The sequence below is a fragment of the Notamacropus eugenii genome, chromosome 5 (genome assembly GCF_028372415.1).
Source record: "Notamacropus eugenii isolate mMacEug1 chromosome 5, mMacEug1.pri_v2, whole genome shotgun sequence".
Lineage (NCBI taxonomy): Eukaryota > Metazoa > Chordata > Mammalia > Diprotodontia > Macropodidae > Notamacropus > Notamacropus eugenii.
In genome coordinates, this window is record NC_092876.1 from 88,859,480 (window position 1) to 89,147,837 (window position 288,358).

General features: G+C 40.7%; 5 protein-coding genes across 18 annotated transcripts; 3 read left to right on the forward strand and 2 right to left on the reverse strand.

Moving 5' to 3' along the window:
* Positions 1-278: 278 nt before the first annotated feature.
* DNHD1 (dynein heavy chain domain 1) lies at positions 279-130,645 on the reverse strand. 11 transcript variants are annotated; one of them, XM_072610116.1, is made up of 45 exons: positions 128,000-130,638; positions 110,366-110,408; positions 109,836-109,957; positions 108,640-109,339; positions 99,401-99,583; positions 97,117-97,320; positions 96,783-96,893; positions 94,586-94,742; positions 86,936-87,190; positions 86,706-86,843; positions 86,336-86,387; positions 64,026-64,342; positions 63,401-63,644; positions 58,270-58,427; positions 57,819-57,944; positions 57,334-57,610; positions 57,022-57,149; positions 56,593-56,791; positions 56,166-56,260; positions 54,259-54,475; positions 50,034-50,159; positions 42,664-42,761; positions 39,690-42,522; positions 39,176-39,353; positions 38,730-38,922; positions 38,381-38,618; positions 33,819-35,436; positions 33,376-33,584; positions 32,900-33,104; positions 32,599-32,701; positions 30,512-30,661; positions 28,314-28,496; positions 27,440-27,871; positions 25,774-26,254; positions 18,013-18,303; positions 17,263-17,415; positions 16,638-16,816; positions 15,202-16,173; positions 13,739-13,916; positions 11,914-12,033; positions 11,398-11,623; positions 11,071-11,162; positions 10,593-10,742; positions 786-1,921; positions 279-684 (listed from the first exon to the last, which is right to left on the reverse strand). In XM_072610116.1, exons 3-45 carry the CDS (start codon positions 109,927-109,929, stop codon positions 334-336), a joined length of 14,550 nt encoding a protein of 4,849 aa, XP_072466217.1. In that variant the 5' UTR covers positions 109,930-109,957; positions 110,366-110,408; positions 128,000-130,638; the 3' UTR covers positions 279-333. The 11 variants fall into 11 exon arrangements, 10 of the variants coding, with proteins under 10 accessions (XP_072466217.1, XP_072466215.1, XP_072466216.1 ...); XM_072610114.1 differs by having other exon boundaries at positions 38,336-38,618; XM_072610115.1 differs by lacking the exon at positions 128,000-130,638 and adding an exon at positions 111,945-112,704 and having other exon boundaries at positions 38,336-38,618.
* Positions 130,646-146,164: 15,519 nt separating this feature from the next.
* TIMM10B (translocase of inner mitochondrial membrane 10B) lies at positions 146,165-147,886 on the reverse strand. Its single transcript, XM_072610136.1, has 3 exons — positions 147,728-147,886; positions 146,946-147,041; positions 146,165-146,819 (listed from the first exon to the last, which is right to left on the reverse strand). The coding sequence occupies exons 1-3, from the start codon at positions 147,776-147,778 to the stop codon at positions 146,622-146,624; spliced, it is 345 nt and encodes a 114-aa protein (XP_072466237.1). The 5' UTR covers positions 147,779-147,886; the 3' UTR covers positions 146,165-146,621.
* On the forward strand, positions 147,843-151,620 carry ARFIP2 (ARF interacting protein 2). Its single transcript, XM_072610135.1, has 8 exons — positions 147,843-148,091; positions 148,532-148,632; positions 149,106-149,202; positions 149,328-149,446; positions 149,679-149,900; positions 149,993-150,150; positions 150,268-150,442; positions 150,537-151,620. Exons 2-8 carry the CDS (start codon positions 148,534-148,536, stop codon positions 150,690-150,692), a joined length of 1,026 nt encoding a protein of 341 aa, XP_072466236.1. The 5' UTR covers positions 147,843-148,091; positions 148,532-148,533; the 3' UTR covers positions 150,693-151,620.
* Positions 151,621-161,290: 9,670 nt separating this feature from the next.
* Positions 161,291-199,114, forward strand: TRIM3 (tripartite motif containing 3). 4 transcript variants are annotated; one of them, XM_072610131.1, is made up of 13 exons: positions 161,291-161,367; positions 167,439-167,523; positions 189,559-189,724; positions 189,846-190,077; positions 190,340-190,491; positions 190,796-190,976; positions 191,430-192,162; positions 192,295-192,398; positions 193,044-193,211; positions 193,766-193,934; positions 197,744-197,814; positions 198,033-198,173; positions 198,265-199,114. In XM_072610131.1, the coding sequence occupies exons 2-13, from the start codon at positions 167,469-167,471 to the stop codon at positions 198,415-198,417; spliced, it is 2,325 nt and encodes a 774-aa protein (XP_072466232.1). In that variant the 5' UTR covers positions 161,291-161,367; positions 167,439-167,468; the 3' UTR covers positions 198,418-199,114. The 4 variants fall into 4 exon arrangements, with proteins under 4 accessions (XP_072466232.1, XP_072466233.1, XP_072466234.1 ...); XM_072610132.1 differs by lacking the exons at positions 161,291-161,367; positions 167,439-167,523 and adding an exon at positions 175,905-176,114; XM_072610133.1 differs by lacking the exons at positions 161,291-161,367; positions 167,439-167,523 and adding an exon at positions 183,267-183,376.
* Positions 199,115-244,983: 45,869 nt separating this feature from the next.
* Positions 244,984-252,223, forward strand: HPX (hemopexin). The gene is made up of 10 exons (XM_072610137.1): positions 244,984-245,092; positions 245,260-245,324; positions 245,820-245,891; positions 246,314-246,456; positions 246,755-246,908; positions 247,122-247,331; positions 247,702-247,809; positions 251,103-251,233; positions 251,364-251,526; positions 251,891-252,223. Exons 1-10 carry the CDS (start codon positions 245,025-245,027, stop codon positions 252,115-252,117), a joined length of 1,341 nt encoding a protein of 446 aa, XP_072466238.1. The 5' UTR covers positions 244,984-245,024; the 3' UTR covers positions 252,118-252,223.
* Positions 252,224-288,358: the final 36,135 nt, after the last annotated feature.

The window sequence follows — 288,358 nt, forward strand, 5'->3', positions numbered from 1 at the left end:
TGTAGCTGAGAGTGAAGGACTGAGCAGGATGATCTTTTAGATCCTGCTCCACTATGGTAGGTGTCATTGGCCTGGCATCAATCCCTCAGTCTACACCTCACTACTCTTTTACTCTCTTCCCCAAGCTACCTCTAGACTAAAAGACCAAATAGCTGTTACTAGGCAAGGGAAAGGGGCTGAATTCATTACACCCTTCCTCTTTTCCATCTCCCTCAAGGGCTGCCTGAACATGCATGAGTAGAAATATCCATAGGGGAATGTGTGTGTGGCACACATACACAAATACAAACACATGCACACCTTCAGCCATACTCCTTTATTCTGGATATTAGCTCAAATCAAGGGTGGACTACACACATATACCCTGCGTTGAACACAAATGGCAGGAGACAGTTTGGTAGGCAGTGGCAGATATAACAAGAGGTGGGCATGGTCCAGCCGTGAGGAGCCCAGGACTCCCGCCAGGTAGACAGGACAGAGATAGAAAGGCAGAGGAGAAGAGGGCAATGGTAGATCTTGGTTGATGAAATGGGGACTGACACTGACAGGGGGCAGAGGGCTGGGTTTGCCTGAGTGCCCATCTTGTAGGGCTCTGTCCTCGGGATCCCATTCAGCATGATGGAGAAGCAGTCCTGTTATTAGAAGGCCACCCTCAGGGGCTAAAGGTGTTGGTCCACATTCCACCTGGGGACACAATCATCATGACTAGGACTAAGGCATCAGGGAAGGGCCTGCACATATAGCCAGAAGGAGAAGGGACAGGAATAGAGCACAAGGGTGCCTACCTGAAACTGAAGGCGAATTGCTTCAATCCCTTGTCGAGGTATGCCAGTGTTGAGATTAGGGCCAAAGCTAAAAGTGGAGGTAGGGCTACGGCCCATGTTGAGCCTGGGACTAGTGCCAGTGCTAAAGCCATAACTAAGGCCAAGTCGGGTGGAAAAGCTGTGACCACCAGGACTGGGACCAAGACTGGACTGAGGGTCACCTCGGGAGCTAGGACCCACACTAGGTTGGGGACCACCACTGGGGCTGTGGCGAGCAGGGTCAAGCTTGGGGCTTGGATTACGGGAGGGGGAGATATAATTGGGGCTAAGCTGGAAACGAGGGCGTGCACCAGGGACAGGGGCAGGGCAGGTCGGAGGTGGACGGCCAGTACTAGGGATCACGCTTGAGCTTAAATTTACAGCGTTGTAGGAGTATGCCTTGTTCTGGCTGGCCTCCCAGCGAACAGCCAGCAATAATCCTCTGGGATGACGGAAGGCAGACAGGTGAAATGAGCGATTCTGTTGGTCAAACCCTCCCATACCAAGCTGTCCACATAGACTTAAGTATTTGGTTAGCAGCTGGCCCTGGCACCAAAGCTGGTGCAGCCAGAGCCAGGGAGGCTGGGGCCCAGCAGGCATATGACGCCGCCAAGGTGGAGGGAGACGGCCAGCCCAAAGGGCACTGGCCACTTCTTCACATCGTGGGGAGGGGCAGGGAAGGCCCCCCGCCAGGTGGCTCTCCAGGCAGCACAGGTCACTATGTAGCTCTGGCAGTAGCAAACCTAATGCTGTGCCCTCCTCCTCCAAGAAGCCTTCCAGGGTCTGCACACCTTTAGAGGAGCCCCATCCAAAGGTCTGGCTATGAGAGCTCAAGGCCAGCATGGCCTGCAATGCTTTGAGCCTCCGGATAGCCTGGGACACTCGAGACTTTAGTCGATACTCCACCTGATGAAGGGCCTGGGTTCGGGCACTAGGCAATCCTGAGGGTCCCCAGGGATCTTGGGCCTTGTGTAGAGAAATCAAAAGGGCCCGACTTTTTTTCTTTAATAGCCAAGCCTGGGGCCCTTCAGTGACTCCACAACTGCGAGGCTCAAACAGTGCAGGTATCAGGTGTGTTTGGGCCTCTACCTCTGATGATGCCTCTAACTCCGACATATCTAGGGGGTTGAGAAAGTAAGGATGGAAAGTTAAGAGGAACAAGATACTGCAAGAGAGAGGTAACTCTACACAGATGATACACATAAAAAGGGAGAGCTTTCTCCCACATACCTAGGGTATCACACAAAAGGGAAGGTTCTCCATACACAAAGATGCATGCAGAGGAAAATTGTACACACAGATATCCAAACTCACCGTTTTCTACACTCAGGGAGGTCCCCACATAATTACAGAAAGATACTCTTCCCCCCTACACACACACACACATATACACAGAGGGGCTTGGTCGCTCTCTCCCTCTCTCTCTCTCTCTCTCCCTGCCTCCCACAAAATCTCAAGAGTTGGAAGACAACATAAGAATAACTGCCCCAGGTCAAAGTACTTGGTGAACCTTCATTTAAAATTAAGCTTCACAAGCCTCCACTGATGTATTTTTCTCTAATCAGTAAATGCAACTAGTTCAAAGCAAAGGCATTTAGGCATCTACAAATCTGAAACCCTTACTGTAAATAGGTAGAGTGGCCACAATAAAGATTGTGTATGAGGAACAGACTTGATGGGGAACACATGTGGTGGGGAACATGTGAAGGGGATAATCCATGCCTCTGATACTGCAGGATTCCCCAAATCTTCTGTGATGTCATCAAACTCTCAAGTGGCTTGCTACTTCCGGCGGTGGAATCTTGCTTGGGTGAGTTGTTCCACTGGTCTTATGGTCAATGCTGGGCATGTACACTTTGTTGGGTATTGCTCCCTCTGCCTGCTTTTCAGACCTCATCTTTTCAAGGGTCACCCGCTATCCATCTCAGTCTTACTTGGCTGGGGCATAGTGGCTACAAGTCTCTCTAAGATGCCTGCTCTTAGAATAATAGCTGAGATTTACAGCTCCTTTTGTGGTGTCAAAGAATTGGAAATTGAGGGGATGGCTATCAGGGAATGAATAAGTTGTACTATATGAATGGAATGGAATACTATTGTGCTACAAGAAATGACAGGCAGGCACATTTCAGAAAGACCTGGAAAGACTTAGATGAACTGATGCAAAATGACATGAACAAAATCAGGAGAACATTGTACACAGTAATAGCAACATTATGCACTGATCAATACGAATGACTTAGCTATGCTCAGCAAAACGATTTTAAATCCAGAACGACTCATGATGAAAAATGCTATTCATATCCAGAGGAAAAACATGATAGAACTTGAGTGCAGATCGAAGCATACCATTTTCACTTTATTATTTTTTGTGTAGTTCCTTTTCTTTGACTCTGTTTTCAGCATGATTAATATGGAAATATGTTTTACATGATTGCATGTATATAACCCATATCAAATTGCTTACTGTCTTAGGGAAGGGGGAGGTGAAGGAGAAAAAAATTTGGAACTCAAAATTTTTTTTTTAAATGTTAAAAATTGTCTTTACATGTAATTGGAAAAAATACCATTTTAAAATAATAACTAAGCTTTAGATAGTACTTTAAAGGTTGCAAACACTATATATATTTTTCTAATTTAGCCCTAGCAACCACCTCATAAGGTAGATCTGAAGGTCTCCCCAGTCCTGTCATGGTCCTAGTCCCAATGGTGGCTCCATATAGAGTCACAGCTTCTGTCACTGACTTGGTCTGAGCTTGGGCCTTGGCCTTAGTTATAGCTTTAGCATTGGTACCAGGACTAGGCTCAGCTTGGGCCTTAGCCCTAGCTCCATATTAGCCTTGGCCCTATCTTGATCCTGGGGTAGTGATTCTGTGGGTCCCACATGTGAGCAGGGAACCCCAGGTGCTATGTAGAAATCCTCTCTACATCATTAAGAATCTTCTGCTTTAAGACCTCCAGAGAAGAGGTAGCCCACTGCAATTTGGGACATTGACAATTATTAGGAGGTTTTTCTATACCTCATATTTATATAAGAAACCTCTTCAAAGAGTGACCATATAACCATGTACCTATGATGCTTCAGGGTAAGAGAAATATACTGTTAGGAGACTGAGATTAAGTGTAAGTCACAGGATACTTTGGGACCAGGGAGATTCAGAACTTTGCAGAATCCCAGAAGTTGAAGGAAGCTCAATAGCCATAAAGGAATCACTACTATGATATATCCAGCAAGTAGTCATCAAACCTCTTCTTGAAATTTCCAGTGAAGGGAAACCCCCTCTCTCCATTACACTTTGAAATAGCTCTAATTATAAGGAAGTTTTTCCTGACACAAGCCTAAATTTGGCTCTTTGCAATTTCCAGCCATTGTTCCCAGTTTTTCCTTTTGAGATCAAGGGGCCAATCTAATTTCTTTTCCACATGACAGCCTTTCTCTGTGCTTCTCTAATAACTAAGGATCTTAACTACAACTATCATATCCTCTCCTAACTCTTATCTTCTTCAGGCTATGTATCACCAGTTCCTCCAACTTATCCTCCTATGGTATGGATTCAACCCCATCCTGGTTGCCCTTGCCTGGACATTCTCCAGTTTATCAATATTCTTCACAAACTGGGCAGCCAGTCTGGAACACAGTCTAGAAGTGACCTGACCAGGGCAAAGGACACCAAAGACCGTTACTTCCTTATTACTACTTGAAGCTCAGACTCTCTTAAGGTAGCCTATGATCCCATTCACTCTTTTGGCTCCTGTTTCTTGCTATTGACCCCTATTAAGTTCTCAGCCCACCAAACTCCCTGTATAGTATTTAAACTACTGTCTTCACCATGCTTTCCTTGTATAGCTGAATTTTTTGTTGAGCTAGTCCCCCTTGAGAGTAAAGAAGCACTTATGATGAACATTGGAGAGGGAGAGAAGGGGAGAAAGAGATGCAGAGAGAGTCAGAAACAGAGAGACACAGAGAGAGGAAATTGTAGCCCAAACTGTTTGGGAATCATGCCCATCCAGCTGGCTTTGACATAGACAGTTCTCTTGGGCTTGAAAGGGATAAGGCAGGGAACCTTTTGCAGTTGCCTGAACTTGATGTAGTCTAGGTATTTACTGATCCTGGGTGGGCCACACCTCTTTCATAAAAACAGAGTTCCTATGTAAAATTTCTGAGGTTTCCTGCCCATGAAGGTGCACTGTTCCTGTGGGCCAGGGCCAGGCCACAGGGATGGGAAAGAATGAACTCATAACTTTTCATCCCCAGAGGATTGGGAAGAAAAATAGATGTTCACATGGAGCCACAAATGTTGGTAGAGTTGCTGCTTATGTACTTCCTTGATTTCAAAATGCTATTTTAAGTAAATTGTCTTTATCCCTTATTACTGATATTAAATCTAAGTGATTTGTTATTATGCCTAGATATAAGAGGAAATGAGGAATTTTCAGTGGGATAGATGGAACCAAAGAACATATCTACATCCTAGGACTGAGGAGGGAAGCAGTTCTTCTCACCACCCATCTAAAAACTGCAGACCTCCTTCCACTATTATGCTTGTATGTGCCCCACGAGAATTTTCACCTCACTGTTCTTAGTTCTGGCACCAACAGAACAAATCAAATATGGGAAGATAGCCAACGTTAATTTCCTCTAATTCTCTTTTTCAGGCTAAACATCCCTAGTTCTTCTCTTTGACCACTCCCTTTCAGCAAACAAACAACTGTGATGTGTCAGGCACTGCACCAGGTGCTGGGGATACAAAAGCCAATATAAAACAGTCCCTGCTTTAAGGAGCTTATTTTCTGCTAGGGCAATATGACACAAGTATATGCAAAGCATTGCAGTGGGGTTTCAGGAGGGAGGAGAGCAGAAATCAGGATGATTTCTGCTGATTCACAATGGCTTTGTTTGTGTAGGTAGTGGCACATGATCTGCTCTTTGAAGGAAGGAGCACATGATTCTAATAAAAGCAGAGCATGAATTTCAGACATAGAGGACCACCACTGTGAAGGCATGGAGACAGAAGATGGAATGTTATGAACAGAAAGCCAATTTGATGGGAATAGAGAATGCATGAAGAGGCATAATATGAATATGACAAGAAAAGTCAGTGGGAATCATACTTCAAGAGCTTCAAATGTCAGGGTAAAGAGTTTGTATTTTATCTAAAAGGAAATAGGAAGCCACAGGAGAGTTTTGTAGTAAAGGAGTGAAATGGTCACATTTTTGTTTTAAGAATATCATTGTGGAGAATGAATTAGAGAGGGGAGAGATGGGAAGTAGGGAGACTAATCAGAAGGATATTGCAATAATCCAAGACGAGGACCTAACCTGGGACTGGGTTACAAGCAGAGAGAAAGGGATGGGTGCAAGAGATGTGGAAGCAGAAGTAACAACCTGACAACTGATTGAACGTGAGATATGAAAAAGAGGAAAAGAATCAGGAATAATTCCAACATTTCAAGACTGAGTAACTATAATACTGGTATCTTTGAAGCAGTTTGAAAAGAAGTGGGTTTTAGAGAAAATATTAGCTCCATTTTGCACGTTATGGTGAGTTTGTAATTTCTACAAGACATCTTACTAAACATTGGACTTCTGGAGAGACATTAGGGTTGGGAGATTAGATTTGGTAGTTGTTTGCATGGAGATGTTAATTTAACGCATGAACTGATGCTCACCAAGGGAGAATGTGTAGGAAAAAAAAAAGAGGGCCCATGACAGAGTGTTGGGGAATACCCAGGTAGTAGATGGAATAAGGATTGTAATCTAGATATAGTGCCCCTTAAGAAATTACCAAGGAGTTGGTGTTGATAATGCAATTAGTTGCTTGATGGAAAAAATAAAAATGTGCCTTTACCCAGTAATCAAGGCAGTGTCTTAAACACTAATCTTCTCTCCTAAGGATGGAGGAGAGCTGAGGATTCTAAGAGGCACCTGCTTAGAAAGGATGCACCCAAGCCCCAGGCCAGAGCCCTTTGGCTTCAGCTTCCTTCCAGGTTGCCATCATTTGTTAGTCACAGCTAGCAGGGAGACCTTAGAAGTCATCTAGTCCAACCTCCTGTAACATTAATGGAATATGAAAATCTTCCCCATCCATTACTAGGCCTATGTGACCACATGTGTTCAATCATGGATGTCTTTAAATTTGCTTTAAATTCCTGTCCAACTATGATACATTCTAAGTCACATAGAGCCCACTGAGGGAGAAATTTGCCTAAAGGGAAACTTGCTTGGAGAGGCTTGCTTGTAGGAAGGCTAGGCACTGAGTCACGAGGGCTGTGACGCCTTCAGACTCTGAGTCTATGAGCCAAAACCATATATATATATTCTGAAGTGAGATTTTGATTTGTGGGTTTCACTTATGAGAAGGACTTTTGATTCCCTGGATTGGAATTTGTTAGCCATTTGTTAGAGCCCTCCAACTACTCAGATGTGGTGGTGCTCCCTCATCTGGTGGTATTTGTAGGTGGTTGTATTACTTTGTTCAGACAGTTGGAGCCCTGTCTGTTGATCTTTGTGCTAATTTCTCCGTTTGTATTTTCTCCACATTTCAGGGTTCTGACCTTTTTTCTGAACTAGTAAATGTAATTAAAGTAAGATTGTTGACCCCTTTAAAAGTTATCTTTCCTTTAGCAAATCAGATCAAAGAACCTGTGCTGGAAGACCATCCTGGGTGTGCTAGGGTGCCTGCTACTACACCTCCTCATTATATAAATAAGGAAATATGTCACTCCTTTACTCTGCAATTTCTAGTAGTTCACTATTATGTTTAGGATCAAATATAAACTCCTCTGTTTGGCATTTAAAGCCTTTTACAACCTGGCCCCCAAACTTCCTTTCCAGCCTTATTATATACTATTTCTCTTTACAAATTTTATGATCCAGCCAACTGACCTTTTCATTGTCCTTCAAACAACCATCTCCTGTCTTTGTGCCTTTGTACTAGCTTTCCTCAAGCATCACATACATTCCTTCCTTGTCTTTGTGTTTTAGAATCCCTTCAAAACTAAACTCTATAAGAAGCCTCTTCATATTTTTCCAGTGGCTAGTGCCTTCCCCCTCTAAATTGTCTTATATTTATATATCTACCCATACATATTTCCCATGAGAGAATATAAGCTCCTTGAGGACAGACTGTTTCATTTTTGTCTTTCTCCAGCATATACTAGGTTATAAGGGATGGCTATTGGGGATTAAGTGGGGGAAGGAGATGGCTATATACTGAAGTGAAGGTCATGTAAAAATATATCAGTAACATTTTTAAAGGAGAAATATAGGTTGGAGGATGGGCAAAGTAAGGTTGGTTCAGAGATGAAAGATGAGTAGAGAACTTTGCTGCTCCTTTACACATGATGACAGATAGACTCGTCCATGAGTGGCTCTCATCCTGCATAAAACTCCTGTGATTGGGTGACTAAAGTGGTCTGAGCAACCACTTTCCCCAAAAGTCATCTTGGATTCCTCTTTTTCACATCCTGTACCTGACTGCTGGCATGTACCTGACTACTAGACTGGTCACAAACAGAAGTAGAACATGTTGCCAAAAAGGTATGGTCACCTTGATAGCTAAGTCCATCTGGGCCATCCTTCCAAAGGTAGAGCCAAGCCTTCCAAAAACTGATGTTCTAGAGCAGGAATATTTCATATGAGGTCTAATTTAGGATCCATAGGAAACCAGCATATTCTTTTATCATCTCCTCTTCCTGTTGAAATCAACCAATCTGATTAATCACCTTGACTGTAAAAAAGGCACTTCTTCCTGGAATAAGGGTGGGACTATCCCTGTGGACTCCATGGGAATCAATTCTGGTGGCCACAGTTTAGGAGAAAATCCAGAAGATTCTATCTACTGATTGTCAAAGGCCTATCATGTGAAAAAGATTGCTTTCTTTGGCTACAAAAAGGAGAAATGGAAGCAATGGGGCAGAGGTAAAGAGTTAACATTTTGCAGCATTCAACATCTCAAATGTTCTCTAAAGTGTGACAATTTTTTTAGAAGTCTGAGACAGCAGATGTTACAACATTATGGCCTTTGGAGCCCACCCCACTTCCAAATGGAGGAGTAGCAGTGCTAAAGTCAGCCTCTGTTTTGTAAGTTACTGCAATAGTGTTGAACTTAGCCTATGATAGAATGTTCATAAGCATGTAAAAGTGGAAATTCCTGCATATGAGGAAAGGTAATCTTTCTTGATGGTAAAAGAAGTGAGGCTTCTTCCAGGCAGGCGAAAATCAAAGGGTAGGTTGAATTTCTCATCAGAATCATTATGATGATAATCAAGGGTGAACCAAAACTGATCAGAGATCAAAGCTGAGAGATTCTGATGAAGTTTAGAGAGCTAAAAATTCAGGAAGATAGATGGACTTGATGCTGTCTCTAAATTTCATTGCACTGAGACAATGTCTTTATTCCAAAAGGTTGTGTGGTCTCCTTGGCAATGAGGCTTTGCATAGTTCTGCAAAGGTCCCATTGCCTCCTTCTGCCTCAGCCATCATTGCTGAACTGTGGGCCTGAACAAGCAGGAGTTTAGGTTGATTACTCCTTTATCTAGGGAACACCAATTGTGACTGTGGACATAGTATCACTAGAGAAAGGAGAAACTGGCCCAAAACTACGTGTGAGGCTATTGTTATCTGCATAACTCAACTTAAATGCTTCAAAGCCAAGCAGCTCATAATCAATGTCTGGAAAAATCACTCTTTATAAAGGACTATAGGCCTTTGACAGTTTGAAGATGGAGTTATTACTTCCATACCTCAAAGTCATTTGACTGTTGAGATTTCAAAGGAGTTAATAGGAAGTATCAAGGAAGGAGCTCAGAATAGCTATGACATGTGTTTCCAGTGGACATATTTCCAGAGCTAGATGTAAAACACTTGACCTGGAAGAGCCATCAGAAGTTCTGAACCTCATGATTGGAGGGGGAAGAGAAATCAGTCCGTGATTTTTCCACCAAAATTCCCCAAGATAAGCTGAAAGAAATCCTGGCTGCTAACACGGAGCCAGAGGAAGAGATTTGAGGGGAATGGGGGGTGGGGGGGATACAGAGAATACATGTCAATCACATCTTGATCTGAAGAACCAAGATTTAAAAACAAAAAAACCAACCCTTGCTAAGGATAACCAATGAAGAGAAAGGACAACCTGATGTCCTAAGCTAAGACGGACACAAAATGTGGATCCAAGGAGGCTCCAGAATTATGAGATGAGGCCAGTGATACCCTTCCCACTCTCCATACCTTCTCTCACACAAGTCCACTATCTATCCTAACTTTAACTTCCCATCCTACTGCCTGCACTGACCCCCACTCTGCCAGCCTCACACACATAAGGTCTCATATACATATAGAAAGAGTGGGGGCGAGAGAGAATTCCATCCCCCAGCTCTTGAGCATACATATGGATTTGGCTTTCCGCATAGAAGGAGAGGTAACACTAAGCACATGCACATACAAGGACAGAGCCTTGATCTATACACACACGCACACACACACGAATAGGATATCCTCACACTAAGACATGAATTAGGGATAGGACCTCTTCTCACATACATAGTTTCAGGGTTATATATATGCAAATAGAAATAGGACCTCTCACATACACACACATATACAGAGACACAGAATCACATATATATACCAAGTGTCTCACCTACTTACTTCATCCCCAAACACAGATAACCAATGCCTCTATTCACAGATGGGAGCCCACCCATCATCTATGAGTTTGGATCCTTCACACACATAGCTCCTCAACAGAGTTGGGGATCACACTTGGTCACCTCCCACTCCCCCAGCCCTACCTGGGCATGGCATAAGGGTAGCCAGCAGATTCTGTGGAGTAAAACTGAAGGGTCTCAGTTCATTGTTGGGGTCCAGGCAGACCTGGACAAGACTGAGTATAGCAGCCTGGTCTTCGGGATCAGCCACATGTCCTCCATAAAAAATAGATCCTGAAGGACAGGAACCACAGGCACCTTTCAAAGTCCTGTTCTCCAACCCCATCTACTCCCAGCCTGAACTGTGCACCAGGAAGAAGATACTCAGGTTGCAGGTCCCTTTTCTAAGAATGAATGAGGGAGGCAGAGAAAAGGAATGGGGAAAACAAAGGAAACTAAGAGATGGATGGGAGCCAGAAAAAGGGAAATAGAAACAGAGGAAGTCAGAGATTGGGGACAGACAGAAGAAAGATAGCAGAAAACAAAGCTAACTAAAGGGCAAGGAAGGGAAGACAAATGATTAGTGGAATGATAACAGGAAGGGGCAGGGACAGGGTCTTGCCAGTCAGCTCTTGCAGGGCCACCCAGTGATTGCTGAACTTCTTCCATATCCATTCCTGTGTTTTTAGAGTCTGTTCCAGGATCATCTGATTCCTGTTGGGATGGGGGGGGGGGGGTAGAGGGTCAAGAAGATAGTGTCAGGAGATATGAGATCCAGTGGGAAGGTGGTGGCACTAAGATAAGGCTTAGAAAAAGCAAGGGAAAGCCTTTTCCAGATGGGGTCTCCCCAGTCAGGCACTGGACAGAAGGAAGGCTTGGGGGCATGTCAAACCATCAACTGCCCTAGGCCTGGGGAAAAGGAAGGGGCCTTCCGGTATGAGTGACTTACCATTTGCCACACTTGGCCTGAAGCCAGGACCCATAGAGTTGGCGGTGCAGCAGAAGGCTGTGCAGGAACATCACTGGCACAGACAGGGTTAGGGACACTGAGGGTCTATGCTGTTTCAGGGAATTTTGGATCAATGCTTTTCTTTCATGTAGGCTGCATATCAGAATGTGGCCCAGTTCTAGAGACTGCTCCCAGAATATAGGAACTGAGTGTTGTACCACCACCACTAGTAAGAAAGAAAGGGGAGAGGGCGTGATTCAGAGCATAACTCTAGCCAAGCAATTTTCGATGGTAAGTCTTCATGCTTACTCTGGAAAGAAGCCTGCACAGCTGCCTATGATCCTATACTGCCATCAAATAATATCCCCTAGACTACTGTCTCTTTCTGCTCAGTGAAGTGCCTTAGATATTTCCCACCTCCTAGTCTCCATTGAGGCTAGCACCTGGGCAACAGCCTTCTCTTCTCTTCGTCCCCCAATTCAATTAGGATTCTGATGAAGGAGCTTCCATCCTTACCTGGAAGGGAGCCAATTGCATTAGCTGAGGAAATAAGCCATAGCCGGAACTTCTTATTTATAATTAGATTGTGTCTGGACATGGATTGGTGCAAGGCCTGTGGCAACACTTCTGATGTCACTGTGGAGACATGGGGTACAGGGAGATGGGGAATGGCCAAAGCACAAGGGGGCTATTGAAATGAGGACACAGATAAGAAGGGAGGAAAGACATGGGGAGCAGATTTATATTATAAATAGGACAAAGACATGAAAGAGACTTAGACATGGTTAAGTTAAGACTAAGACATGAGGGAACATACACATAAGTAGGGAACACAGGCATGAGGCTAACATATACCTGAAAGTCATGGACATAGCATAAATATACACAATTCTGTGAACAAACATAAGGACATAGATATGATGGTGGATGAGTACACATAAAGGGGGCCACAGGAATGAGAATGGGGACAGAGACCCAAAGGAGAGAGACAAAGACATGAGGTGGACAGAAGAGTGGGGACACTGATATAAGAAGAAAGCTACACACCTTGATAGTTGAACAAGCATGGCACAAGGGAGGCACAGACAGAAGGGAAGATAAACAGTAAGGACACAGATGGCTCACATATTCACAGGGATGGGCACAACAAGAGGGACAAAAACATGAAGGGAGGTAGACAAACATGAAGAGAAAAAGAAACCAAGGGATCATAACTCTGGAGCCCTGGAATTCAGAAACCACTCCCAGCCTTGTGCTAAGTGACTTGCTCAAGGTCACACAGTTGATAAATGCCCAGAAGAGGATTGTCACTTAGGTCCTCTCACTGGTTTCTGCCCCTTTTCTGTATCTCATTAGCACAGGGCCTGGCACCCAGGGCCACTGCAGATATGGGCTAGCTGCAGCCTCCAAGAGGCAGTGTTCTTTCTTCCTTCTGCTTTTGGCACACTGCCAACACAAAGAAAAGGGCCACAGACATTGAAGGGAGACACAAACCTGGAGGAGGAGGCAAAGGCAGGAGGAGGCTCCCACACGTAAGACAGAAATACAGATATGACAAAACAGAGGGAATAGAAGAGGCAGGAGGGGACACAGAGAAGAGAAAGATAGATGAAGGGAGGTCCTAGATGTGACAGAGAAGAGTATAAGTGAGGACACAGAAACACAGGGAAGGATCTGGACATAAGAAGGGAACAAAGACAGGAGGAAATAGATACAGACTTGTGGGAAGCACAATCATGAGGACTGGCCGGAAATGGAAAACACTACTAGGGGGGAGACACAGAGCCATGGAGAATACAATCAAGAAAGATAATGATATAAAGGGAGGAACCTAGACGTTGTGAGAGAAGGGAAAGATAATGGCATAAAGGAAGACATGAGCATGACATGAGGACTGAGGCATTGGGAAGCAATGAGATAGGGACACAAACGAGAAGGATAACACACACATACAAGGAGCCACGAGGGCATGGACATTAAGGAAGGCCCAAAGGTACAATGAAGGTGGACATAAGTAGAGAAACATATGGGGTGGGTGGCTAACACATGTGAAAGGGTGGTACACAGACATGAAAACGGGAACAAACATAAAAGGAATACAGAACAGGAAGGAGGCACAAACAGAATGAACAGCTAGCAAGGTAACAAGATAAATGAGACACACGTTCCTGGGGGGCAAAGGCACAAGGACTTCTAGGATGCACATGGAGACTATATCCATGAGGTGAGTATAGTCATAAGGAAGGCTCAGCCAAGGACAAAGACATATAGATGAGCAGGGTGTACAGACACAAGAGGAGCACAGACAGAAGTTGGGGTACAGCTATGGGGCATCACCTACCCTGAGCCCCATCTAACATCCCCAACAAGGATTCCAGGAGCTCTGATGGCCAAGAAGACATCAGATGGCAGTTGTCCAACACTATCCAGTGGCCTTTTCGCATGGCTTCATTCAGGGCCATGGTCACAGCCTGAGCAGAGTCCCATAGAGAGGAACCCAGTCCAATGACCTGCACATGCTTTTGCCCCAAGAGAGATAGGCATGCCTTGAGTAGCTTCTAGGGGTCCTGTAACCCCAAGTAACCACAGGGTGTCTCCCAGTACCTTTATTGAGGAAACATATTACAATCCCTTCCTTGCTACTTTGAAGGTTGTGTAAAAGAAACAATTCTCTCCTACCCAGCCTTTGCCCTTCAGAGAGCAATGAGAGAGAGCCAGGGTCTAGTGGGTGATGTCACCTGCTCACCATCTGTCTGCAGAGGCTCAGAGCTGCATATAGTCTTCTTCTCTGGTCTCAACCCTCATGCCCATTTGCTACTGAAAAGGTTCTCTGATGTCTTAGTCCTAGGACTTCACAGGATCATACCACAGTCCTTGGCTCAGCTGCCTCTGAAAGGGCCCTATAGTCACATGGTGGATGCCAACTATGGGAGTGTCAGTGGAGTGAGTGTGCTCTCTGTGAGGGTTGACACCTGAGCTGGTGAGCAGGATGGGTGGGAGGAGCTCTTGAGGTGGGAATACAAGTGTATGGGAGAGGTAGTCAAAAGTCATGCTTAGTAAAGCTGTCTGCTTGGGACTGGGCTTCTCTGGAGCATTGTGTTCACATTCAGAGTGATAAGGAGCCTTCATTTGACTGGCTTCCAGAAATACAGTCAGTGAAGGTGCAATAGGACAGATGGAGAAAAGGCTGCCACAGAAGTGAGTCACCCCAATTTAGGGTGAGATGTGCAGGGGAAATGGGGGGAGTCAGGACCTTACCAGTTGTGAAGGAACTTTTCAAGCTGAAGAGAGTGGGAAGGAAGAAGAGGAGATGACTGAAACCCATGCTGGGACAGAAACAGGGAGGAAGCATTCGTTTTTCACAGATTGAAAAAGGGAAGAATTGTGTATCTCAGTCCCTCATTTACTCCTGAGCATCAGTCAATCCGAGTCTCATGTAGCAGGGCCAATTGATGTTACTAAGGCTCTTAGCTCACACTGTGCCCTGCTTGGGGTCTGGGAAATTGGGGAAACAATCTCCAGCTGGATATTAAGAGATCTGAATTTTACTTCCTGCCTATCTACTTTATCTTGGTCAAGTCACACTTTCTCTGGGCCTCAGGGTCCTACTCTAAAATGTGGGCACTGACTAGGTAAAGTGCTATAGCTCTAGCATAAAACATTCTAACATAATTTGTGGTAGCATTGTCTAGGCATCACCTAAAGATGAAAAGCAGTCAGGAAGTAGGTACACCCTCCCCTAAGTTGTACATCTGGTGCTAAGAGGGTAGTTTCAGGTATCCCTACTCAGACCTCCAGCCTCACCTCCTGCTCCTGTTGGGATGCCAGCTTCCAGATGAAGGGTAAAGGGTATGAGGTGGCAGTAGGATGGCCTGGAGGGGGCAGTAGCACAATCAGGGGTCGGGTGGGGCGGCTCAGCCTGTAGGGGTTAATAGCTGGATCCTTATCCTCAGCCAGGGGCCGTCCCAGGAGGCAGGTGGTAAAGTCAGCAAAGACATCAGCTAGCCGCTCTGGTCGTAGCACCCGCCATAACACCAGTTTCTGAAGTAAGCTCAGGGGTGTGGTGCCAATGCCTGGTGTGAGACCTATCACTGTGGAAGGCAAACTCAGGTACTCCTGCCAGGCACCTGAGTGGGCAGCCAGGGAAGCCCGCAGGCCTACAAAGGGGGGCAGCAGCTCCAGCAGCCCACACTCCTTCCAGGCCTTGGGCTGTAGCCAGGAAGGGCAGGTGATATTCGAGCTCAGCACATTCTTGTCCACCACTGGGGAGGCTGCTAGTCCTGGGCAGAGTGCCAGCCTCTCCAAAACAGGTGCCTGCCCAGCTAGCTGTAGCAGGGCCAAGGCACCAAAGATCCCTACTAGGGGTGCATGGCGGGGCTGCAAGGAGCTCAGGGTATTATTTAGCAGCCGGCGTATTAGCCGGGTTCCTAGCTCCTGAAGGTGGCTGTCCAGGTCTTCACCATGTTGTGGTGGTAGCTGATGGTCAGTGCTGGCCAGAGTACGGCGTGTCACAGTCAGACAGTTGTCTAAGGCCGTGGGATAGATAGGGTGTAAATTCTGCAGAGGGGACATGGCCTGGGATATGGTGGTGCCCAGACGAGCCACACGCCAGTAATGTATACGAAACTCTACCTCTTGGGCCTCCATCTCCTTCAACTCTTCCAGGTGAGCCTTCTGCTGATAGAGCTCTGCCTGGTAGCACAGCATGTCCCGCAGAAAATAGTTTCGGCCTAGTTGGTCTGCTTCCGTATTTAACACGAGCCCCAGGAGCTTTTCCTGTGTAGGGCCCCCCTGCTCAAAGCCTGGTCTGCCATCTTCTTTTACCCACTCATTTCATTCTCCCAAACCTACTTTTTCCCATTCCTATAGATCACAGTTCCCATACTTCCCCTTGTCCTTTCCTGGACCCTTGACCCTGTTTTCCCCTGGACTGCTATCTCTTCTGTCAAATGCAGAGGTTCTTAACCTGGGGTCTGTAGATTTGTTTTTTAAAAAACATTTTGATGATTTTATTTCAATATAATTGGCTGCTTTATGATTCTATGTCTTATTTCTTGAATTTAAAAATTTTATTCTAAGAGGTTCACAGGCTTCACCAGACTGACAAAGAGGACTATAATACAAAAAAAAGGTCCCTATCTCTTCTCTCCTAGTGCCCTTTCCTCACTTCTAATCTTCCTAATCTTCTTCCCCTGACTCCTCCCCTCTATGCTGTCTCCCAGACCCAGGCCCAAACTTACCTCAGTGGCCTCAATCTGATCATAAGCATCCAGTATACTGAGTTCCAGGTTATGCAATCTTGTTTCCAACTCTGGCCTCTCAGCTCTTAAGATCTCTTGTAAAAGCTGCTCCTCTATCACCTCCCGAATCGTATGCATATCTATTATATTCATACCCTTCAGTGTCTCCGAGTTCAGACCTGGAGATAGGCCCCATTCAGCTTTACCCACAAGCATACTCTCCACACCCAATGCACCCAGGCAGCCCCTGCCTCTGCCAAGCCCCCTTCCCAATCCTCCATCTCTGTCAGCCTTTACTTTTCCTCTTCCTCTGCCCTTGGCTTTAGCCCCTGGCTTATACCCATCCATCCTCACAATATACTCCCATTTCTCTGTAGCCCCTGTTCCCAACCCCTAGCTCAGTCACTGGTCCCTAAGTCTCTATTGATCTTCCAACTTCCATCTAGCCTCTGACCCTCACTCTTCACATTGTAACAGTCTAAGGCATACATCCAACCTTGTTGTAGATTAAGTTGGGCCTTGTAGCAAGAGGCTGAGGAAGATGGAGAGGAGTGCCACCTTGACTAGTGGCAGCAAATAATCCTGGAGAAATGGGGTCACACCAGCCTCCAAGTCTAGGCCTCACCTGTTGACAAAGCATCAAGGTGCAGCCTGGTGCTCAGGTACAGGCAGAAGTTGGGGTGCACTGCAGGAAGGCACAGATGCTCCCTCTGAAGGAGCCTCTGCAGCTCAGGACACCACAGACCCAGCTCCACATTGCTCAACAGCACTGATAGCCCTGCCAAGAAATACCCCCAAGACTCAGCTCAGCCTCCCACAAACCTGACACACACCTCCATTCAGTCATGACTTATGAGGCTGCTCCTACCTAGACACTCTCTTGGTCACAGATCATAGGAAGGGACTTCTGAGGTTATCTAGTCCAACCTTTTCATTTTACAGATGAGAATACTGAAGCCAAGAGATTGAAATGGTTTCTTTATGTTAAGTAGTGGAGCCCACGCCTTCATATCACAAATCCTGTGCTCACACCCTTCATGGCCGCAGTTATTCTCATCATACTCCCTCTACAATCCCTTTTCCCAGCTCCATTTCCACCAGCTCTGTCCATCTTAGGGACTAACCATGCTGTAGTTGCCTTCCAGCCCCAGGTCGCCTAGGGAAAACTTTCTTCGACACCCCTACTATGACCTCTCATTCAGTTGACAAAAGGGACTCTGTAGAAGTTAGTCTCTGGAAAGGTGGAAGCATCCTGAGGCTGACATTGGGGTATATGACCAGGGGAAAAAGGTGAGAGAAGGCTGAAGAAATAGTGGACAAGGGGGTCATAGAGACAGCCTCTTAAGGGGACAGTGGTCAAGAGGTCAATTCTCACCACTGGCAGCTGCTTCTAGAAGTTCCTTTCCCAGATTGGGGTCACTGGCTGAAAGTATCTTGAAGACAGTTGCAGAACTAGTCATGCTTGGAGTGGACATGCTTTCATTTTCATCCTCATCGTTGACAACCTCCTCCTCTTCCTCTTCCTCCTTCTCCTCCTCTTCCTCTTCCTCTTCCTCCTTCTCCTCCTCCTCCTCCTCCTCCTCCTCTTCCTCTTCCTCCTCCTCATATACCATATCCTCCTTTATCTCTTTATTCTTATCTTTTCTGTCCTCCTCAGTGGTGTTCCCTAAGAGACAGGGTCAGAGGTTCTACTTTCCCATTAAGAACCTCAACTCAGGCCTTCAGGGCAACTGTCCATCCCTTAAAGTCCAAGAGGTCCAGTCTCATAGGGATGTCTCTGAAAGGGAGACATTTTTGGGAAAGAGGTGACCATGAAGGAAGGGATAGAATGTTTCTGGAAGGGAGACACAGGATCAATGTGAACAACTGTGGAACAAAGTAAACAAATTTGTTTTGGTTTCCTTGTGGACTGAGGTTGCAGAACTTGGAGTAATGATTAGAATCTGCAGGGAAGTAGATATAGGCTTGATCTAAGAAAGCCTTCCCTTACATCAAGTTTGTAGAAGGGTGGAGAGTTGGGAGGAGATGGCCTTCCTGACAAATCCGAAATTCTGATTGTTCTACACACTTTTGAGAAAGGAGATGAGAAGGAAGAAGAGAAGTAAAAGGAGATTACAAAAGAAGAGTAAACAGGAGGAGCAACAGGCACGTTACACTCTAATGTATACTAGAGGAATGATCTGTGAACTAGCACCTGGGGGAAATTCAAATTCGACTTAACAAGTATTTGTTAAAAGTGACTACTTTTTACAAAGCACTGTGCTAGGCTCTAAAAACAGTTCCTGCTCTTAAGAAGCCTGCTATCCTGAAGCCTACCTACTATTCTACAAATATAATATAATTTGAACAGGAAGAGAGCACTGACAACTAAGGGAACGAGGAAAGCTCTTTTCTAGGATGTGGCACCTGAGTTGATCCCTGAAGAAAGCTAAGGATTCTAAGAGGTATAATGAGTTTGAGGTGCCACAAAAACCTCGGCAGTTTGTGACAAGACAGACCAGGGATCAGCCAGCTAGCAAACTAGTGATAACTGCCCGTTGATTGTATGTGACCAGTTTGTTAAGGGCAGAAGGTGAAGTGAATGTATAAACTGATGTATCAGTGACACCCAAGGAACTTCCCCGAGAAAAAGTAGGTAGTGAGTAGGTGCAGCAATGAGAGAATAAGAAATGATGACAGATTTTTGGATATTATGGCTTATGTATCTTGCTGGTTATGTCTAATGATTCTTAAAGGAGACTGCTAAAACACCTGAGTCATCTAGTAAATTGATGCTGATTACCAGTTACTGAGACCTCACTGATTTAGACACAGGATAAGACTAATCGAACACAACATTCCATGAGACATCGTGCAACCTGGAGTACCGATGCAAGGTGAAAACTTCTAAATTTCTTATCAGGAAAACAAAATTAAACACCAGGTTGAATGAAGCCTTTGATACATAATTAAGTTCAAGGAAAAACATCAAGTGGTTCCTGGAGAATTCACTTAAGGAGAATACATTTGATAAGCAAATCATATAATTAAAATATAAGGTCTATGAGAGCAGGGATTATTTTCCTTTATTGCCTTTGTATCCCAACACCTAACAAAGTACCTGGTACATAGAGAGTGCTTAATAAATGTCCATTGCAACTTGAAGTCAGAAGTCATTTAGTGCAATCCACATCTAAATAAGAATCCCCATACAATCTGCCCAACAAGTTACTGCTTGAAGATTTTCAATGACAGGGAAGCCCACTGCTTTCCCCTGCAATCCATTTCATTTTTTGATATCTCTAATTTTTAGGTCTTCTTTCCTGATATCAAATCTAGGATCCTGCCAAGACATACTGGCAGTGTACTCCTAGAAGCTACTTAACCTTTCAGCGGTCCAACTAGTTCTCTGAAACTTATACATTTCAGAAAATGTGCCAGCCTGCATTGGTAGAGGGTGTTTCCTCACCAGGAATTCTTCACATCAGTGAAATCACAGTTCCAGTTACAATCTCTCATTAAATTTCCTCTTCTTTAGAACAAATCACCAGTTACTTCAACTATCATCATATGGCATGTTCTTAAGGCCCTGCATCATCTCTCCTCTGGATACACTCCAACTTACCAGTATCCTTCTCAGAATTTGGTGCAAAAAACTGAAGACAATAGTAAGCACTTAATAATGCTTTATCATTCATTCTCACTAATATGGTTTTATAATGGCAGTATACATTGCCTCATCACTCTCAATCAATCATTTATTAAGCACTTACTATGTTCCAGGAACTATACTAAGCACTGGAAGGACAAAGACAAAAATGAAAGAGTAGCTGCCATCAAGGAGTTTCAAGTCTATCAGGGGGAAACATGTACGCAATTGTAGCGTCAATGGAATATTGACAGCACCTATGGTGGCTATGAATATGCCAGCACAATTGCAAATTGAGAAATACAACAGACTCTCCATATGGAAGACAGAACCAAAACATCTATTCAGACACCAGAGAGCCAAATTCATCACGGCAACAAAAATCTATACACAATAACAATGCAGAGCCCTAAGCCTTCCCCCACTAGGCTTCCCACAAACCAGCTTCCTTAAACAAATCACAAACAGGTTTCTCTTAAACAAAATGCCCTTTCTTCCACTCACAGCCAGGTGCTCACTTGCCTTTGTCCTTCAGTTCTAACCTCACCAATTTTCCTCTCAGGCCTCCTCCAGCTCTGTTTCCCCCTGCTCCACCCATTCAGCAAACTCTGTCCACCACAGGCTCCATCCGACTCAGATTTCATGTGACCCAGGGCAGATCACATGGGCCCATTATTGAATGGGAAAGATCTTCCCCTTTAAATTATCATTACAACAATAAACAAATCCAAACTATAGTATAACAGGGACCTCCCTTCTCTCACAAAAATGAGCACTGATTTTCTCTGTTGGAACTGGAGGGGGTCTTAGAGGTCATGTGTGTGAATAAAGAGGCCAGTTTAACTAGACTGAGAGGGCCAAATGGGGAAAAATCATTGGGGCCAAATTGTGGAGACTTTAAAAGCTAAACAGAGGAATTTCTATTTCATCTCAGGTGCAATAGAGAACTTCTAGAGTATGTTGAGCAGGGGAGTGACATAGATGTTACTTTGGCAGCAGTGTAGTGGATGGGCATGAACTTGAGGCAATTAGATCAATTAGGAGGTTTCTGCAATAACTGGAGAGATGATAAGGGCTTGAACTATGGTAGTAGCTCTGGGAGCAGAAAGAAGGGCCAGGATGTGAAAGAGATAGAAATAGCAATATTTGGCGATTGATGGCTATATGATGTAAAGGAGAGGGAGAAATCAAGTACACTGCTGAAATAAAGAATCTGGAAGACTGAGATAGGCACCTTCTATAGAAATAAAGAAATCTGGAAAATAGATTCGGGAGGGAAAGGCAATTAGTTCTTTGAACATAATGGAAACAGATATATAGATCTGATATTTATCTGCATAGATATGATAATTAAATTAAATAATTAAATCTGTGGTTGTTGATGAGGTCTCCAAGAGAGATTGTAGAGAGAAGAGGGCCTAGAACAGATCCTTGGGATCAGGGTTAGAAGGTGTGATAATGTTGATGAGCCAGCAAAGGAGAGTAAGGAGTGGTCATACAGAGAATAGAACCAGGAAACAGTAGTGCTCTGAAAACCTAGAGAAGAATGAGTATACAAGGTCAGCAGTGTTAAATACAAATATGTGTGTGTATGTATACACACATCTTATATATTGTTACCAATATATTCATATATGTGTGGGTATTTTAAGTCTTATGGATGTTTTGTTTTTCACACGACAAAGATTTATATAATATCTCCTCTCTGTGATAGGTCTCTTGTAAAAATATAAAACAATAAGCAAAATTAACACCACAACCACTTCATCTGAAAGTGCATACAACATTCATATCTACAGCATCCTCAACTCTTTTTAAAAAAAAAACTAAAAAGGGAATATCTAAAAAAAAAGAAGTGGTCACAAAGAGCCAGAATTGCTTTCTTTTAAAAGCACATTAAACTACTGTACTATAAGAAATGACAAACAGGCGACCTTCAGAAAAACCTGGAAAGACTTATATGAACTGATGCTGAGTGAAATGAGCAGAACCAGGAGAACATTATACATAGTAACAGCCACAGGGTGAGAGGACTGTTTCTGATAGACGTAGCCCTTCACACTTCACAGAAATTCAAGGACATTCCCAAAAGACTCTTGATGCAAAATGCCATCCACACCCAGAGAAAGAAATATGGAATTGGAACGCAGAATTAAACAGACTATTTTCTTTTGTGTTATGTTTTGGTTTGGTTTTTCTCATGGTTTCTCTCATTTGTTTTAATTCTTCTATGCAACATAACTAATGTGAAAATGTGTTTAATAAGAATGTATGTGTAGAATCCATATAAGATTGCATGCCGTCCTTGGGGAGGGAGGGTGGAGCGAAGGGAAGAAAATTTAAAACTTATGGAAGTGATTGCTGGAAACTGAAAACAAATTAATTAAATGTTTTTTAAAAAATCACATTAAGACATCAATTTGAATTCTGCAGTCAGTAGCTGGATTGTAAGGGATTGAGAAATGAATGGGAGTAGAGATATTGGAGAAAATGAGTATAGATGGCCTTTTCTAGAGTTTAAATGTGAAAGAGAGAAGAGATATAAGATAACAGCTTGGGTAGACAGGTTCAAGTGATCAAGTGAAAGTTTTTCTCAAGGATAGGAAAATCTAAATCAGTTTGTAGAAAGGAGAAAAAGATAGGGAGAAATTATAGGCTGGAGAAGGAAATGGCAGGAATGGCAGAAGGAGGTAAGCACCAAGAAGAAATGAGAAGCAATGGGGTCAAGTAGAGGGGTTGTCTTTGGTAAGGAGAATGGGTATTTTATTAAGAGCTTAGAACAACAGAGAATAAAATGAGGCACAAACATGTCAAGGGGTTTCGAGATATTGAATAGCCGGAAAGTGAGAGCTCAAGATGAATGAACACAATTTTCTCACTAAAGCTGGAGGCAAAGTTCTCTTCTGAAGAGGGCATAGGGTGATATAAGAGGCTTAAGAGAGAAGGTATAAAACAGCAGGTGCAGTGTGAACGAGAATCGATTAAAGAAGAAAGAGAATGCTCTGCAGCTGTGAGGACCCAGTTGCTTTTAAATAAAATAAATGTGTAGAGGATCCAGTCAACCTTTGGTGTAGGTTTAGCAGCAAAGCAGTTAACATGGTCAGACACGGTCTTTAGAAATATCAACTTGGCAGCTGTGTGGAGAATGGATTGGAAAAGTGAAAGACTGGATACAGAAGTACTAGTGACTGTAGGAGGTCACTGCAACAATCCAAGTGACCAGTGGTGAGGTCCTAAACTGGAGTGGCTGTAGAGAGAAGGTGATGTGAGAAATGTTGAGTTGATGTAATCAGCAAGACTTAGCAACTGATTATAGGGAGTATGCAAAATGATGGAAAGTAAAGAATCAAGAGTAACTCCTCAGCTACAAAGTTGGGGAAGAGGAAAGATGGTGATTTAAACAGAAATAGTTAAGGAGAAGTTGCTAAGGGCAAGATTCTTAACCCGAGGTCCACAAATTCCTAACAGCTTCACGTACAGATTTCAGAGAGTCAGTAAACATCGATGAGAAAAAGAAGTCCTTATTTCTACTAATTTCTAACTTAAACTTAACATTTCCTTCAATTATAAAAAAACCCAACACATTATTCTGAGGTGTCCACAGGCTTCACCAGACTGTCAAAGGGATTGGTGACACACAAAAAAAACTGGGTTTGGCAATAAATAGATGATTGAAAAAGCTGACATTCAAACCCATGTCTTTATATTCCAAGACCAGTCATCTGGTAGACTGCATAAACACATGATTTAACTTGAGAGAAGACTCTCATGCCCTCCTTCTTCATTCCACCTCAGCTACACACAGGGATGGTGTGATTTTGCCTCCCCAACCAATGTTTCACTTTTATGGCAATGGGAGATCAAAAACTATGAAACATATTATTCCTATCATTCCATGACAGGCACAGTGCCTAGAATATAGCAGACTTACTGACTTGACCAATCCTTCTCAGTCTCCTTTGATGGCTCTTCATTCCTATCATCTCTACTAACTGTGGGTGTTTCCCAAGGCTCTGTCCTTGGACTTCCTTCTCTACATTCTCTCTTGGTGACCTCAATCCGGTCCCATGGACAGAATCTCTATGTAGATAACTCTACCCTGTGCTAATCACTCTCCTGAGCTCCAGTCTCACATTACCACCTGCCAAATGATGTCCCAAGCACTCAAATTCAACAATGGCCAAAACAGAATTCATTATCTTTCTTCCCAAACCTTTCCCTCTCTGTTATTGTCAAAGGTACTATTATCCTTTGTCACCCAAGTTTGCAATCTTGGTGCAACCTCGATTCCTCACTCTCCTTCACTCCCCATACCTCAGCACTTGCCAGATCTTGTCATTTCTATCTACACATTATATATACAAAGACACACACACATATACACATTGTATGTTTAGTCGTTTTCAGTTGTGTCCAACTTTTTGTGTCCCCATTTGGGGTTTTCCTGGCAAAGATACTGGAGTGATTTGCAATTTCCTTCTCTGGCTCATTTCACAGATGAAAAAATTGCTGCAAACAGGATTATGTAGACTTGCCCAGAGTCACACATCCAGCAGGCGTCTGAGGTTGAATTTGAACTAACTCCAGACCTTCCTGACTCTATCCACTGTGCCACCTAGTTGCCATGTCTTTCCACTCATCCAAGCTCCTATCTCCTCTTGCCTGAATTTTTGTAATGCCCTTTTAATTGGTCTCTCTGCATTTTAAAGTAGTTTTCTGAAAGTGTAAGTCTGCTCATGTCACCCTCAACCTATTAAATAGAGTCTTAAGTTTCCCTGATGTCTCCTGGATAATCTCTTTTATTTGACATTATAAACTCTTCATGACATGGTCCCATTATACCTTTCTGACCTTTTTACACATCACTCCCTTCCATGTGCTCTGTGGTCCTACGCCTTTGTACTGGCTATATCCATTCCTAGAATGCTCTTCCTTCTTGCCTTCCCTTCTTGGAATCCCTGGTTTCCTGCAAGGGTCAACTCAATTATATCTTTCCACATAATGCCTTTCCTGATCCCTGGCTTCATCTAATGTCTTCCTCCCAATACACTTTGTATCTGCTCTCTGTGTGTTTGTAGCTCCCTATACATGTATTCTACATGTGCCTACATATGCACATATTGTCTCCCCAATTAGAATGTAGATTTCTTGGGGGCAGGGACTGTTTTCCTTTGTCGTTGTATCCTTCTGGACTAGCTCGGTCCTTGACATAACAGTGGTGTGTAATAAATGCTTGCTTGATAAGCAATAACCTCTGTACCTTTCCTGAAAAGAGAGTATCTAGGCTGTAAGTCCTAGGCTGTTGGGACTTCCCTGCTTATTTGCCAAAAGCTAATCCATAATCATGCAAACAGGTACAACCACTGGGCCTAGTTTCAAGGCCCTGCGTCAAGGCAGCTAGTTGTACTGTACCTTTTTCAGCCCCCCACCCATCTCTGCCACCCCAATTCTGATTCTCTGATATCTGGACAAAGCAGCTCTAGAAATCCTCTCTGGAAAACCAGATACCTCTCTCATGTCTGTTGATATACTGTGACATTTCTAGAATATCTTCATTATTCTGCTGGCTCAGAGACAGCAGCCAGACAGAGGCCTGGTCATCAGGGTCAAGGATCAGGGGCCATCGTCGAGTAGACCTGTGAGTAGGGCTGCGAAGGAGGAGGGCAGCCAAGCGTGTAGGCAGTGCGTGGGGCTTCATGTCCCGGTCCCACTGGTGCTGCTCAGTCTCAGAGCTTAGCACCGACAAGAGGCTGAAGGGTGTTAGGGTGGGTATCTGGAAGTCTTCCAAGTCTCTTGGTAGGCCCTGTTCTCGGTCCAGTTCCAAGGCCACATCATCTGGGTCCAGATGATCCTGGCGACCTGAACATAGTGCCAACCATTTGTCAAGGATCTCTTGACGCCTTCCAGCTGGGAAAGGGCCCAGGTAGTTGATGGCAGCTGCAGAAAGCAGGGCATCTCCAGGTATTGTCTGATGGTTCCCTTTCAGTTTCTGAGAGGGAAGAGATGGAAAGAAGGGGAAGTGAGAAAAGCAAACTCATGTGGGGAGAGAGGGAGAAAGGAGAGAAGAACAAGTGGGGACAAAGGGGGAAAGGAAGTGGGGTGAAACAATGAGGGAAGTGATGGGGAAAAGTTTCTTGGGCAGAGAGAGGCAAGAGTGGACAATTCACCTAGACTTTTAGAGCATGTTATTGTTCTTGTTGTTTACTGCTACTACGACCACTACCACTACTGCTACTACTACTACCACTACTGCTACTACCACCACTACCACTACTACTACTACTACTACTACCACTACCACTACCGCTACTACTACTACTAATACTGCTATTACTACCACTACCACTACTGCTATTACTATCACTACCACTACCTCTACCACTACTACTACTACCACTACTGCTATTACTACCTCTGCCACTACTGCTACTACTACGACTATCACTACTGCTATTACTATCATTACCACTACCACTACTACCACTACCGCTACTACTACACCACTACCGCTACTGCTACTACCACTGCTACTACTACCACTACCACTAGCACTACTGCTACTACTGCCACTATCACTACTACTGCCACCACTACAACTGCTACTACTACCACTACCACCACTACTACTACCACTAGCACTACTGCTACTACTACCACTACCACTAGCACTACTACTACCACCATTACTGCTACCACTACTACTACCACTACTGCTACTACTACTACTACCACCAGTATCACTACTGCTACTACCACCACTTCTGCTACTACTGCAACAACTACCAGTCACAGTTGATATTTCTATACCCTGACATCAATCCTATGAGATGGGTATTACAGGTCTCATGATTCTCTTTTGACAGATGGAGAGGCTAAAGTTTGGAGACATTAGGTGGCTGGTTCATGACAGTACATATATGAGCTGACACTTGAATGCAGATGTTCACAACTCTCAGGGTGGGAGTCTCGCTAAGTTCTGAAGCTTAGTGGAGACAAAAGGTAAACAGTTCCCAGGACTGAGGTTGGGACAAGGGGAGGAAATTCCTAGGTCTGAGCAGGGGCAAAAGTAGGAACAACTACTTGGGCTAATCAGAGGGAGGAAAAGGGCAGGTGGTTCCTCTGGGCATACTACAGGTGAGGGTGCATGACTCATCAAATAAAGATGGCGGATCACCTGAAAAAGGGAAGTCCAGACCTTCATGGGGGTGACAAGGGCAGCCTGCACCTGTCCCTTTGATTCCCGGCCCTGTATTGCCCTAGCGAGCCGTTCAGCCAACAGATTGTGGGATTGTCGCGCCTGCTCCACCTGAAGAGCCAGGAGATGGTTTTGCTGCAGCAGTTCCTTTGCCTGCATTTGGCAGCGGCCCATGCGCATCTGTTCATGCAGCAGTGTGTTCTCCACTTGTCTCAGCAGGGTCGATGTGGGGACCCCTTTGCGCTGTGCCAATCCAAAGCACAACACAGCCCGCAGCCACGAAGCTAGCCCTGCTGCAGCCTGGCTCACATGTCGTAGGGCCTTGTCATTCATGCCTGGGTCTTCCAATATCTGACTCAGGTTCAGCAGCTCAGCTTCTCCTACTGTCTCTTTGTCAAAGAATACAAGGTCCTGTCCTCAAGGAAGAAGGGAGTGAAATACTGGTTCAGGGTCAAAATTGTACCCCCTTAGCACCTACCTACCTTTACTTGACCCCTTTCTCCTGTATCTCTCAGACCCAGTCAACTCTTCCTGCCTCAGTCTCTCCACATTACCTCTCCCCTCCTCCTATCTCTGTCAGCCCCTGTTGTCTCTCCTTTTCTTCTCTCTCTCCCTCCTGGCTCTATCAGTGCTCCTTCCTCCAGTATAGCTTCTGCCCCATCATCCTTTTGGATGCTCTTCTATCTTGAATCACCTCCCTATCATCCTGTTCTCCTAATCTTCCCCCTTTACAATTCCCCAGATCTCAATCATAATCCTACCCTGGTTTCCCCAATAGCTACCTCTGTCACTCTCATTTAGCTCTGTCATCTCATCCTGTCCAACCCTTTATCACTTGGGTTCAGCCCCTTACCTCAAAAAAGCCCTCTTTGCCCATCAGTTGCTTGGCACTTTCCCATCCTGGGGGGCGGCGGAATAGGACACACAGTGCATCAGTCACCATCACCACAGAAGTAGGTGGAGCCCGGTAACTGCGCAGTTCTTCCATGTCAGCCACTTTAAGTTGGGTTAGGGGCCCCAGGAAAGCCTGGTCCATCTGAGAGAAGGAACCACAAAGGGATGAGAGTGGAAAAGGCTTCTTGGAGGAATGTTAGTCCCCAGCTATGAATCCTTGATACCCGATATCTGTTATGAGTAATCTTCTTCCCCTTTTCTGGTACTGTGTCACCAGCATCTCTGTGGCCAAGCATTATGGCAAGATGTTCCTTTCTTTGTCATATACTGATGGAACTTGTATGTGGCTATTACCTTACAAGGGGGCATTTATAGTCACATTGTGAGGGCCTTTGGGTGAAATGCTTTCCTACTTGGGTTATGGAAACCAGAATTCATCAAATTAAACCTGAAAGCACAGTCAGAAGTGGAACTGGGATACATGTGACACATTCCACAGAACATTATCAGGGTGAGTCTAACTCAGCTCCACAAATGGGAAGGAATAATGACTTTGGAAAGAGCTGAGCTGGGGAAATGATGGGAAGAGCTAAAAGGATATTGATTTCTATGTGAAAAGGAGACTCAAGTAGGATAGGAAACCTCAGTAAAAGGGCCACAGGCACATCTCCAGAGGCAGCCTGGATACATGGTGGGGCCAGGGTCAGATAGAAGTCAGAAAGCATGGAACTAATGAGCCAGGAAAGCTGGGTTAATCTTCAAGATGTAATCAGGGCCATCCTTGGACAAGAATATTAGTTATTTTTAAGTATTTGGAGGGCTTTCATGTTAAAGAGGGATTAGATGTTCTGCCTGGTCCCACAGGTTAGAACCAAGAGCAATGACAGAAACTGTGAAGAGGCACATATTTGACTTGATGTCAGGGGGAAAAAAAAATTAGAGCTATCCAAAAGTGGAAGGGGGTTGCCCCTGGAGAGAGTGGGCTCCTCACTTGAGGTCCTCCAGACAAGGTTGAAAGACTGCTTATTGGAAATGTGGAGGGAATTCTTGGTCAGATACAGGTTGGTCTAACTGGTTTCAGAAGTCTTTTCTAATGCTAGGATTTTGTGATATTCCTGAACTAATAAGCAACTAAATAATTCTGTATTCTCAGAGTTTGTTCTATTTTATCTTCTGTCTAACAGTCATTAATGTAAGTTCCATTTTGATAGTATATTAAAGGTTACAAAGTGTTTTCCTGATGTAGCACCCCTCCCAAGTTTATTGTACTTTTTGGGATATTCAGTCAGCCAACATATAGCTGACTATACAACATATAGCCCAAGACATCTACAGACAAGTAGTATTTTTTTCTTTTTTTAAACAGCAATCTGAAGTTTAGGGAGGTTATTACTTTCCCAAAGTTTTGTTCAAGGAAATTGCTACTTTCTCCCTTCTCGTGTCAACCTTCTAGCTCCCCTGGCTTCCTTTAAGTCTCAACTAAAGTTCTACTTTCTGCAAGAAACCATTCTCATCCTCTCATCACAGCCTTCTCTTTGATGTTATTTCCAGTTTTTCCTGCACATATCTTGGCTATATATAGTTATCTGCATGTCGTTTACTTCATTAGACTGGAAAGTCCTTAAACTGTTTTTTGCTTTTCTTTGTATCCTCGGTGTTTAGCACAATGCCTGGCACATAGTAAGTGCTTAATAAATGTGTGTTGAAGAATTTTCCGAAAGGTACACAGCTAATAAGTATCAGCCAGAATTAGAACCCAGTCCTTCTGACTGTAAATCCAGGATTCTTTCAATCCCATATACCTACTCACTATTTATATTTTTACCAAAAACCCATCTGTAGCCTTGGCTAAACTGAGAGAAAGGAAAGGGGAAAACATAAGTAAAATCCGGAATCCCTAAAGTTCAAGCAGAGACTGGTAGCAATGGTAGAGAGAAAGCTATCACTAACCCCTAGCAACTCTGGAATGAGTGAGGATAGAGAGAGCAATAGACAGCCCACGACTGGGCTAGGACTTTTTCTTTTTTGAAGGAGGCACCTCCTCCAGGGTTCATTCAGGGGTCCTGTGTCCACCTTGCTATTGCCTTGGTTTGACAGGTGGGAGAAGATGAATGGGGGTGGGGGGGAAGTGGAAAGAGGGAAGGGGCAGGGGATCACCTGTTCAGTCAGTGACTCCTCCTGGATCTGCAGTGTGTCTCTCTGCTTGGTAAGATTGCTGATAAGTATTTCCTGTTGCTGACATTCTGTCAGGTACTGAAGGTACTGGATCCGATCTACCTCCAGCTGCTTCTGACAGGTAACGAGGTCCTGTTGACAGAGAAGCCAGGTCCTCCCCAATTTCACCTCCCAGCAGTCTCTGCCTCATAGGTAGAGGAAGGTCAGAAGGAGAGGGCACAACTTAGCCAATTACTCAGGTGATAGTGTGGGGATAGAATACTATACTCCTAGAATACTAAGATTTAAGTTGTCATGGCCCTTAAAGATCACATTTCCTGAAGCATAAATCTCATGGGCGAGGAGAGTGACAACTACTTCACTGTGACCCTCCTTCCCCTATCACTACCAAACACTGGCTCAGTTTCCTATGCAGCTCTACACCCCACACCTAGGAATACCCCTACTACCATTACTTCTCATGTCTGACACTCCCTACATCCAATACTCTGCTCCACAGACTAATACAGGGGTGGGGAACCTGTCATCTCAAGGTCACATGTGACCCTCTAGGTCCTCAGGCGCAGCCTTTTGACTGAGTCCAAATTTTACAGAACAAATCCTTTTATTAAGGGGATTTGTTCTGTGAAGTTTGAATTCAAAGGGCCACATTTGAGGACCCAGAGGGCTACATGTGGCCTTGAGCGTGCAGATTCCCCACACCTACCCATTAATCCCTGACATGTCCTCATGAAAGCTCCTTGAGAACAGGGACAGTTTTTTGCTTCTCTTTGTATCCTCAGCGTTTAACACAGTGCCTAGCACATAGTAAATGCTCTTACCTGAGAGCCATCCCATCTAACAAGACATTTAATGTTTGTTAATTGAAAATAAAAAATAAAATTAAAGGGTTACCAGTCCTTAAACTCCATCAGGGACCTTCATGGTGATGTGCCATTCTAAGGGATCAAGGTCCAGTGGGAGAAATACATTTGAGCCAAGAAGTTAAGGCTGAAATTGTTCTATATATTAAGGTAAAGTGAAGGGTTATTGTTTTTTAACAAGGAGTTCTTGTAAAGTTAGTATTTTAAAAGTTAAATTTAGTTAATTTTTTTAAAATTAATTTTAGTTAATATCCTCAAAATACTGGTGCTTTTCCTTTTCCTTTTCCTTAGGCAACGTGAACAGAGATAGAAGAGGAGGAGGAAACAGTTTCAGAGGGACTAGAATAGTCAGGGGAATGAAAGTAGATGAAATGGGCCATCACAGTTCTTCTATCTGCTGACCTGGCCCACCTGCAATCTGTGCTAATTGGTCAAAGCCTCAAGGCTGATTAATACACAAGCTATTATCAACTATTCTTCTATCTCCTAACAGTGAAGAAAATGTTTCAGAATAAATTCTCAAGGAAGGCCACCCAGGAAACCTATTCTCCTGGTAGCTTCTCAAAGTGATGCTCCTGGCACAAGATAATTTTCAGTTCTTTCCTGAAATTTACAGACTAAAACACAGAAGTGACTCACTCCTTCACCATGCTCTCTAATGACAGAGACAGGACCAATGCTCTAATACTCTCTAGGATGTAGACAGGACTAATATTTTATGATTGATTCCCGTAGGAGAGAACTACACCAAACTCACCTTTTCTCTATCCCATCTGAATGCCCCAAGTTTGAAGGGAAAGAGGACAATGCTATAGGCATTGTGCATCAGTGCTGCTAAGAGTGGCTCTCCCAACAGGCCTATTGACCAATCTTTCCAATAATCGAAAGCATCAAGGAGCTCTGGACACAGATCTTTCTCCCCACCAGTAATTACCTCAGGAGGTAATTATCAGCAGCGACTGATTTCCTGACATTCATTTCCCCACACCCAATTACTAGCTATTTTGATTGTTAGTTCTCTAGTAAAAATATATCTAACCTGAACCATGCAGTTCTTTTTTCTTATGCCTACCAACACTTCAATAGTTCTCCTATTCCAATCTAGCATCATCCACCGATGCTGCTCACACCCTTGATTACATCAAGGTCTTACATCCTGATTCACCACATTTGATGTGAACTGGATCATCCCCTCACCATTCACACCTCATGGGCATATCGCAGCTCACGCTCCAGGCTGTCCACCAAGCGGCTGTGGGCATTGTTCTGCTCCATCACCATGGTCAGTTTCCCTAGGGCTGTCTGGATCCTAAGAAAAGATGCCAGGGGTTGCAGGAAAGGGTGTTTAGAAAAAGGCCAAGGGCAGGAAGGGGGCTTAGGAACTCCTTCAGTGGAGCAGGGCAAGGTCAGATCAGGGTTTGACCATGTGCTTAGGGATGATGGGAGAGGAGTGGGTGACAGGTTTAGGGAGATCTGGAGAGAGTGTGAAGAGGGTTCAGGATCCCACCGCTGGATCTTGTTCTGGGTACGATTTGATAGGTGGAAGTACAGCATCAAGAAGGTATCCAAGAAGTCCAGGAAAGTCTTTGGAGTGGCTAAGGGCAGCAGTGGGCAGAGGAGCTGGTAGTATTTGGTGGCTGACAGGTGGATCAGAGCCATAACGTTGGCCATATTGGCAACAGAGGCCTGCAGAGCCGGGAGCCTGGGATGGTCTGCAAGAAATCCAACCTTTGAATGTGGGAAAGTGGACAAGAAAAGGGGAACAGGGAAAGGAACTGAGCATCAAAAAGGGGGAATGAAGGAAAGAAACAGAGAGGAAAGGGAGGGAATGCTTCACCAGGACTTGATGAGGAGGGGAAGGGAAGTCTTTTCAGGAAAGGGAAGAAAGGAGGTACTTTATCAAGACTTGGGCAAAGAGGAAAAACTCCACCAAGGTGGAGGTGGGGAGGGAAGATGAGGAGAGGCAAGATGAGGCAGGCTCACCAAGTTCTAGGCTTCTGTTAAAGATACCATCTAGGTAATGCTGGGCCAGGTTGATCAAGGTAGTCTGGTTCCAGGGCTCATAGTAGTCAATGCTGGTGCAAGTAAGATCGAGGAGAGCCAAGAAGGTGGTGGGGCGGATGTGGGGAGGACTGGAACTATCAGACATCAGGATGAATAGGTGGAGGTTTTGGCACACCAGCCGGCGGAACCTATTTATTGATGGGTAGCCACTTAGTCCCCTGAGCAACTCAATCTCAATCATCTGCATCCCCCTACATCCCCCTGTCTCCCCACCCTTCAACAAAAGGAGAGATTTCTGAATTCAGAGAACACACCCTTCTTAAATGGTCAAGCTTCCACTGTGTGTCAATAGAGCTCCCTCCTCCCCTATTCCCAGGGCCAGCCCCACCAGTTCCCCTCTGCGGTAGCCTGCATCAGCCCACCTCTGCAGGATCATATCCTTCTTGGAACCAATCTTGACAGTTGTATTCTCCATGGGCAGCTGCTCAATAATAGTTTTCAGCTCCTCGTCTAAGAACTGGCCAGGGAAGTAGCCTTCTCGTACAAGGCCTAAGAGGAGGTTCAGAATGGAGGAACCTGCACCCTCTGGCACCATCAGGGCTGCTGGCTCTCCGAGGAGTCCTGTATGCCAGCTGACTTTCTTGAGGCACTGCAACACAGCCTCCTGAGGTTCCAGGGGCAGCTCAAAGAGGAGAGCCTGGCTAAGTCGGGCAGCTACGCGTAGGGCAGTTCGTCGCCCTGTCCCCCTGGTATATGATAGCAGAATTCCATGTCGATGTGGGCCAGCCAATACCCGAGCCAAGCGGGCCACATGCTGGGCAAAGGGGTGGCACAAGGAAAGGCGGGGGCCTGGACCCAATTCTGGCAGCACTTCTGCCAGCTGTTTCTCCAGGATCTCCCAGGTTTGCTGCAGGTAGTATCTAGGTTCCTCGACAGTGGGCACCAATGACAGTTCCTGTGTGAAGACCAGTTCAGAGACCTGCTCCTGGGGCAGGAGCAGCAGAGTAGGTAGCAACAGTGGGGTCGACAAGTTCAGGTGAGAAACTTTCTGCCAACGGATCCTACCTTTTACCTCTAGCTTTGAAGAGGAGATATTATCATGGCTCAGATTCACAGAGATGTCTGAGGAAAAGGCCTTGTCACCATGTGGTATTGGATAAGATGTTAAGCTCAAGACTTTGGGTCCAGGGCCCAGAGGAGGCCAAGTGACAGTCAAGGCCAGAAGGTCTCTAGTCCCTGATTCACCCTCATCTTCACTCTCACTGCTGCTGTGCTCTTCCCACTGAGCCAACTCCTCCTCAGATTCTATCTCAGGCACCAGTTCCTTTTCCTCCTCCTTCTCCACCTCCCCAGGTTCCAAAATGCTCTTATAACTGGCACTTGTACTAAAAGCACTGGTCGCCACAGCCAGCAGCATCTGGACACAGCGTTTCTGTTCTGTGACTGTAATAAGACGGTCAGTGAAGATGCGTTGGGCTTCATGCAGCCAGAGGTGGACTATAGTTCTGATGGCCACCAAAGTAGACAAGCGGGCACCCCGGAGGCCTGACATGCGACGCAGCTGCTCTAGTTGACTCTGTGGCTCAGAAAAGCGCACTGGAGGTCGAGGGTGCAGCAGCTGTAGGCTGTTGAGCAGATGTTCTATAGTATGTGGAGAGAAGCGGTAGTGAGGCCGGCAGGGGGATGAGGGAAAGTGTGTCCGCATTTCCTCCCAAGCATCTACCGTTGCAGTGACCAGTGCTCTGGCCATGATTTCTACCTTCTCCAGGGAGGGGAAGCGCTCAAGCCAGGCCTGGACGCCTGCACAATGCCTGGATAAAATGGTCACCCGGCTTACATTGCCTAGCAACAGAACTGTGAAGAGCCGGGTGAAGCGTGGGCACAAAGGCAGCTCAGAACAGCAGGCAGCTGTGGCTGTGGCCAGCCAGTTGAAAGTGGTGGGCACTGCCTGCAGCTCCAGTGGGTTATTGGCATACAGTGTGTTATGACTCAGAACCTGTCTCAGTGTCTCCAGCACAGGTTGACATTTCTTTGTGAGATCTGCAGGTATCAGAGGGAGAAGAGAGATAGTTAGGCCTTTTGTCAACCCCAGGTACCCACAATTCACCAAGGAGAGTGGTAGGAATGGGGTATAAAGGCTGGGAAAGAGGAATCTGAGCAGTGGTATGTGATATGGGGAAGATGAGGGTCCATCAGGTGTATATGTTAAGGATATCTATCTCCATTTTACAAAGTAGAATCTTTCCTTTGCAATCCTCTGGTTCTACCTGGACCTGGTACCCTAGAGGTAATGAGAATCTCATTTATTGTTCTGATGGACTTATAAAAATAGTTGACTGCCCTGGGACACCAAACCATGCAGTATCATATGATAAAATGACCGATGTTGAAACAGTTGGGGGATTGGAGAGAAGAGTCTGCAAGGACAATAGATGTAACCTCTTTCCTTCACTATCCTCTCTCTGACTTCAACATGCTATCACAGACTACAACATGTCAGAGTCCAGGATGGTAGAGATGGTCCAGCAGGGTATTAAGCAGAGATTTGTGAGGGAAAGAATAGCAGTGATCAACTTTGGGAGAAGATCAAGACAGCTTTTGATCCTTAATCCTCTAGTAAACTGCTTCAGGATCCACTCAAAGTTGGGAAGGAATATTCCACTACTCTATGACTATGATGCTGGGGGTAAGGGAAACTGAACAGTAGATCTCCTCTGCTAAAGGCTTTTAGAAACTTTGTTCTCTTGGGAATGATATATGCATCAACTCAGCTATTAATAGTAACAGGGTAGCATTTGATGATGGTCATTGAGACAGCTGACTCTACTTGAATGTTATGGCACCACATGGGGTTTATTACTGTACCCAATTCATTATAATAGTTTCCAGGATGAATGAATGGAAAAGCATTTATGTGTTTACTATGGGCCAAACACTGTGCTAAACGCAGAGGATACAAGTACAAAAGTAAGGAACTCATTTTCTAATATGGGGAGATAATATACATAGAGTCATGGTGGCCAGTGAAAGGCAGAGTGTTTTCAACTAGGAGATCACTGAAATGGTGAGCAGAAAATGGTGAGCAGAGTAGTCAATCATTACTCCCTTTCCAGAGGCAGTATTGATTTAAAGTGAAAAGAATTGTTGGGGGAAGGGGTACTTGCCTGGGAGTAGGGCAGAAAATGGCTGGGGAATGGTCTTACAGAGTTTCAGGCTGGGTGAATATTCTAGTTTAGAATGTGAGCATGTATCCTTTTTGGTCACTTCAAGAGTAGAAAGAGTATTTGGAAATGAAGTTATGAGATGTGTTTTTGGAGATATTCCCAGAGCTCTATCTGGAGATAAAATAATGTATCAAATTTGTGATAGTTTTATGAATATTGTATATGAATTGACTAACAGTTCAAAGCCTAGATTGAGTGGTGAGGAACCTGGGTAGTGGAAGGGGTGGGATGCAGTCAGTCACATGGCAATTCAGGCAATTTCCTAAATTACCTTTGGCAATAACATTAATCCTTTATCCATGGTGAACACTGAAGCAAATCCCTGCAAGCATCCTACTTTCCAGGTAGGGGATAGTCTATCCTATTATCTTTTACTCATGGGGATCTCAATCCCCATTTCAGAAGTATATAGGGAGAAGATGTAGGTTAGGAAAAAGGGAAGTGTGACATGGAATGATGGGTATAGAATGAAATGTGTGGGAGATGTTGACTGTGTGGTATGGAATTTAGGGAGTGTGTTGGAGAAGAGATTTGGTTAAGTATATGGTACCAGCAGGATACACAACAGGGAAACAGGAAATCAGTGTGCCCCTGTGTGCTCCAGAAGCCTGGAAGGTATGTTAGATTAGATATACTCTGATGTTTCTTCCAATTCAGAGAAGGTTCTATAGTTATAAGATCTAGTGGAGCTAGACTGAACGGGAACCTGGGAAGGCTAGACCTGAAGTCAGGAAGATCTGGGTTCAAATCCAGCCTCAGACACTTACTTAGCTGTGTGTTCCTGGGCAAGTCACTTCTGCCTGTCTCAATTTCCTCATCTATAAAGTGGGGAAAATAATAGCACCTTCCTCCTGCTATCATTGTGAATATAAAATGAGATATTTGTAAAGTGCTTCGCAAACCTTAAAGCACTATGTATATTCTAGATTATTACTGCTGGTGTTAGAACCAGCAGGGAACAGTGGTCTCTTCCCATTCAGGCCACTTAGAACAACTCCCTAGTGAACACTCTTCAGAACAGAGAGGAATGGGTCAAGTGTGAAGACAGTATCAGAACCAGAGACAGTGAAACCTCTAGGGAGGATAACGTACTAGACTATAAGGTCAATACCAGATAGCCTAAAATGCAGGTGAAAAGTCTGGCAGCCAGGTAGGAAAATATCTTCCTTATCCAGAGTGCTAGGGATCAGGGAAAATCCATATGGGCTAGGAAGCTGCAAAATAAGAGTGTGAGACTCTGAGAGTCAGGGGAAACTTGAAAATGACCCATAAAATGACTATGAGAAATGCAATCAAAGAGAACTGAGAAACTGAGGGGTAAATGGACAACTAAGTGTGAGGGACTCTAGGAAAAGCAACTGTAAACTGTGGAACATCAAGAGCTTGATTGCCTGGTGATGGATCTAATAGTTGTGTGAGTGTGCATTAGGCTAGTTGGAATTTCAGCTAGTTTAATGGTTATGCAGAAATGGAGGAGGGAAGGGGCAGAATCCACTAACCTCCTAGGAGGGTATGATGTGCTAATAACTCACTGTGGAAGCTACAAAAAGCAAATCAGAGGTGGAGGACAGGTGTGACTCAACAGGTCCCAAGGTATTAGTCACAAAAGGAAAAAGCATGCTACTCCTCTAGGTGGTGGTTCTTATCTCAGGAGACCTTTTTTTGGGGAATCTGTGACATCTGTTCCATCCCATTCCCTAGTTCTGGACCCTCACCAGCTGCTGCCATGTGCAGGTCCTCTAGTAGGAAAAGTGAAGAACCTTTTGAGGTGGAGATTTTCCCTGACCAAGCCTGGCTGTGCTTCTGGATCTCTTGACTCAGAAGGTTTCGTAGATGGGTTGTGGTGAGAGCCAGGTGGATCGGGATGCGTAAGCATGGGTGATTGGGCTCCACTAGGACTTCCACAAAGGTAGACTTTCCAGAGCCAACCTCTCCAGTCAGCAACACAGGATGCCCCGCAGTCAAGAGCAGATCCATCACATACAGTACTCGCTCTGCCTGTGAGCAGGAGGCAGGACATCAACTGTGGCCAATCACATGGCAAGAAAGCCAATTCCAGACCACTGACTTCCCACATCACTTTCTTCCCTTTCCACTTATCAACCATACCTGGGGTGAGAGGATGAAGGTACCCAAAGGTCCCTTGATCCGGCTGCTCAAATAGAGGCCTGTGAAGGGGATCAAGGATCCATCCTCAGGGCAAAGATGTAAGTCAAACACAGAGGCTGAGGTGGGCAGCTCAATGTGTTCAGGGTGGTGCTTCAAAATTCCCCTAACAAAGTTGTCAAAGCTGGACCAAAGTCTGTATAAATAAAAAGAGTGAGATACATTCCAACAGAATTCTCATCCCAGGCTCTGAAGTCCATGTGCTGCATGCACTTAATCACTACTAGTTACATATACACAAAGAAATTGTCTCACACACACACACACACACACACACACTTCCTTTCACACACAGAAATAACTATTTGCTGAATCTGGCATTGCCCTGCTTTTTCAAAAACTGGAAGATGGCCCCCAGGGTACCCACTTGGGAGTTTCCTTGTAGGCACCTGGATGGGAGGTGGGATCCAAAGCCCCAAATAAAGGCCAAGAGGAAGCTACTGATAGCAAGCAAATGGTTTCGACGTTTTCTGTCTCCCTCCACGTCTTGCTGGAGTCCCTCAGCAGAGATGCTGCCCTGAGAACCCTCAGAGTCTTGGACCATTGAGCCTGAGTGGCTTGTTTTCTCTGAAAATGGGGGAGATAGGGAGAGCCATAGGAGGGGAGAAAAGGGAGGAAAAGAGAAGAACAAAGGGAAACCCCTTACCCCAAGAGCTCCCTCTTGTTGGGCCCTGTCATCAACCCCCTCTGTCCTGGGTTCTAGGACCTCTTCTTATCCCTGACGCTATACTATTTACCTCCAATTAGCACACTAACCTTCTCCAGCTGTATTTGCTCCATTTCTCTTCCTCCCTTTATCATACCCTAAGTTCTTTCCTTCCCCCCTTCTACCTCCTCTTCCCTCATCCCAAGTCCATCCTGCTTCCTCCCCTTTCCTTTCTTCTTCTCCCTCCCCCACCTCACCGACGATGTGGTATTGCTCCTCCTCTGTGTAGTGCAGGTACGGGTTAAGCAGCCCTCGAAGAAGGTGATTCATGCTGTTGACCTCTGCCACACCTGGGCTGGATGCTGATTGTCCATGGACATGGAGCACAGAGTTGGCACCCTGGCGGTTTAGGAAGCGAAGCACAGAGGGCACTAGGCTATCTGCTAGATGTTGCAATTCAACCATGGTTTGGGGGAGCAGATAGTACTCTTGGGGCAGTTCTGTCATTACAGTTGCAAGCACAGCCTGCCATGTCTGATGCCCTCCACACCATACCAGGGCACAGCTTCCTACTACAAAAGGAGACATGCCAGCTGTGTTCACCACCTCTAACAAGAAACAGGTGTCGCGTGGCCGAAGTATTTGTTGGCCATTGGGCAGACTAAGCTGAGCATCATCACTCAGCAAAGAGGCAATGGGGTCCAGCCAGGCAGCACTAGGCACTCCATCGAAGACCAGCCAGTGCTGAACTCCCTGTGGGTCTCTTTCACGTTGGTTTATGCCAGCCCACAGCTGCTGGGAAAAGACCCCATGGTTCCAACAATATTCATCAAACCATCCTAGGAACTCCTCTGGGCTGAGGCTGCTGGGGTATAGGGAGGTTATATACACAGGCCTAATATTTCTATAGGCTCTGTTCCTGTTTACCAGCTGGTTGTGGACCTTAGCCAGGCTCTTCCAGCATGTGCTCTTGCCACTGCCAGGTGGACCCATGAGCAGGATTCCAGGCACTTGCCTCAAGGCCTGGTTCAGCTGCTCCAGAGAGGCCAGAAAATCTGGACCAACATACAGGCCCATCTGGCGTAATTCATCTGCCAGTTTTGGTGGAGTCATGGTCCATGGCGTGGCCAGCACATTGCCCGCCCCTAAGAAGATGCCACAGAGCAGCTGGCGCAGCATATGAAGACGGGGCCGCTCAGGACCACTGAATAGTGGTGAGTGGAGTAAGGCATGAAGCAGAGCAGCCTCCTCTGCAGCACCTAGAGTTCGAGGAAGTAGGGGGCCCTGTTGATCCTTGGGAGTTTCCAAGAATTGTAGGGTAGTCTCAAGCACTTGTATAAGTAATGGGAGGCGGCAAGGTTGCAGCCCATATTCTAGATCCTGCTGCAAGGAGAAGAATGTGGCCAGACGAGATGCCAGGCGCACAGAATCCCGGAGGCCAGCACCCACCAGGGTTATTTCAGTCAACTGCTGTAGATCTGGCAGTGCCATGGTCACAGGGCGAAGCAGGAAGCGCAAGTTGGTGGGTAATGTGGAGCTCAGATGGGTGAGTGTTAAGAAGCATCCATAGCCAAGGCGCACATGAACACGATGATTTTCAAAGAAGCTGTTGCCTAAGACCTGAGGCAGCATGGGATCCAGCTCAGGAATGTTTTGAGCTCCGTGTAGCAGAGGCACATAGAGACGGCGCAGATCACCCAAGCGTTGGCCCAGAGCGGAGAGCAGGCCAATTGGCAGAGAGCTTGCAGCTTTTAGCAGGAGCCAGGCACCACTCTGCAGGGCTCCAATCAGGTAGGAACCCAGGCAGCGGGCCTCTATGTGCATTACACAGTGCAGTGTAACCAGCTGGCGGCCTAGGGCAGAGGCCAGCCTGGTCACTAAGGCACTCTTGCCCACGCCAATAGGGCCTAGTAGGGTCCCACAGGCCACCTCCTTCAGAGCCAACAGCAGCCCCAGAGCAGGCCGTTCAAGCAGCAGGTTGGCTACTCGTCTCTGGCCAGGGCCCACATACTCATAATTATATAGGAAGGAGTGACCTAGTACTTCCACCCAACATGTGGGTTTGCTTTTGTGGGATGAGCAAACTTCTGGTGACTTGTTGGAAATATCTGGGCTTTGGCTGTTGTTTCGAGGGCCTAAGTGGTACTTCAACTGGCGGGCCCAGTGGAAGTCTTTAAACTCACTGACCTGTTGCTGCTGTAGAAGTAATGCTGTGTCTCGGTGGGCTACAGCTCCTGTAAGCAACAGGCTCAGCAGGAGGGACAGTCGAGGAGAAGCAGGAGGGTGCCCCATGTGGGTGCTCCGTTGCTCACGGGCAAAGTGGGCCAGAGCCTCCAGCCTGCGGAGCTGCATGAGACCAAGAAGATGAGTTCTTTGATTCAGCAGTATCTCCTCCACCTGACTCCGCCAGGCCACCTCCTCGGCTACTAGCACACATTGGACTGGGAAGGTCTGGGCTAACTCTAGCCATTGATGGCCATGAAGATATAGGGGGGGCTGCCCAGGATCTGGGGGTTGCTCAAAGTCATGGTCCAATGAATGACTCAGGGCCAGACGAGCAGCCACACATTCTGGCAAGCCATGTACCAAGGCTGAACGTATCCATTGTTCAAGACGGGTTAGCCACTTGGGGACATCATGTTGTAGGGGCAGAGGGGAACGCAAGGTCAATACCTCCCTATATGTGCCTAGAATTGATTGTGCCTCTTCTTTGACCTCCAGGGCACTAGACACTGAGGAGATGCGACATGGCCCAAATATCACACCCTGCACATGGGGGAAGCAACGATGTGCCCACAATTGGGCCTCAGCTGCCTCCCGGGGGGCTGACATCAGGGCTACTAGTTCCCTGTCGCTGAGGAAAAAGAGACGAGGGAAGCGAGAGCGGACCCCATACAGCACTGTTTCTAGGGTGGTGATGACATGCTCCAGTTCTATATTGCCTGCCTCTAAAAGTTTCTGCAGCTGTTGGTCTTGGAATCTGGAATTTCGTGAACTGCTAGGCACCATAAGGGATAGCACCAGAGGATCCTCCTTGGAGATCTGCATGAGTTCTCGGTATTGAGAGTCTACAGCTTGGAACCTTTTACTCTATGGAAGGAAGAGGTAAGAAGATTGAAAAAGGTTGTAAGGAAATGAGGCAGAGGAAGCAGAAAAGACACCATTCAAGTAACCCCTGCCCAGTGTTCCTTTCCTCATTTGTTCTACAACAAACCCACCCCTTATCCTCACCAGTTCTGGGCTAGGAAAGCTGATCTTCATCTCATAGATAACTTTATTCAGAAAAATCCACTTCTGTTGGAAAACCACCCAAACCTCCATCAAGGCACCTGAAAGATAAAGGGATCTAGGGTAAGGTTGTTGGGGTACTAAGGGTTAGAGCAGAACCAGGCCCACTGTTCTTATAGAAGAGCAACGAAGGTATAAGGTAACCAAGAATGAAGGTGATGATATGGCCATAAAAACACAATGGACCATTATGGACACAATGGACATAAATGGATCATTAATATGGATACTCCTTCTATTATAGCAAAATTGTAGCACTTCCACACCTTTTCATCCTGTGTTATTTTTATGCATTTCTTTCCATAAATCCTACATAGAGGATCCTTCACTAGTTCAATATCCTTTAACAGCCTTCAATATTTTACAACAGAATGTCAGAATTAAAAGATCCCTCTTGAGTCACATAATTCAACCCCCAACCATAGCCTGAAGCCTAATAAGTAGCCTGTCTCTGGGTAAAGACCTTATAGTGATGAATTCACTACATCTTGATACAAATATGCCTATCTCACTTTCAGATAGTCTTTTAACTGGAATCAGGAAAGGAAGTTTTGCCCATCTTTTTAACCACGTTATAGCGATAATTAAAGTCTTTGTTCTGGTAGGCCTAAATCTGCCTTTCTACAACTTTCCCACATAGCTCCAACTTGTGCCCTCTGGAACCATACAGAAGAAGGCTAATTCTGTTCTCCATATGACAGTATTTCAAGTATTTGAAGGCAACTGTACTCCCCTTCAGTCTTCTCTTCAACATGCTTAACATGTTATGCTTAACAACAAAGTCCCTTCAAATAAATCTCATGTGGCAGGAATGGCCTCCATCAATTAGATGCCTCTTTTAGGTATATAATAATAGCAAGTGTTTATATAGTGTTTTATATATATTAACTTAGTTGAGCCTCACAACAACCCTATGAGATAGGGGCTTTTATTATCTTCATTTTCAAGATGAGAAAACTGAGGTAGAGAGAGATTAAGTGACTTGTGCAGGATCACACAGCTAGTAACGATCTGAGGCAAGATTTCAACTCAACTTAGAGTTGAACCTTTAAAGTTGCTTTAATTTGCATTTCTCTAATTCTTAGTAATTTGGAATATTTTTTCATATGGTTAACAACTTAGATTTCTTCCTTCAAAACCCGCCTATTTTTATGTAGTACCTAGTAATACCACTGCTAGTTTTATACCCCAAAAAGATTAAAGAGGAAAAAGGATTAATATACAAAAATATAGCAGCTTTTTTTGTGGTGGCAAAGAACTGAAAACTGGGTGTTCCATCAATTGGGGAATAGCTGAACAGGTTATAGTATATGAATGTGATGGAACGTTGTTGTGATTTAAGAAATAATGAAAGTGTTGGTTTTAGAGAAACCTGGAAAGACATACATGAACTGATACAAAGTGAAATGAGTAAAACCAGGAGAACAATTTATTCAATAACAAAACTGTAAAGACAAACAACTTAGAAAGACTTAGGAGTTCTGATCAACGCAACGACCAACTACATTTCCTGTAGACTTATGATGAAACATGTTATTCATTTCCAGATGAAGAAGTGGTGAACTCAAAGTTCAGACTGAGATTTTTTTTAATATGGCCACTGAAGGAATTTGTTTTCCTTGTTTGTAAAGGGTTTTGTTTTTCTTGCTTTCTTGGTGGAGAGGAAAACTGCAAGTGGGAGGGAAAGAATGTAGACCTAAAAATAAAACTGAATTTAAAAAGGGGGGAAACCCCACCTGTTTTCTTTTGATCCATTTATTTACTGGGGAATGACATTTGTTCTTATAAATTTGAATTTGTTATTTCTATATCTATATCCAGACATTTATTAAAGAAATTTGCTGCAAAGATTTTTTTAAAAAAATACTTCCTGTTTTCTCATTTTAACTGAATTGGTTTTGTTTGTGCAAAAACTTTTAAGTTATAGGTAATCAAAATTGTTCATTTCATTTTCTAGGATTTTCTCTGTCCCTTGTTTGGTCATGAATTCTTCCCATCCATAGTTGAGAAAGCCATCTTCGTCCTTGCTGCTCTAACTTATTATGTGATCTTTTATATCTACGTCATCTATTCATTTGGAGCTTATTGTGGTAACAGTAATAATGATAATGAAGGTGATGGTGACGATGATAAATTATAATCACAATTAATAATAGTTATAATTTTATATAGCACTTTAAGGTTTTCAAAGTACTTCACAAATATAATCTCATTTTATCCTCATAACACAACCCTAGGAAGCAGGTATAATATTATCCCCATTTTTCATGTGAAGAAACTGAGACAGGCAGAGAGGTTAAGTTACTTGCCTAGGGTCATATAAGTGGTAACTACTGACTGCTTTCCACTTTTCCAGAAGTTTTTGTCAAAAGCAAGTCCTGACCCAGTAGGTAGGGGGTCTATGGGTTTATTAATACTATCATTTGTTTATTTTTATCTTATACTTAAGATAATTATATCTTGTCTTCATCCTTAACCTGTTCCACTGATCAACTTTCTATTTTTTAACCAGCCAAACAATTTGATGATTACTCCTATCATAGTAGTCTGAGTTCTAGTATTGCTAAAATCCCTTTCCTTTCTACCTTTTAAAATGATTTCTCTTGGAATTTTTGACTTTTTTTCCCCTCCAGATGAATTAAAAATTTTTTTCTAACTATTATTAATTTGTAAGTTAATTCTTAGGTAAGGATTTGGTTGGTATGACACCAAATAAGTACATTAATTTAGGGTGCATTATCACTTTTTATTATATTGGTATGATCTAACCATGAAGAATTAATTTCTCACCAATTATGTCTGTAATTCAATAAAGTCTTTTATAGCTAAATTGATGTAGTTCCTGTGTGTGTGTCTTGGTACACAGACTTGCCAATATTTTATATAATCTATAATTATTTTGAATTAAGGATTTTGTTAGTATTTAAAAATTCTAAAGATTTATGTGATTTTTAAATATTCTACAACGTCTAAAAATTGTGTCAATTAATTTTAGTTGAATAAGGTTATTTAAACCATCAGAACATCTTAAAAACGTGATCATTTTGTTTCTCTCTTTGAATATGCTTATTCTCTTGATTGCTTTTCTTAGTTTATTCCTATACATAGCATTTCTAGGATATTATCAAATAATAGTGATGATAATGTTCAATTCTTTACCTTTGATCTTACTTGAAAGGTCTCTAGTGTTTCTTCACTACATATAATGCTGGTTATAGGTTTCAGATATACAATTTACTAAGGAAAGGTCCATTTACTCAACTTGCTTAATTATTATTTATTTCTTTTGTACAATGACCAACAAAATAGCTATTCCCAGCAACACCATGATCCAAGACAGTTCCAAAGGACTCATGAGGAGAATGCTATTCACATACAGAAAAATAACTGACAGAGTCTGAATGAAGATTGCACCATACTATTTTCACTTTCTTAATTTTCTCATTTTTTGGTCTGTTTCTTCTTTCACAACATGACTAATATAGAAATATGTTTTACATGATTTCACATAGTAATCAATAACAAATTGGTAACCATCTTAGGTGAGAAAGGGAGGGAAAAAATTTGGAACTCAAAAATTTTAAATGAATGTTAAAATTTGTCTTTACATACATTGAGAAAAAATACTATTAAAAATGAAGAAAGGGATGGCCTCTGAACAAAGGGAAGATCTGAATAAACTAATGCCAAGTGAAGTAATCAGAACCAGGAGAACAATTTATATAGCACTATTATAAAGACAATAAATTGTGAAAGACTTAGTAACTATGGTCAACACAATGACCAAACACAATTCTAAAGGACTCACCATCAAACATGCTATCCACCTCAAAAAGCAGGCTGAAAGAATAAGCAAACAACAACATTAAAAAAATTATTTAAAAAAATTATATATAATTATATACATATAATTATATATAAATTATATTAAATCATTTTTTTAAAAAAAGATTATGGTGACAAGGATGCTCAAGACACAAATCCAGAAGAGAATGACTCAGAAATATCTACAAGCTAGACCTCAAAGGAAAATTTTTGCTCAACAGCTTGGCCAAAAATTAAAGAAAATTCTGAGTTTAAAATGTTTTTATAAAAATGAAATGAGAATGCTAGAGAAAAATTGCAAAAATATAAGAGTTATGGCAGAAAGAACTTGAAAGAGAATTTATAACTTGGCATAAGAAGAACAAAACCTTTCTCAAACAACAATTTCTTGAAAATTAAAAGAGATCAAATAGAATCTAATGGCTCCATGAGACTAAAAGAAATATAAAAGCAAATTCAAATTAATTGAAAAAGTAGAAGAAAATGTATCTTATAGCAAAAATGAATGACCTGGAAAATAGATTTAGGACAGATAATTTAAGAATCATTTAACTATCTGAAATCTATGACCAAAAAAAGAAACCAGACATCATATTTCAAGGAATCTTAAATGAAAACTGCTCAGATCTCTTAGGAGGCAAAATAGAAATGAAAAAAAAATCTACTGGTCACCTTCTAAAAGAAATCACAAAATGAAAACTTCCAGAAAAATGATAGCCAAAATCATAGCTTCCAAATCGAAGAAAAATCCTACAAGCAATCAAAAAGAAAAATTCAAATACCAAGCAGTCAAAAGGAATGGAGAACTTAGAATTACAATATTCCAGAAGGCAAAGGATATATAGGCTTACAACCAAGAAAGAATAACTTACCCAGAAAAACTAAGTATAAATCCTAGAGGGGAAAAATAGATTTTTAACAAAATAAAGGTCTTCCAAGGATGAAAACACCAGAGTTGCAGAGTAATTCTGAGGATCAAACACAGTAGTTTAGAGAAATATAAAAACATAAATGCAAACAATCAGTCCTAAGGGACTAAACAGGAATAATGTGCCTAAATTCAAATATGAAGAGATGAAACATGTGCTCCACTTTGAACCCTGTCAACATGAGGGGTGATTAGAGAGAGTCCAATTAAACAAGGAGAGGGAGTGGTTCTGTTATATCTTGATGATCTGTTTAAAAATTTTTTTTGAATTTTTAAATTTTATTTTATCTTGATTTTAAAAGAAGAATGGAAAGAGAGGAGAATACAGGAAAAAGTAGGGGAGGGGGAGGGAAAGGGAAAGGAAGGATAGAGAAAACTATCTTATATAACCAGATTGTGCAAGTAGACATCTATATAAATATAAATGAAGGGGTGAGGAGAGCAACTGAAACTTGAACCTTACTCTAATCTGAACTGATAAAATGAGGGAACCACACACACACACACACACTCACATACAGAAATAAATTTCACTGAACAGAGAAAATAGAGGGAAAGAGGAGAAGAGAGCAGGAGGAATTAGGAGAAGAGTAGATTAAAAAAAAGAGGCAACTAGGTGGCTCAGAGGATAAAATGCTGGGCCTGAAGTCAGAAAGACCTGAGTTCAAATCTAGCCTCAGACACTTACTGTGTGATTTTGGGCAAGTCACTTAAACTCTTTTTGTCTTAATACACTGGAAAAGTAAATGGCCAGTATCTTTGCCAAGAAAATTCCAAATGGCGTCACAAAGAGTCAGACATGATGGAAACCACTGAACTACAACAAAATAGGGGCAAAGCATGGGAGTGGTTCTATTATGTCTGATCCTGAGAAAAGAAGAAAATGATGAATGCCCTGGTGGCAAGGATGGACAGAGAGGAAGGAAAGAAAAAATTGTTTCATATAATTGAAGTGTATAAATAGAATTCTATAAAAACATGGAGAAATGGGAGTGAGTAACACTTGAACCTCATTCTCACCTGAACTGGTGAAAGTGGAGAATTGAACACACACACACACACACACACACACACACACACACACACAGATTTGGATACAGAAATAGATTTCATTCAATAGGGAAATAGGAGAGAAAGGGAAGAAGAGAAAAGTGAGAAGAAGATTGAGGGCAAATTAAAGAAGGAATTATTTTAAAGGAAAGAAGAGAAGGAAACAAAGAGAAGGAAAAATATAAGATAATAGGATAGAGGGAGATGACAAAAATAAAAATTAAAAAAGCAGCAATAGTCACCAAAACCATCTAGTATTGGCTACAAAAAAAGAGAGATCCCAATGGAACAGACCAGACAAGGGAGAATTGGAAACAATGCAACTCAATAACTCAGTGTTCAATAAATCAGAAAATATGAATTACTTAGATTACTTAGGAAAGAACTCCCTATTTTATAAAAACTTCCTGAAAAACTGGAAAGCAGTTGGGCAGATATTAGGGCTAGACCTTGTACTATATATCGCAACAGGTGGTAAATGGACAAGTTATTTTAATACTAAAGATCATAGTATTAAAAAAAAATTAGAAGAGAAGCAGATCATAAACTCACAACCATGATTATAGGATGTATTCTTTTGAAATTTTTTATTTTATTTTTAATTTATGAACATGGTAGAGTAAAAAAAGATGATTACAAATGAAAATCTATTATATACAACTTGCTATTCCTTTTATATATATAATAAAGTTACCCTATAAATTTCTCCTTTTTCCTTTATTCTTCTCCCCTCCCCCAAGATAGTTACCATTAGATACAAACATGTGTCTGTAATGTGTGTGTATATATACACACACACACACACACACACACACACAAATTGTATATATATATATATATATATATATATATATATATATATATATATATATATATATATATACATATACACACACAGAGATATACATATATATATATAAAATCATTCTATAAATACTTCTATTTATCAGTTCTTTCTCTGGATGCAGATAGCATCTTCCTTCATAGGTCCTTTATAGTTAATTTGGGCATTTATAATAGTCAAAATGACTTAGTAGCTCAAAGTTGTTCTTAAAATAATACTGCTGTTACTATATACAACATTCTCTTGGTTCTGCTCATTTTGTCCTTCATTATTTCATGTAAGTCTATCCACATTTTTCAAAAATCAATGAGCTCATTATTTCTTACAGCACAATAGTATTCCATCCTCCCATCTCCCTCTCCTTTTTAAAGCTTAAAGCCCTCTTGACTACTCCAATAGTTTCTAGAGAAATACATTCTTTCTGGTCCTCCTCTGATGTATCCTTCTCTACATACAGTATAGCTTCTCTTTAATGGTTGGTGGAGTCAAAAACAGAAGCTGATGGATCAGTCTCTGTGATCTGTAACACAGGAGCTGTGTCCCCAGACCCTCATTTCCTTACATTCTCTTTTTAGGATACACACACACACACACACACACACACACCTTTTTGTTCCTTTAGATCTCTTAATGCCCCTCTCTCCCTGTAGACCCCTCAGCACTCACGTAGGCCTCGAAAGATGGTCACCCATTCCTGGGCTTGATCATGGATATTCCCAACATGATGGGAGCTCAAGATTTTGAGTAATGTCTGCAGGCTTTCTTGAATTCCATCTTGCAGACTACTGATATCTGGAAATAATATAAGGTACAGTGTAGTTTGGGCAAGGGACAGTTTATAAGGTCCCTGTTCTTCCCAGAGCCACCCCTTCCTCTACCTTGTCCCCTTTAGGCCTATAGGAGACACTGGGCTACTGGAAAGTGGGGATGAAAAATGGATTTGGAAAGGAAATCCAGGTCTCAAGTGGAAACAAAATTCACACTCATGCAAGAGTAGTATCAATTTTACCATCTGTGGCTAGGGTTTTGATGAAGCAGATGGAAGGATGAGAGAATTGAGAACCTTTTAGGGCCTTATATTTCACAAAATCTACTCTGTATTACTTTCACAGTTTTCAAAAAAAATTATATTCCTTGAGTTACTTAGTTCTTTTTCAAATTTCAATGATCTGTGTGGCTGAGGCAAAAAAGAGTTTAAAGTGCTGGGATATAATTGAGGGAATTGAGGGGCTTAGGACAGCAAGAGGGTAATTGTGGGAAGTGACTCCATCTTGTGACTCAATTCTGGAACTGGCTTAGTTCCTTTTCTGTTCAATTATGGGTCTAGTCCAATTTATATCTTGTGAGAAAACTATTGAATTGTGGAAATTGGGAGAAAATCGTGTTGCACTGTTTGAACCTGACCATTTGTGGCTGGGAGACTGGATCACCTCTACCTACTGCTTGGAGATTCTTAACTAAGGATTTAGGTCATGCTGACCAGAAATTCTGTCAGAAGTGGTGATCATAAATAAAACACTTGTGAGGAGGAACAGGGTGAAGGTAAGAAAGAGAGAAGGATAAACAAGGGGAAAATAAGATGGAGGGAAATACAGTTAGTTATCACAGTATAAATGTGAATGGGATAAACTCACCCATAAAACAGAAGTGGATAGCAGAATGGATTAAAAATCAGAATCCTACAATATGTTGTTCACAAAAAACATATCTGAAGCACAGAGACACACACAGAGTAAATGTAAGGGGCTATAGCATAATCTATTATGTTTCAGTCGAAGCAAAAAAAAAGCAGAGGTGGCAAGCATGATCTCAGACAAAGCAAAAGCAAAACTAGAACTTATTAAAAGAGATAAGGAAGGAAACTATAACTTGCTGAAAGGTACTGTAGAAAATGACATAATATCAATACTAAATATGTATGCACAAAATGGTATAGTATCTAAATTTTTGAAGAAATTAAATGAATTACAGGAAAAAATAAATAATAAAATTACACTAGTGGGGCAACTCAACTTTTCCTTCTCAGAAATTAGATAAAACTAACCAAAAAATAAACAATAAAGAAATTAAGGAGGTGAACAGAATTCTGGACAAGTTAGATACTATAGATCCATGAAGAAAACTGAATGGGAATAGAAAGGAACATACCTTTCTGTCAGCAGTACATGGCACTTACACAGAAAATGACCATGTGGTCAGGCATAAAAACCTCACAACCAAATTCAGAAAAGTAGAAATAGTAAATACATCTTTTTCAGATTGTAACGCAATAAAATTTATGTTCAATGATGAGCAATAAAAAGACAGATTAAAATTAAGTGAAAAACTAAATAATCTAATTCTAAAAAAATAAGTGGGTCAAAGAACAAATCATAGAAACAATTGATAATTTCATCAAAGAGAATGACAATGAGACAATATACCAAAACTCATGAGATGCAGATAAAGCGGTACTTAGGGGAAAAAGAATATCTCTAATTGCTTACACCAATAAAACAGAGAAAAAGCAGAGGAATGAATTGAACATGCAACTAAAAAACTAGAAGAACAAGTTTAAGATCTTCAGTTAAACAACAAATTGGAAATCCTGAAAAATCAAAGGAGAGATTAATAAAGTTGAAAGAAAATCATTGAACTAATAAATAAAACTAGAAGCTGGTTTTATGAGGAAAAACAATAAAACAGACAAACCATTGGTTAATCTGATTTTTAAAAGGAAGGAAGAAAAACATACATATGTGTGTATATGTGTGTGTGTGTGTGTGTGTGTGTGTGTGTGTGTATGTATAGACAGATCCATATGAGGAAATCCTTAAAAAACCCAAGGGGCAACAAACTGTGGAGAGTATTTAGGTCAATATCGTAAAAAAGAAAAAGGATCATCCAGCATGGTGTGCCCACATCAAAGAAGATATGTGCTCTATGACCAAAGCAGAATTGCAGTAGTTCAAAAGAAACATGAGATATGCAAATTTAGAAACATCTCCTCCCCAAGTGTTCATATGGACTATTTGTGCCCAACCTGTGATAGAGCATTCCAAGCTCATATTGGTCTGATCAGCCACAGTCAGATACGCTGTACCTTACTGTACTTACTGATAGTGATATCATTTTGGTCCTCTTAGAGAGGGAAGGACAACAGCCAACCAATACAGTGACCTTGCACAAAGTAGGCAGTTAATAAATGCTTGTTTGAATCAATGAATGAGGCAAATTTGATATCATCTGGACAACTGAAACTTGGTGTGATGGAGTCTATGATTGGAATATGTTTCTAAATGGGTATGTATTATTCAATAGGAACAGGATAGGAAAAAAAATTGGGACAAGAAAGCATATGTGTATATATATGTATAGACAGGTCCCTATGAGGAAATCCAAAAACCCAAGGGGCAACAAACTGTGGAGAGTATTTAGGTCAATATTGTAAAAAAAAACTGGGAAGCCATTCTGGGCAAATAAACCAACCTTTATTAAGAGAAAGAAAGGTGGGAACTATAGTCTGTCCAGTACAGTCCAAGACCCCAAAATACAAAATTCACAGTTATTTATAGGTCTCTTGATTCATTGATGAAGAAACAAAGTCCTCTAGTCTCTGATTTATTCAAGATTGCATTTTTCAGGTCACTACATCCTAACTTTATGATGTTCTAACTTTGTTTTTTCCACAATGTCTCAATTCGCCCTTTGACAAGGATTTCTTCCCTTATCATTTTAATATAAACATCAATATATAAGTGTGATTATTATGGTCACATGCTTAAGATACATATGTTATAATGATTTAGTTACATTTCTAATTATTATTAACTATCATAGTGATTATAGCTGATAAAACATTAGCAAGGCAACATAGAGCAAAGCACTCAAGGCACTGATTATTAATCTTTTTTCTTTCAATACCAAATGGAAGCAGAAATAGAAGCAATATTTTTATATGGAATATACTAGAGATTACCTAGATAAAAAGAGAAAAGAGGTGAAGAGTCAAAAAGAGAGCTCACAAAGCTGGAACAGAGTTGCCCAGACATCTGCAAGAGATTTTTGTGGCAAAAGCAGAAGTTATTATATAAGCTAATACTTAACAATAATTTTATCCTTCCAGTATTGGGGGAACCAGAAAAGGAATCTCTCATTCTTCACCTGATTCCAACTAAAAAGGAAGAATTTTTTGCTGAAGTAGAAATGAAAGGAGTTGAGAGTGAGAAGTAGATGGAAATTACCATTTCATACTGGAAATTCATGTTCTAGAGGAAGAGGAAAGATGGGTATAGTATGAAAGTTAGGCCAGATTTTGGAGGTAAAAATTTCAAAGAGTTCAGAGAAAGAATAGATAGGATCCCATAATCTAATACTCTACTGGAAAAGTCAGCCCAGAAAGGTATGAAAAGTTCAGAAAAATGAGATTCTGAAGACTCAAAGAAGAATGGCACGGGTAGGGATGGGGGGAAGGCAGGGAGAAGAAAAGGTAGAGTTGTCCAAAAAGACTGATGTTAATGCACAAGGAAATAATTAGCCAACACTTTTTAGAAGACATATCTAGAAGGTGGAAATTAGTGCAGAAAATGGAGAATAAATAAGTGTGGCAAGGTCTTGTAAGAAAACTTCCTAGAATCCTGGAGAAAAGACCCATGAATTATCACAATAGGAATAACAGGGAATGAATGAGCAAGAGTGAAATATGTTCTCCTTTGTTCTGGAGGGAAAAAACTAGAAGCAACAGATAGATACAAGCCTATGTGTTGCGTTTTTCAGTCTTAAGAATCAAAGCTGTCTATCCATGGGATAGACTGCTTTATAAGGTAGTAAGCTCCCTGTTAAAGGATGTGACAAAGTTGAGACTATGTTCCTGGTCAGGACAACTGCAGGGTTAGGAAACGTTAAGCATTACCAGACAAGATATAGGTACCGCTGTCCTTGGCCACCATCTCCAACTGCTGTCCTTGGGCCCGGCTGTGCGAATGTCGCTTGGAGCGCTCTGAGGGAGGGGGCTCATAGGGCACACAAAGAATAAAGTTGAGAAGACGGAGCTGTCGGCCCTCCCACGTCTGTTGCAGCTTCCGTAGACTCTCCTGAGTCTGAAAGTTCTCATTCTCACTCAGCCAGATCTGGAATCATAATAAGATCTCAGAATTGAAAGGGGTCTTATAGCCATCTAGCCCAACCTCATTCCCAATGAAGGTCTCCTCCCTACAATATTGATGGTTGTTATTCAAGGCTTTGCTTAGATACATCCTAACAGGGTACTCATTACTTTATAAAACAACCCATTCTAATGACAGCCTTGACTATCAGGAAAATTCTTCCCAAGGAGGGTGAAATTTGAATCCCTTTATCTACCACCTGTTGCTTTTAGGTCTGTCCTCCTGGACAAACAGAACAAATTTGTCCTGTATTCCCTATTACAGTTTTCAAAAACTTGTAAAGAGCTCATTTGTCATCTTTAAGTATTTTCCTTCTTCAAGCCAAACATCTCTAGTTCTTTCAACAGAACTTTCTATATATTCCTTCACCTTCCTGGTTTCTCTCATCTGGATATGCTTTAATTTGCCAATGTGTCTTCTAAAAGGTGTACCAAAAATGAAAACACTGTTCCAAACGTGTGATTAGGACAAAATTACAAAAGTATTCCCTTAGGACACTATATCTCCATTACCATAGTCTAAGACTGTATTACACTTTTTTGGTAAGCTGTATCTATATACAGATCCATATATGTATATCTATCTCTTGCCCTAGTCTGTTTCTTGAGCTTTTGTCCTGTATAACCTAGTAGATGTCCCATATTCATCTGAAATTCAACATATCCAAAGCAGATATCATTACTTTTCATATAAAAATGACCTCCACTTTTTACTGACATGATTTATTTTTTGAACCTACACACTTAACTTTATGTTTATTTCTGCTAAAATTTGTCTAAATATTTTGAGTCTAGTATTCCAGTAGTAGATAGGATACCAGAAGTCAGAAGACCTTGAGCAAGTCACCTCTTTGTAGATCTGTCTCCTGTTTTATAAAATATAGGTAATAAACCTTGCTCTGACAATATTGCCTATTATGAGGATAAAATAAGATAATGGTGGGAAAGGCTTTTAGAAATATTAAGGTGCAATACAAAGCTAACATTTTGATCACCACTATTATTTTGTCATCCAGATGATGTTCTAGCTATTTCTCTCAGCTTTACGTCATCTGTAAATTTTTTATCAATAAGCCTTCTTTATTGGGATCTAAGTCATGGATAATATGGAACAGAACAGGGCCAAGGACAGATCTTCTGTATACCCCATTGAAGACCTCATTCAACATTAATCAACATTCCTTGAATGCAACTGTTTAACCAGCTTACATCTCACTATCTGACTAAATTGTCTTCAACCTCTTATTCTGCTGTCTTATCCGAGGACAGCCAGAAAGCCTTGTGTCACAATTATTTTTTTCCAGTGAATTAATATCAGTGACAATTTATAAATGCTTTGATGAAATTAAGAAATATTGGGACTATGGCATGCCTCGGATCTACCAAATTAATAACCTGATCAGAAAAGGACATGAGGTTAGTGTAGGATGACATATTCTTAATGAAGCCACCTTGCTTGGCTCCTAATACACTGCTTTCTTTTCTACCCACATTTTCAAAGGGGGCCCCTGACAGCCTACCTCCCACTCATAACTTACAGAGCTTGCGATGGACTTAATTATTTGGACACTTCACAAGCTAGCTTTGACTTTCTCCAACCTAAGCACTGTCCACTTGCACCTTCATCTCTATTCCAAACCTAGCCTCAGTCCTACCTGACAGATTCGGTTTCTGTATTCTAGCAGAGGGTAGGAAAGCAGCTGGCCCAAAGTCAGGAGTTCAATGTTTTCAGGACAGCCTGCCCCCATGGCTATAGAAAGAAAGGAGGAGAGCCAGTCAGAGCTACCACCTAGACTCTAGCCTGCTCAGCTCTCTCCTACAGGGAGGAAATACATGAGGAAGGCACATGATCTTTGAGGGATGCCCTATCTACAAGACAGAAGGGATGTGGATAGAAATATAAACTTGGAGAAGGAGGGGAAATACCTTAGGATATCCTAGGGAAAGAAAGGACACCATATCAAGTGGACAATGAGGGGAAACTAGAGGAGAAGGAAAGGGTTTAAGCCCTAGAATTGAGAGAAAACTGAGCAGGCTGACCAGGACATCTCTGTTCCTCCAGCCCTTAACCCTCTCTCCCACCTCGAAAAATGGCCTGCCAGCCACTGCCTTGCAACTGGGGGTTGTCCAACATAGACAGCACTGGCAAATAGCTCCGAAATTCCTCCAGCAGGCGCATACAGGCTTGTATTATAGGATTAGCCACCGTGAATAACCTGCTTAGCTTGGCTGCCTCTGTCAACCAATGATCTGTCTTCTCCCAGGCGAAAGAGGTGCTAAACTAGGAGAATGATGTGACCTGTCAGCAGGTCCCACCAGATATTAACTACTACTAAATCAATAATTCAACTTTGTCTGGGTTGAAACAGGAGTTGGGTCAGGGCAGGGGCAGGGGTAGGGCAGGGGTAAAAATTGTACTATGAGTGGATGGAATTAGTTGAAGACATGGATGGAGACTGAATCGGGGAGGGGTAGAAGATAGAAGATTTCTAGAATGAAAACCACTCATACCTTACTAAAAGCCAGACATTTCCATTCACCAATCTGCTCACTGATCAAACAAAAGAGACGCCAGACACGTTGTTGAAGTAAAATGGGTTGGAGCCCTCTTTGAGGCACTGGCACCGGCTTCTCATTCCCTGCAGTAGAAGAAAGTACTTCTGACCCTGGACTCTCCCCAGGGATGGTGTGTGTGTGTGTGTGTGTGTGTGTGTGTGTGTGTGTGTGTGTGTGTGTGTGTGTAAATGTGAGAGAGACAGAGAGACAGAGAAAGAGATAGAGACAGAGAGAGAAGGGGAATTACAGTAGAAATGGGCTTTGTACCACTTAGGATGACATAGGCATTGTGCAATTCAGCAAGGCGGGCAGAAATGGAGGCATATGTGCGCTCCATGTTGATAAGCTGGCGTTCAGTACTGCGCTGCTCCTGGGTGGGGTCCATGAAGGGACCTGAGACAGCCTGGATGCTCAAGTCTTCCATCTGTTTCAGGGCAGCCGCTATCATCTCCTGAAGCTGGGGCACCAAGGTGCTCTGCTTGCTGAGTAGGAACTCAGAGGCCTGGAGTCGCTCAAAAAGGAAGGTCTCCCACGTATCTAGCAGCTACAGGCCCAGAACAGGAAGAAGTGAGGTACAGGGACCCCTGAGGGGAAATGGGGGAGGCAAGAGGAAAGGAAAGGCAAAAATGGGGAAGGGGGAGATGGATAAGGGGGAATAGAGGACACTGAGGAACCCATATTCAATCCCATGTTTCTCTAAGGAATGGGGAGGACAAGCTCTGGGAAGAGTCCCTGCCCAGTATGTTTCTCACCGCAATCTCCAGTCCCTCATCCTCACTGGTTAATTTGCCAAAGTGGGATCGAACAAGGTTATTGAGAGCACGTACATATTCCACTCGTTCCTCCAGGTCTTCACTTTGTTCATTGGCCTCTGTCAGCTGCAGGCAGCTCAGCATCAGGACCTCTGCCCTCTCCAACTAGCTCCATCACCACACCCTCCCCTCCTCTGTTCTTCTTCAGTAGGAACTCCCTACCTGCTTTCCTAACTGCCACAGAGTAGTACCTTCTTTTTTCTAGACCCTCAACCCACAGAACAGTCTCATAGGAGGGTAAGAAGTGAGATTTACATCTCCACTACCAAATGAGGAGCTTGCCTTGTCCAAGGACACACTATCAGAGCAAGGTTCCATTTAGCCAGGGACAGAGTCTTTCCCACTAGCCTGGAAGGTCCTTCAGTTCTGAATTATATATCCACATGCCCACCTTCTGGGAACACTTGGCAATGGTCTGGATGTCAGCACTCATGTTTTGGAGGACTTGTACAAACTCTGAGAGTTCTTTTATGAGTTCTTGACTTTGATTGTATCTCACACTCTTCAACTGGGCCATGACGTCCTTCTTAACATCAGCCAACTGTGTCACTGGAGAAAAAAGCAGGCTGGAAGAAGGCAGGTCTCAGAGAGATGAATTATTAAGGGAAAGGATGAAGGGAGAAGTAGAGAAGTTGAAGAAAAGTAGAGGAGAGGGAAAGGATGGGAAAAGAAGCAAATAAAAGATTGAGGGGAACAACTCAGTTAGGACTTTGGAGGTGAATCAGCTATGAATAGTCAGGACTTAAGCAGATGAGGAGAGGAATCTAGAACCAAATGATCTCTGAGAAAGCCAGATACAAAGATTTGGATTTTACATGCTGGATCCTCCACTCAGTGCTTGCCACCTTGTTAGTGCCTAAGTACTCCTCACACCAAAAGAGGGCATTTTTTAAGCCTTTGGACCCCTGGCCTATAACTATGTGACTATCAGTACCTTGCTAAAGGAGAAACACTTATATTCCTGAGGCTATAGCCAAGTAAAGGAGACTGAAGCCTCCAGGTCTTAGAGGGACACTGGCACACCTTCCTATGGGGTAGAAGCAGTAGGACCCAGACACTGAGCTGCCAGTTGAGTCCCAGGATCTACAGGAAGTTGCAAAGATAATAAGAATCCAGCTCTGGGTCTCAGGTTTCAATGACTTGTCAGTTTCCTAGGACATAGGTCCTTTTGGTATCAGTTCAGAAGCATTTCACCTTGCCCTCTTTACTAAAACACCCTTAGACCACAAGGTGAAGAATAGACTTTTCTGAGCTCATTACTGTCCCTGGAATTGGCTCGTTGGTTTCAGAGATCATTGCAAATTTAATCCCAGCAAGCAGTCCTTCCTACTGCTGCCATTCCTGTCTCCAAGTTCTTTTTCCTAGAATATTATCTAAAGTTTAGAAGGGCAAGGAGAAAAGAGAAATACAGTCTTAACATACCATGGAAAGGTCATCAGAAGTGCCTATGATCATGTTAACTTATATTTATAGAGCATCATAAGATTTGCAAAGTACTTTCCTCACAACAACCCCAGGAGGCAGGAAGTCTGGAAACCTATGTTGCTATGGTCATGGAGATGAAAGATGCTTCCACAGAATCTATAATGGGATATTTTCTAAAGATCTCTGGGGAAGATAGTGGAAGAGCAGGAAACTAGCTCAAGAGGTAGAGTTAACAATTTTGTCCTTCATCTTGGCACCATGTGGACTTTCCAGAGTTGAACACTCAGCTCGTTTTCTGGATTTATGCTTCTCCACTTTTCACTACACTTTGAAAGGTATTGCTGCTTCTGCTACTGTTTCAGTTAACCATACAGATGACATGCCAAGAGACACTGATCAGTTGATACCATGCTGATCAGACAGAGGGATGAGGGACCTAAACCACAAGGTGGCAGCATGAGTCTGGAAAGGGCTATTTATCACCTTGTGGGAGAGGAATTTCAATACCTGGAATAGAAAGCAGGGTCCTCCTCCACTAGCAACCCTACATTTGGTTCCTATTAGAGATAAAGAAGAGCTGATGGACTACTTGAGTGCTCTACGTAAGTTCTGTATCTGTTCATTGGTCTGGATCCTTTGTGTGTTTAGCATTTTCTACAGGGCAAAATCAAGGCTACCATATACCCAATATCCATATTGTAATTTTAATGCTTTTCCAAAAGCTGGGAGTGCTTTTTTAACCCACATTTGGGAAAACTCTACTCAACGTAAAGGAAGCTGTTAAGAAAGTTTTTCCTGATAAAAACTCTAAATTTGCCTATTTGTAACTTCTGTCCATTGTTCCTGGTTCTACCCACTGTGATAGTACTAACAAATCTGTTTCCTCTTCCACAGGACAGTACTTCAAATATATGAAGATAACTATCATACTTCCCCCAGAAGCTTTGAATCTTTTCTAGACTAAATATCCCCAGTTTCTTCAAATCATCTTCAGATGGCATAATACTTATAAGACTCCTTACCATTCTCATTGCCCTCTTCTGAACATACAACTCTCCTAGATTATCAGCGTTCCTCTTAAACTGTGACACCTAGGACTGAACACAAAACTCCAGATGTGGTGCGACCAAAGAAAATGAGAACCTGAAAAGACCTTAGCCTAAAATGGCCTGGGTCTCCCATTGCATCCTGGGCCATCTCCAGTTGTCCTAATGATTATCTGGCCCAGATGATTACTGGACCCAGATGGCTCTGGAGGAGAAAGTGAGACTGGTCACCTTGCACAGCCCTCCCTCACTCAAATCAAAGTCAAGTGCAAGTCATGTCTTCATCTCCCTGATATCATGGTCCTCTTTGAGGACTCATGTTGGGCTTGTGATTCACAAAAACTTCCAGACCTTTTTCAAACTATTGTCTAGTTATACCTCCTCTAATTTGTATATGTGATGTATATTTTTTAAACCCCTGTGTAAGATTATGCACTTATCCCTATGAAATTTTATCTAATAAAGACTCAGCCCATCACTATAGCCTGTCAAGATCTCTTTTGATGCTGGCTGTGTCATCCAGTGTGCCAGCTATTCCTCTGCAACCTTATGTTACCTGTAATTTGAAAAGCATACCATCTATTGATATTTAGTTATTGATAAAAATGATCTCCAAATCTAGGTAACAGGCCTTTTTTCTTTTGACCTTTGTCTTACATCATTTAGCGCCTATCAGTGAACTCCATCTGAGGTTCTATAGGAATATCAGATTTGACATATCCAAAATTGAAGTCATTATCTTCCCTCTCAAAGTTACTCTTCTTCCTGGCTTCCCTATTTCTGATAAAGATACCACCATCCCACAAGTCAGCTAGGTTCACCTCCTTAGTGCTCTCTCCTGAGTCTTTGCTCTCCTCACCTCCCCTGTCTCATCAGCTGTCAAGTCTTCTTCACTCTACTTACACAATATCTCTTGCATGGCCCTCTTCATTCAGATCCTCCTCACTGGGAATATGGCAATAATCTTTTAACTGGTCTTCTTGAATACAATCTCTCCCCTCTCCAATTTATCCTCCACACAGCTGCCACACAGTCTTTATACCTCATGTAGAAGCCTAGGCTACCCCCCTCATCACAAAACTTTAGTAGGTCTCTGGGGTCTCTACAATAAAATAGAAATTTTTCTGTGACATTTAAAATTTTCACAATCTGATTCCAATCTATGTAAGTAGATTTCACTTTGTTCCTCCCCATATGCTAGACTTTGTAGTCTGAACTGGGCTACTTACTATTCCCCAAGCAGAACCCTCTGCCTCCCTAAGGCAAATACTGAGGGCACAGGCTGTCCCCCACACCTAGAATGCTCTTCCTCCCTAACCATCTCTCTCCTGAAATCCTTACCTCCTTTCAAGTACAACCTCCTACATAGGGCCTTTCCTAATCTTCCTAATTATTAGGACTACTTCCCCTGACCCCTTGCAAAAAAAAAAAATGCTGGGTATTTGTATTTACTTATATAACCCAGTTTTCCTCTGGAGACACTGTAGTAGACATTCCCTCAGAGACCACCAGTTAGTGTGATTTCGGATCTGGAACTTATGGGAAAATCTTTGTGAAGATGCTGCGGAAGGAGCTGACAGTTGATATTCAGGTGTCATCTCCCTTTGGGGAGCCATCTGGACATTCCAAGGTGAAGGACTAAGCTGGATCAGAAGGTTTGAGTTTCTCTGCTCTTCCCTACAAAGATTCTAACAGGTCCCTGCCCCTGCTCCTGCTACTAATTCTGTGACTACTGATGTGTTTGCTCTTGTATGGACACGCTGCCTTACTGAAAATAATGATTGGGAAGACCTCGCCTTTGTCCCCCTACCTCTATGCTCATTGTTCTTTCGTTGCTATTACATATTATCCTTTAGAAAAAGGCAGATAGGTGGGGTAGTAGACAGACTGCTGGGGTTTGGAGTCAGGAAGACCTGAGTTCAAATCCAGACTCAAAAACTTTCTAGCTGGGCAAGTCACTTTACCTCTATCTGCCTCAGTTTCCTCATCTATAAAATAGGGATATTAATACTACCTAACTCCCAGGGTTGTTGTGAGGATCAAATGAGATATCTGCAGTGCTTGGAAAACCTTAAAACTCCATATAATTGGTAGGTATTACTATTAAAGAAAACTGGTAGCCACTTGGTACTATTGTTGGCAATCCTTGTTGTATGCTTAATATTAGCAATGCAGATGGAAGGCAGAAGACCTGGAATAGAAAGTGAGTTTGGGTAGAGAATGACTCGGCTTCAGTCTGAGACAGGAGGTGGTAGAAGTAATGATTTCCCTTGAGAGGATCACAAATGATTTGGAGATATTTTACAATGGTATATCCTCAAGTCACCTCAACTTGGTTTATGGGATTATAAATAGAAAGGGATTAATATTATAAGATGAATCAAAAGCCCCTAGTCATATCAAAGATAAGCCCCTTGAGTCAGGCCAGAGGAAAGCCAGATTAGCTAAGGTGGATGTGCTGCATCACCACTGCAAGTCCTCTTTTTGGATTCTTTGTTCATGCTTACATGAGAGCCTTTCTCCCCACCCTCCACACCAAATACTTTTCAATTTCCCTGTGAGTGACAATTTACAAGAAAGAGACCTACTTCTAATCTACTACCACCATCAATATTTATTACTCTTCTCTATGTACATGATATTTCCCACCAATAAAATATAAGCTTCTTGAGATTACAGGCCTGTTACTCTTCTCTATATTCTTCATATCTAATATGGTACCTCGCCAATAGTGGGAGCTTTTAAAATGGTTATTGAATTGAATTGGTTTTGTGATCTCAGTACGTAGTAGAGACAAAGAAAGGAAAAAGAGACAGAATGCTACTGATAGGCCAAGTAGATTAAGTGGCAATGGAGAGGAGATTGGGGAAAAGGAAAGAGAAAGAGAGGGGTCACTAAGGGAGATCAAAAATGAAAAGGGGAAGGGAATTAGAAGGGAAAAGGAAAGAGAGGAGAAAAATGAGGTAGGGCAAAGATGCCAGAGAAGAGAAAGAAAGACAGAATAGATGAGAGAACAATACAGCACAGAAACAAGGGGAAAAGAAAACTCACCAATGTCTGTCTGAACACAGTTACAGTTGAGATGCAGTAGCAGATTTTCAGTGAGCAACATGGTGGGCACCTCACTCCCTCGGCTCTCCCAGGACTCCAGCTCGGTGATGAGCTTCAGGTATCTCATAGCAGGCCAGCTCTGCATGGACTCCAACTTCTGGGGTCCCCAGTTCTTCAGAAATTGGTGGATGCCTCTGAGCCATTTGTGCTCCTGACAGAACTTGTTCACTTCCAATAACATATCCTGGATGCAATGCAGGCAATGAGAGGCTGTGGGGCACAGTCATTTCTATACCCAATATACTCCCACTACAGAAATGAGAATAGGGAGTAGAGGGGCCACAGAGACAGAAGTCAGGAGGCAGTATGGGTGGGGCCAAGTGGAAATAGTCTAGGACAGGTAAAGGATAGTGTCAGCGAAAAAGGGAAAAAGGTCATTAAGTGTTAAGAAGAAGGCCTGAGCCAGTGGGATTCAAAAGGGAGAAAAGATAGTCAGCCCACAGCTGCGGTACTCAGGAGGACAAGAAAAAGAAGTAAAAGGGAACCAGGTAAATCAGAGTAAGAATGGAGAAGCATAGGTTAGCAAAGGGGCAAGAATGAAGAGGGGAGATCTCTTACCCCCTACCTCTAATAATGCTTGTTGGATAGCCAAAGCCTTTTGGATTCCACTGTTAGTGTCCAAATCATTCTGTAGCTGGATTCGGCTAGGTGGGGCATACTGGGATCTTATTCTGTGCCCAAGCACCTCAAGAGGCCCAGCATTAGGGTCAGCCCGCCTTGAACGCACCATCTCTGTCTCAGGGCCACAAAAGATTCTGACAGCTTCACTGGGTTGGGCCCGGAGTACAAAGGAAATAAAAGCAGGAGCTAATTCTTCTTCATCTTCTTCCTCTATTGGCACAGTGGTACTGTTTGCTGTGCCTCGCTGTACCTGAGGCTCACCTGGTGTACACAAAACATACCCTGCTGTAGACATGAACCTGTTCCATGTATGCCCATTACATATATATATCCAATCAAGTCAGCTCCAGCATACACACGGACATAAATTCACACAAGTCACACAAGGCAACTTTGGGATGCTTCACATCTTGTAAATGAGTGACTCCAGACTGCTAGAAAGAATGCTAAGTGTAATGTGAAAGCTTTGAAGAAGAGATAGTCTTTTTCTTTCTCTGAGAAGATACACTTGATTCCAGACTCTCTTCAGGGAGAGACACATGGAGAGAGAGAAAGACTTTGAAAGAGGCAGCTATCTTCTCAATATTTCCCTGATTACCAACTTCCCTCCTCAGAGACTTCAGGAATTTTCCCTTTGGGTGAGATCAGGACCTCTCTCTTAGTTGAGCTGAGATCTCATCTCTCTCCAAGCTAAAGAGCTCGTTCACTCTACATATTTTCAAGTTTATTCTAATTTGTATAACTTCTCGCTGTTTGCTGTATGTTTCAATAAATAGATTTAGAGACTATTCAGTATTTTTGATGATTTTTATGTAACTGGGATTTGGTAGGCAAGAGTTAAGGAGTTTAAGCCTGTAGGGTAATCCTCTCCACTTAAAAGCTATCAGGAAAAGTAGCTTTTTGTTTTAAACCAAAACCATACCCTTAGACAAGCAATATTCAGGGAGCACAGACAGACATAATTTGAGTCTGGTACCCCTCTCTTAGAGAGTGGAGAACAAAGCAGTCAATCTTAGTCCCTTCTTTTGCTGCCCTCAAGATAGGAATTCCAGTGTGCAGTCTCCTTTAGAGAGAGGTTGGAAAAAATCCAGAGATATCTATATATTCCTAACCACAAACTTCACATAGGCAACCCATGTATATATATATCTTTCATGGGCAGCATGATTACTTTATACATATATGCTTGCACACACCCATAGGAGCCTACTCTGCCATTACTTTCAAACAAATAACTCCACAGACATTTCACTCTGGTTGGCACATACACAGATACACACTCATGGATGTCCACTCAAACCTATTATACATATGTAAGCATTCTCAGGCTCATACAAAAATGTTTACCAGACTCTCCTGGTACACATACAAGTACCATCCTGCCTATCAATGAAATAAGGACCACACTGGCTTCATATTTGACAGGCTGTGTACTGTACTAGGCTACATTACCTCAAGAGAAGTAGTTCCCATAGAATTACCAAATCACTTAGTTTAACCAGTAACTAAACAGGATCCTCTCAACAATAATCCCTTATCTAGACTCTGAAGACCTCCAGGGAAGGGAAACTCACAATCTCCCATTCCTGCCCATTCCACTTTCATACAACTCTTGTCTATTTAAATAGCACTTTCAGGCTCACATACTTTCCTTGCGTGTCTGTGAAGTAGGCAGCGTAAGCATTAGCTCCACTTTACAGATGAAGATACAACCCCCTCTACATCCAGCTTATTATCACAGCTTCAGTGATTACAAACACAAACATCCACTCAAATCAGCTGTCATGTGCATAAAAACAGAGGCATAAACATGCTGCTCTCTCAAAGATTACCAATGATCTTTGCTAAATCTAATTATCTTTTTTCAGCGTTATCTACCTTAATTATCTACCTGAATGGCTCAGTAGCTTTCTGCGAAGTTGACTAACCCCTCCTACTAAATAAGACAATAAATACAAAAAAATTCATCAAATGACCACAGTTTGCAAAACATTCTGCTAAAAGCTGGGGAAAGGTGAGTGAAAGAAGGAATTCATAGTTTAGATAAGATATGGACCTTTATCTCTTGAAGCTCACAGTCCTGGTCTTCTTACTCACTACCATGATCCGGTCCTCATCACCTCTGGGCTGAATTTTTGCTATAACTTTCTAATTGGTTTCCTTATATCCATTGCCTCCCTTTTCCAAATCATCTTCCAACAGCTGCCCAATTAATATTTCTAGAGTACAGATCTGACCATATTACTTTCTTTACTTAAGAAGCTTGAGGGCTCCACCTGCCTTTGGGTTATAATACAAACTCCTATGACATTTCAAACTCTTCACAATCTGGCGCCAGCCTATTTAATGTCCAGGATGATTACATACTACTACTCCCTTTCATGCATGTTCCAACAAAACTAGCTAGCTTGTTTGTCTCAAAACGGTATTCTGTATATTGACTCCTTGCCTTTGAAAGATTATTCTGCCAGCAATAACCAAGATAGATTAGAAGAGAGAAAATAGTTAAGACGATCTATTAGGAAGCTACTTTGATAGTCCAAGTGTTTGGGCTTGTACTAGGATGGTGGCAGTAGGAATTTAATCTGATTCAATGAAAGACAATCTGGTATAGTGAAGAGGTAAACTTGGAGTTAGGACGATCCCGATTCAAGTCCCACCTCTAACAAACATGGCAGGGTGGGTATTTTACTTCTCAGTTCCTCAGGCAACTAAGACTATAAATTGAAGAGATGGTACTATCTGCATTGGCAGGAAAATTTCTTTACTGGGAGCTCCCTATTTAGATGAAATCACAAATTCAGCCCACCAACCCCCAAAATAAATATTAATTTAGCAATTAGTTAAACATAGACTATATTTACACAGTACTGTGCTAGGTGTAAGGTACTTGGAAGCAAAAATATACAATCCCTGTTGTCAATTAATTTACACAAGGAACATACACCATGTACAGGGTTAAGAACAAAATAAGCATAAAGTATTTTACAAAGTAGCACTAACAACTGGAATGATGAGGAAAGGCTTCTAATGGGAGGTGACACATAAGCTAAGCCTTGAAGTGAAGGAGTGATTTTAAGAGGAAACGTACTTCCAGTGTTTGTGAGCGGCCAGGCAAATGCACAGAGATGAGAGATGAAATATTATGTAAAGGGAGCAAAAAATAGGCAAGTTTGATTAGAATGCTGATTGTGTGAGGGGGAGCAATTTAAATGTTTCAAAAGGTGGCCTGGAGCCAGAAGACAAACAGCTTTAAATAGTAAACAGTATTCATATTCTAGATTCACTATGCAGCATCTTCAGCAGAGTAGCAACAGTCAGATGGTTCTCTAAGAAGAGTTTTCTGAAAGTTGGGTCACAGATGGATAGAAGGCAAAAAGGACTGGAAGCAAAGACAACAATTAGAAGAGTTTAATGAAATATTCTAGGTTAGAGTTCCTGAGGACCTGAATTGGGTTGGTGGCCATGTGTGTGAAGAGGAATGGACAAAAATGAGAGATGCCATAGAGGCAGCATTAAGACTTGGCCACTGACTAGATATGGGAGTAAGGGATAAGGAAATACCTAGGACGTCTCAGGTTACAAGTCTGGATGACTAGAATAAAAATTAGGGAATGTGCTTTAGTCTCCTCAACTATGAAATGAGAGTATTGGACTAAATGGCCCCTAAGGTACTTTCTGGGTCTATATCAATGATACTATATTCCTAGGGGGACTGTAGAAAGTCAGGTGCGCAAATACACTATTGATAGAGTATAAATTGGTCTAACCATTCTGGAATTATTTGTAATTTGGAATTATGACAGGAAAGTGACTAAAAAGTCAACCCTACACAGGACCATTCCTGATCCCTCTAACTAGTTGTCCCTTATTTTGTAACTACAATTATTGTAATTATCTTGTATATATTTTGCATTTAGTGATGTATTTAAATGTTACTTTCCTGAATAGAATATAAGCCCTTTGAGAACAGTATTGTTTCATTTTAGTCTTTATAACCCAATTGCCTAGCATGTAATAGGTTCTTAATAACTACTTGATTAAACTGAATTGACAATTCCCCGAATTCCCTGGACCTCTGTCCAAGTTGGCATCAACCCTTTAATGATTATTCTTGGAGTCTATTCATTCAACTAGTGCTAAATGCCCATATATATATATACTATCATCTAGCCCACATCTGTCTTGTAAACAAGAGTCAAAACAGCACAAGGTACTTTCCTTCAGGGCTGTGGGGTTCACTATACAAGAGAAGAAATATAGGTTTCAATCCAGCAGGAAAGGGTTCCTCATAGTGTTCAAGACTAAGATCTTCCTCAAGGGGTATCAAGTGAAATGCAAGAGGAAGAATTAAAAACACAATATTATACATATAAACTCTTGATAGTCTAGAATATAAATAAGAATATATAAAAATCCAGGATGATAGCCTATATCACTAGCATGCTAGAATGCACATTCCTGCACAGAATGGGGTGATTGTTTGCATATGTTGTGCTCATGAATTGCCAAAGTGAAAGATGATCTAGCAAATTATGTTGCAATTTATTGCATGGGCCAATTTAATAAGTTTGATATGGACAAAGATCTAACAGTGTTTGTGACTGGATATAAGTAACAGTGAGGAAAGCATGAACAATTCTTATGCCTGTATGTGCCACCAGAATATAGATATTGCCAGAAAAAAAAGTCTCTGTGGCCCTAAAGGTGGCTATGGACTAATTATCTCCTGGTTGTGACTTAGAAAGCAAGTAATTTAACTCTAAATTAATTACATCATAAACCAGAAGGCTGTGGATTATATTTGTTGTTCAATGGAAAATAAACGTATTCATAAAAGACAATTTGTCATAGTACACAAAGAACAATCTAAATCCTGAAGTGACAGAGACGTACAAGAAAACGTATGCTGCTGTTTACATAGATGAACTCAGTGCATAAAAAGAATTCCAATATTGAACCAGCCCTGCATTCCTGGTATAAATCCTACCTGATCATAATGTATTATTCTCGTGATAAGTTGCTATATTCTTTTTGCTAATATCTTATTTAAAATTTTCATATCTATATTCATCAGAGAAACTGGTCTATAATTTTCTTTCTCTGTTTTGGCTCTTCCTGGTTTAGACATCAGAACCATATTTACATCACAAAAAGAATTTGATAGGACTCCTTCAGCAATTTTACCAAATAATCTATATAGTATTGGAATTAACTGTTTTTTAAATGTTTGATAGAATTCACTTGTAAATCCATCTGGCCCTGGAAATTGCATAAAAATAATTCCAAGAAAGAAATTAAAAAGGTGAAATCATTCCAAAGTCTCCTTTGCCCAGAATGCAGTTTCTTCAGAGCAAAGTTATCAAAATCTTTAACTTTCTATGAAGATTTTCAGACTACAACAATAAAAATATTGGATCAGCCCTCTTCCCTAAAAGGACTACATGGAATTTGTCATTTGACTTTGCTAAAATCTAGATATCCTGGGTCTACAATATTCCCCTAATCTACCAAGTCTAGATGCCCTATCAAAAAAGGAAATGTGGTTAGTCTAAGATTACCTTTTCTTAATTTCATGATGGTTTTTAGTTAATTTAGTTAATTTCTAAACAATGCTTTTAACAGTGAGTTCTGGAAATTTCCAAGAAGTTGAAATCAAATGTATATGGCATATATATAGTCAAGCAATGGCATATATTTTAGTTCATAAACTCCATCCTCTCCCCTTTAAAAAAAGGGGATCCTAACTTTTCTCTAGTCCTGTGTCACCTCTCCCACTCTCCACAATCTTTCCAATCAGGACAACTGGAGATGGCTCCCAAAGGTGGCATAAGGGAGGTGCTAAGTGGGCAAATCAATCAACTCCATCCCATTAAAGCAACCAACAGCTTAACAAGGTGAGAAGTGAATCAAAGTGTGAAAAGGCCTTGATCAATTTAGATGTCTCTGATGGGCTATTGGATGAACCACAATGACACTCTCTAGGAAGAGTGTTTGAAATGGCTGAGGTCATATGCTAGTGGTTGTCTATAAAATTATCAAGCCAGTTTTAGGCCCAGAGGTGTTTGGAATCAAGTGAGCATATAGTAGAGAATTGTCTCTGAGGAGGAATCACTTAGGAGGTAGGGAAAAGATTACCTTGCCTTCCGCCTTAGCCTAGGTCTCCTTCCCCTGCCCAAACTTTAGCCAGAGGGGGACCTTTCAAGCTTTAAAGAGAATTTGGGTAACCCAGCATCATTCCCAGGATAGCAACAGTGTCTGCACTGGGAATAGAGAAGAGCCTTGCAAAGAAGTTACATCATGCCTAAGAGAAAATTACTGAACACTTCATGAAGGGAAGAAAAGGATTTCTAGTAACTAGGAACTGTAAGTTACCACCTTGCCACATGTTCTCTCTAAGCTTGAGCCTACTTCTCCCTGGACTCTGGATATACTTGTGGGGGAGTATGTCATAGACTTTTTTAAAGCATTAAACATCCTTTATTAAGATTAATTAAATTACAAACCAAACATAACTTCCATTAAGTTTTAAATTTTCTCTCCCTCCCTCCCCAACACATTCTTATTAAACACAGTTTTGTCACAGACTTTTGAGGGCATGTTTTGTACCAACTGTTCTTACTATATACCACCATAGTAAAAGCCATTTAGTAAAAGCTAATTAAGTCTGGCTAATTAATAATCAACTGACAATCATGGTGGGAAATATACTGGTGAGGGCTCATGAACAACAGATCATAGACAAATAATCCTCAAACCCTCTGGGCTACTCCTAAATCCCTGAGAGGATATATGGCTAGATGAGTACTGGGGACTCAAACTGACAGTGGAAAGAGGGGTTGGGATAGTCATCCCAGAGCACATGCTACAAAAGTACAAGCTACTTCAGGAAATAATAGCTTCCTCCTTCTTGAACAAAGCCTAGGCTACAAATGATTAGACTATAAAAATTACAGCAATCATGTTGTCATATTCAGTAGTTTCAGTTGAGTCCAACTTTATTCAAAACCCCATTTGAGATATTCTTAGCAAAGACACTGGAGTGGTTTGCCATTTCCTTCTCCACTTCATTTTATAGATGAGGAACTAGAGTTAAAATGATTAAGTAACTTGACAAGGGTCACACAGCTAGTAAGTATCTGAGGTCAAATCTGAACTCCGGAAAATTCCAGGCCTGCCACTACATCCACTGTGCCATCTAGATGCTTTTACAATAGTCACAACTCACATTTATAGAACACTTTACAAATTGTAGTGTTTACAGAGTTTATCTTATTTGAGCTTATCAATAACCTCACAAAGTAAATACTAGAAGTATAATTATCTTAATTTTATAAATAAGACAGTCAAAGCTCAGAGAGGTTATTTTGTCCAAACTGCTAGTATCAAAGAAAAGTGAATTCATTCTCTCCTGATTCCACATTCAGTGCTTTTTCAGCTATACACTGCCTGCGATAAAACAAATTCTTGTTCACTTATTGATTACAATGGCTTTGAAGTCCTTTTCAACTTTTGAAGTTCTTGATTTTGTTAAAAAGTCTTTTTCTTATCCTTAATATTCATTGACAATTTGAGCACATTTTAAGGTTCAGTATTTTTGACACTAATCTTACAGGACTATGCTACTCTTCTACATTCAATTCTGATACCTGCCTTTGTATTTCCATTTTCCAGACACGTCTTTTTAAAATCTGCTTATCAGTATGTTCCCTGCACAGACATAGGTCTCTTTAGACAGTTACCCCTTTTCTTCTCTCTTTGAATTGATTCAGTTTAATTTCATTCTTAAAGAGTTCCCATTCTCTCTTGTTTGAACTTTCCTTGTAAAACATAGCCATGAATTAAAGAATCAGAAAAATGCCCCTCCTAAAATGCAGGGTAAATCAGACAATACCTAGTTTTCTTCTATTCTTCTATCATGAATTCTACTGTGGAGCAGTCACTTGCCTCTAATATTTTCATTAGTTCAATTCCAACAACCAGTTCCTTTTTATTAGTTAGAATAAGGCCTAGCTCAAGTGTTTGCTATTTCCTCCATCTTTCTGAGGATAAACTTACCTCAAATTATTATCAAGACAAATCATAAATTTCTTAGTTGCTCTACTTTTGCTAGAGATCTAGTAAATGTCTGGATGTCTCTAAACTAGGTTTGTGATCTATTTCCCAAATTCTGCATTTAATTCTTTCTTTTCTCCAGGTGGTCTGTGATAGAGAAGTATTATGTGTTTGCCACTCCACTGATGTTCATCTAAATTCACACCATGTCTTTTAAAGCTATTATTTTATTTCTAATTTAACATCAAGTAAGATAGGCATTTCTATATACATTGTAGATAAGGAGAGGATCCAAACATAAAGTTGGGAGTATCTATATTGTAGAGCTTACTTTTTTTTTTTCTGAGTTGCTTTTTTAAAATTTATTTATTTATTTTTAGTTATCAACATTCATTTCCACAAGACTTTGAGTTCCAAATTTTCTCCCCATCTCTCCCCTCCCCCTACTCCAAGATACCATGCATTCTAATTACCCCTTCCCCCTATCTCCCCTACCTTCTATCACACACCCCCCTTCCTTATCCCTATCTCCTCTATTTGCTTGTAGGGCAAGATAGATTTCTATATCCCATTACCTGAATTTCTTTTTTCCCAGTTGCATGTAAAAATAAATTTTTAACATTCGTTTTAAAACTTTGAGTTCCAACTTCTCTCCCTTCCTCCCTCCCCATTCCCACTGAGAAGGCAAGCAATTCAATATAGGTTATACATGTGTAGCTATGCAAAAGACTTCCACAAAAGTCATGTTGTGAAAGACTATATTTCCCTCCATCCTATCCTGCCCCCCATTTATTCTATTCTCTTTTGACCTTATCCTTCCCCAAAAGTGTTTACTTCTAATTACCCTTTCCTCCCATTTACCCTACCTTCTATCATCCCCCCTCACCCCACTTATCCCCTTCTCTCCTACTTTCCTGTAGGATAGATTTTCATACCAAATTGAGTGTGCATGTTATTCCCTCCTTAAGCCAAATGTGATGGAGTAAGCTTCACTTTTTCCCTCTCACCTCCCCGCTTTTCTCCTCCATTGAAAAAAGCTTTTTCTTGTCTCTTTAGTGAGAGACAATTTGCCCCATTCCATTTCTCCCTTTCTCCTCCCAATATATTTCTCTCTCATACCTTAATTTTATTTTTTTGGATATCCTTTCAACTACCCAAATACTGAGAAAAGTCTCAAGAGTTACAAATATTATCTTTCCATGTAGGGATGTAAATAGTTCAACTTTAGAAAGTCCCTTATGATTTCTCTTTCCTGTTTACTTTTTCATGCTTCTCTTGATTCTTGTGTTTGAAAATCAAATTTTCTATTCAGCTCTGACCTTTTCATCAAGAATGCTTGAAAGTCCTCTATTTCATTGAATACCTATTTTTTCCCCTGAAGTATTTATTATACTCAATTGTGCTGAGATTCTTGGTTTTAATCCTAGCTCCTTTGACTTCTGGAATATCATATTCCAAGACTTTTGATTCTTTAATGTAGAAGCTGCTAGATCTTATATTATCCTGATTATATTTCCACAGTACTCAAATTGTTTCTTTCTGGCTGCTTGCAGTATTTTCTCCTTGACCTGGGAACTCTGAAATTTGGCTACAATATTTCTAGGAGTTTTTCTTTTTGGATCTCTTTCAGGAGGGGAATCAGTGGATTATTTAAATATTTATTTTACTCTCTGGTTCTAGAATATCAGGGCAGTTTTCCTTGATAATTTCATGAAAGATGATGTCTAAGCTCTTCTTTTGGTCATGGCTTTCAGGTAGTCCCATAATTTTTAAATTGTCTCTCCTGGATCTATTTTCCAAGTCAGTTGTTTTTCCAATGAGATATTTCACATTGTTTGCTATTTTTTCATTCCTTTGGTTTTGTTTGATAATGTCTTGATTTTTCACAAAGTCATTAGATTCCATATGCTCCATTCTAGTCTTTAAGGAATTGTTTTCTTCAGTGAGCTTTTGGACTTCCTTTTCCATCTGGCCAGTTCTGCTTTTCAGGGCATTCTTCTCCTCATTTGACTTTTTGGTTCTCTTTTGCATTTGGGTTAGTTTATTTTTTAAAGTGTTATTTTCTTCAGCATTTTTTTGGGTCTCCTTTAGCAAGCAGTTGACTCATTTTTCATGATTTTCTTGTATTACTCTCATTTCTCTCCCCAATTTTTCCTCCACCTCTCTTACTTTATTTTCAAAATCCTTTTTGAGATCTTCCATGGCGTGAGACCAATTCATATTTTTCTTGGAGGCTTTGGATGAAAGAGTTTTGACTTTGCTTTCTTCTGTTTGCATGCTTTTGTCTTCCTTGTCACCAAAGCAATATTCTATAGTCTGATTCTTTTTCCAGTTTTTGCTCATTTCCCCAGCCATTTACTTGACTCGAGCTCTTTGTCAAGGTAGGTCTCTGCTTCCAGTGGGTTGGGGGGTGTACTATTAGCCACTCTATCCCCCCACAATCTGTGGGCCTAGAGCTCCAGAAACAGTGGCTGCAGCTGGCCCTAATGCTTCCATGGCTGCCTCAGGCTCCTCCACCCCTCCCCACTCTGCTGCCCTGGGGCTGGATCACTCCACTCTCCTGCACTGGTCCCACAGGCTTTTCTCACTGACCTTCCAATTTATCCTCAGTGTTTTGGGGTCCTGAAGTCTGGAAACCACCACATGTGTGAGAGATTCAGCCTCCCCAAGGCCTACTCAGGTCCTGTCTGTACCAGTGTGGCCCACACTGGACTTTGCTCTGCTCCAAGTGTGGCGTGATAGACACTTCCCAGCAACCTTGCAGGCTGTCTTGGGTTGGAGATTTGCTTCATTCCATCATTCTGTGGGTTCTGCAGCTCCAGAATTTGCTTAGGACCATTTTTTACAGGTATTTGGCTGGGCTTAGGAGCAGCCCAAGCACTCTAGAAAGTGCTTGCTGTTACTCTGCCATCTTGGCTCCACCCCTGTAGTGCTTACTTTTAAGCATTTCATAAATTCAATGTGTAACTTACAAATATGTCCTGCTTGTCTTTCTGTGAATTTTCTGACTTTCTATTCACTTCTCACTGGGGGGTAATGAGAAGAGATGCATAACCCTATCCTTAGCATAACCTTATCCTCTCAACCATTCAGGGGAAAAAAATTCCATGTAGTAAATATAAATAGATAGGCAAAACAAAAGGCTACTTTACGCATATCCAAAAATGTATACCTCATTCTGCATCTTGACTAATCACTTCTCTGTCAGGAGGCAAGTACTAACTTTATCATGGTTTCCTTAAATGATGGTGGGTCATTGCATTAATCAGAGTTCTTAGCTCTTTCAAAGCTGTTTTGTCTTCACCAATGTTGCTACTGTATAAACTGTTCCGCTCACTTCACTCTGCATCAATTCACACATCTTCCCAGGTTTTTCTGAAACCACCCATTTTATTATTTCTCATGGTACAAAATTATTTCATTACATCAGGTACCATAATTTGTTTAGCCATTGTCTAATTAATGGGAAGCCTCGTAGTTTCTAGTTCTTTGCCACTACAAAAAAAGTTGTTGCAAATATGTTTGTACACTTGGGTCTTTTTCCTTTCTCTTTGATCTCTTTAGGGTACGGGCCAAGTAGAGGCATCACTGGGTCAAAAAGTATCACAACTTAGTGACTTCTAGGGCATAATTACAAATTACTTTACAGAATGGTTAGATCAATTCACAGCTCCACCAATAGTTCGTTAATATGCCTATTTCCTGGCAGTCTCCCCAACACGCTATTTTTCTTTTTTTACAATCTTTGACAATTTGATTGGAATGACATAGAAGTTTTAATTTGCATCTCTCTAATTTTTAGTGATTTGGAGTATTTTTTCATATGACTATTGGATTTCTTCCTTTGAAAATGTGTTCATATTTTTTGACCATTTATCTACTGGGAAATTACTTTTCTTATTTATGAATTGCACCCAGTTTCTTATACATCTTGGAAATGATAACATTTTAAGAGACCTGCTACAAAAATTTTTTCTGTAAATTTTCTTTTAAATTTTAGCCACATTAGTTTAATTGTAGCAAAAACATTACATGTTCAGAATTTTCCATTCCATCTTCTGTGATTCTTGTTTGGACTAGAACTTTCCCCCTATTTATAATTAAGCATAATTTCTTCCTCGCTTCTCTGATTTGCTTATGATATAACCTTTTATCACTAAGTCATGTATTCATGCAGAGGTTATTTGGATATACAGTGTGAGAAGTTGGTCTATACTAAATTTCTTTCTGCCAACATTCTTTCTAGATTTCCCACCAATTTTTATTAAATGGGGGTGGAGCCAAGATGATGGAGTAGAAAGATGGACCTACTCTAGCTCTTCCCCCATAGCCCATAAAATGCCTGTAAAAAATGACCCTAAACAAATTCTAGAAGTCACAAAATGACACAGTTAAAAAGATTTCCAGCTCAAGACAGCCTGGAAGGCCAACAGGAAAGGTGTATCGCACTGGGCTCAGAGCACAGCACAACCCAGTCTTGGCTGGGTGGCAGGACTGGAGCAGGCTTCAGGGCGGGAAATCACTGGTAGCAGCTGTGGTTCCCAGATTTCTCAACCCCAAAACACCAAAGACATCTTCAAAAGTATTTTCTAACATCCTTTCAGATGAGGAAGGACAAAGCATATCATCAGAGGAAGACATAAAAGTAAAGGCTTCTACAACCAAAACCTCCAAAAAAAATGCATTGGTCTCAGGCCATGGAAGATCTCAAAAAGCATTTTGAAAATCAAGTAAGAGAGGTGGAGGAAAAATTGGGAAGAGAAATAAGAGTGATGCAAGAAAATATGAATTTTTTTAAAATAGTGAGTCCTTACTCCAGTAGTAGGAGTATATGGGTTTTTCAAACATGCCACTAGATTCATTTGTTTCTATATGTAGCAAATCATTTTTGTGATTCCTGTTGTAGTTTGAGTTCTGGTACTGTTAGATCCTCTTCATACTTTTTTCATTATTTCCCTTGAGATCCTTGATCTTTTGTTTCTCCAGATGAATTTATGATTTTTTTAAACTTTATAAAGTAATTGTATTGGTAGGTTGATTGGTATGGCACTGACCAAGTAATTTAATTTAAGTAGTGGTCATTTTTATTATATTGGTTTGGCCTACCTAAGAAGAATATTTCTTCAATTATTTAAGTTCTCTTTATTTCTGTAAAGAATATTTTGTAGTTGTATTCATATAGATTCTGCACCTTGGAAGGAAAAGAAAGAAAGAAGGGGGAAAGAGAGAGAAAGAGAGACAGATGAGAAGGAAAGAAGGAAGGAAGGAAGGAAGGAAGGAAGGAAGGAAGGAAGGAAGGAAGGAAGGAAGGAAGGAAGGAAGGAAGGAAGGAAGCTGTGTTGCCCAACTGGAAATTTGGTCCCTAGTGGGGAGCTCCTTCTCTACTCACAGGGGTTGTAGTTTGTCTTTCATTCTAAAAGAGGACCAGAGCGTAAGGGAGGTGTTGTGACATGCAAGTGAATTGGTTTTAAGTAAGGGAAGGCTGTGTAGAATCACCAGCCTCACTTTCTCCTCTGGAGCCATGTGGGTTTTTTTTCTTTTTATATGGATCAGCACAACTGGAGATTGACCAGGATGCAGTGGGGGACCTTAGCCTTTTCAAGCGAAGGTCTTTAACATGTCTCAGTCTATCTGAGGCAGCACCTATTCAATAAAAAAAAATGAGGCAAATAATGGCCTCTTTAAAGAAAGAAATAGATCTTGGAGGGGAAGACCCTCAGAGTTTCTGGCCAAAAAAACCAAAAACAATTGTTGTTTACATTCATCCTGAGTCAATCTGGGCCCCTACAGTGACCAAGAAGGACTGGGTCTGGGACCAGAGTGATCTGGGGCTAAGGCTAGTTTTTAAGAGAAAAAACAAAATAGTTTCAGAGATTAAAAATTTATATTCCCTTTGGGCTGGTGGATTTATGTGGATTTATTTTATAACCTATTTTACTTAAATTATTATTTAAATTAATTTTAGTTGCCTCTCTAATGTTCTCTACATCATCACATCATCTGAAAAAAGCTATAATTTTGTTTTCTTTTTGCCTATCTTATTCTAACTTATTTTTGTCTTATTGCTATGGATAATCTTTCTAGTACAATATCAACTATTAATGGTAATAATAAACATTCTTTCTTGGAAAGGCCTCTAATGTAGCCCCTATATACACATACATACATACATACATACATATATATATGTATATAGCTAGCTCTTAGTTTTAGATAAATATAATTTACCACATTAAGGAAATCTCCATTTATACCTATATTTTCTATTTTTTTAAAACAGGAATGATAAAATCTTGTCAAAAGCTTTCTCTGCATTGATTGCTAACATATAATTACTGGCATTATTATTAATAAGGTCAGTCATATTGCTGATTTTCTTAATACTGAACCAAACCTGTAATCCTGATGTAAATCCAATTGGTATCATTTTTGTGATATATTTCTGTAATATCCCTTCTATTTTAAATTTTTTCCATCAATATTCATTAGGGATTTTTGCAGTTTTCCTTTTCTGTTCTGACATTTTCTGTCTTAGTTAACAAAACCATATTTGTATCACAGAAGAAATATAAGACCCATTCTTTTCCTACTTTTTCAAACAGCTAATGCAACATTGGACTTGTTCTTAGACTAATATAATTCATTTTAAAATCCATCTGATCTTGAGGTTTTTTTTCTTTGGGAGTCCATTTATGACTTGTTCAATTTCTTTTTATAAGTTTCATTGGCATATATATGTGTATATATATGTATATACATATAAGCAAAATTATTTCTAATAATTTGCTATATATTTTATTCATTTGTTGTGAATTCTTTTTCATTTTGGGGGACTAGTAGTTTGATTTTTCCCTTAAAAAAACAAATTACCTACTGACATCTTTTTTTTCCTTTTTACAAATTCTTAATTTACTAATTAAATAAGTGCTATTGCCTTCAATTGTTATTCTAATTTTCAAAATTAATATTTTTCTGTTTAATTACCTCTTAAAATGTTTTCTTTTTGTTTTCTAGGCTTTTTAGTCATATGTCAAATTTGTTAACCTGTTCTTTCTTCTGTTGATGAAAATGTTTAAAGACACATTTTCTTTTAAGTACTGCTTTAACTGCATTTCACATTGGTCTAATAATTTTCTTTGATAGAATTATCTATTGTTCCTATGTGTTATTTGACATATAAATTCTTTAGGATTAAATTATTTAGTTTACAATTAACCTTAATCCTTTCTTCAAAGACCCTTTATTGATTATGGTTTTTTGGGGTTGCAGTCAGTAAAGAACGTGTCTAATATTGATGAATTTTTTGTGAGATTTCTATACATTATAGTATTGTAAAAGTGCCATGGCCAGTTAAAAATATATATCATCCTATCTGTTCACATTAAGACATTCATAACTAACTTTTCTAAAATTCTGTTCCAGTTTTTAACTGCTTTACTTTTTTTTAGATTTTTTCTATGTCTGAAAGAGGTACATTGATAACCTCAATTATTATGATTTTATTGTCTATTTCTCCTTGTAATATATTTAATCTACTTTAACTATTTAGAAGCTATGGCAATTTAATATAGATTAGATATATATGTTAAGTGTTGATAATTCATTGTCTATAGTGACTTTCAACATAATATAGTTTTCCTGTTTATCTTTTTAAATTAAGCCTACTCTTCATTTTCTTATCTGAGATCATGATTGCCACCCTCTGCTTTTTTAAGTTCAACTGAAGAATAAGCTGAAGTTGGATTTTGCTCTAGACCCTAATTTTAACTTGGTACATACCAATCTATGATTCTAGTGTGTTTCTCGTAAACAATATATGGTTGGAGTCTGCCATCTAAACCATTCTGTTATCTTCTATTTTATGGGTGAATTAATCCTATTCATATTCTCTGTTGTGATCATTGAGTATTTTCCTTTACCCTTATTCTTTTTCTTTTCTTTCTTCTTTGTTTCCCCCCTTTACCAGGAAGATGAGGGTAGTGAGGTATGTGCTCAGCAAAAGTAATCTTTGCTTGATGAATCTGTTTATACGTCTTTGCTCCTTTTTGTCCCCCCAAAACCACTCCCAGACCCTTTGTGATTTAACTCCCTCTTTAAAATCTTTGGTGACATTAGGGTCTTCAGAGGACACATTTCTTTTTGCCCTATTATAATGTAAACATTTCATCCTTGGGTAGTCCCTTCACATTGTTAGTGTTTTATATTTCTCTTTAATCCTATGCTTACATTTCAAAATTTTTTCTCAGCTCTGGTCTTTTCAAAGTCTTCCATTTTATTAGAGGTTCATTTTCTCCATGTAGGATTATACTCAGTTTTACTGAGTAAATTATTTTTTGTGGTAAGCCTATTTCTCTTGCCTTTTTAATTATCAAATTCCAAGCTTTCTTCTTTTTTTATAGTTTATAGTAGTATCTCTGAATTTTATGTGTCCCTGAATGTGGCTCCTGGTTGCTTGAACTCATTCTCTCTAGCTGCTTGAAATATTTTTTCTTTGACTGGGAAGCTCTGGATTTGTATTATGATGTTTCTGGAAGTTTTCATTTGAGGGTTTCTTTCAGGAGGTAATTGGTAGATTCTTTTTATTTTCCCTTTGTCCTTGGTTTTTAAGACATCTGAGAAATTTCCTGTTATATTCACTTGAAGTTTGATGTCTTGGCTCTGGTTTTTGTATGGCTTTTCATGATACCTTCTAAGTCAGTTGTTTTTTCTGTGAGATACTATACATTTTCTTCTATTTTCTTCTCCGTTTTATGACTTTAATATTTCTTGTTTTCTTATTTAGTCATTGGCTTCTATTTGATCCATTCAATTTTCAGGGAGTCTATTTCTTTTTTTGTACCTCATGTCAAGCTGTTAATTCTTCTTCCTAGTCTTTCCACTAGAGCTTTCCTTTCTTTTCTAATCCTTTCCTCCAGAAAGGAGGAAATTATAAGTAATCATATAATTCATTTATAAAATATAATTTTCCTCCTGAATTTCTAGTTGACCTAGTGACCAACCTATGTTTATCTTTGAGACTTTGTAGAGTTTGAGGAGTTATTTTCTTTTGGGTTTATGTTTTGGGTGTCCCAACCTTCATAAAAATTAACATTTTTTTCATTTTTGTTTACTCATTCTAGCTTACATCCTGAATTGAAACTGTGTTTTGGCCAGAATCTATACAGAGAATTCTGGAATGTTGGGGTCTTATTTGGCATTTATTTCTATTATTTCAGGTTCTGCTGCTACTTTTTCTGCATATTAAGTACTACGTACTTTCTGGATCTTGGGCAACTAGGTGGTGCAGTGTCAGTGTCAGGTCTGGAGTCAAAAAGACCTTAGTTCAAATCCAGCCTCAGACACTTACTGGCTGTGTGACACAGGGCAAGTCACTTAACTCTGTATACAACAGTTTCCTCATCTGTAAAATGAGCTAAAGAAAGAAATGTCAAACTACTCTAGGATCTCTGCAAAAACTACCCAAATAGGGTCATGAAGAGTCAGACATGACATGACTGAAATGACTGAACAATAACAATTTTCTGGATCTTAACAGCGGCTCAGGTCATAGAGTTACAAAATTTTAGTACACTCTAAAATCAAGGAAACTATCTGATTGCTGCTCTCCTGCATTGCACTTTGTGGGCTCCTACTCCAGGTTTGGAGCTAGGCAATGAAACAGTGGACTTGCCCCAGTTGGAGTTCCAGTAGACAGAGGCTAGACCCAATTTATCAGCTAGCTTGAAAAATCTACAGGCTCAGAGCAAAAGAACTGAAGGCTTGACCCTGGTCCACATTGTGGTGCAGTGGATAGAGCACCAGCGCAGGAGTCAGGAGGACCTGAGTTCAAATCTCACCTCAGACACTTGACACTCACTAGCTGTATGACCTTGGACAAGTCATTTAACCCCAACTGCCTCATCCTGGGTCATCTCCAGTCATCCTGATGAATATCTGGTCACTGGATTCAGATGGCTCTGGAGGAGAAGTGAGGCTGGAGACCTGCACAGCTCTCCCTCACTCAAAACAAAATCATGTGCAAGTCATGGCATCATTTCTCTGATGGCATGGTCTTCTTCTGCCCCAAAGGATGAACACACATTACTCAGCTACATGCCCCAGGGCAGCTACAGGTCTCAGACTCCCACTGGTATGAATTAATGAAACTGCTCTGGGTTTCAGAGAGACAAACCTACAGTTTTCAACATTCTGGCACCCAGCTGTTATATCATTCTTAAACCTTACTCATGTATCAAAGCAACACAGCTACAGGCTCACCCCTGATCTGCTCTTCCTGCCCTAATATATAGTTATAGGCCCCCAGACTCAGTCTGAACTGGATCTAAGATAAAGTTAGGTTAACATAACCAATGGCTCACTTCTTTTCCTGATCTCTGCCCTATATACAGGTACAGGTCCCAGCCCAGTCCCCATACTGAAAGGTTTTTCTTGGGTCTCCTTAGCTGTACCCGTTCTCATTGCCTACAAGCCTTCAGGGCTTGAAAAATGGACCACTGTGGGTTTTTCCTTGGATCTTCCTAATCATCATCTTCAATCTTTGCTGGTAGAGAAAGAGCTGGAATATACAGTTTCCTCTTACTCTGCCCTGGGCCTATTTCTCTTCTCCTTCTATGAAGATGACCTTATCAGCTTGCATGGCCTTAACTACCATCTCTGTGCTGATAATTCTAGCCTACCCTAACCTCTCTGCTGACCTCCAGTCTCACATCTCTAACTGCCTATTGGACATCTCAAAGTGGGTATCCTATAGGCATCTTATACTCAATATGTCCAAAACTGAACTTGTTATCTTTCTGCTCAATTTCTCCTTTCTCTTCATTTCCCAGTTACTGTTAAGGGCACCACCATGGTCCCAGTTACCCAGATTCACAGATGTCATCTTCAATTCCTCAGTAACATTCACACCTTATATTTAATCTTTTGTCAAGACCTCTTGATTTTATCTTTGCAACATTTGTCAAATACACCTCGTTCCCTCTTCTGATACTGCTACTACCCTGGTCCTCATCTAACATTACTGCAATAGCCTTCTGGTTGGTCTTCCTGACACAAGTCTCTCCCCACTGCCATCCATCCTAAAGCCCAGGTCTGACCCCATCACCATCCTCGTTAATGAACTCTAGTGTTTTTCTAACACCTACAGAATTCTCTGTTTGAAATCCAAAATCCTTCATAACCTAGCCCTCACCTACCTTTCCAATTTTCTTATCTACTCCAATCTCACCATGTACTCTTCATATCAGTGACATTAGCCTCCTATTCCTTGAACAAGATACTCCATGTCTCACCTCCAAGCATTTTCTCTAACTGTCCCTCCTGCCTAGAAAGCTCTCCCTCCTTGTCTCTACTTGCTGGCTTCCCTAGTTTTCTTTGGGTCCCAGCTAACAATATCATCTTCTAAAGGAAGTTTGTTCTACTTATCCCCTTAAATCTAGTGCCTTCCTTCTGTTGATTAAAATAGCAATTGTTTTTGTTCTGGACAGAAACTCTGAGAGTCTTCCCATCCCAGACTGATTCTTTCATGAAGAATCTAGGCCATTTTTTGCCTCATTTCTTACATAGACTTTAAGTACTGAATGGACACTGCCTCAAACAAACTGAAAACTGAGAAAGACCTTAGCTTAAAAAGGCCAAGGTCTCCCACTACATCACCAGTCATCTTGATCTATGTCTTGCCACTGGACTCTGATGACTGGAGGAAACAGTGAGGCTGATGACTTTATACAGTTCCGCCTCACTTAAATCCAATTCACTGGCAAGTCAAGACAACCCTCCTGATGTCATTGGTCCTCTTCAAGAGCTAAGACCTAACAATCACAATTTCTAACTTATCCTGTATATAGTTTGTCTGTATATAGTGTTTGCATGTTATCTCCTTCATTAAATCATGAGTTCCTTATGGGCAGGGGATGTCTTTTGCCTTTCTTTGTATCTCCAGTGCCTACCACAGATCCTAACACATAAGCACTTAAATAAATGCCTCCTGACAGACCATTTCATGTTACATGCTAAGGGGTTTATACTTATTTTGCTCTTTTTCTCTATAAAAGTTGAATGGAACATATTTGTGGTATGCCTTCAACTTTGGTATGAGAATGCAAGGGATATGTTTGTTGGGTAACACACAGAATATACAAGTTGGAAGTACCAATTTCCAGACTGGGGCTGGGAGAGAACAAACTATATGTTCTTTGGGGGCTTACTAAGTTATTGCTTAGTTTTATGAATAATTCTAAAACCTTCTCAACAAATAGAATTTTAAGCCTCTTCATCATTTTTCCCTAGAAGAATATTTCAGTTTTAATCACCAGTCATGAGAGCAGGTTGGAAAGTAAGAGTGAATAATTTTGGTTTCACTCTCCAGTCTGACTTCCTGACCCTTGTTTATAGAGCTGCACAGTGACATCTAGTGGTTTACACTTACATAGGCTATCAATAATCTCCACCTTCATTGTTGTTGTTTGTCCTTCATTCTGGGAGAGGACCATGACATCAGGCAGGTGATGCCATGACATGCAAGAATAGGATTTAAGTGAGGGAAGGTTGTTCAAGGTCACCAGCCTCACTTTCTCTTCTACAACCATCTGGATCCAGTGGCCAGATATAGATCAGGGCAACTGGAGATGGCCCAGGATGCAATTCTTAGGAGTCTGATTTTAATAATCTAACCTCAAATAGGGCAAAATTCCAGGCCTGGGAATTTGAAATCAAGTGTCCCACTCCTGACTCTACCATGAACACCACCATATGCCTATATTCTTAAAGGGGCATATCATAACTCCATTGGACCAAATTCCTTGAAGGCAGGGACCATGATTCCTTCCTCGAGTTTTTTCCATATTATCTAGACACAGGACTTTGCCTACAGGGAAGAAGTGGTATTGATTGGCTTTAATCACCACCTTCATCAGAGTCAGCAGAGCCATGAATTTACTGACTCTTACTGAAGTGGGTCATAAAAGGAATTTCAGAGTCCAAATATGAACTTGTCTAAGGTGCTAAGCAATGGGTTGTTTCCTGTAAAATAAAATGTGGCCAAGAGAACAGCTGCCAAGTAAGATAGGAAACCTGGAAGGCTAACTTGGGGTAATCAGTGCAGAATTCCCAGTAGTGACTATTCATTAAGAATTTTAGCAGAGCAGTGACTGATGGGAGATCAGGAGCTTAGCTACCAAATTTCTCCAAGACACTTACTGAGCTCTCAGTTTCCCCAATATAGAGAGCCTCTACCTGGCCTTGCAACCAGACATTTTTCTGTACTTCTCTACTAAGATAGCAACCCTAACCTAGAAATAAATTTTTAATCACAATCTGACCCAGTTTATGTTTAGAGTACAGTATTCTGAAAGCTACTGTTAGAGAGTATAGTATAGTGATTGGACTCCAGTAGCTTGGAGTGGGGAATTTTCATGGAGTTTATAAGATTATGCAATACTCTCCCATCTTCCCCTCCCATTCAGGGATGGTACTAACTGTAGGACAGGATTTGGGCCTTAAGAGTCCTTCAGAGGTGGGCTACAGTGCTAGCGAACTAATCTTGTCAGAAAAACTCCTGGTGGTAATTTCTCAGAGTTGAGCAAACTTTAGAAATCATCAAGTTCAACACCATCATGACAGAGTTTTAAAAACTTGATGGCTTTTAGATTTTTAGCTCTGTTCTGATAAAACTCTATCAAATAACAGTGTTGAGCTCGATGATTTCTAAAGTTTGCTCAACTCTGAGAATAAGATATAGTGACCTGGCTTCAGGGCAGGTGATGGGAAACAAAACAAGGTCCACTGGGAAAAAATTGGTAGTGACAAGGAGAAAACAATACCTGAAGTCCAAGAACCAAATTGAGGATGACACTAACTGCCTCCAGATAAGACCAGATTACTAACTTCTACTTTTATGATCTGTTCTCAAAAACATGCCTTCCCCTGCCTCTCTCCCCCACCAATATTTGCTCAGTATTTACTATTAGGGCTTTGGCTCAACTCTATCACACCAAACACAAATTCCACAAAATTCTTCCACAAAAAAACGAAGGAACTAAACCACTGTGGCCCTCCCTGCAGGGGTCCCCTTCCTATTTTAGGTCATGCCACTTTCCCCTTACCCCTCCAATGCTCCGGTCCCCCCTTCCCCTGATCACTATTCCAAGGCTAGACAGGCCTCAGGTCTCAGGCCAAAATGATAGTGTCTGCTTTGCCACATACCTGAGGCTTGGGAAGGGTTTATAGGGGTCTGGAGATCTGTAGACTTCATAACCTTTCACACCAGGATGTTAGAGAAAATGTGGAAAACAAGAGAAGAGGGGAATGAGCATTAGACTGAGGGCAGTGGGCACTTTGAAGGGATGGAGGGGTGGGGGAATAAGGAGGGGACAGGCAGGAGGAAATCAAGGTGGCCCCAAGATTCAGGTAAATAGATGCTAAGGGTGATTACAGGAGCTAGAGCTAGGACCAGAGTTCCTACCACATAGAATTTTGGTACAGAGCCTGGCCACATTGATGCCTACAACTTCAATGAGTTCTATCCCAAATACTGTGTGTCCCAGAAATATATTCCCACCCTTGCTTCAGTTACCGTTAGAGCTGAAGTCACGACAGTATGCAACCACAGAGATATGCTCTGGGCCATCTGCTCCACACTTGGCACCACAAGCAGCTTTCCATCTTCACCAAAGGCCAACTTTCCTGTCAGCAAGGCAACCTTCCTCGGAGCCTGGAGAAGATAGCCAGGAAAAATCACTGGGGGTAGTCTTCTCCATCCTTTCCTGAACTTTACTTACCTCATACCACTCTGCTTGCCCTCACCTGTAGGACACAAGTAACAAATGTGACCAGTTCACTCTCCAAAATGGAGACAAGTTTCTGGCAGATCATATAGTCAACAAGGCGAGCGAGGGGTCCCAAAAGTTGCCACCACAGCTCGGCTCGGTTCAGCTTCTGCATTAGCTGCTGCCGTCGAAACCACTTTCGGTACATGGAGCCCTTTGCTGAACTGTACTCAGAGAAGCTCTCAACTCGCTCCTGCAGGCCCTGCCGCATCCGATATGTGTCTTCATGCACCTGGTACAGAAGATGGCAAGACAGTACAGCACAACCACAGACACAAGGCCAAAGTAACCCAAAGCCCAGACCATTTATACACAAAGCAGCAAGTACATGTGTGGTAGAATGACCCTTTAACAGGAGTAGGAATAAAAGGACTCTGGAGAGATTCCAAATTGTCTACTCCAGAGGGTTCTCTTAGGATTATCAGAACCCATCTTAGAGGTGTCTTGATCTAGCACTTGTACTTCCTCTGCTCCTCCTAATCCTGCAACACCAGATCTTGTGTCTCAGGAAGAACTGATGGTGACCCTAGTAACAGGTTTAGCTTCCTGAACATCAAGGACTTCTATGGGCATCGTTGTTAGAGAAGTGATTTGGAAAACAGTGGGCTGGAAACTTATAACATTTTCCCTAAGTATGTGCAGAACTTTGTATGTTTATGAACAGCTGACTCGATCACTTGAGCAAAGGAGAAAGCTTTCAAGGAGTAGTTTGTAAACTATGCAACTGAAAAACTGCAGATGATTGTTAGTTTCATGAGTGCTAACTGTAGCCATCAACTACAGCTGGAAAAGGCCACAACTTTTGCTCATCTGTGTCAGCAAGTTGATGTTACCCAGAAATAGCTGGACAAAGAAATTTCTAGGCTGTCCAAAGAAATAGACCAGTTGGAGAAGATACAAAACAATTCAAAATTTTTAAGAAATAAGCAATTCGACTTGCAAACAACCTGGAGAATCTTATGAGGCAGTTTCTCCATTCAAGTAAATAGAAGAATCTCAGTAGATGGCTCTGGTGGCACCAGCGGAGAAGCAAGACTGACTCTTGTGTTGATTTACATGAAAAATTACTCTAAATATGAATTATATTTAAAGAAAAAAGAGGGAACTCCCTTGAGAAATCCCCTGGATGACTAGAGACTAACAGAGAGTATCCTGGACACTATGAGGGCATGGCTGTAACCAGTCTTGTGGTGTAGCAGCACTCAGCCAGGAACACTCAGTTCTGAGACCACAGAGGACCCTTACGATCCAATTCTGAACCTCAAAAATCCAAGGGGGCGTAATGTGGGGAGGCAAAAGTTAGAATAGTGAATGCAGATAATCCAGAAGGACAACAAAAAGAGCTGACCAGTCACTCAAAACTACCACAGAAGGCAGAGTCTGGTCCTGGCAGAGGAACTAAAGGAGATAAGTGGAAGATACAGGCTGCTGTAAAGAATGATAATATATCCAAAGGTACATAAAAATGCAATCTAGAAGGAAAAAAATAACTCCATAACAAACTGCAAGCAGAGACTCAAAGAAAAAAGTAGATTTTCCACAAGCACTACACAAATACCTGGAAGAAATTAAGCAAGAGATAAAAAATTAAATAAAATCTCTGAAGCGGCAAAAAAGTGAATAGAGAATAAATTGCTTAGAAGAGAAATTGCCATAATCAGGCTTCCAAACATGCTGTATTTTCATGCTGCTGCATAGGTAAAGCTCTAGACTGAGAGAAAACTAACAGCAGAGCATATGTCTGTGTAAGGAAGCACCAGGTGCTAGAACTTTGGAAAGAAGAGACATTTATCAAAAGGACATGGTAGGCTCCAAAAACTAATCTCTTGGGGACCAATTCTGGATATGTGGAGGGAATATGGCAGACAAATAGGGAAGAAGGCTCCTCAATATGTCCCTGATTTCTAGTTTGCCTATCTAGAGACTTCAGATCATTTTCCCTCAGATGAGATAAAGGCCTTTCTCTTGGTTGAGTTGAAATTTCCTCTCATTCTAATCTAAAAAGTCCATTCACTCTTTGTATCTTCTGTTAATTCTAATCTATAAATAACTTTCCTGAATTCTGTTTGCCATATGCTTTTGATAAATGGGTTTTATTCCTATTAACTGTCTATGATGGTCTTTTATGTAACTAGCATTTCATAGGAAGGAGTTAAGCCTATGGATATGTTTAAGGTAGCCTGCCTTCTTTAAGAGCTATGAGGGAAATAGCTTTTTGTCGTGAACCCAAATCATAAGCTTAGACAGTCAACTGGCAGGGCAGAGCGTGAGGAGGGAGTGACGGAGGAAGGAACTCAGAATATAGATAGCACTCTAGACCAGCACCCTTTTCAGAGACTAAAGAACAGAGGACCCAAGTTCAAGGTCCTGCTTTCCTCAAAACAGGAATTGTAGTCTATAGCCTCTCTTGGAAAGGGGAGGGCAAGATTCTATCCATTCTATCAATACCTTTCACAATTCACAATTCATGCAGACATATATAACTTACATGGGACACACACACACACACGCACACGCACACACACGCACACACACCCCTTACAGTGGCAAACTTTGCCCAAATAACAGATTCCCTAAAAATTAGTATATGCTAAAGAAAAATGAATGGTTCCATGAGACAACAATGAATATGTTATGACAAAATAGAAAGAATAAAAAAATAGAAGAAAATATAAGCCATTTTCTACCAAAGACAATTTAGCTGGAAAACAGTTTGGGAGAGATAATCTAAGAATCATCAGGCTCCCTGAAAATTATGATTTTTCTTTAAGAGCCTGAGCACTTTATTTCAAGAAAACACATGTGAAAACTACCCAGATCTATTAGAATTAGAAAGCAAAGTTAAAATAGAAAGAATCTCTTGGTCATCTCCTAAAAGAAACCTTCATAGTGCAAACTCATCAAAATCCATAACTTTTACAAAAATGAAAAAAGAAGAAAAAAGGAGACTTAAGGAACCAAAGAACCACATTTAGGGTCACTCAAAATCTGACAGCTTCTACTATAAATGAAAGGTAATCCTGAAACTGAATATTACAAAAGGTAAAAGATATGAGCTTACAATCAAGAATAATTTATCCTTCAAAGTTCCTACAAGGGAAAAAAATGTACCTTTAATGGAAGAAGACTGTTAAGCATTTCTGATGAAAATAAAAGAGTTGAGTAGGATTTTTGAAATCTAAACAGAGTCAAAAGAAACCTAGAAAGATCAATTTATTTGAGCAATTGCAAGGGGCTCTACAAGGATATAGTGTTAACATGCTAATAGAGGGAAAAGAAGTAAATGTCCCTTTAGAATCTTAATGTTCTCAAAGGATATTGAAAAAGCTAAAGATGAAAACCAGAGGTCCTGAGAGTGGATTGGTTCTGTTCTGAGGATTCTGAAAGGGGAAAGAGAAGGAAGGAATTTTGTTGTTGTTCAGTCAAGACCAACTCTTCGTGATCCCATTTTGAATTTTCTTAGCAAAGATACTGGAGTGGTCATTTCCATATACAGCTCATTTTACAGGTGAGGAAACTGAGGCAAATAGAGTTAAGTGACTTGCCCAGGATAAGATGGCTAGTGAGTGTCTGAGGCCAGATTTGAACCCATGAAGAAGAGTCTTCCTGACTCCAGGCCCTATCCACTGTGCCACCTACTGTAGAAAGGAGGAAGAAAGGGGCAGATGAGAAGAATATTAAACAAAAAAGGAAGGAGTGAGGAGAGCAGAATAATCTGGTGATGAGCTTCTCCACACTTGCCAGGACAGTTCTCAGACAAGAGACTTAAAAGCTATCATTGGTCCCTTAATGCTTTGTTTAATTTGTTTAATTAAGAAGCTGCAAAGCTATGTGGTTATCTGGTTTAGATTTTAATAACCCAGGACAGGATCACTTCCATACCACAGTGAGGCATCAGAATAGAACTTTAGTGGAGGGACAAATGCATAGAAAGTACTATATGTAATTTGAGGTACAAAAAGGATGTGGCTGCACTTCCAACTTAAGGAAAATGCAAAGAACAAGACAACTGGTTTTGCTCCTTCAGTGCAGAATTGGATTTGATTGGTGGACTTTAGGGACAGCTCTGATGTAAGAAACACATTCCAACATGTGAGTATAAGAAAGGAAAAGAAACAGGGTATTGGAAAGACACAATGGCAGTAGGGGCTGCATCTGTTTCCCTATAAATTTTAGCATTAGATCCTTTGAACCATTTTGGGCCCCCCACCACCTGAGAAAGGTCTAAAATATAGATTGACCTATCAGGAAAAAGACATTTTTGTCCTATTCTGAGCTTAACCTACCATAATGCTTTGTGTGCTCCAGATAACAGACATGCTTTGCTTTGCTCTCTGAGTGAACCCAAAATGTCCCTTCCTGTGTCAGCAACTATACGGTCAGATGAAGCTGCTCAGGAGCATTTTGTTTATGACTATCAAGGACAAGGTGCCTTGAACCAGACACTATCTTGCATAATGGAACTTTTCTTATTTTTTTTGTGTTATATTATGTCATGTTAATGATAAAAGAAACAGACATCCTGGATCTATAATTTCAATTGACACCTTGACATTCTCTTATTGTATTTATAACCTATCCCATTAAAAAATTCCTTTCTCACATTATGGTCAAACACATATGGGGGTTGTCATTTTGGGCTGACACAGGCATCCTGAGTTGGGATTGTTCTAAGTGTATAAAGGGTCTTCTTCAACTTGTTTATCTCTGAGTTCAGAATTATTTTCTGACTCCATCATGCATGATTCTCTGGCCTAATGAAAATAAATAAGCATCTTATAGCATATGTACAGCCTGATTCTGTTTGTTCCTTGTACAAACCTTTAGTAAGGTGAACCCCATCCTGTTTGTTCTTGAACAAACCTTCAGTTGATGTGGATCCCCCATTCTGTTTTTTCTTAAGGCAAACCTTCAGTTAAGCGGGAAACTGATTCTGTTTGTTTCTTTGGACCAAACCTTTGGTAAATGGTTGATAACCCATAACAGGAAGCACGACGTAAGAACTAACCTTGGTGGCTCTTGAACCCCACTCTGTTTTATTGATGGGGCAGGAATAATGTGAAGCACAGCAAAGTTCTAAATCCTGGAGCAGACCCTGGCACTAGCTGTTGGTCCACGTGCCTGTGCCTCTCAGAATCCTTTAACTTTATATAGTGTTTTCTAAACTAGTTATTAAATTGCATCTATCCAGTCACTGGGAGACATGAAATATAAAATAAAACAGAGAACTTTGTGTTAACATGTGGTTGAGAGATGAAAGAGACTGACTCCAATCTAAAAGGATGAACTAGTTGTGGGAACTGAATAGAAAGTATGGTCTATATTACATAATCTCCAGTTGTCCTGATCTATATCTGGCCATTGGACCCAGATGGCTCTGGAGGAGAGAGTGAGGCTGGTAACTTTGCACAGCCCTCCCTCACTTAAATCCAATTTACTTGGAAGTCATGTCATCATCTTCCTGATGTCACAGTCCTCTTTGAGAACAAAGGACAAACCACACACCATGTGGAGATAAGGGCAAAATGTGTACATGATTTAGACAGAAAGAGTGATATCATAAGCAAATTAGGGAAGTATACAATATTTTGCCTGTGAGATTTATGTATAAGGGAACAATTTATGACTAAACAAGATAAAGATCATTATAAGATATAAAACTTATGATTTTGATTATATTAAATTAAAAAGGTTTTGAGCAAATAAGAACAAACACAGACAAGATTAGTAGGGAAACAGAAAACTAGAAAAATATTTTCAAAGCAAGTTTGCTTAAAAATAATATCATTTCTCAAATTTATAGTGAATCAAATCAGTAAGAATAGGAGTCATTCCCCAATTGACAAATGGTCAAAGGATATGAACAGGCAGTTTTCAGAAGACAAAAAAATCAAAGCTATATCCAGTCATATGAAAAAATGCTCTAAATCACTATTGATTAGAGAAATGCAAATTAAAACTCTGAAATATCATCTCATACCTATCAGACTGGCTAATGTGACAAAAACGTAAAATGACAAATGTTAGTGGAGATTTGGAAAAGTATGTACACTAATGCACTGTTGTTGGAGTTATAAACTGATCCAACCATTATGAAGATTTGGAACTATGCCCAAAGGACTATAACTCTACACATACCCTTTGGCCCAGCAATACCACAACTAAATCTGTATCCCAAAGAAACTTTTTAGAAAAGGAAAAGGATCTATATGTACAAAAATATTTAAAGGCGCTCTTTTTGTGGTGTCAAAGAATTGGAGATTGAGAGATGCCCATCATTTAGGAAATGGTTAATCAAGTTGTGGTATATGACTGTAATGAATTACTATTGTACTATAAGAAATGATGAGCAGGATGGTTTCAGAAAAACCTGGGAAGACTTACATGAACTGAATAAAAGTGAAATGAGTAGAAGCAGGAGAATATTTATATAGTAACAGTAATATTATATGATGATCAACTGCAAATAGCTTAACTATTCTCAGCAATACAGTGATCTAAGACAATTCCAAAGGAAAATGCTATTCCAATTCCAGAACTGATAAATAGAAGTATGCATAACATAGTTTTACAAATGTGGATACAAATGTAGGTATGTAGATCTATATAGACAGAGATATAGATAAATCTGTGTCAAATAGTAGCCTTCTCCAGTGTGGAGTAGGGAGAGAGACAGTTCAGAACTTAAAATGTAACAAATAAGTAAAACAAAACTGCCTATATGCCCATCAAAAAAGAATGCCAAAAATTTTTGTTTACATGTAATTGAGAAAAAATAAAATTAAAATTAAATGTTAAAAAAAAAAAAAGAACCATACTGGCAATGCAATTTTAAGCTCTGAGATACTGGGATATGCTAAATATACACAAATACAGACATAAATGGACAAAAAGAACAGAGCAGAATAGAGGGGGAATAATTAATAGGTTACTATGGATTTTTATTTAAAAATTCATTTTTAAGTTTAAATCATTGTATATGGATGATTGATTGGTTTTGTTTCTGCTTAAAGTTGAGTGCATAATAAATTACTTTTTAAAAGAACATCTGCATAATCAAAGAGGAGATGAGAATTTGGAATGACCAGGGGAAGGGAAGATGGAAGGCAGGGGAATGACATTTGTGTCAACTGTTAACTCAAGGTATGGGGGGATGGTGGAAAGGGGGAGTGAGGCAATCAGATATTTTGGGGAGCTCCCTTCTCTCCTCTTAACACCAAGTCAAAGCCCTGCCCATGATAAGCCCTATATCAAAGTTTCTCCCCAGAAAGTTCCCATCGTCTGCCCAGCAAGTTGCTTGTTTGCTTACCCATTTAACCACTTGTATACCTATTTCCCTAGCTATACTGATGCTCTGAACCACCCCAGAGACCAAGCCACAGCAGTGTTGGGGGGAGGGGCAACAGGCTAGGCCTGAGCAAGGCCAGGTTTCCTCCTCTGTAAAATGGAAATAATAATAGCACCTACCTCCCTAGGTTATTATGAAGCTAAAATGAGATATTTGTAGAGCACGTTGCAAACCTTAAATAACTATATAAATGCTATTGTTATTATTTGTAGTATCTTCAGCCCTGGTGGACAGAGGATGAATTGTTCTGAGTCATCTGTCTGGGGTTAGAGAGCCTACCAGCTGAAGAATGGCTGCTGAGAGGCGGAGACAGCGTCTTAATACTCGCAAGGCTCCTCTGTTCATCTTGGCCAGGGCCCTCTGCAGCTCAGGAAGTGTGTAGCATCGATTCTCCTCTTGGGGCAGCCAGGAAACCGAGTGTAGCTCTTGCAGGAACCTTGGAGGAAGAGACCACAGAAGGTTAGAATCATTTCTTTTGGCCACACACACAAAGGAATAGGGAGCATATGGAGCCTTCCCATATCCCTTCTCTGTATATCCTAATGAAATTGTACCAGTAGGATTTCTGTACCCCTTCCTAAAACTGCTAATCTCTTAGATTTTTGGCCACTTCTGAAAAATCAGTCACAACTTACAAAATCTTTCTTCTCTTGCTTGATCTGGGTAAGTGAATCATCATCCAAATAATCTGGTTTATACCGTGAGCCTCTCCTGTGTGAATTGTTTGTTTTAGTTTATTTTGTTATTTTGGGAGGGAACCCTAAAATAACTTTCAAATTTCAAAGGTAGTCTGGTTTAAAAACAAGGGTTTTAAAGGACATTTGTGTTCCACCTCTTCACCACCTTCCCAATTCTTGGACTTCAGAACTGTCACCTCAGACAGGGTGTCTTTCTAGTTTCTCTGTTCATCTGATTATATCTTCCTTGAGTTGCAGTGACCACACCTATATAGTTTTCAAGACTATGAATGAACTATGGATGAACCAAGATTCATATGGGAATAGAATAGTTCCTGTTTAGCTTTCTTTCTTTCTCTTTCTTTCTTTTTTCTTTCTTTTTCCTTTCTTTCCTTCTTCCTTCCTTTCTTCCTTCCTTCTTTCCTTTTCTTTTTTTCTGTACCTAGACCTTTATTGGCCTTTCTAGGCATAGCAGAACATTGAAGTCTATCTCTTCAGCAAAAAGTCTATAATGCTTGGGGAAAGAAGGTCAGGAGAGATCAAGAAATAAGGGATGGAGAACAGGGGCTGAGGAAAAGAGGTGCCTATAACTAAAAAAAAACAAAACAAAAACCTTATCTAGGCTACCATGAGACACCACCATCCTCGCACTGGGCTAATCATTCAGGTATAGTAAACTCACCGAAGGCAGTGACCACATATTCTCTCCATCACAGCTGAGCTTAGTGCAGGGCTGGCCACATAACAATATCCACTAGAGATTTACTAACTGTTTAGTTTAGAAGGAACCCCCTCTCTCACTCTCTGGCCCCAGAGAAAGAATCTTGGGGGTTGAGACCTGTCCAAACTGCTTCCCCAAAAAACCTGAGGACTGAGACCAGGCTTTCACTCTTAAGACCAGCTGCTTATGAAACACAAAAATGCTACATGCCCACTAGACTGGGTCAGACCCTTCTGGACTACCCCACTCTCCTTAAAGGAAAATGGAAGAGGACTGATAGAAGAATCCAGAGATCATAGCAGCCCAGTTGGGGAAAAAGAGATAAGAGCAATGGGAAGATCAGGATGTGAAACGATTTGTGGTAAAAACTCAAGGAGGCAGGAGAATACGGACAGTAGGAAATCTAGGAGAGCAGACAGGGGAACAGGGGTTGGAAAATCAGGAAGAAAGGAAAGAGGAAAAATTCCCTACTCTGCATATATCTTTCTGAAGATCTTATACTCAGTAGGTCACTATCTGTTTATTTCATGTTAAGTGGCTGTATGGTGCATAGGAAGGGATTTTATATATTGAGTAAGCCATGAGTCAAGAAAGAACTGAACCAACTATGAAGAAAGGGCAAAATTTGAGTGTCTGAGTGGGGAGAAAGTAACACACTAAAAGATGAGAGATCTGAGTTATAACAGCCTGCCAGGATATCTATCACTCATGGTCTCCTCAAGATGTACTAGCCAATCTTGAAGGTCCCAGTAGTCAGGCCTGCCTAGTAAGGTTGAACCAAGGTTGGCCATAAAAGTAGAGAAAACCCTAACAAAAAGATAGAAACACAAGAGAAAGAGGGACTAAAGTGAGAATGGACTAGGATAAGGGATGTAAGAGTGAGATATGCCTCCTGTTCCTCAGGACCTAACTAGACTTGACTTGTTCCTCACACATTGCCCAGAACATCTGAGTCCTGCTTACAACGAGGAGAAAAGTTGTAGAGAACATGTCATTTTGTCACTTGGATAGTGAGGGTAGAGGGCTGAGGAGAAGGAGAGAGGAAAAGGTTTCAGGAAACAAGAGTCAAAAACCCCACCTGTTAATATGAAGCAGACAAACCCCAAAATGGGGTACAGCAAAGAGCAGGTAGTTCCTCAGGAAATCCCGGCGTTTCTTCAACACCTGCAACTTAACATTCTTCCTCCAGCTGTGGACCAAAGGTCAGTCAGAATTCTCTTCAAATTTCCTCCCCACCTTCTCCCTTCTTTGACTCTAATTCTCACCCCACAACTTCCCAAGAACCACTGAAGTCTCCCATAACCTGCAGCAATGCTTAGTCTCATCTACTCATAATCTGTCCCCTCACCCACCTTTTTCATTCCTTCTCCCATCTCCCCCCATCTCTGTACTCCAAACCTTTTCACTCTTACCAAGTCAAGGCCTTCCTCACAAGATAATGCTTGAAGAAAGGGATGTTTTGGAGTTGTTGCCAGAGCATGGCATGCCGGTGCCAGACACCCAGTGTTATTAACTCACTGCCTTCCACAGGATGAACATGCAGGACTCCAAAAGGAGAAATGATGTAGTGCTCTGGTTTTGCCTGGTTCTGTGGCACCACTGTCAAGCTATATGGCCTAGGAAGAGAGTGTTCTGACCAACGGACACACAAACATGCCCTCAACCCCAATAATTAGGTTGTATTGCCTAAGAAAAGAGGACAGAGGAGGAGGAGGAAAGGTAAAGGGGTAGGAGAAAGTAGGCAAAAAAGGGGATGAGAAGAGGAGAGTAAGAGAAATAGGAGAAAGACATTATAATATTCAAACAGGAAAGAATAAACAGTTAAAACCAAAATGCAGCTCAAGAGAGATAAGATCATTGTAAGGATCACTTTAAATGAATCTTGATCTCCAGGCCCATACAAATAATATAAGGATATGATGCTGGAACCATAATGGTAACTACTGAGAATTCATTAAGAAAGAAAGGTGCCAAAATAACTGGAAAAAGCCAAAAGTCCTCCCTTCACTGGAAACTAACAGCTACTGATGTCTGCTAAATTCTTAAAATGAGTTATTAATTAGTAGATTTGTGTGTACTTAGAAGTAGTAACCACAATCAAGTGGCAGTGATTCATTAAGAACAACTTATGACAACTAACCTCACAGGGTTACTAGACTAGTAGATTAATCTGGAAAATTATAATATAACTGAATTTTGGCAAGACACTTGACAATATCTCATGATATTCTTGTAAGCAAGAGGTAGTGCTGAAGATGGGAAGATAGTGGATTTGTAGTTTTCTGTAGATTTGTAGCACAACCATATATAAAGAGTGGTGATGAATGTCACCATGTAAGAAGGCGTCTAGTGGCATGACACATACCCTTGGTCCTATTCCACTCAAAAATATTTATCAATTATTTTAATACTTAGAATACATATCTACTAAATAGAGAACGTTGCATTAAGGGGTGCAAAAGGTAACATAGTTGGATGATAGAATCGAAATTGGAATAGATTTCTACAGCCTAAAATGATTAACTATAAAATGAAGGTAGGGGAACAGGGGGAGAGAATAAACAATTAAGTGTTTGTTATGTGTCAGACACTGTGCTAAATACTTTACAAATATTATCTCAATTGATCCTCACATCAACTCTAGGTCCTAGTATTATCCTCATTTTACAGGTAAGGAAAATTTAAGAGATTAAGTGACTTGCCCAAGATCACTTTAAATATGTGGGGCCAGATTTGAACTCAGCTCTTCCTGATTCCAGTCCCAACTCTCTATTGCACCACCTACTTGGCCTAATAGGGTTATATAGAAAGGCCTGCACTTAAAAAAAATTAGCTCCATAAGCTTCTGATGTCAGACAGAGGCATGGCTACAAAACGATTCTAGGGTTTTATTGAACTATGAGCTTAACAAGTCAACAACATTATGTGGCAAACAAAAAAAATCTAATATTTAATTAATAATATCCAGAACCAAATAAGAAATGTTACAGTTCTACTTGACTTCACATTGCTCAGGACAAATCTGAGCATTTATCAGTTCTGAGTGTTATATTTTAGGAAGGACATTGACAAAGTAAAGTAAGTCCAGAGGAAGATGGTGATATGCTGCTCTTCTAGGTCCTTTCTTGGAGAGATATGAACTAAGTATCTTCCATGGGCAGAGATTGAAGGTTTCCTAGCTGAGGAATGAGGAGAGCAAGATGCTTGGAGGGGTTCCAAAAAAGCATCAAAAAGAATGTACAAAAAACAAAAGTTGGTCTGAAAATATGGAATGGAGGAAAATACGAATGAGGGAGCCACAGGACCAATAAATGGAAAGTTACAGAGAGGAAGTTTTAGCTCAACATAAGAAAGAATGTATTAACAATTAGAGTTGTTCAAAAATGGAAGAAGCTGCCTTGAGAGATAAGTTAATGGAATTGTTCAAACAAGCAGAATAAACATTAGCAAAGAGAACTCCTGCACTAGAAGGGAGGCTGTACTAAATGACCTCTAGAATAATTTCTAATTGTAGGATTCCAGGCCAAGGAAAGGAGGTCAGATAAGGATAGAATGAGAGATTTGTAGGAAAAGGTCAAAGAAAGAGAATGAGGAAGGCAGGATTTACGGCAGGAAGCAAAAGGAAAAAGGTCATAGGAAGAGGGTACCTAGAGGATATGGGCCTGAACCAGGAGTGCCTGGAAGCTAGATGCTTACCTGAAATACCTAGTAGTAGACAAATTGAGGTAGATGAAGTAGATCTGAGTTAGGTATCTGTTCCTCCGAAGAAGAGAAATGATTTGTTTCTTTAGCAGGACAATCTCAGGTGAGCATTCAGAGCTTGACTTCTGAGAGCTCTTTTCTTCAGTAGTGGTTAACGGTAATAACTGAGATGTGTATCTGTATAATATAATGTAGAAAACAGTGCTGGGAAAGAGAAGGAGAAAAAGGAAGGGCAAAAGAGGGGGAGAGAAGAAATCTTTATGCCTATAATTACTAAGGAAGGCAGTTCAGGCCCAGGGTATGCTGACTGTTTTCTATCAGGGCAGAGGGAAGCTATATGCTCATCCTTGTACAGATCAACAAGGAGGACCTAGTGGAGCAAGTCTTCTGGGAGATTTAGTACAAGGGAAGTTTGGGTATACATACACAGATACTGGCATTCACATATAACATAAAAACACATAATTTACAGAAGGTTATACACACAGGTCCATACCACATAGATACCCACTCACCCCCACCCCAAATATGTAGAATGACAGAATCTTAGATCTGGGACCTCAGAGGTCCAACTACCAACTAAAATGTGAATCCTACATGAAACATTCTTGACTTCACCCAGGCTTCACTGAAACATCTCCAAGTGACAGGGAACTCACAGTCCTTTTGACATAGCCCATTCTATGTTTGGCCAGTTGCAATTGTTAATAAGTTTTCCCTTGGGGGGTCTAAATTGAGGAAGGGCTGAATAGATGGTAGTATTGGTATGTAATTGTGACAGAATATTATTGTGCTATGAGAAATGATGAGAAAAATAGTTTCAGAAAACCTGGGCAGACTTATAAGAACTGATGCAAAGTAAAGTATGCAGAACCAGAAGAACACTGTGCACAGTAAGAGCAATACTGCAAGGATGATCAACTATGAAGGACTCAGCTAATATGATCAATGCAATGATCCAAGACAATTCCAAAGAAAATGAAAAAATACTATTTTCACTTCCAGAAAGAGATCTGATGAACTCTTTGTGTAGATGGAAGCATACTTCTTTACATTTCTTGCTTTTTATTATTTGTCTTTGGCTAACATGAAAATGTTTGGCATGACTTCACATGTATAAATGATATATTGTTTGCCTTCTCAATGGGTGGGAGACGGGAACAAGAAAGAATTTGAAACTCAAATATTTTTAAATGAATGTTAAAAATAAATCAATAAAACAAGTCTAATTTTTACCCATGCACCCCAGTTTTGCTCACTGAGGCAAAGCAGATTAATCTGATCTTTCCATGTAATATTCCTTTAAATATTTGATGACAGCTGGCATGGCTGAGTCCTGAAAGTAGTATTAAAAACAAAAAGCTATCTGCTAAATGATTTTCATAGAACCTTTGTTTGTAATTGCAAGAAAACTGGAAGCAATATCCAAAAATAAACAAATAATTAAATCAATTATAGTTCATTAAATTCAAAAGGATAAAAGTAAAGTCTTGCACTTGGGGGCAAAAAAATCAATTATGCAAGTATAAGATTGGGAAATAGATAACATGTTCTGAAACAGATCTGGGGATTTTAGTGGACTGAAAACTCAATATAGGTAAGCACTGTGTTATGGTAGCCAAAAAAGCTAACATGACTTTGGATTGCAGAAAGAGGGGTAAAGCTTCTCGAAATTAGGAGGTGATAAATTTCGCTGCACTCTGCCCTTTTCAAACTTCATCTAGAGTATTGTGTTAAGTTCAAAGGACATTGATAATCTAGGGAGTGTACAGAGGTAAGCAAAAAGAATGGTAAAGGGCCTTGAGTTCATGGACTGGTTGAAGAAATTTTCATGTTAATCCTAGAGAACAGAAAATTCAGTAGGGACATGATTGCTGACAAGGATTTGAAGGGTTGTCACATAAATGAGGGGTTTGACTTGTTCTGTTTCGACCTAGAAAGTTGAACCAGTAGCAATGAGTGGAAGTTGTAAAGAGATCAATTTAGGTTTGATGTTAGGAAAAACTTTTTAACAATTAGAGCTGTCCAAAAGTGGAATAAGCTACTTCAAGAGGTGATAGATTTATCCTCTGTGGAGATCTTCAGTCAGAGGCTGGATTAACCCTTGTTGGGTAAGTTTATAGTAGGAATTCTATTCATATATAGGTTGGAATAGATGGCCACAGAAGTCTCTTCCAAATCTGAAATTCTGTGATTCATTGCCTTTCCTCAAATAAACATATCTCTAGTCCTTAATTTCTAATTTCTATTAATGATACCACCCTCTTCTCAGTAACCCAGACTCAAAATCTCTCATTTGGATTTGGGTTGGAGGAAAAAGGAAAAATCAATCAGTTGCCAAGTCTAGGCAACTCTACATTCACAACCTGTCTCATATCTGTCCTCTTTCCTCTATTCACACTGACAACATCCTAATTAAAGCCCTTATCACCTCTCCCTTGCCCTTATGGGCAAGAGAAATATGATAGAACAGTTTGAATTTGATAGAACAGATGAATTTGGAATGGGATAGAATTATGGCAAAGAAGAGGCATTAATAGGTCACAAACAGGGAACTCTAGTGGAGTACCCCAGTAATATGCCTTCGCTGTTTACTATTCAACATTTTTATCAATGACTTGGATGAAGTCATTAGAGGCAGCTAAGTGGCACTGTGAATAGATTCCTTAATCTGGAGTCAGGAAGACTTGAATTCAAACCCTCAGACACTAGCTGTGTGACTCCAGGAAAGTCACTACTATTTGCCTCAGTTTCCTCATCAAATTAGGATAATAACACTACCTACCTCCCAGGGTACACTAATAAAGCATTTTTGCTTAATGTAATTTTGTTAATGCAATTTTGGTTCTTAATGGGAAGATCTTTCCCATCCATTAATAGGCCCATGTGACCTGCTTAAATCACACGGAAGCCTAAGTTACATGTGGTGGAAGGAGATTGCTGAACAGGTGGAACAGGAAGGGATGGAGCAAGAAGAGGCAGAGCTGGAGCACAGCTGAGAGAACTGAGGGAGAGGGAGAAAAGCAGGCAGCTGGCTAGTGTGAGTGAGAGAGCTTATTTGTGATTTTGTTTAAGGGAGATGGTTTGTGGGAAGCCTAGCTGGGGGGAAGGCTTGGGATTGTGTTGCCCTCTGCATTGTTACTGTGTATGGATTTCTTTGTTGCTGTGATGGATTCGGCTTTCTGGTGTTTGAATAAATGTTTTAGTTCTGTCTTCTATGTGGAGAGTCTGTTGTACTTCGCGATTCAGATCTGCATCAGCATATTCATGGCTGCCATAGGTGCTGTGAATATTGTGTTGGCGCTACACAGGTTATCATGAGAATAAAGCGAGATATTTGTAAAGCATTTTGCAAATACTGAAGTACCATATAAATGCTATTATGTAGACATGTGGTAGAAGCTGTATCTTAACCTCCAACCTCTCTTTCCTTATGCAAGTCAGCTTCCCTGAGTCAACCCAGATCTTAAGGAAGGTCTTAATACTTTTTAAGGAAAAAACAGTCTAACTAGACTGGCTTGGGATAAGCACCCCTAGTTGGCATACTATCATATTTACAGATGACATAAGCTGGAAAATATAGCTAGTATGTTGAATGACTTGTACCAAATCTAATATTAACTGTAGACATGTAAAAGTGAAGTCCTGTACCTGGGTTCCAAAAATCAACCACATAAGAGCAAAATGGAGAAGCATGGCTAGAAAACAATTTCTATGGGGAAAAAAAACCAAAATCTTCAAGTGGTCTCCAAGCTTGATATGTCAATAGTGAGAGACACAAGATAAAAAAGCTAATGAATTCGTGAATGAATGAATGAAAAAAAACATATTTATTAAGTTCCTGTTAAGTGCCAAGTACCATGCTAAATGCTAGGGATTCAAATAAAAAGCAAAAATGTCCCTGATTTCAAGCAACAGCAGCAATACCAATATTCATTTGATTAAGATTCCAGAACTGGAAAGCAGGAAGAGACAGTGGAAGTCTAGAGACATATGTAAGATGGCAAAGTGGCTGATAAGAAGATGGGTACAGAGTGAAGTGAAACAAGACTGAAGCCAGCCTAGATATTATGGGTCATGTGAAGCATGCACTAATCAGGATAGTGTGGAAACCCAATGAGGAGTTCCAAAAAGGATTATAACTTACCAAGTAAGGTCTCTTATCTAGGTGCCAAGTTGGTCTGGCATCAGGCAGCATGAGGCATAGTGTCAAAAATCAAGTGATGGTCTTATTTTACCCTTCCCTGGTCAAATCACATCTGAAACACTGTTCAGTTCTGAGCATATTTCAGAAATAACAATGACAAACTAGAGCATGTCCAAAGGAGGGTGACTAAGATGGTGAGGGAAACAAGATCTAAAATCATAAAAGGATTGTGAGGAATGATTATTAATAACCAATAATTTGGGCAGAGATTCGGAGTTCTCTCTAAAGTCCTAACTTTTAAGTTCATTTCTTAAGGGCATTGCTGATGATCAGACTGGACTCAATTTCTAGTTTAAGGCCCCATCCTGGTGGGAGCTAGTGCATTCTGCTCAGGCTTGGATGGGGTATACATTCTTTGAACTGATAGCCTAAAGCTACAGGTGGTCTGGTACTTTCCTTATTCAAGAGATATTCAGTCCTTCATTTTATATAGCCCACCTCCAATCATGTTAACCATTTAGATTTGATTGCTATTTGATGGACCATGTACTGTTTTGAAAGATATACAACCTATGAGTCTGTGGCCATGATTGTCTTTGGACAGTCAAATGACAATTCTTTTACTAATACTTACTGGTCTTATTAATGAAATGATTAAATTATCCAGAAACTATGTCTCAAACCTTTTTAATTGTCACAGGATCATAAAATTTGTGATATATGAATGTGATAGAATATACTGTGTGGTAAGAAATGATGAAGGGAATGCTTTCAGAAAAATCTGGAAAGATGTATATGAACTGATGCAGAGTAAAGGGAACAGATCCAGGAGAACAATGTATACAATAACAGCAATATCATGAAGATTAATCAACTGGGAAAGACTTAACAACTATGATCAATGCAAAGATCCACAATAATTCCAGAGGACTCAAGATAAAAATGGTACCTATCTCTAGATAGAGAACTAATGGACTCAAGATTGCAGATTGAAGCATATCTTTTTCTTTTTCTTTTTTTTAATATGGTTAATGTAGAAATGTGTTTTGCATTTGTATGTATATGTATATGTACCATGACTTCATACGTATAATCTTGCCTTCTCAATGGGCAAGGATGGGAGTCAAGGGAGGGAATGAATTTTGAACTGAAAATAAAAAAAATTAAAACAAACAAAAGATCATAAAAGGATTTAAAGAATTAGAAAGAATTAAGAATATTTAGACTGGCAAAAAAAAAAAAGACTTGGTAGCTATGGAAAAGAATAACATGCTCACTACCACTACCAACACTACCACCACCACCCTTATAAACTTCCTACTTGCCATTAATTAGGCTCAAATACAGACCCTGGGTTCTTTGGCTTCGTGAGTGCACTCTTTTCCAATTAGGAGAGCAATAGGGGTTCAGGCAGTGCCACATGTATTCATTTGCTAGAGCTTTGTTATTACAGCTCCAAAAATACTGATATCACTCCATGGGAATCAACACTAGGACCCAGGTCCCCCAATATCTAGTAACTAAGGACAAAGGTGGAGATTGCCAAGTAACAGATTTAGATTTAATATAAATAAATTCCCCAAAGGTAGAATGGGTTGCCTTGGGAGATAGTTGGTTGCCCCACTCTAGAGGACTTCAAGTAAAAGACCACTTGTTGGAGATACTGTAAAGGGAAGTCCTCTTCATGTTCAGGTTGTACTAGATGGCTTCTGAGGTCCCTTCCAGATCTGAAATTTTGGCTATATTTTTTTTTTGTATGAGCCTGTGAGTTGATTTTTATAGGGAACTTCCAGGATAGAAACTCCCTCTACCAATGTAAACTGGCAATTCTCCACAACTGATCATCTTAGACAGTTGCTGTGGGGCACTGAAAAATTTAAGTCACTAGCACAGCAGCACTTAATTAGCTATTTAGCTAGAAAGCTCTATAGCTAGCATTTATTATAGCACTTTAAGGTTTACAAAGACCTTCATGTTATATGCTATATATTATCTCATTTGATCTTCACAATAATCCTGAAATGTAAGTGCTATTACTATACCCCCTTTATTAATGAGTTAAGTGACTTGTCCATAGTCACACAGCTGGTGTCTAAGGCAGTTTTTGAAATTAGGCCTTCCTGACTCCAGGTCCAGTACTCTATCTACTGGGCTATGGGGATTTTTATTAGTGGCTCCTTTCTTGGATTTTGTCTCAAATCTTTTGAGCATCACAACTGCTATTATTCTTCCTACACCGTTAACTACTCTCTAGGTAGTTATGTAGGTATGTAGCTTAATGGTTTTCTCCCTCCTTTCTCTTCAGTTTAAAGCTCCCTTCATTAGATTTGTAAACTATCAGGCAAATACGTGCTTACCAATCCTTGTGAGGTAAATTCCAGCCCTATACAAGTCTCTCTTTCCTATATTTTAAGCTATTTAAACTAATATATTCTCATCTTTTATTCCAGAAATCTAAATCCCATACTCCATCTACCATAACCTTAACTTTCACTTATCAAATTTCTTTTTCTCCTCTACATAATTTGTCTTCAGTGGGCAAGAGTAATGAAAACACTCCTTGTATTCTTACAGTCTTCTGTTTCTTGCTTAAGATTTTGTAATTTAGGTTCCTTTTGACAGTATCATTTCTGCCCACATGAGTCACCAGAAGTGGGTAGCAGCCATCTGTTTTGACAAATCTTAGCAGGTTCTCTGTCATATCTTGGATACATGATTTAGAAAAACAGGAAACCTCTATATTTTGATCAGGTTGTTAAATGGCTGTCTCCATAATCCTCACAGCAGAGATTCACTGATTCTCATCACTTTTCTCTTCTTCCATTGACCCTTACTGGATGAGCTTTCACCTGACAAACCTAGTATCTACCTACTTCATCATTTCTTAGAGGACAAGCAATTGCTTCCTCTCAAACCACCAAGTTTCCTTCTCTCTTTAGGAAGAACCTCAAGTTTGCATCTTAGCTCCAAGCATTCTTCCTCCATCTTTATCTGACATTCTTTCTGCTACCAATCTTCTAACACAAGTCACAATTTCCCTCTACTTCTTCATATTCTTTTATAACCTCTTTCTTTTTCACACTGAAGTCTATCTTCTAGTATTTTAAGGATCACTTCATGGTCTCTAATAACTTGGAAAAGGAAGCAGCATACCCTCAAGGACCTTCACCTATTTTTCCTTGAATGAGACCAGCCCGCACCATGCAAACAAGTTTCATGAAGGAGAATTTATCTCCTTGCATGAAGTTCTATAGATCATCTTGTTTGTTATGTATATTTTGTGAATTTTTGCAAAAATAACTAAGACCACTGGTTTTATTTCTGCTTTTGGGCTTGGATTTTGTATCCTATGAATTATGATTTTGTATCCTAAGTAAGTCCCTACTGATTTTCTTTTTCCTCTACAACTTCTCTTTTCAATGTAAAGTCCTTTTGATTAGATTTTTAAGAATTCAGACAATTATTTATACAGTCATAACCCCTCATTAGATGCACTCCATCTATGGTATACAGCCTATAATACCTACAATTAATGTTGAAGTCCAAAATCTAAGTTTCATCTTCAAATGGTTGATTAGTTGATTGCTGGCCTACGTGTTCAAAGAGGACCAAAATGAGGTCACTATATTGGAGTCAAGGTACAATGTGTTCAAATGTGACTGATCAGACCAATATGAGCTCAGGAAGCTCTACCACAGGTCAGGCACAAATATTCCCTATGAACATTTAGAGTGGAGATGTCTCTAAATTTGTGCAACCCATGTTTGTTTTGAACTACAGTCATTTTCAGATACCATCTTCTTAACAAGCCATTTACTTTCTCCTGACAACCTGGAGAATGAAAAGGCATTCCAGAGATTCCCAAACTTATTTGGCCTACCACCCCTCTTCAAAATAAAAATTACTCAGCACCACCTTGGAAATATACTTTCTTTAACCCTTCAGCAGTTTTTTAAAATTTGCATCACTGAAGGTTGCTACTGCCTCCTTTGGATCCTTCCAGTGCCCCCCAGGTAGCAGTATCACCCACTTTGGGAACCTAAGCTTCTAACCTCTGTATATTCCTTTCTAGAAGCAAAACTAGCCTGTATTTGGAACAGAGAGGTCAGTCACTTGGCCATGCCAGAAAAACAAACATCTCACACTCTATGTAGGCCACTGAAAACTTCTCCCTGCTCTCTATACCTGCTAGAAATGAAACCTCAATCTTCCTGTTGGTAGTTCTTGTGGTCAATTGTCACAATGAATTAGAGGGAAATTGGCTAAAAATGCCAAGTCTACTCATGTTTACAGGCTTTATTTATTTATAGCAGTTTTTTGACTTTTCTCATAAGGTGAGACTAATTTGCTCAAAAACCTTTATCTGACAATTAACAGCTTCCTACCAAAAGCCCCAGTGCAATTTTTTCTAGGAGATGGGGAAGAACAGGCCACAAGGACGAAACTGGTGACCTCATAGCTCCACAAAAGGGGCCAGGACACTTTCAGGCAGAACGTTTTATAAACAAATTCTAGCTAAAACAAGAAGAGCACTCAAATTCCAAACCCACTGGGTCTTTCCTTGATCTCCTGAAGTCCCTGGGAACTGTCCTCTTTCTCCTCCTCTACTCCTGAACCTGCATCTGCTTCATTCCAAGGCTGAGCAATAAACATATCAAGAAGTACCCATGGTTGCCTAAATATTTCAGATGAAGAAAGCAGGGGATCCATTTACTATGAATACTCTTGTGGGTCTGGTGGTCTCAGACTAAGTGGATCAAGGAGAAAAAACTGTGCCAGGAGTGTCTAGCAATAGTGGACAAAAAATAAGCAGGATAGCCTGGTTCTCAGGGCCAAAAAGCAAAAATGGTGACAAATTAAGTTGGTTTAGGGCTACACATCTAGAGATTGTACCAATAAGAGAACCTAGAACTAGGGCTTCTCCCACCTTCACCTAGGGGGCCCAGTCAGCCAGAGTATCTACAACTGTGTTGGGCAGGGACTGGAAAGGAGAGAGAAGGGAGGCCAAAAGGAGAGAATAAGAAGGAGAGCCAGAGTTTAGGGTGTTGACTCCTGTCTCTTTCCCTAGGTTCTTGAGTTTGCTCACCTAGCACCAATGCCACGATACTCCTCCTCCTCCTTATCCTTCTCCTCCTCCTCCTCTTTATTGCTGATGTACTTCACCGGGATTTCTGTGGCCAAGGCCAATGGCAGAAGACCAAGGCCATTCATCCAGAAGGCTTCATCTTGGGCCACATCCACCCCTACAATGCCCAGGGCATACTGTAGCTCAGGAAGGGTCACAGGGTACACCCAGTTTTCACCCTTATCTTTATCTTCCTGTCTCTGCCCTTGTTCAGCCTGGACAAAAGGGCATGGTGGACTCAAGGCAGCTTGGGAGAATGATACTTTCAGCCTCTTCTGGTGTCTGCAAGAAGTATGGGTGGATGGGACCATCATGGAAGTGTCTGGTGGAAAGATCTGTTTCAGCACCTCCAGAAAATCCAGACCAAGCTGGGTCTGGATTTGGGGGGCCCAGAGATATAACTGCTCCAAGAAAGGTAGAATGTCAAGGTGGCCACAAAGCAGGGTCCGGTAAGGTGAGAGAGAGGCCAGCACATTATATAGGTAGCACCAAGCTGCAGGACTGCAGTCCTTGAGCACAGCAGCCAGAAGGACCTGAAGTTCGGTGAGAAGGAGTTCCACTGCTGGAGACTGGTCCGGTTCCAGGGAATGCTGCAGCTGAGCATTGAGCTGTTGACGAATAGCGTGAGCCCACAGCTCTGGCTCTGACTGCCAGTCCCAGGCTAGGAAGGGAAGAAGAGATGAGTAAGAGAAGTGCTCCTAAATGGGGATATGAAAGAAAAGTCTCAGTAGCCTCCCTGCTTTCCACTTTGTACACCTCAACTCAGTAAGATATTAAGGGAATACACCAGGTGAAGGACTGCCTAGTCCTGGGTAACTGGAAGGCATGTGAAATGTCTGGGAGTCATCTACCAACCTCTCCACAAGAACAGGATGATTTAGGAAAAGACATGGAACTGTGGAGAGACATGGCAACATTTATGGGGAGACAGGGAATGGGGAAAGGGAATCAGTGATGAGATGGACAGGACCTCCCCATGGCTTGTAATAGGTAGAAGATATCATGCCACTGTACCCCATGAGTTTCCAGAGTACCATATTACCTCTCTTCAGTCATTCATCCTATGAGACCTGATAAGAAACTGGTTCAATGTGGCTGAAATTATAATGCTGGTACCCTCAGGTTCCAACCTCCCCACCAATCCCTTCGCCTCTCACCTGGTCTAATCTCCTGATTAAAGGGAACAGGGGAAGTTGGAGGGGGTGAAGGTAAACCATGTTCCTTAGGTGAAGAAGTCCTAGACAAGTTCATGGCCACTGTCACAGTGCAGAGTCTGAACCTATATTCAAACAACAGCAATCCCCAATCACAGCCCTTCCTTTATCACAGCCCCAAGAAACACCACTCCCACACAACGTACCTAAATCACATCTCCACACAGTAATGTAAGTCATACACATTCATCAGTTTCACAGAAGCTCTCCAATCAAATCTACTTATAGTACTCTATTACACACACCCACTGCCCTAGTCACATACAGAACATACATATACCTCCACTCATCATATTCAGCATACAACAGGAAAGCAGGTAAGTAGTTAGTATGTGTGTGTGTGTGTGTGTGTGTATGCATGCACGCAGGCAAGCACACACACACACACAAACACACACACACACACACACACACACACACACACACATACACTGACATAGTCACACATATCCTTAGTCCAGTCATACGCTCACCTTAGAGAGTATGAAGTAGTCCTCTACCAATTCCAGCAATGGCCTGAGAAAGAAAGGAGATAGCTCATTAGTGTAAAGCAAGAAGAGAAATCTGCCTCTAATTCTCTTCACTTTCTAATAGACTTAGGAAGGAACAATGTGTGTATGAGTAGAGGCAGAAGGAGGGGAGAGAAGAGCAAAGTCCTCAGAGAATGGAGAGAAGAGATTCAAGGAGACCTAGACTAAGGAGCAGAGAACTCATAGAAGTGGCAGGTAATATTACAGGGGAGGGAGGACAAGCTAGTGAGCAGCCGATCAAGGAATGACAAGACAACTTTTTCATCTGGTCCTCCACATTCTTTACCTCATTGAGCTTTACACCTTTAACTTGCTCTCACACAACTCTTCTCCATTTACACTATACTCCAATGAAACAAAAAATAAATTTTTGGGTTCTTTTCCATCCAACTCATTCATCTGCCTAGAATGTTCTCCCCACCAATGCTACTTATCATACTCCTAATGATCCTCAAGGTCTACTTCAAAAGCCATTTCCTTCAGAAAATCTTTCATGATTTCCCCCAATAAGAAGTAACCTCGCTCCCTCCTCTGAATTCCCATAACACTTGGTCTTTACAATTCTTATGACCTTGTTTGAAAAGTATTCCTTTATAATAGGGATATTGAGGAGCATCCACTTTCCCTAGAGCTGAGTGGCCCCTTCTAATTGACAAGTCCTTTGACATTACAACCAGGGGTTTCTAACTGGTCTTGCTCTCCTTCAAACCCTTGTGAAAAAGGAGTTTTGTCAAAGAGGCTTTGGTAACTGACCAGCAATAGCTGCCTTCTTACAAGATTTTAAAGCAGGCATTCTTGACCTTTTTTGCATCATGAACCCCTTTTGGCAGTCTGGTGTAGCCTATGAAAGGACACCTTCTCAGAATAAATAAAATACATAGGATTACAAAGAAAATCAATTATATTAAAATGCAGTTATCAAAATAAAAAGAAAAAATTCATTGACCCCAGATGAAGAATTCCTGCTTTAAAGGGATATTACCTGAAACTCTGAAAGGTCACCCTTGGAATTCCTATGTAAGTGGAAAGTGTATCTTCTTCCCCTCTCCCAGGCAATAGTGGAAGCCACCATCTCCCCTCATACCCGGATGGAATCAGGACTCTCAACCAAGAGACTTGGGAATGATAATGCTTCTATTCCAGTGCCCACAGCCATCATCCTGAGAAGCAACTCCTGTGGAGATGAAGCCTGGCAACTACTCTTGCAATTGCTACAATCTCATCTACCGAAGATGCAGAAAAGAAAGTTCTTATCACCCAAGTCTTTGGCACTGTCAAATGGTTCAGTATCAAAAAGTGACAAAATTTTATCAGTGCAAATTGCATTGAGGAAGAGGCATTCCCATATGCTTTGCTGCTGCACCTAAGGACCATGGGGCTTTTTCATCTTACTTGCACCTAAAACTTTCTATGCTATGTTGTCTTCCCCCATTAAAAAGTAAGCTGGGGGGGGGGCAGAGCCAAGATGGTGGAGCAGAAAGACAAACATATGCTAGCTCTTATGCCACAGCCCATAAAATACCTGTAAAGAAGAACTCTCAACAAATACTAGAGCAGCAGAAGCCACAGAAAAACAGAGTGGAGGAGATTTATATTCCAGAGTGACCTGAAAGACAGATGCAAAAGGTCTGTTGAGCACCGGATGTGGAGCAGAGACCAGCCCTGCCTTTGCCACATGGCACAGAAAGGAGCAGATCCCAGAAGGCTTCAGGGACAGAATTTCCAGCAACAGCATAAATCCCTCAACCCACAGGCACCAAAGGTCAGTGAAAGGGTCTTTTCAGCTGGCCGAGAAGGGACCAGGGTGTCCCCATAACTCAGACCTCCTCAGGTGGCAGCAGGAGAGGCAGCAGCATTTCAGGATCCCAAAGCAGGCAGTAGCCCGCATCCATTGTTGAAGGTCATAAACCCCCTGAGGGAACTGAGCCCTGTGTGGCAGTGCTCCTCCTGAGGAACTGATCTTAATCTCACACTGAATAGCAGCCCTACCCTGTCTACAGCCCCTGAGGCTTTGGAGCAGCTCATCTGAATCTCAGCCCCCAGTGCTGGCTTGGTGGAACTGGGGGCGAGGTGGTTGTGGAGAGAAAACTCAGAAGTCAAATAACTGGCTGGGAAAATGCCCAAAAAAGGGGAAAAAATAAGACCATAGAAGGTTACTTTCTTGGGGAACAGGTGTCTCCCTCCATCCTTTCAGATGAAGAAGAACAAGGCATACTGTCAGAGGAAGTCAAGGCCTCTGCCTCCAGGGCCTCCAAAGGGAACTTAAACTGCGCTCAGGCAATAGAAGACCTTAAAAAGTTAGCAGCTTACTAAAGGAGAACCAAAAAAAAATGCTGAGGAAAATAATAGCTTTAAAAAGAGGCTAACTCAATTGGAAAAAGAGGTCCAAAAAGCCAATGAGGAGAGGGAGGTTTTAAAAAGCAGAATTAGCCAAATGGAGGAGAAGGTTCAAAAGCTCGCTGAACAAAATAATTCATTGAAAGAGAGAACTGAGTTCAGGGAAATGAATGACTATGAGTTAAACCAAGAAGTTAGTAAACAAAACCAAAAATTTGAAAAAATAGAAGATAATGTGAAACATCTCACTGGAAAAACAATTGACCTGGAAAATAGATCCAGGAGAAAAAATTTAAAAATTATGGGACTACCTGAAAGCCATGATCAAAAAAGGAACCTAGACATTATCTTCTATGAAATTATCAAGGAAAACTGCCCTGATGTTATAGAATCAGAAGGCAAAATAAATATTGAAAGAATCCACCAATCACCTCCTGAAAGAGACCCAAACAGAGAAACTCCGAGGAATATTGTGACCAAATTTCAGAGTTCCCAGATCAAGGAGAAAATACTGCAAGCAGCTAGAAAGAAACAATTTGAGTATTGTGGAAATACAATCAGGATAATACAGGATCTGGCAGCTTCAACAATAAGGGATAGAAGGGCTTGGAATGTGATATTTCAGAGGTCAAAGGAACTGGGATTGAAACCAAGAATCACCTACCCAGCAAATCTGAGTATAACATTTCAAGGGACTAAATGGTCATTCAATGATATAGAGGAATCTCTATCATTCATATTGAGGAAAAGACCAGATCTATACAGAAATTTGACTTCCCAAGACAAGAATCAAGAGAAGCATGAAAAGGTAAACAGGAAAGAAAAATCATAAAAGACTCTCTAAAGCTGAACTGTTTACATTACTACATGGAAAAAAAAATTTTATAACTCGAATTTTTTTCTTAGTATTTGGGTAGACAGAGAGATTGTACATACACACACACACACACACACACACACACACATAGATAGAGAGTACAGGGTGTGTTGAATCAGAAGAGATGATATCCACACAAAAAAATAAAATAAAAATTAAGGGGTGAAGGAGGAAGATACTGGGAAGAGAAAGGAAGAAATGGAACAGGGCAGGCAATAACTCATAAAAGAGAAAAGAAAAATCTTGTTCGATGGAGGAGAAAAGGGAGAAGGGGAGAGGGGAAAAATGAAGCTACTCTCTCCACATGTGGCTGAAGGAGGGAATAACATGCTCACTAAATTTGATATGAAAATTTATATCACACCACAGGAAAGTAGGAGAGGAAGTGACAAGTGAGGTGAGGGGAATGTTAGAAGGCAGGGCAAATGGGAGAAGGGAGTCACTAGAAATAAACACTTTTGAGAAGGGACAAGGTCAATTGTGGGAGAAAAAATAAGGGAGGGATAGAGCAGGACAGAGGGCAATATAATTAGTATTACACAACATGATTATTATGGAAGTCTTTTGCAAAACAACACATATTTAGTCTGTATTGAATTGCTTGCCTTCTCAGTGGGGCTGGGGAGGGAGCAGGGCAGGGAGAGAAGTTGGAATTCAAAGTATTAGCAACGAATGTTGAGAATTTTTATTGCATATAATCGGGAAATAAGAAATACAGGGAATGGGGTATAGAAATTTATCTTGCCCTACAAGAAAAGAGAGAAGATAGGGATAAGGAAAGGATGGGGTGTGATAGAAGGGAGGGTACACTGAGGGAATAAGTAATCAGAATGCAAGGTACTAGGAAGTGGGGGGAGGGGAGTGATGGGGAGAAAAATTGGACATGTTACATAGTGAGGTAAAAGCAATTAGTATTAAAACAATTGACTGAATTAATTACTGAGAATAAATCAATGACATCTTTAGTTTGGGGAAAAGAATTTTAGTCTAAATTTCCTAGAGGAAAGTAACCTTGGGTACAATTTGCCATTGATGGAAGAGTTAGGGTTTTAGTGGTAAATTTGATTTTATGATTGCTATTTAATCAGGAACTAGGACATGTATAGAAAGGCATGTAAGCCACTTAAGACTTGCCTTAAAAGATGTTCCTTAGCCAAAGTGAAATTATAATCATATTTGAAACCTTGTTACTAGAACTTGCCATTTTTAGATGCTAGGGGACTATTAAGTGACTGTTCTTCTGAGTCTTACTCCAGGTATGGATAACAAGAAAGGCAGTCTGAGCCTCCAATCCATGATGGCAGTAAGCCTGTGAGATGCTGGTATGAACAGCAAAAGGTGATCTCATGGGAAGGGTGGGAGAGCGACTGTTCAGCCTGGGCTGAGGTAGGATTCTCCTGACTCAGTTTCCCCACTGATACCTGGCAGACTGAATGCAAGTGGACAATCTAATCCTGCCTGGAATTGACATGAAATTGGGGAGATATTGTATCCCTGCAATGTCCCTACTCTTGGTGGCAATTTCCTATAGTCAAAAGGTTTGTAAGCTTAATACCAGATCTATTAAATTATAGATTTATTGGTAGGGGAGCATCTGAGGTTAAGTCTAAAATTAAGCTATTAGGCATAGGACTTTAGACCAACAAAAATAAGTTAGGGTCCTTTAATTCTTAGTAATACTGTAGAGACAATTAGGTCAAGAGCTTGTGATGTTAGCAACATAAATATTATTTGTGTCTCAGTTGGTTAATGTTTAAAAAAAAATTCTTTTGTGGTCCATATTGTAAATGCTTTAAAAAGAAGTATCACCTGACCAAAAGTTTGAATTGTTTTACCTATTACAAACTGTGTTAAAAATGAAAAATAAAATTTAAAAAGTGAGCTCCTTGAGATCAGAGACTGTTTTACTTTTTTATTTGTATCCCCAACACTTAGCACAGTGTTTTGCACACAGTAAGCACTAAGTAAAGCACTAAGCTTTATCCTTCCTTTCACTCATTCATTCATTCATAGGGCTGAATGTTGTCTATGCTATTAAATATTGCATCAATAATTTTGTTTATTGGTTTTATTACAAAAAAAAGGAGAAGGAATATCAAGAAATAACTAACTTTAAAAACACTAGCTGTAAAGTCATCATCCTCTGTCGAAACTAGTTATCAGACTCTCCAAATTTAGCTATATTTGTTCTTAAACAAGAGGTACAGTCCATCACCAGAACTGTCCTCAGTCTTTCCAGCTTCAAAAGACCTGTCAGAGAAACCCATGGTTACCTCTGCGACACAATAAGACATCAGAGTAGGAATTTAGTAAAGGAATAAGAACAGAACATTAAATTTATAATAATATAATAACCAAATTAATTATTAAACAGTTAACAGTATTATAAGAAACAATGGATTAAAAAATCCAGTAATAGTGAGAAATCTCATTATCCTATAATGAGAAAAAGTAAAATCAAATAAAGAAATAAATAATAGAAATAAAAATATGAGTTTATTGAACAAACTTTAATTCGCAGGACAAGAGATTCTGAACGGAACCTTAGTTCAACTTCCAAATGATGAAATGGAGACCAAGAGAGGTTATGAAACTTGTTCAAGGCCCCTTTAGTAAGGAGCTGACATAGGATTTCAGCCTAAGTCCACTGACTCTAAATCCAGAAATCTTTTCACCATACCAAGTCTTACAATTGCCTAACGTCACACATTAATAAATGTCAGAGTTATGACATGACATCATGTCTGGAACTCTTCCTACTATATCATGCTATGTTTGATTAAATAACTAGCCCAACCCCCCCTCGCTCTCTCTCTCTCTCTCCATATATATTATGTGTGTATATATGTATATATGTGTATGTATGTATATGTATAATTTTAAAATATAAACTTAATATACATTATATGTATGTACAGACACACATTGCATACAACCATGAAGAGTAATGAGGGCAGAGGAAACTAGAACTCTTAGATGAAAGGTCTTCAAAACTAACTGGAGGGGTGGGCAGAGCCAAGATGGCGGAATAGAAAGACGCAGGTACACTAGCTCCAAACCCACAGCCCATAAAATATCTGTAAAAAAGATTCTGGAGCAACAAATTCTAGAGCAGCAGAAGCCACAGAACAACAGAGCGGATGAGATTTCTGTTCCAGAGAGACCTGAGGCGAAAGGTCCGTCGCGCCCTGGACCGGGAACCGAGCCCAGCCCTGCCGTGGCCACGTGGCACCAAGAGGAGGGGATCCGAGCAGGCTTCAGGGATGGAATCTCCAGTGGCCACGCGGGTCCCTCCACCCACAGGTGGCAAGGGTTGGTGAGAGAGTCTTTTTGGGTGGCCAAAAGGGGAGTGGGGTGTCCCTGTGGCTCGGGCTCCCTCAGGAGGCAGCAGCAGAGGCGGGAGCAGACCAGGGCTCCTCAAGCAGGCAGGAGCTCAGATCCATTGTTGAAGGTTTCCGCATAAACCCCCTGAGGGAACTGAGCCCGTGAGGTTGCCCTGCCCCCACCTGAGCACCTAAACTTGATCTCACACTGAATAGCAGCCCCACCCCCACCCAAAGCCCTGAGGCTGGGAAGCAGCATTTGAATCTCAGCCCCCAAGATCTAGCTGGGCAGAACTGGAGGCCAGGTGGGTGTGGAGAGGAAACTCAGAAGTCAAGTAACTGGCTGGGAAAATGCCCAGAAAAGGGAAAAAAAATAAGGCCATAGAAGGTTGCTTTCTTGGGGAACAGATATCTCCTCCCATCCTTTCTGATGAGGAATAACAATGCTTACCATCAGGGAAAGACGCAGAAGTCAAGGCTTCTGTATCCCAGCCCACTCAGTGGGCTCAGGCCATGGAAGAGCTCAAAAAGGATTTTGAAAATCAAGTTAGAGAGGTGGAGGAAAAACTGGGAAGAGAAATGAGAGACATGCAGGTAAAGCATGAACAGCAGGTCAGCACCCTGCTAAAGGAGACCCAAAAAAATGCTGAAGAAAATAACACCTTGAAAAATAGGCTAACTCAATTGGCAAAAGAGGTTCAAAAAGCCAATGAGGAGAAGAATGCTTTCAAAAGCAGAATTAGCCAAATGGAAAAGGAGGTCCAAAAGCTCACTGAAGAAAATAGTTCTTTCAAAATTAGAATGGAACAGATGGAGGCCAATGACTTTATGAGAAACCAAGAAATCACAAAACAAAACCAAAAGAATGAAAAAATGGAAGATAATGTGAAATATCTCATTGGAAAAACAACTGACCTGGAAAATAGATCCAGGAGAGACAATTTAAAAATTATGGGACTACCTGAAAGCCATGATCAAAAAAAGAGCCTAGACATCATCTTTCATGAAATTATCAAGGAAAACTGCCCTGAGATTCTAGAACCAGAGGGCAAAATAAGTATTCAAGGAATCCACAGATCACCGCCTGAAAGAGATCCAAAAAGAGAAACTCCTAGGAACATTGTGGCCAAATTCCAGAGTTCCCAGGTCAAGGAGAAAATATTGCAAGCAGCTAGAAAGAAACAATTCAAGTATTGTGGACATACAATCAGGATAACACAAGATCTAGCAGCTTCTACATTAAGGGATCGAAGGGTGTGGAATATGATATTCCAGAAGTCAAAGGAACTAGGACTAAAACCAAGAATCACCTACCCAGCAAAACTGAGTATACTACTTCAGGGGGAAAATTGGTCTTTCAACGAAATAGAGGACTTTCAAGCATTCTTGATGAAAGGACCAGAGTGGAGAAGAAAATTTGACTTTCAAACACAAGAATGAAGAGAAGCATGAAAAGGTAAACAGCAAAGAGAAGTCTTAAGGGACTTGCTAAAGTTGAACTGTTTACATTCCTACATGGAAAGATAATATTTGTAACTCTTGAAACCCAGTATCTGGGTAGTGGGTGGGATTACACACACATGCACACGCACACGCACATGCACACACACATAGAGACAGAGTGCACAGAATGAATTGAAGAGGATGGGATCATATCTTAAAAAAATGAAATCAAGCAGTGAGAGAGAAATATATTGGGAGGAGAAAGGGAGAAATGGAATGGGGCAAATTATTTCTCATAAAAGAGGCAAGCAAAAGACTTATTAGTGGAGAGAAAAAGAGGGGAGGTGAGAGAAAAACATGAAGTTTACTCTCATCACATTCCGCTAAAGGAAAGAATAAAATGCACACTCATTTTGGTATGAAAACCTATCTTACAATACAGGAAAGTGGGGGATAAGGGGATAAGCAGGGTAGGGGGGAGGATGGAAGGGAGGGCATGGGGAGGAGGGAGCAATTTGAGGTCAACACTCATGGGGAGGGACAGGATCAAAAGAGAGAACAGAAGTAATGGGGGACAGGATAGGATGGAGGGAAATATAGTTAGTCTTATACAACACGACTATTATGGAAATCATTTGCAAAACTACACAGATTTGGCCTATATTGAATTGCTTGCCTTCCAAAGGGAAGGGGTGGGGAGGGAGGGAGGAAGAGAAGTTGGAACTCAAAGTTTTAGGAACAACTGTTGAGTACTGCTCTTGCCACTAGGAAATAAGAAATCCAGGTAAAGGGGTATAGAAAGTTATTTGGCCTTATAGGACAAAAGAGAAGATGGAGACAAGGGCAGAAAGGGATGATAGAAGAGAGAGCAGATTGGTGATAAGGGTAATTGGAATGCTCGGTGTTTTGGGGTGGGGGGAGGGGACAAAAGGGGAGAAAATTTGGAACCCAAAATTTTGTGAAAATGAATGTTAAAAGTTAAATAAATAAATTAAAAAAAAAAAAAACTAACTGGAGGGAGTATTCTGGAAAGATGACAGACTAGGTCAGAAAATTCCAGACTCTCCAAATCTCCTTCACAAACAGGACAGAACATCGCCTCAAAGTGAACACTGAGCAGCAAAAATAAACAACTTGAGAGGACCTCTGGATCTCCAGGCACAAGTCACAATCAAAAAAAGAATCTTGATACCATATTGTAAGCAATAATTAAGGAAAATTGCTTAACTGAAGTTTTAGAACAAGAGGGTAAGGTAGAAATAGAAAAAAAATCCACTAATCATCACCTGAAAAAAATCCCAAGATGAAAATTCGTAATATCATAGTCTAGTTTCAAAGCTCGCAGGTTAAGGAGAAAAAATATTACAAGCAACAAGAAAAAAAACAATTTAAATACTTCAGAGCTACCATCAGGATTACATAAGACCTAGTAGCTTCTACACTAAAAGATCATACATCTTGGAACATTATATGTCAAAGAAAAAAAAACTAGAGTTGTGACCAAAAATAACTTATTCAACAGAGTTGAGTACAATCCTGAATGGAAAAAGAAAATGACATTTAACAAAATGAAAGACTTTTTGGTATTTGTGACAAAAAAAAACAGAACTCAATGGAAAAGTCAACATATAAGAACCAGGAGAAATATAAGGTAAACATTAAAGACTAATTATAAGGGACTCAATAAAGTCAAACTGTTTTCTTATCTGTGAAAATGTTATCAGTATTCTATCTGTCTTTATTACTTGGGTAGTTTGAAAAAAAGATTGGGGATGAGCTGAATATGAAGGGGTGATAGTAAGAAATAAAACTGGATAGGAAAAGGTAGAAAGGAGAAATTATCTCATACAAGTAAGGCATGAAATGAAGAAATAATACACAATAAACAGGTAGGGATAGAGGGCTGATGGGGCTGGAACCTTACTCTCTTTGGATCTGGGTTAAAGAGCAACAACATACATATCTAGAAGGGTATAAAAACCTTCTAAATTTACAAATAAGAGGGCAAGGGACAAGATAAGAGAGGGACTTTTAGAAGTGTGTATAGATTAAGATTTAGGAGGGTGAGGGAAGAGGATAAGGGAGGGACTCTTAGAAGGGTGGGTAGAATATGGAATTGTAGGGAAAGGGGAGAGCATAAAAAGGGATTCTTTAAAAGGCTGTGGATTAGGGAGTGGTAAGTAGTGTGTTAGTAGTGGTTAGAAGTAAACTAGGTGGTATAAGGAGAAACCGGGTAAAACGAGGCGGATAAAGACAATAGTAAGAAAAAACAGGGTGGAGGGAAATACACAAATAGTAATTATAACTTAGAATATGAATGGGATGAACTCACCCATAAAACTGAAACAGATAGCAGAATGGATTAAATTCAACAATATGTTGTTTATAAGAAACACATTTTAAAATGAAAAACACAGTTAAAATAAAGGGGTAGAATAGAATGTATTATGCTTTAACTGGTGTAAAAAAAAAGCAGTGGTAGCAATCATGATCTCAGACAAAATTAAAGCTAAAATAGATTTAATTAAAAAAGATAAACAGGAAAATTATGATAAAAGGTGCCATAGACACTGAAGCAATATCAACACTAAACCTACATGCGCCAAATATTATAGCATCTAAATTTTTAAAAGAAAAGTCAAATGAATTATAGGCAGAAATAGACAATAACTCCAACAGTGGGGGACTTTAATCTTTAATCTTCTCCTCTCAATGCTAGATAAATCTAATTAGAAAATAAATAAGAAAGAAATCAAGGAAGTGAATAGAATTTTGGATAAGCTGGATATGATAGATATCTGGAAAGAATTGAATGGGAATAGAAAGGAATACAGTGGTACATGGTACCTTTACAAAGACTGACCAGATATTAGGGATAAAAATTTCATATTTAAAAGCAGAAATATTAAATGCATCATTTTCAGATCACAATGCAGCAAAAATTATATTTAATGAGGGACCATGGAAACAGAATAAAAACTAATTGGAGACTAAGCAACCTAATCTTAAAGAATGAATGGGTTAAAGAACAAATCACAGAAACAATAATTTCACTAAAGAGAGTGACAATGAGACAACGTATCTAAGCTATAAGATGTAGCAAAAGCAGTAAGCTGAGGAAAATTTATACCTCTAAATGTTTACATCAATAAAACAGAGAAAGAGCAGATCAATGAACTGGGTATGTAAATAAGAAAAAACTAGGAAAAAACCTAAAAATCTCCAATTAAACATTAAGTAGCAAATCCTGAAAATTAAAGGTGAGATTAATAAAACTGAGTGTTAAGAAAACCATTGAATTAATAAATGAAACTGGGAGTTGGTTTTATGAAAAAACGATAAATTGATAAACGATTACTTAATGATACAAATCATAACATCAACAGAGAGAAGAAAAACAAATCACTAATTTTAAAAATGAAAGAGGTGAATATACCACTAATGAAGATGAAATCAAAACAATTATAAGGACCTATTTTGCCCAATTATATGCTGATAAATTTAAAAAGTGAAGTGAAATGGAAGAATACTTACAAAAATATAAACTGCCTAGATTAGCAGAAGAAGAAAGAGAATAAAATCTAAATAGACATATTTCAGAATAAGAAATTGCACAGGCCATAAATGAGCTTCCTAAGAAAAAAGAATCCAGGACCAGATGGATTTACATGTGAATTCTATCAAACATTTAAAGACTAACTGCTATCAATATTAAATAAATTATTTGGAATAATAGGCAAAGAAGGGGTCCTACAAAACTCCTTTTATGAAATAAATATGATGTTGTTACCTAAACTTAAAAACAAAGAAAGAAAATTGTAGACCAATTTCATTAATGAATATAGATGCAAAAATCCTAAATAAAATTCTAGCTAGGAGATTACAATAAGAAATTACAAAGATTGTACATTGTGTCCAAGTGGGATTTATACCAGGAATGCAAGGATGGTTTAACATGAAGAAAACTATTTGATTGTATCAATAATAAAAGTAACAAAAATCATATGATTATATCAATAATGCAAAGATTTTGATAAAGTAAAATACTCATTTCTATTAAAACATTTTAAAGAATAGGTATAAATGGATTTTTCCTTAAATTGTTAAGAAACATTTAGCTAAAACCATTAGCAATCATTATTTGTAATGGAAGGCTAGAAGCCTTCCCAGTAAAATCAGGTGTGAAAGAAGGATGCCCATTATCATCAGTGTTATTCAATATTGTACTGAAAATCATAACAGTAATAAGAAGAAAAGAAAAACAGAAGGAATCAGTTAATAAAACTATCTCTTTTTGTAGACCATAGGATGATTTACTTAGAAACTCCTAAAGACTCAACTAAGAAATTATATGAAATAATAATTTTAGCAAAGAAACAGAAAGTAAACCCACATAAATCATCATCATTCCCCCATGAAACCCTACAAGAAGAGATCATAAGAGATACTCCATTTAAAATGATTCTAGACAGCAGATATAATATCTGGGAGTATACCTGTCAAAACAAACCCTGGAACTATATGAACAAAATTATAAAAAACTTTTCATACAAATAAAATCAGATTTAAATAACTGAAGAAATATTGGTTGTTCATGGGCAGGCAGGGCCAATATAATAAAAATGAAAATTTTGCCTAAATTATTCTATATATTCAATGCTATCCCAATTAAATTACCAAAAAGTTATTTTACTGAGTTAGAAAAATAATAACAAAATTCATTTGGAAGAACAAAAGGTCAACAATATCAAAGAAACTAACGGGGAAAAAGTAAAGGAAGCAGGGTTAGCAGTATCAAATCCTAAAGTATATGATAAGGCAGTAATTATGAAAACTATCTGGTACTGGCTAAGAAATACAAAGGCAGATTAAATGAACTGAATAGACATAATTTATAGCAGCAAATGACTATAGTAACATTGTGTTTGACAAGTGTAAAGACTTAAGTTTGAGGGATAAGAATTCATTATTTGGTAAAAATTGTTAGGAAGGTTGGAAAGCAGTCTGGCAGAAACTGGGTATAAACCCTTACACCAGTTTCCAAGATAAGGTCAAAATAGATACATGACCTAAACGTGAAAAAAAATTGTTTTTGCAGCAAACAAGTGGTGACTTAGTAAATTTCAGAAAGGTCAGAAAAGCCACCAGAGGTCCAGTGGCCAAGCCTGAAGAAGCCAGCCCTGGTGAGGCATTTGCTTGAACCAGATCATCACGCCAGGATACATTCAGGCAAGGAAGCAACATGTCTAACAGTTATGCCCTACTAGGAAGTAAACTTGGTGTGGTGAGAGTTTGGTAGCAACCCCTTCAACCATTTTAAGTTTGAGTTCACTCTCCTCAAGAACTGAGGAGGTAGAAAAGAGTACGTGTGTTAAGCACATAACATTTGTATTTCCATCCTTGCACTATCTTCTCAGCAAATATCTTCTTACAAAATTGCCTAACGTCATACACAAATGTCAGAGTTATGATAGGACATCAAGTCCACAGTTCTTCCCACCATACACTAGCAAATAGCCTCTTGCAAAAGCCAACAGATGTTAGTTGTTGATGATATCGAGGAAATGTCAACTAGTTAAATGATACTGGGGAGATATAACTGGCACTGGCAAAGGATAACGGGGCACTCATCACTAGTTATATTGGGAACAACATCCCAGAATCGGAGTTCAAGCCAAAAGCATTAGAAGAACCCAATGCTCTTTCCCAATATCCCTGGGCCTAGATCCTGAGGGAGCGATTGTAACCAGCCACATTCTGAGGACCTGACCTGCTAGTGCAAGTGTGGATTGGGAGATCTAGAATCTCACTACAGGACTAAAAAAAGAAGTTCATATTCTAACAAATATAGAAAGGTTGAGCTCCACGGTGGATGGAAAGACCATAGGATCATCTCTTTGCCAACGAGGAAGTGGACATCAAGTGAGGATATATAGAGGGGAAAAAAGCCTAGGACTGAGTTTTAGGATTATACACCCACAGCTGGCTGATAAACCAGCAAAGGAGACAAAGGAGTGGTCAGAGAACTTGATTCAAGGAACATTTGTGGGTGCATCCCAAATAGGCAAATGGTGTTCTGAGAGGAGTAGCCATTCTTTTTAGGGAGACACAAAGAAACTGAATGATATAGTATGGATTCCCAGCTAGGAGATTCATGAGCCAAGCTTAGCTTAAGGACCTTTAGTTAAAGTTTAATTAGTTAAAGCCCAACTAAGTAGAAATCTTATATACTTATCTCCTAACCTTTCCTCTAGACTATTATTCCTCAATTAATATTTTCCCTTTAATACAGATACTCTCATTTAAAACCAAGATGGTTTTAATATGATACGATAATATGATAAGAGGAAAAGGAAATGGGTACCATAATCAAACACTAAGTGGCAGGAACAGAAGATGAAGGACAAGTATTTAGAACTAGGGCTGTCATATTTGTATATCTAGTGAATCAAACAGACTGAGAGACGACAAAAGTCATCAGCTCAGAGTATCAAGAGATTGTAGTGTATTAGAGATACAATAGGATAATTTGAAAAATAGTTAAGGAAGAAGTTTTGGATCAGGGGAAGGATCCCAGGCATCAGTCAAAAGAAGGAGCCAGAAACTTCAAAATGTTAATAGGAGCTAGCAAAGCCTATGGGTATAAGGCTGAATCTTTCACATGGTGTATTCTCACCAAAAAAAAGGTACACTTCAGAAAGAGAAATTCAAGAAAGATTCCACGCTGACCTGAAGTTGAACATGTGGGATTTCACTATGTCAACTTGGGGATTAGATACGCAAACCTAATCATTCATGGCAATGATAATGAATTACAACATTTAATTGTTGAGTTTACCATCAAATGACACATCTGACAGTTTTGAAGCAGCCAGAATATTCAGCAATATTTTGTCTCAGCTCTTTCTCCTAATAGCGATAAGGATGAACCAATGAAGTTGAGCAACTGCTCTGAAATTTATAATCTTTGATACTTGCCTGGAGCCAAGGTTCCCCTCTAGTGACTGGTGAACATCCTTAGAGGTCGTTGATAATGGTACAGGAGATTTGTGCTATAAATGCTTTAATGGCACCTTAAACTAAATAATGTCCAATTATGTTCCAAAAGTATTTTTGTCCCCCAAAGCTCTAAATTAAAATTTATATTTTATAATCACAAATTCAATGTGGAACCAGATTTAAGACGCTTTGTCTGTTGCTGAGCAAAACACTGCACACCTATGTTTACAATAATAAAAAGCCTGACACTGAAATTAAGTTTAACTGTGTAATGATCAACTATGATTAACTTAGCTCTTCTCAGCAATGCAATGATCCAAGATAACTTCAAAAGATTCATATGGAAAAAACTATGAAGTCTAACCATAGATCAAATCATACTAGTTTTACTTATTTGTTTTTTGTGGCTTTTCCCTTTTGTTCTGTTTCTTCTTTCACAACATCACTAATGTAGAAATATGTTTACATGATTGCACATGCACAGCCCTCCCTCACTCAAAACAAATTCAAGTGCAAGTCATGGTCTTCTTTGAAAATAAAGGATGAACACAACAATGACAACAACACAAATCTATATCAGATTGCTTACTGTCTTGGGGAGGAGGGAGAAAAAATTTGAAACTCAAAGTCTTATAGGAAATAAATATTGAAAACTATCTTTGCATGTAAATGGAAAAATTACTATTTACCAAAAAAAAAGAAATTAAATTTATATATGATTATCATATTATGTTAAATATCTTCCAAATAGTAATTTATTTCATTAAAAGTGTTATTTGAAGGAAGCTAGGTGATGCAATGGATAGAGCACCAGCACTTTAGTCAGGAAGGCCTGAGTTCAAATAAAATAAAATGTTATTTATAGTCAACAACTCATAAAAGAAATAAATTTAATATAAAGTCTTGCAGATAACAGCAAACATAAAAGGTCTTGCTGAATTTTTAAATTCTTATAGAATGTCCCAAATAAAATATTCATAATTATCTTATAGTTTCATAATTTCATATTTAGATATGCCATAATTATAGATAGAATAATTTTTCATTTTATAATTATAAAACATAAATGTTAATATAGAACAGTTGAAGGCAAAAATTGTCATTGTAGTTATTATAAGCACTTCATGAATAAATCTAAAAGAATAGTAAAAGTTACCCTGGGGTTCATAATACATTTTTTGTTGTTGTGGAAAGACGGTTCACATATAAAAAAAATTGGGTACCACAGGCCTTCAGCACTGAAAGGTTAAACGGCTTGCCAAGGGTCACACAACTAATATTAGTCTTGGAGAGGAGATTTAAGCTTAGAACTTGCAAGGCCAACATTCTATCTGTTTTAAACCAGGGTATCCCTCCAATATATCACATAACCTCACTAATTTCCTCAGCTCTTTGTAATCTTGTTCTTTCCCCACAGCTACTCTTACTGCTCCCCTGAAAATGCTCTCAATACTCAATCACCAAATCCCAAAGCCTTGTCTGTTCTCCTTGATCTCCCTGCAGTATTGACGACTCTTATCTTGATATTCTCCTTTTCTTATGTGAGGCTATATTTGGTTTTCCTCCTAACTCTCTTACCACACTTTTATCTAATTATAGGATCACAGATCTAAAGCATAGAAGAGGCTTAAAAGAAGTTAACCTTAGAAGATATCTAGCCTAACCCAACTAGTAGGGTTACTTTAGTAGGATTGCTTTAGGATTCAAACTCAGGTCCTGCACCCTCAAAATTCAGTATTTTTTCTGTTGTGATCAGGTGCCTATTTCTTGGGCCCTAAACATAGGCATCTCCTAAAGAATTCCACCTTGTCACAGAATGGCAGAGCCGGAAGGGACCTCAAAGGCCATTGATAGTGCAACCCAGACATATAAAAATACCCCTCCAATATGCTAGGCAGGTGGCCAATTTCTCCCTCCTTGAAGACCACTTCCAGTTTTTCGTTACAGGCAAACATTTACCTCTAGCTACCTTTACCTGTTGGCCAAGTAAAATAAAAAGGCCCTCTTTCACAGGCCAACCCTTCCAACTTGAAAACAATTTGACTCCAACCTCCTTCACTCATACTTTCCTGAGCATCCGTCTATCCTGGGCTCTCCAGCCTCTACACTTCTGACAGTGCCTTCCTCCTACCCCAACCTCCTGCTGGGGCCAAGAGACACAAAGGAACCAGGGATGGGGTGGATGGGGGGCGGAAGGGGAGTGCCGGTCATGTAGGTGACTGGGGGCTCCAGGTGAAGTCAGGTACCCCGCCTCTCCAGAGGGCCGTGAGGGGAGAGAGAGAAGGAAATGAGGGAGGGAATGGGAAGGGGAGAGCAGGAAGAGAGGGAGTGGAGAGGGAAAGGGAGAAAGGGGAAGGGGGATGGGGAAGGGAGGGAGGGGGAGGAGGGAGCAAAAAGAGGGAGGGAGGGGGAGGAGGGGAGAGAGCATTGGGAAGACAAGGGAGGAAAGTGGAAGGGGAGGAGAGGGGAAAGGAGGGAGAGGAAGGACTAGAAAGACCAAGTGCTAGGAAGAGGGAGATCGAGGCGAGGAGAGAGCGGGGCTAAGGGGAGAGGACTGGAGCTCGGTCCCTCAGCCAGGGCGCTCCCCAGCCCACTCACTCTTGGTGCCTCAGCTGGTCTCCTTTCCAGCCGTTGGAGGAGTTAGGGAGTTTCCAGAGCGAGGCTGGGGGCGGGGCCAGAGCCTCGAGTGGGCGGGGCCTATGTGGAGATAGCCGAGCTGAGAGCTTCAGGTTGGGTCTTGCCGGGGTTCCTGGGGGCGGGGCCAGAGCCTCGAGTGGGCGGGGCCTATATGGAGATAGCCGAGCTGAGAGCTTCAGGTTGGGTCTTGCCTGGGGTTCCTGGGGGCGGGGCCAGAGCCTCGAGTGGGCGGGGCCTATATGGAGATAGCCGAGCTGAGAGCTTCAGGTTGGGTCTTGCCTGGGGTTCCTGGGGGCGGGGCCAGAGCCTCGAGTGGGCGGGGCCTATATGGAGATAGCCGAGCTGAGAGCTTCAGGTTGGGTCTTGCCTGGGGTTCCTGGGGGCGGAGCCACCTTGCGCCTCAGCTACCCAGGTAGACCTTCAGTCTTCTGCGCCTGTACCCAGGTATGTCTCAGAGCAGGACTGACTCCCGGGTAGGCAGGGAGGGCCCACGGGTGCAGGGGACTCAGGCTGCCCCCATGGGTGGGCGGTGATTTTACAGAAGTTTTTTTTGTCCCGGGAATGGGAAAGGGGATTGATAAAGACTACTGAGTAACACTTTACCAGTCCTTTCTTTCTCCTCCCACTCCACCGTGTGTGTAAGTCAACTAGCATTGAAGAGCCATGTGCCATATGTGCCAGGCACTAAACGCTGGAGATACAAAGAATGACAAAAGGCAACCAGGGCTTTGGTTATTTCTACGCAGATGACTCTTAAATCTGTATCTCCTGCAGAATTCTTTACCCCAAGTAACAGACACATCCAAAATCAGTCAGCACCCCCTCCCCCCAAATCACCCAAACCTACCCCTCTGCTCCTCATTCTAATTTCCTTGATTCTTTTTATGGCACTGTTGAGGTTAGGGGTGCTGGTGAACCCAAAATACTGACACACCAGGTCCTGCTCAAATGAATTCGACACAAGCCTTCTCAAAGCCAAAGAAAAACAAAGTTTATTAAAGATTCTCCGTATTGTGTTGACTCTTAAGGAGCCTAAGCATTTGTAACACTTGTGTTAACAAGCAGGCCAGATACAATCTCAGCTAGACAGTCAAACCTGCATTGAATCTGAGCACCTTCATGGAGGCAAGATGAAATTTAAATACAGAAAAAGACTGAGGGAAGAATCCAGATGTCACCAAGTAGTCTGGGACCCGAGGGATGGTCATGATAGGGGTGGTCAATCTGGAATGTCCAGAGGTCTTGATGGGAATGACCACTACTCTGGGGTGAATACAGATTGAATCTAAGGAGGATCCTGATGAGAGTGGCCAGCAGCCCAGAGAATGAGATTTTGATAGGATCAAGGATGAAGAGTACAACAGAGATTTGGGCAATAGTGATGATGAAAAGCTTATGGGCCCCAAGAGACTGCTCAAAGATTCAAGGAGAGTTTAAGTTCCTAGAGTCTGTACCCCATCAGCACCAGTATCTCCTAGTTACTCAGAATGGAAACCAGAGTCATCTTTAAAGCATTCCCTTTCCCCACATCCATTCATTTAAGAAATTGTTGATTTTTCTTTTCACATATACTTTTTAGGTAAGTAGAGTAGTCTAGTGAATAAAGAGCTGGCCCTGCATCCAGAAAGTCCCGACTTCAACTTACCTCTGACTAGTTATGACCCTGGAAAAATCACATAATCTCTCAGTGCTCTAGTGCCTAGGCAAACTCCACGACTATAAAATGCAGAGAAAATATCACTGAAATTTGGGCTGAGTTAGTGCAAGTGACTGTTGTTTTCAGTCTTGCTTTTCTCCTGTATGAGTATACCAGTTTGTCCAGAGAGGTGGCCCTACACTTTGAATTCTTCCCCTTGTACTTTGTATTACCTGCTAATTAGCACTTAGCCACCTGCACTTTTGTCCTGTTCCCTTCATCTCAAATTTCATTTTCCCATGATGCTGCAATGGGGAAGGAACTAAGAAGCAATAACACATCCCCTTTTGGAAATGTGTAGCTGTCAGAATTGTGTTGCTATTATTACAAAAAGTTGTCTATAAAAGCGGTGGGTGGATGAACTTTTGCTTTTGGTGCTACATTTAAAGGGAGCTCCTTTAAATTTTCTCTTCCTGGGTTTGCTTCATTATTTAGGGAAAGGCATGAACAAAGATTTTCTTTTAACAATATTTGGTGAGCCAGCCAGGAGAATCACTTTGCCAGCAGTGGGGTTTTTGCCCTGTTTTGAGCCTGAATGGACTTCCTCAGCAGGCAGACATTAAGTGATTGGAGAGTTTAATTCCTCAAGCTCAGGAAGGTAATGGAAAATAGGTCCCAAAACCCAAGTTTTGGTTTTGTTTTTTATTTGTGCACAAAAGATGGAGTGAGTAAGGTGCTTATGGCGTGGGCATGCTAGTGACCCTTCATTTGCAAGGGAATATTGGTATTCAAATTCATATAGGAATTAGGAAGTCCAGCATCCTCCCAATTCCTGGGTAGATAGGTCCCTAAAGCCTGGGGAAAGGGAAACCCTGCCAGGTTTTATCTACCGAGGTTCACTGCTTGGTAATGACTGGGAAAGTTGTGGAATAAAAAGAAAAAAGAAAATTAAACCAGATAAATTCAGCCATAAAATGGGACATTAGAGATTATAGTTAATTAAATGTGCATTCTAAACAAGACTTAAGGCTCAATGGCCCACACAAAATGGGAATTTAATGCAGCTGAGAAGGACTTTAAAACTGAGGGGAAAAGACTGAGAAGGGATTAAGGAGTGAAGCTAATTTCTCCGGTAAATAGGAGGGGCCCTTTAAGAGATTTTACAGAAAAACCTAGCAGGAGGAGGTCTCTGGCTGAGAGTGACATCTGAAAGGTGAAGTAGTGATTACATGACACCCTTTCTCCCAATATGGCCTCCAACACCCAGCTGTCAGTACTGTTAAACAGGGATTTGTTCTCACTCACTTTTGATCAGACTTTCAGTGGGAGATAAGGAGAAAAACTAAGATTCCTCCTTTCTGCTTTCACAACCCTGGCCAGGTTGGAAGCTGCAGAGATAAAGACTTATAAGAAAATGACTTATAAGAACATTTTCCCCTTTCTCTTTCTTTTTCTCCTGATTTGTGGAAACCAGTTTCAAACAATTCAGCAGAATTTAATTATTTAGGTTAATTAGTAGGCTTTAATCTAAATACATTAGAGGGTCATGGAAAGGAAAAAAGAGAGAAAATTTAAACAAGTATGAATGAGAGGAAATAGAAAGCTAAAGAAAGTTTAAGTCACTTCTGTACTGACTTGGTGAACGTAAGTGTGAAGGTAAAAGGGTTTGGAGAGAAGTTAAAAAAGATCTTCATTCCACTGGGATAAGAAAGATTTGAGAAAACTTTTTTTTAAGATGCCTATTAGCAATTTTGAACAGTTAGTATCCTATCAAGTTAAAACACTTACTTTTGACAAACAAGCTTTTGACAAAATACAACACCCATTCCTATTAAAAAACGCTGGAGAACATAGGAATAAAGGGAACTTTCCATAAAATAATAAGCAGTATCTACCTAAAACCTTCAGCAAGCATTATATACGATAGAGATAAGCTAGATGCATTTCCAATAAGATCAGGGGTGAAACAAGAATGTCCATTATCACCACTATTATTCAATATGGTACTAGAAATGTTAGCTGTAACAATTAGACAAGATAAAGAAATTGAAGGAATAAGAATAGGCAAAGAAGAAACTAAGTTATCACTCTTTGCAGATGATATGACAATATACTTAGTGAATCCCAGAGATTCAAGTAAAAAACTACCTGAAGTAATAAACAACTTTGGCAAAGTTGCAGGTTACAAAATAAACCTGCATAAATCTTCTGCATTCATATATATTGGTAACAAAGTTCAACAGCAAAAGATAGAAAGAGAAATCTCATTTAAAGCTAGGGTAGACACTATAAATTTTTGGGAGTTTACCTGCCAAAACAAACCCGGGGACTATATGAACACAATTACAAGACACTTTTTGCACGAATAAAGTCATATCTAAGTAAGTGGAAAAACATCAGTTGCTCATGGGTAGGCCAAACCAATATAATAAAAATGACAATTCTACCTAAATTAATTTATTTATTTAGTGCCATACCAATTGAACTATCAGATAATTATTTTCTAGAACTGGATAAAATAATATCAAAATTCATCTGGAAGAGCAAAAGGTCCAGAATATCAAAGGGACTAATGAGAAGAAACGCTAGGGTAGGTGGCCTAGGGCTACCAGATCCCAAATTGTATTATAAAGCAGCAGTTATCAAAACCACTTGGTACTGGCTAAGAAACAGAAGGATAGACAAGTGGAATATACTAGGTACTCAAGACACAGTAGGCAATGAATATAGCAATCTCTTGTTTGATAAACCCAAGGACCCCAGCTTCTGGGATAAGAACTCACTGTTCGACAAAAATTGCTGGGAAAACTGGGTAGCAGTGTGGCCGAAACTAGGCATAGACCCAAGCCTGACACCATACACAAGAATAAAGTCCAAGTGGGTACATGATCAAGATATAAAGATTGATACCATGGACAAACTGGAGGAGCAAGGAATAGTGTATCAGATTTATGGAGAAGGGAAGAATTTTTGACTAAAGAAGAGATAGAAAGCATTATGAAGTGCAAGATGGATAATTTTGATTACATTAAACTGAAAAGTTTTTACACAACCAAACTCAATGCAACCAAAGTTTGGAGGGATGTAGTATATTGGGAAAGAATTTTTATAGTTAATCTCAGAGATAAAGGCCTCATTTTTAGAATATATAGAGAACTGGGTCAAATGTATAACAATACAAGTCATTCCTCAATTGATAAATGGTCAAAGGATATGAACAGGCAATTTTCAGAGGAAGAAATTAAAGATATCTATAATCACATGAAAAAATGCTCTAAATCACTTTTGATTAGAGATATGCAAATCAAAACAACTCTGAGGTACCACATCACACCTATCAGATTGGCAAACATGACAGAACAGGAAAATGATAAATGTCGGAGAGGATGTGGGAGAGTTGGAAGACTAATTCATTGTTGGTGGAGCTGTGAGCTGATCCAACCATTCTGGAGAGCAATTTGAAACTACGCCCAAAGGGCTACAAAAATGTACATACCCTTTGACCCAGTAGGATTGTATCCCCAAGAGATCATAAAAATGAGAAAGGGTCCCACATGTACAAAAATATTTATAGCAGCACTCTTTGTAGTTGCCAAAAACTGGAAATCAAAGGGATGCCCATCAATTGGGGAATGGCTGAATAAACTGTGGTATATGAATGTAATGGAATACTATTGCACCATAAGAAATGATGAACAAGAAGACTTCAGAGAGGCCTGGAAAGCCTTATATGATCTGATGCTGAGTGAAAGGAGCAGAACCAGGAGAACTTTGTGCACAGCAACGACCACAGTGTGTGAGAGTTTTTTCTGGTAGACTTGGATCTTCATAGCAATGCAAGGACATAAAAAAAAATTCCCAGTGGTCTTCTAACGCAAAATGCCTTCCACATTAAGAGAAAGAATTATGGAATTCAGTTGCAGAATGTAGCAGATCATTTTGTGTGTGTGTGCATGTGTGTGTGTATGTGTGTATTATATTTTGGTTTGTTATATGATTTCTCCCATTTATTTTAGTTCTTCTACACAGCATGACTATAGTGAAAATATATTCAATAGGAATGTATGTGTAGATCCTATATAGAATTGTATGTCGTCTTGGGGAGGGAGCGGGGTAATGAGGGGTAGGTAGGGGGGAAAAAATCTAAGTTTTATGGTAGTGATTGTAGAACATTAAAAATAAATAAAATGAATATATTAAAAAAAAAAGATGTCTTAGCAATTTTGAACAGTTAATATCCTACCAAGTTATAACACTTACTAGCTGAAAGCTATAGGCTCTAAAATTTGAGGTATAGGCAGCTAATGGTCCTTAGAGAAAAAAATTGAGGTTCTGAATATTACCATTTGAGTTTGTAAACTCAAATATGATTTGGTTAAAGTCTTTGTCCTGAAACTAAATTATGTAGTCTCATTTGCAGTAAGATATGTTCTCCTGCTAGGATAATTGTATATTACAACTTAATGAACACAAAATATATTTGCTATTTGACAGTAAGGAAACATGCTTGAAAACTATATGGATTAGAAAACCTCAATTAAAATCTAGTTTCAGAAATATATTAGCTTTTTTAAAGTGTGTTATTTTCAGCTACTTTATATGTTTGCCTCAGTTTCCTAGTGTATACAGTGAGATAATGATGGTACCTACTTCCCAGGGTTGTTGTGAAGATCAAATGCCTGGCACATGGTATGCGCTATATAAATGTTTACTATCATTATTATTATCTTTAATTGAATGTAATTCAATCCATACTGGATTACTCTATACTGGGTTTCAGATGTGAGTAGTTAGGGGTGTAAAATTATTCTGGAAGTCAATTCAAATGAATTGATATTAATTTACTAGATATTATTTTGATGTTATTTTACTAGAAAAGGGTTGTTATACTTTTGAAACACAATATTATTTCTATTACTGTTAAGCTTCTAATTTCTTGTATTGTGAATTTGGGGAAGCCATTGTATGAGAAATGTTGTTACCTTGAAAACTGATACCCAGAAAGAGTTTCACTTGTATCACTGGGAAAGCAATTTCCCTTTTAATCAAGATGCTGTTAGATTATTAACTCAACTATCGAAGATTATGGTCATAGTGTTTGAAAACTGTTAAGTATGTAATGGGATATATATTTTTTAAATGGATAAAGTTTGAGACTTTAGCTGGACAGGATCATAAGGTCTGTCCTAATGTCAACTTGCTGTAAATTTCTAAAGTTCTGAAGTTTAAGAAACTAAGACCACTCTCAGCCAAAGAGGGGGACTTAAAAGTTTGCTTATTAATAAATAGGTAGTATGTATTGAAATTACATCATTGAGCCTACTTAGTTATAATAGACTTTAGATTCAGAGACTTTATTTTGCCTCAAGGGTTAACAGACAGTACAAAATTGGAGGTTTGCTGTAGTCATCATTTTTCTGGGGTTTGGAGTCAACTATCACTGTACATGAAACTCCAGAATGTAATTATTTTTATAAGTGAAGGTTAAATGAGATGTCCTTATATGTGCTCATTGTTAACTATTCTTGCAACATGAGAAATGATAACACCATAGCCCTAAGCTGTTATTGGTGTACATTTGCTTTTTGAGGCAAACTCATATGACTGCAGTTTGATATTATTCTGACTTTGAGGTCAAATATGATTATCTGAATTGCTATTAAGTCAGGAGTTCACCATTCAAGGGGAATGCAGTCTGGGAACTATTACAAGTAGATGTCTATCTCTGGAAAAGTTGAGCAGACAACATTGTATAGGCAAAGGTAGTATCCTCTTGACTCAGTTTCCTGTTGTACTGTTTCCTTCCTGAATAGGAAAATTTTCCATGTGGCTACTTCTGAGCATGGCTTTTGATACCTTGTGAATAAATGTACAACTTTGCTACCTGATTGGCTATTGAATATGACTCATGCCTGGAATCAGACAGAGAGCTAAGGAAGTTTTTCCTCTTTTATGGCTTATGTCAGATCAGTCTATGTCCTTGAAGGGACAGTGTTAATATCGTTGTAACCATTTCCCTCCTTTTTCTTTATGTAGCAAATTTCTATGATCTATGATTTTCATCTTCTATGAAGACAGGAAGTTTTGTTGTTGAAATACTAAACCTATTAATTAGTAGATTACTACTGAAACATTTTAGTTGCTATAATAGGATGCAAGTATGAAAGATCTTACTATTTTTAATCTGTATTTGTGGTCAACTCCATATCCTATACAACTGAGTTTTTAGGCTTGCCATCCCCTTGCTAATAGTTATATATTCATGTATCAGACTAAGCCCTTGAAATATCTCAGTCTTTCAGGATGAGATGAGGATACATACACACATACACACATATATACGTATGTATATGTATGTATATTATACACATACATATATACACACACATATATCCTCAAAAAATAGGAACAAGATAAAAATATGAAAGCATTTTGAAAATTTACTGTTGTAGTAAGTTACGGTCTTTCCCTCTTGTGACCAAAAAGTATTCATTGTTTGAATCCAGCTGCAAGATAATGGCCCAGACTTCTTTGGATAGCAAACCAGACATTCTTAAAGGATAGTTTGGTGTTGTAAAGATATTAGGCCCAATTCCCTTATGGTAAGCTACACCCTCCCAAAGTTAACAGAATTCCTTGAGGCAAGAATAAAACAGTGATTAGCAAGAGACTGGCATGTTGCATCTGAGAATAGAAGACCAATATACATTTAATTGTAGTACTGCCCCACAAATATGGTTAGTACCACAGGGAGGGAATTATTGAAATTTGTGAATGACCCCATTGTTTCCAGTCTTGCTTGTGTCCTGGTATGTGTCATCCAGTATGTTGGGAGAGGTGGCATGTACTTTGATCCCAATCCCCCTTAGCCTTTGTATTACCTCTAGTTAGCAGTAGTCATCTGAGCTTTTGTCCCATCTCCTTTAATCTCATTTCCCTCTGATACAGAAATAAGGGAGGAGTAGAGACACAATGACCTATCCTCCTTTTGGAAACCTGTATCAATCAGGGTTGTCTTGCTGTCACTACAAAAAGATGTCTATAAAAGCATAGGGCAGTTTGAAATCATTGCCTAGCTGCATTCAATAGGTTTGCCTCATTATTGAGGGCAAGGTACAAACAAAGATTTTCTTTTAACACTACCATTCTGTGTTGGTAGTTTCTTCATCTGAAGTTCCCTGTATCAGTGATATTTGAGGTCTAGTTCCTATTACAGCCCTCCCTCACTCAAATCAAAGTCAACTGCAAGTCACACCATCATCTTGATGTCATGGTCCTCTTTGAGAATGAAGGACAAACACAATGTCTGTTATTACTTCATCTCCCTCTCACCATCTCAAAGCTGTAATGTTATAGTAACCTACTGAATGTTTCTACCTCTGAATTTTCTCCTCTTACCCTTTCACTTCTTATTCTAAGCTTCACAAGCTACCACCAGATTAATGTTCCTCAAGAGCAACTCTGATTATATTACTCCAAAATTCCACTTTTCCCTATCTTTAGAGGTACCCTACTCCTGGATCTCTCCTATATGTACCTTCTCTCCTCTGATGCTGCCACTACCTTGGTGCAAGCCCTTATCACTTCATTCCTGGACAACAGCCTTTTAGTTAGTCTTCCTGTCTCAACTCCCTCCCCACTTTAACCCATCCTCCATTCAGCCGTCAAATTGATCTTCCTAAAACAAGTCTGAGCATGTCACCTTCTCCACACTCACCCTATTCAAAAAATTCCTGTCTCCCATACCTGGAATATTATCCCTCCTCAATTATACCTCCTGACCTCCTTTGCTTCCTTCAAGTTCCAGTTAAAATCCTGCCTTTTGCAAGAAAAAACCTTTTGCCTGATTCCCCTTCATACTAGTGCCTTTCCTTTATTGGTTATCTGCAATTTCCCTCTGTTGATTATCTCCTGCCTATATCTTTTCTATTCATAGTTGTTTGTATATTGTCTACCCCCATTAGACTATGAACTTAAGAGCAGAGATGATCTTTTTGCCTTTCTTTGTATCCTCAGTGCTTAGTACAGTGCCTGGTACATAGTGTTTAATAATTCAATAATTTACATAAGGGCAGTAGTTGACCTTGATGCTGTTTTCATTCTTGTTGAAAGCATCTGACAACATCACTGAAAACATGCTAAAAAGAATGGGAGCAAGCACACAGCCCTACTTCACTCCATTGGTGACTGGGAAAACATGAAAGCCTTTTTCATTATCCAGAACCCATGCAAGCATCCCATCATGGAACTGGTATACAATATTGATGAACTTCTATGGGCAACCAAATTTTGCCATGACTTTCCATATGTAGCCTCTCAGACTGAGATGAAACAAAGTATATCTTAACTCCCACCTGATTGTGCTAATTTTGTCCTCACAATAAACACCACGAAAACAGAGGTTCTCCACCAGCCAGAACCTTATCATCCATACATGGAACCAATGATTTCAGCAAATGGAGAGATTTTGAATGTTGTGGATAACTTCACTCACTTACCTTGGCAATATACATCTCAGAGATGTATACATTGATAATGAAGTTGACACACACACTGCCAGAGCTATTCAATGTTTGGGAAGCTCCAAAAGAATGTATGGGAAAAACAAAGTATTAGGATGCCTACCAAACTGAAGGTCTACAGAACCACTGTGCCTACCTCATTGCTGTATGTCTGTGAAAAACAGACAGTATGCCAATGCCAGGAAACTGAATGACTTCCATTTGAATTATCTTAGGAGATTCTGAAGATCACCTGGTAAAATAAAATACTGGACACTGAGGTCCTTTCTCAAGCCAAATTGCCATACATTCAAACTCTACTGCAAACAGTGCAACTCCGATGGGCTGGCCATGTTGTTCAAATGGGAAAAGTATGTTTGTCTAAAAGACTGTTTTATGGAGAACTCACACAAGGTAGGTGTTCACATGGTAGTCAGAACAATACAAGGATACTCTCAAGGTCTCTCTGAAGAACTTTGGTATTGATTGTGAGACATGGGAAACACTGGCATAGGACTATCCAGTATGATGTGCCTGCATCAAAGTTGTGCAACGCAGAATTGCAGTAACTCAAATGTGAGATGTGAAGATTTAGAGACATCTCCCTCCCAAATGGTCATACAGACTATTTGGGAGGGAGATGTAGTAGAGCCTCATATTGGTATGATCAGCCACAGCAGGACACACTGTACACTGCACATTGACCCCGACATCATGATGTCATTTTGGTCCTCTTTGAGCATGAAGGACAAACAACAAGTGTTTAGTAAATGCTCATTGACTTTTAACAAATAGATTTTTATTGATAGTTTTTCCTTCTATTACTGCCTAGATTTATCCCTGAATCATTCCCCCTCCCTGCTCCTAGAAAGCTATCCATTATAACCATTTTTAAAAGAAAAAATAGGGGCAGAGCCAAGATGGCGGAGTAGAAGGATGACCTGTAGGAGCTCTCCCCCAAGAGCCCATAAAATACCTGTAAAAAATGACTAAACAAATTCTAGAGCAGCAGAAGCCACAAAACAACAGAGTGAAAGAGATTTCCAGCACAAAATATCCTGGAGGGCCAACAGGAAAGGTCTGTTGCACCCACTGGACTTGGAGTAGAGTACAGCTCAGCCGTGGCCACGTGGCATGGCAGGGACAGAACTGGAGCAGGCTTCAGGGTGCCACCAGCGGCAGCTGCAGTTCCCAGATCCCTCAACCCACAAATGCCAGAGACAGCTTTAAAGGTCAGTGAGAAAGCTCTTTCACCTGGGTGAGAAGGGAACAGGGTCCTCCCTTAGTCCTGGCAGCAGCGGCAGCAGTCAAGTCCATTTTTGGAGACCTTGGCCTAAAGACCCTGGGGGAACTGAGCCACTGACCTGGATCTCAGCCCTGAGTGTCAGTCCTGGGGTGAGAAGGAGCCTAGTGGAGCTGGTGGAGGCTATGGAGAGGGAATTCTACTTGCAGTTCCTGGGCAGAAAACCTTGTGGTTACTTCCAGACCAGAGAGCAGGGTAGAAGATGAGTAAATTCCTCTCCTTTGATTGTGCCACCTTGGAGGAAATGAGAACTTACAGGTCCCCAGATTATACCCTGCTCTTGACAAAGGACTCAAAAGTCAAGGAACTGGTTGAGAAAATGCTCAAAAAAGGGGGAAAAATAAGACTATAGAAGGTTACTTTCTTGGTGAGCTATTTTCTTCCATCTTTTCAGATGGGGAAGAACAATGCATACCATCAGAGGAAGACATAAAATTCAAGGCTTCTGCATCCAAAACCTCCAAATATGCAATGGTCTCAGGCCATGGAAGAGTTTGAAAAGGATTTTGAAAATGAAGTAAGAGAAGTAGAGGAAAAATTGGGAAGAGAAATGAGAGTAATGCAAGAAAATCATGAAAAGTAAGTCAACAGCTTGCTAAAGGAGACCCAAAAAAATGCTGAAGAAAATAACATCATTGAAAATAGACTAACTCAAATGGCAAAAGAGGCCCAAAAAGCCTATGCAGGGAAGAATGCTTTAAAAAGCAGAATTAAGCAAATGGAAAAGGAAGTTCAAAAGCTCACTGAAGAAAACAGTTCTTTAAAAATTAGAATGGAGCAGATGGAAGCTAATAACTTTATGAGAAACCACGAAATTATAAAACAAAACCAAAAGAATGAAAAAGTAGAGGACAATGTGAAATATCTCATTGGAAAAACAAATGACCTGGAAAATAGATCCAGGAGAGACAATTTAAAAATTATGGAACTACCTGAAAGCCATGATCAAAAAAAAGAGCCTAGACATCATCTTTCATGAAATTATCAAGGAAAACTGCCCTGATATTCTAGAACCAAAAGGTAAAATAAATATTGAAAGAATCTACCAATCACCTCCTGAAAGAGATCCAAAAAGAAAAACTCCTAGGAATATTGTAGTCAAATTCCAGAGTTCCCAGGTCAAGGAGAAAATATTGCAAGCAACCAGAAAGAAACAATTTGAGTATTGTGGAAATACAAGATAACACAAGATCTAGCAGTTTCTACATTAAGGGACTGAAGGGCTTGGCATATGACATTCAGAAGTCAAATTAACTAGGATTAAAACCAGTAAAACTGAGTATAATATTTCAGGGGGAAAAATGGTCATTCACTGAAATAGAGGACTGTCAAGCATTCTTAATTAAAAGACCAGAGCTAAATAGAAAATTTGACTTTCAAACACACAAATCAAGAGAAGCATGAAAAGGTAAACAGGAAAGAAAATCATAAGGGACTTACTAAAGGTGAACTATTTACATTCCTACATAGAAAGATAATATTTGTAACTCTTGAAACTTTTCTCAGTATTTGGGTAGTTGGAGGGATTACAGACAGAGGGCATAGGGTGAGTTGAATCAGAAGGGATGATATCTAAAAAAATTAAATTAAAGGGTGAGAGAGGAATATATTGGGAGGAGAAAGGGAGAAATGGAATGGGGCAAATTATCTCTCATAAAAGAGGCAAGAAAAAGCTTTTTCAATGGAGGGGAAAAGGGGGGGAGGTGAGAAGGAAAAAGTGAAGCTTACTCTCATCACATTCGGCTTAGGGGAGGAATAACAGGCAGACTCAATTTGGTATGAAAATCTATTTTATACTACAGAAAAGTAGGGGAGAAGGGGAGAAGTGGGGTATGGGGGGATGATAGAAGAGACGGCAAATGGGAGGAGGGAGTAATTAGAAGTAAACACATTAGGAGGTGGACAAGGTCTAAAGAGAGAATACAATAAATAGGGGGCAGGATAGGATGGAGGGAACTATAGTTAGTCTTTCACAACATGATTATTATGGAAGACTTTAGCAAAACTATATATATATATATATATATATATATATATATATATATATATATATATATATATATATATATATATATATATATAGTGTATACTGAATTGCTTGCCTTCTCAGTGGGGATGACTGGAGAGAGAAGGAGAGAAGTTGGAACTCAAAGTTTAAGGAATGAATATTGAGAATTGTTTTTGTATGCAACTGGAAAATAAGAAATACAGATGATGGGATATAGAAATCTATCTTGCCCTACAAGAAAAGAGAGAAGATGGTGATAAGGAAAGGGGGGTGTGATAGAAGGGAGGCAGATTGGGGGAAGGGGTAATCAGAATGTATGGTATTTTGGAGTGGGGAAGGGAGAGGTGGGGAGAAAATTTGGAATTCAAAATCTTGTGGAAATGAATGTTGAAAACTAAAAAGAAATAAAAAGAAATTAAAAATAAAAAAAAGAAATTAAAGAAAAAATAAAAGCAGAGAGAAAAAAATCAGCAAAATCAGCCAACACACTGAAAAAAATCAGATGATAAATTCAGTGTTCCACACTCATGGACCCTGACTTCTGCAAATAAGCAGGGAGAGGTGGTTTCTATCTCCTCTTTAAGGTCAACCTCGTTCTTTATCATTTCAAGGCATTCTTTTTCCATTGTTTTGTGATTGTGCTTTTCACTTACATTGCTGTAGTCACTGTGTATATTATTTTCTTGGCCCTGCTTACTTCAATTTGCACCATTTCCTGAAGTCTTTTCATGTTTCTCTCTATTCATCATGCCTGCCATTTCTTAAAAGTGATATCCCGTTATATTCATGTGCAGTTTGTTTAGCCATTCCCAATCAATGATTAATCAGCATTTGCTTTGTTTCCAGTTCCTTATGACATAAAAAAATGCTATAAATACTTTAATGTATATGGAGCTTTTCTATCAATGACTTCTTTTTCTCCTACATTTTTAACTTTTCCTTCTATGGCTTCCCATCCTCTTCCTGATCCCTGAATGTGCATATTCCCCAAAAATCAACCGTGACCTGTGTCCTGCTTTTTTTACATTCTTTTGAAAATTTCATTTATTCTCATGGCTTTGGCTATCACATCATTGCTTACTGCTTCTCCATGCTGATTTTTTTTAAAACATTGTTTTAGTCTCTGTGTATTGCTCTTTTCAAAAACTTGTTGATGAGTTCCTTGTGCATGCTTCTCCTTTTCTTTCTCAGGAGAGTTATAGGTCAGAGGATCCTACCTTACCTTTGAGTTCTTCAAATCCACTCACCCACAACCTAGGGTATGCATCAATTTATGCCCATTTTTCTTGTCTTCTATTAAATTCTAAATTGGAGTGGTTACTTCTCCCTAAAGTTCCCAACATTCCCACTTCAAGAACAAGTTCCTTCTTCCTCATCATAATGAAGTCCAAAATAATAGTTGCTATTGTTGCTTACTGCCTTTGGAACAATGAGATTATCATTATAGCAAGCCAAGAATTTAGCAGATGCCATACTAATAAGATAGATAATTGAAATCCTCCATTATTACTAGGTCATTCCTCCATGCCACATATAGAATGGTTCCAGAAGCTGGCACACTGCCTTGCAGGTAACAGGTATTTATCATTTATTGAAATGAATTTCCCAAATTGCTAATCTTTTGGCCAGATTCCTAAAAAAGACATTCCACTCTCCCCTAACCTGATTTTCTAAGTGCCCCATAATCTGCCTCTTTTCTAGGTTTCAGTGTACTTCTTAACACATCCCCTCTAGTTCTGACAAGATGCTCTCCTAGCCACCTCCTAGAATCATTTCTCAATGATTCCTTTAAACCATGGCTTGGCAAATGATGCCCTACAGACCAAATGCAGCCCATTTCTTGTTTTTGTATGGTCCATGACAGAATTTTATTGTTTCTTAAAATATAAAAACCATTCTTAGCTTGCTGGTTATTCAAAAATAGGTGGCAGGCTGAATTAGGCCCTTGGGCCAGTTTGCCAACTCCAATTTTAAACTATAGCCACGAGCGCCCTTCCATTTTGTCCACCCATCCATGCTTTTCATTCCTTCTGCATTCTATTTCAATCCTTCTACGCTGGGGGATCTTCCCTTATACCCAACTCCCTTCTCCCGTACTTGTGATATACTTAGAGACTACTGGGTAGTTGTAAATGATTCAAAAGTCTTTATTGAGCTCTTCATACATGTTCAATCTCTTGCTGAGTTACAGAGTAAGAAATTCATAAACAATACATTCAACAATGCTTTAAACATCCAATATGTGCTTTGCAAGGCACTGTGCCAGGCAATCAAGGGACAAGAATGAAGACAGGGTCCATGAATTCAGAAAGCTCTGTAGCAGAAAAGATATGTCTGCACACAAGGATAATACTTCACATGCTGTTTTAAATTATAAATTTCAATACATTTACTAATGAGTAAGCAGCCCAAATATGGAGATTTCCAAATAAAACTAAAGTTTTTAAGTATCTGCATTTTGATTTTAAAAATAAAAATAGAAAATACAATTTTTTTCCTGAATGTCCTAAAGCTTCATTACCTTTTAGTCAATGTTCTTATTCTGACTTCTCTTGGCATATTTCATATCCATAATTTCTCATATTCTTACTTGGGAGGCAGTATGGCCTGGTGGAATCAACCTCTGAGTCAAAAGACCCAAGTTCAAGACTTGCCTCTGACATATACTGCCAGTATGATTCTGGGCAAGTATGTCACTTAACAGTGACACTAAGTGGCACTAAAACTGTAAGTTACAGAGCAGGTACTCATGTTCACTGGTAGAGGAACTTTCTACAATCAAGAATTCTCCCCACCAATGAAATCCCAGGTCCACTATCCTATTATTTATACTATTGATGGTACCACAACATACCATTGATAGATCATCAATAAGAGATATGGAGATAGTGACTGAACTTGTGATTTCACTGATAGAGGGAACTCCCTCCACCTATACTGGTACCTCCTCTGCAACTTAATGTCTTAGACAACTGCCCAGGCACTGAAAAGTTTGGTAACTTGTTCAGGGTTCTCCAGCTAATATATTTCAGAGGCAGGGCTTCCTAACAGAGGCCAGCTCTCTTTGTACTATGCCATGGTACTTTCTATCTTTAAATCATAATTTATGCAGTCATTCCCAAATGAGTTGTTCCTCATTTTTCAAACAGCATATATCTCACACTTTTATCACAGCCCTGTGAGGCAGGGTAGTACAAGTATTATTATCTAATTTTAAAGATTATGGTGTGAAAGGTTTGGTGAGACTTAACAACTGGTCACACAGTTAAGGATGGGAGTCCAACCCCAAGTCTGAGGGTACGATAAAAAATACCAAGGGACAAAGGGCTGTATTTAAGATATCAACTGAAGAAAACAGAGTTTTTTGGTCATATTTATATTGAGTCTTGAAGAGTGGGTAAGGACATTCCTAGTATAGGAGAGAGTATGTGCAGTCTTAGAGCCAGGAAAACCTAAGGCACACCAACAGCAAAGCAAGTCATCCCGTATTTCTGTGGTATAGGTTTAAGAGGAACAATGAAGATGAGACTAAGAAGGTAGGTTGGGGACAAATCATGGAGGGCTTTGAATACCAGGTTGTTTGGACTGTAATCAGTGAACAATGGGGAGCCATGAAATATTTTCAAACAAGGTCAGTTTGACAATAGCAGACTTATTATTTGGTAAGATTATTTTGCTAGTTATAGGGATTGATAGTGACTGAACTTGTGATTGATTGCTAATGCAAGATGAGATGTAGAAAGATCAGTCAGGAGACTGCTATAACAGACTAGGTGAAAGGTGATGAGTAACAACTAGAGTTAGTGTCAGAACTAGAGATTGGGTGGTTGCAAGAGATACTTATAAATAAGACAGACAAGTCATGAAAACTGATTGGTTTGGGCATGGGAAGGGAAAAACCAGTAAAAGAAGACTCAAGAGGTAAACCTCAGTATCTAGAAGACAATGGTGACAACTTTAGAAACAGAGAAATTTTAAGTAGGTCTGGGGAAACCACTAAGTTTAGTTTTGGCAATGTTCACTTTTAGGTGAGAGAGTATAAATGGGGAGAAGGGGATAGGAGTGGAGATTATCCAGTGCTGCAGAGGTCAAAGAGGAAGGAGAAGAGACTAACTAGATTTGGTTATAAAACAGTTATTTATGACCATAGGAAAAATGTTTCAGTATAGTGCTGGGATAGAAGAGATTTCAGGGCTTCAAAGAACGTGTTGAGAAAGTGGGTGAGAAAGTGGAATACTGACAAAGTTTAGTACAGACTACTCTTCCTAGGACTTTGATAGTGAAGACAGAGAACAAAAGCTGAAGAGGGTAGCAGAGTCCAGGGTAAGTTTTTGGTTTTTTTAGGATAAGAAGATTGAGGGTCAAAGAAACAAGGGAGAAAATGTTTGTATGGGAAGAAAGACAGAGAAGAGGGATGAGAGTTGAATCAAGGTCTTAGAAGAGAAGTCAGGGAATACAATTTAAGATACAGATAGGGATTTGGCAAGGAAATTAGCCACTAAGAAACAAAAGATGCCTAAAGAAGTTTCTCTGACAGCCTGAGACTTCCTAAATCCTATAGCCAATACTTTGAGACAGCATCTTTCTCTTCATCTCAAACTCCTGTCCAGGAGAGGGACAAGAAAAGTCTCAACCAATCCATACCCTGCTTCCCCTAAAGCAAGCACACACAAGCATGGACACTTATAAGGACTTTACTACTGACAGGCAGGGTCAGATAAGGGGGAAAGGTACAATTAGGGATGTTTTGCCATCTCCGGGTTTCAGTGACAGGGATCAGAAGGGTTGCCATGAACTAATAATTCCTTTTCTTGTATTCCAATCCTTCTGAGGATCCAGGCAATCTTCTCTTTCTGTTCAGTCATCTCTGGTTCTAGCCCTTTGTACTATTTCCTTTGGAATTTGGAGGATATCCTGGTCTACTCTCCCTCTGCCTGGACACCACTTGTGGGAGATGATGGGCCCCTGGTGTGATGACATAAGGGTATTTGGTAAGCAACAACTGAGGTGGAACTGACACAGGATAGCCCCAGAAAGCCCCCTAAATTGCCCATGTCACACTATACGCTTTCCAGATATCAGAAAGTCCCATATTTGAGCATTCCATTCCAAGGTGGTAGGTGAACAGGAATCCCTTAGCTTCCTGGGCCTAGAGCCCCATGCTGGCCAGTCACGGGGCTTGATGGAGATCCAGTTGTCTCTGCCAGTGCTGCAGTGGCCTCATAGTCTGCCATGCGCTGCTGTACCAGGGCAGGCATCAGCTGTACATAGGCGGCCATTAGGCGGTGATTGGAGTAGACCAGCTTTCCTGCACAGCTGTCCAGGCAAGCCTCCTAGAAAGGAGGGAGAAGGGTGGTGTCAGTCTCCCTCCTCCCCAAGTTTACTTCCAGTTACAGTTTCTTTCCTCAGTCCAGAGGAGCACTTTCCACCTCCCTACAGAGAACATCTCTTACACACACCTCTTCTGCATCCAGGGCTCGATGGTGCAAGCTGGGCACACAGCGTTGGAAGCAGAGTTCCGTCATCCGGTTATACACCAACAAAAAGTCCCGAAGCTGGGGGCAAAGGGGAGAGGAGAAGAGGAGTGATGAGGTCCCGGGGAAGACACCTTCTACAGAAAAGGCTTATACAATTAGTACTAGAAGTGACCGTAAATATTCTGTCCTTAACTCCCAGCCTTTTATAGATAAGGAAAACAGGATGGGGTGGGGGGGAGAGAAGAGTGACCTGCCTGAGGTTAAAGCGTGAATCAATCAGAGAACCAAAACAAGAGCCACCAAACCCAGAGCTCTTTTCAAAGCACAGATCAGGATTAGTCGGAGGAAGGGGCCAGAGGCTGCACACGCAGACAAGCAGACACACGAGCGTGGGAACAGCGGGAATCGGGGGGTGGGGCTGGGAGACGCCCCCGAAGGCACTCCCTTCCCCAGCCAGCCTCAGACGTGAAAGGGAGTCCCGAGCACTCAGGGTCCCTGCCCTTGAAGCATTCTCCCGAGGCATTCCCTTGCCCGTCCCGGGCCATACAGGCCTCTCCATCTCAACGTCAGACCGCGCCTCCAGCCCCCGATCCTGGCACTAAGGATGCACCAAAGAGCGCATGCTCCACAATCGGCCGCACAGCCTGCCCTCTCTTAACACACCGGGTTTCCCTCTCCCTTTGTCCCAGACCAGGCTCCGGCGGCCCATGGGGTAGGAGCGAGGGACCCGCCGAGCCGAAGAGAACCTTCACAGCCCGACTCACGTTTCTCAGCTGCTGCTGCTGCTGCTGCTGGTGCTGCTGCTGTGACTCCATGGCCCCACAGGGCGCAGGCCCCTTACGTCACTTCCGCAACCGCGCACACCTTGCCCCCGCCTACGGCGCTAGGCGGCGTGGCCCGGCTCGTGGTGTCACTTCCGCCCTGGCGGTGGGCAACGCGGCTGCCTTCATTTGCCCGGCAGAGAACGTCATTTCCGCCGTGTCCCTGACCTGCTGCGAGGAGCGCGAAGGGAACCGGAGCCCGAGGTCCCAGGACGGCCCCGGGCCCGGCGCCCCGAGGGCAGGGCAGGGACAGGCGAGGCTGCCGGGAGAGAGGAAAGGAAGTCAAGGGAGCGTGGCCCAGCCAGAGGTGAGGAAGCTGGGCGACACCTACCTGAGCCCTGGGGGGGGAGGAGGAAGACCCACACCTGAGTCAATGGGGGGGAAGGAGCGCTTAGCTGCGTCCACCTGAGCTCGGTGAAGAGGGTCACCCACCCGAGCCCTAGGGACAGGGGGAAGGAGAAGGGACCCGGCTGAGCTGAGGGCTTAAGAGGGGAGGAGGGGCACCCAGCCAAAGCCAGGGTTTAAGGGGGGAGGAGGGGCACCCACCTGAGCCCAGGAAGGAGGAGGGGCGCCCACCTGAGACAAGTGGGGGGAAGAGGGGCATCCAACTCGGCCAAGGGGAGAGGACGAACACCTACCCACGTCCAGGGCAGAATTCTCCTGAAGGATGAATGCACCTGGGTCCGTGGGAAGTACAATATGTTTACTGAGGATAGATGCCCTTATTCGAACTTTTGCCTCCCCCAGCCATGACTGACGGGATCCTGGGGAAAGCGGCCACCATGGAGATCCCCATCCACGGCAATGGCGAGGCTGGACGGCTTCCTGAAGATGATGGGCTGGAGCAGGTGGGGGTCTGTTTGCTCCGAGCTCCCCAGTGTACTCATATCCCTGGTGCCAGTAACTTGTCCTGACCTCCTTACTTAAGAACTCTTAATCTTCTGTCCATTCTCTGACTTACTCTGTTCCATTAATACCCTTACTACTCTTAAATTCCCTGGTGCCCCATACCATGCCTTGACCTCGCTAAGCCTCACGTTCATGATCATGCCATCTCTGGGTGCCCCATCTATTCTAATACTCCTTTAAATACCCAAACTCCCATCCTATCTTCTAATCTCTCTTGTACTTGCACCTCTAACTATACCTTAGCCTTACCAAATCTTGGACCTCCCAATCCCCCTACTTTCTGTCACCCTACTCCAAACTAGGTTACCTTCCTACACCTTGAATTCTCTGAACTTCTCCTGTGAGTCCTCCATTCCTCATCTCTGTGTCTCTACCTAATTGTCCCTCTTCACTCCCACTTGACCCCTCATAGGACCTGCAGCAGGTGATGGTATCTGGACCAAATCTCAATGAGACGAGCATTGTGTCAGGAGGCTATGGGGGCTCGGCTGATGGTCTTATCCCCACAGGTATGAGGTAGAGGACTTGGGGAATTATTGGGGTTGAAAACCTGAGAAATTGTTGGTTAAAGGAAGAAAAGAGGGGATAGAGACAGAAATGGTTATCATGCAGATCACAGAATTTTATCCTTTAGGGCCTGGCCGTCAGCAGCCCCACAGTGCAACCCCTGCTGGCCCTGGTGACGAAGTGGCCCGGGGCATTGCTGGGGAGAAGTTTGACATTGTCAAGAAGTGGGGCATCAACACCTACAAGGTGGGGCTTGTGTCCCCTCAGCCCCCTGTCCCGTGGGTTCCCCCAGATCCTATCTCCTGTTAATGCCCTACCTCTTCCCCGGTCCCTGGATCCCATCCCATCCCTTCCTTCACCCCTGCCCTTGCTCCTCCAGGGGCTCATAGTCACAAACTTGGGAGGGGGGCAGGTATTTCCATATTCTGGGGGGCTCTTGTCTCCGGGAGGGCCCTCTGACTGCCTGGGGCCTGCTCAGTGTACAAAGCAGCTGCTGTCCGAACGGTTTGGCCGAGGATCACGCACCGTGGACCTAGAGTTGGAGCTGCAGATTGAGCTGCTACGGGACACAAAGCGCAAGTATGAGAGTATTCTTCAGCTGGGCCGGGCACTCACTGCTCACCTCTATAGCCTGCTGCAGACTCAGCATGCCCTGGGTGATGCCTTCGCTGACCTCAGCCAGAAGTCCCCCGAGCTCCAGGTGTGTGCACCTACCTCCCTTCCACTTTGAGGGCAACAGGGGACCAGGGGCAAGGCATGACCTCTGGGCCCCTATGTTCATTCAACCCACAGGAGGAATTTGGTTATAATGCAGAGACACAGAAGTTGCTGTGTAAGAATGGGGAGACTCTGTTGGGGGCTGTCAATTTCTTTGTGTCCAGCATCAACACCCTGGTCACCAAAACCATGGAGGACACTCTTATGACTGTCAAGCAATATGAGGCTGCCAGGTAGGAATGTACAAGCCATAAAATTGGAGTGGGGAGTGAGTACGGGGCTCAAGGTCAGGACGCCTTAGGCCTTACTCCCCAAGTTTTATTCATACATGACTCTTTCTGTTCCCCTAGACTGGAATATGATGCATACCGCACAGACTTAGAGGAACTGAGCTTGGGTCCACGGGATGCCGGGACTCTGGGCCGACTTGAAAGTGCCCAGGCCACATTCCAGACACATCGTGAGAAGTATGAGAAACTTCGTGGGGACGTGGCTATCAAGCTCAAATTTCTGGAGGAGAACAAGGTGCTAAACTGTCCCCCTCACCCCTACCCCCTAACTCCTCTCAATGTTTTTCTCTTCCCACCTCCTCCCAACTGACCCCCATCCATGCCCCCAGATCAAGGTGATGCACAAACAGCTGCTGCTTTTCCACAATGCCGTGTCCGCTTACTTCGCTGGGAACCAGCAGCAACTTGAGCAGACCCTGCAGCAGTTCAACATCAAGCTTCGGCCCCCAGGCTCTGAGAAACCCTCTTGGCTGGAGGAGCAGTGAGATGGCCTGGCCTGGCCCTCCACTCCCAAGAAGCACTCCTGGCTACAGGAGCAGTGAGGCCTGCCCCCTTGGATTGGCCCCTGTCCCCAAGAAGCCCTCCTAGGTGGAGGATCAGTGGACCTCCTCCCTAGGAGGGGCTGAGGGGAGCAGGAATAAGTGCCCTCCTCTCCAACAAGCCTACTAGGGGAGCAGAGAGAAGCCTTTTTTGGTAGGGAAGAGATTGGGACAGGGAAAGCAAGAATGTACACTTCCCCTTTCCCTTCATCCTTCTTTGCCCAGGATCTCCCTTCCAGGACCTTAGCTTCTTGTGGGTGGTAAAGGGAGGCACACCCCAGGAGAGAGGACCAGGTTGGGCAACTACTGGACCAGGTGCAACAGCACTTAGTTCTGATGCCTAAGGCCCTGCTCCTCTGTCAGCTAGTTTGGCCTCACTTTCCAGATCTTTTCCCACTACCCCTCAGCCAGTGGTTGTTTTCCCCAAGGGCCCTCTTCCCAACCAATGGCATTAATTCCCAGGGTTCTCCCTTAAGCCAATGGCATCACTCCTGGGTCTTTCCCTTGGCCGATAGCAGGTCTCCTGGGGCCCTACCCTGAGCTAGCATCACTCGGGGATCCTTTAGCCAATGGCATTGCCCTCAGTGCCCTCCCCCTCCACTCCCTCCATTACTGTTGGTGGGGGAGGAAGAGGGGAGGGTCTTAGGACCAAAGGGTAGCAGACTGGGGAGGTATGGGGCAAGGACTAGGGGTGCCGTGCTGTCTGTCCCAGCATCTGCCTGTCTCTTTCTATGCCCTGGAGCCAGGGTGGTGTTTCTCTTAATTTAATTGTGGGTGGGACTCTGGGGTGCCTGTCCAGTCTGTAGAAACTGTCACACCAGCCCTAGGGTGGCCTGGGAGCCTGGGACCAGAAATAAACCTTTCATAAAACCTGGCCCGGGCCTGTTTGTTGGGGGGTAAAGGGTCTGGGAGGATGATGCATAGAGCACAGGCCCTCTAGACTTGGGCCTGAGCCCCTTGCACTTACACTCTAGAGGACTCGGTCCTTACACTAATGCAGTTCCTAGGCATTGTGGCCCCAGACTTCCTTTGGTTATACTCAGATCCAGGGATACCCAGTCCTTTCACATTCTAACTGCCACTGACACTACTTGTTTCTCCTTGGAATTTGTTATCTTCAGCCCACCCATGCTTCTGGCTTCTCTGCATTCTCTGTTGCCTCTGACACCAGCGCAAGAAAAGGCCCTTTGAGGCTTCCAAAGGGAAACTTGTTAGTGACTCCAGGGAAACGGACAGATGGGAAAAGTTTACATTGCAAACTTCCTGCTTCCTGGTGCTTTCCTTGTGGTGTTTCTGTCACTCCTCCATCTAAATCTTATATTAACTCTCTAAATGACACCTGCTGCTTTTCCCCTTCTGTTCAGAATTGGGAGGGGGAAAGATAGAAGGAACTGGTCCACTAGGTGTCACAGACAAGTAGTCACATAGAGCGGGGGTATACAGTCAATGTCACTGGCATCATACCAGGCAGCTTGTTTTCTCCAGTCACCCTGGTTTCTTACCAGACTTTGGCAAGTCATTCTCTCTCCCAATTTAAAGCAAACAACAATGTTTATTTTTTAATATTCCCTTCCCCATGAGTCAGTAAAATGCCTTGAGCAGTTCCTGGATTGTACTGCAGTTGATATATCTGTAAAATACCTTGTATGAGCATTTTGAACTGCAATTTCTACACCAACTTTTACAATTAAGAATTTAAATTCTTTAAGGTAATAAACATAATTAGAATGGTATTTCCTATTGAATTATATTTTAAACACATCCTAAACACAAGAGTCCTAGGTATCTAATCTAGTTTGTTGGCCTAAAGATTAGTTATGAAAGGTCATTGTGCTGCATTGGGGTTTAGAGCAAACAACCAACCAAACTCAGAAGTAGTATAGCTGGGATTTCCTCTCCTCCCTGCCACCCCCACTTCCATTAACAGTGGTCAGATTTATTACAGAGGGAGAGTTCTGTTCACCAGTTTGTGTTGTCACCTGGACCACACCACTTCAGGTAATACATGCTGACTGAGTTTCACAGGCTGGCTCTTTGAACTGCCTACAGACTTATCCCAGCTATATTCCCAGTGTTAGATGTGCTCTTAAACAATGTGAGTTTTAGGCATGAAGGCAGAAATTCATAGAACAGCATTTTAAATTTGGAATAGATGAGGTATGAACTACTCCAGGTTCTCACCTCATGTAGATGTCTTATGATACCTCATCCAGTCTCATATCATCTAAATTAAAAATTACAAAGAACTACCAAGATTATGAGTTGGGTAAGATACCCTCCAAAAGTTACTTTCTAGCTTCCATTTAAATATGACCAGTGACAATTCACCAATGACAAAAGCAGCTTGTTTGTTTGGGTCATTCCAGGAGATCTTAAGTTGAGCCCAAATCTGCCTCCCTGTAGTTTCCATCTGTGGTCCTAGTTCTGTCTCCAGCACTGTGCTTAGTAAATCTAATTTTCTCCTATATAGCAATCATTCAAATAACTGTGAACATCAATACAACTTCTGTCATCTCTAGGTTAAACATACCTAATACTTTCAATTAGTGTTCCTGAAGAGTTACTTTAGTCGCTTTGCTACTCTCTCTGCCTTGATGGATGTGTTTCTGCTTGGCGGTGTCTTTTATACTAAGTAGTACTAAAAGCTAAACACTTCCGGCTAGGACAGAAGGGATTGGTACTGTCACCATCTTCACTCCTGACATTATAATCACTTAATACAACTTAAGTTTTTTGACAGCAACATATTGCTGACACATTGAGCTTTAAGTTCATTAGAACCCCTATACATGAAATATTTCTAGCCATATTCTTTCCAACCTGTACTTGTGCAGCTAAATTTTTCAACTCAGATTCTAGACTTTACATTTATCCCTCTTAAATTTCGTATTGTCAACTTTAGCATGAGATCTTTCAAAATCCTGTCATTTTAACTCTGAGTGCAGATTGAATCATATTTTCCCCCACTTCATTTTTCTTGCTTTTTTTCCCCACAACATGGCTAATTTAGAAATATGTTTTGCATGACTTCATATGTATAATGGGTAGCATTTCTTGCCTTCTCAAGGGGTGGAGGGAGAGAAAAAATTTGGAACTGAAACATTTTAAGACAAAAAAATTAAAATCCTATTATCCATATTCCTGTTTTTCTCAAGTTTCTGTCCTCTGCAAATTTCGTAAGCATGCCATAGTGCAGTTGAAAAGGCAAACCTGGATGCAAATTCTGCCTCTGACGTTTAGTAGCTTTTTGATGCTGGGCAAATGACTGACTCTCTGTGCTTTAGTCTTCTCATCTATGAGATAGAAATGGTAGCACATACCTCAAAGAGTTATTATGAGAATAATTTAGGATACTGTATGTTTATATGTTATAAAGGCTGGCTATTATTTGTAACAGATAAAATTGAACAGAATTGAGCCCCAAACAATCTTGGCATTTCCTTCCTACATGTCTGCGAAGGCAGCAGTTCAGCAATCACATTCAGTATCCTCTTGAGTAGTTCATCCTAGACCTAAGGCCTCAAACTCATTGATGGCAACTAAATGCTCTCTTTACTTCCCTTAACCATTTCATTCTGTTGTTTGCATTGTTAATACTTATTGATAGAGAATGCAAGCAAAGTAGGATTGAATAGTTCTGTCTTCTCTCCATCATTTATCATCTTTTCATTCATATCAAGTAATGGTTCTAACCAGGAGTTTTTAATCATGGACTGTGAGGTGGGAGTGGAAATCTAGGGATAAATTTCATTTTTAAAAAATATTTTCTTTTTTCCCCAATTATATGTAAAGGCAATTTTTAATACTCTTTTCTTTTAAATTTTGAGTTCCAAATTTTCTCCCCTCACCTCCCCCTCTCTTGGATGCTAAGCAATTTGGTATAGGTTATATGTATGCAGTCATGCAAAACATTTCCATATTAGTCATGTGGTAAAAGAAAAGAGGAAAAAATAATGTACAAAATAGTATTCTTCAATCAGCATTCACACTCCAGGTCTTTCTCTGTATATGGATAGCATTTTTCATCATGAATCCTTTGGAATTGCCTTGGATTATTATTTTTGTGAAAATAGTTGTCATTCACAGTTGTGCATCAAACAATATTGCTGTTAATGTGTATAGTGTTCTGGTTCTGCTTACTTCACTTTGTATCCGTTTGTCTAAATCTTTCTAGGTTTTTCTGAAATCATCCTGCTTGTCATTTCTTATAGCACGATAGTATTTCATTACAATTATATGCCACAACTTGTTCAACCATTCCTTTATTGATGGGCATCTCCTCAATTTCCAGTTCTTTGCTGACACAAAAAGAGGTGCTATAAATATTTTGTACAAATAGGTACTTTTTCCTTTTAAAAAAATCTCTTTGGGATATAGACCTAGTAGTGATATTGTTGAATCAGAAGTTATGCGTCATCTTATAGCCCTTTGGGTATAGTTCCAAATTGCTTTCCTGAATGGTTGGATCAGTTCACAACTCTACCAACAGGGCATATGTATCCCAGTTTGCCCACATGGGGGTTGAATTTCAGGAATCCATGAACTTGAACATGGGGGAAAACTACATCTTAATATTCACTAACTTCTTACTGAAATTTAGTACTTCCTTAAATTATGAATTAAAAAACATTACACTTCACATCCTGCAAATTGCAGGGGTAGGGGGGTAGATGACAAAAAATGGCAACAGTCAGTTGCCATTAGCCATACTATTACATTGCTGGAGCTTTGAAGCAATTTGGAATCATTCAAATAAAGTGACCAAAATGCCCATGCTTTTTGAACTATTGATGGTTACTGGGCTTATCTTCCAAGGAAGTCATCAGTAAGGGGGAAAAAAATCCCTATAAATTCAAAAATATTTATAGCAGCACTTTTTATGATAGTTAAGAATTGAAAACAAAGTAGATGACCATCAATTCGGAAATAGCTAAACAAATTGTAGTACATGAATGTAATGGAATAGTACTATGCTGTAAGAAGCAATATATATTAATACAGAGAAGCATGGAAAGATCTATATGAACTGAGGCAGAGTGAAGTAAACACAACCAAGGAAACAGTATACATGGTAACTACAACAATGTAAATTGAAAGAATTAGACACAAAGCCAAAAAAGAATAACCACATTGTTATAATCATCAAGATTCTAATGAGATATGAGAAGATACACCCCCCCCCCCAACCTCTGTGGAAGGTCCACAGATGTTATGCATTTCACATCTTTTTGGACTTTTTCAGTGTATCAGTCATCAGTGTGCTGAATTTTTTTCCTCTCTTTAGAATAGTATGTGTCATATGGGATGGCTCTCTGGGAGGAGGAGGGGGAGAAATACAGGAGACTCTATGGTGATACAAGAAACAGAATATATCAGTAGAAACTAAAAACAAAAACATTTTGAGAAGTCACCTATATGTTTCACTAGATGGCCAAAGGGGTCCATAATCTTTCCCCTGACCTGAAAGAGCTAAAGAAAACCTATACTTAAAAAAAAGCAAACAAGCATTAATTTTAGTATCCATTGCAAATCTCATTTCACCTTGAACTTCAGCCCTTCCAAGACCATTCTTTTAAGACCTTATCACTCTTGTATTCATCTTGTTTCCTACCCTTAATTCCGCTTCTATTATTTGCAACCTGTCCAGACTCTTTAGGTCCCTCCTCTCTTTTCTCATCAAACTCAATTTAAGCTTCATCATCAAAACTTGGTTCATAGGATCATAGATTTAACTTAGGAAGGATCTCAGTATAATCTACTCCAACTTCTTCATTTCATTGAGGAGGACACAGTCTTACAGAGGAAAAAGGGCTTGTTCAAAGTCACAACCAACAGTCTTTCCATTGCACTACATTGCCTTTTTGAGAGCCTCCAATTCCTCTTGACCTTCCTACTCCTTTAGAATCTTGGGCTACATGAGCCTACTTAGTTTATTTTTGAATTCTTTGAAATCTCTTCTCCCAAAGTCTAGGCCACATGACAGACTACATGGGATTCCCTTCCTCATCCACCACACATCCTAAGATAGTTAATATTCACTATTTCTCAAAGTTACCTCCATTTCAACTTCAGTCAGGAGTCATTGTTTGGTCACACATCCTTACTTCTCCCAACTTGAATCTTTGAGTGTCTTAGGCTAGAAGTTCTTGCCTGATGGCATCTGAAAGAGAAAATAGTGATGCTTCAACTCTCTTTGTGGTCTTCCATGCACCTGACCACCCATTTTGGGGGGTTATAAGTCTCTAATATTCTGATTAGGGAATCTCAACTCAGCAGACTCTTAAGCAGTTCCAGGGGTGTTGGATTGAGCTCCCCAGATAAGTTTATATCTAAATTGTTTTTGTATTCCCTAAATTTCCCCCATATCTCTCCCCTCTCCCAGAAAGCCATCCCATATAACAAAAGTTTTAAAGGAGAGAAATTGAACAAAACTGATCAACAAATCAAAATAAAAATCCTACACATTCACCGTTCCATTCCATCTCTATGAATATGCATACAGTTTTGTGCATCTTATTTTAACTTTTTGGAGGCAATCAGGGTCACACAGCTGGTAAGTGTCTGAGGTTAGATTTGGACTCTGTTCCTCCTGACCCCATGGCTGGTGCTTTATCCATTGTACCACCTAGCTGTCCCGATAGTTCTATTTATATCTCTTCTTTAGGGTCAAGCATTTTCTTTGTAAATTTTCAGCATTCATTTTTTACTGTTTTGCAGTTGTTCCACCATTAACATTATTGTAGTCATGTATATATTTTTCTTGGTTCTAATTACTTCACTCTGCATCAATTCTAAGTCTTTCATGCTTTTCTGTATTTGTCATTTTTTTGGTCATTTCTTACAGAGCAATATCTTTTGTTTAACCATTCCCCAAGCAGAAGGCATCTATTTTGTTTCCACTTTTTTGCTACTATAAAAAGTCTCAGGTAGATCTCTAAAGCTTAGACTTAGGCTCCAGTATCTGGTTTCTCTGAGAGCTTATGGAAAGTTGTTTTCTGTAATTTCTAGCCAAGCCTGAAAGGCGCATATGAATTCTGCCCTTCCCCATTGCCAGACTGTCCAGATCTAAGGGCTTTCAATCACAGTACTTGCAAATCCTTTCAAGGAGGTTGTTCTGAGGTCATGACCACTTTCTCTTGCATCTAAAACATCTCTTAAGGCAGTTGGTCTCATCACAAGTAAAAGCTAAGGGAGATATGACTAGATGGTGATTTATCTGAAGAAAATCTAAGATTTTTAGACTGCATGTCCCATATGAGTAAACAGGAAGCAAATATGGCAGCCAAAGATACAAATGTGATTTCGGGCTGCACTAAGAAAACCATAAGTTCCAGAAGTAAGGAGGTGATATATAGTCCCATTGTTTTGTTCCCTGGCCAGATCACATCTGGAGTAATATGATTTGTACCACATTTTAAGGACATTGAAAATTTGGGACAGTAAAGGAAGGTAACCAGGATGGTGAGGGTTCTTGATTCTATGCTGCACAGAGATCAGTGGAACTAGGGATGTTTAGCTGGAGATAAGGGAGATATGATGGCTGTCTACAAGTAATAGAAAGATTGTGGGAAGAAGAGTTAGACTTGTTCCTTTTGGCTCCAGAAAAAAGAACTAGAAGCAATGGATAGAACCTGGAAAAAGGCAAGTTTAAGCTTGATAAAAGGAAAAGCTTCCTAATAATTTGAGTTATTCCAAAGTGTAATGACCTTCCTCAGAAGATAGCGGGTTGGTTATCACTGGAGATATTCAAGCAAAGTCAAGGTGACCATTTGTCATGTACCTTGTAGAGGAGAATTCTTTTTTGATACCTGTGGGACTAGATGGCCAATTATGTTTCTTCCAAATCCAAACATTCTGTTATCTATCCTTCTGTTTCCTACCTATCCATTAAATTATTAGGTGTTTAGACATCTAAAAGATTAACCTACTGGTATCTGCTTCCTTCATTTCTTTCCTGGGAGATAGGATCCCATATGACTTTACTTTGTCTCCTGAATCACAAAACTTTATTCCTATACTCCACTTCTGAGTGAGAGATAGACCATTTACAATCACCTTCTCCCTAAAGCTGGCACCTTCTGGGTTCAGGCTAGGAATTCTTAACATTAAGGAGAAAATTTCTTTGCCACTCTGACCATTCTAGTCAATCTAGAATGAGACTGAGAGTCTGAATTAGCCTGATCAATTGTGAGCAGAAAAATTTCAAACTTAAAATGCCCCAGATTCTTACAATGATACTATATTAGAATCTTTGGATTTCAATTTATTTCACTTCCTGTCTTTACTCCTAGGGTTCCTGATTCCCTCTCTAAAAAATCTGTCATATTCCTAGCTAGTCCAGCCTATTCTTCCTCTTCCTTTTGGAAAACCAGGTTCCCCATGACATAGCCACTGTTCCGTAAGAATGTCAGACCTCCTTACAGAATGATAGCGCAGTCCTGGTCAGTTATTGATGAAAGGTTTTTGTGGGGAGAGAGGAGTATTTTATGTCCAGAACTACTAAATATCAAATTTTGGCAAAACCTGCTAATCGGCAGCCTATTAGAAATGGAATGAAATTCTCCATTATATATTTGCTATGTGTTCCCACAAAAATAGGAATACATGAAATCCATACTCTCTGCCTATCAGGAAAATATTTTGAGATGATTTGTCTCCATTTCCTCTTGTTAGACTTGATTAAAATCTGAGCCGATATTGTTTCTGTAGTTACCTCTGTATTGCTGCCTTCTTATTCTCTCCTTAGTGTCTTCTAGATCTGTGACTTTTGCCTTCAGAGAGCCAATTTTTCAAAAAGAGGGACTGCTTATCTCATCCATCTCACCTTCTCAACAAGCCAACTCTGAGCTTTCTCTTCGAAATGATCCCTTGGACCTCACTCTTCCTATCTCTCTATAGTCACTGACAGCTAATCCCTTGCTTAAGATTCTAGGGATCCTCTCCCTGAACTCACCTGGATCACTCTTGGGTCCTCATGTGGCTTCCCACCACCCACTTCATTTATTTCATTTTGGTTAGAAGATTTTTCCTCTATAGACCTAGGGAACACACCATTTGCTGCCACTACCTGCTTTTCCACCTGAGATACTCTCCTGGAGCTACTGTAAGAAAGGATACAATCTCCCAACATTTCTCCTCTTGTCCCTAAGCAAACAGACCCTTTGGAGGATTCAGTTACCAGAGTTTAAGAAGTCTTAAAAGTCTCATGATGAGTATTCTCCCTGGTGTTTCTTAGAACTTGGATAGAGTTGATTTTAGTATCTCTGAGCACCCTTCACCAACTCCTCACATCTCTGCTACCTTCTTGTGGAGTTAGCCCTGTTTAGTAACTCTCCTCCATATCCTCCCTACCTACTTTCTCTTAAATTTCCTTCTCTATTAATTGACAAGGCTTTATCCTTAATCTTCCACCTCCCTCCCTTCCACCAGAATGAGATCCTGGAGGGAACAGGTAGGACATGCTGATGGTGGGGGACTCAGGCAGGACTTATGTATTTACATCTCAGAAGAGCTCCAGATGACAGATGTTGCTTCATGTAAAAAAGTTATCTGAGGCCAGTCTTCCTGCCGTCTACTCTCAGCTCCCCACTCCCTGCTCCAAACCCTCACTCCCTTCTCTAATCCTTCATCCTCAACAACCCAACAGATGAACCTACAGCATCTATAGCAGACCCAACTTCCACCTTTCCTATTCAAATCTTCCCAACCTCTCTGCCTCAGCCTCCCCTCCCTTTCACCCCATCTGGCCTAACAAAATTGTTATTGGCATCACAGCAGGTCTCTAGAGGTAGGGCTTATGCTATGAAGTTAAGAGTTTGAGAAAGCTGTGATGCTGCTGATGCCAACGACCGTAATAACAATATTACTTTATTTTTCTGCATTGAGTTACAGTTTACAAAGCACTTCCCCAGCCAGGTTTAATTTGATCCTCACTTCAACTCTGTGAGGTAGGTATGGTAGCAATTATTATTCTCATTTTACAGATGAAGAAACAAATTAAGTGGCTTAACCAAAGTTGTTCTCCAGTTCTTTAATGAATCTGTGTTCTCATTGCTGTAGGTATTTCCTCCAATAATGGAGATTATAAGCCATATTTGGCTGCCCATCCTGTGCAACTCTTGTGCACGTCCTCCCATACATTCGCAGGCCAGGGACTTTCCTTGGGTTCTCTTGATATTATAGGGAGGCCAAGGGAACATGTGGGTTATTCATTCCTCAGTTATTTCTTACTATCACCATGTGACCCAGCATACCTTTGATAGTATCTGAGATGTCAAACACACAGCTAGCAAGCAGTAAGCACAATACTCACAAATAGAAATATTTAACCAAATAGATGAAAATTCAATAAAACATAGATAGCACTTCATTTTAAAACTAAGTCAATATGCAGCCTACAGGGATTATTATGTATGAATCAGTGGCCCCTGTTTCTAATTGAGTTTGATGCTAATGCTTTACAGCATTTCTACTTCACAAATCCTGATATGTAATAAGTTGGAGCCAGTAGTGCCTATCATTTATATCTCCAGTGCTCTATAGGTGGTCTTCAGCTTCAGTTCTTTGGTGTATATTATGTTCCATGAATTACAGCCACAGAGCTTCACCAGATGAAAAATAGGTATGTAAAAATGAGCCTTCATTTCAAGAAGTTTGGGATCCTTAAAACAACTTGATGTTTTTCAAAAGGAAATCTAGCCTGACCTATTCTTCCTGTTCAGTTTTGGGCAAAATTGGGTTTTTGTTTTTATTTTTTTAATTTTCAGTTTTTGTCCTAGAGAGATAAAGAGATAGATGGGGGGGGGGGGGAGTAAATGGAGAATGAGATGGAGATGGAAATAGACAAATAGAAAGATAGAGAAAAGCTTATATATAATAGTCTGGACAATAGGCATTCTTCATCCACTTGGTTTTTACAGTGTGAATAGTTAGGCCAAACTGTTTTGCATGATTATGTCTCATTTAGGAGACTGCAGTACTCCAAGCTTTGCTGCAATAAGCACAATGTTACCTAGAAAGAGGAGCATTTTGGGAAAACCCATTATCTGTAGAGAGTCCCTCTTTAACTTGCATTTGCCCTGAATTTCCCCCATTACAGTGGCAAATATCTGTTCCTTGCTTGATATTAGTGATCAGAGGATCATCAAACAAGGTTATATCTATTGTTATATCTTTAAAGGAATCTTGTACAATTTTGACATATGAAAGAGAGATACCTTGCTACTCTTTTAGTCTTTGAAACACTGTCTTAAAGGCCTAAATCAGTCAACTAGTAAATGACAGTGCTGAGATCAGATTCCAGGTCTCCTGACTTCAGAGCCATTTCTACTATACCATGTGATGAATGGAGCTGGAACAATGATAAAGTTTTTAATTACTATGAATTTATAGGATCTAGACTGTCCTTTCCTGAAGTAATTAAGGGCTGGCTACAAACACACCTGGCCAGGTCTGTATGCGGCCCCACCCTTGCTCACGTGCCTCACCTCACCTTGCTTGGGCTAGAAGCCAAAATAAGCTTTCAGACTTCTGACTGGGGGTGATTGGGATCTGCCCTGCTGCCAAGTGTAGCCGGATTCTCAAAGCCTCCCGGAACTTGCCTCCCAGGTAGATACATTATTCACTGTCCTTTCACTCTGTAGCCACACTGGGCCTTTCTCATCCTGTAATGCTACCTTGTCTTCAGAGATTTTCCCAGGTTCTGTCCCAACTTCTATCAGGACCTGCCTTGTCATTCTGAAATTTTTCCCTAGCCTCCTTAGATTCTACCACCAACCTAGCCAAATCAGGATCTTGTCCTGGCCCATTCAGATCTTGACCCAGATCCTGACCCTCTAAAGCTACTGCAACTCTGGTCCCTCCAATCTTAGCCCAGCTCAGCCCAGCTCATATTCTTCCCTAGCCCTGACCTCAGCCTGGGCCCCTCAGATTCTTACCTAGTTCTGGGCCTTTCAGGTTTTGCTGCAGTCCTGGCCTCCTCAAATTATGGTGCCTTATATCCTGCAGGACCCAACTCCTCAGGTTCTGCCCCAACCCAGTCCCTCTCAGGTCCTACCCTAGATCTGATGCCTTCCAGTATTGCTCCCAACTCTGACCAACTCAGATCTTGTCTTAGCCTTGCCCTTTCAGGCCCTAATCTGACACTGCCTTATTAATTTTCTGGTAGTCTCCAGGGCTCAGTCCTGGGCTTTCTCAGCCCATACTCTGTCCTTCTTGGCCTGGTTATCCCAGGCTCTGGCCACTTATACTGTAGCCTTTAGTCACTAGCAAGTTGTTAGCACCCAATCCACCTTGGAGGAAACTCAACTATACAAAGCTAAGTAGCTTAAGTGAGTGGGGAAGATGGGGCTTCATGTCAGCTCTCTGGTTGCCTCTTCCTAAACCACAAGGTCCTGGTCCTAGCTTTGATTCCACTGGAAGAGTAAGACGGGACCACACATGCAGAGGAGTCACCCACAGGGATCACACATTAAGACTTGTACTTTCAGGAATGGCACTCAGATATTGCTCACACCCAGAGTTACATGCACAGAAATCTCACAGATGTGTGGTTGTGCATGAACACTGCCATACCCAGGATGAATATGAAACATTTTGGGTCCCATGTGCTAAAGGGTGTTTGCACGAGAGGGGTGTGTCCTGGAACAGTTGCTTCAGGGCGCTATATCTGGGCAAGCCACCAGGTGGTACTCAAAGCTTCAGTTCTCTAGCTCACTTCAAACTGAGCATGTGCAAAAAACCACACCATTGTCTTTAGCTTTTCCCTTTATAAACCCTAGTGCTCTAAATTCTGCATTCTTTCTAAGGGTTTGGTTTAATTTCCCCCAAATAAACCAAAACTCTCTTGGCTTTGTGTTCTTATGTCCTTGGATCCATAATTTTGTCCCAATATCAGAACAGATTTAAAATAATTCACTCGTTTGGCAGAGGCTAAATGCATTTAATTCAGTTAAAAATGAAAATAAAATATAATACTGTGAAACTCCAAATTGGCTGATTTTAGTCATATCTAGTAAAGTTTGAATTTCCAACTCTGTCTTCTGTATCCTATATCTGGGCATGGGTAACCAGTAACAGGTGGCCCCAGAGACCATTTTTTAAGGAATGCATTCAAGCATTCTTAGTCTCAAAGATCAAAGGGAGGAGAAGAAGTGTAGTTTCACCACAATGAACCATCTCAAACCATCTCCCTGTTCCCACAGAGGTTATTGCTCCTGGAGGGCAGCCAGGCAAAACCTGCTATACAATACTTCAGTAGACTGGCCCTGGGGAAATAATCCCTCCAGGCTGCCCCTGTAGCCAACTTCCTTCTCTGAATCTCCTCTCATTGTGTAATAGATGCACCTAGAATCCCAAGAGAGTCGACCAACAGTATTGTGAACAGCCCTTAAAATGTCCTTTCAAAGATTAGCCAGTGCATAGTTCCTAGCAACTTTAGTATCACCCCTGATACCCTACCGTATTTTCTTCTCTTTTAGGTGCTTAAGATAGAGGCACAAATGCGCTTCAGAAAAGGGTTATATACTTGCCCACAAGGGTCATATACAGAGAATTCACATGTCCCAAGGTTACATGCATGGGATTGTACAGGAATAGCATATAAAGAGATCACCCACGAGTTGCTCACACCAAGATTACACACATGAATTATGCACAAATGAAAAGGGATCACACCACAATGACTTTTGCCACCAATAGGAAGAAGAGGTTGGGTCCCCCTTAACAGGTCAGGGTCTAGGACATGGAAATATGGTTGAAAAGCAGAGAAATGACTTGGAGTAGACCCTTTTAAGCAGTTTTTGAAACCTTGACCTCACTGTTCCATGGAAATTGTTGGGACATCAGTAATTGGTAGGGAGTGGACCATGGAGGGGTGGCCTCTCTATCATCTCTGGGCTCTGTCCTCTGGCTTATCCATCCTGGCCCTCTTGCTGTTTGTTTTCACCTTCCTCCTGCTTATTCTGATGTCCTTCTTCATCTTCTACTATTTTTTATTTTCTGCCTAGAGAGGGAATGCCGTGGACCCACCTAGGGCCTTCACAAGGGACATTTTCCAGTGGGCAGGCAGCAGGCAGGTGAACCAACAGACTCTGCAGGAATAAACAGACTTTCCAGGGGATATATATGAACCAAATTAATTAAGGACTGACAGACTGACCAGGAACAGGCAGATCAGATTTACCAGGAACAAGGACACTGGATTTATCAGATAGATATATCAACTAAATCACGAGCAGACAGATTGTCTAGGGACTAGATGGTTCAAACCAAGTAAACCAGGGTAGATAGACTGACCAGGGAGAGGCAAACCTGACTCAAAAGAGACAGACCAGTTGAAGTTATCAGACAGAGAAAAATAGACAGGACAGAGATGGATCAAACCAACTAAGGGAAGATATACTGACTGCCTGTGTGACAGATGAACCAAACTAAGTAGGTACTAAGACTGACAAGGATACATGTGAACAAGATTTACCAGAGGATACATGGACCCAATCAGTCAAAGAGAGACTAACTAAAGATAGACATATTGGCCAGGGGCAAGCAGATCACACCAACTGAGGAGAGATTGTTTAACCACAGGACAAATGGGACCAAATTGACTGGAGAAAAACAATCAGATCAGGGGACAGATGAATCAAACCAAACAGATTGAAATGGACTGACAAAAGAGAAAAATGGCCCAAACAAATGAGGAGATAGAGATTGACCAGGAAACAATGAAGACCTAACCATTATGTGATGAGGAGACAGATGGACAAAGCCAAATAGCAACAAATGAATTGTCTAGGGATAAAAAGACCAAACCAACTAGCGAAGGACTATCCAGGGATCAGACGGTCCAAATTGACTGGAGATAGCAGATTGACTGATAGTATGTAGACCAAACCATCTAGGGTCAAACTGAGCAGGGAGTAAATGTACCAAACTGATCAGAGACAGATAGACCAAATGAAAAAGGTAATGACTAGAGGTTAGAATAAAGACAAGACAGAAAGTTCCACAAGGGAAAGACTTAACAACCAAAACACATAAACACTTAACTATAAGCCAACCAGAAGACAGATCAAACTGAAGAAGGAAATAGAACTACTCGGAACAGATAGGCAGACTAGGGAAAAAGAGGATTGACCAAAGAATAGAAGACTACTCAGGCAAAAAAAAAATTTTCTGAAGACTTGATGATAGAAGCAAAGTCTGTGAGGACACATTGATTAATGAATTGAAGTCATATCACTTGGCCTCATAGTGAGCAAGGGCCAACTTTAGCTAGACCTACCCCAAGCCCTGCCCAAGACCTAGCAATTCATCCATTGTCCACCCATGTCCCTGCCATAGAAAGCTGTAAATGTAATGGCAGTATCCTGGAATCTTAAGGTAGGAGAAAATGGACTGGGCACAAGGAAAAAGGCTTTGGGGTTTCTGTAAGAGGAATATTGAGGAATCTGAGATAGTATTTATGTGTGGAGGGGGAACAATAGGGATCATGGGGGAATGGGTCTGTGTGAAGAACAACAGAGATATGGTAGGAGAACAATAAGGTTAGAGGAGTTCTTTTGGAGGGCAAAAGGAATCTATCCCTTTAGGACAATGCAGGAATCTCTGTGGTAGATACAGTGAGCTGTCTGTGTAGTGGGGGCAGAATAAGACCTGAGGAGTAATGGAAGAATGGAATCATATGGAGCCTTAGAGATCATCTTATAGATGAGGAAACAGAAACTCTCTAGGAGTGAGGTTGGGCCAGCTTGTGAGAGATAACCTAAGAGGCTGTATGTATTATGAGTCAGTGGAGCATTTTGTATAAGGACAATAGGACTCTGTGGAGGAGTCAGTAAATTGGGAAGTAGTAGGCATCTACAGAGAAGGGAGTTTACAGATGAAAAGACAGTAGGGGATTTGCTGTAGGGAACTGGTATAAGAAGGACAGTAGTTTTAGGGGGACAGGATCTTATGAGTTTATCAGGGATAATGGAAGAAGTCTCTGTGGAAGGATGGTTGCTGGTGGTTGTCCTTCATGCTCAAAGAGGATCAAAATGACATCATTATTTTGGGGTCAAGGTACAATGTGTCTGACTGTGGCTGATCAGACTAGTCAGAAAGCTCTACCCCAGGTTGGGCACAAATACGCCATATAAACATTTGGAGTAGAGATGTCTCTAAATTTGTGCATCTCACATTTCTTTTGAGCTATTGCAATTCTGCTTTGCCCATAGGGCACAGTGCCTTCTTTGATGTGGGCACATCATGCTGAGTGGTTCTGTGCCAGTGTCTCCCATGTCTCACAATCATTACCAGTTTTTTAGAGAGGTTGAGAGTGTTCTTATATCACTTCTGACTTCCATGTGAGCACTTGCCTTATGTGAGTTCTGCATAAAACAATCTTTTAGCAAATGTACATTTGCCATTTGAACGATACGGCCAACTCAACAGAGTTGCACTCTCTGCAGTAGAGTTTAAATGTTTGGCAGATTAGCTCTAGAAAGCACTTCAGTGTCTAGTATTTTGTCTTGCCAGGTGATTTTCAGAATCTTCTTAAGACGATTCAAATGCAAACGATTCAGTTTCCTGGCATGGTGCTGGTAGGCTGTTCAGGTTTCACAGGCATACAACAATGAGGTCAGCACAACAGCTCTGTAGACCTTCAGTTTGGTAGGCAGCTTAATACCTCTTCTCTCCCACACTTTCTTTCAGAGCCTCCCAAATATTGAGCTGACTCTGGCAATGCTGTATCAGTCTCATTATCAGTGTGTATATCCCTGGAAAGTATACTGCCAAAGTAAGTAAACTTATCCACAGCATTCAGAACTTCTCCATTTGCTGTAACCAATGGTTCCATACATGGATGGTGGGGTGTTGGCTGGGTAGAACATCTGTTTTCTTGGTGTTAATTGGCAGGCCAAAATTGTGGAAGGGCATAGTGATGGCTGAGAAAAAGGTGGAAGGATATTTCTGAATTATGGAGATCTCCAGAGGATTACAAAAAAGAAAATGTTGGGGGGGAGAGTTTTATGGAGAATTAGTATAACTTAAACTTCATTGATCTCCAACTTCTGGTCACTACCTTTATTCCTGAGGCCCCAGTACAAGTGACCACTCCCTGTTTTCCCCCCACTGTTACCCACTCCCAACCACAAGACTACACCGTTCAGAGTTTATTCAGTGCTTTATTATTTCATTAGATCTCTGATCTCTTCGATGTGGGTACTCCCTCTGAAGTTGCAGATGAAAAACTGTCCATGCCTTCTTGTCAACCTGTGTAATCCTTCTCTGTGTTCTTTCTTAAATTCTCTAGAGGTCATCTATGAAATACTCTGGAGGTCTTCCTCCAACATTCCATGGGTATGAGTACATAACTCTGGTCGTCCATTTGTTACCTCTCTGGCTTATTATATGACTAACACATCTCTTTTTTTATCATCTGATTCCTGGATCATGTCTTTTGTACTGCTTCTTGAACACAAGTCATCATGAACATATCCCATTTATTCCCAACCTGCATTTTGCTATTGTCCTTTGGATCTCTAGCTATTTTGACCCTTCAAAGAGTGTGACATTTTATAATTCTCAAACAAATAGCATCAGCAGAAAGGTTATTCAAAAAGGGTTAATAATAATGATAACAACAGTAATCATTTCTGAAGTGCTTTGAAGTTTACCAAGATATTTCTTCACCAAAAAACATGTAAGGAAAAGCTGAGGGAGTTTAAACGATTTTTTTCAAGGGTCACAGGGATATCATAGGCATAATTTGAACCCAGATTCATAGATTTAAGGATCAGAGGTACTGTTTTTTTTTTTCAATTTATTTAGTTTTAGTTTTCAATATTCACTTCCATAAGTTTTAAATTTTCTCCCCCTCCCTTCCCCCTCCTTCCCTAAGACAGCAAGCAATCTGATATGGGCTCTACACCTGCATTCCTATTAAACACATTTTCACATTAGTCATGATGCAGAGAAGAATTATAACGAATGGGAGAAACCATGAGAAAGAAAAAAACAGCAAAACAAAATAAAACAAAACAGAAAATAATCTGCTTTGCTTTCCATGGTTCTTTCTCTGGATGTGGATAGCATTTTCCATCATGAGTTTTTTGAAATTGTTTTAGGTCTTTGCATTGCTGAGAAGGGCTAAGTCTATCAGAAACAGTCCTCGCACACTGTAGCTGTTATTGTGTACAATATAAATAAGACTTTCCAGGATTTTATATATACGTATATAAAATTGACAGACATCTCCTCAGTTTCCAGTTCTTGGCCACCACAAAAAGAGCTTCTATAAATATTTTTGTACACATGGGTCCTTTTCCCATTTTTTATGATATCTTTGGGATCAGCCCTAGGAGCAATATTGCTGGGTCAAAGGGTATGCACATTTTTCTAGCCCTTTAGGCATAGTTTCAAATTGCTCTCCAGAATGGTTGGATCAGCTCATAGCTCCACCAACAATGAATTAGTGTTCCAACTTTCCCACATCTTTTCCAACATTTATCATTTTCCTGTTTTGTCATATTAGCCAATCTGATAGGTGTGATGTGGTACAGAGGTACTTTTAGAGATCATCTAGTTACATCTCTTAATTTTTACAGATGTTTCTTAGGGCCCAGAGCTTCTGCAAAGGGGAGCCTCAAAAGCAGAAGTATCTGAGCCATTGATAGACAAGTTATATAGAAAAGAAGCAAATCCCTACAGCATTCTATTCAAAACTCCATTCAAGCTTGTTATCACTACATTAATCAGTATTTTTAAAGGTTCAATTAATCAACTCTGGAATCTAATCAACTGTATTATCACCCAACTCACTATCTTTTACACAAAGATATTTTAAAAGACTTTGTCAAATGCCTTGTTGAAATCTAGATATAATATCTCTATGCCATTCTACGTCTAATTCCATGAAAGAGGGAAATGAGGCTCATTTAGCCCTATATTTGATGCACCCATTTTTAGCTGTTAATGACCAATGCCTTACCGTACCACAAGGAGTCCCTTTAATAGAAAGTTCTAGAATTTAACTAGGACTTGAAGTCAAGTTCATTGGTCTATAGTTTCAAAAATCCAGCTTTTAGAAAATCAGGACACCAGCAAGTTTCCAGTCCTGGGGGCATCTCTTTCATCTAGATATAGCAATCTCTTTTAGGCATTTCCTTCTTTTCTTCCTCTTTGAAATCGACTGCAACTTCACCCCCACCCCCACATATACACACAAAGATTCTAATACTCCAAACTTCCTCCCACTCCCTAACAAAAACTTCCACTGTCTGTCCTTACCTTCTGATGAAGAAGATGGTGTCAGGTAAAAATATTTGGCTTTGTGGATCAATGTATAAAATATAGGAGCAATAGACTCTTACCAGGGAGGGGATACATTTTATGTATTGGAGATTAGACTTGATTTGATAAAGAAAGGTTTAAACTGAATTCAGAGATACAGGGAGGAAAGTGCCACTACATGGTAGCTAAATGAGATTCCGTAGAAAGCAGTAGATATGAGATATGGATAACAGTGTCCAGTAAAATCACAGAAAGAAGAGCAAGCTTAAGACTCATGAACTCAAAGTTATATTCATTGATTCTAGGAATAGAGCTGCTAAACAAAGAAAGGTAGAGCCTGGAATTCAAGAAGGGTAAATAGAACCTCAGAGGTATCACTGAGACTTGCTGGAATGCAATTCACGAATGGAATGTAACAATGGAAGGGTTGACTTTGTATCAGAGGAACAGATTAGATAGTAAGGGAAGTGGTTTAACAATTTAGATCAAGGTGTGAGGGGAAATGGAGGGAATATGGGAAAGCATTAGAAAGATCCAGCTAGAGTCTCAGCAGGGGGATAGTGCTAATTTTTACACAGGGTAAAGAGGGGGAATCTGTATTTGCAGCTGGTGTAAGAGTCTGTGAGGAGCAGTGGAGATTTTGTATGTGTGTAACTGTATATGTATGTGGTGATGAAGGGAAGGGCCTATGACACACCTTTGCAGGAGATGGGTCTCTATGGGTAGGTGGGGACAGTGGGACACTGAGTTTCAAGGGGGAAGGATTAATGGTGATGTACGTATTTAAGTACAGTGCTGGAGGTCTGTGTGGGGAGAGAGTTGGGGAGGTCAAGAAAATGGAAACGGGGATCTGATTTCGATGGAAAGTGTGAGTGTCTTATGAGGGGTATTGTGTACTGTGTGTAGGGTGTTAAGGATCTGTAGGAAACAGCGATAGGTCTGTGTGGTGTCAGCAATGGGGTGGGGAGTAGCACACTGGTGGGAGAAAAATTGGAGGGACTTATATAGGGTGGGGGATGGGACAGTAGAGAGGTCTATGTAGGGGAAACCAGAGGAAGTAGAAAATTCAGACACATTTGTTAATTACCTACTCTGGGGTCAGGATGGGGAGATCTATGTAGAAGTGAGGAGGGATCTTGGTAATGAAGACAATAGGAAGTGGACAACAGAGGTTTTGCATGGGGTAGAAGGAATGATTGGGGTTGTTTTGATTTGATTGTGTGGGTGTCTATGTATGTGTGAGAAAGGGAGGGACTTTGTTGGGGAGCATTGATGGTTATGTGTTTGTGTGAGACAGTGGTGGGTATGTACGGTGGTGGGGACTTGTGTGGGGGCAGTGGGGTTATGTTTTGACCTGACAGTATGGGGTATGAAGCATCCTCTGGTAGGAACCTTGAGGGTGTCATGGGTCTGTGTGGGAGACAGTAGTTGGTTAGTGGGAGACTTTGTATGGGAGTAGTAGCGAGATAGGGGATGTGTAGAATAGTTGGCATAAATGAAATAAATGGTAAAACATTTATTAAGAGCTAACTATATGCAAAGCACCGTGCTAAATGCTGAGGTATAGACAAAATCTAGACAGCTTCTGCTTCAAGATGCTAATATTCTAACAGGGAAGACAATATACACAAAGATGAGAGGTTTCACCTCCAAGTCAGGTGGAAAGGCCCAGTGGCCCTTCACAGTGCAGTAGCAAAACAGATAGTAATAGTTCTGATTTAAAGTCATTTCCATTGATAAAACCACTTCTGATCCATTTCTGATATTGAACCTTTGACAGTGAGAATTTCTTTACTGGGTCTTCAGTATCTGTAGCTGCTAAGGAAGCAGAAGCCAACTGCCAGTTGAGTCTGATTCCCCGCAAGGGCTGCTTCCCTGAGTGATGACTATGACCATGGATTTGGAGGTAGGGTTAGTAGACTGAGAGGCTCTTGCGTTATTGGCTGATCAAAGCAATTGTTCATGGTGGTTGGTCAGCTTTTGGTGTTGGTCTGGGCAGGAATGGTGGGACAATGGTGTGATGACAAGGCCTTCCCCCGAAATGATGGCTATGAGGGGCCAGGTTAGAAACTGGGTCCAAGGTTAGGAGGGAGAAATTCTATTCCTGGGTGTCTTAAGTGCAGAGTTCTGAGGTGCCAGCAACTCTGAGGGAGTTGATGGCTATTTACTCTCCCTGACATATCCTGTCCCTTGTCTCTTCTCAGGATACTTTGGTGTTTCACTTAGACTGGCTTGTTGCCTGGATGGTGAGTTAGTGTGTTAGGGATTTATATTTTACAGAATTAGAAACTGAAGCTTATAGAGGTTTTAATTATTTGACTTAAGAGTTCCTCATAGATTTAGAACTGAAAGGGATATCCTAATGTTTTCTAGTCTAACCCCTTTCATTTTACAGGACAGGAAACTGCCTCAGAGAGGACTAAATGGACAAGGTCATATAGGTAGTAAATGAATTTGAACCTAGGTGCTCTGACTTCTCCATGGTTATACAACTAGTAAGTATCAGAGGCAAGACTGGAACCTAGGACTCTTCTGATTCCAAGTCTGATGCTGTTTCTCCTGCACCACTGCTGCTTCTAAAGGTGTACAATGAATTTAATTCCATAAAAATTTATTAAGCACACCTACTATGAGGTGGGAGGGATTCTGTGTGGAAGCAGTGGAAGGGAGAACTGTGGAGAAGATAGTGGTGGTGGTGGTGATGGTGATGGTGGAAATCTCTACAGGAGAGAAAACGTAGAGTTGAATTGTGGGGATTCTGTATTGGAGAATAGTGAGAGTTGTTTGGAGTGGATAGTGTCAGCATGAATGGAGGAGTTCTGTGTGGGAGACAAAGGAAGGCTGTATGGGGAAGACTTGGGTCATGAGGACTTTTGAGAGTAAGTTGCAGGTGTGTGGAGGGGCCCAGGGATGGGTCTGTAGAGGAAAAAGAAAGTTGGCAGGGGAACTGTAGATCCAGTGTATGGGATCTTCCGTTTGGCTTTTAAAGTTCTTTATAACTTGGTTTCTTCCTACATTTCCTATACTTTACCCACGTAAGCATACTTTGTTATTCAGTGACATTGGTCTCTTATTGTTCCTTAAGCTTAAAATAATTATTGTTATAGATTAAATGAAATTTCAAGAAATAGAGAGTACAAAGGTGTTGGGGGCATCGTCAAGAAAGACCTCATTTAGGAGGTGGCACAAGAGTTGTGAATTTGAGGAGGGTGTGCCTACAGCCTACAGAGTGGCATGCTTGAAGGTAGGAGATGGAATTCCTTGTAAGAGAAATGGAGGTCAGAATGAGTCAAAGAGAGAATGGGTGAGGTTAGTAATAGAAAAGAGCTGGAAATTTGAATAGGGGTTACATTGTGCAAAACGTCAGGCTGAAGAGTTTGTATTATATTCTAGAGGCAATAGGGAATCATTGATAATTTTTTGGGGGAGGGATGTACCATGACCAGATGTTTTAGGCATATCACTTTGGCAGCTGTGTGGAGAGAGTAGAAAAGAGAAAGACTAGAAGTAGGAGACCACTTAGGAATTATTGCCATAGTCCAGGTGAGACTAGCTTAAACTAGGGTGGTAGTTGAGAGAATGGAGAAAAATGGACAGGTATGGTCTAAGTTGAGGAGGAAGAATCCATAAGCCTTGGTAACTGATTGGATACTGTAATTGAAGCAGAGAGAAATCTACTGGGGTTACACACTCTGTGTGTAGTAGGATGGGGATAATAGAGATTACTATTTGAGAATAGTGCAGTCTACACCACGGGCAGCTCTGTGGGAATGGCAGCTGGTGGTTCCTTAGATGGTCTGATAACATACAGGGTCAACAGTTGCAAATTCTCTGTGTGGGAAAACTGGGAATTGTTTGAGAGTGGGTAGAGAGGGATGTCAGGACTTGGTTGGTTCAAATCTCTGCTCTGTTACTTGTAAGCAATTCACGATGTGCCTTCAGTTTCCTCATTTCAAAATAATGAATATGGACTAGATGGCTCTGAAGGTCCCTTTCGGCTCTTAAATTGGAGGGTGGGGTGGAGAAATCAGTGATAATATTTAATGTGGGAAAACAGAGATAAGTTCATATTTGGGATGCATAGAAAGTTCCTTATGGAGGAATGTATGAAATTCATTTTAGAGGAGAAGATGGGAAAGTCTGAGTATGGGAACAGCATAAGGGAAATTGGAGGTGGTTATTGGATTATGGGGAGGACAAAGAGGATGTACATTTACAGAGGATCTTTAAGGGGGTAGATGATAATGGGAAGAGAATTCTATGGGGACGTCATTAGCTGTCTCTGGGCAAGATATTCCTGTGGTCTTGTTTTGGACTGGACTGGTAATGTTATTGATTTAGAGCTCTCCTGTTGAAGGAAAGCCTTTGTACCAATGCAGATTTTCCCAGGCTCTGCACCTTACCTGCTAAGAGAGTTGGGGGTGGGTGGTGGGTGGGACGGAACTCAGGTTAATAAGTCTGAGATTGGACTTGAACCCAGGTCTTGACACTGAGGATAAGTTCTCTACTAGGACTGTGTCTTCAAAAGCATCTATCTAAAGTGTACGGGGGACGGGGGTGGGGAAGGAGAGAGGGAACAATAAAGAGCTATAAAGAGTGACCTCGGGCTGGCAGTGTACGGGTGGGGCAGTGGGAGAACTTGTGTATGTGGACAATACCGAAGGATTCTTTTGGGGAGGGTTGTATGTACTCGAGAGGGGAATGTCCCTTGAATACTCCCCTACCTGTGGGGGTAGTGAAGGTGATCTATATGGGGGAGGTTTTGAAAAGGGGGACAACTGTGTCAAAATAATAAACGATTCATCGGGGAGTGTTTGTATTGTGGGGACAATAGATGGATTCCGTGGGAGCTCCGGGTATTTGAGGAGGGACAATAGTGTTATGGGGGGGGGGGGCATTAGAGATTTCAGTGGGGGGAGGGAATGACTAGATCGGGAGGTGGAGACAATAGATGAGTCACTGATGGATCTAGGGATCTGTCCTGCAGCGGGTGGGGCTGGGGGGAAGGGACAGCAGGCCATGGCTGGTTGGATTAGCTGTGCCACGTCTGTACAGGGTGGTTGGTTTAGACAATGGGCAGGTAGGTTTAAGCGGGAGGGTTGGAAAAAGGGTAGCATTGGTGTGGGCTTGGTCGAGTGCTGAGATTCCGTGGGACTAGATGGTACCTAGAATGAGGGTGGGGGAAAGAGCTTACTCAGTAGGAGGGGTAAGTGAGCCAGAGACAGCGCGCAGCATAGGGTAATAGGCCTTAGGCGGGGCGGAGCCCTGGCTAAATGGGGGTAGGCTTGGAGGAAGGATAGCGGGTGTGCCTCGACTTTTGGGAGGAGGGACCTTGGGCCAGAGTGGGCTGAGCCAATTTGGGAACCGACGGAGACAGGGGTTGGGAGTAGAGGGACACCGTAGGAGGGGATTTATGAGCTCGAGAAGCAGGAGAGGTGTAAGATTGAGAGGCAGGCCTTGGGATAAGCCATGTAGTAGAGTGGTGAGCCCTCGGAGAGTGTGTGTGGGTCCGGGGACGGGGGTGGTTTGGCGGGGCTGGGCTCTGGGGAGTCGTAGGCGGAGCTTGATTCCCCTCCCCCTTTGGTGAGGGGCGGGGCGGGGGGGGGGCCTTGGTGCTGTTGGGGTGGAGGGTGGGTGGAGCCGGAGAACCAGCGGGCAGCCCCACCCCTTCTTTGCCACCCCTCTCCTCCTTCCCCCGCGGTCTGGGGTGGCTAGAACGTGGGTGGAGCCGGACCCCGTAGTCCTGGGCGGGCCAGGGTGGGGTGGGGTAAGGTAGGGTGGTGGGGACGGGGAGGGCCTTGGGGGGGCGGGGCCGGGAGTCGAGGAGCCCCTCGGCAGCCCCTCCTTCTCTTTCCCTTTCTCCCCGCCCCTCTCTCCCGCCTTCCCGGCCGTGTGCAGCCCAGGCCCGGCGGGCGGGCGCTGGGACTGGGACGTGGGTGCGGCGCGGCGACGTTCGGTCAGCCTGGTGCAGTGACGGCCCCGGGGACAGCGGGGACAGCGCTGCTGGCACCACGTGAGCCTGAGCCCGGCCGGGCCGCACAGAAAGCAAGGCGGGGAGCCTGGCTCCCGGCCGCTCCCAGCTTTCCTCCGCCTGGGGTGAGTGCTGCGGCTGAGGGTGGGCGGCCGAGCTGCCTTGCGGGGTGTGTGTGTGTGCGTGCGAGTTTAATTGTGCGACTGACTCTGTGTGACAATATGCATGCCTGTTTGCGGGTGTAGGTATGTACGCATGTATGCTTGGCCTCCCGCGTCTCGGACTCCGGAGCTTGGGGTGGGGTGGCATTGATGCTGAAGGGCCTCTCTGTCCCTAGGGCACAGCTGGTATGGGATTGCTTTGGGGCACGGTGCCACTGCCTGGCACGCCCATCCCCTCTAGCTCCCCTCCTTTCCTTCTTGCCCAACCCTTGCTGATATTTGCCCATCGGGACCACCTTTCTCACCTCCTTGCCTCCTCCCTCACCACGGCAAGGGGGAAAGCCGAATGCATCTCCTAGTTCCTTAGTCCAAAGCACTGGACGCCAGGAGCAGGCTGCAGGTGGAATGGGAGCTAGGCTTTCTGCAGGTCTACCTACCGAAGGTCGGAAATCTGGGCCCACCTCTTGGCCCATGGCTGAGGTGGCTCGGAGGGAAGCCTGTTGGGAGGCAGCGACTTGACCAGATGGCTCTCTGTATTCTTTAGGGGGCTGTCCCCTCCCCCTCTCCCTGAAGATTCCTTTCAGGCGGAAGGGAAGGGGCTCCAGGGCCCGTGCATCTTAGACGGAATCTGTTTTTTCACTAGAACCCCATGTCTGGCCCCTCCCTGTTTGTGGACTTTGGTAGCTTCCCTTCCTCCTGGCCTTGGCTTCCTGCCTATTTCCCTCCCCTGGCCCACCCAATCTGGCAAGTCTGTTCCAGGCCTGGCTAAACTCTGGTAGAGGGTAGGATTGGTATCTCTAACACTGATGTTGGTTTTGTCCTCTGGTGTTCACTGGTCCTCCCTAGATATGAGGATCCTCTCATCTCTCCCCCAGTTACTGTGATTGTGGCTCGTCCATGTGATGTAGACGTATTGTTGTAGGTCAGGGAAGGAAGTGATCCTCCTAATTTGGCTTCTTACCGTCTGATACATACTGCTAGAACACAGCTCTTATCATTTGAACACAGATCACAGAATTCCTTCTGAGTCACCCCAGCCACGGTCCCTCTGACTCTATAGCTTTGTCACTCCCCAGTTCAAAACCTATCAATAGTTCTGCAGTAGCTGAACCCCTGAGGTCATTAGTAAAGAAATTCCTGGAATTCTACTTCCAGTACTTTTAATAATGGGGAACTCATTATTTCCCAAAGCTTCCCATTTCATTTTTGAATAGGCATAGTGTTAGTTCTTATATTTAAGCAAAACCAGTAACTCTACAACTAGAGGTAGAGTAAGTCAGTTCCTCTTCTATGATAGCCTTTCAAAAAGTCGTTGATTCCACAAATATTCACTGAAGATTATGTTTATGGCCCAGTAATAATAATAACAGCTCGCATTTGCAGAGTTCTTTAAGGTTTGCAAAGTGCTTTAAAAAGATAATCTCATTTGATCCTCTCAACTACCCTGGAAGGTAGGCACTATTGATATTCCCATTTTTTAGATGAGGAAACTGAGGTAGACTTGGCCAGTCACACAAGTAGTAACTGTCTGGATTTGAATTCAGACCTTCCTAACACTAGGTTCAGTGTCTTATCCACTATATCTCCTAATTATTAATATGTGTCTCCTAATAATAGGCAATAAAAAGATCAGTGGTGTGTGTGTATATTTTTTTCGTGTCTGTCTTTAGCTGAATCTACCAGAGAAGACATGGGTACAAGGTAGAATGGGAAAATGCAGTAAAAGAGACACAAAGGAAGTGTTATGGGTGTTCAGAGAAGGGAGAAATCACTTCACAGATAAATTGACCTTTCAGCTGGCTCTTTTAAGGGCCATTTTCTCCTTAAGCCTTGTCTTTTTTTTAGGCTAACCATCCTTAATTCCTTTGCCTGTGCCTCAGATGTCGTGATTTTGAGTTCTTCAGTTATATTCCTGTGATGTGTGCCACTTTGTCAGTGTCTTTCTGAAAATGTGCCCTCCCCACAGCTGAACACAAAACAATACATGTTGTTTGATTGGAGCAAAAGATAATAAGATTATCACCTCCCCTGTTTCTGGATACTGTGTTTCTATTTATATAGTCCATGATCTTGTTAATAACTACATCAGAATATTGACTCAAATTGAGCTTTCAATCCACTAACACCCACCCCCCAGAATTTTAACATGAAGTGCTGCCTTTACCTCCCTTCTCCATTCTTTTTTATGTAATTGTTTTTTAAAAAAATATTTATTTTTTAGTTTTCAACATTCACTTCCATAAGATTTTGAGTTCCAATTTTTCTCTTCCTTCCCCTCCCCTGACCTCAAGACAGTGTGCAATCTGATATAGGCTCTACGTATACATTCATATTAAAAATATTTTCACATTACTCATGTTATAAAGAAGAATTAGAACCAATGGGAGGAACCATGAGGAAGAACTAAAAAAAGAGTAAATAGTCTGCTTCAATCTACATTCAGACTCCATAGTTCTTTTTCTGGATGTGGATAGCATTTTCCATCATGAATCTTTTGGAGTTGTCTTAGATCCTTGTTATGTAACTGATTTTTGAACTCAAGAGGAGGACCTTACATTTGTAAGTATTAAGGCTTATAATTCAGTCTATGCTGTTTGTGGAGTTTTTTTTTTTTTAAATCTTGACATCCAACATATTAGCAATCTAAAGGTTTTTTTTAACCTTTATCTTGTCATTCAACGTATTAGCAATCTCTCTTTACTTTTCCCATAAATTTGAGAAGCAAGCTGTTTATGCCTGCATTTAGGTCTTTGATAAAAAATCTTGGAAAAGAATGGGAACCATGACAGATCCCCGTGGTACTCTTCTGGATACTTTCCTCCATCCAGATTGATACTGCTTCATTATTCAATATTCTTTTGCTCTAGTTGTTGAAGTTGGTTGTTGTATATCTGCCTAATGTACTATTGCTCTGCCTAGATAGTTGTTTTTTCATTTTGTTGAGGGGTATTGTGAAAGACTCAAATGTTTAGCTTAAGTCAAGATAAACTGTACAATATATATATAGCCTCTAATCTCATGAACAGTAGTGACTGTATAAGAAAAGAAAATGTTATGCTTTATGACTTGTATAGGATACCTAAGCTGCTTCTTATGGAACACTACTTTCTAATATTTCAGAAGCTCTGTGATTTCTTTGGGGGTAAAATACCTTAGTAAAGGGTCTTCATGACTTTTGTGTGGAAAGGAAGAAAATCTAATATCTGGCAACCAGCAGTCTGGTGATGAAACTCTCTGAACTTAATTAGTCTGGTCCTCAGATGACATCCACAGTCTGTCACCAGGCTTGGACAAGAAGCCTTTCCAGCTTGGTGGGGACTTGCCAGAGCTTGTACTTTACTGTCATAGATTTTTAAGAGCCCAGGGTCACCTCCATGCCGTAGTGAGAATAAGATTTTAACAGAGGAACAAATACCAAATTCTTCTCTAAATGGTGACCAACACTTATTTAATAATGTGTAGCCAGAGTTATGTCAAATTTACCATCCCATCGTTCAGTAATGCATCTTTTCCTTCTTTTAGAAAATCTGGACATTTGCCCTTTTTTAGTCATCTGGAGCCTTTCCGATTTTCAGTGATTTCTCAAAGATTATATCATCATTGACTCTGAAATCATATCTGATGTCCTTTTAGCATCTAGGAATGTATTTGTATTTGAACCTAGATAATAGAACATGAGAGTTGGTGGGTTATCTTATCTAGCCTAATAGCCTTATTTTGCAGAAATGAGACCCAGAAAGGACAATGACTTTTTTAAATTCTCAAAGTTTGTAGCAGATTTCCAGTTCAGTGTTGTCTCTATTGTAATGGGTTGCCTTTCTCAAAATTAATATGAAGACAAAACCCACAACCCTCTGAATCATTTTAAAATAATTTTACTTACTTTGTTTGTGGCTTATGGCTTCAAACAGGTTATTTGAACATTTAAAAATATTTTATTGATATTTTTTGTTTGATATCACAGTCATTTCTGGGAGAAGAAAATAGCCCCCAGAGTGGACCCTCCCATGTGACAAACTAAAAATAATAAAAAATATCCAGTACTGTGATTAAATGTAATGGACATCCTCCTCTGCCAGCCCTTTTTTGATGGTTTGAGGAGGGTGGTATATATCATTAGCTGTTCCCTGGGAACTTCACAGATTTTTACCTCCAGTTTGACTTTCTTTTAGTTTCTTTTCATTCATATCTTCATAATCATTGTGTGTGACATTCTTTTGGCTCTGCATATTTTGCTTTTCATCAGTTCATGCAAATCATCCCGTGTTTCTCCAGATTTCTTAGACTTGTCATTTCCTAATGTATAATAATATTCCATTACATTCAGATTTCATAATTTTTTTTTTTTTAGCTATTCTCCAATCATTGGACATTCATTTTGTTTCCAGGTCTTTGTTATCGAGGAGTGCTGCTATGAGCATTTTAGCACATATTTGACCTTTGTTTCAGTATGACTTCCTTGGGAGTATATGCCCAGTAGTGGAATCCCTGGGTAAAAGGGTAATGACTGTTTGAACACTGGTTTCATTTAATTTAATTCAGAAATATCACAGTCCCCAGGGAGAAACAAGAATATTTACTGGTATTTACTTGTTTTATTTTTTAAACAACACCTTCATTTTAAAAAATTTCATCCTAATCTCTGTTTTCAAATGTGTTAGCTCACTGCATTTCAGCATTGCTGGGAAGGATGCTGAAGGCATGGAACAATTGGTTCTACTCTCTGTGACTGGTTATTTGGGAGACCATTTCCTTTAGTGATTCTAACACTTTGGTGCCAAACTGACCAAATTCTTTCACATATTGGGGCTTATGTTAGTAGTTCACAAGCCTTGGAGCCTATTCAACCATTTTATCAAGTGCCTGCTATGTACTAGGTCCTGTGCTTGAGACCTCGACTTTGGGGTACAGTAGGTAGAGTTCTGGGACTGGGATCAGGAAGACCTGAGTTCAGATCCAGCTTCAGACACTTACTACCTCTGTGACCCTGGGCAAGCTGCTTAACCTCTGTATGTGTGCCTTGGTTTCCTCAACTGTAAAATAGGGCTAATAATGGCATTTACCTCAAAGATTGTTGTGAGGAACAAGGAGATGGTATTTGTAAAGCTCTTAGCACACAACTGCCGAATACCTCTTCCCTCCTCTTCCTTTCAGCTGGGGATGGAAAGATGAAAAACAAAATAATCTCTGTTCCTGAGGAGCTTACATTCTAAAAGGGGAGATGAGCATATAAATAACTGCTAAACAAGATAGACAATGATTGTGAGAATGGGAGAGGTGAGAGATCATTTCATTTGTCTCAGGGCAGACTTCAGGAAGGAGGTGAGAGCTAAGCTAGATCTTGAAGGAAAAGAGTTTCAGTAGGTGGAGAGAGGTGTGTGTGTGTGTGTGTGTGTGTGTGTGTGTGTGTGTGTGTGTGTGTGTGTGTGTGTGTGTGTGTGTATGTAGAAGGGCATAGAGAGTGGAGTGAATGCATGGATGTAGAAAAAGGTAGCACAAGATCTGGGAATGATGAATAGTATTTGGCTGAACTATACAGTTTGTGAAGAGGAACAATGAATAATAACGTGTTTATATGCTGCCTTAAGGTTTGAAAAGCAGTATCTCATTTGATCCTCTTAAAAACTCTGAGGTGGATGCTATTATCACCATTCTACAGAAGAGACGGAGAGAAGCCAAATAACTTGCCCAGGGTCACATAGCTAGTAATTATCTAAGACTGAATTTGAACTCAGGTTTTCCTCATTCCAAGTCCAATACTCAATCCACTGCATCTCTATGAGAGAAACCATGAAAGGCAAGGTGGAGGTGATTGTCAAGGATCTTGAATGCCAGGCTCTGTCTTATAAGAAGAGGCTTGTTCACGCAAGGGTTTTGAGCAGGAGAGTGACATGTTCAGACCCTGTGCTTTAAAGAGAGCTTATTAAGGAGAATGTTAACTATAGTAGGGAGAGGAAAGCCTAATTGAGGCTAGTTGCTATTAAAAGTGGAGAAGAAAAGGAACTGTTTTAGAATCATCAGTGAAATCAGCTGGAAGGACCTTCAGAGATCAACTTGTTCATCCTATACCTGAACATAAATCCCCTCTAACTTTCCTGAGAAGTGATCACTTGTTCTTCACTTAAAGACCTTCAGGAATGAGGAACCTATTGCCCTTGAAGGCTCATTCTACTTTTGGACAGCTCCAATTGCTAAGATGTTTTTCCTACCATCTATTTAATTTAACAAATAATAATTGCCTATTATTTCTAGGGAATTGTTCGAGGCAGTGGGGATACAAACACAAATATGAAATGGTTTCTGCCTTTGAGATGATTATGTTCTGTGGAAGGAATTTACATCCTAAATCTAGCCAAAAACTGCTTTTCTGCAACTTTTCTTCATTACTCCTAGTTTTACCCTCCAGAGAACGAATCTAATCCCTTTTCCACATGACAGTCCTTCAGACAGTTATGTGCCTTCTAGGCCTTTTCTTTTTTAGGCTAAATACTCCCAAAACTACTAAATACTCCTAAAAACTGTTCTAGGGTCTGGTCGCTCTTTCAATAACCAGATTGCATTGTTCTGCTTAAGTTTGTCCATGACCTTCCTAAAATTTGGTGCATGGCACTGACTGTTCATGGCACTCCATATGTGGTCTGACCAGAGCAGGCTAAAACACCCCCTTCCTTTCAAATACTCTTCTGTTAATGTAGCCCAAGAGTGCCTTAACATTTCTTGGTTTCTGGCACACTGTTGATTCATTGGACTTGCAGTCCACTGAAACCTCTAGATGTTTGGTTTTTTTCACATTTAATAAGTACTTCACAGAATCACAGAATCTTAGAGTCGAAAGGAACCATAAAGTCCATCTAAGTCCAACACATAGGGAAGGGAAAGGAAGAGAAAGGAAAAAGTATTTATATAGCACCAAATATATGCCAAGCATACAAATATTATCTCATTTTCACAACCTTGGGAGGTAGGTGCTTTTATTATCCCCATATTACAGTTGGGAAAACTGAGGGAGACAGAGGTTGAGTGACTTGCTCAAGGACACATAGCTAGTCAGTGTCTCAGGCTGGATTTGAACTTAGGTGTTCCTTGCTCTATGCCTAGGACACTGTCTGCTGCACCTAGCTGTGCCACATACCTGACTGAAAATCGTGCCTACAGCATTCTCCCAAAGTGATCAAGTCAACCTTCATTTGAAGCTCTCTAATGAGGGAAAATCCTCTATATACCAGGTACTATTTTCTAGCTACATTTCCCTATCCTGGGAGGCATAGTGGGCAGAGCACTGGACCTGGAGTGAGGAAGACTTGAGTTCAAATGTGGCTTTAGACACTTACTATATGTATGACCCTGGGAAAGCCTGCCTTAGTTTTCTGATATGTAAAATGGGAAGGTAATAATAGTGCCTACCTCCCAGGAAGTTGTTATAAGATTAAAATGAGATAATATTGGTAGAACACTTTGCAGACTCTAAATGGTAGCTAGTATTACTCAGTTCTTGTACAGTTGATAATGTATTAACTTTTATTCTTTCACATTGGATCATTGTTATAATAAGACAGGACTTATTAGCTAATTGAATATCTCCAGCTAAGCTGTAGGCTTTCTGATTGCCTAGACCTTGTCTTCTTCTCTCTTATTATGCCTTTAAAGGGCCTGACATAGAACTGGGAATATTTGTGCATGTTCAGTAAAATGCCTGGTAAATGAATGGGCTGGAAGAGTGGGGAGGAAGCTTCTTGGAGGACCCAGGAGTAGAACTCAGTCTTGACAGATTACAATGATGATTAGGAGGAGGAGGAGGAGGATAGTGCTGGTGAAACTAATAGCTGAAATTTATATGGTTCTTAAGCTTTTCATACAAACAATATCTATGTGTGTATATATATATATATATATATATATATATGTATACAATATATCCTAGGTAGTGTGGATCATGTGTACACACATGTGCATACTACACATGCATATCTATACACATGTATATACACACATATATCCATACCCACATACATGTGTGTATGCATATACATGCCTCTACCTGCATATACACACGCATGCATATATGTATGCGTGTATGTGTGCATTTATATTTGTAATATGTGCATGCAATACCTTCCTTATGCTTAAAACCACACTTAGACTTTTGGAACACCCTGTACAATCTTGCTTTTTCCTCCCAACAGTACCATGAGATAGCTAGTGTTATCTCCCTTTGAGATTCTCTTTCAGATAAAGAAATGAAAGTTCAGAGGGGTTAAATATTTGCTCATAGTGCTATAACTTGTCAAGAAAGGTGAAATTTGAACACAGGTTTTTTGACTCCAAGTCCAGCTTTCCCCACAACACCTTGATGTAGAGGATCATAGATTTAGAACTGAAAGGGATCTTAAAACCCATCTTGTCCAACCTCCTCATTTTATAGTTGAGGAAATGTGGTTTAAGGTTTACCAACCCTTTACGTATATTATCTCATTTGATCAGGACTAGTGAAGAGAAAGAATGGGCTTTTGGGTGAGGGAGGGGAACACAATGCTAAAAGAGGGAAAGAACATCTGCTGAGAGTAGGGTGGGTGGCAGCTTGGAGGAGGGAAGAGGGGTCTGGTGGTGGGGGAAGTGAAGATAGGGTAGTGAGGCAATGAGAGGAATGAAAGGGCTGTCAAATGCCAAATTGAGACAGTGAACTTTGAAACTCAAGTTTTTGTTTTGGCTATATTATAGAATAGTTCTGCACTTTCCTTTGGTGGTGCCCTGTTCCTCAAGAGTAGTATCACTGATACCTGAGTGATCTTGGGCAAGTCACTTCTCTGGGCTTCAAGTTCACACATTTGTCAAGTGAGGAGTTTGGACTACATGACCTCTAAGATCCTTTCCAGCTTTAAGTTTATGACTCTGGTCTAAGGATTGAATCATGTGAATCTTAAAAGTTGAAAGAAACTCTTGAATCATAGCGTTCTAGTTAAGTGATCATCCAGTCTTTGTTTCCCAGTGATGGACTATGTCCTAAAGCAAACTATTTCAATTTTTGACAGCTCTAAATTACATGAAGTCAAAATCAGCTTCTCTGTAACTTCTACCTGTTGCTTCTGGTTCTACTTTATGTGTACAAAGAATAAGTTTAAGCCCTCTTCTGTGACAACTTCCAAACAATTATACCAAACCAAATGTCATGCTGCTATATCCTGCACCCTTTTCCCCCTTGTATTTTCTTCTCTGGACCAAGTATTCACTCCCAGTTCCTTCAACCAAGCTTCAAGTGGAATATTTTCCAGTTCTTGCACCGTTTGTGATATGTGCACAAATAGCAGTAAAACAAGGAAGAATGTGGTATGTATCATGAAATTATAGGAGTTTATTGGAGGGAGATCAGGGCAGCCTTAATAGATATGGTGGTAAATAGCTGGGTCTTGAAGACTGGGTAGGATTTTGACAGGTACAGACATGAGTGTGGTCATGGGGAAAGGCACTTGAAAGTGGATTGAACGTTGTGAGCCAAAGAGGCAGGGGCATGACTATGTAAGGCATGTTCCAGGACAGCCAGGAGCTCTGGTTCCTGTGTGGATGTGTAAGAGAAAGCAGAATGTGGTGTAGGGGATGGCAGGAAAGAAGGGGAGTAGAAGTCTGGTTTGAGAAAGAAATAAGGGAGAGAGAGCCTTTGGGGTGGTACTCAGGCCAAACTGAGGGAGAGCAGTCACTTCCCAAAAGGGTACCCCGTATCTGGGTCAAGCTGGGGCATAGTTAGATAGAAGCCCACGCTGTTGCCAATGAATCCTTGCCACATAGGTCTGCCTCCAGATCTAGGCCTCCTTATCCTAACCCCAGGCTCCTATGCTTTCCAACCAGCTCTTCTTGATCAAGGCCCAACCTGTTGCCCCCCTCCTTCTGCTGCTGAAGATCCCAGCTTGCATGCCCTGCACCCCAGTTACTGCCCTCTCTCCTGGATCTTCTTCCTTTACTGCCCCTCCAATTGATTAAGAATCTTTATTCCAAGATCTTAGACCCCATCTCCACCTACCTTAAGCTGCTGATTACTCAGGAACACACCTTTCCCTAATCCCCAGTGCCCATGCTGAACCCGGGGAGGGGAACCCCACCCCCACCCCCTTTTCCCGTCTGATGACTCTGGCATACAGAAGTGGCTCTCATTCTCTGGAGGGGAGGAGGGTCCCATGGGTTTCAAGGCAAGCCATTGAACCTAGCAGGGGTGATGGCGGGGTGCCAGTGAGGGGAAGCGCTGAATGCTTCTCTGCAGCAGAATGGGGAAAGGGAAAAGGGAAGAGGAAGAGGAGGAGCCGCGGCTGGCTTTGGGTCCTCTCCCTCCGGCCCCAGGCATCCCTGGCCTTGGGCACTGACTGTTCCTCACCCTCACCCACCCCACAGCCACTGTGCTGTCCTAGAGTGATACCCCATGTCCCCTTTTGGGTCTGGATGGTGAGCGGGGCTCGGAATTTGGGCTGCTTGGTTGTCAGCTGGTCTACTCAGTGTCTTCTCTACCCATTCTGAGCCTGCTCCCCTCCCATAGCTTCTTGACCACTTCTCAGGCCAAGGAAGCATTGAGCCTTATTTTTCTGAGACTGCTTGATCCATTCCTCCCCTCAGTCTCATGTATGTGGAACCCCCTCCTGGGTCAACATCCCCATCACTCTCTCCTCATCCAAGTCTTGTTCCCTATGTTAGCCCCCGTCCCAGTATCCTTACTCAGCCTCGAGTACCCCAGTCCTTGAATCTGTGCTGCTTCCTTGCCCCCTGTGCCCTTTCCCCTGCTCATGACCCTCTAAGCCTGCCTTCCTTACTCAGCTCATGTATCCCAGAGTCTGGTCTTTCTCTTGCAGTCTTTTGAGCCTGCTCTCCCTCCACCCCCATCACAGAATCTTGACATTTAGATCTAAAAGGAACCTTAGAGGCTAGCCCAATCATCTAGTCCACCTCTTTTCTTTTACAGATAAAGGACTATGGCCCGGAGAGGTTTAGTGGTTTGCTCAAGGTCATACAACTACTTAGTTGGAATTTTTACTCAGGTCCTCTGACTCCAAATCCAGTTATGCCAGTACCTAGGGGCCCTTCCCTAGGTCCATAAATACCTGCTTCCTTGTGTGTGCCTTGACTGAAGCTCCTGAGCCCCTAAACTCCCCAAAAGTTCTCCAGTCATTTGAATGTCTCCTCCATCACTCAGTGTTCGGTCACAGCTCTCCAGTACCTGCGCCCTTTCTGTAGCCCCTTTACTTTGCTTTAAATACCCTTGAATTCTTTCTGTTCCTCAGATCCCAGAATACCATTTCCCCTGCTTCCCTCCCCCACTTTACTCAGTTCCTTGAGTAAAAAAATAATCTGTTTAAATCTTGCCTCAGATACTTTGTAGCCATGTGACCTCAGACAAGTCATTAATTCTCTCTGGTAGTTTCCTCATGTAAAATAAAGAGGTTGGATTTGATGACTCTAAATTTTTGATTCTAGCTTTTTCATCCCACCCTCCTGACTTAGCTCCCATAGATCCTCAATACTCCAAGCCTTGAACTCCTCACTTCAACTCTTGGGCCATGATCTGAAACCCAAAACTCCATACTTAGCCCCTTCCTAGCCTACTGACTTCAGTGTCTTCACTTTCCCTTTTTCCATCTCCTGACTGAGACTTTTCAGCTAAGTGGGTTAGAGCTGGAGGGGCAAGATGACCCCAGTTCTGGCCTCCCTGACCCATCCCTTAAGTTTGTATCTTCTGAAGATCTTTTGAAGGAACTCAAGAGTTTTTAGCCTGGAGAAAAGATTTATAGGGGACTTGATCTCTATTTTCAAGCATTTCAGGGACCGTCATGTAGAAGATTGATTGGCTTTGTTCTGCTTAGTCCAGGGAACAGAACTGAGAGCAGTGGGTGAAGAGAAGCCAATTTTGGTTTTAAAAACTTGTTAAGCCTTATACTCTTTATCTTATCCCAAAGTGGAATGGGTTGCTTCTGAAGGTAGCATGTTCTCCCTTTCTTCTGGCCTTCAGATAAAGGATAGATTTGCCAGCAATGTTGCAGAGGGAGTCCTTTTTCAGTTGTGGGTTGGACTGGCTGGTTTCTAAGATCCCTTCAACCTCCAACATTCTGTGCTTCCTCCCCTCCTGTAAATGAGACCCAGTCTTCCTCCAGCTTTTCTCAAAGAATTCTGTTTCTCCTACCACCTGGTCCCTCCTCTTCATCTCATCCTTAACACAGGGCTCTATCCTGCCTTCATCCCTACATCAATTTTTCTAACACTGTTAGGGAGACCCTGTCCTATATTTATTCTTGCCTCAGGTTGGGTTGAGGGGTCCCAGGTGAGAATGGTTCTTCCTAATCAGACCTCAAATGTCAGGTTTCAGGTCACTCTGCCTTGCCCTTGCTGAAGCATCCTTGGCTACTTGGTGGTCTCTGTGACTTTGCCCCCTTTCTAATCACATCCTATTTACCTAGAGCAGGCTTCCAAGCCTTATGTTAGGGCTCACACAAGGAAGTGTGTTCCCCACGTATTCTTAGACTTCATTTCAATTCCTGATCAGGCCTGACCCCTTGCGTGCTTTTACTTAGATGGTTTTTTTCTTCCTTCAAGACTCCTACTCCAGTTGGATCTCTCATGTTATGTTCTTTATTTAATGCCATAGCTAAGATGATTGGCACAACCAGGACCAAGTAACTGTTCACATTTTTTTATCCCAGGTTCCCAGCTCTTCTACCACTTTTCCAGCCTAGGAGTCCCTAGGATTTCTGGCCAGGAAAGTGGTCTCTCAGAATCCCATTTTACAATTTTTGTTTTGGTTCAGTTGTGTCTGACTCTTTGTGACCCCATTTGGGGTTTTCTTGGCAAAGATTCTGGAGTAGTTTGCTGTTTCCCTCTCTAGCTCATTTTACAGATGAAGAAACTGAGGCAAACAGGATTAAGTGACTTGTCCAGGCATACAGTTAGTAGGTGTCTGAGACCAGATTTGAAATCAGGCCTTCCTGACTCTAGGCTTGGTGCTCTATCCACTGTGCCACCTAAGTGTCCTTTTACAGTTTTAAATGTCACAAATACTAGTGATACCTGGATGGTCCTGCATTCCAGCCTACCCGTCTTCTCTTGCACTGGCTGTCCCAGATTTTCCCACTCCATCTTTGGTTTCTTGCATACACAGAGAACCAGTTTTAGCAAACATCCGTGTTATAAGAAGAAAGGGATGTAAGAAGAGGGAGTTTGTGTGACTGTCTACAGAGTTTGCATGGGGAGGAGATACTAAAAGACAGGACTATCTGCTGAATAGATCTGAAGGAACATGTCCATGCAAAGCATTTGGGGAAGAAGGATAAAAGGTAGAGAAGGCAGGTGGGACACCTTCTACCCTGCCCTGCTGTGCCTGTGAGTAGCACCTCATATGGAAGAAGGGAATTGACTGACATGTGTTTTTCTCTCCCTGAAGACTGGCCTGAGGGTGAGGAACTAATTGTCTGCATCATGGCAAAGCGGGAGGGCAGTACCAGCCCAGTAGTTCGGCAGATTGACAAGCAGTTCCTGGTATGCAGTATCTGCCTCGATCGATACCATTGCCCTAAGGTTTTACCCTGCCTGCACACCTTCTGTGAGAGGTAAGCATCTTGGGTGCATGCAGAGGTGATGAGGGAACTACAGTGTTCCTTCTCCCTGACTGACCCTGGATTCTCCTGCCCATATTATGATGATACTGACATCTTTCCTACCTCTTTGCAGGTGTTTGCAGAGCTATATCCCTGCACAGAGTCTGACATTGTCATGTCCTGTATGCCGCCAGACTTCCATCCTCCCCGAACAGGGTGTTTCTGCTTTGCAGAATAACTTCTTTATCAGCAACTTGATAGAAGTAATGCAGAGGACTCCTGATGGAGGCCGTGATCCCACTGCCCCTCACCCACTCTGCGCTGTGGCTGGGCGTCCTCTCTCCTGTCCCAACCATGAAGGCAAGGTGGGCCCAAGAGAGGGCCAGTGAGGCCAGGGTTGTGCCTGTCTGGACAACATAAGGATAGGAAGGGGAAATGGGTGGGGAGGAAGAAAAGACAGGAGTAGGCTGAGGAGTAGTTGGGACAGTTGGGATAGAGAGAGTTGGGGCCTCTGGCTGGTTGAAGGAGAGACCAGTGGGAAGATGGGGCAGGGGTTGGCTAAGAGATTACTGGGATGGCTAGCTATTGTGGGCTCTAGCCCATCAGTTTCTGCTTGTTTGCTCCCAGACAATGGAGTTCTACTGTGAGTCATGTGAGACAGCCATGTGTGGGGAATGTCGAGCTGGGGAACATGGGGAGCACCGCACTGTGCTGCTCCGGGATGTTGTGGAACAGCACAAGGCAGCCCTGCAGAGACAGCTGGACACCGTGCGCAGCCGGTAGGAGTGGTCAGGGTACGCTGGAGCTGTGGGGAGCAGGGACCCTGGGAAAGGGGAGAAGGAGGGCTGCTCAACTGGCCCCACTCCCAGCCTTAATAGAATGAGGCAATGGATTCAAATCCTGTATCTCAGAAAATTACCAGCTCTGTGACCCTGGGCAAGTCATGCAAATCATTTGTGCCTCTGTTTCCTTAGTTATAAAACGAAGGAATTGGACTTGATGGTTTCTAAGTTTCTTTCTGACTGAATCTTTTGATCCCTCACAGATTTCAATGATGGCCTTCTTTGCCTGTTCCCCTTCTAGGTTGCCCCAACTGACAGCAGCCATTGCCCTGGTGGGAGAGATCAGCCAGCAGCTGGTGGATCGGAAGGCTGAGGCACTGGCCCAAATCAGTGGGGCTTTTGAGGAACTGGAGCAGGCTCTGCAGCAGCGCAAGGGGGCACTGGTCAGGGACCTGGAGGCCATCTGTGGGGCCAAGCAGAAGGTGGGCTCCCAGCCCCCTTTCCCAACTTCTACCCCTAGTTTGCCCATCCTTTCCCCATTCTCCCATCCTGTTCCTTTTTTTTTGTTCTCCCCATTCCATTCCCTTATCCCCTTCCTTATATGGGTCCTTCTTTTTCTCTGGGTCTGTCCTCAGCACCATCCCCACTGTGATCCATAGTGCCTTCTGTGCCCTAATGATATTTATTCCTGCTGAACCCTATAGGAATGCCCCTTCTATGCCCCATGGTGCTCTCCCTGCACCCCACAGTGCCCTCTGCATGGTGCTTTCCATGTGCCATCATGGTACCCCCTTGTCCCATATCCCTGTGCTCCGCGTCCCTGCTGTGCCCCAAGGTGCACTCACTATATCCCCCGGTGTCCTCTGCATGTTACCCTCCCAGTGCCCCTATGGTACCCTATCTATGCCCCCACGGTGCCCGCCCCATGCCCCCAGGTGCTGCAGGCCCAGCTGGAGACACTGCGTCAGGGCCAGGAGCATATTGGGAGCAGCTGCAGCTTTGCGGAGCAGGCCCTGCGTCTAGGCTCAGAGACGGAAGTGCTGCTCGTGCGCAAGCAGATGGGGGAGCGGCTGGCGGCATTGGCCAGCCAAGCCTTCCCTGAGCGGCCTCATGAGAACGGGCAGCTGGAGCTTCTTCTAGAGACGGATGGCCTGCGCCGCTCTATTCTCAACTTGGGTGCACTCCTTACCACTAGTGCCACAGCCCACGAGACAGTGGCTACAGGTGAGGGCCTTCGCCAGGCGCTGGTGGGGCAGCCAGCCTCACTGACTATCACCACCAAAGACAAAGATGGGCAGCTTGTGCGCACAGGAAGTGCGGAACTTCGAGCTGAGCTGACAGGCCCCGATGGGGCTCGCCTTGAGGCCCATGTGCTGGACCACAAGAATGGCACTTATGAGCTGGTCTACACCGCCCGGGCAGAGGGTGAACTTCTCCTCTCTGTACTACTGTATGGGCAGCCTGTACGGGGCAGCCCCTTCCGAGTGCGTGCTCTGCGCCCTGGTGACCTGCCCCCTTCTCCTGATGATGTCAAGCGCCGGGTCAAGTCCCCTGGTGGTCCCGGTGGCCATGTGCGACAGAAGGCAGTGCGCCGGCCCAGCTCCATGTATAGCACAGGAGGCAAGAGGAAAGACAACCCTATTGAGGATGAACTGGTCTTCCGAGTTGGTGAGTGGCGAGCTGTCCATCGTGACAGTTGAGGTCCCTGCAGGGTCACTGGGGTGTTTGGGATGGGGGACAGGAGGAACAAGGAGAGGGAAGTGAATTTCATGCCCCCTCAGAGCAGTGCTCTTCCTACAGGCAGCCGAGGGCGAGAGAAGGGCGAATTTACCAACTTACAGGGCATTTCTGCAGCCAGCAGTGGCCGCATTGTGGTGGCCGACAGCAACAACCAGTGCATCCAGGTAATAATCATCCCTCCAACCCAGCCACCAGGATATTGAGGTGACATTTTCTCTACCACCATCCACTCATCTGTGTGTATCCAGGTAACAGCCTTTTCCAAAAGACCAAGGTATTCAGGTAATGCTAGTCTCACCTCCACCCACTAACCAGGGTATTGAAGCAATTCAGGTTCTCAATGAATGTACAGCTAATATCCAGCCCTTAGCTTGCAGGGCACTCTGGGAAGTACCAAAAAAACCCAAAAAAGGTAGAACTGGTCCCTACCCTGACTCAGGGAGCATTTTTTAGCTAGGGAAGACTTGAATATATATGTAGACAGAGAGGAAGGAGTGAGTTGAGAGGGAGATTGAAAATATGGGAGAGCATATGGATGATTTTGAATGTAAGATCATGGAGTAGTAGATTTGGATTCAAGGGGAAGGCTCAGTCTAATAGAATGAGGACACCTCTTCTACCTTTGCCCTCCTCTTCCCTAACAACTAGTGAGTCAAGCAGATGGACTGTTTAGAAGGGTCTGGGGCTTAGAGCTAAGGAAGCCTCTCCCTTCAGTCTCTGCTTTCATCTGAGTCAAGTATGTTCCCTCCTTCTTACACCTCTTTTTAGTCAGCCTCCACAAGAGTTTGATCTGTCACTGCTCCTCCTAGGTGTTCTCCAATGAGGGTCAGTTCAAACTCCGCTTTGGTGTACGAGGCCGCTCTCCAGGGCAGCTGCAGCGTCCCACAGGCGTAGCAGTGGACACCAATGGTGACATTATTGTGGCTGATTATGACAACCGTTGGGTCAGTGTCTTCTCACCTGAAGGCAAGTTCAAGGTGAGAGGCATGCTCGGCTTATCAGTTTCCATCTTCCATGTGCTGAGCCTGAGAAGGGAGGAGAGATGAGACTATTTAGAAGTTAAACACTGGTCCATTAGTAGACCAGAACCACAGTTGAGCTGTGAAGTTAATGAGAATGAGTTTACTAGTTTCTCCAAGCTGGGGTCTCTTTGTACAACTCCTTTTTTTCTGTACAAGATCTTCTGGTTGCGGGCCTCCTGAAGGTTTCCGCTTTCTGAACTAAGCCCCTTAGGCCCTCTGGGAGAGCCCTCTGATCTCCTCTACTCTGTAGTCTCACATTTTATTCTCTCTCCTTTATGGAGCCTGGTGCCAAGGAGTCTTTGGAGAGACTCCTCTTTGGAGAGATAGAAGAATGAGATTGGATAAACCTTGCCGTGCTTCTTTGTTACTCTTCCTCCTCATTTTGGCATCCCTGTTTCCACGCTAGTCTATCTGTAAGACCCTATACTAGAACATGATGATTTCCCTACCCTTACCCTGTGCTGGATTGACCAGCTTAGCCCCATCTTCCCTTTCTGGACTTTCTGCAGACCAAAATTGGAGCTGGGAGGCTCATGGGACCCAAGGGCGTGGCTGTGGACCGAAATGGACACATCATTGTGGTGGACAACAAGGCTTGCTGCGTCTTCACCTTCCAGCCCAACGGAAAGCTAGTGGGTCGCTTTGGGGGTCGTGGTGCTACTGACCGCCATTTTGCAGGTATGGGGATTGGGTTGTAACCAAGAAACCTTGAAAATTGCTTAGAGATTCCCCACTACCTTGAGACTTTTTCTTCTTTGAAGACTGTGTCACATCTTCTTCATGTTTGACCTGAGGCCACCCTATCCACACATACCTACAACTCTGGGACTCTCCCCCAGTCTGAGAAGCAGAAGGCACCTGTACCTAACCATCAAATCCCCTACAAAGTGTTATCAAGCCTCTGCTGGATGACCTTCATGGAGAGCCTACTATTTCTCAAAGTAGCTGATTTGCCTTTCAGAATCCCAACCATTATGAGTTTTCCTTTAGGTCAAACCTAAATCTCTGCAACTTCTACCCATTACTCCTAGTTCTTCTCTCCAGGGCCAAATAGAACAGATCTGATTTCTTTTCTGTGTACTGTCTTCTAAAACTTAAAGGGCTGGAATCATGTCTCATCTCTCTCCTCTCTCCAAGCTAAATATCCTAAGTTCTCGCAACTGATCCTCATGTGGACTGGTTTCCATTGTCCTCATCATCCTGGTCCCCCACTTCTAGATGTGCTCCTTCTAGTCACTTTCTTAAAATGTGGTCTTCAGAAACTGAGCACAGCACTCCAGAGGTCATGACTTCAGGGCAGAATCGTGAGACCATCAGTTTCATCATTTGGGAAGCAATGTTTCCTTTAATGTAGTCTAGGGTCCCAAAAGTTGTTGTGATGATGTTCTGCTGTTGACATACTGAATTTGCAGTCCACTAAAATCCTCAGATATCTTTTCCATGAGTTGCTGTGTAGCCATGTCTCCCTTATCTAATACTGATACAACTGACTGTGTGTGAGTGTGTGTGCATGTCCATAGAACTTTATATTTTTCCCTGTTAAGTATTATCTTATTAGATTTAATGCATTGTTTTTGCCTGTCATAATAATGTTTTTGGGTTCTTGTTCTGTTATTCAGTATTTTAGGTATTCCTTCCAGATTTGTATCTCAACCAATTTGATAAAGATGCCATTCATATAAATCAATGATAAAAATGTTACATAACACAGAGTCAAGAGTAAATCCTAGGGGAGGAAAGAGGGGACCTGGACTGCTAAAGACTTCCCTCTAAGTTCATGTTGACCCATTGGTGGTTTCTCTTTGGTTCTGTTTGTCATACTATTTTAGATTGCTCCTCACTGTTCTCTTATTATCTGGTCAAGAATAGCATGACTTTGTCAAAATTCTTTGCTGAAATCCCAGTGTTTCGTCTCTGTAGCATTATCCTGATCTACCAGACTAGTGACAGTCAGAAAAGGGAAATGAGGTTAGTCTGGAATGACCTGTTTTTGATGAAGCTATTCTGACTGTTTGTGGTCAATGCATCTTTTTTTTAAATGCCCAGAAATCTGCCTCTTTAACATTAGGATTAAGAACAGGGCTTTTTAATGTGGGGTCTGTGAACTTGCTTTTTAAAATATTTGGAAAACAATTTCACTATAATTGATTTTCTTTGAAATCTTGAGTATTTTATTTTGCATATCTAAAAAAGTGATGTCAAGAAGAAATTTTGCCAGACTGCCAAAAGGGCCCATGGCACAGAAAAGTTTTAAGAACTCTGATAGAGAATTTTATATTTAGAGAATTTGATAAGAAAACCTCATTGGCTTATTTTGAGGTTCTACCTTCTTCCTTTTTTTTTTTTTAAATCAGGATGGCATTTTCCCTTCTCTAATCTTGTAGCACTGCTCTCATTCTTCATGATTTTTCTTCTTTAAAAAGTATTATATTACTGTCCAACATATTTCACAAATAAGGTAAAAGGAAAAAAACCTAATTATTAATGATTGCACATGAAACCACAAACTTGCATTATTTTTCATTTGATTTCTTTAAAAAATGTGTGTTTTCAGTTAACCAAAATCTTCCTGATTCCGTGTTCCCTTCTCAGTTTCCTTCCTGTGCATTTCTCCTTTCTTTCAGAATCTTGGGATGTAATTAGTCCAGGTTAAGTTCTCTCCTATCCTCCTGTTTGGGTTTCCACTCTGTTTACCATTTATCCTTCCCAGTCCAAATATTATCTATTTTAACAAAGAAACCAGGAGTAGAATATGAGTTGATTAGTTCTGCCTTCCCTTCATTGTCCATTATCATCATCCCATTTACTCTAAGCAGCAATTATAAGTGTGCGAGCACAAGCGTGGCACTTAACTTCTGTCCACCAATAGTAGTAACCTCCCAGGGTGGTTGTGAGGATCAAAAGAGGTGCTGTGCTTTGCAAACCTTAATGATCTCTCTAAAGGTCTCTGAGTAAGAAAAAAAACACCTTTTTAGTTCTTTTTATTGGTCATCAACAGCTTCAACTCATTCTGAGCTTTACCACTATTGACACTATTTTTGGAGAATCATGCCACTCTTATATTAATTATGAGTTAGCTGTCTCTTTTTATTTTTTGTAATGTCTTTTTTAGCATCTGAGTTCATTGGTGTTTGTGTTATAAGTATTTCATTCTTAAAAATATTCCTTCTTTTGACCCAGCAAAAATACCAGACCACTGGCTCCTATCTCTCTTTCCAAAGAGTGCTTTGAAACACATTCGTTCAAACAGAAAGTGCCTTCGTGTGGGCCTGACTTTCCTCTTCTCTCAAAAATTTTAAGATAGAGTTGAGTAGTCCTGTCCTGCCAAGGTTCTTATCACTTCTACTGCAGTGCAGTTAAGTTCAATGTAGTCATTTATCAAATACCCTCTGCCTGCAGGGTGTCATGTGGGGCACTAGGGATACACGGAAAATACACAAACCGGATCTTGCCCTCAAAGTGCTTATAATCTCCTGGAGAAATACATGTACAAAGATAAGTAAATATGAGAGAAATTAATGGAGAAAGGGGATTGGAAAAGGCTTCCTGGAGGAGGTCAAACTGAGCTAACATGACTTTCTCTGCAATAAAAAATGGTAGAAATCGTTTTAGTTTAACTTTCTTTACATAATTCTTTTCCTTCTTGCTTTTTTGAGCACTCATTCAAAGCTTTCCCAGGGGAGTATCTTCTTCTTATCAGAGAACCATTGACCCCCATCTATTTCTTTTAGTCTGAGATTTCTATTCTTGTAATACATAGCAGCCAAATACCTTGGTTTTGTGTTTGTGTATATGTTGTTTTTTTTTTTAAATCTACCTTGGAAGGCAGATACAGTTGAAAAGAATCATGGATGTCATTTAATCCAACCTCCCAATATATAGGTTTTTCATTTGGTTTCCCTAGCAGATGGTCATGAATGTTCATAACAAACAAACAAAAATCCTTTCTGTCAGTCTTTAAGACTGCTCCCAGCCTAATGATACAACCTCATAATTCTCAAAGTTTAATCTATGGTCTAGCCTCTTATGATATTGTATAACAATAGAATTATTTAATATTTCAATGACTTCCTCTGTGTTGGTTGGAATCAGGTCTATGTAGTAGTTTTCTTAATTGCTTCCTTCACTTTCTGAAAAATAAAGGTATCATTAAGGCAAATCAGGCATGCGTTATAAGGGAGAGGAGTCCAGCAGATGTCTAGATAGTTGGGTAACCACCCTTTTCTATGTCTTTTCCCCCTTTCTGCATGTGGACCCACCCAGTTCATTGCCCTCCACTGCATGTTAGTGTACACACACATACACACACACACACACACTCACATACTCACATACACACACACACACACACACACACACACACACACCACACACCACACACACACACACACACCCCTGCTGTCCTAGGACCACCCAGTGAATCTCTGAGCAATTTGTGAGAGCTATAGAAACTCTTTCTTACTGCTGCTTCTCTCCGGTGTCTTAAGGTCCCCACTTTGTTGCTGTGAATAACAAGAATGAAATTGTGGTGACAGATTTTCATAATCATTCAGTGAAGGTTAGTGACGTCCCCACAAACATCCTTCTGTATCTTCCCTCTCCTTCCTGTACTCTGGATCTCTAGGCCACCCTTCTCCCATGACTCTTTTCCTTCCCACAGCCATTTCTTTTCCCCTCTATTTCCCCTGATCTCTCCTGTCATCAGCCCCTGTCCCAGTGTCCTTCATGCTGGGTGTTTTTGAACTGGTACTAAGTCCTCCTCCCCCTCCATCCCAGGTGTACAGTGCAGATGGAGATTTCCTCTTCAAGTTTGGCTCTCATGGCGAGGGTAATGGGCAGTTCAACGCCCCTACTGGTGTGGCTGTGGACTCGAATGGGAACATTATTGTGGCAGATTGGGGAAATAGCCGCATCCAGGTGAGTCCTTATGGTCTCCAGTCCTTGGAGGTCTGGGAGGTTAGGGGCAGGGGACAGGCTGAACTTCCCTGACTTTCCCTCTGCCCTACAGGTATTTGACAGTACAGGCTCTTTCCTATCCTATATCAACACCACTGCAGAACCACTCTATGGCCCCCAGGGCTTGGCACTGACCTCTGATGGCCATGTGGTAGTGGCTGATGCAGGCAACCACTGTTTCAAGGCCTATCGCTACCTCCAGTAGATGCTCTGCTGACTCAGACCTGGATGGATAGACAGATGGACACCACCACTCCAAGGATGGGATAGGCCCAGGACCTGCGGGCCAGATCAGGAAGCAATGAATGTGGGAGCCATGTGCCCTTTACCACCCCAGGGCCTTCCCCAGGGATCTTCTCCCCATGTTCACCAGTTGACCTTTATCCTCCTTCCTTTCCCCCTCCCCCACACCCCTCATCCCTTCACGCTGCACTTTATTTATTCGGTTCCTGCTTTGGTGATTGGGGTGGAAGGGAGGTATGGGGGAGGTGACCAGGGTTGGGAGGCTTATAAAATCTCCCTCAGTTTACCGTCCTGCTGCCTGCCCACTTGCCCACTTACCCACATGGTTTTTGGTTTCTACAAGAATGTGCTAAGCTTCACTCCAACCCCTAGCCCCACTTAGATCTATACCCAAGTAGGGGTCTAAACCCCATTTAGGCCTGATCTTAGTCCCATCACGTAGATCAGTTGCTGCCAGTTCTTCTGGCCTGTCTCCAGGAGGAGCCTGGGGCTGTCACAGCCAAGGGTTCTGGCTGCCTTCAAGCTGCTTCACAGGGCAGTGCTGTAGGCTGGCAGGCCATGATTGCCCCTCTGCCCTCTCATACAAACTGACAGACAGACAGTAATACCCTTGCCCGGCCCGCTTCATTGTACAAAATAAACGGTCTCCGTGGCTTCTATTTTGATCCTTTTTGGAGAAGAAGGGGGAGAATACTGGTTCAGGCACTTCCCCAGTCCAGGAACATGGGGTGAAGAGATGAGCCAGGGGCTCTAAAACAGAGAAAGAAATGGGATGGAGGAAAGCAGGCAATTGTTCCCTTAGACTTTGACTCACAGTGTATTGTGGGCTCAGAATAGGCTCTTCTAATGGAGCTTTGAGGTTGGACCATGGTGGTAAGGGAGAGGGTTACCTCTGAGACTGTAGGTCTGCTCTTCTTTTTCCTTTATCCCAGGCCATGGTAGGGAACTTAAGAACCTGGAATGATCTAACATCAGAACAATCATCACCTGGGTAGAGATGGTGACAGGTATGAAATAGGCTCATAGGGCTTTGACAAGAAAGGGTTCTGGAGGTCAAGTTCTGACTTACGGAGAAAGGCCAGAGGGGTATGATGATAAAGAAGGTTAGGGCAGGTGGGAGAGCTGCTCTGGGCATCTTGTACCCTGAGGAAGGTGGGTTTCCAGGATTAACTTCACAGACTTAACACCTGATATTTGAACCAAAGCAGTGGGCAAACCTAGTCAGGCTCCTCAGAGATGCGTATGTAGTTCAATAAAAGTGTGAGCGATCCAGACTGAGGACCTAATTGTGAGGGTGCTACCACTTGTACACATAGCCAATACGGCTACCTGCAAAGAATGAACACCAGAATAGAAATTTAGAGGAACAAAGTGGAATAAAGTTCTAGAGGAAATTTCATATGGATGGACTTCCATAATCTGGGAAGGGACTAGTTTTTGGGTGGATTTGTTTCTAAATGAGGTGCCCTCCTGGATCCTTAGGGACATCCTTGAGGTATACAGTAGACTCAGCAGTACAATCAAAAATGACTGGACAGTGGAAAGAAATAACTTACTTATTCTTTGTAAGGAGCTTGAGGTTGGTGGGGAAAGTGTATGTGTGTGGGAATCCCAGAAATCCCAAATGAATGAAGGAGCTGAAGATGCTTTTAGGTATTTGAGGTATGGGGGAGAAACATACTTTTAGCTAATTCCCAGACTAAGGGAAATAGGTTTCATGCTTCGATATCTACAATGTCCCCTCCATGGGACATGTTTGGGTGGCATAAAGTCTGGTCACTAAATTGTTTCCTTTGAAGGAGTTAATGTGGTGGTATGGTAGGTTATATTACCCCAAAGTATCTCATCAGTATTTTCACTTGTTCTAGTGATACAGATCACAACTTACTCATGCCCATTCATCTTGTGTGGTATTTGTCCATGTCTTCCTATAAATATGCCACATCAGGACCACCAAATGTGGGAAGGCCTTCCTTATGTTTTCGTGATACTGTACTGGTGCCAGTGGAACAAGTGAAAGATGTTAAGAAGTTATTTCCTGTTCTTGTTGTGTAATTGGCAAGGTTTTTTTCCAATTATAAATTTATCCCCTTGCAATAATTACAATGACCAAAATTGTACGTGGGACATTGCACAGAAATTTACATTTAAACTTCAGTCCTGAGTGATGGTACCATTAGATAACTCCGTTTTACCAGCGATTTATAAACTCAGAGAGGTTGCCTGGTTACACAGCTAGTAAGTATCAAGGCAGGGTTTGAATTCAGGTCTTCCAGATTCAAGTACTCCAATGCCCCAACGTGGCATCCAGGTGACCTTTTGTTTATGGTCTAGGCTAGTGAAGTGCAATCTCTGACTTTCTACCACACTGAAAAAACTTCAAGTACTATTCCAACAAAAGATTCTATCTGCATTCTCAGGATCAACTTAGCCAAGTATGAAGAGGTTTGTAACCAATTTGGCTACCTGGTCATGTATTCTTTGGCTATGACAACCTATGAAACAAAGGGGAAAATATGGTCTACTTCTGTTTCTGTGGTGATGTTGGCAGATTGGCGGAAAAGGGGGCTGAAAGTGCTAAGTCTTGTTCAATTACCAAGCAAATATACTACCAGAGTAACTGAAACATATCAGTCTTGACACTTTTGGTGGGTTATCATATATCCTTAATTTCCAAAGATGGGACAACACAACTGGAGGATTGATAATCCCACTTTTCTGAAACAACCCTGACACTGATGGATCATGTGTCCATTAGTTAAACATCATAGAGGGGGGAGAGCAATCCTCATCTGGAGATATCAGAGATAAGAATCAAATTAGAACTGGGAAATAAGTCAATCCACTTTAGCAACAGGGTGTTTGCAAAATTGAAAAATCCAAGAGGAGACAAATGAAAAACTGTAGGGGAAAAATTCAGGTTTCAGGGAGCAGGGTGAACCGTCTCAAATCAGCATGTTGGGGAGCTGCCTGGTAAGGCTGTCTCCTTAAAGTTTTGGTCCTTTTATGATGGCTACTAGTATTCACCCTCACCCTGGCATCAGGGGTATATAGTCATGTGCCTATGCTTCCCTCAGATCATGGAGCCATTCAGGAACTACCTTTATCAGAGGTGTCCATTTTACTTCAGTGGATGACACTCCTTTGGGCTAGATCTGACAAGACTAAAGACAGAATCATAGAATTTTGGATTTGGAAGAGACTCCAGTTACCAATGAATCCAAATTATACATACCTGACAAAGAATACGCTCTGCAACATACCTGACATATAATCATCCAACCTCTGAAGACCTCCCATTTTGTTGAACCTACTGCTTCCCAAAGTAGCTGGTGCTTTAAATTCCTGATTAGCTCTCATTGTTGACAAGCTTTTCTTTCCATTGATCTTAAATTCACCTCTTTGCTATGTCCACTCAATGTTCTTAATTTTGCTTTCTTGAGATAAGAACAAATCTAGTCTTCTACATGACAACCCTTTATATCCTAGAAGACCACTATCATATCCATCCAGTCTTCCTAACTTCAGACTAAACATCACCAGTCCCTTCAACTGATCCTTTTAAGGCATGATATCTAAGTCCTCCACTGTCATGGTTGCCTTTCTCTGGCCACTCCACCATATAGCTATCCTTTCATGGACCCATAAATGGACCAGGGCAGAGTACAAAAGGACTATCACCTCCTTATTCTTGGATGCTATGCCTCTCAATTCAGTTTAAGATTACACTAACTTTCTTGGCTGCTGTATCAGACCAATGACTCATACTGAACTTAAAATTCTGTAAAATTCCCAGACCTTTTTTGGATGAACTATTGCCTAACTTTGCCTCCTCCATCTTGTACTTGTAGAGTTGTTGTTTGTTTTTTTTTTTAACCTAAGTGTAGGATTTTGTGTTTATACGTATTAAATTTCATTTTATTTGATTTGGTCCAGTGTTCTAACCTGTCAAGATATTTTGAAATCCTGATAGAAGGACCAAAGTCTCAGAGGAGACATGAGGTAAAGGGGCCAAGACCACAAGTAGAGGAGTAAGCCTTATCAAGGAAAAGGCACATCTCTTCCTCAGAGACTGAAGCAAATGAGAGAATGGAAGATGACATTGAAAAGATGTGAGGTACAAAACAGAATAAGAAGGATTTCAGGACAGATGGCCACAATTTTCTCAATATAAAGTAGGATCCTCTTGATAGGGAGGAGGGAAGAGGGGTTAGTGTAGGTAACCTGAGGAGAAAAGAGAATTCAAAACAGATACCTTAAGGAACATAATAGAGAATCGGGAAGAATAAAAGGATCATTGTGAAGCAGTGAGGACTCATCTGATATTAGATTGAAAACTTAAGAGTTGAATCAGTAGGGTTGTGTGACTACTTCTGATTTTGTTGTTCAGTCATATCCAACTCTTCATGACCCTCTTTGGGGGTTTCTTGGCAAAGATAATGGAGTTCCCTCTCTAGCTCCTTTTACAGATGAGGAAACTGAGGCAGAGTTAAGTGATTTGCCCAGGGTCACACAGCTAGTTACTTAGTTGCTATGACTTCTGATAGCAGTCAGCAATACAAAGTAGCAGTGAAGACAGAATAATAATAGGCAATTACCCAGAGTTGAAGTTTGACATAAGGTGAACAGTAATAGGACAAAGAGACAAAGTAATCATTGGCTAGAAGACATTGTAGAAGACGGTATACAATTGAACTGATTTAACCATCTGTCCAAGATTTTGAAGGAAAAGAAATGTAAGCATGGGTGAATGAGACCTGGAAAAGCAGGAAGGGATGAGTAAATAGATGTTGTAGAGGATAGGTATGGGGGGTAGGGGGAATCAGGATGGGGGATTAACCACAGGGAGAGAAAAAGGAGGTTGTGGTTAGAGAGGCGTTCCAAATGATAGAAGTGGGCTGCTTCTGGGTGAGATCAAGGGCATTACCATCCTTTCGTGTGTCTGAAGTGGGGTCAAGGTACAGATACATGGATACACTCCTTTCCCTACCCCTGTACTTATCCTACTTCTTTTAAATAAAGTATTCTAGAGCCATATTTTAGTATGAGGTATCACACCAAAATTCAGCAATAACTTCTAAGGTCAAATGGAATTTCTTGCATTAGAATCTTTAGTTTATCTTGCTTGTGTAGCACATGATCTGATGCAACTATCCCAGCTCCTACTTTAACAAGTTCCTTCAGGGTACTAAGAGTAGTTTCTAGGGGTTTGTCTAATGCTATAGGGTTTATATCTTAAGTGTGTTAGATATGGTGTGCTTCCCACCATCATTGCCAGTTGATATTGATTGATCAGTCATACTTAGATTTTAGAAAGGGATATTCACTAAACTGGCAAGAATAGTTCTTGCCATCTCCTTCCAGATAACTACAAAAATTCATATACTGTCTGAAAATAAGTCTACCAAAGCACACAAAATACTTATATAGATTGAATTAAAAATACTCCTTAAAGAATTAAAGAGCTGCAGTGCTCATGGCTAGGTCAATATGATAAAAATGACAATCTGGAATGCTAAAATTAATTTACATTTTTAATGTTTTAGCAATCAAAGTATCAAAGGGATGCTTTATAAAACTTGATGAATAGAAAATTCACTTTGAAAAATAAAATATCTAGAATATCAAAGGAAACAGAAGAGGGATAAAAGGGAAATAGCCCTTTCAAATTTTATATTATAAAGCAGCAGTCATCAAAACTATCTGGTACCGGTTAAAAAAAAAAAAGAGAGAGGCAGATCAATGAAACAATCTAGACAAAAATAATTAGAAAAAACAGAACTCAAAAACCCAGTGCCCAATTAACCAGAAAGCATCAATTACTTAAAAGAATTCCCTGTTTGATTAAAAACTTAGGGAAAAACTGTAAAGTGGTCTGGTGGGAATTAGTCTTGGACCAATATTTTCCACATTCCACAATACATTCTGAATGGATATGTGACTTTAATATTAAAGATAATTTCACTTAAAAAATTAAAAGAGGAGCAGGTCATCTATCTCAAAACTATGGGTAGGAAATGGGTTTTTAAAAAAATTACACACACACACACACATTTTCAATCAGAAGAAATCTGCTTTCTTTCCCTCCCTTAAAACCCGTATCTCAAATTGAGAAGGAAAGAAATACAAAACATCCGTAATAAACATACATAGTCAAAATAAATATATTGGCCACATCCAAAAACTTATGTCTTATTCTGCACTTTTAGTTTTCCATCTATCTATCAGGAGGTGGGGAAACAAGTTTCATTATTAGTCCTCTGAAATTATGATTGGTCATTATGCTGATCAAAGTCCCTGATTCCTTGAAAGTTGTTTGTCTTTACATGTTGTCATTGTAGAAATTGTTTTCCTTGTTCAATTCACTTCACTCTGCATCAGTTCATATAAATCTTCTCAGGTTTCTTTAAAATTATGCCCTTCATTGTATCTTATATTACAATAGCATTCCATTTCATCATGTTTATATAACATAACTTGTACAACCATTCTTCAACTTATGGGCATGCTCCAAGATTCACATTCTTTGTCACCTCACCAAGAGTTATAAATATTTTTGCACATTCTCAGAGTTTATTTTGTTCAGGACTAATTCCTTCTTTAATCTACCCTCATTCTAATTCTCCCTTCTCCCCTTTTGCTACTATTTCCCTGTTCAGTAACATGTATTTCTGCACCCAACTCCGTGTGTGTGTGTGTGTGTGTGTGTGTGTGTGTGTGTGTAGGGGGTATTCTTCCCTCCTTGACCAGTTCAGATGAGAGGGAAATTTTGTGTCAGCCACTTCCCCCTTTGCTCCCTCCTTGTGTGTATAGATATTTACCTTCGTACGCTGATTATGTGAGATAATTTCCCCTACCTTTCCCTTCACCTCCCAGTAAAGTTCCTCTTCTGTCTTCCCATTCTTCTCTTAAGATCATTAAGACAAAACCACTCCTTAACCTTATCTAATTAGAATCTCTCTGTGACTCATGGGACATGTGAAATCTTTCTATATGTGGATATAAGTACTTTACCCTTATTTAGTACCTTATTATTGTTTATTCATGCTTACATTTTTATGTTTTTCTTAACTCCTATGATTGTACTTCAAAGTTTCTATATAGTTCTGTTTTAGGTTTTGTGTTTTTTTTGGTCAGGAATCCTTGGAAGTCCTCTATTTTGTTAAAGATCTATTATTTCCTTGTAGAATTATATTTAATTTTGCTGGGTAAGTTATTCTTGGTTGTAAGCCTATATCCTCTGTGTTCTGAAATATCTTATTTCAAGCGCTTTGCTTTATAGTGGTAAGTCACTTATGATTCTGACTGTGGCTCCTTGGCACTTGAATTCTTTTTGTCTGCTCAAAGTATTTTTTCTTTAACCTAGAGCCTCTTAGTTTTGGCTATAATCTTTCTGGGGGGTTTTCATTTTGGGGTTTCTTTCAGGAAGTGACTAGTGGATTCTTTATATTTCCACTTTGCCCTCTGGTTCTGAGGAATGTGGGCAGTTTTCTTTTAAAATTTCTTAAAATATGATATCTAGGTTCTATCTCTTTTTTATTTTTGTCTTGGTATCTAGGTGGTCCTGAGAAGTAGGTGGCACAGTGGATAGAACCTTGGGCCTAGAGCCAGGAGGAACTGAATTCAAATCTGGCCTCAAACACTTGCTAGCTAAGTAATCCTGGGCAAGTAACTTAATCCAGTTTGCCTCAGTTCCTCAGCTGTAAAATGAGCTGAGAAGGAAATGGCAAACTACTCCAATATCTTTGCCAAGAAAAACCCAAATGGCATCATGGCCATGACTGAAATGACTACACAGTAACAAATTTAGTGCTCTAGATCACTATTAGTTAGAGAAATGCACATTAAAACAACTCTGAGGTATCACCTCACACCTCTCAGATTGGCTACATGATACAAAAGGAAAATGATAAATGTTGGAGAAGATATAGGAAAGTTGGAACACTAATGCACTGTTGGTGGAGTTATGAACTGATTCAATCATTCTGGAGAACAATTTGGAACTATGCCCAAAGGGTTATAAAACAGTATATACCTTTTGATCCAGCAATACCACTATTAGCTCTGTGTCCTAAAGAGATCATAAAAAAGGGAAAGGGACCCATATGTATAAAAATACTTATAGCAGCTCTTTTTGTGGTGGCAAAGAGTTGGAAATTGAGGGTATGCCCATCAATTGGGGATGGCTTAACTAGTTGTGTTATATGAATGTAATGGAATACTATTATGCTGTAAAAATGATGAGCAGGCAGATTTCAGAAAAACTTGAAAAGACTCACATGAACTAATGCTGGGCAAAGTGAGCAAAACCAGGAGGACACTGTACATAATAATAGAAACCCTATGTGATGATCAACTTTGATAGACTTGGCTCTTCTTAGCAATATAATGATCTGAAATATCTGAAAGACCCATGATGGAAAATGCTGTTCACATTCAGAGAAAGGACTATGGAGTCTAAATGCAGATCAAAGCATGCTATTTTCACTTTTTTTTAGAATTTTTTTTCTTCTCATAGTTTTTCTTTTTTTTCTGACACATTTCACAACATGACTAATGTGAAAATATTTAATATGTTCATACATATATAGTTTGTAAAGGATTGATTGCCATCTTTGGGAGAAAGTGAAAAATAGTATGCTTTGATCTGCATTCAGATGCCATCAGTTCTTTCTCTCAAAGTGGATTAAATTTTTCATCATGAAAGAGGGAGGGAGAAAAAAAATGGAACTCAATCTTATAAAAGTGAATGTTGAAAACTGCCTTTATATGCAATTGGAAAAAAATAAAATACTATTAAGTGGGGGAAACAAATTTAGGTAGTCCATTGACTCTTACATTTTTTTTCTCCTCAATCTGTTTTCAAAGTAATTTGTTTTGCCATGAGATGACTTACATATTCTTCTATCTTTGAATCTTTTGACTTAAAAAATGTTTCATGTCTCATGGATAAGAAATATTGATAATGTTTGTTGTTTGGGCAAGGTTTTGTATCTCTTATGCTAAGCTGTTCATTCTCTTTCCAATTTTTACTTCCATATCTCTAATTTTTCTTTCTATTTCCCCCCTCTAGCTCTCATTTAACTTATTTTTTGAATATTTTATTTTTTCAATTACATGTAAAATCAATTTTTAACATTAAGAAATTTTTTTGAGTTCCAAATTCTCTCTTTCCCTCTCCCCTTCCTCCCTCCATGAAACAACAAGCAATTTTAATATAGGTTATACAAGTGCAGTCATGGAAGAATATTTCTATATCAATCAAGCTGTGAAAGCAAATACAGACCAAAGAAACACATAAAAATATAAATTGAAAAATAGTATACTTTGATCTGCATTCAGACTCCATCAATTCTTTCTCTGAAAGTGGATAGAATTTTTCATCTTGAGTCCTTTGGAATTGTCTTGGATCATTATATTGCTGAAGATTGCTAAGTCATTCACAATTGATCATCATACAATATTGCTGCAACTGTATCTTCTCATGTTACTCACTTCACTTTGTGTTAGTTCATGTAAGTCTTTCTAGTTTTTCTGAAACCATCCTGCTCATCATTTCTAGTAGTACAGTAGTATTCCTTTACAATCATATATCACAACTTTTCAGTTCTCCAACTGATAGACATTCTCTCTATTTTCAATTCTTTGCTACCACAAAAAAGAACTACTATAAATATTTTTTGTACAAATAGATCCTTTTCATTTTTAAAAATTTCTTTGGGATACAGATTTAATAGTGGTATTGCGAGGTTGAAGGGTATGTATATTTTTGTAGCCCTTTGGGCATACCTTCAAATCGCTCTCCAGAATGGCTGGATCAGTTCACAATTCCATCAGCACTGCATTAGTGCTCCAATTTTCCCATATCCTCTCCAACATTTATCATTTTCTTTTTCAGCATATTAGCCAATCTGATAGGTACAAAGTGGTACCTCAGAGTTGTTTTAATTTGCACTTCTCTAATCAATAGCAATTTAGAGCATTTTTTCATATGACTAGAGATAACTTTGATTTCTGCATCTGAAAACTACCTGTACATATCCTTTGACTCTTTGTCAATTAGGGAATGACATATTATAAATTTGACTCAGTTCTCTATATATTTGAGAAATGAGGCCTTTATGAGAGACTCTTGCTATAAAATCTCTTCCCTTTGACTTTCTGTTTTCCTTCTAATCTTGACTGCATTGGTTTTGCTTGTGCAAAACCTTTTTAATGTAATATAATAAAAATCATCAATTTTCACATCCTGTAATGCTTCTATCTCTTACTTGGTTCTAAATTCTTCCCTTTTCCATAGACCTGACAAGTAAACTATTGCATGCTCTCCTAATTTTCTTAAGGTATCACCTTTTATATCTAAATCATGTACCAACTGTGATCTTATTTTAGTATACAGTGTGAGATGTTGTTCTATACCTGGTTTCTGCCAAACTTTTCCAATTATTCCATCAGTTTTTGTCAAATAGTGAGTTTTTACCCCAAAAGCTTGGATCTTTGTGTTTGTCAAACACTAGATTACTACAGTCATTTACTACTGTGTCTTGCGTACCTAACCTACTCCACAGATCCACCACTGTATTTCTTAGCTAGTACCAGATTGTTTTGATGATTATCACTTTATAATACAATTTGAGACCTGGTACTGCTAAGCCACCTTCCTTCACATTTTTTTCCATTAATTCCCTCGATATTCTGGACATTTTGTTCTTCCAGATGTTTTGTTATTATTTTTTCTAGCTCTATAAAATAATATTTTGTAGTTTGATTAGTATGGCACTGAATAAGTAAATTAATTTAGGTAGAACTGTTATTTTTATTATATTGGCTTAGCCTACCCATGGACAATGAATGTTTTTCCAGTTATTCAGATCTTACTTTGTGTGTGAAATGTGTTTTGTAATTGTGGTCATATAGTTTCTGGGTTTCTCTTATCAGGTATACTTCCAGGTATTTTATATAATCTGCAGTTATTTTAAATGGAATTTCTCTTTCTATCTCTTGCTACTGGACTTTATTGGTAATATATAGAAATGCTGATGATTTCTGTGGGTTTATTTTATGTCCTGCAACTTTGCTAAAGTTGTTAATTATTTCAAATAGTTTTTTAGTTGATTGTCTAGGATTCTCTAAGTATACCATCATATCATCTGCAAAGAGGGATAGTTTTGCTTCCTCATTACCTATTCTAATTTTTTCAATTTCTTTTTCTTCTCTTATTGCTATAGCTAGCATTTCCAGTACAATACTGAATAATAGAGGTAATTATCAGCATCCTTGCTTCACCCTTGATGTTACTGGGGAGGCTTCTAGCTTATTCCCATTATAGATAATGCTTGCTGATGGTTTTAGATAAATATTATTTATCATTTTAAGGTATGCTCCATTTATTCCTATATTTTCTATTGTTTTTAATAGGTATGAGTGTTGTATTTTGTCAAAAACTTTCTCTGCATCTTTTGAAATAATTATATGATTTCTGTTGATTTTGTTATTGATATGGTCAATTATGCTGATAGTTTTTCTAATATTGAACCAGCTTTGCATTCCTGGTGTAAATCCCACCTGGTCATAGTGTATGACCTTTGTGATATGTTGCTATAATCTCCTTGCTAGTATCTTTTTAAAATCTTTTGCATCAATATTTATTAGGGAAATTATTTTGTAGTTTTCTTTCTCTGTTTAGTCTCTTCTCAGTTTAGGCACCAGCATCATATTTGTGTTGTAAAAGGAATTTCTGCCATAAAAGGCCTCCTTATTTGCCTATTTTTATTTTTTCTATTTTTAATTTTTTTCTAAAACTTAAATAGTAAAAAAAGAAACATTATAAATTTAAATATTAAAATTTAAATACAAAATAAGAACAGAACAAAAAGTCCTATGTGCAGCAGAACATAAGAGAAGATTCAAAATATATGGCAATAAATTTTCATTTCAAGAAAGGTTATATAATAAATACTATGCATGGTGTTGAGAGCTATCCATCTTTTCTTGGCTTCCTTTTCAGTTTTCTTTTGTTTTCTGCTGTACACTTTTTACTTTGTTCTTTTACCCCCTTCTCCTTTCTCTCCAAGAAGGCTACAATTAAGCATGGAGATATTTATATATAGATATATACACACATATATAGATATAGACACATACACATATACTTTCCCTAACAAATTCGACTCTGATCTTTGTTTTATATTTGTGCATATATCTTATTTTCTATGCCTCCTGACTCCTCTAGTTTTTTCCTGTTACCTATTACTTAACCTACCTCCCCTCCAAGGATCCCTCCCTTATCCTCCCATTTTCATAAATCTAAACATCCTTTTATATCCCACCTTTAACCTGGTCCCTCACCTCCCCCTCTAGAGATTCCTCCCTTATCCTTTCCCTACTCCCTATCCTCTTAGCATTTTATTTCTTTCTGAATTTAGAAGATTTTTATCCATATATATATATTATTCCCTCTTCAACCCATCCCAATGAAAGTAGTTTTCCAGAACAAATACCCCTCCTCCTTCATCTAATTCCTCTGCTGTCCTCTCACACCTCATTTGTGTAACATAATTACTCATTTTAGCTATTCCTAAACAGTTTGACTTTTTGAAGTCATATCACACTCAGGTCCACTTCAATCTTTCTTATGAATTACTCAATTACTAAAAACAATCTTAGACATATGTTTTACATTTTGCATATATAAAAGGTAAACAGTCTGTCCTTATTGAGTCCTTTGAAATTAGTCTTTGTTACATACCTTACATTTCTCCTGGCAAATCTACTAAATTCAGGTTTCTTTTTAACAAAGTCCTCATTCTGACAATTCATTAAATATCCTTTTTTTTTTTTTCATTCAGGATTATGCTTAGCTTTGTTGTGTATGATATTTTTGTCTGGAATCACAGTTCTTTTACTTTTCAATATATAGTGTTCCAAGACCTGTGGTCTTTTTGTGTCACTGCTGATGGGTCTTGTGAGATTCTAATTGTTGCATTGCCATGTATTTTTTTTCTTTTTGCTTGAAATATTTTAACCTTGAGTTGGGGATTTCAGAATTTGACTGTAATATTCCTGTAGATTTTCCTCATAGGATCTCTTTCAGGTGGTGATTGTGAATTTTTTCTATTTCTACTTTCCTTTCTTGTTCTAATACTTTAGGATATTTTTCTTTAATTACTTCTTGTAGTATTGTATTGATTCTTTTTTTTATCATAACTTTCAGGTAGTCCAGTTATTCTAATGTTTCTCTTCTTGATCTGTTCTCTCGATCAGTTGTTTTCCTTATGAGATGTTTTACATTCTCTTCTATTTTTCATTCTTTATATTTTGTTTTATTATTTCTTGATCTTTTATAACTTCACTGACTTTCCCTTGCCCAATTCTGATTTTCAAGGAGTGGTTTTCTTCCTTAAGAGTCTGGATCTTCTTTCCTAATTGGTTGACTTTTTTTCATAGTCTTCTTGTTTTTCTTCAATTGTTCTTTTTAAATTTAATTTAATTTTTTAATTTTTCCTTGATCTGTCTCATTTGACTTTTGAAGTCTTTCTACAATTCTTCTAGGAATTCTTTTTGGGTAGGTGACCATCTGAAATTACTCTTTGCATCAGTATCCTCCTCTGAAGATGAACCCTGGTCTTCTCTATTCCCATAGTAACTCTATTATTTCTCCTTTGCCTATGCATTTTTTAAAATTTGTAGTAGCTTAGTTTTATCACCTCTAGTCCTCAGGTATGAGGGATGGTGCCTCTGACCTCAGATCCTCCTTCAGTTCTCCTCTCTAACCTGGAACTGAAACTTAAGACCTCCAACCTCCTGTAAGTGCCCACAGCCATTGGCATCCCCATCCCACTGCTTCTGTACTCATCATGTGTGTGCTCTTTCCGTCTCAACCCCTGGGGTTTTTCACAGAACAACTGGGTCTGGATTCCTTGTCAGTAGAGGTCCACTCAATCTTTCCCTGGCTCAGACACCCAACTCCTCTCACTGTCCCTGAAGGTAAAAGATGGTGTGGCTATTGTTGAGACAGCCTTCCAACCCGGCTAACCCCAGGGTTCACTGCTTGTTGTTTAAAGGGTCCTAGCCTGGAGGTGTTTACTCTTACTCTTTACAGGGATCAAACCTGATCCTGTGATTTTTCTTCAGATCTCCAGTTCTTGGATTGTCCCAGAAGGACCACAGTTCTGCCCCTACTCTTATTTATTTTTACTACTCTATATTTGCCGTAAGGTGCTGTTTTATCTCTTGTGGGGGAAAATCTTGAGACCTTGAAATTTTCTGCCATCTTCCCAGAATCCTCTTATTTGCCTATTTTCCCAAATAGTTTGTAAGTATTGGATCTCATTTCATTTATAAGAATATTTTTTAAAAAACTCTTGCTTAATCTCTTTCAGGAATTTTACTTGAATTTGTCCCCCACGTTGTTTTGGGTTTTTTTAGGCTTTGCTTGTTGATGTTTGGAATTTCCTTAAGTTTGTATCTTGAGCAGTCCTGTCCTCATAAAAACTTTTAAGAATGGGATTCCTTTTTATTTACTTATCCTTCCAGCCTATTTCCTCACTGTAGATTTCATGTTAAGGCTGGACCCTGTACAGTTATGGAGGTACGGTATGGGATTTCAGTGACAGCTCAAGCTGGGAACTTGTAAGCTTTTAGCTCTACTAAAGAGGTTTAGGATAGGGCAAAGTCTTGATTGTCTCCTCTCTGATCTAAGTTCTGTAATTTCCTGACCTGAGTTTGGGTCTGAGCACCAACCGCTGCTGGTAGACTCAGTCCCTAACAGTCAACTGGGAAGCTTTGCTTATTTGGAGTGTTTCCACTTCAGGTTCCCCTTTTGACTGTAAATCCTGCCCTGTTTATTCCTCTGCAAGCTTCATACTAGGCTGGAGGCTGGGATTGATTGACATCATGCTCTTTTCCTGGGATAGCGTGCTTTAGAACTTCCTCCTTGCTTGGTATACATCTCAGAACCAATAGCTGCTGCCATTCTCTACACACTGGATCTATGAACCAGAACTGAGTAGTGGGTGACAAAGCTGCCAGCTGGCACCTGTTCCCAGACTCTGCATCTGGTGCTCCAATATAGCATGGTTCTTGGATCTCTTCTTATTCTGGCTAACGCCCTCTCCCTGAACACTGGAAGGCTCCATGAGGCTCCAGGCTCTTGGCCAGACCTCTCCTCTCAATATTTGTAGACCTCTCAATTGATGTCCCTATGCCAACCTGGGCTGGAAAAAATGGCTATGATGATGAACCATGAATAAAGACTGAAATACAGTCTCTGCACTGGCTGAAGAGCAGTGAACCCCTCCCCTGCAATTATCCATTACATATTCTCAATGACACATTTCACTATTGGTGTCCAACAAGAGGTGATTTAGTGAAATGGGATATCAAATGTGTATGTATGTGTGTTTATGTATGTATGTACAATATACAGATACACAAATGTATATATGTATACACACATATGCACACAGAGATAGATAGATACATACATACATACATTTATATATTTAGAAGCTTCATGAGTTCACATATGGCATCTAAACCTTCTGATTATTCCAGCTGTCTGCAGCTACATTTTTTCTTGAACTTGAGTGAGGGGTTTCCTTGAGAGATTTTTTTTAATCTGGCAGCCATCATGACTGTGTCAGAAATTATCATGCATACAAAGAAAGGATTTGTTCATCTTAAAAATGCAGTAATTTACAGTAACTTCAGTGCTTCAAGATATCCATAACTTTATCAAGGTAAGAGCATTATCACACCTCCAAATCTTAGTAGGCAACTTGTGAATTGGTGTGTGCAAAAAAACCAACTAGCTCTTCAACAGTGGACCTCTTTGCGCTTAGCTTAATTTGGTACATTAATTCAGAACCTTAAAGCAGTGGTCTCAATTGTTTTGGTCACAAACCCCTATCAGTAAAATATTTTTGAGCATGTCCCTCAATATATGTATATATACTTATGCATTATATACATGTACTAAGAAGTATGTTCATTGTACTTATGCAAAAATAGAAATTGAAGAATAAGATGTAAGAATCTATTAATAGTACAAAATCCCTTTTTGTTTTCCCTAAAAATACTATTAATAATGATATTTTAGTGAGAGCAATATGATTGGTTATGCTTCATTACTTTTAAAAATCTTGATTTAACCCTTTGTAATATTTTGTAATTAATTATACTCATTACTTTTAAACATCTTGATTTAACACTTTGTAATACAGAGATTTGGTTCTAAGCTTAATTTATTTCACGTCTTAGTTTTAATGGTTGCCAGAGCTGAAAAAGAGAACTCATAAATATAGGTAGATCCAAATGGAAGATATGAGGTATCAGCTGCATTTACTAAATCATGATAAATTTTTATTCTCATCCATTGTTTATAAAGTTTTTTGTTGAAATTTAATTAGTAAATTTTTAATCTTCTCTGATGTCAGTCACTTGTTGCTATAAACTAATCGTATGGAATTGTATTTTTGTATTTTTAATGAATAGATTCAAAATCCACTGAAACTCTTCAAATGAACATTTCAAAAACAGATTAGGAAATTCCATTTCCAAGTTTTTAAAGCATGCAAATATAATAATTTTTATAGGTGAAACATCATTTTTAAAGACCTGGAGAGGAAAAGGAAATATCCAGGAGGAGAGAATTCAGAAAGGGTAAAGACTAAGATAAAGTCAACAGGTCTGTCAATGAAAGGACCATTTGTAATTTTGGAGAGAGTGTTTCAATTGAGTAGAGAGAAAGATGAGGAGGAGGAGGATGAGTGTGGGAGATTGTAAGGCTGGTAACATTCTTGACAGGAATAGAAAAAGGGAAGGGTAGAGAAATAGAAGAGGGTGGAGTTTGGGTGAGGGGGAGGGGAAAATACTGTAATGAAATTTCCGATATAGTTCACTACTCCTCTGTGCTCATTCATTCTGTACTATTTTCCATTGAAAAGGAAAAAAGGTCTCTTCCCCCAAAGCACAAGGCCTGCTGGCTGAGGGATGCTCTTGGCTGTTACAAGGAAAACTAGGGGCCAAGGAATTTTACCTGTGCAGCTGTTCTGCCATGCCTAAGTCTCTGTTACTGTCAGGAGAGAGGTTGGAAGCTCATACAGCCACTGGAGGCCAGCTGCTGGAGGGGTTAGAATCCGGGCTTGTTGCATTATAATGTGTAAAGAAGGTATTGTAGCGGAGACTTCTGATTGACTATCACAGGGAGGGTGGAATGCAATCCATCTTCCCAACCTCGGATGGATTACAATTTGAGGCCACGACAGTCCCTTGGGGCGCCGCCACTCTGGAGACCACTGCCTTAAAACCCTTTTCCAGCTGTCTACTCGGCTCTGAAGAGCTCTGTCCTTAGTATAGTTCTGGAATCAGATACAACATAGCTAGCATTTTTTAATATAGTACTTCAAGATCTTCAAAGTGCTTTACAAATATTGTCTTATTTTATCCCCACAGAAGCCCTGGAAGGTAGATGCTATTATTATCCCCATTTTATAGATGAGGAAATTGAAGCAGATTTGCCCAGGGGCATCATACAGTTAATAAAGGTCTGAGGCTGGATTTGAATTCAGTTCTTACCTCCAGGCCAGTGGTCTACATTCTTCATATTTATTATTTATCTTATATTTATTTATATAAATGTAAATTCACATTTATATGTGCTTTAAGGTTCTGAACTAATGTACCAAATTAAGTCAAACGCAAAGAGGCCCATTGTTGGAGAGCTAGTTGATTTTTTTTGCACACACCAATTCACAAAATTGCCTACTAAGATTTGCAGAGGGTGTGATAATGCTCTCACCTTGATAAAAAAAAATTTACATTTATTTGGTTTTTTTTAATGTTTATATGATTTATATGTTTATTAATATTATTATTTTCCCTTCCCCCCACCAAACCCCACCCTCTTCTATTTCTCCACCCTTCCCTTTTTCTATTCTTGTCAAGAATGTTACCATCTAGCCACCTTTATGAGTAGTATTTATGTCACACTTTAAGATCTACAAAACATTTTATATGTGTTAACTCCTTTGATCCTCAGAACTCTGTGAAGTGGATGCTATTATCCCCATTTTACAGATGAGAAAACTGAGGCTGAGGAACTTTAAGTAACTTGCCCAGGGTCACAAAGTTAGTGTTTGAGGCAGGATTCTTGACTCCCAACTCTAGTACTGCATCTGTTCACCATCTAGAGACCTACTTAAACGGCAAACTCCACTGAAGGAGTGCCCACTACCTCTTGAGGTAACCTATTTTAGCTGCTTTTTCTAATTCTATTTTTAGGAAATGTGTCCATTAGAAGAACTGAAAGATGCTACACTTAAAGAATCTTAGAGAATCAACTAAAAAACTACTTGAAATAATTAACAGCTTTAGCAAAGTTGCAGGATATAAAATAAATACACATAAATCATTGGCATTTCTATATGTTATTAACAAAGTCCGGAAGCAAGAGATAGAAAGAGAAATTCCATTTAAAGTAACTGTAGACAATATTAAATATTTGGGAGTTCACCTGCCAAGACAAACCCAGGAACTACACTACAATTACAAAACATTTTTCACACAAATAAAGTCAGATCTAAATAATTAGAAAAATTCTGCCTAAATTAATTTGTTTATTCAGTGTCATACCAAAAATTATTTTGTAGCGCTAGAAAAAAATAATAACAAAATTCATCTAGAAGAACAAAATGTCTAGAATATCAAGGGAATTAATGAAAAGAAATGCAAAGGAAGGTGACGTAGCCATACCAGATCTCAAACTGTGTTATAAAGTAGCAGTCATCAAAACTACTTGGTATTGGCTAAGAAAGAAAGAGGTGTCTCAGTGGAATAGGTTAAGTACGCAAGACACGGTAGTCAATTATTATAATAATCTACTGTTTGATAAACCCAAAGACTCCAACTTCTAGGATAAGAACTCGCTGTTTGACAAAAACTGCTGGGAAAACTGGAAAACAGTATGGCAGAAACTAGGAATAGAGCAACATTTCACACTGTATACCAAGATATGGTCAAAACGGGTACATGATTTAGACATAAAGTATGAAACTATAAGCAAATTGGGAGAGTTTATCTATCAGATCTATGTAGAAGGAAAGAATTTATGACCAAACAAGAAATAGAGAGCATTTTGAAATACAAAATGGATGATTTTGATTACATTAAATTGAAAAGGTTTTGCACAAACAAAACCAAGATTAGAAAGGAAGCAGAAAGCTGGGAAACAAATTTTTATAGCCAATGTCTTTGATAAAGGCCTCATTTCTAAAATATATACAGAACTGAGTCAAATCTATAAGAATACAAGTCATTCTCCAATTTTGATGAATGGTCGAAGGCAGTTTTCAGATGAAGAAATTAAAGCTGTCTATAGTCATTTGAAAAAATGCTCTAAGTCACTATTCATTAGAGAAATGCAAATTAAAAAAACTCTGAGGTACCCCATCATTGGCTATCAGATTGGCTAACATGACAAAACAGGAAAATGATAAATGTTGGAGGACATGTAGGAAAGTTGGAACACAAATACATTGTTGGTAGAGTTGTGAAGTAATCCAACCATTCTGGAAAACAATTTGGAACTGTGCCCAAAGAGCTATAAAACTGTGCATACCCTTTGATCCAGCAATACCACCACTAGGTCTGTATCCCAGAAATCATATCAAAGGAAAAAGGACACACATGTACAAAAATATTTATAGCAGTTCTTTTTGTAGTGGTAAAAAATTGGAAATTGAGGGAATGCCTATCAATTGGAGAATGGCTGAACAAGTTGTGTTATTAGAATGTAGTGGAATATTATTGTTCCATAAGAAATGGTGAGCAGGTCTACTTAAAAAAAAAACCTGGAAAAACTTGCATGAACTGATGCTTAGTGAAGTGAGGAGCTTCAGGAGAACATTGTACATAGTAACAGCAACATTTTGTTACATCTGATTTTGTTAGATTTAGCTCTTCTGAGCAATGCAGTGATGTAAGACAATTCCAAAAGACTGATGGAAAATGCTATCCACATCCAGAGAAAGAAGTATGGAGTCTGAATGCAGATCAAAGCATACTATTTTTTCTTTCTTTTGTTGTTTTTTCTTTCTCATGGTTTTCTCCTTTGGTCTGATTCTTCTTTCACAACATGACTAATGTGGAAATATGTTTAATATGATCATACATGTATAACCTTTATCAGATTCCATGCCATCTTGGGGAGAGGATAGGGGAAGGAGGAGGGAAAAATTTAGAACTCAAAATCTTATAAAAATGAATGTTGAAAGCTAAAAATAAATAAGTAAATAAATTTATTAAAAAAAACAAGAGCTGAAATTAGCCTTTCCCTCATTGCTCCCTGTTCTTCTCCAGACTTCCTGGAGTTAAGTAAAAAAGTCAAGTCCCTTAACAATCCTTCCAAATGCTCAAATACAGCTATATGATTCTAAATCTTTTGGTCTCCAGGCTAAATAGCCCCTATTCCTTCAATGACATGGTTTCAAGTTCCCCTCACCATTCTGGTTGCCCTCCTTTAGATAAGCTTCAGCTTGTCAATGTTTTTCTAAACATGTGGTGCCCACAAACACAAATAATAAATATTCTTGATGTGGTCCTATCAGGCCAGTGAACTACAGAATTGTTACCTCCCTTATTCTGGATACCATACTTTTATTAGTGCTGGCTAAGATGGATTTAACTTTTTTGACTACTGAGGCACACTTGATTCCAAAGAATTTGTAGTACATTGAGATCCACATGGGTTTTTTCAACATGGCTGCTGGAGGTTGGGGGTGTTGGGGGCAGGGGATGGGTAAGGAACAGAACTGCCAAAAATTCTCTCAAGTGAGAACAGGGAGCTGAGTCATAAGTATCTATGCCAGAGAATTGTGGCTTGTGCCAATAGATTTAAGGTTCTCTCTTTACCCATAGATACAATACTAGCCAACTGCCTCTTGGACCAAAGGAATTCTGCCCTTCCTGTGTATACGCAAAGGACTATATTCTTAATAATCAAGACTAGTGCTATAAACCAATAAAGAGACATAAAACATACAGAAGAATCAAGAAAGGAAATTCCCTGAAATTATAGTCCTTAAGGATTATCCAGGACCTCAAAACTGAGCACCTGTCATTATTAGTGAATCCATAGTAAATCACTCTGAATGAATCCCTTAGAACGTTAGTCTGAGACCCCATCTGATTGATTATATCAGTAATGCTCTCCTCATCCCCACCTTTCTATCTACAATCTGTTATTAATTCTCCATAGATAGTCTCTCCAACAACAACACAATGTAAACTTCTTAAAGGCACAATTTTCACTTTTTTATTCCCAATGCCTCACATAGTGGGTGACACATAATAGGTGTTTTATAACTGTGTGTTGAATGAATAAAAATGAACGGATATATTGGAGGCTATTTCCTAGTCCTTTTAATATTTCTTAGGTCCCAGACAGTATTCAGGCTCTCCATCTGTTACCCTTCTGCCTCGCTACATAGCTGGCTCACCTTTTCTGCTCATATATTTACTGGATGATGAGTGTTATAGCACTTTTTGCTCACAAATCATTTCTGGTGTTATTTAGGCCATGATCTGTAACACCCACGATGTATCTCTGCATTTGCTCCTTAGGTCGTTTACAATTCTGATGCTTTGAAGACTGTCTATGATTTGCAGACATCTGACATTACTAGGGGAATACCATCATTAAAAATGATTTTGCATCAGGGAGCACTTTGAGATCGCTGAAAACACTGCTAATGTAAGAACAAATTAGGCATTCTGGTCCCTTTGAACCTGTCCTTTGTCTGGGTACCGGAGGAGAAAAAATAGCTAAGTGGACACTAATGGCTCAGCTACCTCCCTCGGTAATGCTCTGGACCTTGGGGTGTGATCCCTATGTACCCCAACAGATGGCACTATGACCTTGAGGTACCTGGTCAGGCCTCTTTCTGTCATTCTCCAACAGTAACTGTCATGGTGTAGTGTAGATTTCTGTTCATGTGTCTGGGAGCACTTCTAGCCTCCTATCAGTTCCTGCCTGGGTTCCTCTCTAATCAGCATAGTTTTAAAATATTAGAATAATAATCCTACAATATTTCATAAATGTATCACAATTGGTTCATAAAAATGCTATTTCCTTCCTATCTTTGTAGAACTGAAAGGAAAAAACCCTGCATTATAGATTAGAATTCACCTACTGAATTAAATCACAATTAAAAGAACAAAACTTCTGACCAGTTGTCATTCCAATAGAGAGCTGAAAAATTTCTACTCTTCTGCCTTCAGTTTTTAGCCAGATATTCCTCAGGAATATAAATGACCTATGGGAAGCCCATTACTAATACTCACTTTCTTTAAAAAATTTATTTTCAGTTTTAAATTCTTTTCTTCTCTCTACTCTTCTCCCCACCCATTGAAAAGGCAAGAAGTATGATACCCATTAAACAAGGAAGTCATGCAAAACATATTTCTTCATTAGCCAGCACTGGGGAGAAAAGGCAAGAAAATAAAGTAAGGAAAAAATATTCTTTAATCCGCACTCTGAGTTCAATAGCATATTTCATCATGAGTCCTTTGGAATTGTGGTGGATCATTGTATTGATCAGAGTAGCTGTCTTTCACAATTCATTATCTTTATAATATTGCTGTTAATGTATTGAATAATTTCCTGGTTCTGCTCACTTCACTTAGTATCAGTTCATATAAGTCTTCCCAGGTTTTTCTGAAATCTTCCCTTTCATCCTTTTTTACAGAACAATAGTATTTCATCATGCTCATATATCATAACTTCTTCAATCATTCTCCATTTGATGAACATCCCCTTAAGTCTCCAATTTTTTGCCACTATAAAAAGAGCTGCTATAAATACGTACATATAAGTCCTTTCCTTTTCCTAGAAGCAGTATTGCAGGGTTAGAGAGTATGCACAGTTCTATAGCCCTTTGGACATAGCTCCAAATTGTTCTCTAGAATGATTACAATAGTCCACAACTCCACTAAGAGTTCATTAATATACCTATTTTCCTACACGCTGTCCAGAATTTGTCATTTTCCTTTTCTGTCCTCTTAGCAAATCTGATGAGTTGTTTTAAGTTGCATTTTTCTAATAATTAGTGATTTAGAACATTTTTTCATATGACTTGATAGCTTTGATTTCTTCCTTTGAAAATTGCCTGTTTATATCCTTTGACCATCTATTAATTGGGGAATGACTTTTATTTTTATAAATTTGGCTCAGTTTTCTGCATATTTTAGAAATGAGACCTTTATCAGAGAAATTTGCTATAAAATTCCTGTTTCCTGCTTTTCTTCTAATTTTGACTGCATTGGTTATGTTTGTGCAAAAAAAAAAAACCTATTTAATTTATATAACCAAAATCATCCATTTACCTCTATCTCTTATTTGGTCATGATTTCCCTTGTCCACAGATCTTACCAGTAATTTTTCCATGCTCCCCTAATTTGCTTATGCTATCACCCTTTATGTCTAAATCATGTACCCATTTAGAGCTTATTTTGAAATATAGTGTGAGGTGTTGGTCTATGCCTACTTTCTGCCAAATTGACTTTTGAGTGTTCCCTTTAAGTTAGTAGTTATAAGGGATTCCACTCCCAAGTCCTTACATTTCTTGTTCCTGTATGGGTGAGAAATTACAAGAAAATGCCAAGGAAAGACAAATCTACCTCAGCAGTTGTTAGCACTCAAATTCCCAAACTCACTCTTTCTCTTCTCAATTCTGGGTGCAGTTCATTGTCTATCTGAAGTGTCCGTTCAAGATAGTCAAATGCATATCCTAATGTGGACAATATACATTTCTTCATCTGCCTGTTTTTCCTATGCGAATTCTTGGGCTGGTCTCTTTTGAAGGGCTGTACTTCTCAATGACCATGCTCTGAATTATTCTGGGGCTTGAGGCAATCAGCAAAATGTAACCTGAAAACAACTTTTGAATGACATCTACATCTATAGGGAATCTCTTTTCCATTTGGATTCTGTGAAAGACATCCTTCATGAAACTGACAAATATTTTTGGTGAGTGTAAATCCCCCTACCTTGTGCTTAATTTGATATTGACAATCATAGTATCACTGAACAAAGTTCAGTCAACAAGCATTTATTGAGTACCTAATATTTTCCAAGGATTATACTACGTAATGGCGATGATGATGGTGGTAATAATTGATAATAGTACTAGTGACAATAAAAATAATAGCTAACATGTATGTAGTGCATATTATGTGCCAGATACTGTGCCAAGTGCTTTGCAAATATTATCTCAGTTTTGATCATCACAACAACCCTGGAATTATCTCCATTTTACAGATAAAGAAACTGTGGCAGATAGAAGTTAGGGTCACAGAACTAGTAAGTATCTAGGGTTGAATTTGAACTCAGGTATTCTTGATTCTAAGTCTAGCATTCTATCCATTGCATGATTTAGCTGCCTCCAATTCAAAAATGAGACACTGTCCTCAAGATGGCTTATAATTCTGATTCTCCTGATTATCCACATGGCTGTGTCTGTCAAAGACACCAGAGGCACCTGGTTTGAAGGGAGCTTATAAGGCTGCACTTTGTTTTACTTTGTCATGTGTTTTTGCCATTCTTCAAACAATTAACATTATGTGATCTATTATTCTCTCCCTTTTCCTTTTGGTTAATTGTGTGACTCATAAGATATAATCTATTATAGAAGAAATCATCTACTTTCCCCCTCTCTCATATTTTCAAGGATATCCTTGATTTGTGTGTAGACCATTCTCACAAAGATTTTATAGTGATTTTTCTCCCTCCTATCTTTTTCATATCTTCAAACCCTAGGATATTGTAGAGCCTGATAAATGAGATATATTTACCTAACCTAACCTAAATATTTATACTAAAAAAAATCAAGTGGATGAAGAATGTGTATTGTCCACCAGGATTGAGCAACCTATGGCCTCTTGGCTACATGTAGCCTTCCAGTTCCTCAAATGAAGCCTTTTTACTGAATCCAAATTTCACAGAATGAATCCCCTTAGCAGACTGTGACATGCAGTCAGTTGGATAACACCACAAGCTCATTCATCACATAAATTGGATGTGTACTATAGACAGACAGTGAGCTTAGCCCAGAATTGAATGGGAGAGTGGACTTGACTGAATTGCTTTTAGGAAGTTGCACAAAGTTTTTTAATGACCCCCAAACCTCTCTCTGAAACAAAAGCTGATTTTTTTTTTACACCAATATTGTTCCAGTACCATCCAATAGAAGACAACATGACATAGTAGGTTGAGGGCTGGCCTTGGGGTCAAGAATACCTAGGTTCAAGTCTTACTTCTGTGAGAGATAGCAGAAGGTAAGTTTCCACAGTAAGGTATTGTTAATTGACGAAGTCATTGAGAATAAGTTTAATAATAAGAAGACCAGCAGACTGCAGGTGGACCCAACCAATCAAAAGACAGACAGTGGCCTTCAGAAAATTGCAGTTTTTGTTAAAGGAACCAAATCTACAGCTAACCGGAACTAGCCAAGAAAAATGACTTAGAATAACCTGGAAAAAGCTTTTCTTCACTGCACTTGCTTAATGAACCACATGTATATAAGCAGACACACCCCACAAAAAATTATCCCTCCATTTTCTGATCATGGGTCCTATGTTAAAGCATGTTTGGGAGGGAGGATCACACCAAGGATAGTTACATAATAGGCAGGTAGAGAAGATGATGACCTAATGGAGAATGGACCAATCTGTCTCCTGGTGGGAGGATCTGTCTTGGAGAAACTTGTATATACCTCATCTCACTTCTGTATTCAGAAAAGAATAAAACAAGGTGGCGGCCCGCTTTGGCCAAAGTGTTCAATTCCTCTGAACTTTGCTGCAATCAGTTTTACCTGATACCTTATTAGTGTCAAGAATGTTTCTAACACTTCTAACACATGCTGCTGGTGTGACCTTGGGCAAATCAATTAATCAGATTCCTGGGAAAATTCTAGAACAGATCCTCAGAAGAAATGATTTCCTCCCCTTCAAGTTTATTTTAGATTTACTTTTTATGTATTTTATAGGTAGACATAAGTACATCTTGTCTCCCCAAAAGAATGTAAGGTTCTTGAGAGGAGGGCCTATTTTTGCTTTTTCTTTGTAGCTCCAGGGCTTAGCACAGTGCCTGCCACATTATGGGTACTTAATAAATGCTTATGGATTTATTGATGGCTAAAGAATATTTAGACAAACAATTAATCAGTGATTACAAAGAAACAGCTTCACTTCATCAAGACCAGTTCATGTAAGACTAACTTTATTTCCTTTTGTGATAGGATTACTTAACAAGTAGTTCAGGGAAACACAGCAAGTATAGTTTAACTGGGTGGTTGGTTCCTTTGTTTTCAAAGACTCAAGTTACAGCATGTCTGACTGTGGCTAATCAGACCACTAAGAGCTTGCAACGCTCTACCACTGGCCAGGCACAAATAGTCCAGGTGAACATTTGGGGTGGATTCTCTAAATTTCTACATCTTGTGTTTCTTTTGAGCTATTTCAGTTCTGTTCTGCTCATGGAGCACACAGCACCTTCTCCGATGTGGGCACACCATGCTGAGCTGTGTGTTCCATATCACACAATCAACTCCAAAATTCTTAAGAAAGGCCTTGAGAGTGTCCTTGTGAGTGCTGACTCTGTGGGAGCTCTCCATAAAATAATATTTTAGGCAGGTGTACATCGGGCATTCGAATAATGCAGCCAGCCCATCTTAGTTGCATTATTTGTAGAAGAGTTCGAATTTAGTTTAGTTCAAGAAAGGACCTCGGTGTCTGGTATGTTATTCTGCCAGGTGATCTTCAGAATCTTCCTAAGGCTATTCAAATAGAAGCAATTCAGTTTCCTGGCATGGCACTTGGTATACTGTCCAGGTGTCACAGGCATACAAGAACGAGGTCAGTACAATGGCTCTGTAGACCTTCAATTGGTCAGTTAGTCTAATCAGTCTAATACCTCTTCTCTCTCATGCTTTGCTTCAGAGCCTCCCAAACCCTGAGCTGGCTCTGGCAATGCATGTGTCAACCTCATCATCCCTGGAAAGTATACAGCCAAGGTAAGGGAGTGTTGGTGTATGATTTCTTTGTTTGCAGATGACTGTGCACTCAATGCAACCTCTGAAGCTGAGATGCAACAAAATATGGATTGATTCTCTGCTGCTTGTGCTAATTTTGGCCTAGCAATAAACACCAAGAAAACACAGGTGCTCCATCAGTCAGCACCACACCATCCACACGTAGAACTATCAGTTACAGCAAATGGAGAAGTTTTGAATACTGTGAATAAGTTCTCTTACAGCTTAACTAGATTTAAATGAGGCATTGGATAAAATATCTCATGCTGTTTTGTAGAAAAGACGGTGAGATGTGTACCAGATAGTTCAATGACTTTAGAACTGCCTTCGCTACCTCTGAACAGAAAGCACCACTGCTCTTCCCTTCTTTCTCTAACCCTAACACTGAATAATTTCTCCTCTCATAATTTCCATGGCTTTATCTTAGCATTTCTTGGAGGTTAGACAGTTACTTCCTTCTCTGAGCATCCAACTCTCTACTCTTCAGAAAGATCCTCAAATTTGTGTTTTAGCTCCAAGCATTCAACTGTGCTCTTCCTTCCCTTCCTCCTCTGGATGACTTTTTTCCAATCTCTAACTTCCTGACAAGGGTCAAATTTCCTCTCCACCACTTTGGATCCTTTTCCATCTTCCATCGAATCCCCTTCCTGTCCCTGACTAAGGAGAGGCATTTCTTAAGTCCTTCATCTCCTCCTCTAGGAGAAAGACTAGCGTGTACTTGGAACACAGAAAATCTTTACTTGTCTGTGGCAGAATTATAAACATTATTGCACAATTAAGTCACTTTAGAAATTCATAAGTGAAAACCTTTAGTCTTGGAAGAAAGCTATGTTGTTTTTTTTTAAAAAAATCATGCCAAATAAACCTCATTTCTCTTTTATTAGACTCGTAGATGGTAGAAATGTTATACGCAATAAATAGCATAACTGTACCTCAGCGGTCATTTGAAAAAATCTGCAGATTCACAAATCTCAGAGTTGAAAGGGGGCTCCGAGGCCTTTAGGTAAATGGACAATTTAAAAAGTCTTTTACACGTAGACATCTGGCATCCACTTGAAAGCCTCCAGTGACAGGGAAGTTACTACTCTCAGGGCAGACTATTCCATTTTTGGCTAGCCCTAATTGTTAGAAAGTTTTGCCTTATATAGAACTGAAATCTTCCTCTCTACACTTCCACGCATCTCCCTTGGTTTCACTTTCTGAGACAAAAGAGAGCAAGGATAATTTGATAATAATCTTGTAGATAAGATAGGAAGATGTGGGTTAGAAGGATTTTTGCCAACCTACAGGACAACCTTTAGTGAACTGTCTCCAAGGTCCTATTGCTGTCTCTGTTCAGTAATTTTATCAATGACTTTGTAAAGGCATGGCTGGCATACTTGTCCTATCTCTGACTGACGCAAACATGGGAGGAATAGGTGACCCACCGGACAACAGTCAGATTCCAAAAATATGTTGACAGACTGGAATCATAGACTAAATCTGAATAAGGCTAATGATAAAGAATTACATGTATTTTAAAAAAATTAACTGCAGAAATAGAGTATGATAGAGACATAACTAGACAGTGCATTGGGAAAGAACTGGAGGATGGTTTAAAAATTGGATTAAAGCTCAAGATAAATCCACAGTGGGACATAGCAGCCTACACAGTTAACAGGGTCCCCCGGATACATAGACAGAGGCATAGAGAGAGTCTCCAGTGAGGGTGATGGTGATAATCATGCTGTCTTCCCTGGTCAGAACAAGTATGGAAAATTGTTTTCAGTTCTGGGTTGATTATTTTAAAAAGGATGCACTGCAGCATGGCTGAACACTCACCTTGAGGATAAGAGGAATGAAGACAACTGATGGAACAAGATTGGTTGAAAAAATCAGGGGTGTTTAGTCTGAAAAGCAGAAGGCTTTTGATGGTGGTGGCTAATGTCTTTAAGTATTTAAATGGCTGGCATGTAGGCAGGAGGATGTTATGAGCAACACACAAAAAGTTATAAAGAAGCATAGTTTAGTTCAGTTCAAAGAATAACTTTCTAATAATTAAAACTGAGTAGTGGTAGTGGTGGTGGTAGTAGTAGTGATAATGATAGTGGTAGTGGTAGTGCTGGTGGTGGTGGTGATAGTAGTAGTAAATTGTCTATTAGAGGAGGTCTACAAGTGCAAACTGGATGACTGGCTATCAGATATATTGTAGACAAGATTTCTGATTTCTCTTTAGATGCTAGCAATACTATCAGGGGTTCTTAACCATTTTTGTGTTGTGGACCCCCTTGGCAGCCTATGGATGCCTGTAGTCCATTTCTCAGAAGCCTGTTTTTAATGCATAAAATAAAATGCACAAAATTAGAAAGTGAATCAATTACCCTGAAATACAAACTCATGGACTCCCTGAAGTCCTTCCATGGACCTCTCTTCAGACTCCAGGTAAAGAACTATACTAGATGGTCTGTAAGATTCCTTGATTCTGAAAGACAGACTGACTATTTAACCTGACGATGTCTGAGCTGATTGACAGTTTGCTGAGGCTCTGGTTATTTGTGGTCAGCATGGATGATGAGGTGCTCAGATCCTTTGGTATTTCTGTACCTAAAACACAGTCTTGACTGCAGTTGTAAGGAGAAAGTTCTAGTCCAATCCAGTCTGGTCCAGTATTATCCTGGGGGGAGAAACAAACAAACCAAGAATTCTTTGCAGGCTGTTTATTGACTGATTTAAAGGATCCATTCATGCTTCTTATGCATCCCAAGAATTCAGTCTTATTTGTCAGGAATTGACCAATGCAGAACTAGAGCAGACAATGTATCTGGCATCCATACAAACTCTATCAGATCAATAAAGTTATATTTCACTTGTCAGTCTCCCCTGTCTAGGTCAGATTGTTCAGCCCTATATTTATTGACCTGAGAAGATAAATGTTTGTGGGAACAGAAGGGGCTAGTGGCAAATGATTAATGTTTTCAAATATTTGAAAGACTCTCATAACCTCATTTTTGAGAAAGGAGAGTCAGCATCACAGGGTTGATATTATTGGATAGTAAGTATTGGCTCACTATAAAGGAAAACTTCCTAAAAATTAGAGCTGCCTAAAAATCCAGTGGATTGTCTCAGGATTTTTAATTCCAGAATACATATTTTCAGCTTGTGCAAATAGGCTTCCCTGTGGTCAGGCAAATGATGCTGCTTTAAGATGGCAGAAGTGATAGATACTTGCCTCAACTATGCTGGACACATTCAGAAATTTCAGAAATAGGAAGGAGCTCCAGCTCAGGCTACAGGATGGGACTGTGGCTGGATGTGGAATCTCAGAGTTGGAAAGAAAACAATGCGGGTTATGCAGCATCTACTTCCAGAAACATAAGGAATGGAGCCCCCTCCCTTCTCTAACTGGGGCTGCTAGGCAGCAGAATGGATAAAGTACCAGATTTCAGGAGGACCTGAGTTCAAATCGGACCTCAGACATTTACTAGCTACTCTACTCTGGGCAAGTCACTTACCCTGTTTGCTTCAGTTTCCTTATCTGTAAAATGAGTTTAATGATAGCACCTGCCTCCCAAAATTGTGAGAATCAAATGAAATAATGCTTAGTATGTAAGTACTACATAAATTTTACTTATTGTAATAATCACCATTATTGTCATTACTATTATCATCTACTGCCAGGATCCAGGTCATGCAAAATATGTTAAGTGGGCCCCTAGTGTGACTGGGAAGATGATATCCTGGTCAAGGAATTACCAGTCACCTCTACCAAGGTCCAAAGGGTTCTGGTCACTATGAGTGACCTATCCAAGTATAAGATGGGCACCTCGTAATTATTTCAGCTACCACTAGGAACTCCATAAAAATTTATTGAGTATCTGTTACCTGTGTAACAAAATTTAGATGATATTGCCCCACCTATACCTTACAGTCTTAGGAGGATAAGACACAAACAAGACACAAATACAAACACTACTATTTAGTCAGTGTGGTGAAATGGAGAGAGCAATAGATTTGTAATCAGAGGACCTAAGTTCAAATCCCAGCTCCTCTATTTACTACCTGGGTGACTTTGGGCAAGGACTTAATCTCTTTATGTCCGAGTTTCCTCAAATGTAAAAATGAGGGAGTTAGACTAGATGACTTCTGAAGTCCCTTCATTGTGCCGTCAGTGATATAGATCACAACCATTCAATGCTTTAGTAGAAAAGACTTAGTACATTCAAAAAATGTTAATACCTGGTGACCTCAACACACCTCTAGATACTCCATTGGTTTTTGGATGATAGCACATAGTAGGCATTTAAAAATGCTTATTGAATGATTGATAGAGATTATTGATGGCAAGACTAGATAGGTTTTAAATCTGATCAGCAGTGGTCTCCCCCTTTCCCATACCTGCCAAAGCTGTGTGGGATGGAGTAGGATGGGTAGGAGGAAATCCATTGCACATGCATCAGAGATGTTGGTGTGACCATTAGGCTTGAGTACAGTGCCACCTGGTGTGTGATATATGAATTACAGCCCTGTGATTGTTAATAAAGCAACACCCTATTTTCCTGACGGCTTAAGGGAGACAGTACATGAACTGATGCCCCAAATGTCTGTTTGGATACTCAACAACATGGGTATGTTGGAGCCAACTTGAACTGACTCACGAAAGCTAATTGTTAAATTTTTCAATGTGAGCACTTACATGCTGGAAATCAACAAAAGTTGCAAATCAGAACTTGATGTATTGTTTTACTAATTATCTAGATGTAAGAAAGTGATGGGGAAAATGTTAATAATGCAGATAAAATTTAAAAGGGTATCAATGCAGATTAAAACATCCTTTTTTTCTTTATTTTTGTCTTTTTCTTTTGCAACATGGTTAATATGGAAATATATTTTGCCTGACCTCACAAACATAATTAGTATCCTATTGCTTGCCTTCTCACAGAGGGTAAAGGGCAGAGGGCAAGAGAATTTGGAACTTAACATTTTGCAAAATGAATGTTAAAATTTATTTTGCATATAATTGGGAGATATTTAATTAAATAAAAAAATTTTAAAAATTTCATGTTATATTACCTTCCCCCCATCCTTTCAGGGAGCTGGCTGTTAAACATTTACCAGCACAATACTACTGCTCACCAAGTACACTCACATATACCCAGACTATGGAAGTATCAGTTTAAAAAAAAAATGTTTCCCAAGTTCTGTATTCATCCATATGGATCTCTCTAGATCGCCTTTCCCCATCGGAATAATGTAACCATAGCTTTAGAACTGGAAGAGACCTAAAAAACCATCTACTTCAAAACGTTTATTTTGCAGGTAAGAAACAATCTCACCTCAGGTCATTCTGAGGTTAATAGAAGTAAAGGGACTTAACCAAATCCACAAAGGCATTAAATGGGAAAACCCAAGATTTGAACTCTATAAGAAATCTTTCCCAGTTCTTCTCAGTGTTCATACCTTCCCTCTGCAGATTATTTCTTATTTCGCCTGTCTGTGTCTTGTATGTAGTTATTTACAAGTTATCTCCCCCATTAAATGGTGAACTCCTTGAGAATATAGACTGTCTTTTTCCTTTCTTTATATCCCTAGTGCTTAGCATAGCATCTAGCAAATAGTAGGTACTTAAATGTTTACTGATTGACTTCATTTTCAAGTCCAGTGCTTATTTCACGTTGCATTTTGTTTGTATGTCTAGCAAATATTTTATTGATTTTTTTAACGTCACTGTCAATTTCTAACCCCTTCCTCAAGAATACCTACCCTTGTGACAAGGGAAAATATTTAAACAAAACAAAACAACACATCAAACATGTTTCATTTATCAGTCCTCTGGAATCAAGCTGTCATTATTTCAATCTGAAATCGAATGTTGTTTTCCTTTCAATTAATGTGATCAGTGTGTGTTTTGTTCTGCTATTTCTCTGCTTTTTTTCATTCTGCATCAGACCAGTGAAGTCATTCTAAGCTTCTCTGTATTTCTCATTTTTATTATTTCTTATTGCATAATGAGTCTAGAACATTCATGTTGTGGTTGCTGTTTAGTCATCTCAGTCATATCCGACTCTTCATGACCCCATTTGGGACTTTCTAAGCAAGGACCCTGAGCTGGTTTGCCATTCCTTTTCCAGCTAATTTTACAGATGAGGAAACTGAGACAAACAAGGTGAAGTGACTTGCCCAGGGTCACAGAGCTAGCAAGTGTCAGAGGTCAGATTTGAACTCAGGAAGATGAATCTTCCTGATTTCCGGCCTGGAGCTCTATCCACTGTACCACCAAGTTGCCTACCATGTACAAAACAAGAAGATGCAAAAAAAAAAAAAAAGCGGAAAATGGTACATGAATTGCCTCAAGGAGTGTACCTTCTTCTAGAGGAATATAACCCATGCCTTTAGAAGAAAAAGTAGATACCACCACAATTTCAAGAGGGAGAAGACACTAACAACCAGGAGAATAGGAGAGGGATAATGGAGGAACTGACCCCTGAGCTATGCTTTGAAGGAAGGTGGAGATTCAATGAGGTGAAGGAAGCTGTAAAGAGAGTATATTCCATGGGTGACAGTCTGTGCAAAAGCACACACATGGGGAGATGGAATAGGGCATATGCAAGTCCATTTGACAGCAGCAGAGAGTACATGAAAAGGAATGATATGAAATAAAACTGGAAAAGCAGATGGGAGAGAGACTCTGGAGGATTTTTAATTCCCAGGTTGAAGATAATATGTTTTATATTGAAAGCAAAAGGGAGTCACTGAAGATTTTTGAGGAGGGAAGGTGACATAGTTAGACTTGTGTCTTAAGAACACCAATTTGGCAGCTATATGGAAGATAGATTGAAAAAATGGAGACTAAGAGAGAGGGGGAGCTAGGTGGTGGATAGCAATGGATAGAGCACCAGGCCAGAGCTTAAATCTTCAGACACTTAGTAGCTGTGTGACCCTGGGCAAGTCACTTAACCTTGTTTGCCTTAGTTATTCATCTATAAAATGAACTGGAGAAGAAAATGGCAAACCACTCCTGTATCTTTGTCAAGAAAACCCCAAATGGCATCATGAAGACGTGTGGAGCCGTAACTGAAATGACTAAATATCAATAACCACAGGAGAGAGGGGGAAGAGGGGGGAGATAGTTAAGAGATCAAAAAGCTACTGAAGCTTACTTGAACTGTGCAAACACCTCAGCTTGCCTCCCAGTTTCCATTCTCAAAAGAGAATACAGTACCTAGAATTATAGCACATAGTAGAAATCGAAGGAAGGACAACTGGAACTGGAAAGAAGGACAAGAGAGTTTCATTGAGCAACCAAGCAGTGGAGTCAGGAAACCTAGGTTCAAATCTGTATCCTGGCTCCATCAGTTAATTGGTGGACACACCTTGGACACATCATTTACCTTCTCTGGGCCTCAGTTTCTTCATTTTTAAAATGAATAGGTAGACTGGATGGCCTCCAAGGTCCCCTCCTGGTGTGAATCTATGGATTCTTACACTGGCTGGGTAAGTCATTTAATTTCTATGAACCTCAGTGTTCTTATCTGTGAAACAGGAATAAAATCCCTACAACTATTTCTCAGAATTATTGTGATGAAAGCACATGCCCTATGCGCATGTGAACTGAGTGAAGGCTGCTTCCCATAAAAACTATGGGGCAGTCCAACAGGGAACCTGGCCCATCAGGAAGGATGCCAAAAAGGCTACCTTGGCCTGGACTATGGGAAATTTTCATAGGTGAAGATCCATAAAAAGGACTCTTTGCTCAAGAAATCCAGTGAGGTCATCCAGCTGCCTGGGAATGGGCCTTGCTGTGCTGGTGGTGGGCACAGCAGCCAATTCCACCACCTTCCTGTACTAAGTATTCCTTTTCTATAAAGTTTTGACTTAGTTGTGGGTGACTCACAGAATTCTGGGCTATCAACACCTTGGCTTCTTTTAGGGAGGAACAGACCCAAAGCACAGAAACCCACACTTGGCAGGGCCAGAAGATGCTGTTTGTTTTTGTTTGGGGTGAAGCAAGATTGTACTGTGCCCACCTCTAAGATTAATGGGAGGAGAAAGTCAACAAAACTGGTGAAAGAGCTCTGAGTTTGGAAACTATCCAAAGGTCACAGCCAGTAATCCACTGAGTGACCAATCTAGGGAAGAGAAAATGATCTGGGTTTGGGAAAAATGAATCCAGAGCCAAGGGAATGGGAATGATAGTCTGGACAGAACAAGGTCTAAAGAACACTATAGAGGCTTTGATTTATGAAAATTTGCTTATGAGGAAACTGAGGCAAACAGGATTAAATGACTTGCCCAAGGTTACACAGCTAATAAGTGCCTGAGGCCTGATTTGATCTCAGGTCTTCCTGACTCCAGGCCTAGCATTATATCCATTGGGCCAACTAGCTGCCCCTGAGAAAATGGAATAGCATTAGTTTTTCTGACTAGCATGTCATACTGTAGATGCATATTTAGTTGGTGGCCCACTAAAGCAGCAATGTATAGAGGAAAGATTACTAGACTCTGAGTCAGAAAACCTAGATTAAGACCTTAGCGTGTTAGTGCTAAATAAGTGGTCTCTGGCATGTCATTTCACTTCTACTGTTAACTCATAGGGTTTGAGGAAGAGGGAAGGAGAGCAAACCATGAAGTGCTATAGAAAATGGAAACTTCTTCTTCTTCTTCTTCTTCTTCTTCTTCTTCTTCTTCTTCTTCCCCTGAATTCCTCTGCATCCTCCTTATCTGTGGTTTTGATGAGGGCTGAAGGGGAGGTATAGGAACTCCAAGACTTGAGCTCCCTGTTTAGGCCATCTAGAGAAGAATTCACGGACTCAAGCATTGTTGAAGTCAAGGTAAAGACTTATTATGCTTTTCAGCAGGCAAGAGTTCTTAGGGAATCTGCAACCTTAGAGGGGTACAGGTAATGTTTATACAGGCTATTCCATAGTAAACATGCGCCAAATATGCTATGGTGATTCAGGGCGGGATTAGGGAGTGGTTAAGGAGTGGTTAGTTCTTAAAGGAACATGCACTTTTGGTATCTACTGTGCAGGCATTTTACCCAGAGATCACAAGAAATAGCCCAAGGAGGGGCTACATGAAGGTGTGGTTTTAGGCCTGAGACATCACTAAGTCAATTAGTGGTCAGGACTGACTAAAGAATACCGGGCTGCTCTCATCAATGTCTTGTTAGACAAGATGAATGTAAATGAGTATATGTATGTCTAAGTCTAGGATACATATGATTGATCCGTGAGTAGTAAATGCTATGACCTAGTGCGTAGCCCATTCAGCCAGTACGCAGCTGGTTCAGACTAATAAATTCTATAGGTGCAGTTGGCTACTGTAGCAGGAAGGGAGATAATGATTTTTTCAGGGGCAGGCTGTCCTTGGGCTAGGAAGAAGCTTCTTGGGACAGTGTTTTGAGGCTAGAGAGATATGTGATTTTAAAATTGGGGTCCAAGCATATGCACCCAAGCACCCCATCAGTGTGACACTGGCCTTTGCTTTTCAAAGGCTACTCTGGCAAAGCTCAGGTTTTGGCAAGGCCTACGGACCTAAGAAGGCTTCAAGGATGGTCCTGGGTATGCAAGTTTTCTGAGGGTCAACCTGAGTAAGTTCATACAGATTACTCACCCAAAAGGGATGCATTCTGTTGTTCACAGTAACTCACAAAGCCCAACTAGTAAAGACTGGAGGAGCTGCCTTATTCACTGTCAGAGGGAGGAGAGCTATTGTTGAGGAAACCATTGTTTCTTGATGTGTTGAACAGTTAATAGTTCCCTGTGGTCCTTCCCATATGAACCTTTGTCTCGCAGTATCTTCTCCCAACTTGTCCTTGTGCAATTGAGAACCTGTTATGCTTTATATTCTAATCACATTACATTTTCATGTCTCTCTGTGATATAGAAATGACCTTGAATTGATTATTCTTAGCTTGTCAAGCCTATTTTGGATCTTGACTGTCATCCAATATGAGTCATCTCTCCTTCTTTGGGTAATCTACATAATTGATAATTATGCCATTTATGTCTTCCTCTAAATCACTGATAAAAATTTGGCAGCCTGGGGCCAAGGGCAGATCCCTAAGATACTCAGCTACAAAGTTCTCATCAGGTTGGGGTTGATTTATTAATAAATACTTTGGGTCCAGCTAGGCAAACAGTTCTGAAGACAGCTAACCATCCTTTCATTCACTTCACATTTTCCATCCATCTTCAGCCAAATTCCTTTTTAGAGTCTAGCTCATGAGATTCCATTTATTCTATTTCTCAAATCTTTGAAATCTGCTTCCTATGTGCATGCCAGACTACGCTTTTGTTTTTCCTCTCCTTGTCTATCATAAACTCTAAGATGGAATAGAATGGCAGTGGATTAGTTACACTGAATATATCAAAGAGATATAGAGGTATATGGAATCTAGAAACCTGAGAAGAGAAGAATAATGAAGAGCTTTCAAGGAAAGCTCATAGGAGAGAGAAATAGAAACAATGTTGTGGTAGGAGTACACTACAGACAGCTTGATCTAAAGGAGGAAAAGGATGATTGGCTCCTCAAACATCAAAAGCCTGTTGTAGAAGTAGGATATAGCAGTGACAAGAAATTTCAGTCTCCATATGTCTTGCACACGTTAACCTTGCACTTAGTAGTTACTTAGTGTATGTTGTTGAATTTAATTAAATTGGCTCTCAGCTAACAGCAAAATTTGCTCGTAAATTATTGACTTACCTTGATAAAGATTTCATCTTTCAGAAAGTAAAGAAAACTATTAGGGGAACTGTGATTCTGAAATTCATTCTGACCAACAAGGCAGAACCAGTCACTGGGAACCTGGAGAGACTGAGTCAGTGCTCCTAAAGTAGGTATTAAACTATGCTCATTTCCCCTTTTTTATCTCATGTCTACCCAAGACATACTGGCTAGTATATTTCAAAGAGCTGAGAGAAAGGAAAAGTAGGATCCTTATGGCATGAGGTTCTTAAAGGAAAGCCAGTCCAAGATGCACAAGAAGCTCTCAGAAATAAAATTCTCGTGAAAGAGTCCCAATTGATTACAATAAAGAAGGAAAGGGGAGGCAGTCTGCCAAAGAAGACTTCTAATGGTGCATAGGGAACTTATCGACCAATTCAGATTTTTATGAAGATATGCTTGGGGCTGGATAATGAAATGACCACAGGGGAATAATTAGTGACTGATTACAAGAGGCACTTGTTTGCTTATATTGAATTATTGAATATAATCTCTAACAAGCCCTGAACAAGGAGTAAAGACACCTATATTCTAGTCCTTGCTCTGCTAATTACTAGCAAATCACTTAACTTCTCTAAAATGAGTCCTTTGGACTTAAATATTTCTGAGCATTCATCTTATCTTGCCTGAAACTAGTCCCTCTGAACTGCTTGTTAATGTATGGAATTATTAATTGAATAAGGGAACAGAATCACAAGGGGGTCCCTCTAGCTGGAATAGGGGCAAGCAAAGAGCATCTGGTTGTTTGGATACTTGCCAGGAAAACCACAATGACAGCTAAGAATAATTCTTTAATCCCATTTTAATAAGGTACAGAGAGGACCACACAAATAACACAGAACAGTACAGAAACAAATGGTAAGGGGGGATGTACAAAGGGGAAGGGGATGGGGTGGTGGAGGAAGGCAGGCTTTGTAGGGAAGAAAATGGGGAAGGGGGCTGAGTCACTTAGATAGTGACAAATCAAAGTTGAGAATATTTTAGCAGCATGGACCCTTAAAAAAGATGGAAGAATGCTCAAGGAGAAGGAATTTGGGGTCTCATTTTTATAGGATTTGAGTGGGGAAGAGACTAACTCTTTACCTGTGCCACCTTTGGGTTTGTTCATTAGCATGTCCACAACATCTCAAAGTTATTAGGAATATCTGGTGTTCTGTTGATTTTATTGCAGATGATGTCTGGAGCTTATCTGAGGCTTACAGAGCATGAAATGCAGCCGTACAGTTAGGCCCTTATTTGGCACATGGTCTCAGGATGTGACTTTTAATTTATGACACAGTTTGAAAATAACTATTATGCTCCCTTCATCTACGGGAAACGCTCTAAGTGACTTCTAAGTTCCCCTTTGCAGTCTTACTTTCTTGTTACTTTATACTGGCTACTTTACTAACTAGAAGGGGGGAGGTAATTATGGGGATAATAAAAGACAGAGATACAATTTGAACATACCTTCTATGCTACTTTCTGGCTATCTTTATGCCATACCCATTTACCCTCTTCCCTCCCTTCCTCCCACTTCTGACACCGTCTCTGAGAATAGCAATCAAATCAATACTACCATTCCTGGACAAGTTAATCAGTTGCCTGTGACTCCATCCCTCTGACTTTCCTGTCCAAAATGCTCCTCCCTGGTCATCAGTCCTCTCAAAACATTGCCTTCCATATTAGAATGCAAGCTTGTTTGTTTGCTTAGCACAGTACCTGACACATAGTACTCAGTATTACATAGCTAGTCAGGAGCAAAAGCTAAAACTAGAACTCAGGTCTCCTGATTCCCAGCTGAGGGCTCTTGGAGTGGGTGGGTGGGAGTGTTGCTGCCCAAGGAAAGGAAATCTGAAAAAAAGGGAAATGTAGATGGGAAGGTTTCCCTTGGATGGGATCCCTGGTAAGAGCTTCAGTTTCCCATGGACTCAGATACCATGTGGATCAGTTCCAGGAGCACTCTGACCCTTTGATGCAATGATTCCTCTGCATTCCTATCTCCCACTCCTCTGTACTTTCCCTGTTGATCTCTGACCTCTGGCTCAAGGTTTCCAAGCTAGGTCAACCTTTAGTTGACTTGGCTTATTGAGTGTATATGTATGTGGGGGCGGAGGGGGTTGGGGAATGTGGGAGTGGAGTGGAGTGTTCAAAATGGGGGGAGTGGGAGAGTCAGAGGGCTGACTATCCATCTACTGACGTTTTCTATTTCTCTCTGTTAACAATAATAATTAACGTTTTTATAGTGCTTTAAGTGTTGCAAAGCATTCTATTTACATGATCTCTTTGAAACTTCTCAGCAGCTTGGTGAGGTAGGAATTATGGGTGTTTTTTATTTTCTTTTTGTAAATGAAAGTTTGCAGATGAAGTGATTTGCTCAAGCTCACATGTAAGTAAGCATCACAAGTGGGAAATAGTCCAGGTCTCCCTGATTCCAAGGCTAGCCCTCTAGGTAAGGGGGTCATAATCTTTTTTGAGTCATGGAACTCTGTTTGGTGAAGCCTACAGAGACCTTCTTAGAACAGCTAGCATTTATCCTCACAACAATCCTGAGAGGCAAGCACTATTATTTTTCTCATTTTACAGATGAGGAAACCGAGACAAATGAAAGTTAAGTTACTTTCCCAGAGTCATACAACTAGTAAGTATCTGAGGTTTGATCTGAACTCAGGTCTTTCTGATTCTAGGTTCTATGTCACCTACCTACCTCATTTCTTAGAATTATGATTATTACCTATTTATAGTTAAAGGAGATCCTACATTTCAATTAGAGATTAGTGGAAATAAAGATGAATTTTTTCCCCATTCAAGTTCATAGACCCTATGAAATCTATCTATGAACTACTCCATGGATCTTGGATGCTATATGCATTATGTCACACTTTCTCACCATCCCTGAGGACCTTGGCTTCTCCACCCCACCTCCTTCTTTCCTTTCTCTCTTTCCGTCTGAATATCATGGGAGTTTTTTTCTAGGATATATTCACATAATTGCAAAGATTGAAAGAGTAGAGGAAATCTAGTCCTAGGAAATCATACCTGAACAAGAGTTCTCTCTATAAAATGTTCAATAAATGGTCATGTGGAAATGAACAAGCATTTATTAAGTGCTTGCAACATGCCCTGGCGCTGTACTAAGTTATGAGGAGACAAAGAAAGATAAAAATATTTCCTGTCCTCAAAGAGTTTCCAAGGAGGAAATGTTGTATGTAAATAACTTGTTACATATTAGATATAATCAATAAACATTTATTAAGCTTCCAACAGTTGCCAGGCACACTGCTAAATGCTAAGCATATAAAAAGAGGAAAAAGACAGTCCCTACCCTCGAGGATCATGTGAGGGAGACAAGCAAATAAATATGTACAAACGTTATATGTAGGATAAATAGAAAATAATAGAGAGAAGGCACTAGAATTAAAAGAACTTGGGAGAGGTTTCTTGAAGAAGATGGGATTTTAATTTAATTTAATAAAAATTCCTTCAATTTAATTAAAGGATGCCATGGAAGCTAGTAGGCAGGTGGTGGTTTGTCCTTTGTTTTCGAAGAGGACCATGATGTCAGGGAGATAATGACATGACTTGCAATTGACTTTGATGTGAGTGAGGGAGGGCTGTGCAAAGTCACCAGCCTCACTTTCTCCTCCAGAGCAAAGAGCATTTCAGGCATGGAGGACAACCAGAGAAAATGCCCAAAGCAGAGAGATGGAGTGTCCTGTTCAAGGAACAGCAAGGAGGCTGCTGTCACTGGATCAAAGAGTATGTGTCATGGAATAAGGTGTAAGAAGACTGAAAGGATAAGAAGGGTCTTGGTTATAAAGGGCTTTGAATGCCAAGTAGAAAATTTTGTATTTGATTCTGGGGGCAATAGGGAGCCACCGGAGTTTATCGCGTAAGGGTGAGACATGGTCAGACCTGTGCTTTAGGAAATCACTAAGATGTCTGAATGGAAATGAATTAGAGTAGGAAGAGATTTAGGACAGGTGAACCTACCAGCAGGCTATTGCAATAGTCCAGGTATGAAGTGATGAAGGCTTGTACCAGAATAGTGGCAATGTCAGAGAAAAGAAAGAGGCATATTTATGAGATGCTACAAGAATGAAACCCACAGGCATTGGTAATAGATTGAATACAGGAGATGAGAAATAGCCAGAAGATGAAGATGACATCTAGGTTGTAAGCCTGAGGGATTAGGGTGATGGTGCCCTCTACTGTAATGTAGAAGTTAGGAATTGGTGGGGTGGGGGGCGGGGGAGCAGAGTTTAAGGGTAAAAATTAATTCTGGGTTCAAGATATCCGCTGGATATCCAGTTCAAGATAAGGAAAGGCAGTTGGAGATGCAATATTGGAGATCAGCTGAGAGATTAGGGCAGGATAGGTAGATTTAAGAATCATCAGTATTAAGTAATTAAGTTCGTGGGAACTGATGACATCACCAAGTGAAGTAGCATACAGGGAGAAGAGAGGAGGACCTAAGACAAAATCCTGCGGGATTCCTATGGTTAGAGGGGGTGATATGAATGACGATCCAGCAAAAGAGACCAAGAAGGAACAATCTGATAGGTAGGAGGAGAACCAGGAGAGAGCGATGTCTTAAAAAATTGGAGAAAAGAGAGAGTCAAGGGGGTGAGCAGTATTAAAGGCTGAAGAATGTCGAGGAGATAGAGTGGGTGAAAGATAATTTCATGGGGGAGATTGAGAAAGGCCTTCTGCAGAAGATAGCCCTGAGCTGAGTTTGAAGGAAGCCTGGGAAACTGAGAGGCAAAGGTCACTGAACTGAACATTCTTCCTCCCCTGATTGTGCCCCATGCCTGCATTCCCAGGTGTCCAGATGTGGGGCACAGCTAGCACGATTGCCTGAAGACCTCTAATGAGACAGATCTCACTACCTCCCAAAGCCACCCATTTTACTTTTAGAATTCTAATTGGCATGCTAATAGCTTACATTTCTAAAGCATTTACAAAGTGCTTTCCTTGAAAACCATCTATGGGGTAGATAGGGAAAAGATTATTGTCTTCATTTTTAGGTTGGAGAAACTGAGGTGTAGAGAAGTTAAGGATCCTGTATAAGGCCACACAGCTAGTAAGTGTTAGATCTAGGATGCAAATCCAAATCTTCTGACTTTTCTTTCTGCTACAACACACTGCAACAAAAGACTTTCCTTATATTGAAATGAAATTATCTTTTCAGCAACTTCCTCCCAGTGTTCCCTGTTCCACCTTTTGGGGCCAAATAGAAGGAATTTAACGTTTCTTCTTCATGATACGCCTTTAAAAACTTGGGCATCTATCATGCCTCCCCTAACTGTTTTCTTTTCCAAGTTAATGATGATCAGTTCCTTGAACTGAAACTCTGATGACATGGTCTCCCAGCTTCTCACTATCTTGGCTGTCCTCTGGATGTACTGTAGACTTTTTCTTCCTAAAAGGTAGTACCCGGTGAGGAACACAGAATCTTTTAAGTCTTTAGAGAGCTCAGATGCTATCTTATCCAGCCCATGTTTGAACAAAATTCTATCTATAACACATGCAAGATTACTTGAAGACATCCATGGGTGATGGGGAATTTTCTGTTTCCTTAAGTGGCCCATTTCTTTTTGTTGTATTTCTAATTTTTAGGAAGTTTTCCTTAAGCTCATACTAAATCTGTTTCTTTGTAATTATAACATACTGGACTCTCCCTCACATCTGAGCATCTTTGGATGATATCCTAGATTCAACATACTTTGTGAATGTTTGTCTGCACCCTTTCAAAACCATAGCTATGGGCCCCTACTGATATATTCACTTCTATCGAGCCAATCAGAAAGGACCCATTAGTTTAAACACAGGACATTTAGTTAAACAACTTAGCAAATAAGTGACAACAAAGATTTCCCCTTGTACACATGGAGTACATTTTCCAACAGATGACCATATCACCATATGGTCACATATACTGAGAACACATGTAACAAGGGAACAGACATAGAGGGCATACATGTAGAGGACAAATATGGCCAGGATATATGCATTAAGTAGGCCCGAAACACACTTAGCTAGGGAACATGAATTGACACATATGGGGACATGTATGGTCAGGGTGCATCAATGAACACATCCAGTGCTGCCATGCTGATCTCTGATGGCTATATCTGCTGGACTGTTGGTTGCTGATCTACTTTCTGCTACCATCTTATTTAAAGCCATCTGCTACTGCCTATTATTATCTGTTGGAGAGTGGCAACTTGTAAGCCACCCCATGGCCAGGAAGGGTTAAAACTTTTTGAAAATACACATGACTTTGATCTCTGAGTCTTCATGCCCAATCAGGCAATCAGCAAAATCCAGCAGAATGCCCTAGGCTGAGATTACACTTATTCTTCTGAACACTCCTGGTGCCAATTCCTGGTCTTTGGTCCCAGTTATCTGTATGAAGTAAGATCATTCCTTTAACTTCTGTTAAACCCTACATGGTCAATTTGTTTCTTCCAAATTCAGTTTAGAGACTCTAACCAGCATACTCAACTGGAGTTTTATGAATACTGAGTCACTGAGGTTTCCCTCAGCTCTCATGATTGGCATACAAATAAACTCAGGGTCAAGAACTAAAAGGGTAGAGGAAGACAACAGAGCCACCTTTCTCTCTCTTATTCCACATTCAGATTTCATTATGCATATCTGCCAGCAACAAAATCACTGATTTGCATGCTACATTTTGACCAATATAAAATTCACTGGTTTCCTTACATGTATTTCACTCTTCACTCCTGGTTTTCCCTTCTGGAACCAATCAGAATCCTTCTTTCTCATGAAAATCCTTCAGATATTTGAAATAGCTATCACCTGTCTTCTAAATTTCTTTTTACCCAAAGTAAACATAACCAAATATTTCAAATGATCCCACTATGGCATGATTTTGAGACTTCACCAACCTGGTCTACCTCCTCTAGACACATTCAGTTTATCAATGATCTTCCTAATATGTGTTGGACTGAACCCACTACTGGAGATATGTAACTGGAACAGAAAATAGTGGGGCCTTTATCTTCTTTGTTCTAATATAATGTCAGATTGAGTTAATATCAGGTTGGGTTTTTTTTTTTCTGCCATGTCACACTTTGATTATTGTTGATTTCCCCTAGATCTTTTTCAGACAGACTTCTATATAGCCATGCCTCCCCCATATTGTATTAGTGACATGGAATGCAAGTACAAGACTTTAAATTGAAAAAAAAGATGCTTAACCTCATTAGGTCTGGCATCTTTTTCTAGTCTGTTGAGATCTTTTTGAATGCTAATTCAGTTCTCCAACATATTAGCAAACTTTTCCAGCTACTTAACATCTGCAAGTTTATTAAGCATGCCAAAAGTCAGAGGTTGTCATATATAGGTGGCATCTGACTCGCAACACTCTTGAGTATGGCCAGACCTAGATAAAAACATAATTGGGGAGGTTTCACAAAATAAATAAAAATATGATAAGGCATGGATATGTGGTTTTTCTAAGTCAATGTGGCCCACAAGGAGCCTTATGTATGGTTTAGTATCCTTCCCTCCCCCAACCTTTATACTTGAGTAAGTCATTGATGTAAGTCATTGGTATACATATGTGTGTGTGTGTGTGTGTGTGTGTGTGTACACACACAGGTATGTCTGTATATGTGTGTCTGTGTGTCTTTAACAAGATAGGATAGCTTCCTGGGGCCCTCCTCTAGAGACCTCCCTATGGATGGATTTAAATACATTAATGGCTATTCTTTAAAATCTTTCAGCCAGTTCTGAATCTACCCAACTTTACTATCAGCTAACCACTTCTCTCCATCTTGTTCACAAAGATTACAGGAGAAAACCCTATACCTAGACAACCCCCTTCCCTGTTTCTACATAAGCATGAAAAGCTCTTATCTTAACCCTTAATCCTGTGCTACCTGGTATTTCTAAATCCTATTGAGCAGGCTATCCTCCTGTCAGATGCAACTCTCTCCTCAAACAGAGAGGTATTCTGAATCTACTGACATATATTGTATCTGGCATATATTGGCCCCTTAAGACCATCCCGTACACACCAGGCTGCTGAGGGTGCTTCGGAGACATCAGTCCTATGAAGAGTATGCTGGAGGCAGCTGATTGTTAAATGTTCTAGGTGAGCATTTGCACCTCGGAATTTAGAGAATATTGTGAATTTGGGATTAATCTATTGTTTTGTTGATTATACTTAAGAAAATGATGGAGAAAATATTAATAATGAATATTAAACTTAAAATATGTCATGGAGACACATTTTGGAGAACCAATAGTTAAACATTTCCCAGCACACCCCTGAATGAAAGTACTCTTCAGAGTCCAGTCTGCTGGGGTAGACAATAGCCTGCACCCTTCTGGGTGAGAAAGGACAAGACTGAAATCAGACCCTTGCTGCTCTTCGATTGACCGAGCAACCTATTCTTCCTGTTCTTCTTCCCTCCCCGACTAAGTGAAGCAGACATTTTTCACACGCAAGGTCATGACAGCATTCCCATACCTTTACGATGTACCTAGGGACCGGAAGGGGGTGGGCCGGGAGGGAAAGAGGAAAAGAGAAATCATGCAAGGAATTATCTAGGTCCCTGCTTCCCGGTTATGGTTCATGGTTTACAGTGATGAAATCATGGATATTGTCCCAGACTTGGGGAGGGGAGGGAGGGAGGCATGTTGGAGCCAGGGGCACTGGGTGGGTGTAGGGGGAGGGTACAGGAGTGTCGTAATCTTGTCTGCCCTATATATGGTTTCCAGGGCTCCAGGTCCCTGTTGCCCTCTTGCATCTTCTGTAGCTGCCAGCATGACCAAGGCCCCAGGAATATTGATATTACTGGGCCTGTGCTGGGCTTTGGCACTTGCTCACCCTCTGTGAGTACAATCAGTGAAGGAGGCAGCTGGTCAGGGAGAGTATCTCAGGGAGTGGGGATGGTATTTTAGAGAGTAGGGTGGAAAGGGTGCAAGTGAAGTATGAAGGGGAGAATTGGAGCTGTAGGGAAGGGTTAGGTTAGGATTCACAATCCCTGATCTCTCTCCAGGATCCCCCAGCTGCAGACAGGAACTGAAAGGGGAAATGGAACTGAATTACACCCAGATGAGATTGGTGAGGGCACGGTGTCTGTTTGTCTGTCCTCATCTCTGGGTCTCTCCAGCTCTCTGTCTCTTCATCCCTCTGAATATCCATCCAGCTGTCTATCTACATATTTGCCAGTCTTTCTCTCTGTCCTACTTTTTAATGCCTCCAATCTGTCTGTCCATCCAAGTCCCTATTGGTATGCCTGTTTATTTATGTCTGTCTGTCTAGGTTCCTGTCTGTCTGCCTGCGTCCACCTCTGTCCTTATCTCATTGTATTTCTATAAATGGGTAAATCAGTCAGCCTCCCTTATGCCACCTTTGGGCACCCTTTCAGTTGTCTTTTGCTGCTGGATGCAGATGGCTTTGTGAGGCAGGTAACCTTGAATAGCCCTGCCTCACTGAAACCCAATTCACTTACATGTCACTATATCACCTTCCCAATGCCATGGTCCTCTTTGAGAATGAAAAACAAACAACAGTTTTTATAACCCCTGACCTGATTTTGTCTCTCCTTCTTGCTAGGCCGTTGTTCTGACGGTTGGGGTTTTGACGCAGTAACCTTGGATGACTCTGGAAACATGATTTTCTTCAAAGGTTTGGGAATCAGGGCTGGGGCATTTCGGGGCAAGAGATGGAGACTTTTGGGGTGAGTTAGAGATCGAAGTGGTCAGGAATTATGATATTGGTGTTTGCAGGTTCTAGATGGAGTCAAAGATAAGAGCACTTGAGGGTCATAGATACCTTTGAAGGTTAGAGATTAAATGTTTGTGGGATGAAGATGAAATTATTTGGAGATCAGAAATAAAACATTCAGGGTTCAGATGTGCAGGAATTTAGAGGCACAGATGAAGTGCTCAGGGGAAGAGAGGAAGGAATTTGGGGAATTGTGATATGTGGATGGGGCCTTTTTCTCCTGAGGATTGAACTATCTCTGAGTCTTTTATCTTGAGAAAGTCCCTTGAGAAGAGACTCTAGAACTCCATGTGAGTTCTTCCCCGCTCCCACACTACTGCCAGGTGAGTCTGTCTGGAAGAATCACAATGGATCCCGGGAGCTGATCTCAGAAACATGGCCAGATGTTGAGGTCCCAGTGGATGCTGCCTTCCGTCTGCATCACAAAGCCAGGCCTGAGCTCCATGATGGTGTATATTTGTTCAAGGTAGAGCAGACTGAGGCGGGGAGGGGGGCAAAGAACAGAAGAGAAAGGAAAACTGGGAGGACCACAGGGGATGGGAACTAACAGGGACAGAGGAGAGAATCAAAAAAGCAGAGCCTCTTGTCTCCCTGGGGCTGTGTGTGTTAGCAGAACAGTGCCCATGTGCACATGGTGAAGAGAAGTGTGTGTGTGTGTGTGTGTGTGTGTGTGTGTGTGTGTGTGTGTGTCTATTCCTGGAGGCGAGGGCACAAGGTTTGAGGGTACAGCCAAGCTGAAGTATTTTTGTGTGTGTATGTGTCAGGGTGATCAGGTCTGGGTGTACATTGCTGGGAAGCTGAAGTCTGGGTACCCAAGACTCCTCCAGAAAGAATTCCCTGGAGTCCCATCCCCACTGGACGCAGCTACTGAGTGTCACCCAGGGGAATGCCCGGAAGAGGGGATTCTCTTCTTCCAAGGTCAGCCTGGGGCGTGGGATCTGGTGACCTTGACTGATGTGGGGGTGGGGTTTAGGCAGGGCCCTGCCACATGTTAGGGGATGTCAATAACAGATATGGGGGTGAGCTTGATAGATGCAGGAGGGTATCTCTAACAGACAGAGGGGAGAGTGATGTCCCCGACAGGTCCTGGTGTCTATCCCTGACAGATGTGGTGGGGTTTGGGTGTGGCAGGTAATGGAACCTGGTTCTTGGACCTGAGCACTGGAAAGGTGAAGAAACGGCCATGGGAAGACCTGAAATGCTCTTCAGCCCTGCGCTGGCTTGGCCGCTATTATTGCTTTCAGGGCAGCAAATTTCGACGCTTTAACCCTGGGACAGGGGAAGTGCCCCCACAGTACCCCCGTGATATCCAAGATTACTTCATGATTTGCCCTGGGAGAGGTATAAAACCTGCCCACCGTGATTCCCCATGACCCCATGAACCTTCCTGGCTCCCACACACCTGATTGCTGACCCCATGACTTTATGTTTTTTCTTGGCCCCCATATCCTTTGATCTCTGTGACTTCATCTGATCCCATTACTCCTATGACCTCATTAACTCCCCTTCCTTGTCTGAGCCTCAGACTCTATTCCCCCCTTAAGCCCCTATCCTTCACCCCACAGCTCCCAAGAAACCGCCAACACCTCCCTTGACTCTCAACCTGACCCCTGTATATATGTGTGTATATATATACATATATATGTGTATGTATATATGTGTGTATATATATATATATATATATATATATGTGACCTCCTCTGTTACTCAGGTCATGCATTACAAAAGAATACATCTGTTAGCATCACCCCTTGCAGCCCAGATATCGTGTTCTCTGCTTTTGTTTCTGATGACCATGGTGCCACGTATGGCTTTAGAGGTGAGAGATGAACCTTGATAATGCAAACCTCCCTGAGAACTTCTTTCCCATTTCTGGGCTCCCTCTGTTATTTTGGGGATTTGTCTCTCAACCCTATCACCCCTGCTATTGCTGGGATCTCTCTGGGGTTCCCCTCTAGTTCTAGGATCCTTTTTTCCATTCCTGAGTTTAATACCTCTCTCTGGGCCACTTTCCCTATCTTTGGCATCCATCTTCCATCCTTAGGACCCCTCCCTTAGCTTTTCCTTCCATCTTTTATCCTCAGGATGCACATTGTGGAACTTCTCCCTCACATCCCAACCCAATCTCTTGCCACTGTCCCACTGTGTCCATTCTGTGTGTCCCACCTATATCCTACCTGTGTCCTGCCAGAAATCCTCTATGTCCCTCTTTGAGTCAGTCTTCCACACATCCTCCCTATTTCCGTATGGACTCTAGGACCCACACCACTGGGAGAGCAGTCTGACCCAGGACTGGTTTTCCAAGCTCATTCTTTGTCTCCTGGGAGCTCAGCGACTTTCTTAGCTATCGTTTGCTATGGGTTCCCAAACCGCTTTCTTCTGAGTTCTCTCTTCCTAGAACTCAGTTTCAAAGGAGAAGGCCAAGGGGAGAGTTCCCTGGGTCCTGCACTCAGGTAGATCCTCGGTTCAGCACAGGCCCTAGCTCCTAAGGTTTCCTGAGAATTTGTACTTCTTGTGCCTACAGGAACACCTAGGGGAAGCATATCAGATACCCCCTACCCCTCATGGGTCAGAGGAGCTCCTAGTCCCACAGAGAAGACATTCCCCTCTGAGCTAAGCCTTCTGTGCCCTGGGCCATCTTTGTGCTTCATCTTTCTCATCTCATGGGCAAACTACCCAAGCCTCATGCATCTCCCTCTTCAGGGACAGAGATGAAGCCTGCTTCTCTATGCACAGAGCCATGTCCCCACCACTACTTGTTATGAGTCCAGTAGGGGAGATAGCTTATCACCTCAGTGACCACATAGAATTCCAGGATACACAGTGTGGGCACAAAAGAACACTGCCTCTGAGTCAGAGGACTTGGGTTTGAATCTCACTTCAAGTATTTGCTATCTATATGACCTTGGCAAGTCCAGGTGAGGGGAGGGAATTGAGGTTAAGTGACTTGCCTAGGATCACACAGCTAGTAAGTATCTAAGGTCAGATTTGGGCTCAGGCCCTCTTGACTTCAAGGCCTGTGCTCTATTCACTGGGCCAGCTAGCTGTCCCACTTTTAATTTCTTCAAGAATAACGTAACATTGGTAGGGATTGAAGCTGGGGAATTGTACTAGACAGTATTTAAGGTCTTTCTATCTCTGAATGGATATGCCTGTCTGATGTTTCAGAGGGGAAGCTGGCCCTCTCCCATAACTCTCTTGCTCATGACTTTAGACAGAAAAGGCATATCATTTTACTATTTCCTATATTTTTGGTTCTCACCTTGAGTACGTGAATAAAAAGACAGCAGCTATGACTGCTGTAATGTAACAGTTCCTGAAGACCACAGTTATATTCCCAATTTGGCTACTTATTGCTGTATGAGAGATGAAGGAATCCTTTGCCTCAGTTTTCCCCAAATCAGGGTACCAAATGACATGCAAGATCAGGCAGTCTAGAGTTGAAAGGGACCTTAATGATCGAGTCCAACTCTTTCCCTCCTCCTCTCTGCCATTTTACAGATGAAGAAAATGAAGTCCAGGAAAGTGAGATAATCTGTCATATACAGAGGACACATAAGATCACAGATTTAAAGCTAGCAGGGAACTTAGAGACAACCCCCTAATTTTACTGAGGAAACTGAGGCTGAGAGAATTTAAGGTCACATAGGCAAGCAGTTGCAGAACCAGATTTTGAACCCAGTTCATTTGGCTCCAAATATACACTTTCCCCTGAACCACTCTAATTAGCAGAGGTCTAATTTGAATCCAGGTTCTCTGACTATAAATGCAGTGCCCTTCCCACTGTATGGTAGACAAGATCTTTTCATCATTGTCAGTTTTCCCTACTGGGAAGAGATTTCCTGCAAAGAAACCCCAGCCCTCAGCTCCCATTCCACTACTCCAGCCTCTGTCCTAAAGTCTTTTGTGGGAATCAAAGGCCCAAAGATGGTGCTTCCTATAAAAATGGATTCTAATTGCTCTAAGTGGTCCAACCAGTCTGATACAGATATTTCTTGGCTATAATTTCCCTTAGGCCAAAGCCAAAGTGCCAAAGCAATTGTTACCCCAGTCTCCAGGGAGGCTGGAGGCTAGTGGTGAAGGACATACTCTAAGCGCCATTTTGCTACTGATACAAGGGATAAAATCAGGGAAAGGCCAGAGGTACACAGCTCAAGTATCATTGGCTCTCAGAAGGCAAAAGTGACCAAGAATTCTCTCCACAGCATCTCCAAAGAGTGGTTATTTAGCCTCCACTTAGACAATTACAGTGATAGGGAGCTCACTACCTCCTTAGGCTGCTTATTTTATTTTGGGCTAGCTCCAAAGGACAGAAGTAGAAGCAGTGGATGAAAACAGATAAGAGTAAATTTAAACTTGAGGTTGGGAAGATTCTTAACAAACAGAGCAAATAGGCAACTGCTTGCCTGTGTGACCTTAGATTATCTGGGGCTTTAAAGTTTGCAGAGAGCTATGATGATATCTCATTTGATCCTTACAACAACCCCAGAAGGTAGGTGCTATTATTATCCATGTTTTACACATGAGGAAACTGAAGCAGATAGCAGTTAGGTGACTTTCCTGGGTTACATAGCTAAGCAAATGTGTGAGCTGAGATGAAAACTCAAGTCTTCCTCACTCCAAGCCCTGTGGCCTAATTACCCATGAAGCCATCTAGCTATCCAAAGGTTTAATGAGTGGTCTCATTAGGTAGTGAGCTTTCAGTAGAGGTTTTGGAGCAACAGTCCACCTGGAGGGGATTCTTTTTTTTTTTTTTTTGGCATGTATTAGACTAGATGGTCTTCCAAGAGTATATGATTCTGTACTACCCTGCATCCAGGCAGATCTTTTTGTCTATGCCCCTTTTGTTCCCTGTATCCCTTGTATTCCTATGGCCTCCCATGTCTGATTGTGTTCTTAGCATCATCTTACATTTCCCCTTTCTCTCTGTCATCTGACTCCCCATCCTCATGTCCCCTAGCACTCACAGTAAGTACTGCTTAACAAATGCTTTTCCAATTCATATGTACCCCCTAGCCATATCCAACACATGGCCAGCATCCCTACATTCCTACATCCTCTCCTATGTCATATCTATGATCTCGTATTTCCTCCTATGGATATTCCCTGAAGGTCCCAGTTACTGGCGTCTGGACTCAAAGAGGGATGGCTGGCATAGATGGCCCATTGCACACCACTGGCCACAGGGACCCTCAAGTGTGGATGCTGCCTTCTCTTGGGAGAAAAAGCTCTATCTGATTGAGGTATTGACAGTAAGAAGGCAGAGGGGAAGGACTGAGGAAGGACAAAGGGACACAAGGGAAGGGTCAGAGGGCAAGTTTGGGACTTGTGTCTATAGTTATCTACACTGCACCAATTTGTCAATCCCTACAGGGCACCCAGATCTACATCTTCCTGACAGATGGGGGCTACCGCCTGGTGGATGGGTATCCTCGGAAATTGCACAAAGAACTAGGAAGTCCCTATGGGATCAATCTTGATGTTGTGGATGCTGCCTTCACCTGCCCTGGTTCATCTCAGCTCTACATTATCTCTGGTGAGAGTCAAGGGTAGGCAGGGTGCTAGTGGGGTGTCTGTGCATGTGTGTATGTGTGTGGTGATTGGAGTGATGTGATACAAGTGGTTCTTTCAGACTGCCTCAGATTCTCTGAGACTTTGTCAGAGCCTCATCAGCTATGAGGGTTTTCTTGAAGCTAGACTGTCCCAAGTGGTATCAGGTTTTTCTCCAATGTGGTAGGAACTTCTGGGGTTGTGTAAGAACCTTTATGTTATACTGATCTTTCCTGAGCTGTGTCAGGGTCCCCTGGGCTGTAATATCATCTCCTAGGTCACAGTGGGATCCTCCAGGTCAGAGAGGTGTCTTCATGGCAGTTGATGGTCTCTTGGTCTCTTTCTTACAGGAAGACGAATGTGGCAGCTTGACCTCAAGCTGGGTGGACAGGACCCATGGACAGAGTTTTCGATACCCCATAACCATGTGGACGCAGCTCTGTGCAGACCTAACGAGCTCTACTTGGTCAGTGGCCGCAATGCATACCGTTACAGAGATGTTGAGGAACTCAGGACTGCCAAAAACCCCCCTTCACCCCTGAATGTAGCCTCCAGCTTCCTGGGCTGCAGACGATGAAGAGGCTTGGTCAGGATTTCCTAATCTTTAACACCTGGTCCACCTGGGACCCTCCACAAGAACTAAGCCATTACACAATAAAACTTAGAAATTATTCTGCTCTGAATCTCTGTTCCCCATTGATCTATCCATCCATTATGTTACTAGATATGGTTAAACTTGCAGTCAGGAAGATCTGAATCTGAATCCCACTTCCAGGACTAATCTGCAGTGTGATGCTGGGCAAGTCACTTAGCCTCTCTCATCCTCAGTTTCTTCATCTGTAAAATGAGGGTAATAATTGCCCCTACCTCATAGGGCTATTGTGAGGATCAAATGAAATTATATTGGTAAAAGCTTGACAAACCTTAAAATGCAATATAATCGCTAAATATTACTATTATTAATGGAAAGAGAACTAAATCCAGATACGGATGACTTGGTATTCAGATCTGGTACTTACTTGGGAAAGTCATTTAACTTTTCTGTGTTTTAGTTTCCTTCACCTGTAAAATGGAAGGTGGTCTAAATTATCTCAATGGACCTTTCTAAATTTAAATCTGATGCTTTGATCATTGATTTGCTTATCCTGTTGTCTGTACATTCCACCTACACATCCATTTATCAGTCCATCCATCCATCCATCCATCCATCCATCCATCCATCCATCCATCCATCATATATTGACTTATTCACATGTCCATTCATCCACTCAGCCATTCACCTATCCATTTCTTTGCAACAACATATGACTGTGGCAACTTTTCCCAAGCCATTAGCATTTGTTTTTTCCCACTTCATTTTTTGGCCATCATTGGGTGCCTCAGATAATTAAAAAAGAGGATGTTAATTGTCTGGGGGCATTTAACACAAAGGCAGCTGCCTGAGGCTGTTCTAATGTCACAATATAAGGGAGAAATTTTGAGACAATTGTTTATTTTACTGGAAAAGACGCCAGAGACAAAAACCTTCTCCATGTCTAAAGAGTTTGTGCTTGCAATGTGAGCTCAGGAGGTAGTCTCTCTTTTGGTTTGACTAGGGTATTCCCATCTATCCCACCACCTAGGACTAGGAAATGACACCAGATGATGTCAGAGATGATGCAGAAACACCTGGCTGACGTGACCTGTGTCAGATACGCCTAGATGACAGGAGCTGAGAATGATTACTATGAGAACTGGATGGCAGTGAAGCAAAGTCATCCTTCCTCCATGAGAGTTGGAAAATACATTTCTGGAGAGATCTTTCCTAAAAACTTACTGAGATTTTCCTAGTCAGCATCCATCCAGATTAGGTGAGGGAGACTGAAACTGGAGACCTCACTAGGAGTGGCAGCAGTGGAGGAAGTAGATGGCTGCTGCTTAATTTTTTATTTCATTGAATAAATGAATTCTAATCCAGGGTTTCTTAAACTTTTTCCACTTGTGATCCCTTTTCCCCCAAGAAATTTTTATGTGACCCCAGGTATATAGATATATGAAATAGGTAGACAAATCAAACATTTACTGATCATAAATCATAAAGAAATTTATTTTAAAATAATTCATTGGTATATATAATTTTGCCATTTATTAAAGATTAAAACAAATTTGCATACTAATGAGATGAATATGCTTATTTTTACACAAAGAATTAAGTCTTGGCAGATGTAGAGCATCTTTGACATTTTTAGAGTTAATTGATATTTTGATTTTATAATTGTCAACGCTGAGAATGCTGCTTCACATAAATATATAGTGCAAACATTTCAGAAATTGTTCAAAATTCTGTCCTAATCCCAAGCCAGAATTCATTTAAGGTTTTTTTTTTTAAAGGAAACTCAAGTCTTAATCCTGTGTCTCTTGATAACTTAGCAAATTCTTCTTCAACTTTTAATGGCAGATGACTGGTGGTTTTTATTTCAATTGGGTGTGGTTTATGAATCCAACTTAGTTTTTTAGAATCAAAATTTCAAGGGAAGTATTTTTGAAACTGTGTCTCCAGGCACTCCAGATTATCAGTTATAACTCTTACAATTAAATCTTTGGGAAGGTCATTTTCAATTATAAAATCATCTTCCTAAGGATTTTCCACCTAATTTTTCCACTTTATTCTCCCATATGTTAACTTTTTTAGCAAAATTTTCAATGTTATCTTTTTAATTTTTTAGTTAATTTATTATATAATTATTAATATTATATATTATGCAATAACATTATAAAATATAATAATTATATAATACATTGATTATACTTATTTTAATTTATTTATTTTTAGTTTTCAACATTTCAACATTCACTTCCATAAATTTTTTCATTATTTCTCCCTTTCCCTCCCTTCCCTACTCCCCAGAATGGCAAGCAATCTGATATAGGCTCTACATATACATTCCTATTAAACATATTTTCACATTAGTCATGTTGTGTAGAAGAATTAGAATGAACAGGAATAACTATGAGAAAGAAAAACATAAAACAAAATTAAAAAAGAAAATGATTTGCTTTGATCTGCACTTAGATTCCATATTTCTTTTTTCTGGATGTGGAAGCCATTTTCCATCTTAAGTCTTTTGGAATTGTTTTAGGTGCTTGCATTGCTGAGAAGGGCTAAATCTATCAAAGTCACTCATCAAATGTTGTGGCTGTTACTGTGTACAATGTCCTGGTCCTGCTCACTTCACAATTCTATCTTTTAACATAAATATATTATAATTTTGTCCTTGAAACAACAGGTTTAAATCATTGTTTTTCTAAAATATCTGACAAATAACAGTTTTAAAAGAATTTTTGAAAAATTTACAAAGTCAGATTTCTGCTCAGTTAAAAATATAACAGGTTCATCTTTCAATTTCAATAATCTCTTTAAGATTCACCCTCTGGAGGGCTACCTTACCTTTACAAGTAATAACAAGCTTTTGTAATCAGAGTCCATGTCTTTTCAAAGGTTTGAAAACAAATTGGTAAGGGCTGGCAGGGGGTGTGAGACCCCCACAAACACCAGGCTATCAGGGGCAGGTGGTCTGGAGAAGAATTCATGAACTCAAGCATTGTTGAAGTCAAAGTAAAGATTTATTACGCTTTTCAGCGGGCGAGAGTTCTTAGGGAACCTGCGACCTTAGAGGGATACAGGTAAAGTATATATAGCATATTCTCTAGTATCACCTGTGCCAAATATGCTAACTAGGTGTTTTGGGGTGGCATTAGGGAGTGGTTAAGGAGTGGTCAATTCTTAAAGGAACATGCACTTTTGGTATTTCCTGCTCAGGCATTTTACCCTGAATTCATCGGGAAATCGCCCAAGTAGGAGCTACCTGGAGGTGTGGTTTTAGGCCTGAAACATCACTAAGTCAACTAGCGGTCAGGGCTGGCTCAGAAAAACTACATTGTTCTCATCAATGACTTGTTAGACAAGATAAATGTAAGGGAGTGTAAGTGTGCCCAAGTCTAGGATACATGTGATTGGTCAGTGAGTAGTAAATGGTATGACCCAGCACACAGCTGGTTCAAACCAATGAGTTCTATAGGGGTAGCTGGCTACTATAGCAGGAAGGGAGATAACGGTTGTTGCTAGGGTAGGCTGTGTCCTTGGAATGGGGAGAAACTGCCTGGGATAGTATTTTGAGACTAGGGAGAAATGTGATTTTTAAAGAGAAATGTGATTTTAGAATTGCAGCCCAAGTACATGCACCCAAGCACCCCATCAAAATGACTGTTAAGGGCACAGCTTTTAATGAAGTTAATGATTTTGATAGTATTTAGAAGGACAGCATCTGGTGATATTGTTTTGGCTACAAGTGCCTCTGCTGGATCATGCAGTGAGTAAAAGTGATCTGTTCAGTGCCTCTCTTCCCCTCCTGTATACTCTCCCAGAGGGTGACAAAACAATCATTCCTCATGTGTGCTTCCTTCATAAGCATATCTTACACAAAGTAAGAAATATTAGTTGTTTCATCTAAGTGAATTGCAAACTTTGGACTGCCCTTGAGCCTGGTAATAAGCTGGAACTGGTCATTACTAATTTCATAAATTCTTTTGAAAACAGTATCATTCAATAAAATAATTTTATGAATTTCATCTCCATAATTTTTCACTATTTCTGAAATTTTAATAGCAGCAGGTAACATAAGGTCTTCTATCACATAGGGCTTTTGAGTTTTTGCAATTAAATAAAAAAAATTTTTTTTAGCAAACTAGCTAGCAAAACTAGCAAGATGCAAGTATATATTTTTCATCAACAGTAACAACATTTCTCAAAATGTTGTTTTTCTTTATCTGAATGTTTTAAAAAATATTCCTTCGGTTTATTGCAGTACACTACATGCTTGGTATTAAGATATTGTTTTAGTTTGACTGGTTGCATGCTCTCCACAGTCAAAATTTCATTACAAATTAAGCAAAGAGGTTTTTCCACACCATCACCATTATTAGAAGTAAATCCACATTGTAAAAATTATTTGAAATATTTTCTTTTTCTTCTCAATTTGGGTGTACTACAACCTGGGAGCAGAGACTCTGCTGCGTTGTCATCAGTATTTTTACCTTTTCTGTCTAAATTTAAACACTGATCTATAACCAAAAAACATTTTTGTTCTAAAATATAAATAAATATTGCCAATAATTTCTCAAATAAATACTAGCTTTAGAGTATGAAATTACATTTGTTTGTGCTTAATTTGAAAAACAGATACACTTACATACACATACATACAATGGAGATGGTGGAGAAATATTAAAAGGTTTTTGTCTGCTTGCTACAATTAAACACTTATGTGTCTGTAAAAGAAGAAGATAACAGCAATTTTTAAAATCAAACATTCTGACACAATACAATCTAAAGATAAACTAATTTGATTACTTACATGTGCAAAAGTTCAAACTAGAAACACCTTGGATTCATTATACTTTTGATTCTGAATAATTTTTGTTGTGAGTTCAGAATCCTTTTACTGTTGTCAAATTTTCAGTGGGACTTGGACTGTTTGATAGATTACGCATTAAGGTTGGCCATATTCGTACGTTCAACTGGACTGAGAGGACCCAGGCAGGTCTCAATCACACAATACTCCCCTCTCCGTGTATTCCGTGTTTCAATTACACTGACCTACTTGCAGTTCCTCAAATGACACTTAATCTCCTTTTTCTGTACTTTCGTCTGCAATGCTTTGACACTGATTCACTCTTGCCTGTTAGTTTTCCTGATTTCCTAGCACTCAGACAAATCTCACCTTCTTCAGGAGGTCTTTCCTGGTCTGTCATTGTTCAGTCATTTTTATTTATGTCCGACTCTTTGTGACTCCATTAGGGGTTTTCTTGGCAAAAGATATTGGAGTGATTTGTCATGTTCTTCTCTGGTTTATTTTTATAGATGAGGAAATGGAGGCAAACGGTTAAGTGATTTGCCCAAGGTCTCTTCAGTGTATCTCCAGCAATTAACAGAGTGTCTAGAATTTAGTAACTTCTTAGTAAATGTAGTCCACTAACAGTGAAGGAGCTCCAGCGGCTTGAGCTCAAAGCACCCTCTGGTGGTTTCTCCAAATATAGCACTCTATTTAAGTCTAGCTGGCATCTGCCTAGAAAGTATAGAAAGTATTGGTTGCCCTATGTGTACATGTGCCCCTGGCACATGAGCTTTGCCTACCCTTTGCACATGTGCATTTTTTACTTTTGTGCCAGTGTAAAACAAGTGATCCTGTAGAGATCCCCACCTTTTCATATTCATCTATCCATTCATTTAAACATACATTCATATATCAGTCTATCCAAACACTACTTCATTAATTTATCCATACATACATCTCTCTCTCTCTCTCTCTCTCTCTCTCTCTCTCTCTATATATATATATATATATATATATATATATATATATATATATATATATATATCTGTGTGACACTGGGCAGGTTAATTAACCTATATTTGCCTCAGTTTCCCCAACTCTAAAATGGGGATAGTAATAGCATCTACCTCGCAAAGTTATTGTGATAACATAAAATAATATTTGTAAAGCCCACATAGTGGGCTCTATATAAATGCTAGTTGTTGTTGTTCTGTACATCTATCTACTTCTCCATCCATTCATCCATTCATTGTTATTCTCATCTGCAGATTTTCTCTTCATTTATCTTTCATCTACCTTTCCAATCCTTCATTCATCAATCCATTTGTCCATTCATTGATCAATATAACCATCCACCCAACCATATATCTATCAATCCCAGGATTCACTCATCTATTCATTGAACTTCACATCCAACTATCCATCTTTATATCCATCCACCCATCCATCTACCCATTTACCTATTCACCTATTACCATTTACCTATTCATCCATTCATTTAATTATCCACTCATTTTAAGAATAGTCTATCCAACTATTCTTCTATAAACCCATCATCCACTCTTCCATCCATCTTTCAATTCATTTATGCATTCACTCATTTACCACTGATTCCACTAGACCAGGATGACCACAGGACAAAGACTCTCACCAGTGGTGAGAGAAGGTGTTGTTTAGTGAAGATAAGGACAAACAAGGACTGAAAGGAGTCAGGTGAAATTAGTGTCTGGGCTATCTATAGGATTGATTTCCCAGAAAGACTTGTGAAGATGAAGAGGTTCTTCCAGACCAGAGAGCCAAGGGTTTGGGGCAGGGTATGGCATGACCTCATGCAACACTTTGCTTATACCTCTCTAATGCATTTATCTAACTAAGCATGCATAATTACTTCTCAAGCACATTGCAGAGGGGATCCTTGTTGGTTGGAGTAGGCTGAGGACCCTTATAAGTCAAGATTCTATAATTCAATGTCTTCTGGGCAAAGGATGCAGGCAGAGTTCTGGGCACAGTTTATATATACAGCTTGCAGTCTAGTTGGGAGTGTAATGTTAATTAGCTCTTCCCCCTATTAATAGACCTCAAGTACCTTTTGTTAATTTCTAATAAGGCACTGGGTCCTGCCCTCCAGCTCCAAAAAGTATATAAATACTCTGAGATGAGGTTTTACTTTGGGGCCTACTCATTGGAAGCGTTTGTTTGGCCAGAAAAGACTCTGAGCAGCCACTAAAGAGCCCTTAGCTTTGAAAACCCAGATGTTAGTGCTTCTGTCTCTGGTAGCTATGTATGTATTGCTTATTGTCAGAGAACTGGAAGCTCTGTCTGTTGATTTTTATTTCTCTGTATTTTCTCTGAAATTTAGGGTGCCGACTTTTTTCTCTGAACTAAATGAATATGTGCATCATTAAAGTGATTGTTGACCCCTCAAAAGTTGCTTTCCTTTTAGAAAAGTAGATCTGAGAACCTGTACGGCAGGCCCTCCTGTGTATGTCAGGGTCCTTGCTGTTACGGGGAGCCAAGGAACAGATACATATAAAAGAAATATGTAATATTATGGAGGCAGTTGGCCACAGGAGTTTCCTGAAATTGAGTTTATATAGTGGTGAGATTTTGTTTGGAACTTTGATAACGTCACCCTGTGGAGGGTTTTGACATGCCCCTTGGCACATCTCTGAAAGGATTAAAGGCTTCTCCTGCCCTAAGTTCCAGAGAGTAGGGCTAGTCATGAAATGTATTTTTTGGCTTGTACTTTTGTGGAAAGTCACCCCTTTGTGCTGGCCTTTAGAAGAAAGCCAAGAGACCTGCTGGATACATTTTCATCTACTTCTCCTATTTAGCAAGATTCTAGGAGCAAAGTAGAGAAAAACAGATGCAAATTTTAGTCACCTCCCCCAGCATTCTTTAATAGCAAACTTGAAGCTGAAATACGTGGCAAGGACACACATGAAATCACCAGTATGACCCAAAAAGAAAATATCTGGACTCTAAATTCCTGGCTCTATCTTTGGAGTGTACACCATCAGCCTGCGAGACAGCAGCATGGCATAGTGTATAGAGCACTGGACTTGGAGTTAGGAAAACTGTATTCAAACCCTGCATCAGATACTGACTGATCTTCCATAAGCCACAGTTTCTTCATCTATAAAGTAGGGATAATAATAAAACCTACGTCATAAGATTGTTATGAGAACCAAATGACATAATGACTATAAAGTGCTATGTAAATTAACTTGAGGTATTTTTATTATCCTGTCAGCTATGGAAAGGGAATCATATGGCCAAGTGGTGAGAGTACCCAAGCTCAAGTCTCCTCTGTAAGGAAGGGAAGATTTCCTGTTCAATGTCATGTTCCTAACTGCTAGACTTCTGGGTTGAGGAGGAGGAATTTCTGGACAATGTTGAATTTCTAATCCTTCATCTCATCAGAAAAGGAGAAGGATTGATATCAGTCAGTGAGTCAACACACATTTAATAAATGCCTACTATGTGCCAGGCATTGGGATAAGAACTGGTGTACAAAGAAAGGCAAGAAAAAAATGACAGTCCCTTCCATGGAGGACATGGAATATATAAAATGGATCAAAAAAGAGAAGGGAAAGGAGATCTTAGGAGGAGAGGTCTCCACCTTTCAATCAGAGGTAGGGAAGGGCCTTGGGAGCAAGCGGTACTGATGAAGGGTGAATTCCATGTTTGGTAAGATCTTCTAGGATGAAAATAATTTCCTGGCCATGATGGAAAAGTCCAGAGGAGTGCAACCAGGTAGCAAATGAATGGCATATTGATTTTGGAATCTGGCTTTTTAACCAGAGGAGAGATTTCCTGGGCACTTCTAGCCTTTCTATCAAACCCAAGTTTGAGTTCCAGAATAGATTTCTCTAACAGAAATAGCAATTCTTGAGCAGCAGTCCTTTGGGGGACTCTTGAGGAGAAGACTGTACACATGACCCCAGTACCTAGAGGAGCAGCAAGTTACTAAAACCAAAAGACAGAGAAATAAGGGATCTGGATTTTGCCCTCTATTATTACAATGAGATATTGGAATGGTGCAGAGCTGATGGGCAGAGAACTGCCTGATCAACACCCTAAGTGTGTTTCCTTCAGGGAAAATCCATGTCTTCAGGGCAGAATCATAACACTAGAGGCTCTATGTAGCTCCAGGACAAAATGGAACTCACTTGAACTCTGGGATGTTGCCTGACTTACCAGCCTTTCTGAAGGGAGACTTTTCTACAGGGTGACTCTATATGAGTTGTATAAGCTCCCTAAAAAAAAATCTGAGGAAAATGGGATTCACTGGAATGTTAGAGGGTTGCCTGACTAGGGACCATAAGGTGAAACCATGGGTAGGTGCAATATATCTATCTGGGCAACTATATATCTGTGTAGGAAGTAGGACTCATAGAAGAGGAAGAAGAATTATATTGCTTTATAGCTGCTCTTTTTGTTGTGGTAAAGAACTGAAACCTATAAGGGGTTGAGAATGGCTGAACAAATTCAGGTGTGTGAAGAAATGGAATACTACTGCCCTATTAGGAATTATGCAAGGGATAACTCCAGGCAAACCTGGGAAGAGCCAAATGAACTTATGTGGAATAAAGCCAACAGAACTCAAACAATAACTTATACAATTATATAATTACCACATTGTAAGGAAAACAAATAATAAAGACTTAAGAATTCTCTTTATTATGGTGACTGATCATGATTCTAGAGGATCAATGATTAAACATCCTGCCTACCCAGTGAGGTGATGAATTCAAGGTGCAAAATGATGCATGTTTGTTTGATCATGGCTACTGTGGCTGAGAAAGAAACAAATAGGCCAGGCTTGGCTGAGAATTTGTCACTAGATGGAAGTGTTGAGGTTTAGGGTGGTGGGGACCCCAAATTCTGACATACTGGGTCCTGCTCAAATGAATTCAACACAAAGATTGAAGATTCGCCATACTGGGTTGATTCTTAAGGAGCCTAAGCATTTTTAACACTTGTATTAATAAGTGGTAACAAGCAGGCCAGATAAAATCTCAGCTACACAGAGTGTAGGCTTGAATCTGAGAGCCTTCATGGGAGACGGAACTTAAATACAGAAAAAGACTGAGGGAAGAATTCAAGTGGAATTCAAGACCCCAAGTAGTCTGGGGTCCCAGAGATGGTCTTGATAGGGGAGGTCAACCTGGAATGTCCAGAGGTCTTGATGGGAATGACCAGTACCTGGGGTGAATACAGATTGAGTCTAGGGAGGATCTTGATGGGAGTGGCCAGCAGCCCAGAGAATGGGATTTTGATAGGATCAATGGAGGGGAGTACAACAGAGATTTGGGCATAGTGATAATCAAAACCTTAAGGGCTCCAAGAGACTGCCCAAAGATTCAAGGAGAGTTCAAGGAGATTCCCAGAGTCTGTATCCCATTAGAAGATCTTAAAAAATGTAGAACTTCATATATCAGGACTGGGTAGGTTTCTTTTACATGTACATAACTACACTTTGAACTCATTCTTCTAGTGTGAGGTCAGCTACATTTCCTTCTTTGGGACTCTAGAGGTATCCTCTGAGGGTTCAGGAAGTCTTTCTCCAGTGTTATTAGTTTAAGCTCCATTCTCATGTTTCCAATAATTAACTCTCAAATTCAATTTAACCAATTAACACAAATTAGCTTTTTTTTTTTTTTTACAAAGGGATATTTGCTGTAAAGAAGCTACAAGAAGAGAATTCTCTCTTCTTCTCCCCCACCACCTCACACTAATACATTCTCCCCATACTATCTTGGTTAGGTTGGTTTAGTTCTACACAGCAATGATCTCACTAAGTTCACTTACAAGTGTGCATAGCTGCTGGGTAAGTCTTCATCTTTACTGTGCTGAACTGGATTACTCAGGTTGCTCCTGAAAGACCTGATGCTGGACCAGATGGCCATAAAACCCCACAATGATGCTAATTCCCAGACTTTGGTGGAACTATTCTGACCTTTTCAAGTTCACAAGGTGACAGTCATCTTCAAGATCCTTCACTTAAAAGTGGAAAGATTAGATACAACAGAGATCAGAGTAACAGCAGGACTATGTGCGTACGACCCCTTTGGGCAGCTAGAGGCTCTCAACCTAGAGATTAATATTTACCTCCTCACTTAAATGCAGAGGGGAATGAGGACATCTATTCCTTTAGGTCAGTTAGTCCTTTCAAATGCATCCTGGTTTCATCTCCACAACCAATGAAAAAAGCTCTTTTCTGCCACGTGGTTAGAATGCTTTCACATGCTCCAAAGTCCATATGAGATTATGTCAGCCAAGCATGCGGCTTGTGCATGAGTTCATTGCCAGCCCTCCATTGCACATGCTTCCGATTATTGAACCCTGATGTATTATTTTGGAATTTTTATGTTTTCTGCCACTTGGGTAAATAAACTCTAGTAAAAGCATTCAAAATCATAGAATCACAGAATGTCAGAGATGGAAGGGAGTTTGGAGATCTTCTAGTGACTAGTCCAACCCCCTCCTTTCGGAAATGAGGAAAATGAAGCATTTTTTAAGCTCTTATTTAATGCCAACCACTGTGTTAAGCACTGGGAATACAAAAAAGAGACAAAAGACAGACCCTGCCCTCAAGGAGCTCACAATCTAATGGGTAGACAACAAGTAAGACAAATATGTACAAACAAGCTAAATACAGCTTAAACAGGAAATAGTTAATAAAGGAAACGCACTGGATTTAAGAGGGGCTGTAAAAGGCTTCCTGTAGAAACTGGGATTTTAGTTGAGAATTGAAGGAAGCAAGGGAAACAAGGAGGTAGAGATGAAGAGGGAGAACATTCCAAGTATGGGAGACTGAGTGAAAATGCCCAGAACTAAGGGATGGAGTTTCTTATTCATGAAACAGCCAGGAGCCAGTGTCACCAGATCTACGAATAGAACATGGTAAGAAGTAAAGTGTAAGAAACCTGGAAAGGTGGGGGATAAGCTCCATTATGAAAGATTTTGAATGCCAAATAAAGAATTTTAAATTTGATCCTGGAGGTGATAGGGAGTCACTGAAGTTTATTAAATAGGGAGGCAAAATCATCTTGCCTGTACTTTAGGAAAGTAACTCTAGCAGTGGGGAAAAACTTCTAGCAGGCAGAGATCGACCAGTAATCAATTGTAATAGTCCAGTTGTGAGGTTATAAAGGCCTGTACCAGGATTGTGGCAGTGTTAGAGGAGAGAAAGGGGCATATTTGAAAGATGCTTCAAAGGTGAAATCAACAGGCTTTGACAACAACAGATTGAATACAGAGGTGTGGGGAGGGACGAAAGATAGTAAGGAGTCAAGGATGACCTAGAGAGAGGTTATCTGACTTTCCCAGGAATAGTTGTTGATATTTCTACATGAATTTAGTGTTTGAAAATTCCATTTTCATCTGTAATATGACCACTGTGGCACTCAGGTATATTATATTTCAATTCTCCTCCAGGGCTCTATGGTACCTTTAAGACTGCATAGGTACCCAAAATGGGCAGTACTGCTCCCTAGGGGGCGCTGGAACCATTGGCAGCAGTAGCCTTAAGTGCAGTTGGGGGGCATTGAATAAAAGGAAAGAAACAGTGGAAGCATAAGGAAAGAAAAGAGAAGAAAATTTTGAAAAACCGTTTGTACGTGTTTCTTCTGTTGTGTAAGTTAAAGTTGTAATGATTACATTATTTTCCAAATAAACACAAAATGCAAGTTGTAACCAATCAGTGGTCAAGTCCACTGACAGGTCTTAACAAGCAAGTGTGGGCAGGCAAGTATCTAGTGCCTTGTGGGGAAGTCCAGCATGCGTTGGCAGGAATATGTGCATATAATGATTTGTTTACGATAGAATACTATATGATTATGTGATGCAATACTGCATCATCAAAATTTCAATGCAGCAAAATCCCCCACAAATTTAAAATAAATTATTAAATTTAAGATGTGTCATTTAAAAAAATTATGTGTTTTGGAAATGATGCAAATTGTTTTTTTAAAATTAAAGGGTTAAAGAAAATGGATTTAAGGTAGAGACATTGAGTAATTTTTTAAAAAATGGGGCAGTAGACCAAATAAATTTGGGAACCTCTTTTTAAGAGTGTGGGGGGGGGGTCTGGGGAAATACAGAATATGCTGAAACATTTCTTTACAAGGTCAACCTACTGGAAATGTTTCAACAGGACAAGAAACAATTAACTCTTTGAGGAGGCTTCACTCCTTAGAGATCCTCAGACATCATCTCTCACAAGAGGATCTGGGCGTGTAATGGTAATTTGAATTGGAAAATCTTTCCTATTCATTAATAGGCCCTTTAAGTCACATGGAGCCTGTGGTGGGAGGAATTGGCTGAATGGATGGAGTAGGAAGAGGCAGAGCTAGAGCAGAGCTGAGAAGAAGTTAGGCTTGAGAAGTCAGAGCTAGGAAGGATGTAGGCTCCTGGGTAGACTTTGTGATTGTGATTTTGTTTAAAAGAGCCTGTTTGTGATGAGTGTAATGGACCTGGTTTGTGGGAAGCCTAGCAGGGGGAAGTTGGGGATGGTTTGTCCTGTGCATCATTATTGTGCATAAATTTTTGTTGCTGTGATGGATTTGTGTCTGAATAAATGTTTTGGTTCTGCCTTCCATGTGGAGAGACTGTGGTATTTCGCAACTCTAAATTGCACTGTGATATTCATGGCTGCTGTGGGCACTGTGAATATTGCATTGGCGCTACAAATGGCGACAGGGATTTGGAGACTGAAAGGCAGAGGAGACAGAGGAAGAAATGGACGTCCCAGGGTGGGAGGATTTTGGTTCTTCCCTAGAAAGAGTATGGGCTAAAGGCCCAGGACTTTGTGAAAACTGGGAACTGAGGCTACAGAGGGGAGAACCCAGAGATTTAGAAAGATGTTTGCAAGGAATAACAATGGAACCCGGGAAAGAAATGGCAGTGGGATGCAGGAGAGGCTGGGCCTTGCTAACAGGCTATCCAATTGCATGTAAATGCAGAGACTGGCTGCTGAAGGAGAAGGCTCAGATGGAAAGGGAGTTGGCTGGTTTGCAGGAGAAGCTTTCTGTCCTGCAGTGTTCAGGCTGTCCTTTGGGAGCTGGGGAGTTAAGGGTGGTAGAAAAGAGCGCTGTTGTTGGTTTGTCTCACAGGAGGTGAAAAATTAGGATTCGGGCCTAAACACAGGCCAGGAGGATGTGTGGGCAGAGAATGAAACAAATGAGGAGGCTGAAATTTGACCAGCAGTACTAAGAAGAAAGCAGGAGAATCAGGGGCCCCACAGTGTTTGGAGAGGAAATTGAGGATTTTACTCAGCAGGAAGTCACAGATGTTTTGAGTTGGTTCACTCCAAAGGTGGGAGAAGTATTGGTACCTTGGATAGTGAGAATTAGTGAAAAAGATAGATTTTCTCCAGAGAGAAGAATGAATAGCCAGTGGATTCAAAGTCATAAAAGACTGACAAGAAAAGAATTGTATACTGCTCTGTTGAGAGCAGGGGTAGCTTTTGGAAGAATAGGTGGCATTCCAACTAATGAACTATATAAAACGTATCGAGGAAAGAAGCTTGATTTTAGATGGAGGAGGGAGGTAGGAGCCAGAGCAGCCCTGCACACCATTCTGAAACTTTGTATCCAGGTTCATCACACCTGCAAAGAGAATGTGGAGGGGCAGGCCCCAGCTCAGCTTAAAGAGGATGTACCTCTAGCCAGAATGATGATCCTGGGACTGCAAATTGGAAAACAGTAAACAATACGAATGGAGCTATGATCGTGGGTTCATGGACTCCAGAAGCATGGCTGACCCTGTATCTACCCTGCTTCTGGTGATTGTCTCCTTGTTTCTTTTTGGTTTTTGGTCTGTTCACCTTGTTTGTCAGATTTATTTTCTGCAGGCTTAATACCCTCCACCTGTGGATAGCTGACCATTTCAGCCCGATGTCACCCCCTATCCATGACTGTGCTGTGTCATCTCTGGATCTGAAGTCGACCAAGCTCCGGGTGCCAGCTAAGGAACTGATCTCTCAAATGGGACCTTTTGAGGCAGTGACAGCTCTACATCCAATCTCAGCATGAAGTAGATGAAAGAAGAGACCTTTGCCCCCTACCCCAAGAATTCAGGCTGATTTGTTCAAGGGGGGAACAAAGGGATGCTTGTGCTCAAACCCCACCCTAAGATACTGTTTTATGTGCTCATTTTGTGTGATCCCTGTTATATTGTAAAGTTCTGTTGACACCAGTTACCCCACCGACCTATGTAATGAATATGAAAGATCTTGGGACTGAGCGTAATGGTAATTTGAATTGGAAAATCCTTGCTATTCATTCATAGGCCCATTAAGTCATATAAGCCTGTGATGGGAGGAGTTTGCTGAATGGGTGGAGCAGGAACAGGCAAAGCTAGAGCAGAGCTGAGAAGAAGTTAGTCTTGAGAGCAGTCAGAGCTAGGAAGGATGCAGGCTTCTGGGTAGTGTGAATGATTTTGTGATTGTGATTTTAAGAGAGCCTGCTTGTGATGAGTGTAATGAATCTGGTTTGTGGGAAGCCTACCAGGGAAAACGCTTGAGAGTGGTGTTATCCTTTGCATTGTTATTGTGTATAGATTTTTGTTGCTATGATGGATTCGTGTCTGAATATATGTTTTGGTTCTACCTTCCATGTGGAGAGTCTGTGGTATTTCTTGATTCTGAATTGCCCCATTATATTCATGGCTGTTGTGAGCGCTGTGAATGTTGCATTGGCACTACAGGGGGATGTCTACACTCTCTGCGAAGGACTCATTCCCCAACAGTATTGTTCCCTCAATTACACAAGGAAGTCCTTTTGCATCCCAGTTCCATTTAGCCACTAACAACCACATTCCCTTTTACAAAGAAATATTTACTTCAAAAGACATAATAACAAACACAAACTTACTCTCAACCCTTGTACTATCTCAGTCTCTGGAGAAGGGAAAGAGATTAGATGCATAGTTTAGCTTGGTCCCTATAGGGCAAAGTCCCAGTTCCAAGTCCAAACCCAGCCTCAGGCTCAAGCCCCAGGTGCCCTTGACTTCTCAGGGCTTCCTTGCTGGGTTGTCTGGCAGTACCTTCCCTTATGGAATCCTGGTTCCACTGTCACAGCATCTTCACCTCCCCATTCCTATAGGAATCACCTCTGGCCCCTAAAACCACAGAGGACAAATAACACAGAACAGAAACAAACACTCCCAAGACTGTTTCTTGAAACCAAGATAAAAAAAGGAAAGAAGGAAAAGTTCCTTCCCCTCTCTTTAATTCAGTTCATGGTGCCCATACCATAGGTAAACTAAGATCTTTACTCTCAGCAGAAAGAGTGGCTAAAAGATCAGGACAGGAAGGAGTACACCAGAAAGAATTGTGGAAGAGTAGTGGGAAGAAAAAGGTGACCAAGTCAGGCTCGCCAGTTTAAGGCATGCAGCCAGCGTAAGGAGACAACACTTGTTTTGGTCTTCCCTTCATATCAGAGAATAAGTCCAATTTTTTTTCCTTTCTCTTTTGTGGGGTATTAATAGCACATTATTGCAAAATTTGGGTTGTTTGTTTTAACTTTAAAAAAAGAAATTGTTTCTAAGCCTTTTCTGTGCTGACTAGTAGCTTTTGCATGTCATCTGCAGTTTCCACAAAACTGTCCCCAGCTGACTCATGATATATCGAAACCATGATATGTTGACATTGTGCTTTGAAAGTGATAACTGTACAAGGAAAGCAAGGTGTCCCGGAAAAAGAAGGGATAAATAATATTCTTAAGACAAAAAGATCCACCAAGGGTAGAGGGATCAAACTCAACCTTGCCGTGGAAAGAAACCTCTGAGCCAAGAATGCCAAAAGTCAGGTCTTTTCCAAGGGGTGATGGGTTGGAAGTGAGCCACCCCAACGCCCATTTAATCAACACATTTTATCCTGAGTCTCAGATGTCCTTTATAGCAGTCTCATCTTCAGGAAACATCTTTCTTCAGGAACACTCTTAAGTGAACTCCTCTTTTAGTAGATTTATTTCTGTGGTTTCCATATCACTTGTAGTAGATCCCCAGAGGTTCTTGCTAAAATCTTTTACAAAACAGATCTCAATACAATTTAGTACAACCTCTTAAACATTACTTCTCCAGTAACTAGGTCACATGGTGACAATTAGTTCAAGCCTTGTAGTTCTGATCTTACTAACAACAGAGCCCCTAATAAAAACATTAAATTAAGAAACCATAGTTCACTTGACACTTCAGAGAATTTCACTTTTTAAATAACCTTTGCTTCTTTCTATCTTTTTCTAAATTCTGTACTTGATATAGACATTGCCATAAAAAGGCAGAAGAATCTTAAAAATCTTTGAGAACCTGACTTAAAATGAGTCTTCCTATTTGTCCAAAAAGTATGTATAGTAGCTCTTTTTATAGTGGCTAAAGACTGGAAATCAAGGGGATATCTATCAGTTGGGGAGTGGTTGAACAACTTGTGGTATACGACTGTGATGGAAGACTTACTACTTGTTATAAGAAACGATGAGTAGGATGATTTCAGAAAAACTTGCAAAGACTTACATGAACTAATGCAAAGTGAAGTGAGCAGAACCAAAAGAAGTTGTACATAGTAGCAGCTATATTGTATGATGCAGAAATGAATGATTTAGTTATTCTCAGCAGTACTATCCACCTCCAGAGAAAGAACTGATATTGTCTGAATACAGCCTGAAGCATACTATTTTTGCTTTCCTTCCTTCCTTCCTTCCTCCCTTCCTTCCTTCCTTCCTTCCTTCCTTCCTTCCTTCCTTCCTTCCTTCCTTCCTTCCTCCCTCCCTCCCTCCCTCCCTCCCTCCCTCCCTCCCTTCCTTCCTTCCTTCCTTCCTTCCTTCCTCCCTCCCTCCCTTCCTTCCTTCCTTCCTTCCTTCCTTCCTTCCTTCCTTCCTTCCTTCCTTCCTTCCTTCCTTCCTTCCTTCCTTCCTTCCTTCCTTCTTTTGTTCAAGGCTTCTTGTATAAAATAACTAATGTGAAAATGTTTTATGTGATTGAACTGTATAACCAATATTGGATTGCTTTGTATTTCAGGAAGTGGGGAGGGGTGTGTAACGCCATTCAACACAGCACACTTAAGGGCAGATGCTATACATATATACATATACACACACACATTATATCAGTAAGCACCCCAACATATACAGGGGGGCCTCCAATCACAGTTTCTTAGATCTGCATTCATGAAAGGAAAGGTAACTTTTGAAGCGTTAATCAAGCACAGGTATCAGAGAAAATAAAAATCAAAATTCAGAGAAAATACAGAGAAATCAAAATCAACAGACATGCTTCCAAAATGTCTGACCATTACATACATGTACAGTTACCAGAGAGGGAAGCATCAATTTCTGGGTTTTAGCTGGGGGACTCCTCAGCAGTTTCCCACAGTCTCTCTAGCCAAAGAAACACTTCTGGTCAGTAAGCCCCAAAGTAAAACCTCACCCCCAGAGAATTTAGACACTTTTTAGAGCCAGAGGGCATGACTCTCAGACCTAGAGTCTCAACAGAAAAAACAAAAGTTTTGGGACCCTCTTACAAAGCAATTCCCCTAATCAAGCTTCCCACTATAAGCAGGCCCATCAATGAGTGGGAAAGATTATTCAATCAGAGGCACTTTTAGTAAAACAAAAACAGTAAAAGATCCTATTTTACTTGCCTGTATATATGTGTAGACACACACACAGACACACACAGACACAGAGACAGAGACAGACACAGACACATACACACACACACACACACATGCACACACACACACTGAGTCCCAACCCATCCCAGGGGAATGTAGCAGGAAAGCAGATTCACTGCTCCTGTCTTGCTGCAAAGTTTTCATCTTGACCTGAGGCTGAGTCCAGAGCTCCCTGCTCCTGCTCCATGTCTCACCTCATAGGGGAAGGGACTGATCCATTCCAAGCTCTCCCTGTTCCTGCCTGGGTTCAGCCACAGCAGGCTCCAGGTACCCTTGCCCCCAGCTTCTGTGTCTGGTCCATACTACCCCAACTCCAGGGCACCTCCCCCAGCCTTAAATGGGGAGGGACCACTCTGGTCTGTTCTCTGGCCATAGCAAAATAAAACAGTCATTGGGAAATAACAGACAACTATCTCAGTTCCACTAAAACCCATAGTTTTCCTTTAGTATTTTATTCTAATTCAGTGTTCCAATCTCACAAAGATTGATACCAGAGGCCTCCTTTCTCTATCAGAGGTCTCTTCTCTCTATCAGAGGTCTCCTCTCTCTCCAAGCCTTGATGAGTGATCTAAATAGACAGGGCTCCAACTGTCTTAACAGAGTAATAGAACTATTTATATACATCACCAGACTGAGAGAGCACCAACATCTGGGTTCACAAAACTGGGATGGGAGGGGGGAAAGGTGGAGGGTTGGGGAGGGTGGGTGGTCCCTTAAAAATAGTTACCTAGAGTCTCTTCTAGGAAATCAAAAAGACTTCAGGTGAAACATTCTTCTCCTAAATTTTTGACTAAACAGGAGATAGAAAACATTATGAAATGCAAAATGGATAATTTTGATTACATTAAGTTGAAAAGTTTTTGCACAAACAAAACCAATGCAGCCAAGATTAAGAGGGAAGCAGAAAACTGGGAAAGAATTTTTTCAACTAGTGTCTGTGATAAAGGCCTCATTTTCTAAAATATATAGAGAACTGAGTCAAATGTACAAGAATACAAGTCATTCCCCAATTGATAAATAGTCAAAGGATATGAACAGACAGTTTTCAGAGGAAGAAATCAAAGTTATCGATAGTCATGTGAAAAAATCCTCTAAATCACTATTGATTAGAGAAATTCAAATAAAAAAACTCTGAGGTACCACATCACACCTATCAGATTGGCTAACGTGACAAAACAGGAAGATGATAAATGTTGGAGAAGATGTGGGAGAGTTGGAACACTAATTCATTGTTGGTGGAGCTGTGAATTAATCCAGCGATTCTGGAGAATAATTTGAAACTATGCCCAAAGGGCTACAAAAATGTGCATACCCTTTGACCCAGCAATACCACTTCTAGGACTGTATCCCCAAAAGATCACAAAAATGGGAAAGGGTCCCATATGTACTAAAATATTTATAGCAACACTCTTTATGGTGGCCAAACACTGGAAATCAAGGGGATGCCCATCAATTGGGGAATGGCTGAATAAATTATGGTATGTGAATGTAATGGAATACTATTATGCTATAAGAAATGATGAACAAGAAGACTTCAGAGAGGCCTGGAAAGACTTATATGAACTGGTGGTGACTGAAAGGAGCAGAAGCAGGAGAACTTTGTGCACAGCAACAACCACAGTGTGCGAGGATTTTTTCTGATAGACTAAGAACTTCATAGGACTTAAAAAATTCCCAATGGTCTCTTAAATCAAAATGCCTTCCACATCCAGAGAAAGAACTATGGAATTTGATTGCAGAATGTAGCAGATCATTTTCTTTTGTATTACGTTTTGGTTTGTTTTATGATTTGTCCCATTCATTTTAATTCTTCTATGCAACATGACAAAGGTGCAAATGTATTTAACTTTATATAAATGTAAGTAACCTATAAAAATTGTACATCATCTCAGGGAGGGAATGAGGAGGGAGGGGAAGAATATCTAAGTCATATGGAAGTGGTTGTTGAACACTGAAAACAAATAAAATAATTAAAAAAAAGAAAAGAAAAAGAAACATTCTTCCCCTAAGTGAGCCCCAAGGCAATATCTCACCTCAGAATATATATACACTTTTGACAAATAGACTTAGAGCCAGAAGACACCAAAACATATATTACTCAGTACCTGATTGGCTCAGAGCCAAAAGGCACAAAAACCTACATGACTCAGAACAAGATATGTTACAGCTATGAATTACCAGCTATGAATTATACCAGGTATAATTATTCATATCAGGTATGAATTACCATACCAATTACTAGGAATTCAAAGGACATTGATCCATCAGATGCTTAAATTTTAGCATGAGCCTGGAAAACTGAACTTCAAGAAAAAAAAAGATCCCACCTTGCTTGTACTCAAAAGGTGAAAGGATGGATGGGCTAGAATTTAAAACTCAAAATTTTTTTTGGTTAAAGATTTAACATTTACCAAAGTAGATATATGAACCAGGACTAAAAGTCCTTTTCCAAATTAGCTTTGACTCCCTTACCATTTAACTTTCTATGATGTAAGTTAGCAAACTGGTTCACAGACATATTTAAGAAATTCAAGTACAAACTGAAAATTCAAAAGCCAATCATTTAAAATACCACAGAAGGTGGAATTTTTAAAAAGCTTCTAAATTGCTGGGACTTTTAAATTTACACACACACACACACACACACACACACACACACACACACACACACTCATTTGACCTTGTTGTTTTCTCAAAATTTTCACTTAAATATTTTTAGAACCTCAATTAATCCCAATTAAATTTACATTAAATTAATTAATTCTGATTAATTATTTTCTACTCACAGTAGAAGGAGTAGAGACTGATAGGGATCTAATCCTCTTATAAAATATAAGTAACCCCCAAGATGGCAGAGTAGAAAGATACACAGATGTTTAGCTCCTACCCCACAGCCCATAAAATACCTATAAAGAAGAACTCTCAACAAATTCTAGAGCAGCAGAAGCCATAGAACAACAGAGCGGAGGGGATTTCTGTTCCAGAGAGACCTGAAAAACCAACAGGAAAGGTCTGTTGCGCACCCGGAGGCGGAGCAGAGCCCAGCCCTGCCTTGGCCACATGGCACCGAGAGAAGCAGATCTGAGCAGACTTCAGGCACAGAATCCCCAGTACCAGCTCAAATCCCTCAACCCACAGGTGCCAAAGGTCAGTGAGAGGGACTTTTTGGCTGGCCAAGAGGGGAGTGGGGTGTCTCCATAACTCAGGCCCCCTCGGGATGCAGCAGCAGAGGCAGCAGCAGACAAGGGCTCCCAAAGCAGGCAGTGGCCCATTGTTGAAGGTCTCCTTGTAAACCCCCTGAAGGTCTCCTCATAAACCCACCTGAGCAGTTGAACTTAATCTCACACTGAATAGCAGCCCCACCCCCGCCAAAAGCCCTGGAGGCTTGGGAGCAGCATTTGAATCTCAACACCAAAGCAGTAGCTGGGTAGAAGTGGAGGCAAGGTGGTTGTGGAGAGGAAACTCAGAAGTCAAGTAACTGGCTGGGAAAATGCCCAGAAAAGAGAAAAAAAATAAGACCATAGAAAGTTACTGTCTTGGGGAACAGGTGTCTCCCCCCATCCTTTTGGAGGAGGAACAGCAAGGCATACTGTCAGAGGAAGTCAAGGGCCCTGCCTCCAAAGGGGACTTAAACTTGGCTCAGACAATAGAAGACCTTAAAAAACAAGTTAGCAGCTTACTAAAGGAGAACCAAAAAAATGCTGAGGAAAATAACAGCTTTAAAAAAAGGCTAACTCAATTGGAAAAAGAGGTCCAAAAAGCCAATGAGGAGAAGGAGGTTTTAAAAAGCAGAATTAGCCAAATGGAAGAGAAGGTTCAAAAGCTCGCTGAACGAAATAATTCGTTGAAAGAGACAATTGAGTACAGGGAAACGAATGACTATGAGTTAAACCAAGAAGTTAGTAAACAAAACCAAAAATTTGAAAAAATAGAAGATAATGTGAAACATCTCACTGGAAAAACAATTGACCTGGAAAATAGATCCAGGAGAAAAAATTTAAAAATTATGGGACTACCTGAAAGCCATGATCAAAAAAGGAGCCTAGACATTATCTTCTATGAAATTATCAAGGAAAACTGCCCTGATGTTATAGAATCAGAAGGCAAAATAAATATTGAAAGAATCCACCAATCACCTTCTGAAAGAGACCCAAACAGAGAAACTCCGAGGAATATTGTGACCAAATTTCAGAGTTCCCAGATCAAGGAGAAAATACTGCAAGCAGCTAGAAAGAAACAATTTGAGTATTGTGGAAATACAATCAGCATAACACAGGATCTGGCAGCTTCAATATTAAGGGATCAAAGGGCTTGGAGTGAGATATTTCAGAAGTCAAAGGAACTGGGAATGAAGCCAAGAATCACCTACCCAGCAAATCTGAATATAACACTTCAAGGGAAAAAATGGTCATTCAGTGACATAGACAAGTTTCAAGATTTCATGTTGAGAAAAAGACCAGATCTGTATTTAAAAATTTGACTTCCCAAGACAAGAATCAAGAGAAGCATAAAAAGGTAAACAGAAAAGAAAAATCATAAAAGACTCTCTAAAGCTGAACTGTTTACGTTACTACATGGAAAGAAAATATTTTTAACTCTTGAATCTTTTCTCAGTATTTGGGTAGTTGGAGAGATTGTACATACACACACACACACACACATACACATAGATAGATAGAGAGTATAGGGTGTGCTCTATCAGAAGAGATGATATCCCCCCCCACACACACACAAATAAAATAAAATAAAAATTAAGGGGTGAAGGAGGAAAATTCCAGGAAGAGAAAGGGAGTAATGGAATGGGGTAGGCTATAACCCATTAAAGAGATAAGAAAAATCTTATTCAATGGAGGTGATAAGGGAGAAGGAGAGGGAGGGGAAAAATAAAGCTACTCTCCCTATGTGTGGCTGAAGGAGGGAATAACAGGCTCACTAAATTTGATATGAAAATTTATATACACCACTGGAAAGTAGGAGAGGAGGTGACAAGTGGAGCAAGGGTAATGTTAGAAGGGAGGGCAAATAGGAGAAGGGAGTCACTAGAAATAAACACTTTTGAGAAGGGACAAGGTCAATTGTAGGGGGAAAAAATAAGGGGGGATAGGGTAGGTTAGAGGGCAATATAATTAGTATTACACAACAAGATTACTATGGAAGTCTTCTGCAAAACAATATTTAGTCTGTATTGAATTGTTTCCCTTCTCAGTGGGGCTGGGGAGGGAGGGAGGGAGGAAGAGAAGTTGGAATTCAAAGTATTAGAAATGAATGTTGAGAATCTTTATTGCGTGTAATCAGGAAACAAGAATTACAGGGACAGGGTATGGAAATTCATCTTGCTCTGCAAGAAAAGAGAGAAGATGGGGATAGGAGAGGGGTGGGGTGTGTTGGAGGAGAGGGTACATTGAGGGAAGGAGTAATCAGAATGCAAGGTATTAGGAAACGGGGGGAGGGGAGTGATGGGGAGAAAAATTGGACATGTTACGTAGTGAGGTAAAAGCAATCAGTATTAAAACAATAGACTGAATTAATTACTGAGAATAAATCAATGACATCTTTAGTTTGGAGAAAAGAATTTCAGTCTAAATTTCCTAGAGGAAGATAACCTCGAGTAAAATTTGGCATTGATGGAAAAGTCAAGATTTTAATGGTAAATTTGATTTTATGATTGCCATTTAACCAGGAACTAGAACATGTATAGAAAGACATGTAAGCCACTTGAGACTTGCCTCAAAAGATGTTCCTTAGCCAAAGTGAAACTATAATCATATTTGAAACCTGGATATTGGAACTTGCCATTTTTAGATGCTATGGGACTATTAAGTAAATGTTCTTCTGAGTCTAACTCCAGGTATGGGTAGCAAGAAAGGTGATCTGAGCCTCCAATATATGATGCTAGTAAGCTGATGAGATGCTGGTATGAACTGCATAGGTGATCTCAAGGGAAGGGTGGGAGAGCAGCTGTTCAGCATGGGCTGAGGTGGGATTCTCCTGACTCAATTTCCCCACTGACACCTGGTAGACTTCAAGCCTGACTGAATGCAAGTTGGTAATCTAATCCTGCCTGGAACTGACATGAAGTTGGGGATATATTGTATCCCTGCAATGTCCTTACTATTGATGGCAATTTCCTATAGTCAAAAGGTTTGTAAGCTTAACACCAGATCTATTCAATTATAGATTATGGATAGGGGAACATCTGAGGTTGTCTAAAAGTAAGCTTTTAGGCATAGGACTTTAGACCAACAACATTAAGTTAGGATCCTTTAATTCTTAGTAATACTGTGGAGACAATTAGGTCAAGAGCTTGTGAAGTTAGCAACATAAATATTATCTGTGTCTCAGTTGGTTAATGTTTAAAAAAAATTCTTTTGTGGTCCATATTGTAAATGCTTTAAAAAGATGTATCACCTAACCAAAAGTCTGAATTGCTTTATCTGTTATAAACTGTGTTAAAAATAAAAAAAAATATATAGGTAACACAACACTTTTAAAAGATGACCTTTAATACACAAATGAATTCACTTAAAAGTTACCAAGTTAACTTCAGTTGTAGCAAAGAGTCCTGGGATAGGATGTATAAATACACTGAGTAATCAATATCAAAACAGTGCACATTACATAAACTGTTTATAATAAAACATGTTTGTATTTCAGTGCATGCTCAATATATAATTGGTAATTTCAAATTAAATACTAAATCCAAATAAAATTGACTTTTCAACTGGTAAAACAAAATATTCCAGAAGTTATTCTCCACTGAGAAAACTGATTGCACTAAAATTCTTTTCTTTAAAACAAAACTGAAAAGCAAGGGTGGAGTGACAAAGGCAAAGTAAGGCAGGAATTTGCCTGACTTCTCCCAAATTCACCCACAAACAACTATAAAATAATGATTCAAAATGAATTCTGGAATGGTACAAGAAACAAAAAGATGAGGTGAAACAATTTTCCAGCCCAAGAAAACGTAGAAGGTCAATAGGAAAGATGTATGTCACTCAAGTAAAAGGGGAACAAAGTCTAGTGGTGTAAACCAGTAGAAGGCTGTGCTCCAGCAAACCAGTGGGAGGCTCTAAGTTTTAGTACAGGTCAACAATGATGCCCTGCAGCAGGTCAGCAGCATAGCAATTGAGTAGTGAAGCCTCAAACCCCGAACACAGCAAGTCAGCAGCCAGATTCCAGGCTCTCAGCACAAGAAGCTAGGGACAGTGACCCCTCCTTACCAGGAGCAGAACTCAACCTGAAAAGTTGTGAAATAGGTTGGAAAAATGAGCAAACAAAAAGAAACTGACCATAGAAAATTACCATGGTGACAGGGAAGATCAAACACAAATTCAGAAGAGGATAACAATGTCAAAATGCCTACATGTGAATGCTCAAAAAAACCAAGAACTTTTAAAAAACAAATAAGAGAAGTAGAAGAAAAGTTGGAAAAGAAAATTGGAGTGATACAAGAGAATCATGAAAAAAGAGTCAAGGGGCAGAGCCAAGATGGCAGAGTAGAAAGACACACATAGTCTAGCTCTTCCCCTACAGCCCATAAAATACCTGTAAAGAAAGACTCTCAACAAATTCTAGAGCAGCAGAAATCACAGAATGATGTAGTGGAGGAGATTTCCAGCCCAGGGTGACCTGGAAGGACAGTGGGAAAGGTCTGTTGCACCCAACATGAAGCGAAGCACAGCCTAGCTTTGGCTGCACAGTGCTGGTAGGAGCAGACCTCGGGGGTGGAATTCCCAGCAGTAGCAGTGAGGTTCACAGATCCCTCAACCCACAGGCACCAAAGGCAGCTTCAAAGGTCAGTGAGAGAGCTTTTCCAACTTGGCAAGAAGGGAGCAGGGTCTTCCCCTAGCCCTGACCCTAGGCAGCAGCAGCTGCTGCATTAGCCAGCATCCATTGTTCCATTGTTGGAGAGCTCAGATTAAAACCCCTGGGGAGCTTTAAGCCCCCGAGCAGCTGATTGGAATCTCAACCATGAACCCAGCCAAGGAGTAGACTCTTCTCCCTTGATTGTGCCACCTTAGAGGAACTGAGATCTTACAGGTCCCCAGAGTATACCCTATTCTTGACAAAGGACCCAAAAGTCAAGTAACTAGTTGGGAAAATGCCCAAAAAAGGGAAAAAAAATTAAGACCATTGGTGAACAGGTATTCTCTCTCATCCTTTCTGATGAGGAAAAGCAATGTTTACCGTCAGGGGAAGACGTAAAAGTCAAGGCTTCTGCTTCCAAAACCTCCAAAATAAATATGCAATGGTCCCAGGACATGGAAGAGCTCAAAAAGGATTTTGAAAATCAAGTAAGAGAGATGGAGAAAAAATTGGGAAGAGAAATGATGGAAATACAAGAAAATCATGAAAAGTGAGTCAATAGCTTGCTAAAAGAGACCCAAAAAATGCTGAAGAAAATAACACCTTTAAATATAGGCTAACTCAATTGGAAATAGAGGTCCAAAAAGCCAATGAGGAGAAGAATGCTTTAAAAAGCAGAATTAACCAAATGGAAAAGGAGGCTCAAAAGCTCACTGAAGAAAATAGTTCTTTAAAAATTAGAATGGAACCAATGGAAGCCAGTGACTTTATGAGAAACCAAGAAATTACCAAACAAAACCAAAAGAATGAAAAAATGGAAGATAATGTGAAATATGTCACTGGAAAAACAACTGACCTGGAAAATAGATCCAGGAAAAACAATTTAAAAATTATGGGACTATCTGAAAGCTATGATCAAAAAAAGAGTCTAGACATCATCTTTCATGAAATTATCAAGGAAAACTGCCCTGACATTCTAGAACCAGAGGGCAAAATAAATATTGAAAGAATCCATGATCACCTCCTGAAAGACATCCAAAAAGAGAAACTCCTAGGAATATTGTAGCCAAATTTCAGAGTTCCCAAGTCAAGAAGAAGATAATGCAAGCAGCTAGAAAGAAACAACTTGAGTATTGTGGAAATAAAATCAGGATAACACAGGATCCGGCAGTTTCTACATTAAGGGATTGAAGGACTTGAAATATGATATTCCAGAAGTCAAAGGAACTAGGATTAAAACCAAGAATCACCCACCCAGCAAAACTGAGTATAATACTTCAGGGGAAAAAAATGGTAATTCAATGAAATAGAGGACTTTCAGGCATTCTTGATGAAAAGACCAGAGCTGAATAGAAAATTTGACTTTCAAACACAAGAATGAAGAGGAGCATGAAAAGTTCAACTAAAGTCGAACTGTTTACATTCCTACATGGAAAGATAATATTTGTAACTCTTGAAACTTTTCTCAGTATCTGGGGAGTTGGAGGGATTACATGCACACATATACACACACACACACACACATACACACATATATATATAGAGAGAGAGACAGAAAGCATAGGGTGAGTTGTATAGGAAGGTATCATATCTAAAAAAAATAAAATTAAAGGGTGAGAGAGGAATATATTGGGAGGAGAAATGGAGAAATGGAATGGGACAAATTATCTCTCATAGAAGAGGAAAGAAAAAGCTTTTCCAATGGAGGAGGAAAGGGGGGAGGTGAGAGGGAAAAAGTGAAACTTACTCTCATCACATTTGGCTCAAGGAAGGAATAACAGGCACACTCAGCATGGTATGAAAATCTATCTTACTCTACAGGATAGTAAGGGAGAAGGGGATAAGCAGGGTGGGAGGGGTGGAAGGGAGGGCAAATGGCAGGAGGGAGCAATTAGAAGTAAACACTCTTGGGGAAGGACAATGTCAAAAGAGAGAATAGAAGAAATGAGGAACAGGATAGGATGGGGGGAAATATAGTTAATCTCACACAACATGACTATTATGGAAGTCATTTGCAAAACTACACATATATAACCTATATTGAATTGCTTGCCTTCCAAAGGGAATGGGTGGGGAGTGAGGGATGAAGAGAAGTTGGAACTCAAAGTTTTAGGAACAAATGTTGAGAATTGTTTTTGCGTACAACTGGGAAATAAGAAATACAGGTAATGAGGTATAGAAATTTATCTTGCCCTACAGGACAAGAGAAAAGATGGGGATAAGGAAAGGGAGGTTGCCAGGCCTAGAGGCCTGTGTGGGCTACCCAAGTCTTCTTACCTCACCTCCGAGGTCTTCGGTTGGCCAAAACCGGATGCTCATATGAGAGAAAGGACGTTCCAGAGTCGAACAAGGGTTGAGCTTTATTTCAGGGTCTAGTTACAAGTGCAGGGGGGTCTTCCTTAGGAGGAAGAGGGGGAGATTTCCTAAGGAGGCTAGGATCTTAAGGGATTGGAAGTAGAAGTACAAGTGGGGAGAGAGGGGGAGGGGAGAGAGGAAAGAGAGAAGCGGAGCCTACTGTCCTCTTGGCTCCTCACGTGCTAAGAGAGCTTTCAGGCTTCCTCAATCCTACTTAACCTTCAGCCACACAGTTTGCATCTCAATACCGTGCTGTTAGATAACAATAGTGTGCCCAGATCCAGGACGACCTCGAGGGCAGGGAGACTCCACCCATCACGTATCTCCCGGGGAGAGGCGGAAATACCCGAGCTAGCCGAGCTAGCTCAGTCTGACCTTCTCGAATCCCCGCTGTTCATGGAGGGCCTCGTAAGACTCTAAGATTTAGAAGTCCCACTTTTACCCGCCCGAGACCGTCCACACGGATTTGAACTTCCAATCCCAACAGGAGGTATATTAGAAGGGAGGGAACATTGGTGGAAGGGGCAATCAGAATGCAAGGCTTTTTGGGGTGGGGGGAGGGGAGATGGGGAGAAAATTTGGAACTCAAAATTTTGTGGAAATGAATGTTGAAAACTTAAAGGAAAAAAAGAAGAAAAAAGAAAAAGGAGTCAACAGCTTGGTAAAGGAAGCACAAAAAAGGGGAAAGTATGTAGAAAAATTCACTGAAGAAAACAACTCCTTAAAAAGTAGAATCGGCAAAATGGAAAAGGAGGTACAAAATCTCACTAAAAAAATAATTCCTTAAAAATTAGGATTTGACAAGTGGAAACTAATGACTCCATGAGACTTCAAGAAGCAATGAAACAAAATCAAACGAATGAAAAGAAGAAAATGTGAAATATCTCATTGGAAAAACAATGACAGACTTGGAAAACTGACAGACTTCAGGTGCCAAGATGGCAGAGTGAGGAAGGAACCCTCTGAAGTCCTCCCAAAATCTCCTTCAAACACTAGAAAACCACCTCAGAATTGATCTAGGAGCAGGGAAGCAGCTTACCAGACAGGCAGATAAGATCTCACTGGGATGGGAGGGGAACAAAGTAGAAAAGCAGTAGCAGCCAGCCAGACTCCCAGCAGGGGGCCTGAAGCAAGGCTCTAAGCCTGGGGCAATCTACCAGTGAGGCCCCACCTTTCTGCAAACCAGCAGCACCCTAGGTAAATGAGCTGTCTGTGCAGTACATCATGGACCCATCCCAGTGACTCTACCCACAGCACAAGCCACCAGCAACAATTTGCTGGTCAACAGTATGACTCCATCCCTGGGGCGTACCAACAGAAAGACCCTGTTTCCACAGCAACCTAACAGCAAGCCCCCTTCCCCTAGCAGGCCAACAACTAAACTCCACACCTACTGGAGGCAAACAAGGAGGCCGCACTCCCAAAATACAAAGCAGAAGGGAAGCCTACACTCCAGAGAAAGTAAACAGCTAAACCCTGAAGCCCAATAAGGCCCAGAGCCCTAGCACAAAAAGCTTGGGACAGTGCAACACCAGAGCCCAACTATCACATAAAAACACCAAATCACAAACAAAGGCAGAAAAAAAATGAGCTTGACTATAGAAAGTTACTACAGTGACAGGCAGGATCAAGGGATAAACTTAGAAGAGGACAGTAGTGTCAAAATGGCTCCATGTGAAGTCTCAAAGAAAAATGTAATTTGGTCTCAGGCCCAAAATGAATTACTAAAAGAGCTTAAAAAGAATTTTAAAAAGCAAATTAGAGAAGTAAATGAAAAATTGGGAAGAGAAACGAGAACAATATGAAAGAATCATGAAAAGAATCAATAGCATGGGAAAAGATAGTAAAACAAAATTCTGAGGAAAATAACTCCCTAAAAAAGCAGAATTGGCCAAATAGAAAAAGTACCAAAACTCACTGAAGAGAATAATTTCTTAAAATTGGAATTGAATAAGTGGAAACTAATGACTCTATAAGACATTAAGATATGATAAAGCAAAACCAAAAGTTAAAAAAAATAGAAGAAAATGTGAAATTTCTCATTGGAAAAACAACTGACCTAGAAAATGCATCCAAGAGAAATAATATAAGAATTGTTGGACTATGTAAAAGCCATGATTAAAAAAAAAAGCTTGGACAGTATCTTTCAAGAAATTATGACCCAGAAGATAAAAAAGAAATTGAAAGAATCTACAGATTTCTGTCTGAAGGAGATCTCAAAATGAAAATTCCCAGAAACATTATAGCCAAATTCCAGAGCTCACAAATGAAGGAGAAAGTATTGCAAGCAGCCAAAAAGAAACAATTCAAATATCGTGGAGCAAGTCAGGATTATATAGGATTTGACAGCTTCTGCAGGGCTTGGAATATGATATACTAGAAAGCAAAGGAGTTAGAATTACAACCAAGAATCACCTACCCAGCAAAACTGAATGTAATCTTTCAGGGGGGAAAAATGGATATTTAACAAAATAGAGGACTTCCAAGCATTTCTAATTAAAAGACCAGAGATGAATAAAAATGTTGACCTCTAATTTTATAATTTCCTAGGCTATAAACAAATTCCTAATTATTTCCAAACAAACTCCTTATTACTCCCACCCCCCATCAAGGAGTATTTTAAATGGGAGGAGGGACAGGAATTTCAAGCTCTTGCACAGGGTTGATGGATAAGGGTTTTATGATTATACCCACGCCAATGTTCTCAAGCAAACAAAGAGATTTTACAAGGTTATTTCCCTCATACTTTTTCCCACACAGTAATTATCAATATTCTCTTTTAAAATATAACATAAATATCAGACAGAATTTACATCATTATAATAATAATGATTAACAGTCTCATAATTTTCATAAATGATAGTCAAAATTAGCTGAAATGTCCTCTTAACTATAAGCAAACAAGGCAGTTTCCAGTTTCTTAAATTTCAGAATATTACAAAATGTGGTTAGTAGGGCTGATAAAACAGCATAAGTTTTCAAACAATTTTTCCCACCTTCTTTTAGTAGTTCATTTCATAATCTAATAATATCCAGATTATAAGAGAAGGTGCTTTCCCAATAGCATTTGTTATACAATGGCTTTTCAGAATTTATAATACATGGAAATCATAGAACAAGAATTATTACTAATCAGATAACATTAATGTAGTCAAATGCATTTTCAAATTACCTTTACATAGAAAAATATTCATACTACCACATGTAGCTTTAATACAGCTAAACATATTTGATGGAACTTATTTCCTTAACGTAAGTTGAAACTTTTTTATTCTAGGTGGGTGTGAAGATGGCTTTTTCATAGCTCTAAATCTCATAGCTCTCGGGTTTTAAGCATTACAGGACCTTATACCATTCACCAGCAGAGCTGAGATCATATCAAATGGCTAGTTCCAAACATTTAATCAAATTGAACAATGAAGCTTTTGAAACTATTAATATAATCTTATGACCTCACTATGTTGGAGTCAAGGTAGAGTGTGTCCTGCTGTGGCTGATCAGATCAATATGAGCTTGGAATGCTCTTCCACAGGTTGAGCACAAATACTCCATATGAACCAATGGTAAAATGGTATGGATGATGTCTTTTGATTCTTGCATAAATTGAATTCAAGTGAGACAGAGTTGCATGAAGTTGATGGCTTCATTTTCTTTTCCAGAATCATCACAGTCTAGTAGCAAGACAAAGTCAAAACAACTGGTGATGCATGGAATGATCTTGGTGTCTTCTATGTCTAACCAAGCTCTAAGAGCTCCACAGGACCTGCTTCATCTGCCTTCATGGCCTATTGGAGTAATTGTTCTTATCCACCCATTCTACCAAGGGAAGTTTTCACATGCTTAGGGTAGATGCCCCTCAAGGTATTGAAGGGTTTTAGACCCCTTGATTACCTTCAAACTAGTTTAGCCCATCTGCTGAAATGATTTACTGGAGTGTGGTCACTGTATAGCTACAGTATCTTGGAGACACAGGTAAGAGTTGGGTGGATCAGGTGGATACCAAAGGTGGAAAGCAGCCCTGAAAAGGACTCAGCAGCCCAACACACCAGAGTTACTAGTCTTCCCTATATCCCAGGAAAATAAAATACACCTAATAAAAATAGTAGCTTTCTGACAACTCTTTATCAACTGAGTTTATAACTATGCTGGTGTTATCAAGTTCTACAAATAAATGTATTTAATTTTGCATCAGTAGTCTTAGAAAAGTCCTTTACCAAATGAAATTCATAACTATAATTGTTAGGTTAGTTCTGTTTTGATAGAAATTTACCAAAACAAAAAGGATGAACTGAGGCAGATCTCCTACCTCAGTATCCTTTATTATGGCATAATGGCTCTACCTCTGGGCAAGAGACCTTAAATTGAAGGTACAGTACATTTTTATAAGCATGGAGTAAAAAATAGAACAGAAATAATCTAGTTGGCCAGCATCACAGATATGAAAGATCATTAACAGCTGCTTCAAGGAAAGGCGAATATAGCTACCATGTGCCTTAAGGATCACCCCTCACTATCTCTAAGAAATGCTTTTGTGACTTTAGGGTCAGAGCTAGTCCCTGAGGTCCCTAATAAAATCAGACTTACTGGTGATTGATAAAATCATCTTGGCATCTGTCATCAAGAGAAATTTGAACTTTGGCACAGCTAAGCTTCTCCACCCAAACCTCAGTGAAGTGGCATCAGGTTCTGTACAAAATCTGGGTTGAGTGTCGTAAGCCATTGCTTTTAAAACTTCTCACTCCAAGATTCTAGATGAATGATTTCCATGCTGGCAGGGTGTGGCATACTTTTCCTCAGGCAGAAATCTTTGTGCAATGATTTTTAATTTGCCCACGATAAGAACTAAACAGAATGGCCAACATTTACAGTAAAAAAAAAAATTATAAATATCTATCAAATGTCTAAATGAATAGTTTCAAATATTTAACATTAATCTTTTAACAATTGAATCTATAATGCAAAACAATACTGATTTAAAAGGCATTTACCATTTTACCAATAATCTTAATATAATGAATTATCAAATCAATGTGAGGTATTATCTTTATCCACATTACAGATGGGTAAACTGAGGTAACTTGACTTAACCCAGGTAACAAATTTTCAGATCAATGCATTTTCCCAATTTGTCTTAATGACAAATAGTATAATAAATTCTGATTTATTTCTTATTAGGAGAAACACATTTCACTTAAAATGAGACCAGAATAAATTCAATTACACCTGGATCTATTTTCCAAATGGTATCACACAGAATCACAGTTTATAATTTCAAATAATGAGTTTTATATTTTACACAACAGCTATTTATTCCAAGCATTTCATGTTATAGGGTCCACTATTTCCAGCCAATTCACTGCTCAAAGTTTTAAAGTGGCAGTTTGAAGTGAGATTTAAATCTACCCCAATTATCACACTTAAGAGCACTTTACAATGTAGTTCAAATCTGGGTTCTAGAAAGTCAGAAAGAAGCTATTGCCTATCAGTTTATTCCTAGCCCTCTATAGCTTTTCTCTATTAATTTTCAAATCAAGCCACAATTTTTTATTATTATAGTTTCTGATAATATAAACACATGAAGGTTCACACAACCTCCCCACTTAAACAAAACCAAAACTTCCTCAAATCTTCTCAACATGCTTAAACCTCCTTTTCATTTTTATACATCTCTCTTGTGGTTTGAAAACCCAAACCCTCCTTATTCCCCCCCCCCCCCACGCATGCATATCTCTCCAGTGGCTTTAAAACCAAACTTTTCTTGTTTTTCTCTTTCCAGATCTCCAAAATTCTTTGCTCAGAATACACAATTTTCCTTTTCTTGCTCAAATCCTACATTTCAAACATATTCCAGACTATATTCACCTGCTGAATATTTCCTTTATAATTTCAGCATATAGTTGTTAAATCTATTGACTTATTAAAAAATCTTATTTTCCCAGCTGTATAAGTAATTTCAATTCAGGTGACCTTTTTCACTAATTTAGCTATCATACCATAATTATTTTTTAAAATATTTTATTTTTAAATTTTTCCCCAGTTACATGTAAAAACAATTTTCAACATTTGTTTTAAAACTTTGAGTTTCAAATTCTCTCCCTTCTTCCATTTCCCCTCTCCCCAGTTGAGAAGGCAAGCAGATCAAAATAGGTTATACATGTGCCATCATGCAAAACATATCTATAATAGTCATGTTATGAAAGAAAAAAAAAGAAACCTCAAGAAAAATAAAGTAAAAAAAGTATGCTTCAATCTGTAATCAGACAACATCAGAAAAATAGCATTTTTCATCATAAGCCCTTCAGAGTTGTCTTGGATCATTGTATAGCTGAAAAAAGCTAAGTCGTTCACAGCTGATCATCCTACAATATTGCTGCTACTTTGTACATAATACATTTTATTTTGTATCAGTCCATGCAAGTCTTTCCAGGTTGTTCTGAGGACATCCTGTTCATTATTTTTTATAGTACAAAGCATTCCATCATAATCACATTCCACTTGTTCAGTTGTCCCCCAACTGATGAGCTTCCCCTTAATTTCTAATTCTTTGCCCCCAGAAATGAGCTACTATAAATATTTTTGTACGTCTAGGTCATTTTTCTTTTCTTTTTTATCTCTTTTAGGATACCGACTTAGTAGGTGCATTGTTAGATCAAAGGGTGTGCATGGTTTTATAAGCCTTTGGGTGTAGTTCCAAATTGCTCTACAGAATGGTTGAATCAATTCACAATTCCACAACAGTACATTAACGTTCCATTTTTTCCTACAGCCCCTGCAACATTTGCCATTTACCTTTGCTGTCCTATTAGCCAATCTAATAGGTATGAGGTAGTACCTCAGAATTGTTTTAATTTCCATTTCTCCGATCAATAGACAGTTAGAGAATTTTTTTATATGGCTATAGATAGCTTTAATTACTTCATCTGAAAACTAGTCATACCTTTTGATTATTTGTCAAGTGAGGAATGGTTCTTATTTTTATAAATCTGATTCAATTATCTTTGTGTTTGAGAAATGAGTCCTTGACCTCATTTCTAAAATATAGAGAGAACTGAGTCAATGTACAAGAATACAAATCATTCCCCAATTGATAAATGATCAAAGGATATGAACAGGCAGTTTTCAGAGGAAGAAATTAAAGCTATCTGTCATCATATGAAAAAATCCTCTAAATCACTATTGCTTAGAGGGATGGAAATCAAAACAATTCTGAGGTACCACATCACACCTGTCAGATTGGCTAACATGACAAAACAGGAAGATGATAAATGTTGAAGAAGTTGTGGGAGAGTTGGAACACATTCCTTTTTGGTGTGGTTGTGAGTTGATCCAGCCATTCTGGAGAACAATTTGTAACTATGCCCAAAGGGCTACAAAAATGTGCATACATACCCTTTGACCCAGCAATACCACTTCTAGGACTGTATCCCCAAGAGATCATACAAATGGGAAAAGAACCCACATGCACAAAAATATTTATAGCAGCTCTTTTTGTGTTGGCAAAGAATTGGAAATTGAGGTGATGTCCATCAATTGGGGAATGGCTGAACAGGTTGTGGTATTTGAATGTAATGGAATACTATTGTGCTATAAGAAATGATAAGCAGCAG

Excerpts from the sequence above, each read along its gene's own strand:
- DNHD1 (XM_072610114.1), bottom strand. The coding sequence starts at position 109,929 with ATGAACTTGTCTAGGACTTCTTCACCTAAGGAACATGGTTTACCTTCA. Across the intron at positions 86,844-86,935 it reads TTGTTACTTGTGTCCTACAG|GCTCCGAGGAAGGTTGCCTT; the intron begins GTGAGGGCAAGC and ends TATCTTCTCCAG. Across the intron at positions 56,792-57,021 it reads AATGTCTGGCTTTTAGTAAG|TTTAGCACCTCTTTCGCCTG; the intron begins GTATGAGTGGTT and ends TCATTCTCCTAG.
- TIMM10B (XM_072610136.1), bottom strand. The coding sequence starts at position 147,778 with ATGGAGTCACAGCAGCAGCACCAGCAGCAGCAGCAGCAGCAGCTGAGA. Across the intron at positions 147,042-147,727 it reads AGCAGCAGCAGCTGAGAAAC|CTTCGGGACTTTTTGTTGGT; the intron begins GTGAGTCGGGCT and ends CTTTGCCCCCAG. Across the intron at positions 146,820-146,945 it reads GAGCCCTGGATGCAGAAGAG|GAGGCTTGCCTGGACAGCTG; the intron begins GTGTGTGTAAGA and ends CCTCCTTTCTAG.
- ARFIP2 (XM_072610135.1), top strand. The coding sequence starts at position 148,534 with ATGACTGACGGGATCCTGGGGAAAGCGGCCACCATGGAGATCCCCATC. Across the intron at positions 150,151-150,267 it reads AAGCAATATGAGGCTGCCAG|ACTGGAATATGATGCATACC; the intron begins GTAGGAATGTAC and ends CTGTTCCCCTAG. Across the intron at positions 150,443-150,536 it reads AATTTCTGGAGGAGAACAAG|ATCAAGGTGATGCACAAACA; the intron begins GTGCTAAACTGT and ends CCATGCCCCCAG.
- TRIM3 (XM_072610131.1), top strand. The coding sequence starts at position 167,469 with ATGCTGTATCAGTCTCATTATCAGTGTGTATATCCCTGGAAAGTATAC. Across the intron at positions 190,078-190,339 it reads GTCCCAACCATGAAGGCAAG|ACAATGGAGTTCTACTGTGA; the intron begins GTGGGCCCAAGA and ends GTTTGCTCCCAG. Across the intron at positions 190,977-191,429 it reads TCTGTGGGGCCAAGCAGAAG|GTGCTGCAGGCCCAGCTGGA; the intron begins GTGGGCTCCCAG and ends CCATGCCCCCAG.
- HPX (XM_072610137.1), top strand. The coding sequence starts at position 245,025 with ATGACCAAGGCCCCAGGAATATTGATATTACTGGGCCTGTGCTGGGCT. Across the intron at positions 245,325-245,819 it reads ATTACACCCAGATGAGATTG|GCCGTTGTTCTGACGGTTGG; the intron begins GTGAGGGCACGG and ends CCTTCTTGCTAG. Across the intron at positions 251,527-251,890 it reads TCAGCTCTACATTATCTCTG|GAAGACGAATGTGGCAGCTT; the intron begins GTGAGAGTCAAG and ends TCTTTCTTACAG.